Source organism: Oncorhynchus gorbuscha, linkage group LG03, assembly GCF_021184085.1.
Source record: "Oncorhynchus gorbuscha isolate QuinsamMale2020 ecotype Even-year linkage group LG03, OgorEven_v1.0, whole genome shotgun sequence".
Classification (NCBI taxonomy): Eukaryota; Metazoa; Chordata; class Actinopteri; order Salmoniformes; family Salmonidae; genus Oncorhynchus; species Oncorhynchus gorbuscha.
The window spans coordinates 30,663,204-30,947,831 of record NC_060175.1 but is presented as its reverse complement, the minus strand read 5'-3'; the positions used below and the strand labels follow the sequence as shown (position 1 = coordinate 30,947,831).

At 42.9% G+C, this 284,628-nt stretch overlaps 7 protein-coding genes across 62 annotated transcripts; 4 read left to right on the top strand and 3 right to left on the bottom strand.

Annotated features, from left to right (window-relative positions):
* Positions 1 to 26,130: 26,130 nt before the first annotated feature.
* Positions 26,131 to 66,081, bottom strand: LOC124031211 (gastrula zinc finger protein XlCGF58.1-like). Of its 50 annotated transcripts, XM_046342186.1 has the most exons (27): positions 65,925 to 65,975; positions 62,044 to 62,140; positions 56,870 to 57,038; positions 55,835 to 56,020; positions 55,200 to 55,346; positions 54,461 to 54,587; positions 54,129 to 54,212; positions 50,270 to 50,353; positions 48,181 to 48,264; positions 47,555 to 47,638; positions 46,888 to 46,971; positions 46,496 to 46,579; positions 45,736 to 45,819; positions 42,792 to 42,875; positions 42,336 to 42,419; positions 41,522 to 41,605; positions 40,475 to 40,558; positions 39,784 to 39,867; positions 39,517 to 39,600; positions 39,142 to 39,225; positions 38,286 to 38,369; positions 36,363 to 36,512; positions 34,149 to 34,232; positions 32,145 to 32,228; positions 31,160 to 31,243; positions 30,583 to 30,701; positions 26,131 to 28,942 (listed from the first exon to the last, which is right to left on the bottom strand). In XM_046342186.1, exons 3-27 carry the CDS (start codon positions 56,912 to 56,914, stop codon positions 28,769 to 28,771), a joined length of 2,460 nt encoding a protein of 819 aa, XP_046198142.1. In that variant the 5' UTR covers positions 56,915 to 57,038; positions 62,044 to 62,140; positions 65,925 to 65,975; the 3' UTR covers positions 26,131 to 28,768. The 50 variants fall into 50 exon arrangements, with proteins under 50 accessions (XP_046198142.1, XP_046198141.1, XP_046198145.1 ...); XM_046342185.1 differs by lacking the exon at positions 62,044 to 62,140 and having other exon boundaries at positions 65,925 to 66,081; XM_046342189.1 differs by lacking the exon at positions 62,044 to 62,140 and having other exon boundaries at positions 36,429 to 36,512; positions 65,925 to 66,081.
* A 21,172-nt stretch (positions 66,082 to 87,253) lies between these two features.
* Positions 87,254 to 93,273, top strand: LOC124031210. 2 transcript variants are annotated; one of them, XM_046342183.1, is made up of 7 exons: positions 87,254 to 87,623; positions 92,195 to 92,265; positions 92,353 to 92,529; positions 92,620 to 92,681; positions 92,764 to 92,853; positions 92,942 to 92,983; positions 93,052 to 93,273. In XM_046342183.1, exons 1-7 carry the CDS (start codon positions 87,466 to 87,468, stop codon positions 93,187 to 93,189), a joined length of 738 nt encoding a protein of 245 aa, XP_046198139.1. In that variant the 5' UTR covers positions 87,254 to 87,465; the 3' UTR covers positions 93,190 to 93,273. The 2 variants fall into 2 exon arrangements, with proteins under 2 accessions (XP_046198139.1, XP_046198140.1); XM_046342184.1 differs by having other exon boundaries at positions 92,764 to 92,861; positions 93,052 to 93,151.
* LOC124016834 (putative nuclease HARBI1) lies at positions 93,208 to 94,537 on the top strand. The gene is made up of 6 exons (XM_046332213.1): positions 93,208 to 93,226; positions 93,305 to 93,340; positions 93,438 to 93,992; positions 94,062 to 94,177; positions 94,273 to 94,384; positions 94,479 to 94,537. The coding sequence occupies exons 3-6, from the start codon at positions 93,521 to 93,523 to the stop codon at positions 94,535 to 94,537; spliced, it is 759 nt and encodes a 252-aa protein (XP_046188169.1). The 5' UTR covers positions 93,208 to 93,226; positions 93,305 to 93,340; positions 93,438 to 93,520.
* A 10,210-nt stretch (positions 94,538 to 104,747) lies between these two features.
* On the top strand, positions 104,748 to 144,490 carry LOC124031208 (LIM domain and actin-binding protein 1-like). Of its 5 annotated transcripts, none has more exons than XM_046342175.1 (11): positions 104,748 to 105,036; positions 114,121 to 114,252; positions 124,246 to 124,291; positions 131,293 to 131,745; positions 139,124 to 139,178; positions 139,869 to 139,966; positions 140,451 to 140,516; positions 140,878 to 140,929; positions 141,188 to 141,270; positions 141,454 to 141,587; positions 141,909 to 144,490. In XM_046342175.1, the coding sequence occupies exons 2-11, from the start codon at positions 114,128 to 114,130 to the stop codon at positions 143,011 to 143,013; spliced, it is 2,217 nt and encodes a 738-aa protein (XP_046198131.1). In that variant the 5' UTR covers positions 104,748 to 105,036; positions 114,121 to 114,127; the 3' UTR covers positions 143,014 to 144,490. The 5 variants fall into 5 exon arrangements, with proteins under 5 accessions (XP_046198131.1, XP_046198132.1, XP_046198130.1 ...); XM_046342176.1 differs by lacking the exon at positions 104,748 to 105,036 and adding an exon at positions 107,270 to 107,430 and having other exon boundaries at positions 141,457 to 141,587; XM_046342174.1 differs by lacking the exon at positions 104,748 to 105,036 and adding an exon at positions 107,270 to 107,430.
* A 4,834-nt stretch (positions 144,491 to 149,324) lies between these two features.
* LOC124031209 (SPRY domain-containing protein 3-like) lies at positions 149,325 to 227,235 on the bottom strand. Of its 2 annotated transcripts, XM_046342181.1 has the most exons (11): positions 227,121 to 227,235; positions 226,427 to 226,552; positions 224,445 to 224,520; positions 208,222 to 208,346; positions 199,874 to 200,009; positions 198,738 to 198,926; positions 163,844 to 163,993; positions 152,293 to 152,350; positions 151,427 to 151,546; positions 151,099 to 151,214; positions 149,325 to 150,856 (listed from the first exon to the last, which is right to left on the bottom strand). In XM_046342181.1, the coding sequence occupies exons 2-11, from the start codon at positions 226,543 to 226,545 to the stop codon at positions 150,722 to 150,724; spliced, it is 1,224 nt and encodes a 407-aa protein (XP_046198137.1). In that variant the 5' UTR covers positions 226,546 to 226,552; positions 227,121 to 227,235; the 3' UTR covers positions 149,325 to 150,721. The 2 variants fall into 2 exon arrangements, with proteins under 2 accessions (XP_046198137.1, XP_046198138.1); XM_046342182.1 differs by lacking the exon at positions 163,844 to 163,993.
* Positions 227,236 to 228,896: 1,661 nt separating this feature from the next.
* LOC124019424 (insulin-like growth factor-binding protein 6) lies at positions 228,897 to 230,917 on the top strand. The gene is made up of 4 exons (XM_046334766.1): positions 228,897 to 229,239; positions 230,065 to 230,099; positions 230,239 to 230,361; positions 230,766 to 230,917. Exons 1-4 carry the CDS (start codon positions 228,897 to 228,899, stop codon positions 230,877 to 230,879), a joined length of 615 nt encoding a protein of 204 aa, XP_046190722.1. The 3' UTR covers positions 230,880 to 230,917.
* An 18,047-nt stretch (positions 230,918 to 248,964) lies between these two features.
* On the bottom strand, positions 248,965 to 278,186 carry LOC124031206 (arf-GAP with GTPase, ANK repeat and PH domain-containing protein 1-like). The gene is made up of 20 exons (XM_046342173.1): positions 275,471 to 278,186; positions 270,251 to 270,309; positions 269,956 to 270,043; positions 268,623 to 268,708; positions 268,291 to 268,432; positions 267,870 to 268,004; positions 266,095 to 266,216; positions 265,781 to 265,856; positions 265,628 to 265,704; positions 261,484 to 261,570; positions 261,165 to 261,269; positions 260,676 to 260,841; positions 256,357 to 256,479; positions 256,063 to 256,200; positions 255,597 to 255,656; positions 254,953 to 255,104; positions 254,681 to 254,771; positions 254,083 to 254,305; positions 253,442 to 253,781; positions 248,965 to 251,646 (listed from the first exon to the last, which is right to left on the bottom strand). Exons 1-20 carry the CDS (start codon positions 276,639 to 276,641, stop codon positions 251,413 to 251,415), a joined length of 3,675 nt encoding a protein of 1,224 aa, XP_046198129.1. The 5' UTR covers positions 276,642 to 278,186; the 3' UTR covers positions 248,965 to 251,412.
* Between the last annotated feature and the right edge of the window lie 6,442 nt (positions 278,187 to 284,628).

Sequence of the window (284,628 nt, the reverse complement as noted above, 5' to 3'; positions counted from 1 at the left end):
ACTGCCATAATCAGTTTAATTTCTAATTATTAGTGTGCATGTAAACATACTCAATGATGGCAGTCTCAGACAAAGCAGTGGAAGAATTTAGTGAGTCGACAGGCTATATTAACCCTCACCCTGGAATGCTGATGCTATGTATTGCCAATTGATAGGCTTTGAAGCTACCGTTCAGCCATTTTGGCACTCCTCATCAGAAGCAGTCCTCTATACCAGTGGTTCCTTGTTATAGTCCCGTAGCCCTTCAAATATTCAACCTCCAGCTGCGTACTCCCTCTAGCACCAGGGTCGGCGCACTCTCAATTTTTTTTTTTTTGCCATCATTGTAAGCCTGCCACACACACACACACACCACCTATACAATACATTTACTAAACATAAGAATGAGTGTGAGTTTTTGTCACAACCTGGCTTGTGGGAAGTGACAAAGAGCTCTTATGGGACCAGGGCACAAATATTAATAATACTAATGAATAATTTTGCTCTTTATTTAACCATCTTACATATAAAACCTTATTTGTTCATAAAAAATGTGAATAACTCACCACAGGTTAATGAGAAGAGTGTGCTTGAAAGGATGCACATAACTCTGCAATGTTGGGTTATATTGGAGAGAGTCTCAGTCTTAAATAATTTTCCACACACAGTCTGTACCTGTATCCACTCTCACATAGGTACGTGTTTGCAAAAGGCATCAGTGTCTTAACAGCGCAATATGCCAAGGCAAGAAACACTGAGCGCAATCCAATCCAGAAATCTGGCAGTGGATTCTGATTAAATTCCATTTTCAGAGAACCTCTTGTTGCAATTTGATGAGGTTCTCTTGTTGAGATATCGGTGAGTGGGCTGGAGGCAGGGCATGAAAGGGATGACGAATCCAGTTGTTTGTGTCATCCGTTTCAGGAAAGTACCTGCGTAATTGCGCACCCAACTCACTCCGGTGCTTCGCTATTTCACATTGTCCGTAAGCTTGAGTTAATTTGTACACAAAAAATTATAATGATGGAAAGACCTGTGTGTTGTCCTTGTTAATGCAGACAGAGAAGAGCTCCAACTTCTTAATCATAGCCTCAAATGTGTTCCTCACATTGAATATTGTTACGCAGGGTCCCTGTAATCCTTGATTCAGATCATTCAGGCAAGAAAAAACATCACCCAGATAGGCCAGTCATGTGAGAAACTCAACATCATGCAAGCGGTCAGACAAGTGAAAATTATGGTCAGTAAAGAAAACTAAACTTGTCTCTCAATTTAAAAACAAAATGTGTCAATACTTTGCCCCTTGATAACCAGCGCACTTCTGTATGTTGTAAAAGCGTTATATGGTCGTTGCCCATATCATTGCATAATGCAGAAAATACACAAGAGTTCAGTGGCCTTACTTTAACAAAGTTAGCCATTTTCACTGTAGTGTCCAAAAAGGATTTCAAGCTGTCAGGAATTCCCTTGGCAGCAAGAGCCTGGATGCTGCAGTGTACCCAAGTGGCGTCGGGAGCAACTGCTTGCATGCACGTTACCACTCCACTATGTCTCCCTGTCATGGCTTTTGCACCATCAGTACAGATAACAACACATCTTGACCACCAAAGTTAATTTGATGTCACAAAGCTGTCCAGTACTTTAAAAATATCCTCTCATGTTGTCCTGGTTTCCAGTGGTTTGCAGAAGAAGAAGTCTTCCTTAATTGACCCCCTATAAACGTAACGGACATTTACCTGGAGCTGTGCCAGGATCGCCATGTCTGTTGACTCATCCAGTTGTAACGCATATAATTCACTGGCTTGTATGCGAAGCAGTAATTGTTTCAAACCATCTCCTGCCATGTCACTGATGCGTTTTGAAAGTGTTGTTTGATGAAGGCATTGTCTGTATAGTGTTTTTGGGCCTTCTCTCCCAGTATTGTCCCAGCCATATCTGTGGTAGCAGGAAGAATGAAGTCCTCCACAATAGTATGGTGCTTGCCTGTCCTAGCCACTCGGTAGCTCACCATATAAGACACTTCTAGCCCCTTCTTATGGTATCTGTTGCTTTTATACATACTACTTGAAAGTCATCTTTATTCTCGCTCCAAAAACTCCTGTGGCTTATTTTTCAAATGGTCATGCTTTGTTTCTAAATGTCTGCTTATGAGTGAAGGTTTCCCGTGAGAGAGTAATGGTTAATGTGATTGGATGTTAATTATTTGACTAGGCTACCTGTATTTGACATTGTGTTGTTATTTCACTGAACACTAGATGGTTTAATTTTATTTTTGGCAGTGAAACAAGGCTACTTAGGTGAGAATAAAACCTTACCCAAATGTATAGCCCCGTTGGAAAATATAAATGTATTGTTTGAAAATGTGTTTTTGTTTTTTTTATTAAATGTGAATCACATTTTTATTTGGCGTACCCCAGTTTGGGAATACCTGCTCTGTAGGAATGATTAGAATTCAACAGTATTTCAATTAAATGTTTAAAAGAAAAATGTAAGTATTTTTTGTTGTTGTTCACATAATGTAATGTAAAAGTATGCATTAAGTTAAGATGTCTGTAATATAATAAATGTGGCAAAACCTAATGTAGACATTAATAAATGCATTTTTATAGGTTCCAAAGTATTGATGGTGTATATATAAATCATTGGTAGTGACAGGACACACTATTCATGCATGTAGAAATGATGCTTCACAGAAGATTCGGACACCATGAGCATGACAGCTCATGATTATTAGTCAGTAATGTCTATGTTAATGTTTTAAATGTATGTAAATTGTAAAGTTTTTTTGTACGTAATGTCTTTTTCGTTATGTGTTGGACCCCAGGAAGACTAGCTGTCGCCATTAGCTTCGGCTAATGGGGGTCCAAAAAATAATAATAAATGACAATTAGAATGTTCCATGAATATAGGCTAGGTTTTTGTTTTTTCAAAGAAGCTAGCAAGCGACCTAGATGATATCAGCAACATACCCATATTTTACCCAATCCTTTTCTCCTTCAGCCAGAGAAGGTCTATATTTAATACATTACGATTTCTGCCAACTATATGAATGAGGTGAAATCTATTTCAATTCATGGTGTTAGAATGCACTGCTGTATTAAAGCAATTCAGAACTAAATTGTTTGCATGTTCTGCTGCAGATTCAAAGCCAGATGAACTCATTGCAGAATGTATCCATAATCATGAATTCAGATTTTTTTATTAAACCTTTATTGAACTAGGCAAGTCAGTTAAGAACAAATTCTTATTTACAATGACGGCCTGGGAACTGCCTTGTTCAGGGGCAGAACGACAGATTTTTATCTTGTCAGCTCGGGATTCGATCTAGCAACCTTTTGGTTACTGGCCCAATGCTCTAACCACTAGGCTTTAGGTATATTATTAGGTATATCAATATAGGCATATAAAATATATTTAGGTATGTTTATTTGACAAGAATGCACTTAGTAGTCAATCAATCACATGAACTACAACAATTGCATTGTTTTCAAGAAATCTAAATAGTAAACCATGCATACATATCATAAACATCTGATTTATTCATCAATGCTACAAACCTGGGACATTGAAGAGCACCATATGAGCTTTTATTACTATCAGAGAGCACACAGATTTTTCTGCTTTCTCATTATAGGAATTAGACCAGCAGAAATAACACAAAATGTAAAACAGCATATTGTTATTTTTGGTGGATGAGTTACAAATAGAGAAACAGCTGGACGCGTGAGGTACGTTTAATATAAAACACTAGGTCAACTCTAGCAGAATGCAAAACAGAAATGCACACTTAGACTTAAAACAAGGAAGCCATGGCTATACGCAGCTATATCAACAACTTTCTAGACCATTTTAACAGGTCCATGTTGCTGCTGTCAATTGTGAGAAGCACATTTACCACTGCATTCAGTCTAAACCCCATAATAAGCAGGAGGATAGGATTACAGAGATGAAGAAAAGGTAGCAAACACAGTACAACACATTTAAGTGGGTAACTGAGTCTAGATGTTTTCAAATCAGGAGAAGAACAAGTGAAGGAAGTGGCATAGGGAAAACAGGTGAAGGTAGGGTGAGTTTATATAGATAAGATGGAGGGTGCCAAAGTGTATGAAGCTGAGGGACCATGGGACATAAAAGGCAAAGTGTGGAATGAGGTGTAGCCAGAAGGATGGTTAGCTATAGAATAAACATAAAATGGGGTGCTGGTGTGCTTTTGCACGCCTTTTAGGTCATTGTCACAAATTGTCACATTGTCACCCTCCCATGTCCAGTCATTCTCGGGGTTTCAGCGTGTGTCCCTTTATATCAAAAATCTATGAAACTGGAGACTCTTACCTCCCTCACTAGCTTTAAGCACCAGCTGTCAGAGCAGCTCACAGATCACTGCACCTGTACATAGCTCATCTGTAAATAGCCCATCCAATCTACCTCATCCCCATACTGTATTTATTTATTTATCTTGCTCCTTTGCAACCCCGGCATCTCAACTTGCACATTCATCTTCTGCACATCCTACCATTCCAGTGTTTAATTGCTATATTGTAATTACTTTGCCACCATGGCCTATTTATTGCCTTACCTCTCTTATCCTACCTCACTTGCACATGCTGTATATAGATTTTTCTACTGTATTATTGATTGTATGTTTGTTTATTCCATGTGTAACTCTGTGAAGTTGTATCTGTCGAACTGCTTTGCTTTATCTTGGCCAGGTCACAGTTGCAAATGAGAACTTGTTCTCAACTAGCCTACCTGGTTAAATAAAGGTGAAATAAAAATTTAAAAAACATACCCAAAAAAGCCACATCAAGTCTCATTTGAGCTTTGCTAAAAAGCACATTGTAGATTCCAAGGCCAAGTGGCAAAAGGTGCTGTGGTCAGATGTGACCAAAATTGAACTTGTTGACCTGAACGCAAAGCGATATGTCTGGCGAAAACCCAATACATGTTTCACCCAAAGAACACCATGCCTACAGTAAAGCACGGCGGTGGCAGCATCCTGTTGTGGGGGTGTTTCTCTTCAGCAGGGACTGGAGCACTTGTCAGGATAGAAAGGAAAATGGACAGTGCAAAATACCAACAGATTCTTGAGGAGAACCTGCAGCCCTCTGCCAGGAAGTTGAATAAGGGAAGATGGTTCACATTTCAACATGACAATGACCCAAGGCACACCGCCAAAGCAACAGTACAGTGGCTGGAGGACAAGAAGGTGAATGTCCTTGAGTGGCCTAGTCAGAGCCCCGACCTAAATCCCATCGAGAATCTGTGGAATGTCTTGAAGAGTGCAGTCCATGAGTGGTCACCATACAATTTGACTGAGCTTGAACAATTCTGCAAGGAAGAATGTGCAAATATTGCACAGTTTAGGTGTGCAAAGTTAGTAGAGATGTATTCAAAGAGGCTATAATTCAAGCGAAAGGTGGTTCGTTTTGAAAAGGGTTGGTGACTTACTATACCCACTGTATGAAAGACTGTACCACACAGGCTAGGGCCCAGGTTCCCAAAAGTGTCTTAAGGTTAAGTTCATAGTTAGAAGCTTTGTAGGAGCATTGTTAAATCTTTAAGCTGTTTCTCACAACCATCGTTATTAAAGTTGCACTTGTAAAAGCTCGTTATTTACCAACTGCCACGAACCACTCCTATCCCAGTTAAGTGCGTCTTTCTCCTTACAGCATCACTTTATACACAGAAGATCCCCACTAGACATAGATTTGGTTTAAGATGTTTCTCTGTGACCACTGATAATGTCAAAATGAAGTTGCCAATATATCTTTGCAATTGTTAGAAACAAGCGAAGGATAAAAATATGCTTCAAATGAAAACCGAGAAGACTGTATGAAAAGATTAATATCTTACAGTATAATACAGAATAGGCCTACGATGGTGCGGGATGCATAGCTGCTGTTTTATGAGCTACTGACCAATTCTGCCATTTTGTGTGCGCAGATCTGAACTTTTCTTGTACACAATGTTTCCGTACATATGACCGAAAAAACCTTCTGGACATCATAACAGCAATCACTGACCTAGATCTGAATGAAGACTTCTACTTTTTCAGCATAGGACTTTAATGCAAGAAAACTGGAATCCATTTTACTTCATTTCTACCAGCATGTTACCTGTGCAACTACAGGAAAAAAACTCTCTAGATCACCTTTACTCCACACACAGAGACGCATATAAAGTTCTCCATCGCTCACCATTTGGCAAATCTGACCATAACTCTATCTTCCTGATTCTTGCTTACAAGCAAAAACTCAAACAGGAAGTGCCAGTGACTCGCTCAATACAGAAGGGGTCCGATGAAGCGGATGCTAAGCTACAGGGCTGTTTCACTAGCACAGACTGGAATATGTTCAGAGACTCATCCAATGGCATTGAGGAGTGCACCACATCCGTCACTGGCATCATTAATAAGTGCATTGACGACATCATCCCCACAGTGACAGTACGTACATATCCCAACCAGAAGCCATGGATTACAGGCAACATCCACACTGAGCTAGGTTATAGCTGCCGCTTTCAAGGAACGGAACACTAATCTGGACGCTCATAAGAAATACCGCTACTCCCTCCCACAAACCATCAAACAGGCAAAGTGTCAATACAGGACAAAGATCGAATCCTACTATGCCGGCTCTGACACTCGTCAGATGTGGTAGGTCTTGTAAACTGTCATGGATTACAAAAGGAAACCCAGTCAAAAATTCCCAGCGACGCGAGCCTACCAAACCAGCTAAATGTCTTCTATGGTTGCTTCGATGCAAGCAACACTAAACCATGCGGGAGAGCACTAGCGGACACTAGGCCCTCCATTGAATGAGTTCGACACCCCTGGCCTATAGGGAGGAGGTCAGAGACAGTGTGGTGCCAATACAATAATCTCTCCATCAACATGACATCAGCAAGACAAAGGAGTTTATCGTGGACTACAGGAAACGGCGGGCCGAACACGACCCCATTCACATCTACGGTGCTGTAGTGGAGTGGGTCGAGAGCTTCAAAAAGTTATACCACTGCACCATCGAGAGCATCTTGACTGTCTGCATCACCACTTGGTATGGCAACTGCTTGGTATCCGACTGCAAGGCGCAACAGAGGGTAGTGCGTATGTGCCAGCACATCACTGTTTTTCGTTGACCAAATTCGACACTCTCTCAATGACCTCCATACAAAAATTCCTAACTTCGTGGTCTTTTTTTTTGTGGACAAATTTGGGGCAGAGTAAACTCTTGCTTCACCTCTTCCTCTCTGGTATGGGGTATTCAGAGGCTACTCAGTGTGCAGAGGGTAGGGAAAGGTCACAGACCTGCTCCCCAGAGAGAAGTGGTGCTGCCAACCTTTTCATTTTCATCAGGTAACAATAGTGACACCTCCGAGCCATCAAGGACTCGTTTCTCATCGGCTAATTACCCCGGCAGAGCCATAAAGAAGCAGAGAGGTAATTTATATTGATTACACAGAAACCAGGATAATTGAGTGAAATGCCATCTGGTTGCGTGTGTGTGTGTGTGTGTGTGTGTGTGTGTGTGTGTGTGTGTGTGTGTGTGTGTGTGTGTGTGTGTGTGTGTGTGTGTGTGTGTGTGTGTGTGTGTGTGTGTGTGTGTGTGTGTGTGTGTGTGTGTGTGTGTGTGTGTGTGTGTGTGTGTGTGTGTGTGTGTGTGTGTGTGTGTGTGTGTGTGTGTGTGTGTGTGTGTGTGTGTGTGTGTGTGTGTGTGTGTGTGTGTGTGTGTGTGTGCTTGCGTGCATGTCTGTGTATATGTGTCTTGCAGGTTGGTGCCTGTATCTAATAACAGGGAATGTTTACAAGTTTGTCTGGGTGAATGTATGTCAGAGGTCTATAATTAATGCCTATGATATGTGTATTATTGACAACGGGAATGTCCCATGGTTGGAGGTCTGGTCTGTCTGTCTCTTCAGGTCAGAATTAATAAAGGAATGGTGTCTCTGATGTCTGTGGTTGTCCCACCTTCAAATCAAATCAAAATGTATTTGTCACCAAATACAACAGGGTGTAGACTACCGTGAAATACTTGCTTACGAGCCCTTCCCAACGATGTGGAGTAAATAATAATAATAAAAAGAGGAACACAAGAGGAATAAAAAAACTAAAGAATGGAGCTCTATGCAGGGAGTACCAGTACCAAACCAATGGGCATTTGAAGTAGATATGTACATGAAGGCAGGGTAAAGTGACTAGGCATCAAAATAGATACTAATAAGAGTAAAATAAAGAACAGAGTAGCAACAGTTTATGATGAGTGTAAAAGTGAATGTGTGTGTGTGTGTGTTTGTGTTGTGTCGGTATGTGTGTGTGTGTATGCATATAGTGTATGGGAATGTGTGTGGGTTTTGTGTGAGAGTGTTAGTCTAGTACGTGTGAATGAGTGTGTATGCATCAAAATCATATTTTATTTTCACATGGTTCGTAAACAACAGGTGTATTCTAACAGTAAAATGCTTACTTATGGGTCTTTTTCAACAATGCAGAGTTAAAGATAAAAATAGAAATAGTGGCACGAGGAATAAATACAGTGAATAACAATGACGAGTAAAAATTGGATGGCAATATACAGGGAGTACCACTACTGAGTTGATGTGCAGGGGTACAAGGTAACTGAGGTAGCTATGTACATACAGTACCAGTGAAACGTTTGGACACACCTACACATTCCAGGATTTTTCTTTATTTTGACTATTTTCTATATTGTAGAATAATAGTTAAGACTTATGGCCCTATACAGCTGGTTGAGTGCGGTCTTAGTGCCAGCATTGATTTGTGGTGGTAAATAGACAGCTACGAAAAATATAGATGAAAACTCACTTGGTAAATAGTATGGTCTGTAGCTTATCATGAGGTATTATTTTGCTATTAACAGTTTTATTGTTTTTCAGCATAGAAACAACACATAAATGACATTACATACAGAACAAAAAACAGGGTTCAGGAAGGCGTGGGAAGGGGAAGGGTAATGCATCATATAAGAGTCAAATACAATAGTTACAAGGTATATCATTTTCTAATTGGCAGATAGTCAAGTACGGAATACAGGATTCAAAGTTTTATGTGTACATTTCCAGAGTCCAAGAACTTGCCTACAGTGTTGGCTTACGTTAATTCCAGATTCCCTTGACTGACATTAGACAGTATATTTTCTGGGCTTTGACCAAGTAAACATGGGATGGGGCACATTAGAAATTTGGCATAAAAAATTTCAGGCAAATCTGAAACACATTTCAGACCAAGATGTTTTAACCGCATGGCATTCCAACAACATGTGAAGTGAAGAGCCGTTGCTCCCACAGTTGTGCCAGCATACGTTCGATTTTTATCCATATTTCAGATATGTACATGGTTGATGTAGGCTCTACACAATATTATGAGCTATTCTAACTCAGATAAGCAAAAACTCTAGACATTCTTAATAACATTAGAGCTTGCACAACAAAGAGACACCCTCCTTCTCCCTTCGTCTTACCTGAGTCTGCTGTCCGGTCTTGACGATGCATAGAAAAACCAGCGAGATGCATATTCATATCCTTGTTCAGCTACAACTCCGAGAAACATAGGATATTACAGTTTTTCAGGTCTTGTCGATATGATAGTCTCGAACGAAACCTATCCAGTTTGCAGAACAGAGGGCAATGGTGGCCTATTTGTTTGCCGACATAGTCTCATCAGGATGCCACCTCGCCACCGTCACTTCCTCTTTTGAGTCCCAGGGATTGGAGCCTGGTCCGGAGTAAGCAGAATGTCCAGAATCTAGCTGTTTTCGATCATAAGAAATCATGGGGGATACATTATTAATCGATGCTCCGGTACCGTTTGCCGGACCAAATCTCGGTTTCTGCTTGCGTAAACCACAGAAACAAATAAAAAGCTTGTGCCTAAATGTAGATTCTCTATATAACTACTGTCACTTGCACTATTTTCTATGAAACAATTCAGTGATCCTACACATTAATTCAGTGATGAACAGTGAACAATGTGGAAGCCAAATGAACCAAAGGTTTTGTTTAACATCACAGGAACCATCATCATTCGTCCAAACAAGATGATTGAATGGCCACGCTGTGCTATCAGGAATATTGTAGCAGGGGTCTGGCTGATTGCATTCTGCTCCCATCTGTGCTGCTGTGTTATTGTGGCTCTGGAAGCTGTGCAAACCCAAGGCATGTGATAAAGGGAAGAGAAAGACTTTTGTTAGTGAATGTGTTTGGGATAAGCAAACCAAAAGGTGTGTGTGTGTGTGTGTGTGTGTGTGTGTGTGTGTGTGTGTGTGTGTGTGTGTGTGTGTGTGTGTGTGTGTGTGTGTGTGTGTGTGTGTGTGTGTGTGTGTGTGTGTGTGTGTGTGTGTGTGTGTGTGCGGTCGAGAGAGAGAGAGAGAGAGAGAGAGAGAGAGAGAGAGAGAGAGAGAGAGAGAGAGAGAGAGAGAGAGAGAGAGAGAGAGAGAGAAAGCATGTGAAATGGGATTATAGGATTGTGTAGAAGTGTGAGCGACTATAATGTTCAAATCCACAGCATAACGGTTGTTGGCACATAGGGATTGTGTCAGTGTGTGTTTGTGTGTACGAGTATCGTTTTTATGAGACGTGGGACTGGGCCAGATATGCAGAATCACTGTGCTTTATGACTGTGGCTGTTTCTACAGAGTGTCGTTGACAGATTCTCGGTGAATCGTGTGTCGTTTCGGCCCTGGGTTGAAGAGACAGCCAAGAACAACACTGCCACCACAACATCCCTCCCTCCCTCCCTCCCTTTCTCCCTCCCTTTCTCCCTCCCTCCCTCTTTCCATCCCTCCCTCCCTCTCTCCATCCCTCCCTCTCTCCATCCCTCCCTCCCTCTTTCCATCCATCCCTCCCTCCCTCCCTCTCTCCATCCCTCCCTCTCTCCATCCCTCCCTCCCTCTCTATCTCCATCCATCCCTCCCTCCCCCTCCATCCCTACCTCTCTCTCCTCCCTCCCTCCCTCCCTCCCTCCATCCCTCCCTCTCTCCATCCCTCCCTCCCTCTCTCTCTCCATCCATCCCTCCCTCCCTCCATCCCTACCTCTCTCCATCCCTCCCTCCCTCCCTCCATCCCTCCATCCCTCCCTCTCTATCTCCATCCATCCATCCCTCCCTCCCTCCATCCCTACCTCCCTCCCTCCCTCCATCTCCCTCCCTCCCTCCCCTCCCTCCCTCCCTCCCTCCCTCCCTCCCTCCCCTCCCTCCCTCCCTCCCTCCCTCCCCCTCCCTCCCCCTCTCTCCATCCCTTTCTCCCTCCCTCCCTTTCTCCCTCCCTCCCTCTTTCCATCCCTCCCTCTCTCCACCCCCCTCTCTCCATCCCTCCATCCCCTTTCTTTTTCTTTCTTCCTTCCTTCCTTCCTTCCTTCCTTCCTTCCTTCCTTCCTTCCTTCCTTCCTTCCTCCCTCCCTCCCTCCCTCCCTCCCTCCCTCCCTCCCCCTCCCTCCCTCCCTCTCTCCATCCCTCCCTCCACGGCTATAATTCACCACTCAAGCCACCAGGCGCCCCAGTTCTACAGAAAAACATGTAGCAATACCACAAGTAGTAATGTGAACATAAATTACTCTCAAATCTCATCTGTGGTCATTGTGAATGTAAATGTATTTTCTTGTAATAGGGTGAGGTTGCTGATGTACAAGTTGGATAGACAAGAGGGAATAGCAGGCAAGCTGGCCAGTTATTCCCTATTCCACCCAGCGTATTGCAGGAGCTGTAGGAGAGACTGAGGGAAAAGTAATTTATTACTGGACATAGTGGTGCAGGAAAAGATACATCTCCGTTAGTTTGAAAGATAGAGACAGAGAGATCATACACAGACATGCTATTACAATGCTACCATACCTGATATCTACATGTATTAGTCACTCTCAACATAACATATATAGTGTCAGAGTAATGCTTTTGAGCTCCTGTAGAGATGCATAGTTACAGTCTGGGAACCCAGGGCAAAGGAATTCCCTGCACCAAAACTCTGAAGACTGGAAACCAGAACATGTGGGGCTCAAGAAAGACTGATTGGAATTGGTATTCATCATTGTGGCGTTTGTGTATAAAAATGTAAGATTATACTGCCATTATTCCATTGCATTTATATGAGCTGTTTTACATCATCTTTGTGTCTGTGATAAAACAGAAAGTAGTGATGGGTTTTCAGTCACATCTTGTGTATAATTTATGTATATGTTGTTGGGTGAAAGCTGCCGCTCCGATGCGGCTGGTTAACTGGGTCTTGCTATTTGATGGTCACATGCTGTCTTGTTTCTGTCATAAATCCATAATTTCTCTGTCATAAATTCCTCCTCTCTCTGGCTGCATGCTCAGAGATCTGTTTCCATGGGACTCTAACACAGCCAAGAGAAGAAGAGGAAGACAAAAAACATTGCCATTTGCCTGTATGTTTCTCATCTTGAAGGCTTTCTCTTTTCTCCTCTCTCTGTCTCTTTAGACATCCCCCTCCCCAACCCCCTCACTGAATTCCCCAGCAGCAATGCAGTACCCATAAACAGAGCCCCCCCCCACCTCTGACATATTTATTGCCATCACCACGCCATTGGCCACCAAGCTGACAGCTGTGATTTAAAGCTTGCCCCTCATTGGTCCTGGCTTGACAGGCAAATTTATTGCTGTGCTGCGATTCGCCTCTGCCTGCCTTTGAGGTGAATTACTGCCTTGTCTGTGATAGGACACAGAAGCAGTGTCATGTTACTATCGTAAAACCTGCATCCCTGGGGGAGGGGAGTGAGGAGGAAGGGTGGTGTAGTATGCCTGAGTTGAGACTTAGAAAGGGGAAAAGAGATGGGGACTGAAGGAGACATAGAAAGACATGGACAGAGACAGACCGCCAGAAAGAGGGAGTGGAGGGAGCGAGCATGGGCTTCTGTATTTTGAATTCTGTTATTATTTTATTTTCTTGTAGCCTTTGTTGAAACACACCCCTTCCTTTGAACATCTGACACACCCTCAGAATACCCTGAGGTGGTTCATACTGCCTTTGTACCTTTTCAAGAGTAGAGTATTCAGTTCCATGTTATATCCTGCAGCTAATCTATGGTTCCAGTCTACATCAATACTTGTGCATCCATTCTTCTAGACTAAAATGCCTTTGTTCCTATTCTAACATACTGAACAAAAATATAAATGCAACATTTTCATCTTCATTTAACTAGGCAAGTCAGTTAATAACAAATTCTTATTTTCAATGACAGCCTAGGAACAGTGGGTTAACTGCCTTGTTCAGGGGCAGAACAACAGATGTTTACCTTGTCAGCTCGGGATTTGATCTGGCAACCTTTTGGTTACTAGTACAACACCTTAACCACTAGGCTACCTGCCACCCCCAATTACAGTTCATATAAGGAAATCAGTCAACTGAAATGTACTCATTAGGCCCTAATCTATGGATTTCAAATGACTGGGCAGGGGCGCAGCCATGGGTGGGCCTGGACGGGCTTAGGCCCACCCACTGAGCCAGGCCCAGCCAATCATAATGTTTTTCCCCACAAAAGGTATTTATTACTGACAGACATACTCCCCAGCACAGTGTGCACCTGTGCAATAATCATACTGTAATTATCTTGGCAAAGGATAAATAATCACAAACAGGGATGTAAACAAATTTGTTCACAAAACTTGAAAGGGATAAGCTTCTTTTGTGCGTATGTATAGTACTGTATGGAATATTTCTGAGATCTTTTCTTTCAGCTCATGAAACATGGGACCAACACTTTACATGTTGCGCTCGTATTTCTGTTCAGTGTAATATGATTGAAATTCAAATGAGGGATAAAAGAAGGTGTGAAACTGCACTGCATGTTTTATAGAGTAGAGATGAGTGGCGGGTTTTATGACTCAGAGCGAAATTTGATTCTCTCATCCCACCGGCATAGTGGAGGTGGTACTGTGTATATTACCCATGATACCCATGAGTTTGAACGCCTCCGTTCCTCTCCTCTCCTTCCCTCTGATTCCATTATCCAGTCATCCTCCCACTCCTTCCCTCCTTCCTTTCTGCTGCTGCTGCCTTCCAGCCCAGAGCCATCCCTTCTGTGGGCAGCCAGGCAGTGTATGACAGATCATTTGGCTGTGGAGCTCTGTAAATGACTGTGTCGCATCGCCGATCATCGGAAGAAAACTGCCAAAGTCACTCTTACTCCCTCTTTATCTCCCAAAAGATAGAATTTGTCGATAATTGGCCCTCTTTCTGGGACTCACCCACAAACAGGACCAAGACTGGCATGCTGAGGAGTGACGAACTCCATCCTAGCTGGAGGGGTGCTCTCATCTTATCTACCAACATAGACAGGGCTCTAACTCCTCTAACTCCACAATGAAATAGGGTACAGGCCAGGCAGCAGGCTGCCAGCATAGTGGAGTCTGCCACTAGCACAGTTAGTGTAGTCAGCTCAGCTATCCCCATTGAGACCGTGTCTGTGCCTTGACCTAGGTTGGGCAAAACTAAACATGGAGGTGTTCGCCTTAGCAATCTCACTAGGATAAAGACCTCCTCCATTCCTGCCATTATTGAAAGAGATCGTGATACCTCACATCTCAAAATAGGGCTACTTAATGTTAGATCCCTCACTTCAAAGGCAATTATAGTCAATGAACTTATAGTCAATGAACTAATCACTGATCATAATCTTGATGTGATTGGCCTGACTGAAACATGATTTAAGCCTGATGAATTTACTGTGTAAAATGAGGCCTCACCTCCTGGTTACACGAGTGACCATATCCCCCGTGCATCCCGTAAAGGCGGAGGTGTTGCTAACATTTACGATAGCAAATTTCAATTTACAAAAAAAATTGACGTTTTCGTCTTTTGAGCTTCTAGTCATGAAATCTATGCAGCCTACTCAATCACTTTTTTTTATAGCTACTGTTTACAGGCCTCCTGGGCCATATACAGCATTCCTCACTGAGTTCCCTGAATTCCTATCGGACCTTGTAGTCATAGCAGATAATATTCAAATTTTTGGTGATTTTAATATTAACATGGAAAAGTCCACAGACCCACTCCAAAAGACTTTCGGAGCCATCATCGACTCAGTGGGTTTTGTCCAACATGTCTCTGGACCTACTCACTGTCACAGTCATACTCTGGACCTAGTTTTGTCCCATGGAATAAATGTTGTGGATCTTAATGTTGTTCCTCATAATCCTGGACTATCGGACCACCATTTTATTACGTTTGCAATCGCAACAAATAATCTGCTCAGACCCCAACCAAGGAGCATCAAAAGTCGTGCTATAAATTCTCAGACAACACAAAGATTCCTTGATGCCCTTCCAGACTCCCTCTGCCTACCCAAGGACGTCAGAGGACAAAAATCAGTTAACCACCTAACTGAGGAACTCAATACCCTAGATGCAGTTGCACCCCTAAAAAATAAAATCATTTGTCATAAGAAACTAGCTCCCTGGTATACAGGAAATACCCGAGCTTTGAAGCAAGCTTCCAGAAAATTGGAATGGAAATGGCGCCACACCAAATTGGAAGTTTTCCGACTAGCTTGGAAAGACAGTACCGTGCAGTATCGAAGAGCCCTCACTGCTGCTCGATCATCCTATTTTTTCAACTTAATTGAGGAAAATAATAATAATAATAATAAATGCCATTTAGAACAATCCGAAATGTCTTTTTGATACTGTCACAAAGCTAACTAAAAAGCAGCATTCCCCAAGAGAGGATGGCTTTCTCTTCAGCAGTAAAAAATTAATGAACTTCTTTGAGGAAAAGATCATGATCATTAGAAAGAAAATTACGGACTTCTCTTTAAATCTGCGTATTCCTCCAAAGCTCAGGATCAAGAGAGACACTCAAGTGTTTTAGTACTATATCTCTTGACACAATGATGAAAATAATCATGGCCTCTAGACCTTCAAGCTGCATACTGGACCCTATTCCAACTAAACTACTGAAAGAGCTGCTTCCTGTGCTTGGCCCTCCTATGTTGAACATAATAAACGGCTCTCTATCCACTGGATGTGTACCAAGCTCACTAAAAGTTGCAGTAATAAAGCCTCTCTTGAAAAAGCCAAACCTTGACCCAAATAATATAAAAAACTATCGGCCTACATCGAATCTTCCATTCCTCTCAAAAATTTGAGAAAAATCTGCCTTCCTGAAGACAAACAATGTATACGAAATGCTTCAGTCTTTTTTAGACCCCATCATAGCACTGATGACTCCTTGCTGTCCCCAGTCCACCTGGCCGTGCTGATGCTCCAGTTTCAACTGTTCTGCCTGCGGCTATGGAACCCTGACCTGTACACTGGACGTGCTACCTGTCCCAGACCTTCTGTTTTCAACTCTCTAGAGACAGCAGGAGCGGTAAAGATACTCTCAATGATCGGCTATGAAAAGCCAACTGACATTTACTCCTGAGGTGCTGACTTGCAGCACCCTCGACAACTACTGTGTTTATTATTATTCGACCATGCTGGTCATTTATAAACGTTTGAACATCTTGGCCATGTTCTGTTATAATCTCCACCCGGCACAGCCAGAAGAGGACTGGTCACCCCTCATAGTCTGGTTCCTCTCTAGGTTTCTTCCTAGGTTTTGGCCTTTCTAGGGAGTTTTTCCTAGCCACCGTGCTTCTACACCTGCATTGCATGCTGTTTGGGGTTTTAGGCTGTGTTTCTGTACAGCACTTTGAGATATCAGCTGACGTAAGAAGGGCCATATAAATACATTTGATTTGATTTGATTTGATCTGTCTGTTGGTCAGGTTTTCCATCTTTTGGTCTCGAACTCTCTGCAGTTTAGCAATGATCCATTTGCCTGTCGGTGTGTATCTTTTTCTCCATTCCCCTTTGTTTCTATGGACCTTTCTCCAGCTCTCTCTCTCTATCTTTAGTCCTTAGTCCTCCTCTCTGTTTTTATCCTTCCTCTTCCCTGATCACACTAACCACCATAGGCCTGAGTCTATTCATAAATTCTGACATGATATCCAGTAGACAAATGGTGAGTGCTGTGAACTGACAATCCGGTTTGAAGGACCAAGTAGGAATGACGCCCCCTATTGGGAGACAATGGGGCTCTTCATTGACCAGAAGCCTTGACTGATGTTGGGACTGACAGAGGCTAAAGTAGCTCCAGATTGATGTTGGGGCCACGGTGGTAATGGACCTGTCCAAGCTTAAGCCCATCATGTCAGACAGTTAAGTGATTTTTTACACTTCACATGGGCGTCAAGCAACTCTAACCTGTCAGCAGAGGGGAGGGGCGGGTCCATGTCTCCAATTCATCTCTGTCCAAGTAGAGAAGAGCAAGGGACCTCACAATAATCAATACATGAACGTATACAGACACCTACACAACATTGAGGTGAGACATTATGTCCAACCCCTGATGGAGACAGTCATCAAGAGATGCATAAAGACACATAGAAGGGCTATTCACACCTAAATAATAATGACATATCTTTACTGTAAGCTTCAAAGTAACATGGGTTAGGTATGCTAACATTGGATAGACAGACTTGTCCTTTCACCACTGATGTAGACATTACATTTCTTTACTAAAATGGCCAAACATTAGCACCATTTCGTGCCTGACACAGCAGCTGCTGCTATTGAATGGTCCCACCCAAAATGGCTTCTGTTTTTCCATCATCCTATGAGAAGAAGACCCTCATTCTCATTCAGAGATCCACCCCCGTTTACCATTGATTTATGCGTTATTAAAATATGATGAAGACCATTATTTTTTACAATATAATTTTGATTTATAACTTTTTGTTAGACGAATCTCAGCTAAGCTAAGAGGTCTATCAGTGAAAGTGCCTGTTCTCTTACATTGTCCTAGTAAATGGCAAATATAACAACATGACGAACCTGCAGTGGCTACAGCATCATGGTTTCAATATTGCAAGGAAGCAGCCAGAAACCACAATATAATATATAATATGTGCCATTTAGCAGACACTTTTATCCAAAGAGACTTACAATCATAAAGGCATACATGTTGGTATGGGTGGGTAATTGAACAACATCCCGTTCCTTCTCATGATTAGCCAATCATACAGTAATTAGCCTTCAAATCAAATCAAATTTTATTGGTCACATACACGTGGTTAGCACATGTTATTGCGGGTGTAGCGAAGTGCTTGTGCGTCTAGCTCTGACAGTGCAGTAATATCGAACACATTACACAACATATACCCAATACACATAAATCTAAGTAGGAATGGATTAAGACTATATACATATGGATGAATGATGTCAGAGCGGAACGGACTAAGATACAGTAGAATAGTATATAAAAACAGTATATACATATGAGATGAGTAATGCAAGATATGTAAGAATTATTGAGTGAATGAGATACCGTAGAATAGTATTAGAAAACATTATATGCAGTGGCAAGAAAAAGTATGTGATCCCTTTGGAATTACATGGATTTCTGCATAAATTGGTCACAAAATTTGATCTGATCTTCATCTAAGTCACAACAATAGACAAACATAATGTGCTTAAACTAATAATACACCAATTATTGTATTTATGTTGTTTATATTGAACACATAATTTAAACATTCACAGTGTAGGTTGGAAAAAGTATGTGAACCCCGAGGCTAATGACTTCTCCAAAAGCTAATTGGAGTCAGGAGTCAGCTAACCTGGAGACCAATCAATGAGACGAGATGGGAGATGTTGGTTAGAGCTGCCTTGCCCTATACAGTGGGGCAGAAAAGTATTTAGTCAGCCACTAATTGTGCAAGTTCTCCCACTTAAAAAGATGAGAGAGGCCTGTAGTTTTCATCATAGGTACACTTCAACTATGACAGACAAAAAGAGGGGAAAAAATCCAGAAAATCACATTGTAGGATTTTAAAATTAATTTATTTGCAAATTATGGTGGAAAATAAGTATTTGGTCACCTACAAACAAGCAAGATTTCTGGCTCTCACAGACCTGTAACTTCTTCTTTAAGAGGCTCCTCTGTCCTCCACTCGTTACCTGTATTAATGGCACCTGTTTGAACTTGTTATCAGTATAAAAGACACCTGTCCACAACCTCAAACAGTCACACTCCAAACTTCACTATGGCCAAGACCAAAGAGCTGTCAAAGGACACCAGAAACAAAATTGTAGACCTGCACCAGGTAAGCAGCTTGGTTTGAAGAAATCAACTGTGGGAGCAATTATTAGGAAATGAAAGACACACAAGACCACTGATAATCTCCCTCGATCTGGGGCTCCACGCAAGATCTTACCCCGTGGAGTCAAAATGATCACAAGAACGGTGAGCAAAAATCCAAGAACCACACGGGGGGACCTAGTGAATGACTTGCAGAGAGCTGGGACCAAAGTAACAAAGCCTACCATCAGTCACACAGTACGCCGCCAGGGACTCAAATCCTGCAGTGCCAGACGTGTCCCCCTGCTTAAACCAGTACATGTCCAGGCCCGTCTGAAGTTTGCTAGAGAGCATTTGGATGATCCAGAAGAAGATTGGGAGAATGTCATATGGTCAGATGAAACCAAAATATAACTTTTTGGTAAAAACTCAACTCGTCGTGTTTGGAGGACAAAGAATGCTGAGTTGCATCCAAAGAACACCATACCTACTGTGAAGCATGGGGGTGGAAACATCATGCTTTGGGGCTGTTTTTCTGCAAAGGGACCAGGACGACTGATCTGTGTAAAGGAAAGAATGAATGGGGCCATGTATCGTGAGATTTTGAGTGAAAACCTCCTTCCATCAGCAAGGGCATTGAAGATTAAACGTGGCTGGGTCTTTCAACATGACAATGATCCCAAACACACCGCCCGGGCAACGAAGGAGTGGCTTTGCAAGAAGCATTTCAAGGTCCTGGAGTGGCCTAGCCAGTCTCCAGATCTCAACCCCATAGAAAATCTCTGGAGGGAGTTGAAAGTCCATGTTGCCCAGCAACAGCCCCAAAATATCACTGCTCTAGAGGAGATCTGCATGGAGGAATGGGCCAAAATACCAGCAACAGTGTGTGAAAACCTTGTGAAGACTTACAGAAACAGTTTGACCTCTGTCATTGCCAACAAAGGGTATATAACAAAGTATTGAGATAAACTTTTGTTATTGACCAAATACGTATTTTCCACCATATGTTGCAAATAAATTCATTAAAAATCCTACAATGTGATTTTCTGGAGAAAAAAATTCTCATTTTGTCTGTCATAGTTGAAGTGTACCTATGATGAAAATTACAGGCCTCTCTCATCTTTTTAAGTGGGAGAACTTGCACAATTGGTGGCTGACTAAATACTTTTTTGCCCCACTGTATAAAACACTCACAAAATTTGAGTTTACTATTCACAAGAAGCATTGCCTAATGTGAACAATGCCTTGAATAAAAGAGATCTCAGAAGAACTACGATTAAGAATTGTTGACTCGCATAAAGCTGGAAAGGGTTACAAAAATATCTTTAAAAGCCTTGATGTTCATCAGTCCACAGTAAGACAAATTCTGTGTGTGGTCAGGTGCCACAAAAAAGGACTTAGGAAAATTGCAATTGGCTCAGAACAGGGCAGCACGGCTGGCCCTTGGATGTACACAGAGAGCTAATTTGAATAATATGCATGTCAATCTCTCCTGGCTGAAAGTGGAGGAGAGATTGACCTCATCACTACTTTTATTTATGAGATATATTGACATGTTGAATGAACCAACCTGTCTGTCTAAACTACTGGCACACAGCTTGGACACCCATGTATACCCCACAAGACATACCACAAGCGGCCTCTTCACAGTTCCCAAATCCAGAACAGACTATGGGAGGCACACAATACTACATAGAGCCATGACTACATGGAACTCTATTCCACATCAAGTAACTGATGCAAGCAGTAAAATTAGATTTTAACACAAACATTGGCACAGACACATGCATACACACACACACACACACACACACACACACACACACACACACACACACACACACACACACACACACACACACACACACACACACACACACACACACACACACACACACACACACACACACACACACACACACACACACACACACAATAACATACACACACAATAACATACACATTTAGATACAGTAGCCAAATACATTTAAACTCAGTTTTTCACAATTCATTTTTAATCCTAGTACCAATTCCATGTCTTAGGTCAGTTAGGGTCACCACTTTATTTTAAGAATGTTGAAATGTAAGAATAATAGTAGAGAGAATGATTTATTTCTGCTTTTATTTCTTTCATCACATTCCCAGTGGGTCAGAAGTTTACATACACTCAATTAGTATTTGGTAGCATTGCCTTTAAATTGTTTAACTTTCAAACTTTTTGGGTAGCCTTTCACAAGCTTCCCACAATAGGTTGGGAGAATTTTGGCCCATTCTTCCTGACAGAGCTGGTGTAACTGAGTCAGGTTTGTAGGCCTCCTTGCTCGCACACGCTTTTTCAGTTCTGTCCACACATTTTCTATTGGATTGAGGTCAGGGCTTTGTGATGGCCACTCCAATACCTTGATTCTGTTGTCCTTAAGCCATTTTGCCACAACTTTGGAAGTATTTTTTAAATATATTTTTTTAACCTTTATTTAACAAGGCAAGTCAGTTAAGAACAAATTCTTATTTTCAATGAGGGCCTAGGAACAGTGGGTTAACTGCCTGTTCAGGGGTAGAACGACAGATTTGTACCTTGTCAGCTCGGGGGTTTGAACTTGCAACCTTCCGGTTACTAGTCCAACGCTCTAACCACTAGGCTACGCTGCATGCTTGGGGTCATTGTTTGTTTGGAAAACCCATTTGTGACCAAGCTTTAACTTCCTGACTGATGTGACATCGGGTGCTGTAGGTGTCCTGGAGGGTGGGTAGTTTGCCCCCAGTGATGCGTTGGGCAGACCGCACCACCCTCTGGAGAGCCTTGCGGTTTTGGGCGGTGCAGTTGCTGTACCAGGCAGTGATACAGCCCAATAGGATACTTTCAATTGTGCATCTGTAAAAATTAGTGAGGATTTTAGGTGACAAGCTAAATTTCTTTAGCCTCCTGACAGTAGAAGAGGCTCTGTTGCACCTTCTTCACCACATTATCTGTGTGGGTGGTCCATTTCAGTCTGTCAGTGATTTGCACACCTTGAAGCTTTCCACCTTCTCGACTGAGGTCCAGTTGATGTAGATAGAGGGGTGAACAAGCTGACACTCACTAAGCTGAAATATTTTTTTTCTTCTAGATCTATTATATAGAAATATTATTTTTAGTCAACATTGCGCGTGTGTGTGTGTGTGTGTGTGTGTGTGTGTGTGTGTGTGTGTGTGTGTGTGTGTGTGTGTGTGTGTGTGTGTGTGTGTGTGTGTGTGTGTGTGTGTGTGTGTGTGTGTGTGTGTGTGTGTGTGTGTGTGTGTGTGTGTGTGTGTAAATGCTGACATGAAACCACAGACCCCTCCAGGACATGTATCTGCGACCTTAAATATAATCTTTAATTACCACAGACAGTAACCATTGTGATCCTGTGATGGATAACCAAGGGTCAATCACTGCATTTGCAGAGCCGCTGATTCATTTGTTAATTAACCACTAAATGACAGGCCACCCCTGTACCTCATGGTGGGAGGAGTGGGGTGTCTGAGTCTGGGGTGCTTTTAAATCATTTGTACTGATTTATGACAGTGAGGGATCCAGGCTCAAACCATGAGAAAGGAAAGGAGGGTTTAACTCTCTGATTTCAGAAACATCTGAAAGATCAATGAGATAAATAAAAGCTTTATCAGAACTCTATAATTTACCCCACTGCAATGTGTCCAACCAAACTGTCTGCAACCTTACCAGGTGTCCGTTATCTAGAGAAACACTGAAAACTCTACCCAGACACCTACTTTATGAAAAGATGCACACACCCTAGCAGTGACCTTTCACCCCATCAGCAACCATACTCTCCCCTCACTTAGGATGGCTCTGTGTTAAGTGCTCGGAGCCCCAGGGTGCTGTAAATTAGTCTATGGCTGAACCCCTCGAAAAAGGGAGAGACGGGAATGGAGAGAGAGCAAGTCCTCTATGAGTGATGCCTCAGTGAGAAGGTTTCATTAGACCCCAAAAAGTCTGATAGCATTGCAGTCAGTGTGTAGGAAAACATCTGAGGTAGGGTAGCCTAGTGGTTAGAGTGTTGGACTAGTAACTGAAAGGTTGCAAGTTCGAATCCCCAAGCTGACAAGGTACAAATCTGTCATTCTGCCCCTGAACAGGCAGTTAACCCATTGTTCCTAGGCCGTCATTGAAAATAAGAATTTGTTCTTAACTGACTTGCCTAGTAAAATAAATTAAAGGAAACCAATCATACCGGCTGTATCAACAATGGACTAATGCAACAAATTCCAAGATCTTTTTGTGGGGAGTTTAGGCGAAACAAAGAAAAGCAGGATCAATGAGTTAGCGAGTATTTTTATTTATTTATCTCAAATGAACTTAGAAACCATGGGAGTGAATGAATCCTCCACAACTAACCTGCTTCGTTGCAGGTTAACTCAACACTATCCTGAATTTGTGGATACTTTTTCCAGAACACCCTTCTGCATACATACTTTATTACAGCACCATACACACAAGACCATTTCAATTGGATGGTGGTGGGTGCATTACCAGGACAAAACAGTGCCTTATCCTATTTGTACACACAACATTCACAGGGCATTTGGGAAAGCACAGGCAGCTAGACAATAGAAAGGCAGGCCTTAGAGGACACCCCTGACTAACTCCACGTTCTTCTCCTCCTCCCCTCCATGCCGTTATGATCAGCCCTCCTCGTCTGCAAGTGTTGATGGTTTGAGGGGGATGTGGAATGGACAGAGAAGGACCACAGTCATTGTTTCTGGGGAAATACCTGTACATTCCAAAGAACTTCTGGATCACCGCAAACACGGTTTAATCTAAGGCAAAGTGGGCCTTTTAATTTGACTTGAAGAGATTTGGAGCAGTTACACCAACAATGCCCTTTGAGTTCATGCCAACACATGGAGAAGAAGGTCCGAAAACTGCCAAAGACTTCAGCCACCCAAGCCACAGACTGTTCTCTCTGCTACCATCTGGCAAACGGTACCGGAGCATCAGGTCTTACACCAACAAGCTCTGAGACAGCTTCTATCCCCAAGCCATGCCCATGACTGTTAAATAGTTAATGAAGTGGTTACCTGGACTATCTACATTGACCCTGTGCACACTCAAGACTACCCACACTTTATATCATACAGTACCCACACACACAGTACACACTACATATGCACACAAACACACTCATACACTGTGCTTACTGGCTGATGTTTTGGTCACTTTGAATGCTGGCGGTGCTTTCACTCTAGTGGTAGCATGAGACGGAGTCTACAACCCACACAAGTGGCTCAGGTAGTGCAGCTCATCCAGGATGATACATCAATGCGAGCTGTGGCAAGAAGTTTTGCTGTGTCTGTCAGCGTAGTGTCCAGAGCATGGAGGCCCAACCAAGAGACAGGCCAGTACATCAGGAGACGTGGAGGAGGCCGTAGGAGGGCCACAACCCAGCAGCGGGACCGCTACCTCCGCCTTTGTGCAAGGAGGAGCACTGCCAGGACCCTGCAAAATGACCTCCAGCAGGCCACAAATGTGCATGTGTCTGCTCAAAGGGTCAGAAACAGACTCCATGAGGGTGGTATGAGGGCCCGACGTCCACAGGTGGGGGTTGTGCTTACAGCCCAACACCGTGCAGGACGTTTGGCATTTGCCAGAGAACATCAAGAATGGCAAATTCGCCACTGGCGCCCTGTGCTCTTCACAGATGAAAGCAGGTTCACACTGAGCACATGTGACAGACGTGACAGTCTGGAGACGACGTGGAAAATGTTCTGCTGCTTGCAACATCCTCCAGCATGACCGGTTTGGCGGTGGGTCAGTCATGGGGTGGGGTGGCATTTCTTTGGGGGGCCGCACAGCCCTCCATGTGCTCGCCAGAGGTAGCCTGACTGCCATTAGGTACCGAGATGAGATCCTCAGACCCCTTGTGAGACCATATGCTGGTGCGGTTGGCCCTGGGTTCCTCCTAATGCAAGGCAATGCTAGACCTCATGTGGCTGGAGTGTGTCAGCAGTTCCTGCAAGATGAAGGCATTGATGCTATGGACTGGCCCGCCCATTCCCCAGACCTGAATCCAATTGAGCACATCTGGGACATCATGTCTCGCTCTATCCACCAACGCCATGTTGCACCACAGACTGTCCAGGAGTTGGCGGATGCTTTAGCCCAGGTCTAGGAGGAGATCCCTCAGGAGACCATCCGCCACCTCATCAGGAGCATGCCCATGCATTGTAGGGAGGTCATACAGGCATGTGGAGGCCACACACACTACTGAGCCTCATTTTGACTTGTTTTAAGGACATTACATCAAAGTTGGATCAGCCTGTAGTGTGGTTTTCCACTTTAATTTTGAGTGTGACTCCAAATCCAGACCTCCATGGGTTGATAAATTTGATTTCCATTGATTTTTGTGATTGTTGTCAGCACATTCAACTATGTAAAGAAAAAAGTATTTAATAAGAATATTTCATTCATTCAGATCTAGGATGTGTTATTTTAGTGTTCCCTTTATTTTGAGCAGTGTGTATATATATATCAGTCCCAATAATGAGTATGTAGCTTAGCAATGTTTCAATAAACCAAAGAACATACATTCTAGCCAGGTAGTGGTGTGATATTAGCCTGGTCCCAGATCAGTTCGTGCTCATTGTCAAAACAAATGTGTTTGGCACGACAATGAGAAGTTGGCATGATAGTGTAGACTAGTACTCTGATTATCAGGAATCTCCAATATGACACTGACTAGTCTTTCTGCACACATCTCATATTTCCTCTCAACTTTGGTTCCCTCTTGAGGACTCATGGTGTAATTGTGATAACGTACAGGAACTCAAGTCCTTTTGTTCAACCGACCTAGACCGTTTTATCTCCCAAGACTATTTTTTTCGGTTATAGTCACAGCTATGTATATCCCCCCTCAAGCCGATACCGCGACGGCCCTCAAAGAACATCACTTTCACAAGCATTTCACTACACGCGCAATAACATCTGCTAAACACGTCTGTGACCAATACAATTTGAAATATTCATATCACTGATTATCCCCCCAGACAAGGCTGTTAGAGTAAACAGAGGAAACAAAACTCAAGTCTTTTATAAAGTATTTTATTTCAGCATAATGGTAGGAAGCCTCTCCCCTTACAATTAAAACTAATTGGATCACAATGGTACATATTAGTTTCCCCATTTTTACAATAATCAAATGTAACATTTTTTAAAGAAGTTATTTTTATGCACGTATTTTGCTTAGACAAAATAATAATCAATATAAGATCCTATCTTAACTGAGGACCATAACTCTGCATGCAAGACTAATAAAGACAAAGAAAATACTAACTTGTGATAGCTAATGTAGATGCTGTTGCTTACCTAATATTTATATCAATATAATTCACTACAAATAGAAGGGGACCTGTATAAAAACAGTCATTTTCTTGAGGTACTACCACCTCTAATCTTGAAATGACTAAAACGCCCTGGGCTCTCAACACAGTACTGATCCAAATGGTTCTGCCATCTTTGTCAAGTTGAGTAGTAAGAGGCTCTGTCTAAAGACTAAAATCTAGAACATAAAAAAAAAAAATCCATATTTCATGTTTTTTACTTTTGTTTTTATCACTCCAGTGTTTATATTATCAGAAAAAAAGGTCCTTGAAACATTACCAGAATCGTCAAATACAGTAGAGCAGAGAGCAAGCTCTTCTCTAACCGCACCATCCTTTACCAGACCCTTAGAAGAAAATAAACCTCACTGTATTAACTGAGCAGACTCAAAAGATTCTATTGCATTTTCATCATGAGATTGAGAACAATACTTAAAAGGACAGAACTGAGAGGGCTTTAACAGTTAATGGCAACCAACCTTGCCCTGTGGCCTCACTAGTGGATAGTGGTGGTTACAGGTGGCATCCTTTCCACATTTCTTGGGGCAAGGGGTTGCCAAATCATACAGTAAGCTGCAGTTTCTTAACCCTGGTACTAGAATACCCCTGTTTGCTGGATTGCATCATTTAATCACTCAGGCATTTTTAAAACAGTTAAATATCTTAACTACTGCAGACTGTACATCGCAACATTTCTGGAATATTTGGCATTACTAAATAAACAAAAGTACATTGGTTTCACTAACAGTAGTAGCCTGGCGACATTGAGAATCATTCAATTCAATGACACGGTTTAAGTGAAGTCCAGCACACACTGGTCCTCAGTACCAGGTTTCAGAGATCCTTCCCTAAACTGCTCTACAAGCCCACAGACAGGCTGCTGTGGAACACCACCAATAGGAATACTGATTAACCAGGACAAGAGTAGATAGATGTTAATAAAAGGGGTAAACCACAGACAAAGTTCAGTACAGGTTACAGTCATTCATTACAATATAATTTTACACTACAATGATTATTTAAGAGAGATCTTATTCGAGTTAAGGCTAACCCCCGAAAGAACATGACAGAAATCCTTTATACACACCTACCCCAATCTCAGTTAAAGGCATTTGTATTTGTTCGTGTGTAGCAAAGTGAAACAAGTGTTCATTTAACTATGAGAAAAATGATCTGTATGGCCTTTAGCTGGCCAAAGCAATGCTTGACAAATTGAAGTTAGCACTATTAGCATCTCACTGGAATTGTCAAACTCCCCTCACGTAATCATTCAGGAACCCAGGGTTAAATTATTACCAATAATAACCAGCACTATATCAATTCTCAACGAACAGATGAAGGAATATTTGCCTATGCCTTATAGTGCCATTGTAGTAAGCAGTGTTCTATAAGGGTGACAGCTTTGGAAAAACATACCCAGCTTTTAAAAAGGCAAGTGGCGCATCCTTATAATCGTATCTGAAAATTATAATTAAACCATGAACTAAAAAAAAAAAAACAAAAGGAAAATTAAACAAATAACATAGGCCACAAGACTGTGTATACCTCCTGCTATGCTCTCAACACGAGGATCTGTACAAACAAAGTAATGGAACTTGCTGAAGCTGCCATCTTGTGCCGTTGTTTTCCACGTACATCTTTTTAAGAACTGACTGTAAAAGAGAGCCTGCGACCTGCTCCCATAGACCTCCGTACATACACAGTTAAAGGGTGCAATGTAACTTGCTAACGCTATCATCATGTCTGTTCCACGTCCTGAGTCATCAGCAACTTTATCCAACAAGAACCACAATATCCTCTGACCTGACCCTTCACTTCTGACCTGTTAGGACATCCTCCACTTGCCTATATCGTCCTAAAATCAAACTTTATGGAACCCCTTTTTAGTTTTAGTTCTGACACCTGTACCATTGTCTGACAACTCTTTTTTTCTTTCACAAACTACATTTTCTACAAACGTCCTGTGTTGTTTATTGTTATATAGATATATATATATATATCCCACTTCATCATTGTTATGGTGTAACAAACATTAACACCCACCCCCTCTACCAGAGAGTACCACCAACAGCAAACAATACATCTAAATAATAATAAAAAACAACTTTTAAAAAATAGATTAAGTACAAAATAGACCAGCGATTATCGAAGGACACTCGCTCTCAAAAGAAGACAAAAACATCTGTCCCACTGTCATAGTAACCTCAGGACCCGAGATGAAGGATCAGTCTTTGCCAAAGTGTGGCGCCACTGAGTGCAGGGTTGAGTGAGACTAGGTGGCCTGTCCTGTCTCTGGGAGATGGTGTGTGTGTATGGAGGGAGGGAGGATGGGAGGGAATGTCAGTCAGACAGCCAGTCGACCAGGGGGTGGGTGAAGGGGGCTCCAGGTGGGTGGAGCGGGTGGGGGCTCCTGGGAGTAAGGGCGGGGCTCGCAGCACGGCTGGTTCTCCACCTTGGCCACACCACGGCCCTGGCACAGCCGCCGATGTCGCAGCAGCCGGTCCGTCCGCGAGAAGTTCTACAACACATACATGGAGGATTTATGCAGCATTCATTTAAACAGATGAGTGTGTACACATGCCCAATAAAATTAAGCCCACTGTGTCCGTTTGGTCAATGGGCTTTTCTGGTGCATATGGGTCAAATCCAATCTTATACAACAGGTGTAGACCTTATCGTGAAATGCTTACTTACAAGCCCTTAACTTTATTTTCTTAGAACTGCATTGTAGTTTAAGAAAATAGACTAAATAAAGTAATAAAGTAAAGTAATAAAATAACACTGAGGCTATATACAAGGGGTACCAGTACCGAGTCAATGTGCAGGGGTACAGGTCAGTCAAGGTAATTTCTACATGTAGGTAGGGGTAAAGTGCCAACGAATAGATAATAAACAGTGAGCAGCAGCAGTGTAAAAACAAAGGGGGTCAATTTGTAAATAGTCTGGGTGGCTATTTGATTAGCTGTTCAGGAGTCTTATGGCTTGGGGGTAGACACTGTTATGAAGCCTTTTGGACCTAGATTTGGCGCTCTGGGTACCGCTTGCTGGATGGCAGGAAGCTTCGCCCCAGTGATATACCGGGCCGTACGCACTACCCTCTGTAGCGCCTTGCAGTCAAATCCCGAGCAGTTGCCATACCAGGCAGTGATGCAACCGGTCAGGATGCTCTCGATGGTGCAGCTGTAGAACTGAGGATCTGGGGACCCATGCTAAATATTTTCAGTCTCGAGGGGGAAAAGGCGTTGTCGTGCTCTCGTCACAACTGTCTTGGTGTGGTTGGACCATGATAGTTTGTTGGCAATGTAGACAGCAAGGAACTTGAAACTCTCGACCCGCTCCACTACAGCCCCGTGAAGGGGGATGTGTTCGGCAATCCTCTTCCTGTATTCCACAATCATCTCCTTTGTCTTGCTCAGGTTCAGGGAGAGTGTGCTGTCCTGGCACTGCAATGTCTTGAACGCTGAACTGTAGTCAATGAACAGCATTTTCAGATAGGTGGTCCTTTTGTCCAGGTGGGAAAAGGAAGTGTGAAGTGAGATTGAGATTGCGTCATCTGTGGATCTGTTGGGGCGGTATGTGAATTGGAGTGGGTCTAGGGTTTCCGGGATGATGGTGTTGATGTGAGCCATGACCAGCCTTTCAAAGCACTTCATTGCTACCAATGTGACTGCATGTCAGAGTATGTGCATACATTCTCTTACCTGTGGGCACAGCTCATAAGGAGAAGACTTATTTTTAACGTGGGCAGGCAACGTATGTTGGTATATCCGTGTGTGTGTGCATGACCAATGCAATACATTATCTTATGTGCTGGCACTGCTCACCCTAAAAAAATAAAATTATAACCTGGTAGGGCATGTCTTTGCTACGTGTCTATCAGCGTGTACATGTGCCTCTGACACCATTCTCCAATGCGCGGTCACTGCTCACCCTGCGGCAGATGTTTTGTAACGTAAGAGGGCATGACGCTCTCTCCTTGCTTCGTGAGCATGTCTGGGTGTGTATGTGTTCCTCAGTGCCAGCACGCAAGGCACGTTCTTCTACGTGTTGGCACTGCTCACACAGATGGCATCTCTACAATGCAGGTGTGTATATGTACGTGCCTGGGTATGTGTGTGCCTCTTTCTCTGTGCCTCGTCTGTGTCTAAGTTATTTTACCTGCTGGCATCGCTCACATTGATAAGGCTTCTCTCCGCTGTGGACACGCTTGTGTCTCTCCAGATGGTAACGCTGGATAAACCTCATGTCACACATGTCACAAGCAAACGGCTTCTCCCCTAAAAGAGCACACAAACAGATTCATCACATCAAATCCACAGACAAACTGTATATGATTTACTCTTAAAAGTCTACTGGTTACAATAACCAATCTACAAATGTTTGTTAAAGTGATGGCAAACTGTTTCTTTAGATCTTCTGACATCAAAACTAAGACAAACTATTGAATGAGCTAGTTTCTGGACAAGAATTAAGGATAAGAAACTAAACTTGTGGTAACATTTTAAGATGTCTTGTCATCAACTCATTATGTGTAGATAAAAGTGGAAACTGATATTTGTTTTTGCTTTTTAAATCAAACCAACTCTATGCCCCTGAAAAGTTTTGATAGTTTGAGGCTGGTTCAACAGCTCATCAAATGACATGACAATCCAAACTCGAGTTTGTTGTGATCATATATTTGTTTTGGTTAAAATAGCTTTTATTGGGGATAAGGGTACAGTAAATGGGGGCATACCCGTATGAGTGTGGCTGTGTCTCTCCAGGTGGTTACGCTGAATAAACCTCATGTCACACATGGAACAAGCATACGGCTTCACCCCTACACACACAGAGCAATGCATTAGCTCTCACTCCAAAGAGTACAACACAAAAATCAAGTTAGCACTACAAATACTATTGTGAGATAATTGTTTGCTACCATAAGCATGTAACAATTACAGTAAGAGTGCTTTACGTGTCATATCACGATGTGGACCCTGAAGATGGGGGCTGTTGATCACAAGGATGAGAAGACGTGGCAATCTGACTTGTTTATTAAGATCTAATGAACACTAGTTTTTTTTCATCATAAAACACTACTAGCTAATTAACAACAATCAACACACGCAATTGTGAACTAATTGTGAACTAAGCACCGAATAAAACTATTAAAAACTAAATCTGTAATTGTGTGTCAAAGCCTTCGCAGAACGTATAATCCCACTGCAAAACAACTAGCTAAAATAATCATTAGACAATGTAAAAAATAGTTGTAGTTTCAAATTTTAACTAAATTCTTCACTAAAATGATTATAGCAATAGCTACTTAGCTGCAGACAATGTCTCACAACAAGCTTACAATATGATATCGTTTTACTTATGGAAGTGCTTGGCCAATTCATGTTTGGAATAGCAGGAAATAGATTGTTATAGATGTATTGTTCAAATAAATGTTTTTATTATGTCAACATCCACATGATAGCTAAATTAGCTGAAGATCTTTAGGGGTCTAGCTTTAAACAATCAAAAAATGGAACTTGTACTAGAATGTATTACAAATATTAATTTGTGTTGCTGCAGTATTTTAAACTTAAAATCAACAATTTACTAATTTATCACTACAAAACTATGTAGATGAGAAATGTTTATTTTCTAGCAGTCCTTCATTACGTGTGTGAAAATACATTACGAACATCCTTTACTAGCTTGTATGTGTGATAGGTACGGTGAACGGACTGTACCCGTATGAGTGAGGCAGTGTCTTGTCAGGTGGTAGCGCTGAACAAACCTCATGTCACACATGGTGCAAGCGTAAGGTTTCACACCTAAATGCACAAAGCATTGAGATATTATTTTTGTGCCTCGCACCATTTTAAGTCCAATAGGAAGTTTAAGTACAGTATATCCATTTACGCTAAACTAATTTTTAACACTAATTTCAATTCATGCAATGACTTACAGGGGATTCAGGTGGAAGAATCAGGGAGATGTTTTCTCCAACTATTTTTTAAAATGTATTTTTCAATGTTTTAGTCCACAACCACAACACATCACATGAGCTGATGATGTAATCTAATAGTAAAACTACCCCTTCTCATCCTAACTTATGGAAATTCTGGACTTTTTTGGATATTAAACCTAACATATATTTCACCTATATTTCTTTGTGCATGATGACTATCATATACAGTACCAGTCAAAAGTTTGGACACCTACTCATTCAATGTGTTTTCTTTATTTATACTATTTTCTACAAACTACGAAATAACATATGGAATCATGTGTTAAATCAAAAAACATTTTATAGTTGAGATTCTTCAAAGTAGCCACCCTTTGCCTTGACAGCTTTGAGCACTATTGGCATTCTCTCAACCAGCTTCACCGGTAATTATTTTCCAACAGTCTTGAAGGAGTTCCCACATATGCTGAGCACTTGTTGGCTGCTTTTACTTCACTCTGCAGTCCAACTCATCTCAAACCATCTCAATTCGGTTGAGGTCAGGTGATTGTGGAGGCCAGGTCATCTGACGCAACACTCCATCACTCTCCTCCTTGGTCAAATAGCCCTTATAGAGCCTGGAGGTGTGTTGGGTCATTGTCCTGTTGAAAAAATAATAATAGTCCCACTAAGCGCAGACCAGATGGGATGGCGCATCACTGCAGAATGCTGTGGTAGTCATGCTGGTTAATTGTGCCTCGAATTCTAAATAAATCAGTGTCACCAGCAAAGCACTATCACACCACCACCTCCATGCCTCATAGTGGGAACCAGACATGCGGCGGTCATCTGTTCACCTCCTCTGCATCTCACAAAGACATGGCGGTTGGAACCAAACATTTCAAATTTGGACTCATCAGACCAAAGGACAGTTTTTCAACAGTTCTAATGTCCATTGTTTATGTTTCTTGGCCCAAGCAAGTCTTTACTTCTTATTGGTGTCCTTTCATAGTGGTTTCTTTGCAGTAATTTGGCCTGATTCACGCAGTCTCCTCTGAACAGTTGATGTTGAGATGTGTCTATTCCTAGAACTCTGTGAAGCATTTATTTGGGCAGCAATTTGAGGCTAGTAACTAATGAACTTATCCTCCAACAGCAGAGGTAACTCTGGGTCTTCCATTCCTGTGGCGGTCCTCATGAGAGCCAGTTTCATCATAGTGCTTGATGGTTTTTGCGACGGCACATGGAGAAACTTTCAAAGGTCTTTTTCCGGATTGACTGACCATGTCTTAAAGTAATGGAGTGTCATTTCTCTTTGCTTATTTGAACTGTTCTTGTCAAACTATGGACTTGGTCTTTTACCAAATGGGTCCATCTTCTGTATACCACCCCTACCTTGTCACAACACATCTGATTGCCTCAAACACATTAAGGAAAGAAATCCCACAAATTACCTTTTAACAAGGCACACCTGTTAATTGAAATGCATTCCAGGTGACTAACTCATGAAGCTGATTGAGAGAATGCCAAGAGTGTACAAAGCTGTCATCAAGGCAAAGGGTGGCTACAGTGAAGAATCTCAAAATTTATTTTGATTTGTTTAACACTTTTTGGTTACTACATGATTCCATATGTTATTTCAGTTGATGTCTTCACTATTATTATACAATGTAGAAAATAGTAAAAATAAAGAAAAACCCTGGAATGAGTAGGTGTGACTGCTCCTGTACATCCTGCTAACCCTATATGCAAGGCTTGAGGTGTGGCCTGATCTTGGGTACAGTGGGTATGGTGAGCGGACCCCTACCCAAATGAGTGAGGCTGTGTCTTGAGAGGTGGTATCGCTGGTAAAATCTCTTGTCACACATGGTGCAACCATATGGCTTCACCCCTATACACACAAGGGCATCAATATGTTACTTTGTGCCTCTTGTTAATCTTCCACTAAGTTTTCCATAAAGTTCAGACAAATACAGCACAACAGACAATATGCACTAAGTGCTGTCATCAACATTCTGCCTTCACACAACAGGACTGGTGTTGACAACTTCTTGTGGGGTAAGAAACCAGCTATTGTTAGCAGCACAATGTTACAAAAATTGTAGATAAAGTAGACAATTGATTTCCATGATAACTTCAAAACACACATTTGTAAGGCATGTGATCATCATCAGCACAGTGAGTGTGTACGCTGCTGTTCTGACTAGGCCATATCACTGCAGGAAAGTCACTTCCTTTTTGAAAACTAACAGGTAAAATAATCCTTAAATAATGCTGAATTTACCTTAGCCACTTTTAGGGGGGAAAATGAGAAGGGGACTGAAAGATCTAATGACTAGTGCAAACATTGCCAAGTTGGAAATACGGAGCAGGAGTTTTCAGATTGTAGACATCTTTAACCCTTTCTGCAGATTCCAATAACGGTCATTTCACTAATACATCATAAACTGTCTGGATTTAAAATACACATACAATTTTGGAAGACATCACTACACCTGGGAGTTATTCCAATTTGAAACTTATTGAGGCATGACGTCCTGTGTTTTCAGTGATCATTTTTTGGACAATTAAGTTTCATGCATTTTTTTTTTAAATCGCTTATATCCACCACACATCTCATCAAATGTAATCTGGTAGTAAAACTAGCCTTTCAAATCCTTAAGTGAAATTACATTATTAACTTTTTGGGGGATCAAACCTAAAATGTAGAGAATATATTTCACCTATATTGCATTCAGAAAGTATTCACACACCTCGACTTCCTCCAAATATGGATGTGTTACAGCCTGAATTGAAAATGTACGTGTTATGACAAGCCGAAATAAATTCAGGAGTAAAAATTAGCTTATCTCTGTACCCCACACATACAGATAATTGTAAGGCCCCTCAGTCGAGCAGTGGATTTCAAACAACCGCAAAAGACCAGGGAGGTTTTCCAATGCCTCGTAAAGAAGGGCAGCTACTGGTATATATATATATAAATAAAATATACAATGCACCCAGTCACTAAAAAAATACAGGCGTCCTTCCTAACGCCGCTGCCGGAGTGTAAGGAAACCGCTCAGGGAATTCACCATGAGGCCAATGGTGACTTTTAAACAGTTACGGAGTTTAATGGCTGTGATAGGAGAAAACTGAGGATGGATCAACATTGTACTCCATAATACAAACCTAATTGACAGAGTGAAAAGGAAACCAGTACAGAATAAAAAATACTTTAAAAAATGCTTCCTGTTTGCAACAAGGCACTAAAGTATTAGTGCAAACAATGTAGCAAAAAGCAATTCACTTTTTGTCCCGAATACAAAGTGTTGCTTGGGGCAAATCCAATACATATTACTGAGTTCCCCTCTCCATATTTTCAATCATAGTGGTGGCTGCATCATGTTATGGTTATGCTTTTAATAGTTAAGGAATGGGGAGTTTTTTAGGATAGAAAAGAAACAGAATGGAGATAAGCACAGGCAAAATCCTAGAGGAAAACTGAGCGATGAATTCACCTTTCAGCAGGACAATAACCTAAAACAAGGACAAATCTATACTGGTGCTGTTTACAAAGAAGACAGTGAATGGCAGAGGTACAGTTTTGACTTAAATCTACTTGAAAAATCTATGGCAAGACCTGAAAATGATTGTCTAGAAATTATCAACAACAAATTTGACAGAGCTAGAATAATTTTTTAAAGAAATTGACAAATTTGCACAATCCAGGTGTGTAAAGCTCAGATTTACCCAGAAAGACACACAGCTGTAATCCCTGCCAAAGGTGCTTCTACAAAATATTGACTCAGGGATGTGAATACTTATGTAAATTAGATACCTGTATTTTATTTTGAATAAATCTGCAAACATGTTTTAACTTGTTATTATGGGGTATTGCGTGTAGATGGGCAAGAAAATCTATAAATCCATTTTGAATTTAGGCTGTTACACAAAATGTGGAATAATTCAAGGTGTATGAATACTTTGAAGGCACTGAATACATTCATTTGAGCACGAATAGCATATAAATTCTGCCAACCCTGTATACTGGGGTTCAGGTGTAGCCTGATCTTGGGTACAGTGGGTACGGTGAGCGGGCCCCTACCCAAATGAGTGAGGCTGTGTCTTGCCAGGAGGTAACGCTGGTAAAACCGCTTGTCACACATGGTGCAACCGTATGGCTTCACCCCTATACACACACACAAGAATATCAATACATTACTGTAATGCCTCACACTCCATATTGAAATCTTCCAATATTAGGTTTACCATAAACATCAGGCACAATAACAGCTGGACTAACAATATGCACTAAGTGCTGTTATTATCAACATTCTATTCTGCCTTCATGCAACAGGGCCGGTGTTGCCAACTTTTTGGGGGAAAAAAGCTATTGTCTACACATTGTCAATAGAAGTTGTTAGATTACACACATTTTCAAGGCATGTGATCATTACATAGTCTGTCGCAAATTTCTGAAAACTCTTGAGGCAAACGCTCGAGAATGCTTTAAATAATCGCTGAATTCGTCCTGACTCCTAATCACTTTCAGGGGTCCAAAATGTTGCTAGATCTAGTGACTAGTGTAAAGTGGCGAAGTTGGCAATACTGAGCAGGATTGGGTGTTTTCAGATTGTAGACATCTTTAACCGTTTCTGCAGTTTCCAATAACATCCAATCCAATAACAATTATCATAACTGTCTGTCTTGAAAATACAAACATGTTTGGAAGACATCTCCACAACTAAGTTTTTAATCTTATTGATGCATGAGTTAAGAGTGGTCAATGTACTTGTTTTTTTTTGCCAATTTCTTGGTAATACATTTTGCACACATCCCATGAGCTGATGTCATCTGGTGGTAATATTAGCTTCATTCTCAAGGGTAATTACATATCAAACATAACTTACAAAATATGATATATTCACCAATACATTTTGTTGTGCATGACTAGCGTATAAATCCTGCCAACCCTGTATACTAGGGTGTGTGTGTCCTGATCTTTAAGGGATGGTTCACCCAAATTGCAAAATTACATTGGTTTCCGTACCCTGTAAGCAGTCTATGGACAAGGTACATCAGCAATCCATGCTTTGGTTTTATTTCCCTGACACGGTTTCCAAATGCTAATAGTGTTTGTTTCTTTTTTTTATTTTTAGAAAATGTCTTTGAGACATTTTTCTCCCCAACTTCGTGATATCCAATTTGTAGTTACAGTTTTGTCCTGCCTCAAACACATTAACTACCATACAGACGACTCAGGAGAGGCGAAGGTCGAGAGACATGCGGTCCCTGAAACATGACCCTGCCAGGCTGCACTGCTTCTTGACACTGCTCACTTAACCCGGAAGCCAGCCGCACCAATGTGTTGGAGGAAACGCTGTACAACTGGCGACCCTGTCAGCGTGCAAGTGCCTGGCCCGTCACAGGAGCACGATGGGACAAGGACATCCCGGCCAGACAAACCATCCCCTAACCCAGACAACGCTGGGCCAATTGTGCGCTGCTTCATGGGTCTCCCAGTCGCAACACATCCCGGGATCGAACCCGGATCTGTAGTAAAGCCTCAAGCACTGCAGTGCCTTAGACCGCTGGGCCACTCGGGAGGCACGCAAAATGCTACTATTTATAGCACAAATCCCATTCAAGTCATGGTACCGACATTAGCATTTTCCGCACGTCCAAATCATCCAAGTGTCAAAAATGTATTGTGCAGCTCAGTCACGTCGATGATTTGAACATGCCTGAAAATGATAATATTGGTACCACGATGTGAATGAGATTTGTGCCACAAATGCTAAAACTCCAGTATTTGGACACCGTGCCAGGGAATCTAAACCAAAGCATGTACTGCTGTCATACCTTGTCCGTAGACCGCTTACAGGGTAAGGAAACCAATGTAATTTTGTAATTTGGGTGAACTATCCCTTTAATGACAGAAGTACAATGAGCAGAACCATACCCATATGTGTGACGCTGTGTCTTGCCAGGTGGTGGCGCTGATAAAACCTCTTGTCACACATTGTGCAACCATACGGCTTCACTCCTATACACAAAGAATGTTTTATTATTTTTCTGTTTCACACTCCATTCATCCTTCAAAGATGTGTGAATCTATTGAATAGCATGTGTATGAGTTTATACTTGATTGATTGTTTATTAATCACTGTTGTAAACCTATGCAATTATAACAGAGGATTAACACTGAAAATGTCATTACACCGCCACTTCGATAACTCGCGGTGGTCGTTGGAGTCAAACAAAGCACACGTTTTTTTTTATGTGGGAATTGGGGTTGAGCAATAAAACGTCATCTGTACAGAACTCACTTTTAAAATGGTAGAAAATATAGGGCTTTCCATCCACTGGGTTCAGAATGTAAACGTGAACTTGTCATCAAGTGTGATTTCTCTCATACCTAAAACAACACTTGACACGAAATTACAAGAGAGCTAATAATAAGCACAGTGTTATCAACGTGCAGCAGAATGGACCCGTTTTTGGATGGTAGAATTACTATAACTACTTCTTGTAAAGGTTACAAGAAAAAAAGTATGATAACACCTGCTCAATTGAAATATTCTCGGGTTGAAAATATAAGACAATTTGGAAGAGATCCGAATCCGCATGCTATTGAGGTGCGAGTTATCGAACAGTCGGTGTAGTTGTTTTTTCCAAAATAGCAAAACACATCACATGAGCTGATGACATCATCTGGTAGTAATATAAGCCCTTGTCCTTAGAAGAAATGGAATTATGGACGTTTTTAATATCAAACCTAACATGCAAACATTTCACCAATAGCCTTAATGACATACCCATGTGAGTGACGCTGTGTCTCGCCAGGTGGTGGCGCTGAAAAAACCTCTTGTCACACATGGTGCAAGCGTACGGCTTCACCCCTATACACACAGAACAATACATTACTTTGGTTCTCAGAATGAATCCACTGAAGTCTTCCAATATTATGTGTATTCGGTTAAACTAAATGAATTCTTTATAAGCCACTGCTGTCCATACAAACTTATGGGAAATTGTGTTTTTCATATCCAACCTATCCGCAAATAATATATATATATATAATCTATACATTTCTTTGTGCATGACTAGCATATAAATCCTGCCAACCCTGTATACTAGGATTCAGGTGTACCCTGATCTTAAAGACATGGGTACGGTGAGCGGACCCATACCCATATGAGTGATGCTGTGTCTCCGCAGGTGGTGGCGCTGAAAAAACCTCTTGTCACACATGGTGCAAGCGAACGGCTTCACCCCTATACACACAGAACAGCATTGCGTTAATGCTGCACTCTCCATCGATTGAAGTGTTCCATATTAAGTTCAGGTATATACCAGATCTTCTGAGCTTTGGAGGCTCTGGTGCTTTGAGAATATGTATACTAAGGTTTAGGTGTAGCCTGATCTTAATGATGTGGGTACGGTGAGCGGACCCATACCCATATGAGTGATGCTGTGTCTCCGCAGGCGGTGGCGCTCAAAAAACCTCTTGTCACACATGGTGCAAGCGTACGGCTTCACCCCTACACACACACACACACACACACACACACACACACACACACACACACACACACACACACACACACACACAAGCAGATTATTTTGTGTCTCAGTGTCCATCGATTGAAGTCTTCCAATATTAAGTTCAGGCATATACATTTATACTACATGGATTTCCTATAAAAATCACTGAAGTCGTTAACATTCAGGGTATTCACCCTGAGGAATCTAAATACTCCACCACCTCAATAGCGTGCGTTTTTTTAAATCTTATTTTTTTAAATCAAAAAGTTGTTGACAAGGTGCAAGAATTAAGGGTGGCCAATAAAATGTAGAATGTAAGAAATTGATGACTAGTTTGATCTTTTACCATTAACTTCACACCAAAAACAGTACAATAAAAAAATATGTACCTAGCTCTGTTATTGTTATCAACGTGCTAATTTCAAGCAGAAGGATTGAGTGTTTTTAAAGGTGTTTTTGAGATGCAAGAAAACCAATTATGGTAACACTTGCTTAATTCAAATATTATTGAGTTAAAGTGTTTAAACCTCGCCAACTATGTATTATGTAGGGTTCAGGTGTACCCTGATCTTAAAGACATGGGTACGGTGAGCGGACCCATACCCATATGAGTGATGCTGTGTCTCTGCAGGTGGTGGCGCTGAAAAAACCTCTTGTCACACATGGTGCAAGCGAACGGCTTCACCGCTGTACACACAGAAAATACAAAATGTCTTTATGTCTCACTTTCCATTGACGGAGGTCTTCCAAAATTAAGCTTAGGCATATACATTTATACTAAATAGATTTTGATAAACCACTGATGTCAATGGTGGTGTGTTTGACTGGTCCTCAGAATCTCGTATTTCCCAGTTGGTGAAGTCATTGTTATGACATGAGTGCGTTCAAGTGCTATTTTAGTTGGCGCTCACAATTTTTCAACCAATGACATTTAAGCTTAATGGCGAAGAACCAATGTTGCTAGCTTGCTTACATTGACAATGTGTCAAACTAGCTACATTGTAAATGGCTTTGTTTGACCATATTTTGGTCTAAAAAAAACATTTGGGGCCCAAGTTTCCCACCTCTAACAATTTGGAATGTCGTTCAAGTGGTTATTTCAGAGTCCGGACCTCATATTTTCGGATTTCCAACAGCACTCGAACGCACCATAACTTCCAGGGTATTCACCCTGAAGAATACGATTTCACTACCACCTCAATAGCTTGCATTTTTAGGGTCTATCAAAAAAGTAAGGTGCGCAAATTAAGGACGGCCAATTAAACATAATTCGATTAGGATGAGACAATTTTACAAGGCGTCCATCCACGGAGCTGAGAATGTAAGAAATTGCACTTGGATGATGAGAAGTTCATGATCCAATACCATAAACTACACCACATTCAGTACCATCAACAATTTATCAATAGTGCAACATTCTTATCAACATGCTGCTTTCAAACAGCAGAATTTAAGGTTCAGTTGGTAGCCCCCCTTAACATCCCTAGAACCATGATTTATTCAACAATCTAAAATGTTATTTAATCATAAACAAATTCTTGGCCATCCTTGATTCACGCAGTAGCTAGCATATAGGCTAAACCCTTCCAACTCTGTATACTAGGGTTCAGGTGTGGATTAATGACATGGGTACAGTGAAGGGACCCATACCCATATGAGTGACGCTGTGTCTCCGCAGGTGGTCTCGCTGGAAAAACCTCTTGTCACACATGGTGCAAGCGTACGGCTTCACCCCTATACACACAGAACATTATTATTTTATGCCGCACTCTTCATAAATTAATGTGTTCCAATATTAAGTTCAGGCATATACATTATCATAAATTGATAGCTTATAAAATTCATCCTGAAGAGTCCGATTACACTACCAACTCAAAAGCTTGCGGTTTTGGGGGTTAATCAAAAAGGTGTTGGTATAGTGAGCAAATTTTGGATTGGCCAATAAAACACAATTCATTTATGATGAACCACAATTTACAAGGCGTCCATCCAGACTTCAGAATGAAGGAAATTGCACTTAATGATACAACACAGTAGATGAACTGATGACATTATCTGCTGGTAGTTCAAAGCTTTTTTAAAAGCGCTCAAATTTATAAAGTTGCAAAAAGAAAGTGGTTTTAGTGGCAGTTTATGACCTAGTGCTACTGGGAACTTCGCATGTACAACATAGCAATGATGCAATATTACAGTTTTCATCAAAGGAGTTCACTTGTAAAGGACTGCAAATCACAATCATTATGTATAGAAATGCCCGTCTTCAGTCATCACTACTCCAGCATGTCTTGAAAATTAAATATATTGTACTTTTTATTTAATCTTTAACTAATTTATCATAATACCTGATCAAATCAACTGCTATTTTTGCAAAGTCTTACATCTTTATTGAACGTGTGCCTGTGACATTTTTACTAACATCCTATACTAGCTTGTATGTGTGATAGGTACGATGAGCGGACTGTACCCGTATGTTTGAGGCTGTGTCTTGTCAGGTGGTAGCGCTGAACAAACCGCATGTTACACAGGGTGCAAGCGTAAGGTTTCACACCTAAACCCACAGAGCATCAATACATCATTTCAGAGCCTCGAATTTTAGGTTTAGATATGAATATACTTGGAAGTTAAATTGATTGGTAGTTTACCACTATACCATAATATACTCACGATTAACAAATCTTAAAAAATGTTTCCCCCAAATAAGTGAGATATTTTTTAAATGTGTTTTTCAAAGCTTTGTCCACAACACGAGCTGATGATGTCACCTGGTGGAAAAACTAACCCTCATCCTTAAGGGAAATTGAATTATGGACTTTGATATCAAACCTGCAAATAAAATTGTGCTCATCTTTTTTTGTGCATAAAACCTGCAAACCCTGTATACTAGGGTTCAATTACAGGGATACAGTGAGCAGGTGCATACCCATATGAGTGAGGCTGTGTCTTGCCAGGTGGTAGCGCTGGAAGAACCTCTTGTCACACATGGTGCAACCAAATGGCTTCACCCCTATACACACAGAGCACCAACTTCAGTATAAAAAATGTCAACTGCCAAAAATGATCGATCTTAAGTTTACTGTAATGTAGCTCGATAAGTTTTGGTCTTGTTCACCAGACAAATTACTTTGACAGAAAATGTTGTTTCAGTGGTTGGTCAAAAAGGTGCAATCTACTAATCCAATTGGGACACAATTTCAGTGCCCAATGAGTAGGCCATATTGGGCCGTTTCCATGTTCAAAGGGTAATGCTAAGAAAGGTAGTGCCCTAATACACTGCAATAATACACCACAAAACAACTGTTGTAGCCTAAGCGTGGCTACTCGCTGCCAATGGTTTAGCTAATAACAATTGCAATTTCCGAGTCAGGTTAGAATTTTGGGTGAAAATACTGGTGGACAGATGGCTTCACGTCATGCTGTTCATATGAACATTAGATGTGAAAATTTTAGGCAGTTGGTACATATTTAAACATCACACACATTCACACAACCATGTGATTTTTGCCATGCTATTGTGACGTCTCAAACTCCTGAAGCCGTCCGACTCATGCTACAATCCTGAAATCCATCAAAGTAGGGCTGGGCGATATGGCCAAAATATCATATATTTTTCGCATAACGGCATTTTAAGTTTTGAATAATAACATATTCTAAATGTTTTAGGAGTACCTACACTGAACAAAACTATACAACTCAACATGTAAAATGTTAAAATAAAATATGTACAAAAAGCTTATTTCTCCCAAATGTTGTACACAAATTTGTTTACACCCCTGTTAGTGAGAATTTCAACTTTGCCAAGATAATCCATCCACCTGACAGGTGTGGCATATCAAGAAGCTGATTAAACAGCATAATGATAAACCAGGTGCACCTTGTGCTGGGGACAATAAAAGGCCATAGTAAATTGTGCAGTTGTCGCAACACAATTTATTTATTTTTTATTTTACCTTTATTTAACTAGGCAAGTCAGTTAAGAACAATTTCTTATTTTCAATGACGGCCTAGGAACAGTGGGTTAACTGCCTGTTCAGGGGCAGAACGACAGATTTGTAAAGCTCGGGGGTTTGAACTTGCAACCTTCCGGTTACTAGCCCAACGCTCTAACCACTAGGCTACCCTGCCGCCCCAACCATGCCAAGATAAGGGAGTGTGCAATTGGCATACTGACAGCAGGAATGTCCACCAGGGAATTCAATGTTCATTTCTGTACCATAAGCCACCTCACAATGGCTTCACAACCGCAGACCACGTGTAACCATGCCAGCCCAGGACCTATACCTTGTTTCTTTATATGCGGGATCTTCTGAGACCCGCCACCCAGACAGTATTTGTCTGTAATAAAGCCCTTTTGTAGGGAAGAACTGGGCATGGCTCAGTTAGCTGCACCCCTCCCCAATCATGTGAAATTCATAGATTAGGTCCTAATGAATTCATTTCAATTGACTGATATCCTTATATGAATTCTAACTCAGTAAAATTGTTGTATGTTGCGTTTATATTTTTGTTCAGTATAGTTCATGACCCTAGGGTGAAAACGCATACGTGATTTCAATGGGCTTTTCGCTATTCTTATTGTTTTATATGGTTGAATCCATTGCATTTTTTGTTATAATTTCCACACTGTGCCATGCAGGGCTGCATGATATGGGCAAAAAAACAAAGCCTAGTTAATTGGTGAACTGTTGGAATGGAAATAGAATTAATGTTCTAATTATATAGTTAGAATATAGTGGGCTGCAAATTGAATATATTGTTGTTTAACACGACAGACTGAATGAACCAGGGAGGAATTATTGAAAGGGTAGGAACCAAAGTACTAGTCAGTGTCTCCAGTTGACCCGAATTAGATGTTACATTACATGTTATTTTCTTCAATCATGTAGCTTAGCCAACATATTCATGCTTTACCTTTTCCTCTCCGATTTAAAAAGATATAGGCTGTTCAAAACATGCTTATCTAGGCCTACACCAGCACTGGTACCATGCTGTATTAGATGGCTACATTTGTACTGACTCTTAGTACATTTAGAACGCTAGCTAGCCAGCTAACTAGCTATATTAGTATTAGCGGCTAACAAGATTTATTTTAGCCACAACTTGCTATTTAACCATGCAGACTGCAGTACTGGGTTAACGGCAAGAAAGTGCTTGTGAATCACGTGGTCGAGCAGCTACCCTCTCGAGTGAGTGGGCAGGGCTTAGTGTGGAAAGCGTAGTGCAGCAGGAGGGATAAAGACGAATAAAGTAGCAAAACGGTGGAAACGCGCTGGGAGATCAGGTAAAGTAAAAACCCAAACAGGTCCGTGCATTAATACCGGTAATATAGGTATACCGACCAGCCCTACATCAAAGATGGCTCCCATTGGACATTTTTTGAAAAACCAATGTTGCAGCCTAAAATTTTGGCTCTTAGCCAGACTCTAGCTCAACTCCCAAGATGGGGGTTTAAAGATTTTATATCAGACCTGGGGCTTGATTAAATGGGTTCATTTCACTAACAAGCCTAATTTCTAAACATGATATGATGCTGGTTAACTAATGCTGTGCAATGATTTAAGGGTTGGATAATAATCCATCATAGTCCTCTAAACTGGTTACCTTGGAAATCTTCTGCCTATGTAGAACAATATTCAACATCTTTCTCTCAGAAAACCTGTTCTGAAAGGAAACATGGCTAAGCATAAATGCAGTCTAATTTCTAAATAAAATGCCTTTAACAATACAAATTTGAGTTTGATGCAGCCATATGTATCAATTAAATTCCATTTTACCCCAACATCACATTTAACCACAATGCAGTGGGGCTCATGCATGGCATCTGAGGCCAGATTGAAGCGAGAGGGATTCAAAGTGAGATCACATACCCGTATGAGTGAGGCTGTGTCTCTCCAGTTGATAACGCTGAATAAACCTCATGTCGCACATGGAACAAGCATACGGCTTCACTCCTAAACACACAGAGCATACAAATATTAGCCATCTTTGTTGCAGTTTTATTCTATTCTATACATTTGAATGCTCAATTTCCTGCTTTACAACTTAAATAGTATAAACAATCACATGCAATGAAAAACCATACTTCGATAGTGTCCTTACCCTTAAGAGTACTAGCAATTACATTCCTCATATGTAAGTCGCTCTGGATAAGAGCGTCTGCTAAATGACTTAAATGTAATGTAATGTAATACAATGATTTTCTCTAAAGTTAATTTGTAAGTCGCTCTGGATAAGAGCGTCTGCTAAATGACTTAAATGTAAATGTAAAAAACAATGCCACCTGGTGATAATCTCTCCCCTTGTTACAAATAGTCAATTATGAGGAACTTGGTTAGAGATCACTGACCAAATAAATAATAATGAAACAATACATTCTTAATATATAATGACATCACTCTAATATTTGATAATATGGGGATTTTTCTTTATAGTGGACAGTAGTTTCCAACAAAGCCTCTTTATTCCATTCACTGAGATTGAGAAGGGTTTACCAACACAAGGACATTCAACAATGAATGTTCTGTCTAACTTAGTCTAACCATAAAAATATTCATAACTGAATAATTTTGAGTCAGCAGCTCCAGTAAAAAAAGTACTGAGAGTAAGATGGTAAATGAGCACTCATACCCGTATGAGTGAGGCCGTGTCTCGCCAGGTGGTAACGCTGGAAGAACCTCATGTCACACATGGAACAAGCGTACGGCTTCACCCCTATACACACACAGAGCACCAGTCAATACACCCCTATACACACACAGAGCACCAAACTTTAGAATAAATCTAAACCAAGAGTGTACCTGCAACAGTCATGTGAATATAGAAAGGCTTGTTTTAAGAACATGTGTTAACTGGGTTTGAATTGTGCCAGACACCAATATATGCATGAAAAAGTTGGAACTCAGTGGACTAGTAAAGGTAGAGGCAGCGGTGCAACTTGTCCAAAGAAATTCTATAAACAACTTCTTGGTCTCCATCCGTAGCCAACATATGTGAAATGGGTATGGTGAGAGGACCCATACCCGTATGTTTGAGGCTGTGTCTTGCCAGGTGGTAACGCTGGAAAAACCTCATGTCACACATGGAACAAGCGTACGGCTTCACCCCTACACACACACACACAGAGCACCAGTCAATACACCCCTATACACACACAGAGCACCAGTCAATACACCTCTATACATACACAGAACACCAACTTTAGAAAAGTCTGCATCTTGCCCTTTGATAAACTAGAGTCCTTAACACACTCAAAAGAAAGCCAAGACATTGCCAGAACATTGGCAGCAATTAAACATCACAGCCATGCAAACTTGCACTGACATAAGAGTTCAACATCATTGATTTCCATTCAAAATATTTAAATGGCTATAAAGTCATCTAAAACAAATCACGAGCATACCGCAGTCATTTCAGTATAGAAATATAGCTAATTAATGCACTCACTAAAGGGTTGGTTTGACAATTTTCAACGATATTGCCAAGATACTAATCCAGTGAATCCAGAGATATTAACTGAAAGCCACAAATTGTTTAGCGGTTCTTAAACTTTAGTTTGTTGAGGCTACACGCCAGTGTACGCAAGAACATAAGAAACTTGTGAATTGGTGCAACAGTGTTTCCAGCCCATTGTAAAAAAATATATATTTAAAAATAATAATAAAAAGGGCATGGTGTGCGGACTCATACCCGTATGAGTGAGGCTGTGTCTCGCCAGGTGGTAACGCTGGAAGAACCTCATGTCACACATGTTGCAAGCGTACGGCTTCACCCCTATACACACAGAACATCAATATTTTAGCTAGCTGCCAACGTCTTGGTTTTTAAAAAATGCACCAAGTTGTCACTATGATGTCAAACCTTGTAAGAGAACATAATTTTCTAGCATGATAATAGTATGATAATGGCTTTCAGCTACAGAACTCTATCTGAAGACACGTAATACAATTTGACAAATACATGGCGATTCATTTAAAATCATGAAGTATTGTACAAAGCGCCTGAGATTGGGTATATTTTTATAAAGTATTGGTAAACTTGTAAAGGTGGACCCACCTACTCATTCCAGGGTTTTTTCTTTATTTCAACATTGTACAATAATAGTGAAGACATAAAAACTGTGAAATAACACACATGGAATCATGTAGTAACCAAAAAAGATTATTCTGCAAATTTGAAAATACAAATAAGGAAAAACCTTGAATGTGTAGGGGTCCAAACTTTTGACTGGTACTGTATGTTAACTCACTTCATTGAGGAAACCTGGTTAGCACTACAATGTTACTCTATAAGGTCTATGGTGAGGGGGCGCCTACCCGTATGAGTGAGGCTGTGTCTCGCCAGGTGGTAACGTTGGAAGAATCGCATGTCACACATGTTGCATGCATACGGCTTCACCCCTATACACACACACGCAGAGTATCAATATATTAGCTAGTGCTCTTATTATATAAAGTGAAACACATACCAATTCCCTAATCCCAAACTACGAGCATACATTTCATTAAAATGTAAGGACTGATAAGGTATATTACTAGAGGTGTCAATGTTTGTTGCTATAGAGAGCAATTACTTCCCAATTAAGTCTTAACCTTTGGAGACAAACAATCAAGCATACATTTAAGGTAAAAACAAAATGTTATTATGCCCAATCAAGCTCAATTAACAAAAGCCAAAGGTCAATTTAGGTTCAATAGCAACAAACGTCAGGATTCTACCACAAAAACGTTAGCTATAAATTAGGCAGTTAACACTCACATCAAAATAAGCTATTTGGCTAAGAACTTGTTTTTATCTACAAAACTTAGAAAATAGTCATCAGCCATATTCTGTACCAACTTCAAGCCATTATCAATTACATTTGAGCTAGCTCGCCATGAACAGCTACCAGTAAATCATGTACAAGGATTAGACATCGAGAGAGAGTGAGAGACCATTCCCTCTGTGGGCAAGAGACAGACCTTTTCCGAATAAGTCTAATAGTTTCAAACATTTAAAGTGTCAGAATGGTCAAATACATATCACTATATAGTATGTCTGCATTTCTACCCACATTACATGGCCAAAAGTATGTGGAAACCTGTTTGTCAAACATCTCATTCCAAAATCATGGGCATTAATATATAGAGTTCCTCCCCCTTTGCTGCTATAACAGCCTCCACTCCTCTGGGAAGGATTTCCACTAGATGTTGGAACTTAGGAAGCAAGTCCCCGCAGCATTCAGCCACAATAGTATTAGTGAGGTCGGCAAGGATGTTAGGCGATTAATCCTGGCTCGCAGTCTGCGTTCCAATTCATCCCAAAGGTGTTCGATGGGGTTGAGGTCATGGCTCTGTGCAGGCCAGTCAAGTTCTTCCACATCAATCTCAACAAACCATTTCTGTATGGACCTCACTTTTTGCATGGTGGCATTGCCACAAATTTGGAAGCACAGAATCGTCTAGAATGTCATTGTATGAGGTAGCATTAAGATTTCCTTTCACTGGAACTAAGGGGCCTAGCCCGAACCATGAAAAACATCCCCAGACCATTATTCCTCCTCCACCAAACTTTACAGTTGGCACTATGCAGTTGGGTAGGTAGCCTTTTCCTGGCATCCGTCAAACCCAGATTTGTCTGTCGGACTGTCAGATGGTGAAGAGTGATTCATCACTCCTGAGAAGGTGTTTCCACTGCTCCAGAGTCCAATGGCGGCGAGATTTACACCACTTCAGCCGACACTTGGCATTGCGCATGTTGATCTTAGGCTTGTGTGCAGCTAACAGTTCTTGTGCGGACGTTGCTTCCAGAGGCAGTTTGGAACTCGATAGTGAGTGTTGCAACTAAGAACAGGCGATTGTTGCAAGCTACGCGCTTCAGCACTCTTCGATTTTATTCTGTGAGCTTGTATGGCCTACCACTTCGCGGCTGAGCCATTGTTGCGCCTAGACGTTTCCACTTCACAAAAAAAAGCACTTACAGTTGACCGGGACAGCTCGAGAAGGGCAGGAATTTGACAAAATTCCTTGTTGGACAGCTGGCATCCTATAACAATGCCACGTTGAACGTCACCGAGCTCTTCAGTAATTGTCATTCTACTGTTAATGTTTGTCTATGGAGATTGCATGGCTGTGTGCTGGATTTGATACACTTGTCAGTAACGAGTGTGGCTGAAATTGTACAATCCTCTAATTTGAATGGGTGTCCACATACCTTTGGCCATGTAGTGTATATGAATGCCACAATTTTTGTCCTAGCATAAAGATTTGTCTCATCGTGAGCTCCTGAGGCTGGCAGACTGTCATGTAAGAAATACATATTTATTTTACACTCAATACATTTCTACTGAGAGGCTGCTCCGTGACAAACAGGAGTAAAATGGGTCGCTTGTTTTATGTGAGATGGGTACGGAAAGAGGACTCATACCCGTATGAGTGAGGCTGTGTCTCTCCAGGTGGTAACGCTGGAAAAACCTCATGTCACACATGGAACAAGCGTACGGCTTCACCCCTATACACACAGAGCATAAAAATATTAGCTATTCAATCTGCACAGAATGAAAAAAGGTTTTATACCAATTGCAAATTTCTGTCAATTCAAACTAGAGTAAGATTGGTTAGATTTACAAGGATAAACATACGGCCAAATGAACACACACAATAATTGACACTAACCAGGTTTCCATCCTACCTTTTTATACACGTAAGTCAGATAAATATCATAACAGGCCTAATGGAAACATGCTTTTATATGCAAATATTGATATAATAACCATCATATTGAAGGATACGTGGAGTGACGCGATGACATGTGTGGTCTTTCCATTTTGATTTGTTGAGAAAGCATGCAGTTTATTAGGCTACAGATTAAATAAATTATGATTACTTTATTGTTGGGATTAGAGTTTACAAGAAAGGCATTTCACTGTACTTGTGCATGTGACATTAAAACTTGATGAAATAAGTTATGAACTTCACAGGGTGGTGAAAATGCAAGGTGATGAACTTGATGCTCCTTTCCAATAAATAGAGGGTCTTATTCTGGTGACATGATGATCGATTCTTGGCTGCCGTTTATTTTTTATTTGTCAATCTCACTTTTTTGTCCATAATCATCATGTAGGCCAGGTATTCCCAAACTGGGGTATGCGCAATGGCATTGGGGGTACTCCAAATAAAATTGTGATTCACATAAATATTAAAAATATATAAATAATAATAATTCAAAATGTAGTGTCACCCATTTCTCATTATGGGGAATTGTGTGTTGATGGGTGAGTTTTTTGTTGTTGTTGATTTAACCCATTTTTAATTCAGGACCATTAAAGAGGCGCAAATATGATGAGAACTACATTGATTTGGGTTTCACTTATATTTGGAGTAGTGCCTTTCCTCGGCCACAGTGTGTTATATGTGCAACGGTTCTCTCTCAACTTGGTGAAACCTTCACTCTTCCGCAGACATTTAGAAACAAAATACATTGCAAGTTTGAGAGAGAATAAAGATGACTTTCAAGTAGTAAGACATGTATAAAAGCAACAGATACCATAAGAAAGGGCTAGAAGTGTCTTATATGGTGAGCTACCGAGTGGCTAGGACAGGCAAGCCCCATACTATTGTGGAGGACGTAATTCTTCCTGCTACCGCAGATATGGCTGGGACAATACTGGGGGAGAAGGCCCAAAAACACTATACAGACAATGCCTTCATCAAACAACACTTTCACAACGCATCAGTGACATGGCAGGAGATGGTTTGAAACAATTACTGCTTCGCATACAAGCCAGTGAATTATATGCGTTACAACTGGATGAGTCAACAGACGTTGGAAACCAGGACAACAGAAGAGGATATTTTTTAAATACTGGACAGCTTTGTGACATCAAATGGACTTTGGTGGTCAAGATGTGTTGGTATCTGTACTGATTGCGCAAAAGCCATGACAGGGAGACTTTTTATTTTACATTTATTTAACTAGGCAAGTCATTTAAGAACAAATTCTTATTTGCAATGATGGCCTAGGGACAGTGGGTTAACTGCCTTGTTCAGGGGCAGAACAGATTTTTACCTCGTCAGCTCAGGGATTCGATCTTGCAAACTTTTGGTTACTAGTCCAACGCTCTAACCACTCCGCTACCTGTCGCACATACATAGTGTGGTAACGCGCGTGCAAGCAGTTGCTCCCGACGCCACTTGGGTACACTGCAGCATCCACGGAAAGGCTGTTGCTGACAAGGGATGTTCTCTCGCATGAATGATCTGAATCTAGGATTATAGGGACTCCGTAACTATATTCAATGTGCTGGACAAAATTGAGGCTATGATTAAGAAGTTGGAGCTCTTCTCTGTCTGCATTAACAAGGACAACACACAGGTCTTTCCATCATTGTAAGATTTGTTTGTTTGCAAATGAACTCAAGCTTACGGACAATGTCAAATGAGATACAGCGAAGCACAGGAGTAAGTTGGGTGCGCAATTACACAGGTATTTTCCTGAAGCGGATGACACAAACAACTGGATTCGTTAACCCTTTCATGCCATGCCTCCAGTCCACTTAACAATATCTCAACAAGAGAACCTCATCAAATTGCAACAAGAGGTTCTGTGAAAATGTTATTTAAATCAGATGCCACTGTCATATTTCTGGATTGGGCTGCGCTCAAGAGTATCCTGCCTTGGCAAATGGCACTGTTAAGACACTGATGCCCTTTGCAACTACGTACCTATGGGAGAGTGGATTCTCGGCCCTCACTAGCAGTAAAAACTAAATACAGGCACAGACTGTGTGTGGAAAAGGATTTAAGACAGACTCTCTCCAATACAACCCGAAATTGCAAAGTTATGTGCATCCTTTCAAGAACACCCTTCTCATTCAATTGTGATTAACTCACCACAGGTGTATTTCGATGTACAAATAAGGTTTAATATGTAAGATGGTTATTAGCAAAATGATTGATTATTATTATATTATTATTTGTGCCCTGGTCCTATAAGAGCTCTTTGTCACTTCCCACAAGCCGGGTTGTGACAAAAACACTCACTCATTCTTATGTTTAATAAATGGATTGTATAGTGTGTGTGTGTGGCAGGCTTACAATGATGGCAAAAAAACATTTGAGTGCACGCTGACCCTGGTGCTAGAGGGGGTACGCAGCTGGAGGTTGAATGTTTGAAGGGGTACGGGACTATTAAAAGTTTGGGAACCACTGATTTAGGCTATACGTTGCTAAATACCAATACCAGATGGGGCACACTTGCTATATAATGGAACATTTTTGGTGAGAAAACCATCAGTAGTGTTGAAAATGCAATGGAAACCCATTTAACTTTTATTTATTTTATTTGGTACATGAAAACATCTCTGTTGGGAAAATGTGCATATTATGTTTATGCTGATGTTTTTTTTATATTCTCATGAAAATCTGTCGCCAATTGGATGTAAACCTAGAAAACCTTTTAAGTACAAAATGTATCTGGATTTTGATTTTGATCAAACGAAAATACCACAAAACAATATGACTAGAATCTAAAGCAAATAGTTTATTTCAACAAAAAAAATGCAAAGTTGGAAAGCATAGTTTTCTTTTCCAATTTAAGAGATGCAGGCCACTCGTCAAATAGTTTACTTACCAAGACTTAATATCTCAGAAAATCATAGCTTTTATTTTACCTTTATTTAACTAGGCAAGTCAGTTAAGAACAAATTCTTATTTCCAATGACGGCCTAGGAACAGTGGGTCAACTGCCTGTTCAGGGGCAGAACGACAGATTTGTACCTTGTCAGCTTGTCAGGTTTGAACTTGCAACCTTCCGGTTACTAGTCCAACGCTCTAACCACTAGGCTACCCTGCCACCACTAGGCTACCCTGCCACCCCAAACTACCCTGCCGCCCTAACTAATAGTTTCTTGATATCCATGCTGTAAATTCTATTCAAAATAACATACTGCAAACAGACAGCTACTGGTAACTTGCAACATCTTCACCTAGATAAAGCAACATTGTCCTAAAACTGGGACCTTTGACCACAGAAGGCTGCACAATCTATAAACATTTGTACCAAGCAGACCTTTCATTTGTACTCTCACTGGTGTTGGGGGAACCATTTGAACATATGTGATGATAACCCCTCTCCTTCATATAGTTGAGGTGAAAGGAAGTGTGAGCTTTGCTGGAAATTACTGTCCAAATGACAAACACTGAAACACCTTTATACTGGGGTTCCAGTGCAGCACTACAGATGTAGCCTGTTTAGATAAAGATGGGTATGGTAAGAGGACGCATACCCGTGTGAATCAGGCTGTGTCTCTCCAGGTGGTAACGCTGAATAAATCTCATGTCACATATGCCACAAGCGTACGGCTTCTCCCCTAAATCGAAGAGTACCAATTTTAGTGAAAGGTTCCCACAGAGAACACCAAAAACGGTGAATGAAAATCTGACACTAGACAAGGAGGCCATCTCATATTCTTAAAAACACCAGTCACTTAATCCAAACTGGTGTTTCTGCTGGCCTTATGTATTTTCTAACTGTATTAGCCAGGCATTTTAAACATATCCCTAACTGGTAATGGAGAACCTCCAGAAGTTAGCTGGCCATTGTGGTCTTGACACATACCTGTATGAATGAGGATGTGTCTCTTCAGGTGATATCCACTCCTAAATGCGCCATAACAATGATTGCAGATGAAGTTTTTCTGCACTTTAGATATTGGACAGTTACCATTCTCATCCACAACAACCACCTATGCAGGATAGGACAGAATAGAGGCTCGTCAAAAAGAATTGTAGGCCTAAATACACCACACAGACAAAAATTCAAAGATACACATCTACTAAATCATCACTACAAGTTGGACTTCACTTTTGTATAGAAGGAAATGTATGATTCATTGGTTTATTCAGTATGAGAAAAGCTAGTACTGTCCAACTAGTCTGGGTTAAAAAGGTAATACATTATTTCTAGCTCCATGTAAAAAAAATTTTTTTAAAAGAGGTGACCATTTTGGCCATTTAAATGACAAAGTACCCAAAACCTAGAGAAGGGTTAACCCCTCCCACACCCATATGTTACTGCTCCCCCTCTCTCACACAATAACAGTTGTTCCCCTCCCCCTCTTTCCTCTCCAGAGAACCCCATCTCCTCTCTACTCCTCCCCCCACACAAACAAAATATGTGCACTCAAAGGCACCAACTCAGCTAGAGACAAAAGTCAGTCTTATACACATAGAAGCACACAGAGAACCAAACGCCCACAGACGTGCACACAAACACACTTTCAGTCTGTTTTTATAACACAATCCCTCGGAAACACAGAAAAAAGTCAATTTTGCTTAAGAAATTCAGAGGCACTGACCTTCCCTCCCCTCCCGTCTTGCTCTCTCACTTTACAGGGCGTTCCTGACTTCCTGTTCTTCTTTTTCAGCTGCATGTCTTCATTGGCCCTCATTTCCTTCTCGTCCAGCAGGCGGGGGGTGTGGAAGTCGCCCTCCTTCCGGATAAGCTGGGGTGCACAGACAAGAGAGAGAGGGCTTTGAGTCAGCCTGACTGGACTTTTTTTGATAGCCTGAAACGTACAAATAGGAATTACCGTACAGAAATAAAACAAGAATATATTCCTTGCTTTGTAAATAAAATAAAACGTGAAGGACAGGATTGTTTAGAATTCTTTATGGGATTATGCTGGGAAACTAATAATAATAAGCGTAAAAATTTAAAAAAGCCTTGTCAAAAGACAGAAGGTAACCTCCCTTCATGCCTACTTTTCAATTGCTGTACATATCTGGCAGCCTCTTTAAATCATTACTGAAGACTATGATTTAGGTATATTAGCAGCCAACAGTAAGAAAGTGCTTGACCTACATAAATGCAAGTTACTGCTGAGACCTTAGCCAATGCAATAATTTCTCATTTGTTGTTCTTTCAGCGAGTGACAATGACAAACAACAAAGTCCCCTCCTCCCCCTCTGCAGTGCCCCGGCGCCTCCTAACCAGGGGTGGACAGCTCATTCCAGATGGCAGGATCATGTGACTCTGAGGACCGCGGTCAGGGCCATCCCTCTGGGGCGGTGGTCCATGTCCGAGCGGAGCCATCATCTTCTTTGGCGGACCGGCCATGGAGCTGGCCTGCATCAGGGCCATACTTGAGAGAACAGCCTCACAGCCAAGCAACCCTGCCTGGGAACAGAACCAAGCCCGAGTCAGGAAAAATCCACTATCAGACATTTAGAAAATACACAGTCAACTCATTTGTTGTTTTGGCTCTGTACTCCAACACTTTAGATTTGAAATAATACAATGACTATGAGGTTAAAGAGCAGACTGTCCACTTTATTTTAAAGGGCATTTTCTTCTATATTAGAGTGAACCGTTTAGAAATTACAGCACTTTTTGTGCCTAGTTCTCCCCATTTTAGGGGACCATAAGTATTTGGGACAAATTTACTTGTGTATAAAGTAGTAAAAAGTTTCATATTTGGTCCCAAAGTTAGACGCACAAATATAATACCCCCAAGACATGCTAACCTCCCACCATTACAATAACAGGGGAGGTATGATATATTTGTGCGTCTAACTTTCACTCATTATTCTGCGCTTCTTCAGGTCAATCTGTTATCATCTGTTATGATAACAGATGATATGTACAAAAAGTGCTGTAATTATAACTGGTTAACCCAATATGGATGAAAATTAAAGCTGACAGTCTGCACTTTAACCTCAGTCATTGAGTTGAAGTACAAAGCTCAAACAACATGTGTCACTGTTCCAATACGTTCGGAGCTCACTGTACAAATACAACCAGTCTGGGTGTAGAGGAGCTAAACAAAGTAGAAAACAAAAACTCAAGACTTCCAGAGGCTGAGTTAGCTACACCAGAAACAGTATGAAACACAATCAAATATATTAAATAGTTTTTCAAACACAGCACCTTTTATGACGACAACATCCTGAGTGACAAAAGATAAATGTAGCCTAATTGTTGGCATGTTGGTTGTAGAAATGTTATATTTTTTGTTGGAAAACAAACCCATTTCATATGATCGCGGACTGAGCTGCTGGGCAGATGTGACATTGCAGTGGGAACGGTGTATGTGAGGGCGGGGACGGGGGCAGGGACAAGGTCATCCAGGAATCCGTCAATCAGGATGGTCAGTCTGATGGGAGGCCACACCCACCTCACTCATCTAGCACTAAAACTGAAGAAGAGGACGATGTGGACAAAACATGAAAACGCATTCAATAATAATTTAAAAATAAAATAATTTAACGCTAAAACCTGCAGTGAATCAAATTGTAACTACTCCAAATCACACAACACCCAATTCTTACTCAAAAACAAGCATCCCCATAATAACTGTAGACAGTCCTTTGGTTAACTCCTTGTTTGCCTTTGTCACCAAAGGGGTATCCTACAAAGCAAGCTAGATCTACTCAGGATTTTCTAAAGCTAGCCAGCTTCAGTTAGCATCACATTCCATCTCAGGCTTCATCTGTATTACAACGGTGCATATCGCTCGCCCGCCTTCCACTAACTCAAGCAGGCTTGTAACTGCGCAAGCATGTAGCACTTGGCTTGTCGAACGCCAAAATCTTAAATGACACAATGCTGTAACATCAATCCATGGGCGAGTCAATGCCACAATTTCATATGTGCCGAAATCAAAATGAAAGAAAAGTTATCTTGCAAATGTAGCAGGCTATGGTGTGAAATAGGCTTTTAGAAGTGCTGTCTTTATTTTATTACTACTTATTGTTAAATGGCGACTTGTGTGCTTATCAATGCACAACTACAAGCCCCCCTCCCACTCCTAATGACAAAATAATCAAGTCACACAAACAAGTTTGTGCGTGAAGTTTAAAATGCATTCTGTCATTACTAAATGTGTAATGTGACATTAACATTATTTTTAACAAACATTTGGTTAATAAAATATTTAAAATCCTCAAATGAAGGGGATAACGACAATATTTGCAAGAGGGAGGGAATCTGATTTTATGGTCCTCAACTTGTGGCTCAGTCACTTCAAGAAGTGGAGTTAGCGTGCCCCGGAGCAGGTTAGTTCTGAAGGATTTGTTGCCATAGAAATGTACCTGGCTAAAAAGGTAAGCCACCTTCTTACGTTATCCTTATGTTAGCTTCTTACCTTCTTACGTTATCCTGAGTTAAACTCAAGAGTTGACCAAAGTTACCTCGCTAACTTTTCATAACTGCTTCGTAGGATAACCCTTTGGTCACTTGGCTATGAATTAAGATTTTGAAAGAACCGCTCAAGAGTCACACCAACACAACACATTTAGCTAGCTAATACCCAAAATGGGATTCTCAAGCAATTCCAATACAGAACAATAGCAATTGTGTACATAAGCATAGCTAACGTTAGCTAGCTGTTGAACAGGTGTGACCACAATAAATATACAATAAATTTGGTACAAAGAAATGACTGATACTGCAAGTATCAACCCCCACATGATTTTAATCACTTTCTGACTGCACCCCTTTTGATTTGAACAAAACCTTTCATACATGTTTATCCATGGTAGAAAAAGTATTCAAGTATTCAGAAAGTGCCAAAACATTGAGCGAGGTGCTCAAAGTCGACCGATTTTGCATACCCCACCATACCATGAGACGTCCATGTCTTCATCACTGAAAACAATTAACGGTTGATATCATTTCAAAGCTTACAAATCCGGGTTTTCAAAATAGTCTGATATCTTGAAAAACGTAAAAACTTAAATAAAATAAAGCTTTATTACATTTATAATTTTCACAAATGTTGTAGCTTCGACCCCATTTGACATCATCTTAAGTGTTTGTATTGTGCCCGTCATTGGTTGAGACAGTATACTCTTGAATACAGGGTGGGTGTCATTGCAAACATAGAAATTAATTCCTAAACTGGACCACTCTCTTTAGAGACCTGAAATTTAGCTGATACAGCATTGACATTTAAATTGTATTGAAACTATAAACTTCCAAGTAGTGCCAGAAATATGGACGCCGCTCCACCCACTGTCAAATGTCAACTTGAATGGGTTTGTCTATTCTATTATCCATTTCTATTTAAGATTTCAATAGGTTTCCTATGAAAGATCGAAAAATGTAAATTATAACGGATATTCCCACTCAAATCAACATTCTATGATGGGTGGACCTCCAACCATCTTTGTGGTAACATTTGAAAGTTGGAATGTCAACTTCATACACATTTGAGTCAATCTATCAGCCCAAACATGACACTGGCCCACCCTGTATTCAAGAGTATACTGCGTCTCAACTAATGGCAGGCACAACAACCAACTCGGATTATGTCATATAGGGTCTTCGCTACAACACACACTGAACAAAAATATAAACAACATTTCAAAAATATTTTATGTCACATACACCAAATATAACAAGTTCACCTTACAGTGAAATGCTTACTTACAAGCCCTTAACCAACAATTGCAGGAGAGGTCGACCGATTAATCGGAATGGCCAATTAATTACGGCCTAGGAACGGTGGGTTAACTGCCTGGTTCAGGGGCAGAATGACAGATTTTCACATTGTCAGCTCGGGGGATCCAATCTTGCAACCTTGCAGTTAACTAGTCCACCGCTCTAACCACCTGCCTCATTGCACTCCACGAGGAGCCTGCCTGTTACGGGAATGCAGTAAGCCAAGGTAAGTTGCTAGCTAGCATTAAACTTATCTTATAAAAAAGAATCAATCATAATCACTAGTTATAACTACACATGGTTGATGATATTACTAGTTTATCTAGCGTGTCCTTCATTGCATATAATCGATGCAACGCTGGGGGATGATATAACAGAAGCACATTTGCGAAAAAAGCACAATCGTTGGAAGACTGTACCTAACTATAAACACCAATGCCTTTCTTAAAATCAATACACAGAAGTATATATTTTTAAACCTGCATATTTAGCTAAAACAAATCCAGGTTACCATGCAATATTAACCAGATGAAATTGTGTCATTGCACGCAGAGTCAGGGTATATGCAACAGTTTGGGCAGCCTGGCTCATTGCGAACTAATTTTCCAGAATTTTACGGAATTATGACATAATATTGAAGGTTTTTCAATGTAACAAGAATATTTAGACTTAAGAGATGGCACCCGTTAGATAAAATACTGAACGGATTCGTATTTCACTGAAATAATAAACGTTTAGTTTTTGAAATGGTAGTTTCTGGATTTGACCATATTAATGACCAAAGGCTCGTATTTCTGTGTGTTATGTTATAATTAAGTCTATGCTTTGATAGAGCAGTCTAACTGAGCGATGGTAGGCAGCAGCAGGCTCGTAGCCCAGGTAGGGGCGAGGAGAGGGACGGAAGCTATACTGTTACACTGGCAATACTGTGGTGCCTTTAAGAACATCCAATAGTCAAAGGTATATGAAATACAAATGGTATGGAGAAATAGTCCTATAAATACTATATTAACTACAACCTATAACCTCTTACCCTGGAATATTGAAGTCTCATGTCAAAAGGAACCAACAGCTTTCGTATGTTCTCATGTTCTGAGCAAGGCACTGAAACGTTAGCTTATTTTACATGGCACATAATGCACTTTTACTTTCTTCTCCAACACTTTTGTTTTTGCATTATTTAAACCAAATTGAACATGTTTCATTATTTGTTTGAGGCTAAATTGATTTCTATTGATGTATTATATTTATATTTAAGTTAAAATAAGTGTTCATTCAGTATTATTGCAATTGTCATTTTTAAAAATAAATAACTTTTTTTATATTAAAACACTTTTAATTTAATTTTTGGTCCTCCAATAATCGGTATCGGCATTGAAAAATCATAATCGGTCGACCTCTACAATGCAGTTAAGAAAAATAAGTCTTAAGTAAAATGTTTAAAATAAAAGTAACAAATAATTAAAGATCAACGGTAAAATAATAGCGGTAAAATAATAGCGAGGCTATATACAGGATACCAGTAAAGAGGGGGTACCGGTACAGATCAGGACCCTCTCTAAAATGATCTGCTGAAAATGTTGCAACCCCTATTACTAGCCTGTTCAACCTCTCATATCGTCTGAAATTCACAAAGATTGGAAAGCAGCAGTGGTCATCCCCCTCTTCAAAGTAGAGACACTCTAGACCCAAATTGCTACAGACCTATATCTATCCTACCCTGCCTTTCTAAGGTTTTCGAAAGCCAAGTTAACAAACAAATTACGAACCATTTCGAATCCCACCGTACCTTCTCCGCTATGCAATCTGGTTTCAGAGCTGGTCATGGGCACACCTCAGCCACGCTCAAGGTCCTAAACAATATCATAACCGCCATCGATAAGAGACAATACTGTGCAGCTGTATTCAACCTGGCCAAGGCTTTCGACTCTGTCAATCACCACATTCTTATCGGCAGACTCAGCCGCCTTGGTTTCTCAAATGATTGCGTCGCCTAGTTCACTAACTACTTCTCTGATAGAGTTCAGTGTGTCAAATCGGGGGTGCCACAGGGTTAAATTCACGGGCCGCCTCTTTTCTTTGTATACATCAATGATGCTGCTGGTGATTCTCTGATCCACCTCTACACAGACAACACCATTCTGTATACTTCTGGCCCTTCTTTGGACACTGTTAACTAACCTCCAGACGAGCGTCAATGCCATACAACTCTCCTTCCGTAACCTCCAACTGCTCTTAAATGCAAGTCAAACTAAATGCATGCTCTTCAACCGAACGCTGTCCACACCTGTCCGCCCGTCTAGCATCACTACTCTGGCCGGTTCTGACTTAGAATATGTGGACAACTACAAATACCTAGGTGTCTGGTTAGACTGTAAACTCTCCTTCCAGACTTACATTAAGCATCTCCAATCCAAAATTAAATCTAGAATCGGCTTCCTATTTCGCAACAAAGCTTCCTTCACTCATGCTGCCAAACATACCCTCGTAAAACTGACCATCCTACCGATCCTCGACGATGTCATTTACAAAATAGCCTCCAACACTCTACTCAACAAATTGGATGCAGTCTATCACAGTGCCACCTGTTTTGTCACCAAAGCCCCACATTACTACCCACCACTGCAACCTCTACGCACTTGTTGGCTGGCCCTCCTTCATACTCGTCGCCAAACCCACTGGCTCCAGGTCATCTACAAGTATTTGCTAAGTAAAGTCCTGCCTCATCTCAGCTCACTGGTCACCATTGCAGAACTCACCCGTAGCACGCTCTCCAGCAGGTAAATCTCACTAGTCACCTCACTAGTCCTGGCCAGGTCGCAGTTGTAAATGAGAACTTGTTCTCAACTAGCCTACCTGGTTAAATAAAGATGAAATAAACAAAATAAACAGAGTCAATGTGCAGGGCCACCGGTTAGTCGAGGTAATTTGTACATGTAAGTAGAGCTAAAGTGACTATGCATAGATAATAAACAGAGTAGCAGCTGCGTAAAATGAGAAAGGGGGGGGGGGCAATGGCAATACCTTTTTTGCACTATTGGTTAGTAAGTAAGCATTTCACTGTAAGGCTGCACCACCTGTTGTATTTGGCGCATGTGACAAATAAACGTTGATTAAAAAATATATATATTTGACCTTTATTTAACTAGGCAAGTCAGTTAAGAACAAATTCTTATTTTCAATGACGGCCTAGGAACAGTGGGTTAACTGCCTGTTCAGTGGCAGAACGACAGATTTGTAAAGCTCGGGGGGTTTGAACTTGCAACCTTCCGGTTACTAGAGCAACGCTCTAACCACTAGGCTACCCTGATTTGAATGCAAATAGTCTGGGTAGCCATTTGATTATCTGTTCAAAAATCTTATAGCTTGGGGGTAGAAGCAGTGAAGAAGCCTTTTGGACCTAGACTTAGCGCTCCGGTACCGCTTGCCGTTCCATAGCAGAGAGAACAGTCTATGACTTGGGTGGCTGGAATCTGACAATTTTTAGGGCTTTCCTCTGACACCGCCTGGTATAGAGGTCCTGGATGGTAGGAAGCTTGGCCCCGGTGATGTACTGGGCCGTAAAGTGTTGGTCCCATGTTTCATGAGCTGCTACAAATAAAAATCCCAGAAATGTTCTATATGTGCAAAAAGCTTATTTCTCTCAAATTGTGTGCACAAATGTGTTTACATCCCTGTTAGTGAGAATTTCTTCCATTTGCCTAGATAATCCATCCACCTGACAGGTATGGCATATCAATAAGCTAATTAAACAGCATGATCATTACAGAGGTGCACCTTGTGCTGGTAACAATAAAAGGCTACTCTATAATGTGCAGATCTGTCACACAACACCACAGATGTCAAGTTTTAAGGAAGCGTGGAATTGGTGTGCTGACTGCAGGAATGTGCACCAGAGAAGTTGCCAGAGAATGGAATGTTCATTTCTCTACCATCAGCTGCCTCCAGAGAATTTAGCAACCAGACTCACAACCGCAGACCACGTCAGCCCAGGACCTCCACATCCGGCTTCACCTGCGGGATCATCTGAAGGGGGGGGGGGTATTTCTATCTGTAATAAAGCCCTTTTGTGGGTAAAAACTCTTTCTGAGACTGGGCCTTGCTCCCCAGTGGGTGTTACCACATTCCAAGAACCACCCATGGTGGCACCCCTGCCCAGTCATGTGAAAACCATAGATTATAGCCCAATGAATTTGTTTCAATTGACATAATTCCTTATATTAACTGTAACTGAGTAAAAAAAAGTTTCATGTTGCATTTATATTTTAGTTCAGTATATAGGGACACGTAAAAAACATAACGGTATAGCTTAAAATGTCAATTTTATTAGACAACAAAAGTTTGACAACCCTGTTTATAAGCTTTCAAATGATTTCAATCTCAACCGTTTAAGTGATTAAGACATGGGTTTCGTTGTAGGGTGGGACATGCAAAATGAGTTCATGTTAAGGCCAATTGCTGTCAAAAACTAGATTTGTCTACGTTTTAAATAGAAGGGTTGGTTGTTTAGCAACAAAACCAACAGGTGGGGCAAAACAGACAGACTTTTGACAACATGTAAACTATATTTGGTCTACAAATGTTCATTGAAAACCAACACATTTGCAGTGAGCACTCATCTCAAATACATTGTACAGTTGTTGGGTTAGTTAGCGAATTTGTCATATTAGCATAGACATCAGTCAAAACGCCTCAAAGCATGGTACCATTAAGGCCTGAGGGGTGTGGTATATGGCCAATATACCACACCTAAGTGCTGTTCTGAAGCACAACAAGAGTTCCCGGATACAGCCCTTAGCCGTGGTATATTGGCCATATACCACAACACCCCGAGATGCTTTATTGCTATTATAAACTGGTTACCAACGTAATTTGAGCAGTAAAAATAAATTATTTGATATACCACGGCTATCAGCCAATAGTCATTGAGGGCTCGAACCACCTAGTTTATGAATAAACAGTTACTTTTACTGTGCTTAATACACCAGTAAACCGTTTATAATAGCAATAAAGCATCTTGGGGATTTCTGATGTAAGGCCACGCCTGTGTCCAGGCACTCCGCGTTGCATAAGAACAGCCCTTAGCTGTGGTATATTGAATAAGAACAGCCCTTAGCTGTGGTATATTGAATAAGAACAGCCCTTAGCTGTGGTATATTGGCCTTGCAGCATAAATATTCAATGAGCTGAAAGGAGCCACCTACGATTCCCCACAAGGCAGCTTCTTGTCGTTGTTGCTAGCTATCTGACCATCTAAAATCATAACGCACGCCTACCCGGGCACGTCATTGTCGTCACGTTGTCGGCCAACCCGTAGATACATTTCCAAACTATGAGGTTGGAATAATACTGTGAAGATGACAATGCTGCCCTTTAAGTACAAGAGCTGCTTAAAACGATTGCCTGAAATTTCGGTTGGTTGGAGTTTTGGCCTGTTAAAATGAGATCATAGACCAATAAGAGAGTTCCAACCCTCTCTGCCAATAACAGATAGTTTTCTCCTCCCTACTCAGAGCACTCCCAGACAATCCTAGCAAATGTATTACTTTAGAAATTGCTCTTTGCGAAGAAGCTATTTTTATTTTTGGACATTTTAATTGAAAACAATCACAGTAAGGTACTTAATCGTTACCCCAAAAAATATTTGATATTGGCAAAAACGAATGCATTGGATATTTAAGCACCGCCATCTCCTGAACGTTGTCATTCAGGGTCAATAAGTCACTTTCTGACCACTTATATATACACCATGGGCAAATATATATGGAAAGTTTTGTTCAAATCAAAAGGGGTGCAAGTCAGGAAGGGATTTGAATCATATGGAACGACCCCATAGCCACATAATTGAAAACCATTTTACAAATGAAACCAATGGCACCCATAGCCGGCAAGCTAATGATCCAAGAAAAACCTCAAAACAATATTTTCCCAACCATTGCTAACACTACATAAATATTTGTAATTTCGCAGGTGCTCTACTAGAACCACTGCATCAGCAACCTCTTGATACACCAGCAGCTGATTATCATAACAGATTATTACAAATCGTAAAGTTAGCTGGCTATTTTCCCTGGCTGCACTGCAGCTAGATAACGTTAACGGGGCAAGGTTATTGACCAAGTAGTGTGAAAAACATGCTAGTTATATGTCACGGTAGAAATACTACTTGATGTAATATTTAATTGACTGACCCAAAAAATGAAAGTATTTCCTTATAACTCACGGAAACAAAACAGAGCGAATACGAGCTAGCTGTTTCGGGCTAACATAACGGCGTTACCGCTGGCCTCCACGCACATCAAATCGTACAAACTTGAGTTGCCATCTAAAAATCGAAATATGATATCGCTAATCCGGATCCGGATAAATACAGCTAGTGAGATAAAATAACAGTTCGAGGATTGCTATCAAACGACGCACAAGACTGAGCAGTTACAGCAAGATTTCGCGATAAATAGGAATGGTCGATGCGTACTGTAGTTAGCGAACGTTCTCCCCCTCCCCTGTTGTCTACGCTAACTCAAGTCGTGTCACTTATTTTTTGCTTAGAGGCGGAGGCCGAATTTCGCAAATACCGTCTGATGCACGACTAAACATACAAAACATTGGTGATATTCAAACGTTGTTTTTTGTTATTTACCTTTAATTTTACTCGTCTGTCGTGGCTCGTCACCCGAGTTCCAATTTCTTTCAGTTTACAAACACAGGAAACGCCACCGGATGTGCTCCCTGAGGAGAATCCTGCTATGCGATTGGAGAAAATGGGTATACACGTCTGCCATGTTGGTGAATGTGAAAACGTTACTCCATTTTAGTTGATATCAATTAGCTGTCTCAACTACAGATCATTTCAGTTTAGAAGGGGATTATTTTTGCCTCAACATTGCCTGGATTCATGCACGTTGATTTTCTTCCACAAAAACATGATTTTCAGCCTTTGCCCTTTCCAAAAACATCATCAATGCTTAGGTTATGCTAAATCATTGGAGTTCCAATAGGATGTGTGAATCAAAGCATGTAATTTCCAATTTTGTAACCGATAACTACAATAATATATGCCCTTTAGTGGACACTTTTGTCCAAGGTGACTTCAGACATGTGTGCATACATTTACACAGGGGTTGTCCAGGGAATCAAACACACTACCTGTCATTGAAAGCGCCTACCAACTGAGCTACAAAGGATGACAAAAGCTTTGGCTTTAGAATGTTACCATTTTCTTTGACCAATGCATAGCCTAGGGGAGAGTGTGATAAATTTAGCTTTTTTTAACATTCAGCATCACTGAACAGTACTCTAGTATTCTTGCTAACAAAGACATCTATATATGTTTCAGGATGTTGTGTATCCCTAGAAATAATCAGAATTTATGTAAACATAACAGTTTTGAAAACAGCTTATCCAAAAAACACTTCCCTCTTGGCACAACTTACCCCGGTTATGGGCTAAATTGAGTCACAGGACATGGTATATTAAGTCGCATACAAATTTCTGTTATGAATGAAATATTATATTTCATTTGCACACACTGTATATAGACCTTTTCTATTGTATTATTGACTGTATGTTTGTTTATTCCATGTGTAACTCTTTGTTGTTGTTTGTGTCGCACTGCTTTGCTTTATCTTGGCCAGGTCGCAGTTGTAAATGAGAACTTGTTCTCATCTAGCCTACCCGGTTAAATAAAGGTGAAATAAAAAATAATAAAAAATTACCACTACCTTTTTAAAACCATGTCTATCTTTATTTCCCCAACACAGTTCACTTACCCTTACCTTATTCCCATTGGTTCAATTTACTTACCAGTGTTTTTTTTACCTAACTTGCTTATCACTTTCCATGTGGTTTCTTCCTTCACAGACTCCATGAAATTATTACCTCTTCCTAAATATTTGGTCAAATGATACCTTTTGTGTAGGCTATGATTTCCTATAAAAAAGGGTGGCTTTCCCCACTCCTCCCAACTCCAGTTTGTAGGTGCACTGTGTAAGAGTGAGCTACAAGTTGGCAGCCCACAGAGCTAAAGCCTACGCATCAGATCGTGGAGCTAATGTAAGTTTTCAGGTCTCAGGCAATGTTATTCATCATACAGTATATACAGTGCCTTGCGAAAGTATTCGGCCCCCTTGAACTTTGCGACCTTTTGCCACATTTCAGGCTTCAAACATAAAGATATAAAACTGTATTTTTTTGTGAAGAATCAACAACAAGTGGGACACAATCATGAAGTGGAACGACATTTATTGGATATTTCAAACTTTTTTAACATTTCAAAAACTGAAAAATTGGACGTGCAAAATTATTCAGCCCCCTTAAGTTAATACTTTGTAGCGCCACCTTTTGCTGCGATTACAGCTGTAAGTCGCTTGGGGTATGTCTCTATCAGTTTTGCACATCGAGAGACTGAAACTTTTTCCCATTCCTCCTTGCAAAACAGCTCGAGCTCAGTGAGGTTGGATGGAGAGCATTTGTGAACAGCAGTTTTCAGTTCTTTCCACAGATTCTCGATTGGATTCAGGTCTGGACTTTGACTTGGCTATTCTAACACCTGGATATGTTTATTTTTGAACCATTCCATTGTAGATTTAGCTTTATGTTTTGGATCATTGTCTTGTTGGAAGACAAATCTCCGTCCCAGTCTCAGGTCTTTTGCAGACTCCATCAGGTTCTTCCAGAATGGTCCTGTATTTGGCTCCATCCATCTTCCCATCAATTTTAACCATCTTCCCTGTCCCTGCTGAAGAAAAGCAGGCCCAAACCATGATGCTGCCACCACCATGTTTGACAGCGGGGATGGTGTGTTCAGGGTGATGCGCTGTGTTGCTTTTACGCCAAACATAACGTTTTGCATTGTTGCCAAAAGTTCAATTTTGGTTTCATCTGACCAGAGCACCTTCTTCCACATGTTTGGTGTGTCTCCCAGGTGGCTTGTGGCAAACTTTAAACGACACTTTTTATGGATATCTTTAAGAAATGGCTTTCTTCTTGCCACTCTTCCATAAAGGCCAGATTTGTGCAATATATGACTGATTGTTGTCCTATGGACAGAGTCTCCCACCTCAGCTGTAGATCTCTGCAGTTCATCCAGAGTGATCATGGGCCTCTTGGCTGCATCTCTGATCAGTCTTCTCCTTGTATGAGCTGAAAGTTTAGAGGGACAGCCAGGTCTTGGTAGATTTGCAGTGGTCTGATACACCTTCCATTTCAATATTATCGCTTGCACAGTGCTCCCTGGGATGTTTAAAGCTTGGGAAAATTTTTGTATCCAAATCCGGCTTTAAACTTCTTCACAACAGTATCTCGGACCTGCCTGGTGTGTTCCTTGTTCTTCATGATGCTCTCTGCGCTTTTAACGGACCTCTGAGACTATCACAGTGCAGGTGCATTTATACGGAGACTTGATTACACACAGGTGGATTGTATTTATCATCATTAGTTATTTAGGTCAACATTGGATCATTTAGAGATCCTCACTGAACTTCTGGAGTGTAACGGCGTTCGTCTGTTGTAAGAAGAGAGTCGGACCGAAATGCAGCGTGTTGGTTACTCATGACTTTAATGAAGGAAGACGCGGTACATGAAAATAACTGAATACTAAATACAAAACAACAGAACTGAACGTGAAACTAATTACAGCCTATCTGGTGACAATAACACAGAGACAGGAACAAACACCCACGAATTACAAAGTGAACTCAGGCTACCTAAATACGGTTCCCAATCCGAGACAACGAGAATCACCTGACTCCAATTGAGAACTGCCTCAGGCAGCCAAGCCTAACTAGACACACCCCTAATCATACACAATCCCAATGCTAATAAAACCCCAATACGAACCCAACACATAAACCCATGTCACACCCTGGCCTGACCAAAATATATAACGAGAAACACAAAATACAATGACCAAGGTGTGACAGAACCCCCGCCCTAGGTGCGGACTCCCGGACGCACCTCAAGAGCATAGGGAGGGTCCGGGTGGGCGTCTGTCCATGGTGGCGGTTCTGGCTCGGGACGTGGACCCCACTCCATAAATTGTCCTATTTACTCCCCTTCGCGTCCTGGGATAATCCACCTTCTCCGCCGACCATGGCCTAATAGTCCTCACCCAGATCCCCACATAACTGAGGAGCAGCTCGTGACAGAGGGGCAGCTCGTGACAGAGGGGCAGCTCGGGACAGAGGGTCAGCCCGGGACTGAGGGGCAGCCCAGGACAGATGGGCAGCTCGGGACAGAGGGGCAGCTCGGGACAGAAACAGCCCGGGACTGAGGGGAAGCCCGGTACTGAGGGGAAGCCCGGTACTGAGGGGAAGCCCAGTATTGAGAGGAAGCCCAGTACTGAGAGGAAGCCCAGTACTGAGAGGAAGCACAGTACTGAGAGGAAGCCCAGTACTGAGAGGAAGCTCAGGCAGGTAGTAGGCTCCGGTAAATCCTGGCTGGCTGGCGGAACTGGAAGATTCAGGTTGTCTGGCCGACCTAGAAGATCATGGCTGACTGGCACTTCTGGCGGATCTTGGCAGACTGGCACTTCTGGCGGATCTTGGCAGACTGGCACTTCTGGCGGATCTTGGCAGACTGGCACTTCTGGCGGATCCTGTCAGACTGGCGACGCTGGGCAGACTGGCGGCGCTGGGCAGACTGGCGGCGCTGGGCAGGCTGGCGGCGCTGGGCAGACTGGCGGCGCTGGGCAGACTGGCGGCGCTAGGCAGACTGGGAGCACTGGGCAGACTGGGAGCACTGGCGGCGCTGGGCTGACTGGCGGCACTAGCGGCGCTGGGCAGACTGGGAGCACTGGCGACGCTGGGCAGACTGGGAGCACTGGCGGCGCTGGGCAGACGGGAGACTCCGGCAGCGCAGGAGAGGAGAAAGGCTCTGGCTGCGCTAAACAGGCGGGAGACTCCGACAGCGCAGGAGAGGAGAAAAGCGCTGGCTGCGCTGAACAGGCGAGGCGCACTGGAGGCCTGGTGCGTGGTGCTGGAACTGGTGGTACTGGATCGAGGACACACACACAGGAAGCCTGGTGCGGGGAGCTGCTACCGGAGGACTGGTGTGTAGAGGTGGCTCTGGATAGACCGGACCGTGCAGGCGTACTGGAGCTCTTGAGCACCGAGCCTGCCCAAGCTTACCTGGCTCGATGCCCACTCTAGCCCGGCCAATAGGAAGGGCTGGTATGTGCCGCACCTGGCTCTGCACCCGCACTGGAAACACCGTGCGCTCCATAGCATAACACGGTGCCTGCCCGGTCTCTCTAGCCCAACGGTGAGCACAGGGAGTTTGCGCAGGTCTCCTACCTGGCATAACTATTCTCCCTTCTAGCCCCCCCCAATAATTTTTTTGGGCTGCTTTTCCGGCTTCCAACCGCGTCGCCGTGCTGCCTCCTCATACCAGTGCCTCTCCGCTTTATCCGAATCTATATCTTCCTTGGGACGGCGATATTCTCCCGGCTGCGCCCAGGGTCCTTTTCCGTCTAATATCATCTCCCAAGACCAGAAGTCCTTATATTGCTGCTCCTCAAAATTAACAGGGAGAGTAGGCTCAGATCTGACTCCTGACTCAGCCACTCTCTCTCTGCGCTCTCCCCCTTACTTTCGGTTTTCGCTCTGCGTCGCCGTGTTTTCCTTTTCGACTCCATTCGTCTATAGCCCTCTTCGCATTGCTGCAGGGAATCCCAGGCGGGCTCCTGCACTCGCTCTGGGTCGGCCGCCCACCTGTCGATTTCTTCCCACGTCGTATACTCCATGCCTCTACCGTCCATAACGTCCTCCTTTAGATCCTGCCAGTTTACACACTGCTCGGTCTGTGAGCTGTGGGTGTTTCTGTAACAGCATTCGTCTGTTGTAAGAAGAGAGTCGGACCGAAATGCAGCGTGTTGGTTACTCATGACATTAATGAAGGAAGACGCGGTACATGAAAATAACTGAATACTAAATACAAAACAACAGAACGGAACGTGAAACTAATTACAGCCTATCTGGTGACAATAACACAGAGACAGGAACAAACACCCACGAATTACAAAGTGAACTCAGGCTACCTAAATACGGTTCCCAATCCGAGACAACGAGAATCACCTGACTTCAATTGAGAACTGCCTCAGGCAGCCAAGCCTAACTAGACACACCCCTAATCATACACAATCCCAATGCTAATAAAACCCCAATACGAACCCAACACATAAACCCATGTCACACCCTGGCCTGACCAAAATATATAACGAGAAACACAAAATACAATGACCAAGGCGTGACATGGAGAGAGTTTGCTGCACTGAAAGTAAAGGGGCTGAGTAATTTTGCACGCCCAATTTTTCAGTTTTTGATTTGTTAAAAAAGTTTGAAATATCCAATAAATGTCTTTCCACTTCATGATTGTGTCCCACTTGTTGTTGATTCTTCACAAAAAAATACAGTTTTATATCTTTATGTTTGAAGCCTGAAATGTGGCAAAAGGTCGCAAAGTTCAAGGGGGCAGAATACTTTCGCAAGGCACTGTAATTCACCAAACTAACTCCTCCAGGTCTAGTTATTTAGAAAAACATTAGACAACTTCAATCTCCAATAAGTCTGTGTAAGCCTGTGTAGGCCTAACCCTATTTGTCAGTAGCTAGGTTTCATCCATTTGGCGATGGACATCATGTGAATATTCTTGAATCCACATTAAATAAAATAGTCACATTTTCCCACCAGTGGTAGGCCTATGTTTCCATCAAATGGACTTATTGCAGATAAAAATCAGTGCATGATACGCACTGTCAAACAGAAGCGAAGCATCGATCATCAGAATAAGACCCTCAATATTTATTGCAAAGCAGCATTAAGCTCATCACCGTGCACTTTCACCACCCTGTGAAGTTCATCATAACTTATTCAATCTGTATCTTAATAACTGCATAGTTTCCCGAGTCATAGTGGGAGGACCACACACCATCTCATCGCATGACTCCAAATTTACTTCGATATGGTTTTTATATCAATATTTGAGCATAAAGGCATTTCCAACGCCATTTCCCAGATAATTAATTATACCTACACAAAATTATCCCACCATGTTGAAGTTGAACAAACAAATTAGGGTCATATGGGGTGAGATGCCCCCCCACCCCCACCCACAAGATGGTGTCATAATTATATAATCCAATGAAGTTACATCCATTATTTTATTTTTAATATACATGCAGGGAAGCCTTAAGACAAATCATCCACTTGTCTAGGGAGAAACATTTTGATTGTTTTTGGGTAAAGTAGTAATATGTTAGGTTAGTATGTTGGGGCAAGATTTTCACGGGGGCATCTCACTCCTTTATGGTTGATCATTTGTTTCTATCTGTAATTCAGGTACTGGCTAGCCCAGTTAGCGAACTATCAACCTCACTAGCAGAAAGTCTGAGGTGAAATAAATGTTAGTTAGCATAAGCTAATGTCTGCTAGCATAGCTAGCTAACCCCCAGTTAGTAGGGTTAGAATTAGCGTTAGGGGTCAGAGTTAAAATAGGGGCTAGGGTTAGGATTAGAATAAAATTTCGGGTCAGAATAGGGGTTAGGATTAGAATATGAGTTAGGTTAGGGTCGGAATATGAGTTATGGTTAGATTAGGGGGCAGTTCTCCACTGTTCCTAAGACATTTTCTTTAATTTTCAGATGAGAGTCCTATGGTGAGGAGGGGATTTTTGTATTATGCTAATTCAATTTCCATGTGGTGCAGACACCAACCTTAATTGAGTTGTCTACTTCCTCTCATTTGGCTGAACTAATGCCTTTGAGCGTAGACATAAAATCTATCACGTAACCAGAATCAGATAGCTGTGTGCATTTCCATAGGGGTGTATCACAGGTGAGCGTGCTCTTTGCCACTTGTCTTCCACATAGATAGGATCCAGTGGGCAGGGTTGACTGAACAGTAATGCAAATACACACAGTCATACAGCTAGCTGTACATCTGTATTTAAACTTTGCTGCTGATGGGAGCATTGTTGCAAACTACCTAGTTCTTACACTGCAACATATTGTGTCTGCAAACATAATTCAGGAATCTATGAGGTGTCTCCACATCTGCACAGAATATCAAACTTCATTAGAGCCGTATAAATTAAAGAAGCATTGGGTTTTTGAAACGTTTACATGTATTTTACGATTTTGTCTGAATCATCTCTTCTGATAACTAGGTGCTCTTATCCCAAACTGTTGGTCATTGAGAAAGTTACAGATGCAAAAATATAATTCCCCCCAAAAACACAATACATTATTTACCATTCATTTCTGTTGGGCACAAAATAAAACAGAACCTAAACAAACAGCAAATGCATCCAACCAGTTGGTAGAGTCACAAGCTTGATGTAATCATTGCATGCAAGGAATATGGGACCAAATACTAAACTTTTGACTACTTTAATACACATATAAGTGAATTTGTTCCAATACTTTTGGTCTCCTAAAATTTGGGGACTATGTACAAACAGTGGTGTAATTTCTAAACGGTTCACCCAATATGGATGAAAATACCCTGAAATTGAAGGTGACAGACTGCACTTTCACCTCATAGTCATTGTATCATGCTGGAGTACAGAGCCAAAACAACAAATGTGTCACTGTTCCAATATTTTTGGGGCTTACTTTTTATGGGCATTGTCAAAACATTGATCTCAGGTTGTCCATCTTTTAGTGCATTTATTCTAACTGAAATTCAAAAGGCTAATTTAAGTATCAAACCCAAGGGTTGTTCTTTAAAATCCAAGAAATTATAATGTAGTAATTATATGTACTATTCTATTCTACACTGAATAAAAATATAAACACAACATGCAACAATTTCTAAGATTTTACTAAGTTACATTTCATATAAGGAAATCAGTCAATTTAAATAAATTCATTAGGCCCTAATTTACGCATTTCACATGACTGGGAATACAAATATACATCTGTTGGTCACAGATACCTTAATAAAAAGGTAGGGATGTGGATCAGAATACCAGTCTGTATCTGGTGTGACCACCATTTGCATCACAACACATCTCTTTTGCATAGAGTTGATCAGGCTGTTGACTGAGGCCTGTGGAATGTTGTCACGCTCTCCTTCAATGGCTATGCAAAGTTGCTGGATATTGGCGGGAACTGGAACACGCTGTCGTACATGTCGACCCAGATCATCCCAAATATGCTCAATGGGTGACATGTTTATTTTTTTATTTTTTATTTTACTAGGCAAGTCAGTTAAGAACAAATTCTTATTTTCAATGACGGCCTAGGAACAGTGGGTTAACTGCCTGTTCAGGGGCAGAACGACAGATTTGTACCTTGTCAGCTCGGGATTTGAACTTGCAACCTTCCGGTTACTAGTCCAACGCTCTAACCACTAGGCTACTCACATGTCTGGTGAGTATGCAGGCCATGGAAGAAATGGGACATTTTCAGCTTCCAGGAAATGTTCACAGATCCTTGCGACATGGGGCTGTGTATTATCATGCTGAAACATGAGGTGATGGTGGCGGATGAAAGGCAATGGGCCTGAAGATCTCGTCACGGTGTCGCTGTGCATTAAAATTGCCATCGATAAAATGCAATTGTCTTCACTGTCCGCAGCTTATGTCTGCCCATCCAATCATAACCCCACCGCCACCATGGGGCACTCTGTTCACAACATTGACATCGGCAAACCGCTCGCCCACATGACGCCATAAAGGCTGTCTGCCTTCTGCCCGGTACAGTTGAAACCGGGATTCATCCGTGAAAAGCACACTTCTGCAGCATGCCAGTGGCCATTGAAGAAGAGCATTTGCCCACTGAAGTCGGTTACTACGCCGAACTGCAGTCAGATCAAGACCCTGGTGAGGACAACGAGCACACAGATGATTTTCCCTGGTTGGTTCCTGACAGTTTGTGCATCTGCTGTCCGGGTGGCTGGTCTCAGACGATCCCGCAGGTGAAGAAGCCAGATGTGGAGGTCCTGGATTGGCGTGGTTACAAGTGGTCTGCGGTTGTGAGGCCGGTTGGACGTACTGCAAAATTCTCTAAAACGACATTGGTAGAGAAATTAGCATTAAAGTATCTGGCAACAGCTCTGGTGGGCATTCCTGCAGTCAGCATGCCAATTGCACACTTCCTCAAAACTTGAAACATCAGTGGCATTGTGTTGTGATAAAACTGCACATTTTAGTGGCCTGTTCAAAATTTCCAAATTACATCAGTTTGACGGGTTGAAAGAAAATCGAAAGCTATGAAAACAACCCAACATGTATCTTGTCATGTATTGTATTGTCATGTCTTGTCCCTGTGCTTTCTCTTCTCTTCGTTTCCCCCTGCTGGTCTTATTAGGTTTCTTTCTCTCTCTCTATTCCTCTCTCTCTCTATCGTTCCGTTCCTGCTCCCAGCTGTTCCTCATTCTCCTAACGACCTCGTTTACTCTTTCACACCTGTCCCCTATTTTGCCCTCTGATTAAGTCTCTATTTCTCTCTCTGTTTCTGCTTCTGTCCTTGTCGGATTCTTGTTTGCTGTTTGCTTTGCTTTTGTTCCGTCCAGTTGTATTCTGCCTCGTCATCAGATACTACGTGTGAGCAGGTGTCTCTATCCTCTACGGCCCGCGCCTACCCGAAGGGACCTGCAGTTTGTTGCCGCTAGCCCTGCAACTCTCCTCAACAACTAGAAGGGGGACTCTCCTGTTAAACTAGAGGATTTGTGTTTTCCCTGTTTGGACTTCCCCTGTAATGATTGAGGATTTATGTTTTCCCTGTTTGGACATTAAAAGACTCTGTTTCCGTTATATCGCTTTTGGGTCCTCACTCACCTGCATAACATATCTGATAAGATTTCAGTTCGGCTTGGACGCGTAGCCTATTTTATGTGGTTGTGGTTCTATCTAACTCTGCATTCGCATTCTCTCAAGATGCTGAAATAAATAAATCACATAGGTCTATTTGAAGTCCCCAAATATAGTCCCCATAGCGGCTCACAATCATCACTTCAGTGGCGACCCATCATTCAGGGCAGATGGGGCAGAGCCCCACCTGCTTTGAACCCCACATTTATAGCAAAAAATCTATATATTTTTGGGGGGGGCTTGCCTGTTTTGTATGTTATTTTGGCATTAATACGCGTTAATAAATATAAATATAATTGAGTTAATAAAGGTGCATACAAACATGGTCTCTTTTTTGTTTCTTGAGTAAGGCAGCTCCAAAATGTAGGTGTTTCAGCCGAGCTCAGTGCTTTCTGTGGTGGCGGCGCAAGCCAGCAGAAAATGTTGTGCTGCTACCATGTTGTGCTGATACTATGTTGTTGTGTTGCTACCATGCTGTGTTGTCATGTGTTGCTGCCATGCTATGTTGTAGTCTAAGGTCTCTCTTCTCTTCATGTGGTGTTGGGTTGTCTCTCTTGTTGTGATGTGTGTTTTGTACTATATTTTTATTTAATGTGTTTTATTTTAATCCCAGCCCCCGCCCCCACAGGGGGCCTTTTGCCTTTTGGCAGGCCGTCATTGTAAATAAGAATGTGTTCTTAACTGACTTGCCTAGTTAAATACAGGTTAAGTGTTCTGTCACTCATGGGGCTGCCATAGAGTTACATTAGAAGTGTCACAGAAATATGGATACTGATATGTATAAGTGCATGTTGTGTAGTAAGCTGTTAGTAGCCCATGTGCCTCATGCTAATAATTTGGTCCCTTTTCCCATCTTAATTTTGCCTACTGTCCTGACTTGGTGGTGCACATATAGCCTGTTTCAGAGAAATGTAATCATCAAATATTGTAAGAGCTTTCATTGTCTGCTTATATGCCCCCATTATTTATCCTACGGTTCTGACTTGGTGTACAGAGAATACTGTAAGAACGGCCCATGTTCTGAATTCTGTCGCTGTACATTTCAAAAGGGCTGAACAAATAGTTATATTGACAACGTCCGTCCTAGCACGCTCATTAATATTTTAATCGAAATTACGGATTGCCTCTTTTCCGCTCATCGTTCCCTTATGCCATAGTTTGTACATCTTAATTGTCAGTAGAAACCACATTTGTTTAAACAGTCCTGGTCCTGGGGACTCAAATGTGTGAACATTTTGTTTTTGCCTTAACACTAGACAGCTGATTCATTGATCAACTCATCATCAAGCTTCAAGTGGTATTATGTATTCATTTGTGATGCTATCCTTGATATGATCCTGCTGTTGTCACATACTACTCATGCACATGTGTGGACATGTATCCATCTATCCAATGTTATCATGATTTGTTTTAAGAGATATTATACTTTAGTAGTCAACAATGACCTGGTGATGTAAAGTCTAATAATTACATTATCGTCCATATTCCTACAGATACCTTGCAACTGGAGATTCCTTCAAAACAATTGTCTACAGTTACTGTGTAGTGCACTGCACGGTCGGGTGACCAGGGCCATCTGGGACTGCCTCATGGGGGAATTCAGGCGTGTGTGAAGGCTAACTTTGTCCTGCATAACTTCATGAGGATGGACATGAGGACCAGGAGGGGATTGGCATCTTGCCATCGTGTGCCACAGGAGAGGTCTGCTGCTCTGCAGGATGTTGCCAGGATGGGGGCCAACAATGCAGCACTGGAGGAAATCTGTGTGCGGGAGATCTTCACCTCCTTCTTCTTCGAAGAGGGTGCTGTTCCCTTGCAACACTATAGACTACACTATGCAAAACCAGAGGCTCATTTAAGAGCCATCCACATTGCAGTAATAGTATTCTTCCATTTACTTAGCTATGTCAACTGCAGCTATTCAATTCCCAGTTTCTCTCCCTTTGATTTCTACTTCTATTTCTGTACAGCATGATCAGAGGTGAGAGGTCACTTGGTCGTGTCAACAGGAAGTATTATTAAAGAGATGCTTTACATTGAAATACAGATACAGATGTAGTTGTCCCAGAGTTACTTATCCAAGGTCAGTTTTGCATTTCACCTCCTGATGATTGAGGACTGAGAGTGTTATAAAACAAACACAAGCATGTTATCTCTCTCTCCATCTGTCTCTTGTCTGCAGGTATGTATTTATGTATTCACCGAAATCAACTGTAAATTTCGGTGTTCCCCAAGGTTCCGTTTTAGGACCACTATTGTTTTTACTATATATATTACCTCTTGGGGATGTCAATCGAAAACATAATGTTAACTTTCACTGCTATGCAGATGACACACAGCTGTACATTTCAATGAAACATGGTGAAGCCCCAAAATTGCCCTCGCTAGAAGCCTGTGTTTCAGACATAAGGATGGCTGCAAACTTTCTACTTTTAAACTCGGACAAAACAGAGATGCTTGTTCTAGGTCCCAAGAAACAAAGATATCTTCTGTTGAATCTGACAATTAATATTAATGATTGTACAGTCGTCTCAAATAAAACTGTGAAGGACCTCGGCGTTACTTTGGACCCTGATTTCTCTTTTGACGAACATATCAAGACTGTTTCAAGGACAGCTTTTTTCCATCTATGTAACATTGCAAAAATCTGAAACTTTCTGTCCAAAAATGTAACTTCTAGATTAGACTACTGCAATGCTCTACTTTCTACTACCCGGCTACCTGGATAAAGCACTAAATACACTTCAGTTAGTGCTAAATATGGCTACTAGAATCCTGACTAGAACCAATTTTTTAAAAAATATATTACTCCAGTGCTAGCCTCCTTACACTGGTTTCCTGTCAAGGCAAGGGCTGATTTCAAGGTTTTACTGCTAACCTACAAAGCATTACATGGGCTTGCTCCTACCTATCTCTCTGATTTGATCCTGCCGTACATACCTACACGTACACTACGGTCACAAGATGCAGGCCTCCTAATTGTCCCTAGAATTTCTAAGCAAACAGCTGGAGGCAGGGCTTTTTCCTATAGAGCTCCATTTTTATACAAATAACACTACAAATAACACGAGGTGTTTTTGAATATGGGATGTTATTTATATGTATAGCAAGATACATACGGTCTTTAGCAAGTAACGACAAGATAATCGTTGAAAATGCACATGGTGTAATGAGGAAGGGGGGTGGTGAACCGTGCCCGAAATTGATTTAGGCTTATCCAAAAATTGTTTTTTTGAGGTATAGCTTGATTGTGGAGGTCTGCACACTGTAAAATGTATAGTAATTTAGACTAAGAATGTATTGAGACACCAGTCTGTCATTACTACAAGTGATGAGAATAGTTGAGAATAATGCTAGAAATATAAGAAGAATATACTGTATGTCAATGTAAATGTACATTCTGCAAGTATCGGTGTGTGCTAAATTGAGGGTTTTAAATTAAAGTGATAGAACCAACATGAAGCACTAAGGACTGTCATTAAAATGTGGGTTGGATAATTTATCATCAATAGTTCTAATAAAAGATTTGGGAAGGCAAGGCTTCTAGAGACAGAGCTATGCCCCTACATTTTGAGGAGAGCCACTAGATTGTAGCTTGGGCTAACATTGCCACAATCTCATTCTTATCAAGGTTGGTGTGAAACTGTTATAACACCTGTTCTCTCTCTCTTCCCTGTGAAAGTCAATATGCATGTGCCATAGACCAAATTCGGGAGATCTCTAGAGACATAGAGAAAATTGGCAATGCTAAAAGAATTGTGTAAATTGGCTCTGCAAAACAGAGGGGCTCTTGACGATCTTTTGGCAGGTCAAGGGGACACTTGTGCAATCATTGGTGATGAGTGTTGTACTTTTGTCCCATGACTGATCTCACCTAATACATTGCCACTGTTGCTAAGAATAATTCCCCGCAACCAGAGTGGACGCCTGGGCTAAAGATCATCAAGGACATCAACCACCCGAACCACTGCCTGTTCACCCCGCTATCATCCAGAAGGCGAGGTCAGTACAGGTGCATCAAAGCTGGGACCGAGAGACTGAAAAACAGCTTCTATCTCAAGGCCATCAGACTGTTAAACAGCCACCACTAACATTGAGTGGCTGCTGCCAACACACTGTCATTGACACTGACCCAACTCCAGCCACTTTAATAATGGGATTTGATGGGAAATGATGTAAATATATCACTAGCCACTTTAAACAATGCTACCTTATATAATGTTACTTACCCTACATTATTCATCTCATATGCATACGTATATACTGTACTCTATATCATCGACTGCATCCGTATGTAATACATGTATCACTAGCCACTTTAACTATGCCACTTTGTTTACTTTGTCTACATACTCATCTCATATGTATATACTGTACTCGATACCATCTACTGTATGCTGCTCTGTACCATTACTCATTCATATATCCTTATGTACATATTCTTTATCCCCTTACACTGTGTATAAGACAGTAGTTTTGGAATTGTTAGTTAAATTACTTGTTGGTTATCACTGCATTGTCGGAACTAGAAGCACAAGCATTTCGCTACACTCGCATTAACATCTGCTAACCATGTGTATGTGACAAATAAAATTTGATTTGATTTGATTTGCAGCGTGTGTTTTTTCTTATTAGTTTGTCTAAATTGTGTTATTTAATATGATGTGTATGTGTGTGTATTTTGTATAAATTCTTTGGGAAATCTATAATCTTTAGTTCTCAAAAAATAGATTTGTCCCTGGACGTAGGACCTCCCACCCGCGAATAGTATGGTAATTTAGAACTATACTAAACTAGCTGTTGTTTACAAACGCACCTGAAGTTATTTGGGGTTCCAGAGTTCACGCTCCTCTTCAAAATGCCATTAAAAAGGTATTTATAAACTATGTGGTTCCAGCCCTGAATGCTGATTGGCTGACAGCCGTGGTATACAAGACCGTATACCATGGGTATGACAAAACATTGCTCTAATTACTTTGGTAACCAGTTTATAATAGCAATAAGGCACCTCAGGGTTTGTGGTGTATGGCCAATATACCATGGCTAATGGCTGTATCCATGGAGATCCGTCGTGTCTAAGAACAGCCCTTAGCCATATACCACACCCCCTCGTGGCTTATTGTTTAAATAAGCATAGTGCAGAGGAGACTGGTGGGAGGAGCTATAGGAGGACATGCTCATTGTAATGGCTGGAATGGAATCAATGGAATGGTACCAAACACATCAAACACATGGAAACAACATGTTTGACTCCATTCTATTAACTTGATTCCAGCCATTACAATGAGTATGTCTGCCTGTAGCTCCTCCATCCAGCCTACTCTGGCACAATTATAATTATATGCACATGTCCATGATCAAAACCATTCCGTTTTTTCTCCCTCAAGTTGGCTTCTGAGGGAAAACTCTGGGGTTGGGTAGACCTACAGTACAGTCGTGGCCAAAAGTTTTGAGAATGACACAAATATTAATTTACACAAAGTTTGCTGCTTCAGTGTCTTTAGATATTTTGTCAGATGTTACTATGGAATACCGAAGTATAATTACAAGCATTTCATAAGTGTCAAAGGCTTTTATTGACAATGACATGAAGTTGATGCAAAGAGTCAATATTTGCAGTCTTGACCCTTCTTTTTTTTAAGACCTCTGCAATCCACCCTGGCATGCTGTCAATTAACCTCTGGACCACATCCTGACTGATGGCAGCCCATTCTTGCATAATCAATGCTTGGAGTTTGTCAGAATATGTAGGTTTTGTTTGTCCACCCGCCTCTTGAGGAATGACCACAAGTTCTCAATGGGATTAAGGTCTGGGGAGTTTCCTGGCTATGGACCCAATATATTGATGTTTTGTACACCGTGCCACTTAGTTATCACTTTTGCCTTATGGCAAGGTGCTCCTTCATGCTGAAAAAGGCATTGTTTGTCACCAAACTGTTCCTGGATGGTTGGGAGAAGTTTCTCTCTGAGGATGTGTTGGTACTATTCTTTATTCATGGCTGTGTTCTTAGGCAAAATTGTGAGTGAGCCCACTCCCTTGGCTGAGAAGCAACCCCACACATAAATGGTCTCAGGATGCTTTACTGTTGGCATGACACAGGACTGATGGTTCGCTCACCTTGTCTTCTCCGGACAAGCTTTTTTTCTGGATGCCTCAAACAATCGGAAAGGGGATTCATCAGAGAAAATGACATTACACCAGTCCTCAGCAGTCCAATACCTGTACCTTTTGCAGAATATCACTTCTGTCCCTGATGTTTTTCCTGGAGATAAGTGGCTTCTTTGCTGCCCTTCTTGACACCAGGCCACTCTCCAAAAGTCTTCGCCTCACTGTGCGTGCAGATGCACTCACACCTGCCTGCTGCCAATCCTGAGCAAGCTCTGTACTGGTGGTGCCCCGATCCCGCAACTGAATCAACTTTAGGCGCCCTGAAGCCTTCTTCACAATAACAGAACCGCTCTCCTTGAAGTTCTTGATGATCCGATAAATGGTTGATTTAGGTGCAATCTTACTGGCAGCAATATCCTTGCCTGTGAAGCCCTTTTTGCGCAAAGCAATGATGACGGCATGTGTTTCCTTGCAGGTTACCATGTTTGACAGAGGAAGAACAATGATTCCAAGCACCACCCTCCTTTTGAAGCTTCCAGTCTGTTATTCGAACTCAATCAGCATGACAGAGTGATCTCCAGGCTTGTCCTCGTCAACACTCACACCTGTTTTAACAAGAGAATCACTGACATGATGTCAGCTAGTCCTTTTGTGGCAGGGTTGAAATGCAGTGGAAATGTTTTGGGGGGATTCAGTTCATTTGCATGGCAAAGAGGGACTTTGCAATTAATTTCAATTCATCTGATCACTATTCATAACATTCTGGAGTATATGCAAATTGCCATCATACAAACTGAGGCAGCAGACTTTGTGAAAATGTATATTTGTGTCATTGTCAAAACTTTTGGCCACAACTGTAAATCAAGTCCGCGCTCTGATATAATTTATGTGCCTCAAGTCTGAGCATATCGGACTTCTTTGCTTTGACTACAGACAGAGAGAAAGGCATTTGGACATTACAGGTTGTCTGCAATATTGCACCCCGAACACTTAGGTGCAAATAGTGCCGATCACCTTCAATGACAACGGAATAATGTCTAACTTCAGAAATGTAAGTGCAACCAAAATACATATAATTGTTTAATTGAATGTATTATCGTCTACGTTCTGCTGCTCAGAGCAAACCATAGTCTACATTCTGCTGCACAGAATAAACCAAAATAAAGCCAGTCCTGCTGGTCAATGGTCATAGATAGGTTGAAAAAAAAACATTTTTGCCTTATGAGCTTTATGCAAGTGCCTTATCCTATCATAACCCAAGATCTAGGGCTGCATTTTATGTTTTTGTTGACAAGACTGTGTAAACAATGTCGGCTATGAAATATGTCAATACTTGAATCTATAGCTCTGTCTATGAAACTAAGTATGGTTACATTTCCCTAACCCTATCTTTCATTCTATTTTAAGAATATTAGTATTCAATTTGTTCATTCCATATTTTGTTACATTCAATACATTTACCAATCAAAAGCCATGTAATTATAGGTCTATAAACTATGAATGATTAGAACAGCAGGCTGGATTAGAATTACCAGTTTAACTTTATACTATACACCTGATAATGCACATGCAGTAGGTTATCAGGTGATTGTGAGCTCTATGCCTAGGTCCTAGTCCCAAAGATGTTAATTATTGCCTAGAGATGTCGCTCTATATTTTACAATGCTGCATGTTGCTGATAGCAAACAGTAACATACTATAGCGACCTGTAGCCAGGCACACACCTTATCTGCTGCCTGTTTAATGAAGCCACTGTTTTTTTTGTCTTCCCCCTTCTAGATTATCTTGCTCTCTCTGCTGGCCATGGCATATACACTTATCTGCAGTGGACAGCACTGTCCACTCTGTCCGCAAGGGACGTTTAATGTAACTTTTCATATTAAAACAAATTGTATGGGGGGTTGAGATATATCGCTGCTTAGCTTTATTGGCCTACAAATGATGGTTTTACGTTTCAATCATCAGCTAACTATGTTCTTCACAGTCCCTCTCAGTGTTTATGGTTACTGATGATATCGAATGTCCTCTCATTTAGGGCGATTTGCCATCAGAAACTGCAGCCAGCTGGATGTGGGGTGGACAGGACGTACTTGTATTCTATGCAGTGACTGTTCAGGTAAAACACACAACAACAACAAAAATCTATTACATATTGTAATAAGATTATTATTTCGCTCATGTTTAACTTGATGGAGAAAATTCACTGGTATTCTGACTGGCATGCCCAGCAGATGTGACTTGAAGAAAATCTCAAATGGATATATCCGACATAGTAATGAAAAGTTGGATAATGCACATTAGTTGACATTTCATTAGTCAATGAATTCTTTGTTTGCTACAACTCAGGAGCTGGTAACTGAGCTAAACTGAGCTAAACGACTACCTCCCCGTAGCACACACTTCCGTCATCATGAAGTGCTTTGAGAGACTAGTCAAGGACCATATCAACTCCACCCTACCTGACACCCTAGACCCACTCCAATTTGCTTACCGCCCAAATAGGTCCACAGACGATGCAATCTCAACCACACTGCACACTGCCCTAACCCACCTGGACAAGAGGAATACCTATGTGAGAATGCTGTTCATCGACTACAGCTCGGCATTCAACACCATAGTACCATCCAAGCTCGTCATCAAGCTCGAGACCCTGGGTCTCGACCCCGCCCTGTGCAACTGGGTACTGGACTTCCTGACGGGCCGCCCCCAGGTGGTGAGGGTAGGCAACAACATCTCCTCCCCGCTGATCCTCAACACGGAGGCCCCACAAGGGTGCGTTCTGAGCCCTCTCCTGTACTCCCTGTTCACCCACGACTGCGTGGCCACGCACGCGTCCAACTCAATCATCAAGTTTGCGGACGACACAACAGTGGTAGGCGTGATTACCAACAACGACGAGACGGACTACAGGGAGGAGGTGAGGGCCCCCGGAGTGTGGTGTCAGGAAAATAACCTCACACTCAACGTCAACAAAACTAAGGAGATGATTGTGGACTTCAGGAAACAGCAGAGGGAACACCCCCCTATCCACATCGATGGAACAGTAGTGGAGAGGGTAGCAAGTTTTAAGTTCCTCGGCATACACATCACAGACAAACTGAATTGGTCCACTCACACTGACAGCGTCGTGAAGAAGGCGCAGCAGCGCCTCTTCAACCTCAGGAGGCTGAAGAAATTCGGCTTGTCACCAAAAGCACTCACAAACTTCTACAGATGCACAATCGAGAGCATCCTGGCGGGCTGTATCACCGCCTGGTACGGCAACTGCTCCGCCCTCAACCGTAAGGCTCTCCAGAGGGTAGTGAGGTCTGCACAACGCATCACCGGGGGCAAACTACCTGCCCTCCAGGACACCTACACCACCCGATGTTACAGGAAGGCCATAAAGATCATCGAGGACATCAACCACCCGAACCACTGCCTGTTCACCCCGCTATCATCCAGAAGGCGAGGTCAGTACAGGTGCATCAAAGCTGGGACCGAGAGACTGAAAAACAGCTTCTATCTCAAGGCCATCAGACTGTTAAACAGCCACCACTAACATTGAGTGGCTGCTGCCAACACACTGTCATTGACACTGACCCAACTCCAGCCACTTTAATAATGGGATTTGATGGGAAATGATGTAAATATATCACTAGCCACTTTAAACAATGCTACCTTATATAATGTTACTTACCCTACATTATTCATCTCATATGCATACGTATATACTGTACTCTACATCATCGACTGCATCCGCATGTAATACATGTATCACTAGCCACTTTAACTATGCCACTTTGTTTACTTTGTCTACATACTCATCTCATATGTATATACTGTACTCGATACCATCTACTGTATGCTGCTCTGTACCATCACTCATTCATATATCCTTATGTACATATTCTTTATCCCCTTACACTGTGTATAAGACAGTAGTTTTGGAATTGTTAGTTAGATTACTTGTTGGTTATCACTGCATTGTCGGAACTAGAAGCACAAGCATTTCGCTACACTCGCATTAACATCTGCTAACCATGTGTATGTGACAAATAAAATTTGATTTGATACTAGTACCTCACTTTCTTATGTGCTTGCAGTCTTGTCAATCTGTTGTTGAGTGTTTCTATATGTCTGCTTGACCCATGGCAGGTGATGGTAAGATGACTGTTATTTCCTGCTCAACCTTCTCAGACACAGTGTGTGGCTGCAAGGATGGCTACAACATTACCTCAATGGGTGATTGCCAGAAATAAGTGTTTACAGTTGATTCAGACATTATCGCATTGGGTAAATATGCAATTGTATTTGAAAATAATATATTTTGAAATGTCTTTCCTGTGTAAAGCCACGAGGACATGGAAATGTAATCTACAGTTTAATATTGTACAAGACTGTCAGGACCCGGTTACGAACCCAGGTCTCCAGAGTGAGAAACAGTCACTTAACAAACTGAGCCACGAATAGTCGGCAGAACCCAGAAGATGAGGCAGACACAGCAGTACTTGAGACGGTGTATTTAATGAAGTAAAAAGTGAAGTTCTTCAGGAAAACATGTAACTCCACAACCTCAAAAGGAATTCCACAAGAACAAAGGTAATCCTCCAAGACAAAAAAGGTAAATCCACAAGGTGGAAGGTAAAGCACAAAAAGCCTCAAAAGATACTCAAAAACAAACAAACAGGAACAAAAAACAGAATTCCACAAGAGAGTCCACCGGGATCAACAAGAGTTCACAGAGTACTAGGGCTGGGTGCTAACATACAAACACAGAGCAAAGAACTGAGGAAAACAAAGGGTTAAAATACAATCAGGGGAAACGAGGCACAGGTGCAAATAATAATGGGTAAGTCGCTCTTATCCAGAGCGTCTGCTAAATGACTTAAATGTAAATGTAAATGGATCAAGGGAAAACAAAAGGTCAAAAGGCACAATGGGGGCATCTAGTGACCAAAAACCGGAACAACCCTGGCCAAATCCTGACAAAGACTTTACAGTTCTATTTTGTTTTCAGTTGTCTGAAGTTGCCATGGTTACTGAGTAAACGAGACCTGGGGCCTGTTGCACAAAAGTAGAATTAAGACATCCGGGATAAATGACTCAGCTGAGCTCAATGAAGCCAAAACATGTGCGTCCAGGATTAATTGGTTGCACAAAGACCAAGCCAGGATGAGCAGACACGGATTCATTAAGCCAGGTGAAACCAATCCTGGATAGGTGCGCGCTCACGGCTCACTCAAATAGACCCCGCCACAGATCACAGATTAACTGATTTACCATGGCAACTAGAGCCGCGTACTTTTCCCCGTCGGAAGCACAAATCCTCATGGAGGCATACGAGGAGGTAAAAGATATAATTAAGAAGAAAGGCAACACCGCCACAGTGATAAAGCAAAGAGAAAAAGCGTGGCAAAGTATTGCAGACCGCCTGAATGCGTAAGTAGTGCACAATTACACACTCACCGCTCCGCTGAAACATCACAATTACAATTCAAATATTTAATTCACATCTCCAAAAACGCAGTTGTACTGTAATTATGAAACGGTTAAATTTTTAATTGAAATGCACTGCAGATATGAGTGAAATTGTGTAAAGTAAGTCCATCACACTGTATAAAGCTATGATAAATTATTATTAAAGCCTTACATTATTATTTAACGTTACTACGCTCAGTACGGTTTAATCTTAGCCGTTGTACTCTGCTTCTTATGTTGTCCACCGTTTTTTGTGTTTCTCCTGCTTTCATTAATGTAAAGCTGCTTTGACAGAATGAAACAATTGTGAAAAGTGCTATATAAATAAAATGTAATTGAATAAATAGATGAGCTATAATAATAATCACTTTAATTTATATAGCGCCTTTCAAAGGACCCAAGGTCGGTTGCTCACTGCACTGCAAAAATGTCTTTCTTACTTAGTATTTTTGTCATGTTTTGTCTTATATTGTCTTGTCATTATGCTTTCCCTTCTGTTCGTTTCCCCCTGCTGGTCTTATTAGGTTCGTTCCCTTTTTCTATCCCTCTCTCTCTCCCTCCCTCTCTCTCCTCTCTCTATCGTTCCGTTCCTGCTCCCAGCTGTTCCTCATTCTCCTACTCACTCATTTAGTCTTTCCACACCTGTTCCCTATCTTGCCCTCTGATTAGAGTCCCTATTTCTCCCCTTGTCTTCCGTTTCTGTCCTGTCGGATCCTTGTATATTGTTCGCCGTGCTGTGTCTTGTTTCCCTCAGATGCTGCGTGTGAGCAGGTGTCTGAGTCTGCTACGGTCGGTGCCTTCCCGAGGCAACCTACAGTTTATGGTCGAGTCTCCAGTCTGTCCTCGTCACTACGAGTGGAATTAGTTTTTTATGTTTTGTTTTCTGCTCTGATTTGTCTAGGAGTATTGCCTATTTCCTTTACTGGAATAAAGACTCTGTTTTCGCCAAGTCGCTTTTGGGTCCTCATTCACCAGCATAACAGAAGGATCCGACCAAGAATGGACCCAGCGACTATGGATTCTCTCTACTCTACTCTCGAGTTCCAGGGAGCGATGCTCGGCAGACACGAGCAGGAATTGTCTGCTGCTCGGCATGCCGTTGAGACCCTGGCCGCTCAGGTCTCCGACCTCTCAGGACAGTATCAGAGTCTTCGTCTCGTGCCACCAGCTACTTCCGGGTCTTCCGAGCCTCCGGAACCTAGGGTTAATAACCCACCATGTTATTCTGGGCAGCCCACTGAGTGCCGCTCCTTTCTCACCCAGTGTGATATAGTGTTCTCTCTCCAACCCAACACATACTCAGAGAGAGAGCTCGGATTGCCTACGTCATATCACTCCTTACTGGTCGGGCTCGGCAGTGGGGCACAGCTATCTGGGAGGCAAGCGCTGAGTGTACTAATAATTATCTGAACTTTAAAGAGGAGATGATAAGGGTTTTTGATCGTTCAGTTTTTGGGAAAGAAGCTTCCTGGTCCCTGTCTTCCCTATGTCAAGGTAATCGATCCATAACGGATTACTCTATAGAGTTTCGCACTCTTGCTGCCTCCAGTAACTGGAACGAGCAGGCGTTGCTCGCTCGTTTTCTGGAGGGACTCCACGCTAAGGTTAAGGATGAGATTCTCTCTCGGGAGGTTCCATCCAGCGTGGATTCTTTGATTGAACTCGCTATTCGCATTGAACGACGGGTAGATCTTCGTCACCGAGCTCATAGAAGAGAGCTCGCGTTAACTGTGTCTCCCTCTCTCCGACACTACCATCTTTCCCCACTGACTCAGGTGTTGAGCCCATGCAGCTGGGGGTATTCGCATTTCGACTAAGGAGAGGGAACGGAGAATCACCAACCGCCTCTGTCTCTATTGCGGTTCCGCTGGTCATTTTGTCATTTCATGTCCAGTTAAAGGCCAGAGCTCATCAGTAAGCGGAGGGCGACTGATAAGCGCTACTAGACGGTCCTCTCCGTCAAGTACCTGTACTACCTTACCGGTCCATCTACGCTGGACCAGATCGGCAGCTTCCTGCAGTGCATTAATAGACTCTGGGGCGGAGGGCTGTTTTATGGACGAAGCCTGGGCTCGGGAACATGACATTCCTCTCAGACAGTTAGGGAGCCCACGGTCATGTTTGCCTTGGATGGTAGTCCTCTCCCCAGTATATTATGTGAAACACTACCTTTAACCCTCACTGTATCTGGTAACCATAGTGAGACCATTTCTTTTTGATTTTTTGTTCACCTTTTACACCTGTTGTTTTGGGTCATCCCTGGCTTGTGTGTCATAATCCTTCTTTTGATTGGTCTAGTAATTCTATCCTTTCCTGGAACGTTTCTTGTCATGTGAAGTGTTTAATGTCTGCTATTTCTCCTGTTTGTTCTGCTCCCTCTTCACAGGAGGAACCTGGTGATTTGACAGGAGTACCGGAGGAATATCATGGTCTGCGCACGGTCTTCAGTCGGTCCAGAACCAACTCCCTTCCTCCTCACCGGTCGTATGATTGTTGTTCTGATCTCCTCAAGAAGCGTTTTGCATCCGCTCCTATCCTTGTTGCACCTGATGTCACTAAACAGTTTATTGTCGAGGTTGACGCGTCGGGGGTGGGCGTGGGAGCCATTCTGTCCCAGCGCTCCGATACTGACGATGGGGTCCACCCTTGCGCGTATTTTTCTCATCGCCTGTCACCGTCGGAACGTAACTATGATGTGGCTAACCGTGAACTGCTCGCCATCCGTTTAGCCCTAGGCAAATGGCGACAGTGGTTGGAGGGGGCGACCGTTCCTTTTGTCGTTTGGACTGACCAAAGGAACCTTGAGTACATCCGTTCTGCCAAACGACTGAATGCGCGTCATGCTCGTTGGGCGTTGTTTTTCGCTCGTTTCGAGTTCGTTATTTCTTATTGCCCGGGTACTAAGAACACCAAGCCTCATGCTTTATCCCGTCTCTTTAGTTCTTCTGTGGCTTCTACTGTTCCCGAGGGATCCTTCCTGTTGGGCGTGTTGTCGGGTTGACTGTCTGGGAATTGAGAGACAGGTTAAGCAAGCACTCACGCACACTGCGTCGCGCGCTTGTCCTAGTAACCTTCTTTTCGTTCCTGTTTCTACTCGTCTGGCTGTTCTTCAGTGGGCTCACTCTGCCAAGTTAGCTGGCCATCCCGGCGTTCGAGGTACTCTTGCTTCTATTCGCCAGCGCTTTTGGTGGCCTACTCAGGAGCGTGACACGCGCCGTTTCGTGGCTGCGTGTTCGGACTGCGCGCAGAATAAGTCTGGTAATTTTTTTCTGCTTCTGCTCCTGGTCTTGCTGGGTCTCAGTCTGTTCCCTGCCACCGCATCTCTCCTGTTCTTGTTCCTGCCCTTGCTGTGTCTCAGTCTGTCCCTAGTTGTTACTCTCCTGGCCTGTTTGGTCCTGTTTGCTCTAAAGCTTTCAGTTCTCTACCCGTGTCTCATTTTTTTTTTTTTTAGAGTAGTACCCTAGTTTCCCTTTTTTTTTTCCGTTACGGTCCTGAGGAGAGGAGTTGGGTTCTTTCTCGGGACGTGCTGGACCGTTTGTGATCTATGATTTCCTCCGTTGCCGCCAGTGTTCCTCCTTGAGAGCGCCAGGAGGCGCTCGGTGAGTGGGGGGGTACTGTCATGTTTTGTCTTATATTGTCTTGTCATTATGCTTTCCCTTCTGTTCGTTTCCCCCTGCTGGTCTTATTAGGTTTGTTCCCTTTTTCTATCCCTCTCTCTCTCCCTCCCTCTCTCTCCTCTCTCTATCGTTCCGTTCCTGCTCCCAGCTGTTCCTCATTCTCCTACTCACTCATTTAGTCTTTCCACACCTGTTCCCTATCTTGCCCTCTGATTAGAGTCCCTATTTCTCCCCTTGTCTTCTGTTTCTGTCCTGTCGGATCCTTGTATATTGTTCGCCGTGCTGTGTCTTGTTTCCCTCAGATGCTGCGTGTGAGCAGGTGTCTGAGTCTGCTACGGTCGGTGCCTTCCCGAGGCAACCTACAGTTTATGGTCGAGTCTCCAGTCTGTCCTCGTCACTACGAGTGGAATTAGTTTTTTATGTTTTGTTTTCTGCTCTGATTTGTCTAGGAGTATTGCCTATTTCCTTTACTGGAATAAAGACTCTGTTTTCGCCAAGTCGCTTTTGGGTCCTCATTCACCAGCATAACAATTTTGTCTTGTTTTCAGTAAAACAAAAATATCTAAAAAACATCTTGAATATTTTCTTGAGCAAAATTACCTAGGAAAATAAGCAAAAATATCTGCCAGTGAAACGAGAACTTTTCTAAAATTAAGTGTTTATGGAAAAAGTAAACTTATTTCAAGAGAATTTTTATTATATTGACAGATTTTTTATTTGCTTGTTTTAAGCACACATTTACTTAAAGTTAATATTTTTTGTCTAAACTATACTTATTTTGCTAGGTCATTTAGCAAATCAAGAAAATACATCTTTATTTAAGTTTTTTATTTTTTATATTTTTACTGAAAACAAGACAAAAATACCAAGTTATTTTTTGCAGTGTGACTCCATTAAATGTGTGTGTGTGTGTAGATTAAACATGAACGGGCCAAAACGGACATGGCAGCAGGTCAAAATCAAATACAAGAACATTCTGCAGAATGGTATGGTCCCTGACTAATATTTAACAAAGCACAAGCATATATTGTACCCAGAAGGTGCCTGCTCACACATTGTCTGTACTGTTTTAGCAGTGAAAAAGAATACCCACAGACAAGGCACGGGTGGTGGGTCACCAAAGGCTGACCTTACCCCAGCAGAGGACATGGCCTTGGAGCTAAATAAAGGCAGGCCCGTCTTAGAGGGGATCCCTGGGGGGAAAGAGACGAGCATAGGTTCCTCCCAAGATGCCACCCGCTTCATTCAAGGTATGTCCTTCCATCTCTACATGGGATACAACCACATTCATATTGAATCAATTTGGACTGTCTGACTTTGGTTTACCTATTGCCTTGCAGTGTCTGGCAGCACTATGTTCCTGTTAGAGCCACCAGCACAAGCACCAGACGATGCTGATCCAGTGAGTACTCCATCAAAGGCATACTGTAGGCCTGACATGTCTTGTCTACTAGCTTCAATATGAATCCGATTAAATGTGATAGGGTGAAGGCCCCAGTGCAGCAGCAACAGCACATGATGGAGACGATGATGATGAGGAGGAGACCATCTCTCTGGATTCCAGAAGGCATGAGGTATCATGGTAAGACTGTGAAAGTACTATTTACTCTACAATGGTGAGGAGTCCTCATCAAAATCAAAAAAATCTAATTTCTTTTACAGGACCCAGATGCTATACAGTGGGAAAACCAGCCTGGCAACATAGTGCGTATTAATAAAAGGACACCACATCCTGCCAAATTCCAGCTGCGCTAATTGTATTGTGTTCACAGAGCTCACAAGCTATCAGAAAGTTGTATGGCAACCACCTCCGGCGCCAAATAGAACTGGCAGACATAGACATTCAGTACAAGAAGAAAAAGATGGAAAATCTTGCACTGGAGTCCGAAATAAAAAAAGAGGACAATTAGGAAACTGGACCTTGAAATAAAAAACCTTGAGAGGGAGGTGAGATATGCCTTCAATGTACACTGTATGCTAACTGTAACACAAATGTATTAATCATTATTTGTATTTCCTCCCCAGCTCCAAGAAGATGACACAGCTCAAAATAAAAATGAGGTATATTCTCGTAAAGTCAAGTGAGCCATGACATATGAGCTCTTATTGTGAGCACACAGGACGGTGGCATCTTTCTAAGGTTTTTTTATTTTCCCAGCAATCAGTACAACCAAGTCATCGTTATAAGGCATCGCCCTCTTTTGCCCACCCCCCCAGCACCAGGTGTGGCCACTAGCCTATATGAAGGCCCAAAATTGTGTGTTCCTTTCTGCTCTGACAATGGCATGCCCATTCGTGCGAGATGTGGTGGATGAAGAAGCACTTGTGCTGAGGAGAGCCTTCAGGCGAGAAAGGGTCTTCAGGGACCGGTTGGACCCACTGGCCTTCCCTGATGACCATCTATATGAAAGATACAGGTTTTCTGCAGATGGCATCAGGTATCTATGCAGACTACTGGGTCCCAGGATTAAGCACCGCACTGCACGGAGCCATGCACTGAGTGTGGAGCAAATGGTTTGTGTGGCCTTGCGCTTTTTTGCTAGTAGAGCCTTCCTGTACTCAGTGGGGGATGCAGAACAGCTGAACAAGGCCACAATTTGCCGCACAATAAGGAGTGTGTGTCTGGCTATCAAAGCATTAGCAGATGTCTTCATCTCCTTCCCTGGCCACAGAAGACTCTGTGACATCAAAGAGGAGTTATATAGGATTGCAGGTAAGAGGATCTACAAATTACAGGACAACTGTTAACACATAGTAGGATACTCATTACTTTGTGTGACAGGTTTCCCCAATGTCATTGGTGCAGTGGACTGCACACACATAAGGATAAAAGCCCCCTCAGGTGCCCATGAGGCCGATTTTGTGAATAGGAAATCCTTTCACAGCATTAATGTTCAGGTGAACATAACTTTTGATATTGTCCATTGACGAACACTCTGCATTGCCAGTGATGTGCATTGATTGGTGTAATATTCCTCATCTTATGATTTCAGATGGTCTGCAATGCTGACTGTGTGATCAGCAATGTTGTGGCAAAATGGCCTGGCTCAGTCCATGACTCCAGAATCTTTCGGGCCTCTGAAATCTATCAGTGCCTATCACAAGATAAGCCACACAACCCCTATTTATAACCATCATGGCTGTGTCAAGAATATCACTGTGTTTATGAGGTAGTAATGATGAGATTTTGTGTTGACAGGTGAATTCTCTGGTGTGTTGCTGGGAGACAGGGGTATGGCTGCCAGCCTTTTCTCCTGACACCTTTCACAGACCCCCAGGAAGCACAGCAGGCCTACAACCATGCCCATGCCAGGACCAGGGCCAGAGTTGAAATGACCTTTGGCCTCCTGAAGGCACGCTTTCACTGCCTTCACAAATTAAGGGTCAGCCCTGTTAGGGCATGTGATATTACTGTGGCTTGTGCTGTCCTCCACAATGTGGCCTGCCTGAGGAAGGAGAGGGCCCCCAGAGTGCCACCAGCCATGGACTGGGACAATCCGGCAATCTTCCCTGATGACGACAGTGGTCGGCTGCTGAGGGACCAATATGTGTTGAATTATTTTAGTTAGTATGTGTGCTTTCAATTTTGGTTAAATATGTCCTGCGGTGGCAGAGGAATTTGTTTTTTTTTGGGTTCGTTTTTTACGAATTTGGCCTCTTATGATGTTTGTGCGGTATACTGTGTGTAATACAAGGCTGCAGGGAGGCTACTGCATCCATTCATTTGTCTGTTCAGTTGATGTGTATGGATTTGTCCTGCATTTATTTTAGTGTGCAGACATGCAGGGTGTGTTATATACAGACCTTTGAATGTGTATGTATCATTTTGTATAATATGCTTGGATTCTGTGCTTTCCATCTTGTAGAGTCACTGTGACTTCAGTTTCGAAAGGAGCTGATGGTTTACCTGCTTTGTTTTGTCCTTATTCAATAAAGGAACATAATGTTACACATTGTGTTTTTATATTCATATGGAATGTGTATTTGTTTATATGACAGAGTACTAGGGCCACACTGAAGAAAAAGGATAAAGTCATAAATTTATGAGGCTGGTTCTTTCTGCAGAAAAGCTACATATTGTTTTTACAGTTTTGATACTTATGACAATGTGATACTTAATATTCTGGCACATCAGCATGTCTTTGTTTATGAAACCATACTGAAGTACAATTTCACGAAATGCCCAACATCTGTCATTTTAACAACTGTCCTCCTTTAAAACAACTGGTTACAATATTATGACTTGTCTTTTTTTCCCTCTGTGGCCCTAATATTCTATCATTTTATATATAGTATATGGGAAACTGTAAATTATCTAATGATAGCAACATCTAAAAATCATTTTTTATCCAAAATCATTGAAATTAATGATCACAAACGTTTAAATAATGACAGTGGGTCTAGTTATATGTGATAACAATGTATAGTGAGCAGTGAAATAACTATTGGTTTCCATTTGTGGTGACTGCTGACTGACATTAGGGATGAGATTAAATAGATCCTGGAATTTAGCCTGGACTGGAGCAGGCTAGCTCCACAGAATAAATCTCCATGGTAATTTATACCATAACATATCCTCCTGCCCCCTATCCATCTTTAGTGCAACCGGATTACGGATCAATTGAGCCAGGATCACCAAGATATCCTGGCTTAATCCCTTATCCTAGTTTTGTGCAACAGGCCCCGGATGTCAACGTGTGTAATCTGAGACTGTACATGCTATGACTAGAAAACAGCATGTAAAGTACACATTCCATTCTTGTCTCGACTCGTTCTGTATTTTGAAGAATTTTGGTTGGGTGCCCACGAATTGCATTAGTTGCCCACGTGTACAACTGAGAGACTTCAAGCGATGTCTGAAATCTGACCCATTATAGTGTTGATCAAAACATGACCAATATACATATTTTTTTCTCAGATTCAACTGATTCTCCAGTGGAGTCTGTGGAGTCCATGATATTAATAGCAATGTAAGACTGCATGCCTCTTGTCAAGTTTAGTTGTTAATTGTTCATGTTAAATTGTGACTTGAAATTTGGCTGTATGGCATATTTGTGGGAAAGTGTGCCCCTTTTTGTCCAATGAGCTCATTTCTGGGATATAGGGAACACGTTAGAATAGGAAACACATTTTAAGGTACTATGCCCGTATTAGTCCCATATAGAGCCTGTTTCTTATGCATCTTGCTCTTTATGAACTATTAATACATAATTATTATGGTTAACAATGAGGTTATTAAAGATTGTCCAGTAATGCACACTTTCAACACCTTGTAGAGTCCATGCCATGACGGATTGAGGCTGTTCTGAGGGCCAGAGTGTGTGTGTGTGTGTGGGGGGGGGGGGGGGTGCCAATCAATATTAGGAAGGTGTCCTTAATGTTTTGTATACTCAGTGTATGTGTACCTTACAATAAAGTTTTTCCAAAAATATTTAGCTAACTCGCTATCTTTCTGTCTGCATGTCTTTCTATAGTGTCATTGTGCCCCTTGTTTTCATTATCTCCATCTTGTCCATGGCCTTGCTTTGCTTGCGCCAAAAGATTTACACAAGAGTAAAGAGCTCGTTCAACCAGATTGAAAGTATACTTTATGTAGTTGGACTATTTTGTCTTATCAGACAAGTAGTGCGGCACTTATAGGTGCTCAGGTGAGGCACCCCAGTCCAGACCTCAACAGGCAACAATCTTATAATAATAATAATAATAATAATACATTGAAGTTGAATCAGTGCACGGAATACCACAATTATGTTGTTTTATTTGGCACATCTCACTCAAAAGAAATTCATTAAAAGCAATACTGCATGTGTCCTCTCTCAGGAGTACACCAAAAGCTGCAACAGAGTGTGTGACATGAATGAGGCTGGAAGTTGGAGCCAGGATTCCGAGCAGCTTTGGAAAAAACAGAGGGAATGGTGCCATCATAGGGAAATTAGTGTTGAGCGCAATACACAAGCAGGTTCTCTAAGGATCTGTAACCCAACATTACAGTAGTGAGCTGAAGCTGTCAGAAATGTGAATTAAGTTTTAAGTATTAGAATGTAAATACTTAGATTCAACAGTATTGATGGTATTAAATTAAAACTAGGTAGGTGAGCGTCCTAGGTTACATCATTTAAAATATATATATATTGTATACTTGTATGACAACAGCTTAAGCAGGTATTTGTCTATGACATTTTGTGTTGCAACTGTTATATTGTTCCAATTATAGGCCTATTTGAAAAATAGTCTTTGTTATACTATATTGGCCTAATAGGGATAGCCTTCTAAGACAGAAGCTTAAGCATCAATTTTTACTGAAACCGTGTATTTGTCTATATGACACTTTGTATAGCAAGAGTTCCAATGATAAACCTTTTGGAATTGTAGTCGTTGTTTTACTATAGCCTACTGCATCATCAAACATGGGAGACAGATTTTATTTTCTTAAGTTATTATTTATAATCATATAATATACTATTAATTTGTCTCTTTGGAAGCCTGTTTGTTTATTTCTCTGTTTGTATGAAAACTGTGCAAAATTGTGCAAATAAATAACGTTTTATAAAAGTTCTTACCACTAGGTGGTGGCAAGTACCTTGACATGATTCCTTTTTACATAATAAATCAAATCGTATTTGTGACATGCGCCCAATACAACAGGTGGAGTAGACCTTACAGTGAAATGCTTACTTACAAGCCCTTAACCAACAATGCAGTTTTAAGAAAAACAAGTGTTAAGTAAAAAATAGAAAAATCAAAGTAACAAATAAATAAAGAGCAGCAGTAAAATAACAATAGTGAGGCTATATACTACAGGGGGTACTTGTGCAGAGTCAATGTGAAGGGGGTACCGGTTAGTCGAGGTAATTGAGGTAATATGTACATGTAGGTAGAGTTAAAGTGACTATGCATAGATAATAAACACAGAGTAGCAGCAGTGTAAAAATGGGGGGTGGGGACAATGTAAATAGTCTGTTTAGCCATTTGATTAGCTGTTCAGGAGTCTTATGGCTTGGGGGTAGAAGCTGTTAAATTAAGAAACCTTTTGGACCTAGAACTTGGAGATAAAAAATAACTCTTGGATAAAGACTTTATGGAAGGGTTAATCAACGATGAGATAACGCTAAGCGTTCTATGGAAAATAATGAACGACGTAGAAGGTGTGTTCCACGACGTGCTAGCAGAGTGGAACTCACCTTCCACGGAGTTGCATTATTTTCAAGAGGACGCATAGAGCCCCGAGTTGATTATCCCTTTTATACCATGGCTATAATTTAACACATTTTCTGCTAGAAATGTGTTTAACAGCTACAGCTACTGAAGTAGCTAGCAAGTTTAATAGATAGCTACATACTCGTTTAGATAACCCAACCCATCAGCCAGCTTGCTATTGTTGAATTCGATGTTCATAATGACAATAATGTTTTCAATTCGACTTTTGCTTTCAAAATCATCTCAATAGTACATGTAAGAATCAACTATAGACATTGAATTCTACCTTGTACGTTATTTAAGCAATACGGCACGAGTGGGTGTGGTATATGGTCAATATACCACGGGCTAAAGCTGTTCTTATGCACGACGCAACGCCAAATACAAAATTAACTGCAAAAGCCTACACTTGTCTTAAATACTACCATAAATACACAGAACCACCGCAGACCTATTGTAAATGAGAGGCCTATCTCTGTATAAAAAATTTAATGTGTCCCAGTGCATGAGCAACATACATAGCTCCGCCCACTGGGGCGTGGCTTACGAAGCCCACTATGCTATATTAAAGCAATAAGGCCAAAGGAGGTGTGGTATATGGCCAATATACCATGGCTAAGGGCTGTTCTTATGTACGACACAATGAGGAGTGCCTGGACACAGCCCTTAGCCGTGGTAACCATGTGTATGTGACAAATAAAATTGGATTTGATTTGATTTGGTATATTAGCCATATATCACAAACCCCCGAGGAGCCTTATTGCTATTATAAACTGGTTACCAACGTAATTTATAATAGCAATAAGGCATCTCTGGGTTTGTTGTATATGGCCAATATACCACAACTATGGGCTGTATCCATCTCTGTTGCGTTGTGCGAAAGAACAGCTCTTAGCCATGGAATATTGGCCATATACGACACCCCCTCGTGCCTTATTGCTTAAATAACGCACAGTATATCAGCAAGGTAGACAGCATTCCACATTTGTGTCAAGTTGTCTGGATCCAATGCTTCCCACAGTTGTGTCAAGTTGTCTGGATCCAATGCTTCCCACAGTTGTGTCAAGTTGTCTGGATCCAATACTTCCCACAGTTGTGTCAAGTTGTCTGGATGTCCTTTGGGTCGTGGACCATTCTTGATACACACGGGAAACTGTTGAGTGTGAAAAAACCCAACAGTGTTGCAGTTCTTGACACACTCAAACCAGTGCGCCTGGCATCTACTATCTTGTCTCCTCCCCTTCATCTACACTTATTGAAGTGGAATAACATGTGACATCAATAAGGGATCATAGCTTTCCTCTGGATTCACCTGGCCAGTCTATATCATGGAAAGAGCACATGTTGCTATTTTTTTGTACACTCAGTGTATACTACTACTACTACTACTACTATTATCATGGTCACTTCCAATTCCATTTCATTGAAAAGCAATGCAGAATCAGTTGGACCCTGCCTATCATAACTCAATATCTATAAGGCTGTTTTAGTTAATCTTAGACTGTATCTTAATCTGTTTATGAATTTGAGTGTTTATATTTTTCCAGCCTATCCCCCAGTTTACAAAAAAGTGGCAGGGCCAGGCTATTGCACTGGCAGAATATGGCATAAGAATGGAATAAGTCTCTGAATGTCCTTGAATGGCCCAGCCAGAGCCCGGACTTGAACGCAATGTCTCTGGAGACCTGGAAATAGCTGTGCAGCAATGCTCCTCATCCAACCTGACCGAGCTTGAGAGGATCTGCAGAGAAGAATGGGAGAAGCTCCCCAAATACAGGTGTGCCAAGAAGACTCGAGGCTGTAATCGCTGCCAAATGTGCTTCAACAAAACACTTTTTTAAATGTATTTTTATTTCACCTTTATTTAACCAGGTAGGCTAGTTGAGAACAAGTTCTCAACTGTGACTTGGCCAAGATAAAGCAAAGCAGTGCTACACAAACAACAACACAGAGTTACACATGGAATAAACAAACATACAGTCAATAATACAATAGAAAAGTCTATATACAGTGTGTGCAAATTAGGTAGGATAAGGGAGGTAAGGCAATAAATAGGCCATAGTGGCTAAATAATTACAATATAGAAATTAAACACTGGAGTGATAGATAAGTAAGTCGCTCTGGATAAGAGCGTCTGCTAAATGACTTAAATGTAAATGTAAATGTAATAGATGTGCAGTAGATGAGTGTGCACGTAGAGATACTGAGTTGCAAAGGAGCAAAATAAATACAAGTGTGGGGATGATGTAGTTGGATGGGCTATTTACAGATGGCCTATGTACAGGTACAGTAAAGCTAGTGAGGGAGATATGAGTCTCCAGCTTCAGTGATTTTTGCAGTTCGTTCCAATCATTGACAGTAGAGAACTGGAAGGAAAAGTGGCCGAAGGAGGAATTGGCTTTGGGTTGACCAGTGAAATATACCTGCCGGAGTGCACGCTACGGGTGGGTGCTGTTATGGTGACCAGTGAGCTGTGATAAGGCGGGCTTCACCTAGCAAAGACTTATAGATGACCTGGAGCCAGTGGGTTTTGGCGACAAATATGAAGCGAGGTCCAGCCAATGAGAGCATACAGGCTGCAGTGGTGGGTAATATATGGGACTTTGGTGACAAAACGGATGGCACTGTGATAGACTGCATCCAATTTGCTGAGTAGAGTGTTGGAGGCTATTTTGTAAATGACACCGAAGTCAAGGATCGGTAGGATAGTTAGTTTTACGAGGGTATGTTTGGCAGCATGAGTGAAGGATGCTTTGTTGCGAAATAGAAAGCCAATTCTAGATTTAATTTTGGATTGGAGATGCTTAATGTGAGTCTGGAAGGAGAGTTTACAGTCTAACCAGACACCTACTGTAGGTTTTTGTAGTTGTCCACATAATCTATGTCAGAACCGTCCAGAGTAGTGATGCTGGCTGGACGGGCGGGCAGGTGTGGGCAGCGATCGTTTGAAGAGCATGCATTTAGTTTTACTTGCATTTAAGAGCAGTTGGAGGCCACGGCAGGAGAGTTGTATGGCATTGACACTCGTCTGGAGGTTAGTTAACACAGTTTCCAAAGAAGGGCCAGAAGTATACAGAATGGTGTCATCTGCTTAAAGGTGTATGATGAACATATATGATGAACAGAGAGTAGCAGTTGCGTAAAAAGAGGGGTTGGCGGGTGGTGGGACACAATGCAGATAGCCCGGTTAGCCAACGTGCGGGAGCACTGGTTGGTTGGGCCAATTGAGGTAGTATGTACATGAATGTATAGTTAAAGTGACCATGCATATTAGATAAACAGAGAGTAGCAGCAGCGTAAAAGAGGGGTTGGGGGGGAACACAATGCAAATAGTCCGGGTAACCATTTGGTTACCTGTTCAGGAGTCTTATGGCTTGGGGGTAAAAACAATTTTTTTGTCTGAGACTTGGCACTCGGGTACCGCTTGCCATGCGGTAGTAGAGAGAACAGTCTATGACTGGGGTGGCTGGGGTCTTTGACAATTTTCAGGGCCTTCCTCTGACACCGTATACAGAGAAAAGAGTCGACCTGAGAATTGAACCCTTTGGCACCCCCATAGAGACTGCCAGAGGTCCAGACAACAGGCCCTCCAATTTGACACACTGAACTCTGTCTGAGAAGTAGTCATTTGAGAAACCAAGGCTGTTGAGTCTGCCGATAAGAATGTGGTGATTGACAAAGTCGAAAGCCTTGGCCAGGTCGATGAATACAGCTACACAGTATTGTCTCTTATCGATGGCGGTTATGATATCGTTTCGGACCTTGAGCGTGGCTGAGGTGCACCCATGACCAGCTCGGAAACCAGATTGCATAGCATTTAACATTTAACATTTAAGTCATTTAGCAGACGCTCTTATCCAGAGCGACTTACAAATTGGTGCATTCACCTTATGACATCCAGTGGAACAGTCACTTTACAATAGTGCATCTAAATCTTAAAGGGGGGAAGAGGGAATACTTATCCTATCCTAGGTATTCCTTAAAGAGGTGGGGTTTCAGGTGTCTCCGGAAGGTGGTGATTGACTCCGCTGTCCTGGCGTCGTGAGGGAGTTTGTTCCACCATTGGGGGGCCAGAGCAGCGAACAGTTTTGACTGGGCTGAGCGGGAGCTGTACTTCCTCAGTGGTAGGGAGGCAAGCAGGCCAGAGGTGGATGAACGCAGTGCCCTTGTTTGGGTGTAGGGCCTGATCAGAGCCTGGAGGTACTGAGGTGCCGTTCCCCTCACAGCTCCGTAGGCAAGCACCATGGTCTTGTAGCGGATGCGAGCTTCAACTGGAAGCCAGTGGAGAGAACGGAGGAGCGGGGTGACGTGAGAGAACTTGGGAAGGTTGAACACCAGACGGGCTGCGGCGTTCTGGATGTGTTGAAGGGGTTTAATGGCACAGGCAGGGAGCCCAGCCAACAGCGAGTTGCAGTAATCCAGACGGGAGATGACAAGTGCCTGGATTAGGACCTGCGCCGCTTCCTGTGTGAGGCAGGGTCGTACTCTGCGGATGTTGTAGAGCATGAACCTACAGGAACGGGCCACCGCCTTGATGTTGGTTGAGAACGACAGGGTGTTGTCCAGGATCACACCAAGGTTCTTAGCGCTCTGGGAGGAGGACACAATGGAGTTGTCAACCGTGATGGCGAGATCATGGAACGGGCAGTCCTTCCCCGGGAGGAAGAGCAGCTCCGTCTTGCATAGCGGAGAAGGTATGGTGGGATTCGGAATGGTCGGTAATCTGTTTGTTAACTTGGCTTTCGAAGACCTTAGAAAGGCAGGGTAGGATAAATATAGGTCTGTGGCAGTTTGGGTCTAGAGTGTCTCCCCCTTTGAAGAGGGGGATGACCGTGGCAGCTTTCCAATCTTTAGGTATCTCAGACTATACGAAAGAGAGGTTGAACAGGCTAATACTAGGGATTGCAAAAATGTTGGTGGATAATTTTAGAAAGAGAGGGTCCAGATTGTCTATCCCGGCTGATTTGTAGGGGTCCAGATTTTGCAGCTCTTTCAGAACATCAGCTATCTGGATTTGGGTGAAGGAGAAATGGGGAGGCTTTGGCAAGTTGCTGTGGGGTGGGGGGGCTGTTAACCAGGGTATGGGTAGCCAGGTGGAAAGCTTGGCCAGCCGTAGAAAAATGCTTATTGAAATTCTCAATTATCGCAGATTTATCGGTGGTGACAGTGTTTTCTAGCCTCAGTGCAGTGGGCAGCTGGGAGGAGGTGCTCTTATTTTCCATGGACTTTACAGTGTCCCAGAACTTTTTGAAGTTTGTGCTACTGAGTAAAGGGTCTGAATACTTAAGTAAATGTTATATTTCAGTTTGCAAAAATGTCTCAAATTGTGTCTCAAATTGTGTCTCTACACACATTGTACAAGGGTTAATAACAGTAATGTGAATTTAATGTCAAACCAGGTTGCTAGTATACAACGCCCCCCTCAGGCAGAACATTTTATATTGTGAACTGTCTGGAACTCGTTTGCCTGCTTGCTACTCAAATATATTTTTATTATTAAGTCAAATTCAAAATGAACTGCAATAGTCTACGCATGTCTCAAACACATTAGCATTGTAAAATGCAGTGGTGGAAATAGTACCCAATTGTCATACTTGAGTAAAAGTAATATAAAAGGACTCAAGTAAAAGTGAAAGTCACCCAGTAAAATACTACTTGACTAAAATTCTAAAAGTATTTGGTTTGAAATATTCTTAAGTATCCAAAGTAAATGTAATTGCTAAAATATACTTAACTATCAAAAGTAAAAGTATGAATCATTTCACATCCATAAATTAAGCAAACCAGATGGCAGATTATTTTTTATTTAGGGATAGTCAGGGGGCACACTCCAACACTCAGTCATAATTGACAAAATAAGCATGTGTTTTTAGTGACAAAATAAGCATGTGTTTTTAGTGAGTCTGCCATGGGATGACCAGGGATGTTCTCTTGATAAGTGCATAAATTGAACCAATTGCCTGTCCTAAGCATTCAAAATATTAGGAGTACTTTTGGGTGTCATGGAAAATGTATCGAGTCAAAAGTACATAATCTTTAGGAATGTAGTGAAGTAAAAGTAAAATAGTCAAAAATATAAATAGTAAAGTAAAGTACAGATTTAAGTAGTTATTTTAAATATTTGTACTTTAATAGTTTTCACCACTGTTCAAATGTGAGGCCTATCTCCATATTAAAAATAAAATGTGTCCCAATTTATGAACAACATACCTAGGGGCGTGGTTTACTGAGCTCACTTTGCAATAATGAGCTCGTGAGTAATATCGCGGTGGCAGTACATTACATACTTTGAGGAGCGCACGAGAAAAAAAAGACTAATCATTGTGAGTGTAATTAGCCAAAGCCACTTACATTAGCTATATGAAACGTATTGGTTTAGCAGCAATACATTTAAACAAATCATGTTAATTATGTTCGTTTAAAAATGTAGTTAAAATCTCAGACACTAACGTTAGCAGACGACAACCAACGCCCCTCTTTCTATTGTGCACCTGTGGGACTGTCGGAGGAGCTGTTGTTGGCAACATCAGAAACGTAAGGCCGAAGAAAAGTTTCAAGAGGTTTGTTATGAGATTGTGTTGATATATCCAGTTATTATAATACAATGTACATTTGACTTTTTAATAAAAGTAGTCTAAATGTGTGTTAAGCTATGCTAGTTTAGGCAGTGGTGTGCACATGGTGAATTTGCTGTAGCCAAGGGTAAAATGCTTGCCAATTTCACAGGTGTTGCCAATTTTGCACCATTATGACTTATGGAGGTTGCAGGGAGGTGATGGGAGTTGGCCAACCCATTTGAGGGTATTCCCTATGTGGAGGACTGGAGACACAATGCATTATACTTGGATACAGTACGCTTATGGCTACTTGATTATTGTGGTAAAAATGCATATTGGACCACTCCTTCCTGCTGATGCCACTTTTGCAAGTGTGTGACCAGATGTTTTATTAGGTTATACTCTATTGAGTCTATACAAAAGTTTAAGTGTTTTCAAAACTCAAAGGGGTGCAGTGTCAAAATGAGTCCACTACACACACCCCATCTGTTGTGTAGATCCAGCTATATCCCTCAAACCCAAATGAAGGGGAAAGATGGACACCATCAAATGGAATCTTTGTAGATGGTGCCTGTGGGGAATATACTTAGATCTGTACAACAGATGGCATGTGAGACATGGACTTATCTAGACCACTTACATTTTCAAAACATTTAAAAAACAGATTTTGGAGTGAACTATTAGTTTAATACTCAATACAGCCATTTTGTTGACATGGGCTTCTCAGAGTAGGTTACCTGTTGGCCTGACAGCCAAGGCTATATTCTATTCAAACCCCTGCAGAGTATTACAAGCTGGGTATTCATTGGCTGTCCCTGGAGAATTGAGGAGTCTACTTTGGTATTCACCTCAGTGCCAGCAGTCAGCCAGCACACAATGCCGACTGTCCATCTTTTCTACCTTGATTGCACCATGTGGCCATTTGAATGCATCTCTATGCTCATTTAATGGCACTATTTATACAGTTCTCTCTGTCTTCTTGGAAATGGCACAGCTGAGTCTTAGAAAACTCTGTCAGACCATGTCGCCTTATCACCCGTCTCTCTCTGCAAATAGACCAGGGTAGACAACAGAGGCGGCAGCCAGGTGGTAATGATCCAGTGACGATGACTCAGTGGAATGCATTGATGATGGTAACCATAATTTCGTGATCCCTTTTCTCATTGTTGACAGATCAACATTGACAAACTAGGGGACTTTCCTGTATAAATTGAAGAGAAAATAGGTTACACACAGATCTCACTGGTTCAGTTGCTGGGCAGAATTTTATTATATATATATATATATATTTCCTTAGCAAAATGAGTAATGTCCTCAACTCTGACATGCTCGTGAAGTCTGTTTATTAATAGAGACACAGAAATTTACATTATGATTCAGTTGTCCATTTCTGACTCACCAATGTATAGTGTAGTTATAGATTTACAGTGTAGCCTGTGGTTTTGCATTTAGTGTTATAGTGTAGGTTATATATTATTAGTGTAATTTCATTGTTTATACATTCTGTCTGTATATTCTGTGTAACGTCTGTCTGTATATTATGTTTATTGTGGCAGATCCATTTTACCAGGTCAAATTCCTGTTAAATTCAAATGTACATGGTGAATAAAGGTTATTTTGATTATACATTGCTACAATAAGTCATAGAGAAACTGCCCTAGTGAAACGTTTGTGTATTTGTATTTTTTTTGACGTTTAATAAAAAACAATTTAAAAACTTTTCAGACGAAGCGCGTGCTCACCTCCAGGTGTGAGGCAATAGTTAGTAGTGGTTAGAATGTGTGGAGTGTATTGAGAGCCAGGGTTTTCTCCCTGCTACAGCACCACGAAGGCCCCTGGAGACGTCTCGGTGTCTCCAGGTCCCCTTTCAAACAACGCAGGGAAACCTGAGCTTCTGGTTCTGTTCGTTTCTCCTCTCTCTCTCTCTCCTCCTTTCTCTTCAACTCCTTCCTCCAGCTTTCTTTCTGTCCTTTGTTGTAACTACCACCTCTCCTTCTTTACCACACTCATGAAGGGGGATCAAGAGTTTTTCACCAGGTTGTTAAAATGCTTTTAACTGTAGAGCAGGGAGTTGTATAGGTTATTTCCTAGAAATTCTGCTGAAGACACACAGACAATGTACCTGGCAGGAGAAATGCAATCCAAGGTCATTGGTGCAGGGAATCACATGACCTGCTTCCTCCGCTCTCATGATACTTTTCTCTGCACTCCGCCCCTTAAACTCTTACACATTAGAGACATTGCACACACAGTGTCAGGTATCGCAAGGTTTCACCAGTGGAGTATGATCGGAAGTTCTGAAATTACATGCTGAACCGAACCTGAAGTGCTTTAAAATAATAGATGAGACAATTATACATTGAAGATACCAGGAAAAACTAGACTCTATTAAAAAAGGTGAGTTTCATGTCTGCAGGTGTCACAGTTAACTGAAATGTTTTGGGGAGAAATTAAGTTACCACTCCCTTTGTGCCATTGTTTGTAACTGTGTGTCTGTTTTATATCGATCGCATATCTCAAATAATAATTCTCTGTTCTCGTACTATTGACCGTAACTCCACTGTTAGTGTAGTAAGGCTAGTCTAACAGCATCCATGTCATGGATGTGAATGTTTTTCTACCATATGTAGGCTATTGTCTAAACACACAGGGTTGACACCTGATCAGTACCTTAAGCTGAGCGGTGCCAAGTCAGCCATGAAGGAGAGATTTGTGTTTCAGAGTCCAGGTATTTTTCTGCCATTGAAATCCTTTTTCTTTTGTTGCTTGCCTAAGTCTGAACAATGTTTCTCTCTCGATCTACACACAGTGCCTTCGGAACATATTAATGCCCCTTGACTTTTTCCACATTTTGTTATGTTGCAGCTTTTTTCTAAAATGGATTTTAAAAAACACCCAATACCCATGATTGACTAAGTGAAAATGGGATGTTAGAAATGTTTGCATATGTGTTATATAAAAAATAAATACCTTATTTACATAGGTATTCAGACACTAAGTTGAGCTCATTCTAAAAACCTGTTTTTGCCTTGTCATTATGGGGTATTGTGTGTTTTGCTGGGTGGCTAGCTCTATGAAGAGTCTTGGTGGCTCCAAACTTCTTCCATTTAAAAATGATGGAGGCCACTGTATTCTTGGGGACCTTCAATGCTGCAGACTTTTTTTGTACCCTTCCCCAGATCTGTGCCTCATCACAATCCTGTCTCGGATCTCTTATGGACAAACCCGGTGACCTCATGGCTTGGGTTTTGCTCTGACATGCACTGTCAACTGTAGGACCTTGATATAGACAGTTGTGTGCCTTTCCAAATCATGTCCAATTGATTGAATTCAGCACAGGTGGACTCAAATCAATTTGTAGAAACATCTCAAGGATGACCAATGGAAACAGGATGCACCTGAGCTCAAATTCGAGTCTCATAGCAAAGGGTCTGAATACTTACGTAAATAAGGCATTTCAGTTTTATTTTTAAGACATTTGCAAACTTTGTCATTATGGGGTATTGTGTGTATATTGAGAAACATTTATTTAATCTATTTTAGAATAAAGCTGTAATGTAACAAAATATGGAAAAAGTCTAGGGGTCTGAATACTTTCCAAATGTACAGTATGTATAAAAAATAATAGACCCACATATTTTAACAAACAATCACCTAAATAAAAGCTAGACAGTAGGAGAATAAAACATTCCAAAACAATACATTCAACAGTATTGCTTTTGGTACTAAACCCAGAAAAAACAAAGGTTCTCTCACTGTCAAATGTGTTTATTTTCAGTGAACTTTAACATGTGTAAATATTTGTATGAACATAAGATTCAACAACTGAGACAAACTGAACAAGTTCCACAGACGTGACTGAAATAAATGGAATACTGTGTTCCTGAACAACGGGGGGGTCAAAATCAAAAGTAACAGTCAGTATCTGGTATGGCCACCAGCTGCATTAAATACTGCAGTGCATCTCCTCATGGACTGCACCAGATGTGCTAGTTCTTGCTGTGAGATGTTACCCCACTCTTCCAAGGCTCCTGCAAGTTCCTGGACAATTCTGGGGGGAATGGCCCTAGCCCTCACCCTCCGATCCAACAGGTCCCAGACATGCTCAATGGGATTGAGATCCGGGCTCTTCGCTGGCCATGGCAGAACACAGACATTCCTGTCTTGCAGGAAATCACACACAGAACGAGCCGTATGGCTGGTGGCATTGTCATGCTGGAGGGTCATGTGAGGATGAGCATGCAGGAAGGGTACCACATGAGGGAGGAGGACGTCTTCCCTGTAATGCACAGCGTTGAGATTGCCTGCAATGACAACTAGCTCAGTCCGATGATGCTGTGACACCCGCCCCAGACCATGACGGACCCTCCACCTCCAAATCGATCCTGAGTACCGGCCTTGATGTAACTCTTATTCCTTTGACGATAAACGCAAATCCGACCATCACCTCTGGTGAGACAAAAGCGTGACTCGTCAGTGAAGAGCACTTTTTGCCAGTCCTTTCTGGTCCAGCGATGGTGGGTTTGTGCCCATAGGTGACGTTGTTGCCGGGTAGGACCTGCCTTACAACAGGCCTACAAGCCTTCAGTCCAGCTTCTCTCAGCCTATTGCGGACAGTCTGAGCACTGATGGAGGGATTGTGCGTTCCTGGTGTAACTTGGGCAGTTGTTGTAGCCATCCTGTACCTGTCCCGCAGGTGTGATGTTCGTATGTACCGATCCTGTGCAGGTGTTGTTACACATGGTCTGCCACGGAGGATGATCAGCTGTCCGTCCTGTCTCTCTGTAGCGCAGTCTTAGGCGTCTCACAGTATGGACATTTCAATTTAATGCCCTGGCCACATCTGCAGTCCTCATGCCTCCTTGCAGCTTGCCTAAGGCACGTTCAATTAGATGAGCAGGGATCCTGGGCATCTTTCTTTTGGTGGTTTTCTGAGTCAGTAGAACCGCCTCTTTTGGTGTCCTAAGTTTTCATAACTGTGACCTTAATTGCCTACCATCTGTAAGCTGTTAGTGTCTTAACGACCATTCCTCAGGTGCATGTTCATTAATTGTTTATGGTTCATTGAACAAGCATGGGAAACAGTGTTTACAAATGGTTTATTAATTATTTTTGATAGACAGGGTCCTGAAAAAGGGACGTTTCTTTTTTTGTTGAGTTTATTTGAGCAAAAGAAAATGCATAGAATTGCAGGAAATGTTCTTTAAAACTGCAACATTTTCTCTCGACTCCTTGCTCCGGCCAAGCGCTACGCCACGCCCATGGGCATTCGTTTTTTTCTCTACAATGAGTCTGGATCTGAGTAGCCAGAACACACATGGTTAAAGCGGAGGTTGGAAAATTTGTCATGGCTTTGATACTCTGATATGATCCAATCGCCTACGACTTTATACAACAGCCCTTGTCACCACAAACAACTTCAATGATGTCAGTCTGACTAAAGTATAAAGCAAATGACAGAGTAGCGGAATAATTTTAGTGTGAATTCCTTTGAAACTGCTACATTTTTTCTCTCCGCTGCATGGCAAAATATGTAGAATTGCAGGAAATTAGCTTTAAAATGTCAAGTTCATCTCATTCTGCCACGCCCACCACCTAAGCCCCTTTTTGATCCAGGAAAAAACCCTGGTCTCTGACTCACCTGCTAGTTTATCTACAATGATTTTGTGTTTAATGACTCTTTGTTCAGTTTGTTTTGGAGCCAGACTAACTAGTTTTTACACCTCATGGTACTTTGTTTAATTACATACAGTGACATTATCTGCAAATCAGTTTGCATAGAGTAACAGACTGGTTTGTCTCAGGTGTTACCTGTCTAGTATGTTTGGTATGACGTAAAAGAGCACTTTAAATTAGGCTATATCCTCTGCCCTAGATCTGTCAGTTGGTGCAGTCAATGTTATTTTGACATTTTAACATGGCTGTTATTAATGTCCCTGGAATTTACTTGGCTGCAAAGTAAAAATAAATAAATATTTTACATGTAAAGTGTTTTAAATCTTCGTTTTTTAAAAACATATTCCCTAAATGTATTCAGGGAAGGTGGAGAATAGCAACTTATAAACCACCGTCTCTGCATTGAGCTGTTCAGGACTGATTGTACCTTCATGTCACTCAAGGCGCTGATGATGAAATGGCTATATTGCGCAATAGACTGATCCTGTGTTGTGTTCCATATCTGGGTTTGTTGTGGATGCAGCATTTCTAGGGAAAACGCGATGCTTTGAATTGACATTTTAGTCATTAAGCAGACGCCGCTTACATGAGTTAGTGCATTCGTCTTATGATAGCTAGGTGAGACAACATATTACAATCGTAGCAAGTACATTTTCACTCAACAAAGTAGTTAACAGCAAGATCAGTGCTAGTTGGAAAAATACAAAAATATGCACTTTTGGGGTGGGGGGTACAGACGCTTGACATAGAGGCCTAGTTGACTGAAATACGATAACGATTGCTCAGGAAAAGGTGCATCCACAGGATCTGTCAATGTCAGTTAAGGGTTCAAAAGTTATTTTGGACATCCTGTCCCCAGTTTGCAGTCAAAATCAACTGGTGAAGTAAAGTGTAGCCTATAGATTTAATTTTACTACCAGATATCAATAGACTAGCTCACCATGCATGCAGGCACTTTGTTCAGATATGGTGAGAGGGTAGATCTGGTGTTGTAGGGACAGATTGACCAAACTGCTGTCGCAGCTTGTTGAAAGAACACAAATGCCATGTGAGAAGGAAGCCTTATCTCTGTTAGGATACCTGTTCCTCTATGTATCACAATAACCATAACACCTACTGCTGCTGCTACAGCTATGCTGCTAGCTACACTGTCACTGCTTCTGTTAGCTTACAAGAAGATGTAGCCTAGATGAATGTCCAACTGCAATTTGTCTTCTGCTTTGTCCCAACCCCTCAGGACATACAATATGCACTGGTTTGGGCTGAGGGCAGCAACAGTGCAGTGCTCCTGGAGCAGTTATAGGGGGGTTAAGCGACTATCTCAAGGTCACAACGGCAGGAGATGGCTTAGCTTGCACATATAATTGATATAAGTACAATGGAAATGTAATAGAAAAGCACCCCCCTAAAGGCTTCAGTGATAAAACGCATAATAAATGTGTTTTTTTCCGACTTCCATTCTCCTCCAGGAGTCGCTGAATATTTCCTGCTACTCTAGTTCTTCAAACCTTACATCTTGGTTTCTACTATGAGTTAGTTTTTTACTCCGCTTAGCTTGGAGGAATGGCTGAGGATGTTTTCGGAGGAATTCCATTGGAATGTCCCCTGCCTGTCTGGCTTCCTGAGCTGTCCTGATGCACATTAATATGTTGCGTTGCCTCTGAGACACACAGTACCTCAGGGTTTCAACCAATATCCACTTAAGCTACGGTTTAAGCGTTGGCTGATTTTTCTTAGCGTTTTCTCATGAAATATAACAGATATTCCAAGTTTAAAACTATCCCTGTGGCCATGTTAAATACTGTCTTTATGAGAAGTTAATGTGATGTCTCTCTCTTTGTGAACTTGGCTGCCATCTCAGTGGCTTAGATGATTCCTTTCCTGGATCCCATGGTTTGTGGACAGGAAGTGTTGGAGATTTGGTCATTCGTCATGGTCACTGTCTAGTAGTGCTGGTTGTTTGCATGTGTATGTTTGCGTGTGCTGTGTCAATACAAAACCAGCTGCTCTGGTAACGTTCAGTTCAAAGTCCTCTGTGTCTTTGTCGGGTAACAATAATGTAATACCTGCAAAGCACACCTTAATGAAAGGGGCAGAAGAAAGGGCATTGTCCATACACTCTTATGGCTGCATTAGAGTTGGCCTATTGACATTTAATTGATCTGAAAACGACTGTACAAATACACATCATGCAGTGTACCAAAGGTGGTTCCATTTATAACGTGTGTAACGTGCTTTTGATGTTTCTACCTTTCAGACAAATGACTATTTTACTGGCTTACCAGCTGTGTTACCAGATTGCTTTTTAATGTGTACGTGTCTGTCGGGAGCACAGCAACTATAGTAACTAACTATTGCCTGTGTGTGTGTATGTCCTATATGTTATACTCTGGCCTTCTATAATGGTTGCTTATAAAGATCAGGCAAAGATAAGTGGCAGTCGGGGTGCTGATTTATCTTCTCAGAACCTCCTGTCTGTCTCAGCCAGATGATGATGATGATATGCTCTGATTCACACAATGACAGCATTGTTGCTGATGTCTATTGTGTACCAGTCCCGCAGTCAAGTAGCACATGCAGTGTCTGAACTTGCTCGCTGGATCATGATGGCAGAGTTTGTTTCTTCTTGCTCCTGTAATCATGCAACAATCCTGTGTGTGGGTTTTTTTCTGGATCAAAAAGGAGCTTAGGTGGTGGGCGCAGTAGGTGGTGTGGCAAGGGGTGTGGTTGCCATGGCTGAATTTTAGCGGCCCCCGTCATGGCGGTGTAGAGCAATTTTTGCATTTCTAAGCCAATTTCCTGCAATTCTAGCCTACTACATATAAATTGCATGAAAAACTTTGTGCCCTACTTATAGGCTACCTGGTATGGTCATGTCCTCAGGAAAAACTCCTGGCCCTATACATGACACCCAACACAAAAATACAGAAATTTATGCAAGTTTGTTAACCATACACAAGTTGATATGAAAGTTCTTAACATATGTTTTTCCAATACCCTTCAATTAAAGTCTGCCTGTGTTTGTCTATGTTAATTAATAAGCAGTGAGGTAATGGTGCACACCATGGACAAACGGCTGGGTGATGTCACAGTAAAATGTTTGCTCACCGCAGAATGGTGTCATCCAACAGCATCAGTGTGGGTTGTTGAACCCAGGCTCTCCTGGCTGTCTGTATGATACTACACTGTATTAGTGAATTCCTATACCATGGGTATTTGAGGATTTATTTTTATTTTTTACATATATTAAATGTAGAACTGAAATTGTCTACACTGTTATTATATCATTAACTACGTGTGTGTGTGTGTGTGTGTGTGTGTGTGTGTGTGTGTGTGTGTGTGTGTGTGTGTGTGTGTGTGTGTGTGTGTGTGTGTGTGTGTGTGTGTGTGTGTGTGTGTGTGTGATTCTAGGCAGAGGATGGAAGGCGGAAGTTCGTTCAGCCGAAGGTCGTGGGCGTCGCAGTCTTTACGCGTCACTGCCAGGGAGCTCTCATTGGTCAGCACGCGAGGCAAGACCAATGCCATCGCAGAGCGCTTCTCCAAGTGAGTGACACACAACTCCACTAAAGGCACTTCTGTCTGAATGAACAGTAGACACTTATCTTCCAAATGCATCTTACCAAACTCACATCTGTCTGTAGGGATTACGGAATCCTCCATCTCAAATTAAATGTTATTTGTCACATGCGGCGAGTACAACAGGTGTAGCCCTTACAGTGAAATGCTTACTTACAAGCCCTTAGCCTTAACCAACAATGCAGTTTTAAGAAAAATACCCCCCAAAGACATTTTTAAAGTCCCCAACTGTGAAATAACACATGGAGTCATGTACTGACCAAAACAGTTCAATATTTTTGATTCCTCAAAGTAGCCACTCTTTGCCTTGATGACAGCTTTGTACACTCTTGGTATTCTCTCAACCAGTTTCATGAGGTAGTCACCTGGAATGCTTTTTCAACAGTCTTGAAGGAGTTCCCACATATGCTGAGCACTTGTTGGCTGCTTTTCCTTCACTCTGCGGTCCAACTCACCCCAAACCATCTCAATTGGGTTGAGGTTGGGTGATTTGTGGAGGCCAGGTCATCTGATGCAGCACTCCATCACTCTCCTTCTTGGTCAAATAGCCTTTACACAGCCTGGAGGTGTATTTTGGGTCATTGTCCTGTTGAAAAACAAATTATAGTCCCACTAAGCGCAAACCAGATCGGATGGTGTATCACTGCTGAATGCTGTGGTAGCCATGCTGGTTAAGTGTGCCTTGAATTCTAAATAAAAAAACGGACAGTGTCACCAGCAAAGCACCCCCACACCAGAACACCACCACCTCCATGCTTCATGGTGGGAACCACACATGCGGAGATCATCCGTTCACCTACTCTGCGTCTCACAAAGACACGGCGGTTGGAACCAAAAATCTCATTTGGATTAATCGGACCAAAGGACAGATTTCCACTCCCACCGGTCTAATGTCCTTTGCTCGTGTTTCTTGGCCCAAGCAAGTCTCTTCTTATTGGTGTCCTTTTAGTAGTGGTTTCTTTGCAGCAATTTGACCATGAAGGCATGATTCACACAGAACAGTTGATGTTGAGATGTGTATGTTACTTGAACTCTGAAGCATTTATTTGGGCTGCAATCTGAGGCTGGTAACTCTAATGAACTTATCCTCTGCAGTAGAGGTAACTCTGGTTCTTCCTGACCTGTGGTGTTCCTCATGAGAGCCAGTTTTATCAGATTGACTGACCTTCATGTCTTAAGGTACTGATGGATTGTCGTTTCTCTTTGCTTATTTGAGCTGTTCTTGCCATAATATTGACTTGAGCTGTATTCGAATACCAATACTAACATACTCTATACTACATATTTAATGAGTATATACTATTAGTTTATTTTAGTATACTGTAAATTAATGGGATCCTATCAGTTGAGCGTACTAGCTCTTCACCTGCCTACCGGAAGTTGTTGCTGTGCAACCTCTTGCTAGCTAGTTTGCGTGACAAATTTTATGACTTTGGGTGTGTTCTTAAATTCAATCTGGAGTGCCAGAGTGCACTCATAAATTCAGAGCGTTGTCAGATTGTCCGTTTTGTAAATTCAGAGTGTTTCGCTATCGGAGTGCACACTGGATGAGCATTCTGACCTTACAACAGCAGTCAAGGACCCAAGCTAACGTTGGCTAGCTTGCTAGCTACTTCCAGACACATGAGACTACTCTGATCATGTACTTACCCTAGCAGAGCTGGTTAGGCAGTTTTCATGTTATCCAGAGCATTGGTGACTAACTGTGCTGCTGCCAACAATTTAATTATGCTTTTTTGCCGACGTTTACTGACACCGGCCATATTCAACGGGTGTTGAGCACTTGAAAATTCATTATTCTGCGCTCTGGTACACTCAGACCAGGGTGCTCTGAAATCGGAGTCGATAGCCAGAGCGAATTTAAGAAAGCACCTGAATGAGAACGTACTACGACTATACGATTTAGCTAAGATTGATGGAAATAATCAAGTCAATAAATGTTGGGTAGTTAGTTAGCCTATAGTTAATATACTGGCAAGTCTGAAGTACAAGTAGCCAATTAAGTTATGGAGCTGACACATGTACATACTGCTGTAATAATATGCTATGTGGTTTGTAAGGACAGCGTAGCTAACAAATTGTCAGGCAACATAACGTGTAAGGTAACTTATTTGAAAAGTAATTTCTTTATTACATTGAACATTTTCTTAACATTTGTCATAATTAGTTAAAACAATGAATTTGTATCTGCTCTCATTGTGCTTCGGCTGTATAATTTCTTCAAATCTGAAAACAATGTGAAGCCACACCCATTTCCTGAAGAATTGTATTATGGGCCCTAAAGTACGGAAAGTGTCCTGTGCGTATACTTCATATTTTGCCGAATTTAGTACGACATCTGGGAAATTCTGGCATACTAACTATATCCATACCATGACCAATAAGCAAACTATATACTCAATTAACATCACAAATAGTACAGTTAGTGCAGTTAGCATGAGTATTCGAACACAGCTTTGCTCTTTTACCAAATAGGGCTATCTTCTGTATACCAACCCTACCTCGTCACAAGAAAACTGATTGTCTCAAACGCATTAGAAGGAAAGAAATTCCACAAATGAATATTTAACAAGGCACAACTGTTAATTAAAATCAAATCAAAGTTTATTTGTCACATGCCCTGAGTACAACAGGTATTGTAGACCTTACAGTGAAATGCTTACTTACAGGCTCTAACCAATAGTGCAGAAAAGGTATTAGGTTAACAATTGGTAGATAAAAAGACAGGCTTTATTCAGTAGCGAGGCTACATACAGACACCGGTTAGTCAGGCTGATTTTGAGGTAGTATGTACATGTAGATATGGTTAAAGTGACTATGCATATATGATGAACGGAGAGTAGCAGTAATGGAAAAGAGGGATTGGTGGGTGGGACATAATGCAGATAGCCCGGTTAGCCAATGTGCGGGAGCACTGGTTGGTCGGCACAATTGAGGTAGTATGTACTTGAATGTATAGTTTAAGTGACTATGCATATATGATAAACAGAGATTAGCAGCAGCATTCCAGGTGAAGCTGGTTGAGAGAATACTAAGAGTGCAAAGCTGTCATCAAGGCAAAGGGTGGTACTTTGAAGAATCTTCTTTGGTTACTACATGATTCTATATGTGTTATTTCATCGTTTTGATGTCTTTACTATTTGTCTACAATGTAGAAAAAACTACAAATAAAGAAAAACCCATGAATGAGTAGGTGTGTCCAAATTTTGGACGGTACTGAACGTTTCCAAGAGCACAGTGGTCTCCATCATTGGGAAATGGAAAAAATGTGGAACTACCCAGACTCTGCCTAGAGCTGGCCGTCCGAACAAACTGAACAACTGTGCAAGAAGGACCTTGGTCAGGGAGATGACCAAGAACCCAATGACCACTCTGACAGAACTAAAGAACTTCTTTGCTCGCTTTGAGGACAATACAGTGCCACTGACACGGCCCGCTACCAAAACCTGCGGGCCGCCACCAAAACATTTAAACGTGTCAACCCTCGCAAGGCTGCAGGCCCAGACGGCATCCCCAGCCGCGCCCTCAGAGCATGCGCAGACCAGCTGGCTGGTGTGTTTACGGACATATTCAATCAATTATTATCCCAGTCTGCTGTCCCCACATGCTTCAAGAGGGCCACCATTGTTCCTGTTCTCAAGAAAGCTAAGGTAACTGAGCTACATGACTACCGCCCCCCGTAGCACTCACTTCGGTCAACATGAAGTGCTTTGAGAGACTAGTCAAGGACCATATCACCTCCACACTACCTGACATCTTAGACCCACTCGAATTTGCTTACCGCCCAAATAGGTCCACAGACAACACAATCACACTGCACACTGCCCTAACCCATCTGGAAGAGAGGAATACCTTTGTGAGAATGTTACCTACCCTCCAAACTCATCATCAAGCTCGAGACCCTGGGTCTCGATCCCGCCCTGTGCAACTGGGTCCTGGACTTCCTGACGGGCCGCCCCCCAAGTGGTGAGGTTAGGTAACATCTCCACCCCGCTCAATCATCAAGTTTGCAGATGACACTACAGTGGTAGGCTTGATTACCAACAACGACGAGACTGCCTACAGGGAGGAGGGCAGGGCCCTCGGAGTGTGGTGTCAGGAAAATAACCTCACACTCAACGTCAACAAAACAAAGGAGATGATCATGGACTTCAGGAAACAGCAGAGGGAGCAGCCCCCTATCTACATTGATGGGACAGTAGTGGAGAGGGTAGAAAGTTTTAAGTTCTTCGGCGTACACATCACGGAAAAACTGAAATGGTCCAACCACACAGACACCGAGCCACTGCCTGTTCACCCCGCTATCATCCAGAAGGCGAGGTCAGTACAGGTGCATCAAAGCAGGGGCCGAGAGACTGAAAAACAGCTTATCTCAAGGCCATCAGACTACATTTTACATTTACATTTAAGTCATTTAGCAGACGCTCTTATCCAGAGCGACTTACAAATTGGTGCATTCACCTTATGACATCCAGTGGGACAGTCACTTAACAATAGTGCATCTAAAACTTAGGGGGGTGGGGTGAGAGGGATTACTTAACCTATCCTAGGTATTCCTTAAAGAGGTGGGGTTTCAGGTGTCTCCGGAAGGTGGTGATTGACTCCGCTGTCCTGGCGTCGTGAGGGAGTTTGTTCCACCATTGGGGGGCCAGGGCAGCGAACAGTTTTGACTGGGCTGAGCGGGAGCTGTACTTCCTCAGTGGTAGGGAGGCGAGCAGGCCAGAGGTGGATGAACGCAGTGCCCTTGTTTGGGTGTAGGGCCTGATCAGAGCCTGGAGGTACTGAGGTGCCGTTCCCCTCACAGCTCCGTAGGCAAGCACCATGGTCTTGTAGCGGATGCGAGCTTCAACTGGAAGCCAGTGGAGAGAACGGAGGAGCGGGGTGACGTGAGAGAACTTGGGAAGGTTGAACACCAGACGGGCTGCGGCGTTCTGGATGAGTTGAAGGGGTTTAATGGCACAGGCAGGGAGCCCAGCCAACAGCGAGTTGCAGTAATCCAGACGGGAGATGACAAGTGCCTGGATTAGGACCTGCGCCGCTTCCTGTGTGAGGCAGGGTCGTACTCTGCGGATGTTGTAGAGCATGAACCTACAGGAACGGGCCACCGCCTTGATGTTAGTTGAGAACGACAGGGTGTTGTCCAGGATCACGCCAAGGTTCTTGGCGCTCTGGGAGGAGGACACAATGGAGTTGTCAACCGTGATGGCGAGATCATGGAACGGGCAGTCCTTCCCGGGAGGAAGAGCAGCTCCGTCTTGCCGAGGTTCAGCTTGAGGTGGTGATCCGTCATCCACACTGATATGTCTGCCAGACATGCAGAGATGCGATTCGCCACCTGGTCATCAGAAGGGGGAAAGGAGAAGATTAATTGTGTGTCGTCTGCATAGCAATGATAAGAGAGACCATGTGAGGTTATGACAGAGCCAAGTGACTTGGTGTATAGCGAGAATAGGAGAGGGCCAAGAACAGAGCCCTGGGGGACACCAGTGGTGAGAGCGCGTGGTGAGGAGACAGATTCTCGCCACGCCACCTGGTAGGAGCGACCTGTCAGGTAGCACGCAATCCAAGCGTGGGCCGCGCCGGAGATGCCCAACTCGGAGAGGGTGGAGAGGAGGATCTGATGGTTCACAGTATCGAAGGCAGCCGATAGATCTAGAAGGATGAGAGCAGAGGAGAGAGAGTTAGCTTTAGCAGTGCGGAGCGCCTCCGTGATACAGAGGAGAGCAGTCTCAGTTGAATGACTAGTCTTGAAACCTGACTGATTTGGATCAAGAAGGTCATTCAGAGAGAGATAGCGGGAGAGCTGGCCAAGGACGGCACGTTCAAGAGTTTTGGAGAGAAAAGAAAGAAGGGATACTGGTCTGTAATTGTTGACATCGGAGGGATCGAGTGTAGGTTTTTTCAGAAGGGGTGCAACTCTCGCTCTCTTGAAGACGGAAGGGACGTAGCCAACGGTCAGGGATGAGTTGATGAGCGAGGTGAGGTAAGGGAGAAGGTCTCCGGAAATGGTCTGGAGAAGAGAGGAGGGGATAGGGTCAAGCGGGCAGGTTGTTGGGCGGCCGGCCGTCACAAGACGCGAGATTTCATCTGGAGAGAGAGGGGAGAAAGAGGTCAGAGCACAGGGTAGGGCAGTGTGAGCAGAACCAGCGGTGTCGTTTGACTTAGCAAACGAGGATCGGATGTCGTCGACCTTCTTTTCAAAATGGTTGACGAAGTCATCTGCAGAGAGGGAGGAGGGGGGAGGGGGCGGAGGATTCAGGAGGGAGGAGAAGGTGGCAAAGAGCTTCCTAGGGTTAGAGGCAGATGCTTGGAATTTAGCGTGGTAGAAAGTGGCTTTAGCAGCAGAGACAGAGGAGGAAAATGTAGAGAGGAGGGAGTGAAAGGATGCCAGGTCCGCAGGGAGGCGAGTTTTCCTCCATTTCCGCTCGGCTGCCCGGAGCCCTGTTCTGTGAGCTCGCAATGAGTCATCGAGCCACGGAGCGGGAGGGGAGGACCGAGCCGGCCTGGAGGATAGGGGACATAGAGAGTCAAGGGATGCAGAGAGGGAGGAGAGGAGGGTTGAGGAGGCAGAATCAGGAGATAGGTGGGAGAAGGTTTGAGCGGAGGGAAGAGATGATAGGATGGAAGAGGAGAGAGTAGCGGGGGAGAGAGAGCGAAGGTTGGGACGGCGCGATACCATCCGAGTAGGGGCAGTGTGGGAGGTGTTGGATGAGAGCGAGAGGGAAAAGGATACAAGGCAGTGGTCGGAGACTTGGAGGAGTTGCAATGAGGTTAGTGGAAGAACAGCATCTAGTAAAGATGAGGTCGAGCGTATTGCCTGCCTTGTGAGTAGGGGGGAAGGTGAGAGGGTGAGGTCAAAAGAGGAGAGGAGTGGAAAGAAGGAGGCAGAGAGGAAAGAGTCAAAGGTAGACGTGGGGAGGTTAAAGTCGCCCAGAACTGTGAGAGGTGAGCCGTCCTCAGGAAAGGAGCTTATCAAGGCATCAAGCTCATTGATGAACTCTCCGAGGGAACCTGGAGGGCGATAAATGATAAGGATGTTAAGCTTGAAAGGGCTAGTAACTGTGACAGCATGGAATTCAAAGGAGGCGATAGACAGATGGGTAAGGGGAGACCACTTGGGAAGATGAGGAGAATGACCACTTGGGAGAGATGAGTTGCTACTGACTCAACTCCAGCCACTTTAATAATGGAAAAATTGATGTAATAAATGTATCTGTCACCACCCCGACTTAACAGAAACAGAGACCAGAATAACAGAAATCCTCTAGTCTGTAGAGGGGAATCAAGAGAAGCGGCCACAGACTGTGCGGGAGAACACGTGACTAACATTGAGTTGCTACTGACTCAACTCCAGCCACTTTAATAATGGAAAAATTGATGTAATAAATGTATCACTAGCCACTTAAAACAATGCCACTTCATATAATGTTTACATACCCTACATTACTCATCTCATATGTATATACTGTACTCTATACAATCTACTGCATCTTGCCTATGCTGTTCTATACCATCACTCATTCATATATTTGTTTATGTACATATTCTTATTCATTCCTTTACACTTGTGTGTGTATAAGGTAGTTGTTGTGAAATTGTTAGGTTAGATTACTCGTTGAATATTACTGCATTGTCGGAACTAGAAGCACAAGCATTTCGCTACACTCGCATTAACATCTGCTAACCATGTGTATGTGACAAATAACATTTGTCTTGAGATGGGAGAACCTGCCAGAATGACAACAATCTCTGTAGCACTTCACCAATCTTGGCTTTATGGGAGAGTGGCCAGACGAAACCGTTCCTCAGAAAAAGGCACATGACATTACTCCTGGAGTTTGCAAAAAGGCACGTGAAAGACTGAGCATAAGTCAAGAGGTTTTTTAACATTTTATTTTACATTTTATTTAACCAGGTAGGCCAGTTGAGAACAAGTTCTCATTTACAACTGTGACTTGGCCAAGATAAAGCAAAGCAGTGCAATACAAACAACAACACAGAGTTACAAATGGAATAAACAAACGTACAGTCAATAACACAATAGAAATCTATATACAGAGTGTGCAAATGAGGTAAGATTAGGGAGGTAAGGCAATAAATAGTAATTACAATTTAGCAATTAAACACAGGAGTGATGAATGTGCAAGTAGAGATACTGGGGTGCAAAGGAGCAAAAAAATAACAATATGGGGATGAGGTTCTGTGGTCTGATGAGACAAACATTTTACTATTTGGCCTGAAAGCAAAGCGCTATGTCTGGAGAAACCAGGCACAGCTCATCACCCATCTCACACCATCCCTGAAAAGCATCCCCAATAGCATGATGCTGCCACCACCATGCTATGAGGGATGCTTTTCAGAGCCAGGTACTGGGAGACTGGTAAGGCTAGAGGAAACAATGAATGGAGCCAAATACAGGCAAATCCTCAATGAGAACCTGCTTCAGAGTGCAAATTAGACTGGGATGAAGATTTATGTTCCAACAGAACATTAACCCAAGCATACAGCCAAAGCAACGCTGGAATGGGTTCAGAACAAGAATGTGAAAGTCCTTGTGTGGCCCAGCCGAAGCTTGAGAAAATCTGCAATGAAGAATGGGAGAAAATCCAGATGAGCAAAGCTGATACAGACATACCCAAGACAACTCGAAGATATAATTGTCGCCAAAGGTGCTTCTCCAAAGTATTGACTCAGGGGTGTGAATACTTATGTAAATACTATTTCTGTATTTCATTTTCAATAAATTGGCAAACCTGTCTAAAAACCTATTTTCACTTTGTCATTATGGGGTATTGTGATGTCATTATGGGGTACTGTGTGTAGATGGGTGAGAATCTATTTTAATCCTTTTTGAATTTGGGCTGTAACAGGTTGTGGAATAAGTTAAGGGGTATGAATACTTTCTGAAGGCGCTGTATATAAGGGACATAGGCTAGTTACAATTGGCCCAGAACAGAGCAGCACGTCTGGCCCTTAAATGTACACGGGGCTAATATCAACAACATGCATATCAATCTCTCCTGGCTCAAAGTAGAGGAGTGATTGACTGCATCAATACTGGTCTTTGTGAGAGATGTTGATCTGTAAAAAGTACATAACTGTCTGTTCAATTGGTTAACACACAACTCAAACATTCATACATACCTCTTAAGACATACCACCAGAGGACTCTTCAGTCCCTAAGTCCAGAACAGAGGCTAGGAAATGCATACTGCACTAAATAGAGCCATGACTACATGGAACTCTCTTCCACTTCAGGTAACTCAAGTTAGTAGTAAAATCTGATTAAAAATAAAAGATTAAACAACACCTCACGGTACAATGCGGACTGTGAAGAGAAACACAAACACGTGCGCGCACACTCTTACTTACACACACACACATTCTATAACACACACTCTACACCCACACATTGTTTGTAATGTACATTTGTATAACACACAATGTTTAGAGTAGCTGCTTCCTTGGCAACAGCTAATGGGGATCCTAATAAAATATTTACACGTCCTTTTCTTCTGTTGCTATGCAAAGTAGATGTTACCTCACCACAATCTTGATATTCCAGTTTGTCGCCATTCATCGTATTGGCAGCAGACTGAAAGTACAACTGTATGAGTTAAGAAAAGGAGAAACTTAACCCTTCATTATGTCATTGGGAGGTGAATATAGCTCAGTCTAGACGGCCACTAGACCGTTAGTCCCTAACCCTTCAGTGTGCAGATCCAGAAAAAAATGGATTTGTGTCAGAAAAATGTTAGAAGCCTCAATAAACCCTTTTTATATTTCTTGCTCACCTACCTTGTCTCTTCAGACCTGCAAAACCTCTGAGGATATTATTGATTCAACACCAATGCAAACTTCCATTCCCAGTATAATGCCAATGTTGGTCCACTTTGGTCCACTTTGTGTGCACCTCTTCTCTTGATCAGCAGAGGTCAATGTTGATTCTCTCTCCCACAGGTACCAGAGAGCGGCTGAGGAGTCTAATGCAGAGAAGAAGAAAGCAGTGAGTATCTCCATTCAGATCCCCAACAGGAGGTCCACTCATGGAATTACAGGATGTGACGTCATTACATCAGACACACAGTCACCAGTTCAGTGATACACTTGTGGAGTTGTCCTCTTGGTCAGGAACCTGTCTCTTTGACTCTGTCACCAGTGAACTATATGCTCAAGTGTGTATGCCAGAGTGGTTTTGTGCTCTCTTCTCTGCTTAGGCTACTTATGCTTGACAGTGAGTAAATAGGATAAAGCACTTTATCATTCACATTGTAAAATATCTGCCTCCTTTTTAGTGGGCCTTTTCAAAAATGACCTCCCACACACACACAGTATTATCCTCATCCCGGCTGAGGAACACACACGGAGTCCAAGCCTAGCTCTGCCTGGTCACTTATTGTGATGGGCTGGCAGTCATGACCCTAATCCTGACTCAGTCTACTAATCCCAAAATAATTCCCTCTTGGGATAGTTGTCTTTATCTGTTGGGCAGTGCTGGAGAAGTGGACAAGGGAACAGGGAATAAGTGATCAGCCGATGTCATGCAGGAGTGCAAGGTAACTACCATTTTCCAATGGCTGATAGATGAGGAATGTATTCTGATCATTGGTTACCTAGATGCTAGTTAATGTGGACCTAGATTGTAACAGGAGTTGCCCTGCGTGACACAACATTGTGGAGAGGCTCAAGTAGTTGAAGACAAACATTGTTTAAACACAAGGTCCTTTCTTAGCCATTCAGAGCCACACACACACTGCACTTACTGTGTGGTGCATGCTGTTCCTTCCTGTCTGTGCTGAGTTAAACAGGTCCAGTCAGCACAATTGTTTGTGTGTGTGTGTGCGCACCGAGAGGCAGGCAACACTGGTGTCAAGGGTGGGCTGTAAATTTTCCATGGAAGGAGGAAGAGAGGTCTCTGCTTTCTGAGATACCTGAAAGGCAGTCCTCTGTGTTGCGGTAAGGAGCATAGGGGTCAGGAGTTGTAACTTTTCAGACATTGTTCCGTCCTTGTGTTTTTCCAGGTAAAACATCAGTGATGTCATAATGAAGGATTACCTGTACATTTGGAACTGACAGATTACATGGGACTAAAACAATTTAACATGAGACTATGAGATGGCATGGTGGTCCACAAATAAACTGTTAGGAGCCTCCTGTAGTCTTCCTAATATTATGTTGACTATGTGGAATCTCACCCCCCCCCCCATTCAACTGTGACCATTATCAGTAATTGTTCTGTATGTAATTACAGGTATTATTATTTCTTCTTAATGACATTATGTTTTCTAACTGCAAAATACACGCAGAAGTTAATGCTCGTTTTACAGGGGAATGAATGTTCCACTCCCTAAGAGCTATCATGGTCGATTACTGCACTCTCAATATGTGGTCCTCCCTGCTGCTGAGTCAGTCATATTGAGTCACAGTTTGGGTTCTGACCTGGAGGTAAGTGTGTGTGTGTTCAGTAGCAGTAATGGCGGAAATTAGCCGCTTCTAGCAGGAACCTGACTGTCACTGACCGAGATGGCTCCATAGGTTAAACAGAACAACATAATGTGTTGTAGTTTACACTGTCTTATTGAGGACAAAGGTGAAGAGTTTGGTTTCGTACAACACTGTCAGGAATTTGAATGTCATGATGTGATTTGGCATCACAGATCTCAACACTGCCAGCATGAGGTTCTGCAACATAACATCAGTGCATGGGTATGGCTCTGACATCACCGAATGTGGTATAGATTTGCTTAAAAAAAAATACTTTAGAACCGGAACCAGCAAGCTAGCTACTAGCTAGTAGTCAGTCATCACCGTTAACTCGGACATCTGCCAGCCTCAGCCCGGTCAATTCCTGCCAGTCTGTACAGCGCGATATCAACCCAGAGCATTTTTCTCTACCACATCTCCAGATTCCTACTGCAAGCTCTGAACCTTTACTCTGGATCATCGCAGGTAGCTAGCTGCTATCCGACTGGCTACTCCTGGCTAACGTCTCTGTCCCGATGCAAGCACCAGTTAGCCTGGAGCCTGCTAGCCCTGGCCTGGTAGCTGTCTGAATCGCTGTGCCTCCAGCTTGCCTAGCTACTCACTGGACCCTATGATCACTCGGCTACAATTGCCTCTCTGCCTCTCCCTAATGTCAATATGCCTTGTCTATTGCTGTTTTGGTCAGTGATTTGTCTTATTTCACTGTAGAACCTCCAGCCCTGCTCAATATGCCTTAGCTAGCCCCTTTGTTCCACCCCCACACATGCGGTGACCACACCTGGCTTAAGTGGTGCCTCCAGAGACAAAACCTCTCCCATCATCACTCAATGCCCAGGCTTACCTCCACTGTACTTGCATCCTACCATACCCGTGCCTGTACATTATGCCTTGAATCTATTCTTCCGCACCCAGAAACCTGCTCCTTTTTCTTTTAGCCTTTAGCCGTACTCTTATCCTACTCCTCCTCTGTTCCTCTGGTGATGTAGAGGTTAACCCAGGCCCTGCAGCCCCCAGCATCACTCCCATTTCCCAGGCACTCTTATTTGTTGACTTCTATAACCGTAAAAACATTGGTTTCATGCATGTTAACATCAGAAGCATCCTCCCTAAGTTTGTTTTATTCACTACTTTAGCACAGTCCGCCAACTCGGATGTCCTAGCCGTATCTAAATCCTGGCTTAGGAAGGCCACCAAAAATCCTGAAATTTCCCTCCCTAACTAACATTTTCCGACAAGATAGAACTGCCAAAGGGGGCGGAGTTGCAATCTACTGCAGAAAGATCCTGCAGACTTCTGTCATACTATCCAAGTCTGTGCCCAAACAATTCAAGCTTCTATTTTTTTAAATCCACCTTTCCAGAAACAAGTCTCACCTTTGCCGCTTGTTATAGACCCCCTTCAGCCCCCAGCTGTGCCCTGGACGCCATATGTGAATTGATCGCACCCCATATATCTTCAGAGTTCGTATTGTTAGGTGACCTAAACTGAGATATGCTTAACACCCAGGCCGTCCTACAATCTAAGCTAGATGCCCTCAATCTCACACAAATTATCAAGGAACCTACCATGTACAACCCTAAATCCGTAACCATGGGCACCCTCTTAGATATCATCCTGACCAATTTGCCCTCTAAATACACCTCTGCTGTCTTCAACCAGGATCTCAGCGATCACTGCCTCATTTCCTGCGTGCGTAATGGGTCCGCAGTCAAACGACCACCCTTCATCACTGTAAAATGCTCCCTAAAACACTTCTGCATGCACAGTGAGGCGAAGACTTTCGGAGAGTGGCCTGGTGTCAAGAAGGGCAGCAAAGAAGCCACTTCTCTCCCGGAAAAAAATCAGGGACAGAGTGATATTCTGCAAAAGGTACAGGGCTTGGACTGCTGAGGACTGGGGTAAAGTAATTTTCTCTGATGAATCCCCTTTCCAATTGTTTGGGGCATCCAGAAAAAAAAGCTTGTCCGGAGAAGACAAGGTGAGCACTAGCATCAGTCCTGTGTCATGCCAACTGTAAAGCATCCTGAGACCATTCATGGGTGGGGTTGCTTCTCAGCCAAGGGAGTGGGCTCACTCACAATTTTTCGTAAGAACACAGCCATGAACAAAGAATGGTACCAACACATCCTCCAAGAGCAACTTCTCCCAACCACCCAGGAACAGTTTGGTGACGAACAATGCCTTTTCCAGCATGATGGAGCACCTTGCCATAAGGCAAAAGTGATAACTAAGTGGCCCGGGGAACAAAACATTGATATATTGGGTCCATAGCCAGGAAACTCCCCAGACCTTAATCCCATTGAGAACTTGTGGTCAATCCTCATGAGGCAGGTGGACAAACAAAACCCACATATTCTGACAAACTCCAAGCATTGATTATGCAAGATCAATCAGGATGTGGCCCAGAAGTTAATTGACAGCATGCTAGGGCGGATTGCAGAGGTCTTGGAAAAAGAAGGATCTACATTGCAAATATTGACTCTTTGCATCAACTTCATGTAATTGTCAATACAAGCCTTTGACACTTATGAAATGCTTGTAATTATACTTCGGTATTCCATAGTAACATCTGACAAAAATATCTAAAGACACTGAGGCAGCAGACTTTGTGAAAATTAATATTTTTGTCATTCTCAACTTTTGGCCACGACTGTAAATCTGGCCCTTCTTTCGACACTGTGCTAACAAACCTCCAAATGAGCTTAAATGCCATACATCACTCCCATCCATGGCCTCCAACTGCTCTTAAATGCTAGTAAAACTAAATGCATGCTCTTCAACCGATCGCTGCTTGCACCTGCCCGCCCGACTAGCATCACTACTCTGGACGGTTCTGACCTAGAATATGTGGACAAATACCTAGGTTGTCAACCAGACTGTAAATGCTCCTTCCAGACTCACATTAAGCATCTCCAATCCAAAATTAAATCTAGAATTGGCTTCCTATTTCGCAACAAAGCCTCCTTTAGTCATGCTGCCAAACATACCCTCGTTAAACTGACTATCTTACCGATCCTTGACTTGGCGAAGTCATTTACAAAATAGCCCCCAACACTCTACTCAGCAAATTGGATGTAGTTTTATCACAGTGCCATCTGTTTTGTCACCAAAGCTCCATTTACTACTCACCTCTATGACCTGTATGCTCTTGTTGGCTGGCCCTCACTACATATCCGTCGCCAAACCCACTGGCTCCAGGTCATCGATAAATCTTTGTTAGGTAAAGCCACGCCTTATCTCAGCTCACTGGTCATCATAGCAACACCCACCCGTAGCACGCGCTCCAGCAGGTAAATTGCACTGGTCATCCCCAAAGCCATCACTTCAGTTCTTTGCTGCCAATGACTGAATTACATAAATCTCTCTGGAGTCTTATAAACTTTAAAGGTGAAGCTGCAAAGTTTAAATGGCAAAAATAAAATTTTCTTTTCTCATAAAAATGGAATCCCTGAACCTTCAGTGCTGTGTTTGTATTTAGCTGGATTTATGTGTCGGGGGGCTGCTCCAGTTTCAAAAAATTTGACCATGCTGGTCATTTATATTTAACATCTTTATTTGGGGATCAACATCAATAGGGAAGCCACCGGCTTCTACACCTGCAGTGAAAACTAAAGTTGCAACTCTGTTTTTTTTGTCGCACTGCTTTGCTTTGTCTTGGCCAGGTCGCTGTTGTAAATGAGAACTTGTTCTCAACTGGCCTACCTGGTTAAATAAAGGTGAAGTAAAGTTTAAAAAATAAAATTTTCTTTCTCATAAAAATGGAATCCCATAAATTTGGGGATCAACATCAATAAGGGAAGTGAAAACTAAAGTTTAAAAAAAAGACTCAGTCAGTGAAGAGTTAAATCTTTTCTCAAATGTATCATTTTCTGGTTTCCTGGAGTATCACCCCCCCCCCCCTGGTCTTGATGGGGGGTGGGCTAGTTCTTACAGGCAGAGTTTTTCTAACTGCTAACATCTGGGAGAGCTTGATCACTCTCACTTAGCACAGACCAGAGAGAAGGACTGCAGACTGATTCCAGCTACAGGACTCTCTCCCCCTGCCTGCCACCTAGCCTCCCCACTACGCCTCGTTTCGTCTCGCTCTCACAGGTTTCACCACTTCTCTTTAAAAAAAACAGGAACAAACTTTTCATTGTCTGCTGCTCCTTTTATTTTGTACTTATTGTACTCCAGTTGCTCTCACAAAGAGAATTATTGGGATTCTCTGACCTTCTTTCCCTTCGTTCAGTCCTCCCTTAAGCTCTGCTTTTTTTTCATGTGTTTCCATCTAGTTTCTGTCACATCCTTTGTAGGTGGAACATGGCTTGATGTATTTTGCAGGTTAGGTTTGTTGGAATTGCATGGTTGTGGTGTGGGTGTGTGGTCAATGCGATGACATTGGGAAGTCGTGTAAGCTTTTTATATCTCTCTCAAGTTTGTGTGGACCTCCAATGCTATATGTTTGACCACCTCATTATCACGTTGAAGGGAAAAGTCAGGTTTGTTCTTTGTTAGGGAGTTGTGGTTGTTGATGGTTACCTACTGCTTGGGGCTTGTGTTATGGATGTCCTTTTACCACTTAGAATACATATTGTTTCTCTTCTTCATGGGTGTGAACCGTGCGATTTAGATGGTTTGTATTGAGTTGGGCTCTATTTACCAAAGCCCATTGCAGTTCCATGACAGGAACATAGAGTTCCCCATGTAAACTTGCATACCTTTTCAGAACTTCCCCATATTACACAGACTGTTTCCAAGCGGGTGTTCATTTCCATATTTTCTAGTGAAAATCAAACTCACAGTGGAGTATTGTTGTCCTCTAATAGTTCAGCTTGCTACTCGGCATCAGTTATGATTTGGGAGCTTCATGGATGGTTGAACCTATATGCTTAGCAGAGCAGAGAACCCTCTGTACTTTCAGGAAAAGGTGAGGTAGGGTGCCACAGAATGGAATGCGGTTGGGAAAGAGGTCTCCATGTTTCGTGCTGCTCTCTCTCCATCTTGAGCCAAGACTTTGTTTGCCTCTCTAGAGTTGATTGTACAGCAGCTGATGATTGCCAGCTCTGACTTCAGCTACTGTGACAACGTATCTCTTTCCTGGACCAACTTTGGGAACAGCTGCTTATCTAATTTGAATTTTCTTCCACGTCAGTAACTACTACTGTTTGCAAAGTATTTTCCCACTGTGGCCTCAGGAAGAAAGTTATGAGCTTTTGATTTTTCCTCCGTTTTTCCTGTTCATTTGGTTGCAGTCTCGGTGCTTGTAATTGGATTACATAATACAGGATGTAGGAAGTAAATGGTGATGACTATTTAGTTGGTAATGGTTTCATTCTAGCTTGTTTAGTCATTTGATTCCACACAGTTGAAAAATGAGACTGACTATTTGTATTATTAACTGTTATAAATTGGTACCGTGTTTCTCATACAAGACTACTCCTACACACAAGTACCTCTTTCAGGACATTGCTTTAGTTAGTAACTTCAAGACATTCTTCCTGTTGACCATTCACTAATCTGCTCTCCTCTTCTTCCTGTCAGTCGGTGGAGAGCCTGCCTCCCACCCTGCGTTCAGGGAACCTGAGTGTTCTGAAGAAGCGCTGGGAGCAGCCAGGTCCTCGCCAAGACAGACCTGCCCCGCTATCCAACGGGCCACCCCGTGCCCGCCTCTCCCCCTCTGCCGTACCAAAACCAACCCCCATGACCGAGCACCTTCCCCCAGCCAAGTCTCCGGAATCCTTGAACACTCAGGGTGGTCAAAGCACAGCCTTCAGCCGCTTCCAGTATCCTGCAGCAGCAGCTATAGCCGAGGAGGGACAGAGAGGGATGGAGAAGAAAGCGCAGCGGGTAAGCGAGCGAGAGGAGGAGAAAGAGCTGATGCAGGTGGAAGACGAGGTGGTGCCACCCAGCCCCTGCACACCCATCGAGAAACCCAGCGTGCCTCTCAACAGCCTGAAGATGATGTTTGAGAAGGGAGAGGGCACCAAGGGAAAGGTAAGACTGATAAGGCACACATACACAGTGGGTATGTATCCCTCTACACCATATCTTTCCCTCTTTCCTCTAATGATACTTCTCTCTCTGTCTCTTGGCATCTTCCTCAACATGTAGCTGCTCCGCAGAGTTGTGGGGTCAGGTCAGTCATCTGTGTGTGTGTGTGATTGGTTAGCCCCCTGTATCCAGCTGGGATGCAGCTGAACTCTTGATCTGTTGTTGCACAGCCAGAGATTTTAATGCTTCCTTTGAACTAGAGTCATGCTAGCAGTCGCATTCCTTGGTACCTGATGCAATCTTGCTTTTCAAAAAGCTCTGTCTCTTGACTTCATAAGGAACCCCAAAGACCACTGTCTGTCTGTCTCAGTGCACGTCACTAAGTACAGACAGAACACCCATTCACTGAGACTTCAGCACGCACACACACTTAGAGGAAACTTGCTAAAACTAGTTTACCTAATAACACAAGAGGCTCTCAAATGTGCATACACACACTGACTTGATGGAGACACCCCCAGTTGAGAAGTGAAATACTTTGTGCTAAACACACTGAGGGAGGGTCTCCTGTGGCTCCTCAGATATTAGCATAGATAAGTCACTCATGAGTGGCCATGTTAATGAACCGGCCCTCTCAGGCCCATTACTGCCTAACTAACTCAACCCTTCAGTCCCTCTCTTCTGTCCACACAAAAAGTTTCCTTCACTCAATTATTCACACAGCCCATATGTCCTGTCCCTTATCTCTTCCTAAACAACCCCCTCTTTAGTGCACAAACACACACGTACGTACACCATAATTGCCCAGGGTCAAGAAGGTACCCTGGGCAATCCTTGTCTCTCTCTTCAAAGACCCACCATTTTTTGAATTCTCCTTCCTTCTTTCAGTCTCTGTGTCCTGTCATTCTCCTTCAGTTAGGTATTCACCACCCATGGCCCCCAACCCACCTCTCTCAGCATCACACAAGATTACACTCCACTTCTGTACACTGCTTCTCCTCCTATTTTTAAGTCTCCTGTTTCCTCTCAAATGTTCTTGTCTAATAAAAGTTGAGTCAAACTTTGGGGTGTGACTCTGAGACAATAGTATTTTGTAGTGGGCCTCCCGGGTGGCGCAGTGGTTAAGGGCGCTGTACTGCAGCGCCAGCTGTGCCATCAGAGACTCTGGGTTCGCGCCAGGCTCTGTCGTAACCGGCCGTGACCGGGAGGTCCGTGGGGCGACGCACAATTGGCCTAGCGTCGTCCAGGTTAGGGAGGGCTTGGCCGGTAGGGATGTCCTTGTCTCATCACGCACCAGCGACTCCTGTGGCGGGCCGGGCGCAGTGCGTGCTAACCAAGGTTGCCAGGTACACTGTGTTTCCTCCGGCTGGCTTCTGGGTTGGATGCGTGCTATGTTAAGAAGCAGTGCGGCTTAGTTGGGTTGTGTATCGGAGGACGCATGACTTTCAACCTTCGTCTCTCCCGAGCCCGTACGGGAGTTGTAGCGATGAGACAAGATAGTAGCTACTAAAAACAATAATTGGATACCACGAAATTGGGGAGAAAATGGGGTAAAATAAAAAATAAATAAAAATAAAAGCATTTTGTATACATCATATTATTGTGAGACAATAGTGTATTGTATTTCTGGTGGTCTCTGCTTACCCTGGCTTAGCCAACAGTGTTGATGCATGGTCCAGGTGGGAGAGCAAGGCTGTGGAGTCCAACTCGGACCGGAGTGAGTTGCCACCACGCGTTGGTGTTTATCTCTTTTAAGTGTGTTCATGATGACCACTAGTCTAAGACCTAGGCCTACATGTTGGAATTTCCCCCAGTGTCTCCTTAGGGAGACTGGTCTGACAATAGTGGTTGTGTTGTAGTCTTTGTTCTCTCAGCCAGTCAGACGAGGTGTGCCATAATGGCCATGGTTCAGGACTTGTACTGAATTTACTGCCAGAGCTTTTAAAGAGGGGAGTGACGGTAGGAGGGCCTCGACTCGTCTTTGTCTGAGAGCTGTGCTCGGTGTGTGTGTATGTGTTTCCTTAATACACATACGCACAAAATCCTTTATTGCTACCCCAGTGCATTTCAGCTGACTACACCTAGCTGACCAGAGCTGAGGTGGGGTTGAGCATGGGGGGAGGCCGAAGCTCATCTCCAGGTGTACACACACGGACTCACGCTCCATCTCACACACACACACACACATTAGTGCCCGCCCCAGCTGTAGCTCAGCGCCTGCTCTGGACTGATGCAATCTACAGCAGTGACGATCTCAATTGGGTTGAGGTCGGGTGATTGAGGAGTCCAGGTCATCTGATACAGCACTACATCACTCTCCTTGATATAATAATCCTTACACAGCCTGGAGGTGTGTTGGGTAATTGTCTTGTTGAAAAACAAATTATAGTCCCACTAAGCACAAACCAGATGGGATGGCGTATGGCTGCAGAATGTTGTGGTAGCCATGCTGTTTAAGTGTGCCTTGAATTCTAAATAAATAACAGACCATGTCACCAGTAAAGCACCATCACACCTCCTCTTCCATGCTTCACGGTGGGAACCACACATGCAGAGGTCATCTATTCACATACTCTGCATCTTACAAAGACACCGCCGGTTGGAACCAAAAATCGGAAATTTGGATTCAGCTGACCAAAGGACAGATTTCCACTCTTCTAATGTCCATTGCTTGAGTTGCTTGGCCCAAGCAAGTCTCTTCTTATTGGTGCCCTTTAGTAGTGGTTTCTTTGCAGCAATTCCACCATGAAGGCCTGATTCACGCAGTCTCCTCTGAACAGTTTGTTGATGTGTCTGTTACTTGAACTCTGTGATGCATTAATTTGGGCTGCAATCTGAGGTGCACTCAATTGCTGATTTCTTAGGCTGGTAACTCCAATGAACTTATTCTCTGCAGCAGAGGTAACTCTGGAACTTCTTTTCCTGTGGTGGTCCTCATGAGAGCCAGTTTCATTATCAGTGCGAACCACCACATTTAACCATGGCAAGGTGACTGGGGATATGGTCAAATACAAACAGTGTAGTTATTCCCTCCGTAAGGCAATCAAACAGGCAAAATGTCAGTATAGAGACAAAGTGGAGTCGCAATTCAACGGCTCAGACACAAGACGTATGTGGCAGGGTCTACAGTCAATCACAGATTACAAAGGGAAAACCAGCCACATCGCGGACACCGTCTTGCTCCCAGACAATCTAAGCACCTTCTTCGGCCCGTTTTGAGGATAACACAGTGTCATCGATAACCCTCGCAAGGCTGCCGGCCCAGACAGCATCCCTAGCCGCGTACTAAGAGCATGCGCAGACCAGCTGGCTGGAGTGTTTACAGGCATATTCAATCTCTCCCTATCCCAGTCTGCTGTCCCCACATACTTTAAGATGGCCACCATTGTTCCTGTACCCAAGAATGCAAAGGTAACTGGACTAAATGACTATCGCCCAGTAGCACTCCCTTCTGTCATAATTTTATTTCACCTTTATTTAACCAGGTAGGCTAGTTGAGAACAAGTTCTCATTTACAACCGCGACCTGGCCAAGATAACGCAAAGCAGTGCCACACAAACAACAACAGAGTTACACATGGAATAAACAAACATACAGTCAATAATACAATAAAAAAAGTCTAGATACAGTGTGTGCAAATGAGGTAGGATAAGGGAGGTAAGACAATGAATAGGCCATAGTGGCTAAATAATTACAATATAGCAATTAAACACTGGAGTGATAAATGTGCCGAAGATGAGTGTGCAAGTAGAGATACTGGAGTGCAAAGGAGCAAAATAAAAATAACAGTTTGGGGATGAGGTAGTTGGATGGGCTATTTACAGATGGGCTATGTACAGGTGCAGTGATCTGGCAGCAGAGAACTGGAAGGAAAGTTGGCCAAAGGAGGAATTGGCTTTGGGGGTGACCAGTGAAATGTACCTGCTGGAGCGCGTGCTACGGGTGGGTGCTGCTATGGTGACCAGTGAGCTGATATAAGGCGGGGCTTTACCTAGCAAAGACTTATAGATCAAATTTGATTTGTCACATACACATGGTTAGCAGATGTTAATGCGAGTGTAGCGAAATGCTTGTGCTTCTAGTTCCTACAATGCAGTAATAAGTAACCTAACAATTCCAAAACTACTACCTTATACACACAAGTGTAAAGGGATAAAGATATAAAGATATATGAATGAGTGATGGTACAGAACGGCATAGGCAAGATGCAGTAGATGGTATCGAGTGCAGTATATACATACAGTAGGGCAAAAAAAGTACTTAGTCAGCCACCAATTGTGCAAGTTCTCCCACTTAAAAAGATGAGAGAGGCCTTTTCATCATAGGTACACTTCAACTATGATAGACAAAATGAGAAAATAAAATCCAGAAAATCACATTGTAGGATTTTGGCCTCATCTTTTTAAGTGTGAGAACTTGCACAATTGGTGCCTGACAATACTTTTTGCCCCACTGTATGAGATGACTGTACCCTAATGTAGTGTATGTAAACAAAGTGGCATAGTTTAAAGTGGCTAGTGATACATGTATTACATAAAGATGCAGTAGATGATATAGAGTACAGTATATACATATACATATGAGATGAGTAATGTAGGGTATGTAAACATTATCTGAAGTAACATTGTTTAAAGTGGCTAGTGATATATTTTTTACTTAAAAAAATACATAGGGCATAGGCCTACCCACTTGGGAGCCAGACCCAGCCAATCAGAGTTTTTCCCCCATAAAGGGTTTGTTACAGACAGAAATATGTCTGTTTCATCAGCTGTCCGGGTGGCTGGTCTCAGATGATCCTTCAGGGGAAGAAGTCTGATGTGGAGGTCCTGTGCTGGCGTGGTCTGCAGTTGTGAGGCCGGTTGGACGTACTGACGATTTCTCTAAAATGACGTTGGAGGTGGCTTATGGTAGAGAAATGAACATTCAATTCTCTGGCAACAGCTCTGGCGGACAGTCCTGCAGTCAGCATGCCAATTGCACAACTTGAGACATCTGTGGCATTGTGTTGTGTGGCAAAACCGTACATTATAGGGTGGCATTTTATTGTCTCCTGTGTAATATATTTTACCTTTTATTTAACGAGGCAAGTCAGTTAAGAACAAATTCTTATTTTCAATGACGGCCTAGGAACTGCCTGTTCAGGGGCAGAACGACAGATCTGTACCTTGTCAGCTCGAGGATTTGAACTTGCAACCTTTCGGTTACTCTCCAACACTCTAACCACTAGGCTACCTGTTGCCGTAATGATTATGTTAAACATCTTCTTGATATGAAACACCTGTCAGGTGAATGGATTATCTTGGCAAAGGAGAAATGCACATTAACAGGGATGTAATCAAATTTGTGCAAAAAATTGGAGAGAAATATGTTTTTGTGCATATTTCAGCTCACGAAACATGGGACCAACACTTGTTGCGTTTATATGAAAAATAATAATTATGTACATTTCTCAGATTTGGTGTTGTTTAAGCATTTTTGTGGACCTAGAACATACAATTTATTTTTTATTTTTAAGAAACTAGGAAAAAAGGCAAACTGGAAAAACAAAACCTTTACTTTTGAAGATAAGTAAAGGCTATTTCATTTTAATGTTTTAATAAAATACATTATTTGAAGAAAAAACATTATTGTGGCAATTCATATCTTGCAGTAAAATTGTAAATAATTCTTTAATCTCAAGAGAAGGCAGGTTAAAGGTTTCATGTTCTCTTAGAAAAAATAGCCCTAATCATATAGGCCTAGACCTAAACAATATCCAAAACATCTTAAAAATCATACATTTTCAGTAATTTTAAATTGTAAAGTCATGTCTTTGTACACAATACCTTTTTGTGTGCAAATCTGTCAAGGCAAAGGGTGAAGAATCTGAAATATATATTGATTTGTTTTGATTCTATATGTGTTATTTCATAGTTTTGATGTCTTCATTATTATTCTACAATGTAGAAAATATTCCAAATAAAGACCTTTTGAATGAGTAGGTGTGTCCAAACATTTGACTGGTACGCTGTCATGGTAGAGTGTCTCATAATGTGTTGTGTTAAGTACTGTTTTATTGTGTGTAGCAGCCGCTAATGGGGATCCAGAATAAATACAAAAGGAAACATTTCAATTAGTCTACACCTGTTGTTTACTAAGCATGTGACGCATGCAATCAGATTTGAATACCATAACAAATGTTTCCAATCTAGGAGGTAAACTCACTAAGGTATTCAATCATTTCACTGTGTATTTCAGATGGAGTCAAGGCCACCAAAATAGAGCTCCTTCTGTGAAAAACATCCCTCCGTGTTTTAAAGTGTATAGCCTACTGGTGTAGAGGCTGGGGGTGTGTTAATGGGTAGAGTGGCTGTGTCATGGGGGAGTTGGTGGGGGGGGACAGACAGTCCTATCTGACTCTGGCTCTTGAGCTTATTAGGGGATTAACTCTGTGTACACATTTCCGCACCCATACAGTATGTGTACATACAGTAGTGTGTGTGGTTAGTGGTGGTGTAGGGGGCACGTCTCCCTTGACTTTCTGGTAAGTCTGTATGTGGTTCATTGCCGTTTCCATCTGTTGTATGGTGCTAGAAGTGTTTTACATCTATGAAGTGGTTTGTCCTGTCATATTTGTTTATTTTCCAATTTTAAATACATATTATGCATAATGGTTCTTTGTTAATAACCATAAAGAATTGGGTTTAGCTGTAGAATTAATCTGCTGTCCAAAATTTGCCGAATGCAGGAAATTCACCATCTTGTTCAAATTTGAAATTAGGTTAGGTCTAGAACTAAAATACTGGCTCCTGTGTGGCCCAGCGGCCTAAGGCACTGCATCGCAGTGCAAGAGGCATCACTGCAGTCCCTGGTTCGATTCCAGGATGCATCACATCTGGCCATGATTGGGAGTCCCATAGGGTGGTGCACAATTGGTCCAGCATTGGCAGGGATAGGCTGTCATTGTAATTAAGAATTTGTTCTTAACTGACTTAAAGGTCAAATAAATAAAATAAAATAGAGCAAGGTGTGTGGGGGAATAGAACATGCTCCAAATGGATGTGTGGTTTTTGTGTGTACCTGTGTTAATAGGGGTTTGTTTAAGCAACCATCAGTGGCTCATTGTAATGTAAAGGATATGCAGGAACTGGCTTTGATGTCAATGGGCCAAACCATTGAGAGAGGTGGGAGTTGTGGGGGTGGTCAAGAGTGACCAATGACTGAGCTTAATGTTGTATGAGTGTTGATTTGGGTAGCAACGCAGAGGCCAACAAACTAAGGCTTAGAGATAGATGGAAGTAGAGAAAGCAGGAGGAGTCTGTGGTTGAAGGTGAGGACATTGTACAAGTCCTGCCTGAGGTTGTGTAATAAGCTGAACCCTGACCCCTGTGTTATCATCCAGGTGAGGACAGGACTACACAGCAGCTCCTCCGAGGACATGGACCAGAGACTAGGAGGTAATGCATGAGCACACACTGCACACGACCCATACATTATAATCAAATCCACAGCTGGTATCACCAGCACGAGGCACCAACTGACAAAGGATCCCATGCAGATAGGTGCCAGTGCACTCATTCTATCCATGAATGTTACAGATGAGGATGCAGGGTTTGCATTGACAGATTTTTGTTTCGTTATCCACCGGTGCAACATTTGACATTTAAGTCATTTAGCAGACACTCGTATCCAGAGCGACTGACATTTAGTGCATTCATCTTAAGATAGCTAGGTGGGACAACCACATGTCATAGTAAGTACATTTCCCCTCAATAAAGGCATTATCAGCTAAGTTGGTGCTAGTAGGAATAAGACAATTGCAGGTTTATTTATTTGTATTTTTTTAGAAGGGCTATGGTTGAACTGTGTGGCAGAACAGTGCGTCAATTCATAGTGAGGGCACTGTGCTCCATCTAAAAAGACCAGCTTTATATACTTGATTCATAAACTTTTGGCAGCTTTTATATACCCTTTGCCCAGGTTTTTTGTCATAGTAGCTAATGTAGGATCGTGCTTTCCCATTTTTTGTTTGTTTTTGGTCTCAAATAAACATACAGAGTTTCTGATGACATTGTATCACAACTAGTTGGTGGATCAGGAGAAAGAAACGTCATTATGCTCATCTCTGTGTGTGTGTTTCCTCGTAGTGTTGTCCCCTGACAGAGTGGTTGAGACTACCTCCCTGAAGGAAAGAATGGCCAAATACCAGTCAGCCGCTACCAAAAAGGGCCCACTAGCACACACTGTGAGTTTGTGTGTGTGTTTGTTTATTATAGATGCTATCCTACATTTTTTACACACTCCCCTCCTCTCACATTTAGTCTCCTCTATTTAGGAGAGACTAGAGACACCGTTGACTCAGTCACCAGACCTAAATGTCCTTTTTAGAAAGAGGTCCTCTGCTCTTGTTAAATGGTCACATTATATTTTAGTTATTTAGCAGACGCTCTTATCCAGAGCAACTTAGTGCATTTCTCTTAAAATAGCTAGGTGGGACAACCACATATCACAGTCATAGTAAGTACAAAGTAGCTATCAGCAAAGTCAGTAAGAAAAAATAAAACATTCAAGGCTAATGTAAGGATAGTGTAAATGGGAAAAGTTGCTACACTAATGTCAAAGAAAGACAGATCATACTTCACATATTTTGTAAAGGTGGCCTTGGTTTGTCATTTCACGTCTCTCTTGTCACTGTGTTCTTCTACTGATCAACCTCCATTCCTCTGCAGACCAGTCAGTCAGAGCGAGAGTATAACAGCCTGAAGGAGAATGTGCCCCCTAGTGGTGTGGCTGTGGTAAGTACCTACATGTGTGCATGTGGTGCGTGTGAGAGTTGGTTTTGAGGTGGGTACATGAGAGAGCGAGCGACTGAGTGAACATAGTGAATATTTGAGATAAACTGTGTTTGTGTGTGAAGATTAGTTAATTGGATAGGGGAGCAGCGTTTAAGCAGATACACACTGTAAACCAATCAAAGCTGATGTGCTGTGAGTAAATGAACAGGCAAGACTGAACATAGTCTCCTGAAATACCTGCTCTTAAACATGAATACACAGGGACAGTAAACTCTTTTTTGTACTATTTTAAATGGATGAACAAGCTATACTGTTTTTTTTTAAATTTCTATAACAAGGTTCTCTATTTTTTTCCACTCAGAGCCAGGCTTTAGAGTCCTACAGCAGAAAAGTTGCTGTAGCAGAGACCAATGGTGAGTAAGCTTTCATTTCCCTCCCTCCCTATCTCGCATGATGTCAACCCCAGAGCTCTTGGCTGGGGGCGCCAGGGACAGCGGGGCAACGGCTGCTCTTGCCTCTGATTGGTCCTCTACTCTGAGTTACTGCTCTGTGTCTAGTGAAAAAAAAAAATATATATATATATTGCTCTGCCCAGCTGTGACACTGACACCTGGAGTCAAGATGGAGTCCCTGTAGTCTGACCGGTATGTTATGTGTTTGGTCTGTTTCAGGGGATGGCATGGACATATCTAGTTTTAAGGGTAGCACCTCATCTTCATCCTCAGTCCACAGTGACTTGCCCAAGGCAGCCTGGGTGAGTTCTCTCCATAGCCTCCATCACAATGACATGTACAACTGTAGTAACATGTATTAAATCAAGGAAATCCATATCAAATCTGACAGTAAGAGTTTTTACATTTTTAAATGTATGTATCCATTACTGTTACTGACAACCACAATTCAGGGTATGAAAGGCAAATCCTTAATGTGTGTGTAGAAGTTCTGCCTTTCCGCGAGGGAGATGTGCATTACGTGCCTAAAGACCGTGTACCCGCTGGAGAGGCTGGTAGCCAACACCCAGATCTTCCACACCACCTGCTTCCGCTGTCTCCACTGCAACACCAAGCTCAGGTACTAGTAGGGATGCTCACTCACTACGGGACACTTCAAATAACGTTATATTGTAATTTTGTCAATGTCCTTTTTCATTCAAATGTCACATTCCAAAACATTTAGAAACCATTGGGGGAAAAGAAAAAAGAACATGTTAAAAATATTGTCTATTGTGCATGATAATTCTATCTTTTCAATATGCCATTTTAATTGGATTTATCCTAAGCTGAATCTATTGGAAAAACATTAGCTTTGAAATGTACATTTGTTTCAGTGACCGGTGTCTTGTCTGCATCTAGCTGCTGCATCTATGTTTTTTTGCTGCCCTCTGCTGTTCAGCCTGGGGAGCTATGCCTCTCTACACGGTAAGGTCTACTGCAAGCCCCACTTCAGCCAGCTGTTCAAGGCCAAAGGCAACTACGATGAGGGCTTTGGCCACCGCCCCCACAAGGACCTGTGGACGCCCCGTGCCGAGGAAGAGGAGGAGGTGGAAGAAGGAGTAGACCAGGTAGTGGAGATGAGGTCTACGGAGCGGGCAGAAAGAGCTGTGGTGGTGTCCCATCCAGCCGAGACACCACTCTCCCCAGCCAAGCAGTCCAGCCCCACGGTGGAGGAGTCTCCCCTGGCCAAGGTGACGGACCTGACTGCCTCTCATGAGACATACAGCCACATTTCCTCCACTGAGAAACTCTCCACCGCCGAAAAAGTCCCAGAGGCCCGCAGGCTTAGGGTTGCCTGGCCCCCTCCTGCTGACAGTGATGCTGGAGCCTCTCCTGCTCTGGAGGGTGGTGGTGTGGGCCGGCCCTGGAGGGCCAAGTGGCCCCCGGGGGGTGAGGTGTCATCGTCCACCCTGAGCCCCGACAGGGCCGAGCTGAAGAGCCTCAGGAGGAGCTCGTCTCTGAAGGAGCGCAGTCGGCCCTTCTCGGTGGCCCCCAGCCTCACCAACACCAATGCCCTGGGGCCACGGGAGCCCCGCCAGCCCCTCAAAACCCTGATGGACAGGAGGGGGTCGCTGGAGGACAGCTGCTCCACGCTTAAGGAACCAGAGCCCCAACTCCAGAGGGGGATTGAGGAGGAGAAAGAGGGGGGCAAGCCCACACCGCCCAGCGGCAGTGCGGTGAACGGAGAGATCAGCTGCGAGGAGGTTGAGAGTCTCCTGGCAACGCAGGACAAGAAAGAAGAGCCGATGAAGAAAGGAAAAGAAGCAGCAATGGAAGATGAAGAGGAAAGGGCTTCTTTAAAATGCAAAAGTACCTCTCCAGACATCCTAGCATCTCCGCCCCCGCAGCCCAAACACAACCGTAGTTCCCAGGACGTGGGCTTCTGGGAGGGGGAGGAGGGAGGCGAAGGGGAGGAGGGAGGCGAAGGGGAGGGGGAACAGCTCACCATAGAGGAGATGATCAAAAGGAACCGCTATTATGAGGAAGAGGAAGATGACGTCTGAATAGACACTCAGCTCTGAATCAGACTGGATTTAGACTGGACACACACCATGGACACACACCAACATATTATGTCCCTAGTATTCCCTGTCCACTTTATAAAACCCAGGGAGTTCTTAAGTGCAGGGACACAACAATTGTGATTTTTCTCTGTTTGGGTGTAATTTGTGATCATTTTGAGTGTTTTTTTCGTTCACAGTAGAAAAGTTACACACTACATTGAACCAAATAGCCTGATTATTTTAGTGATTTCTGAGGGAGCCTGATAGAAGGGACTGGTAGATTGTAGACAGTTGGATTAAAAACATTTAGTACCGTTTTCCTTGTTTTGTATTTTAACGCTGGAAAGGCTGGTCTGTGTCTTCTTTAAACTGGGAGTGAATACAGTTACGATCTTTATGATACACAGCCCTGATTGGCGGATAGGATCGTCTAGACCAGGGTTTCCTAAACTCGGTCCTGGGGCCTCCCCCTGGGTGCACGTTTTGGTTTTTGTCCTGGCACTACACAGCTGATTCAAATAACCAACTCATCATCAAGCTTTGATTATTTGAATCAGCTGTGTAGTGTTTGGGCAGAAAACAAAATATGCAACCAGGGTGGGCTCTTAGTACTGAGTTTGGGAAAACCTGGCCTAGACCCTAGAGCAGGGGTATTCAACTCTTACCCTACGAGGTCCGGAGCTTGCTGGTTTTCTGTTCTATCTTATCATTAATTGTACCCGGTCTAAATCAGTCCCTGATTAGACGGGAACAATGAAAAACTCAGTGGAACTAGCTTGGAGGTCCAGAGAAGAGTTTGAGGGCTCTAGAACCTACCCCTTCAGAGTAGGACAATACATATTATGCAAATAAAAGATGACTGGTCATTGGTCAGAATAATCAGATTGTGATGTAATGCTGTGGGCCAAAAACTACATTCCCCTTTTTTCAAAAGCTGTTACACTAAAAGGGCATTATCAACATTTTCACAATTTCAGTGTTATTTTGAACCCCGTGGAAATATCAATAAAATAGGGAAATCACTTTTGACTGCACTGCCCCTTTAAGTGGGCTAGTACAAAGCACTGCCAGATGGATTCCAGGATCAGAGCTGCTTTAAATAATCACAAGCAGTCGCTTCATGGGTTTGATAGTACTTGATCTTGTAATATACCTTAAGAATCAAAAAAGGCTTGTGACAGAATGTGGTAATTTGATCCAGGATGACTAAACCAACAATGTACTATCTGTGATGTATGTTTGGGCCCTTTCCCTTCCTGGGTGTATATTTGTAGTTGTCCTTTGACACAGTGCCTGTTTTAAATTGTATAAAAAGCATCCTATTTTATAATTAATTTAGAAAACTGGATAAATACAGATGATTATATTTACCCTCAATGTTTTATACTTAATTTTTTGGGGTCCTCTATAAAGTAATCTTGGAATTGTACGTCTTGAGATGTGTTTGAAATAAATAATAAATGGTCTATCATTGATACATCTGTTGTCTTGTTTCAGTACACAAACTAAGACCGGGATTCAATACGATCGCCCTTGTAGCCAGCTTTGAAAGGCAATGTTTCTGTGTTTGCTGACATCACATTCATGGTGAATGCTGTAAATGTCAGCCCAATTGTAAATTACCTTTAAATGTCAGATCTGCGTTCATAGCGTGCTTAACTCTGTACAGTGTTATGATACTGATACTGTTCAAAGACCATCCACTGGCATGTTCTTCAAGAAATCTGCCTCCAGAAATAAAAGTTTCTCCCAAGTGGGTGTGACACCTACTCCCATTGCCTGCTGCACTGCTGCTTGGATTCCACCTGGCGATCTGTTCACCATCTGCCCCGGCACTGGCCAGCACACACACACTGTTGGGGTGAGTGACTCTGAACTTACAATGCCTAGCCCCAAGTGGTTATATACACTGCTCGAAAACAATAAAGGGAACACTTAAACAACACAATTTAACTCTAAGTCAATCACACTTCTGTGAAATCAAACTGTCCACTTAGGAAGCAACACTGATTGACAATACATTTCACATGCTGTTGTGCAAATGGAATAGACAACAGGTGGAAATTCTAGGCATTTAGCAAGACACCCCCAATAAAGGAGTGGTTCTGCAGGTGGTGACCACAGACACCTTCTCAGTTCCCATGCTTCCTGGCTGATGTTTTGGTCACTTTTGAATGCTGGCAGTGCTTTCACTCTAGTGGTAGCATGAGACTACAACCCACACAAGTGGCTCAGGTAGTGCAGCTCATCCAGGATGGCACATCAATGCGAGATGTGGCAAGAAGGTTTGCTGTGTCTGTCAGCGTAGTGTCCAGAGCATGGAGGCGCTACCAGGAGACAGGCCAGTACATCAGGAGACGTGGAGGAGGCAGTAGGAGGGCAACAACTCAGCAGCAGGATCGCTACCTCCGCATTTGTGCAAGGAGGAGCAGGAGGAGCACTGCCAGAGCCCTGCAAAATGACCTCCAGCAGGCCACAAATGTGCATGTGTCTGCTCAAACGATCAGAAACAGACTCCATGAGGGTGGTATGAGGGACCAACGTCCACAGGTGGGGGTTGTGCTTATAGCCCAACACCGTGCAGGATGTTTGGCATTTGCCAGAGAACACTAAGATTGGCAAATTCGCCACTGGCACCCTGTGCTGTTCACAGATGAAAGCAGGTTCACACTGAGCACAAGTGACAAACGTGACCGTCTGTAGATGCCGTGGAGAATGTTCTGCTGCCTGCAACATCCTCCAGCATGACCGGTTTGGCGGTGGGTCAGTCATGGTGTGGGGTGGCATTTCTTTGGGGGGCCGCGCGCATGTGCTCGCCAGAGGTAGCCTGACTGCCATTAGGTACCGAGATGAGACCCTCAGACCCCTTGTGAGACCATATGCTGGTGCGGTTGGCCCTGGGTTCCTCCTAATGCAAGACAATGCTAGACCTCATGTGACTGGAGTGTGTCAGCAGTTCCTGCAAGATGAAGGCATTTATGCTATGAACTGGCCTGCCCGTTCCCCAGACCTGAATCCAATTGAGCACATCTGGGACATCATGTCTCGCTCCATCCACCAACGCCACTTTGCACCACAGACTGTCCAGGAGTTGGCGGATGCTTTAGTCCAGGTCTGGGAGGAGATCCCTCAGGAGACCATCAGCCACCTAATCAGGAACATGCCCAGGCGTTGTAGGGAGGTCATACAGGCACGTGGAGGCCACACACACTACTGAGCCTCATTTGGACTTGTTTTAAGGACATTACATCAAAGTTGGATCAGCCTGTAGTGTGGTTCTCCACTTTAATTTAGAGTGTGACTCCAAATCCAGAACACCATGGGTTGATAAATTTGATTTCCATTGATTATTTTTGTGTGATTTTGTTGTCAGCATATTCAACTATGTAAAGAAAAAAGTATTTAATAAGAATATTTCATTCATTCAGATCTAGGATGTGTTATTTTAGTGTTCCCTTTATTTTTTTGAGCAGTGTATATTATTTTTTGTTGTTGTGCATTTTGCAATTTGCCTCATGACTCCTGCATGCTATGTTGACTATGAACTTTCTTTGCCCAACCGTGGGACAGTCTATGTTTGTTCCCACATTCGGGACTCTGACTCTCTATTGGTTACACAGACTCTTGGCCTCCCATCCTATTCTAACCACCTCTTGCCAGCTTTGTATTCATGTTACCTGATGAAATTGCTGTACAATATGATCTTGTTGCCATCTGATGCACATTCAAATGTCATAAATCAGCACTGCAGAGCTCTCCCTGTCCTCTGCCGTGCCTTGATTGTATTACTGTTGATAATATCTGGAAAGGTGCATGTACACCCTGGCCCATCTATTGTTGCTAGCCTCAATTCTGACTTATGCTCTGATATCTGCTTCACTGATTTCTGCTCTCGTAAAAGCCTGTGTTTTCTGCACTAGAAGCTTATTACCTAAAATTGATCAATTAAAAGTGTAGGTTCACAGCTCCAATCCACATGTGTTGGTCATTACTGAGACATGGTTAAGGAAGAGTGTTTTGAATACTGATATGAACATTCTGGTTATAACCTTTAACGACAAGACCGATCTTCCAAAGTGGCAATCTTTACCAAGGATCATCTTCAGTGCTCAGTTGTCTCCAAGTCTGTCTCCAAACAATTGGATTTGCTGGTTTTAAGTATTCAACTTTCAAATAGCTCTTTGTTGACTGTTGCTGGGTGCTATTGTCCTCTGATCAGCCCCGGCCTGTACCCTAACTGCCCTAAGCTCTCTCCTGTCCACTTACACAAAGTCTGAATTTGTCCTGCTAGGCGACCTAAACTGGGACATTTAACATTTAACCACCTGACCAAGTCCTAAAGCAATGGGACTCCCTAAATCTTTCTCAGATTATTACCAATCCCACAAGCTATGGCTCCAAACACCCAGAAAAGGCTACTCTTCTTGATGTTATCCTTACAAATAATCCTGATAGGTATCAGTCTGGTGTTTTCTGTAATGACCTTAGTGATCACTGTTTTACAGCCTGTGTTCATAATGGCTGCTCAGTGAAACGACCTGTCCTGATTTGTCATAGACGCTTGCTAAAAAACATGAATGAACAAGCCTTCCTTCATGAACTAGCCTCTATAAAATGGTATAGAATCAGCTTGATCCCCTCTATAGAAGATGCTTGGACCTTCTTTTTTGAAGGTCCAACTTTAAATGTCCTCAAAGATGTCACCATTGCCCTCGATATCGTGTTGTCATTTTTATTGACTTGGCCAATGCTTTTGATACGGTAGACCATTCCATTCTTGTGGGCCGGCTAAGGAGTATTGGTGTCTCTGAAGGGTCTTTGGTCTGGTTTGCGAACTACCTCTCTCAAAGTGCAGTGTATAAAGTCAGAAAATCTGCTGTCTCAGCCAATGCCTGTCACCAAGGGCTCAATCCTGGGCCCCACGCTCTTTTCAATTTACATCAACAACATTTCAGGGTGGCAGGGTGGTTAGAGCGTTGGACTAGTAACTGAAAGGTTGCAAGTTCATATCCCTGAGCTGACAAGGTACAAATCTGTCGTTCTGCCCCTGAACAGGCAGTTAACCCACTGTTCCTAGGCCGACATTGAAAATAAGGATTGGTTCTTAACTGACTTGCCTAGTAAAATAAAGGTCAAATAAAAAAGCTCAGGCAGTAGGAAGCTCTCTCATCCATTTATATGCAGATGATAGTGTTATTCTCAGCTGGCCCCTCCCTGGATTTTGTGTTAAATGCTCTTCAACAAAGCTTTCTTAGTATCCAACAAGCTTTCTCTACCCTCAACCTTGTTCTGAACACCTCCAAAACAAAGGTCATGTGGTTTGGTAAAAAGAATGCCCCTCTCCCCACAGGTGTGATTACTACCTCTGAGGGTTTAGAGCTTGAGGTGGTCACCTCATACAAGTACTTGGGAGTATGGCTAGATGGTACACTGTCCTTCTCTCAGCACATATCAAAGCTGCAGGTTAAGGTTAAATCTAGACTTGGTTTCCTCTATCGTAATCACTCTTCTTTCACCCCAGCTGCCAAACTAACCCTGATTCAGATGACCATCCTACCCATGCTAGATTACGGAGATTATAATTTATAGATCAGCAGGTAACGGTGCTCTCGAGCGGATAGATGTTCTTTACCATTCGGCCATCAGATTTACCACCAATGCTCCTTATAGGACACATCACTGCACTCTATACTCCTCTGTAAACTGGTCATCTCTGTATACCCGTCGCAAGACCCACTGGTTGATGCTTATTTATAAAACCCTCTTAGGCCTCACTCCCCCCTATCTGAGATATCTACTGCAGACCTCATCCTCCACACAGTCACATTCTGTTAAAGGTCCCCAAAGCACACACATCCCTGGGTCGCTCGTCTTTTCATTTCGCTGCAGCTAGCGACTGGAACGAGCTGCAACAAACACTCAAACTGGACAGTTTTATCTCCATCTCTTCATTCAAAGATTCAATCATGGACACTCTTACTGACAGATGTGGCTGCTTCGCCTGATGTATTATTGTCTCTCCCTTCTTGCCCAATAATGTTGTTGTCATGTGTTGCTGCCTTGCTGTTGTCTTTAGGTCTCTCTTTATGTAGTGTTCGCTCTTGTTATGATGTGTGTTTTGTCATTTATTTTTTGAAACTCAGCCCCCGTCCCCGCAGGAGGTCTTTTTCCTTTTGGTAGGCCGTCATTGTAAATAAGAATGTGTTCTTAATTAACTGACTTGACTAGTTAAATAAAATAATATAATATAGCTCCCTCTGCTGGCTATAAGTCTCATCCAAATGAGAGAAAAAACACAAAGCAGGCCATCCTTTAGAAATAGATACTCATCTTTATTCATAAACATTGCATACAAGTGCACAATTTAGAGGTGACACATACATTCATATCAATGATTAAATGAACCTAATATGAAATCAAATGACTCTGTCAGGAACAGTTTAGTGCATGATCTTCAGTTTCTTTTAACCATAAAATACAATCAATCAGCACATTGCTTGAGTACAGTTCTGATATTACAGAAGATGAATCAAAACAAATGAAAATGGTCTAGCTAGGCAGATCTTGATTAAGTATTTCATTTAACCCGTCATTCCACAATATAAATGAACCCTTAAAGATAAGGAACATAGACATACATGCCCAAACAAAAAGCCTCTCAAATGCCTGCAGTGCATCATAATTCAGTATATCTACAATAAAGTGCTTGTGATAAAATGTTATGCTATTATCATAGTCTTAGAAAAAAATGACATAACACAACATCCTAGTTAAAGTTATTTGGATTTTGGCATACATGAGAGTTGTATTTCTTGTCTGTGGGTTACACTTTTTTCAGCATTTTGAATGCATTCCTTTAATAATCTCAAAATATAGTTGAACTAATAAGACTTGAATGATTGTTGCTAAAGACTGGGATTGGTCCAGCATCTCTTTAAACTGGTTCTAGCATTTTCTATTGACATGATAAAAGTAGGCACTTTGAGGCACCCATACAGTATAGTCTTGACATATCAGCTTTGAATAATATTAATCTTCATACTATCTAGTAGCATGAGTTTCCTCTACTGATAGGAGTCAACCCAGAGTAAACTAAACTGAGATGGGGCTTCCCAGACAACATGCTGGATCCAGGAGTGATGTGAAGAAAAGAGATACTGCACTGTGACGACAACAAATTCCCATATTGGTCTAGCATCATATCGTCATCCTCCCTTTTCGGGGCCCTAAGCGAGATTTTGTTGGCCAATTCTGCCCATTGTGCCATGGGGCAGATATTTTTTTTGCAGTTTAAAGCTAATTTCCTGTAATTCTTCACATTTTGCCATGTTAATGATATCTGAGTGAAAGTGACGAACAAAAGCAATGGGCCCCTGGGCATGCATCCAGTGTGACCTGTCAGTATTTTACCATGATTACTAGTTTAGATAGCTGGCAAGAATAATTTACCAATCTAAATAGTTAGCTGACATGGTTAATTGAGTGACTGTAAGTGACTGACATACCAAGAGAAAAATTGCTAATGCACAACCACATATATACATTTTTTTTGGTGGGGGGGCTAGTGGCTTGGAGCCATAAGCGACCGCTTATGCAGCTGGCCCTGTTTTGTGGTGTGTGTGTCTGTCTGTGTTGGAGCCACTTCTCTCTGGTCATGTCCCTACTTTCTTCACTCCACCCTCCTCTCCTCCATCCTCCCCCTCTCCTCTCACCCACTTAGAGGGTGCAGGTCCACCCTGACCTTTTCCCCGGTGCTCATCATGCCGATGGTAGGATAGAACCCCCCTGCTGGCACTGCCATCTCCTTGCGGCCCACCACCTTCCCATTCCGTGTGAAGAACACCTAGCACAACACAAGGGGGCGACAGTGAGCTACTATTCACACTAGGGTTGGGGTTGATTCCTTTTAAATGAATTTAGGATATGAACAAAAGTGACAAATTAGTTAGGGTTTTATATGTGATGTGTTCTGATTGGATATAGGAGTGGTAAAACAGTAGGCACTGAATTCCCTCTCCTGCCTCTCACAGAGCTGACGCTCTGGCCCTGTTTGAAGGTTTGCTGATGTAGACAAAAGTCTCTCACCACGACCTTCCTCCCCTCCTCCCCATCCTCCTCCTCATCTTCATCGTTCATATAGAGGTCATTCTGGACACGCTGCTGCTTAGGCCGCAACTCTGAGTCCCCATCGTCACGTTCATCTGAGGGAGCCACACCGTAATGCTCAGAAAGACAGACACATGGCGAAACAGACAGATTGATAGACAGGGAGGACGAGGATACAGTTAACTAAGTTTACCATTCAAAATACCTCCTCACATTTGCTGCTTTATTACATTTTTTAATAATCTAATGACATTGTTTGTTTCATGGTTGTCTGTCTCAGATGGCAGCAGCCTAATGGTGCACTCACCTCCAGTGTCCAGGATGTAGTCCCGTGGGAACATGATGCCACAGCCCATGACGTCCCCCTCAAAACAGCAAGGGCCAAAGGCGTCCCCCACCCCACTACCCTGGAAGAGCTTCCCATCATCTGAGAGAGAGGGAAGGAGAAAAGAGAGTGCGTGTGTGTATATGAGAGCATGTATGTATGCAAGTTTGAATCATTCTGTATTTCAAATCCATGCAAATTCAATCAGTTCAAGGTAAACAGAAAATTCCTATTTCAATGAATCTCCTAAATTAACTGAATTGAAAATGAGCCCAACCCAGAACTTCCAAATGAGTGAGATGACTGCTGTGTTCCCGAGCAAGAACATTGACTTAAAAATCCATTTGTCCTCATCTCAACCTCCCTCGGCAGTGAAATAGTCAACTAGAGGTCAGGGGGAATGTGAGAGGAAAGAGCTACTTTCTCATCTTTAGGGTGGATTTTAGGAAGAAAGAAACAATGACATGGAACAGATGAAACATGAAGAGATCACTAGGTGGGGCTTCACCTAATCACCACTTTGGCAGATAAGCAGCGATAAACACACAGGCTTATGATAACAGTAACACACTGATAATGGTGTCTCACCATTCATGGGGACTTGGACAACTCTCTGCTTATCTCGCAATCTCTTGCTGAGCCCTACATGGCACCCTATTCCCTACATAGTGCACTACTTTTGACTAGAGCCCTATGGGCAGGAAGGGTGCCACAGGAGTCAGTCTGACCAATAATTAGAATCATGCATGGCAAGCAGGTACAGAGATAGAAACATTCAAGCAACAAAACAAACCATCTTACAGAAACACTTGCAGACGGACAGACGTTACATGACTCAGGACACTCACCTGCATGACAGGCTATGGAGCCCCTGCTCCAGCCAGGGTGTCTGTTTTTGGGGTAATCCTGTGAAATTAAGTGATAATATGTCAATGAGGTCTCACTTGACTCATACGAGGTGTGTGTGTATCTAATGACACCTTCCTGATACTGATTAATAGTGTGTGTGCGCACATACAGTGGGGAGAACAAGTATTTGATACACTGCCGATTTTGCAGGTTTTCCTACTTACAAAGCATGTAGAGGTCTGTCATTTTTATCATAGGTACACTTAAACTGTGAGAGACGGAATCTAAAACAAAAATCCAGAAAATCACATTGTATGATATGATTTTTAAGTAATTCATTAGCATTTTATTGCATGACATAAGTATTTGATCACCTCCCAACCAGTAAGAATTCCGGCTCTCACAGACTGTTAGTTTTTCTTTAAAAAGCCCTCCTGTTCTCTACTCATTACCTGTATTACCTGCACCTGTTTGAACTCGTTACCTGTATAAAAGAAACCTGTCCACATACTCAATCAAACAGACTCCAACCTCTCCACAATGGACAAGACCAGAGAGCTGTGTAAGGACATCAGGGTTAAATTGTAGACCTGCACAAGGCTGGGATGGGCTACAGGACAATAGGCAAGCAGCTTGGTGAGAAGGCAACAACTGTTGGCGCAATTATTAGAAAATGGAAGAAGTTCAAGATGACTGTCAATCACCCTCGGTCTGGGGCTCCATGCAAGATCTCACCTCGTGGGGCATCAATGATCATGAGGAAGGTGAGGGATCAGCCCAGAACTACACGGCAGGACCTGGTCAATGACCTGAAGAGAGCTGGGACCACAGTCTCAAAGAAAACCATTAGTATCACACTACGCCGTCATGGATTTAAATCATGCAGCTCACGCTAGGTCCTCCTGCTCAAGCCAGCCCATGTCCAGGCCCGTCTGAAGTTTGCCAATGACCATCTGGATAATCCAGAGGAGGAATGGGAGAAGGTCATGTGGTCTGATGAGACAAAAATAGAGGTTTTGGTCGAAACTCCACTCGCTGTGTTTGGAGGAAGAAGAAGGATGAGTACAACCCCAAGAACACCATCCCAACCGTGAAGCATGGAGGTGGAAACATCATTCTTTGGGGATGGTTTTCTGCAAAGGGGACAGGACGACTGCACCATATTGAGGGGAGGATGGATGGGGCCATGTATCACGAGATCTTGGCCAACAACCTCCTTCCCTCAGTAAGAGCATTGAAGATGGGTCGTGGCTGGGTCTTCCAGCATGACAACGACCCAAAACACACATCCAGGGCAACTAAGGAGTGGCTCCGTAAGAAGCATCTCAAGGTCCTGGAGTGGCCTAGCCAGTCTCCAGACCTGAACCCAACAGAAAATCTTTGGAGAGAGCTGAAAGTCTGTATTGCCCAGCGATAGCCCCGAAACCTGAAGGATCTGGAGAAGGTCTGTATGAAGGAGTGGGCCAAAATCCCTGCTGCAGTGTGTGCAATCCTGGTCAAGAACTACAGGAAACGTATGATCTCTGTAATTGCAAACAAAGGTTTCTATACCAAATACCAAAATGCTGCTTTTCTGATGTATCAAATACTTATGTCATGCAATAAATTACAAATGAATTACTTAAAAATCATACAATGTGATTTTCTGGATTTTTGTTTTAGATCCTGTCTCTCACAGTTGATGTGTACCTATGATAAAAAAATGACAGACCTCTACATGCTTTAAGTGTGAAAACCTGAAAAATCAGCAGTGTATCAAATACTTGTTCTCCCCACTGTATAAACTCAGCAAGAAAAGAACTGTCCCCTTTATGGGACCCTGTCTTTCAAAGATAATTCGTAAAAATCCAAATTACTTCCCAGATCTTCATTGTAAAGGGTTTAAACACTGTTTCCCATGCTTGTTCAATGAACCATAAACAATTAATGAACATGCACCTGTGGAACGGTCATTAAGACACTAACAGCTTACAAACGGTAGGCAATTAAGGTCACAGTTATGAAAACTTAGTACACAAAAGAGGCCTTTCTCCTGACTTTGAAACACACCAAAGGAAATATGCCCAGGGTCCCTGCTCATCTGCGTGAACGTGCCTTAGGCATGCTGCAAGGAGGCATGAGGACTGCAGATGTGGACAGGGCAATAAATTGCAATGTCCGTACTGTGAGACGCCTAAGACAGCGCTACAGGGAGACAGGACGGACAGCTGATCGTCCTCGCAGTATCAGACCACATGTAACAAGTCCTGCACAGGATCCGAACATCCGAACATCACACCTGCAGGACAGGTACAGGATGGAAACAACAACTGCCCGAGTTACACCAGGAACGCACAATCCCTCCATCAGTGCTCAGACTGTCCGCAATAAACTGAGAGAGGCTGGATTGAGGGCTTGTAGGCCTGTTGTAAGGCAGGTCCTTACCAGACATCACCGGCAACAACGTCACCTACGGGCACAAACCCACCATCGCTGGACCAGACAGCACTGGCAAAAAGTGCTCTTCACTGACGAGTTGCGCTTTTGTCTCACCAGGGGTGATGGTCTGATTTGCGTTTATCGTCAAAGGAATAAGAGTTACATCCAGGCCGGTACTCAGGATCGATTTGGAGGTGGAGGGTCCGTCATGGTCTGGGGCGGTGTGTCACAGCATCATCGGACTGAGCTAGTTGTCATTGCAGGCAATCTCAACGCTGTGTGTTACAGGGAAGACATCCTCTTCCCTCATGTGGTACACTTCCTGCAGGCTCATCCTGACATGACCCTCCAGCATGACAATGCCACCAGCCATACTGCTCGTTCTGTGTGTGATTTCCTGCAAGTCAGGAATGTCAGTGTTCTGCCATGTCCAGCGAAGAGCCCGGATCTTAATCCCATTGAGCACGTCTGGGACCTGTTGGATCGGAGGGTGAGGGCTTGGGCCAGAAATGTCCGGGAACTTGCAGGTGCCTTGGTGGAAGAGTGGGGTAACATCTCACAGCAATAACTGGCAAATCTGCTGCAGTCCATGAGGAGGAGATGCACTGCAGAACCCCCCCCCCCCTTAGTCTAGGGACACATGTCTGTGGAACTTGTTCAGTTTATCTCAGCTGTTGAATCTTGTTATGTTCATACAAATATTTACACATGTTAAGTTTGCTGAACTTAAACGCAGTTGATAGTGAGAGGACTATTTTTGATGAGTTTGTTTAATTGATTTAGTTACCTGCCAATGTGCCATTGAGCCCCCAGGTGATCTAACAGAAACCCCAACAAAGGCCCAGTGTTGTAGCTGATAAGATCTGAAGATGAGTCACATTTAATGGGGGTGCACCCTGGCCATCAGCCCATACAATGGAGGTCCTCATGAAGGAACAATAAGAGCATTTATTTTCTAGTTTTTCAGCCAGCCTCCTCTACTCCATCTCTGCAATACATTTTGACACATAAGGGTCATTAAAAGGATCTGGATTTGCAGCCATAAAACACTATGATGAGTCACTGCTACTCTGAAGACACCATTTGTTATAGGCTTTACCCACAGCAACCGCTGTCCATTAATGAAACAGCTTTCCCAAAACACTCAGATGCTAATCTTTAACACATCGTGGGTAACATCAGCTGGGGATGGCATCACCGGAGCTAATAGCCCTAGCTTCTTTGCTGGTATAGAAGCTAGGGTGGCTGTAGTGCCACCAGGTCACGACAAATGCTAACTGGTTTAGAGAAGAATGAAAAGAGCTGCCTTTGTGCCAATGGAAGCCCCTATGGCCACAGTGGCAAGGGCTTTATTGGTACAGATATGGGGAGATAGAGACACAGGGAGGAGAGGACAGTGGATAAAGAGAAGGTCAGATAGTGGGAGAGGTATGGAGATGGACAGGTGAGGCAATGGAGAGATGGGAAGATGAGATTAAATGTGAGTATGTTTAAGGGATGAAAAAGTGAAGATGAAGACCATGATAAATGAGAAAGAGATGGAGAGGTAGGAGACCGAGAGAATGTGTATCACACCATCCCACTGTTCTCCAATAAAAAAGAGGAGTCAAAGTTGTCACTGATCTGCTTCCACAAGTGGTTTTTCAACAGGGATGACGTCCGCCTTTGATTTTTTCTGTGAGAGGTAATGGTTCACAATCAACACATTAATGACAGGATGGCTCATTGGGCCTGCTAGGAGGTGAAGGGGAGCAGTGGAAGTCTGAAACCTCAGGAATGGCAGACTGCTGGATTTATGATGCCCCACCAGAACCGCCGACTGCTTCAGAAAACAATTCCCGGAAAACAAATCAGTGAAATCACAGAGCTCTATTCTCTCACCCTCATCCAGCCTTTAGTGCCAAGCAACAAACACATACAAGAGTGCAAAGGTTTAGGAGGTAGAGAGAGTGACTGTGTGTGATATGACATTAGGCAACCCCAGAGATTAACAAGGGTGTGGACTTGATCAAAGGTAGATGAATTGGGCAAACGTAACTAACTGACATCAGGATGGTTTCGCTTCAATGCCCAATGGAGGACTTTCATTCATTGTCTGGGTACAACGCATCCATACAACAGCCGTGGGACCACAGTGGTTAGCTATCAGGAGGTACAGGCCAAAGATAGAAGACACCAACACCTATTAAAACCTCAATAATAGGGCTTTACCCAGGAAAAACTTCCAAAAGCACAATTCATGGTAAACAGGAGTTGGAGCACTAAAAAAACAGACAGAGATCTACTTCTTACACTCAGACTTTGCTCCATACTCTGATGAAGTACAGGTATCCTGACGTTTCTCCTCTGAATATGTCATTTTGGAGAGTTTTTTTCCTGCCATTTGTTGTTGAGCAAACCTACTCCCCTTTGTTTGCTGAAACCGGGAGGCCTACCTGAACTGTGACTTACTTGAAACTCTCCATGATGTCACAAGAGTGGGAGCTCCAGATGCAGTCAAGAAGATCAAGAAGGATCCAGCAGTATCGAGGGGCTCTTGTTTCCAGGTTCTCTTATCTGATCAAATAACTGACATATCTGAAGGAGCAGCTCTTTGATTTATATTAAACAGGATGTGCAGATTCCATGTCGATTAAATCTCTGCTGTCATAATGAGTTCAGGTGTCTCTGTATTGAGTAAACAGTCATTAGACAAGCCCTCCCACAATATGGAGATAATCACCATCATGAATTATACAGAGAGAGACACCGTTGGAAGGGGTCCAAATGAATTACTTTAGGATATCAACTTGATCTTTCTAACCCAGAGAATACAAGCACTTGCTGCATACTTTTCTTTTTATGTAGTTTATTTCTGTGTATGGTGCTACTCAGTGGTAAGCAACTCATCAGACAAAAATGCCCAGCTACCTAGCGGCTAAATAGCCATGCTTGGAAAACTGCCACACTGTGAAAGTTGTCATTCACTTGGAAATAGTGAAATAAACCATGCTTGCCATGAATAACAGAAGAAAAATAGCAGTGATAGGTGGATAATTTGAGATAGAGAGAGAGAGGGATATATATATATATAAGTGGCTGTAATCTTGTGAGGTGGAGACCGGGTTCGATACAGTACATTTTCCACACTCCACTTCAGTCAGAGTTGCTATCATGTTAGCACGATTGGCTAGCATGTAAATGGAACAGCCTGTGTTTTCTACGGAAAACCAAATGAGTGGTTTGCTTTTCCCCTCTCTGTCATTCATCACTCTGAATGGGGTGGAAATAGTGAGAGAAGTGGAGGAGAAGGAGTTGAATGAGCATAGGATAGTCATGGCTGAGCTAGCGAGATAAGTGACAGCAACATTTGACCAAAGACACTAACTGGTTAAACAACTGCCTCAGTTTCTTTTTCATTTTACCTCCTTTGCACCCCAAAATTAAGGTTTGATTGGCATCTAGACTAATTCCACCTTTTTAGATGGTGCCGATCTTTCCCAATCATTTGGAATTGAGGCCTGCATATACAGTTGAAGTTGGAAGTTTACATACACCTCAGCCAAATACATTTAAAGTCAGCTTTTCACAATTCCTGACATTTAATCCTAGTAACAATTCCCTGTCTTAGGTCAGTTAGGATCACCACTTTATTTGAAGAATGTGAAATGTCAGAATAATAGTACAGATAATTATTTATTTAAGCTTTTATTACTTTCATCACATTCCCAGAGGGTCAGAAGTTTACATACTCAATTAGTATTTGGTAGCATTGCCTTTAAATTGTTTAACTTGGGTCAAACGTTTCGGGTAGCCTTCCACAAGCTTCCCACAATAAGTTGGGAGAGCTGGTGTAACTGAGTCAGGTTTGTAGACCTCCTTGCTTGCACACGCCTTTTCAGTTTTACCCACACATGTTTTATTGGATTGAGGTCAGGGCTTTGTGATGGCCACTCCAATACCTTGACTTTGTTGTCCTTAAGCCATTTTGCCACAACTTTGGAAGTATGCTTGGGGTCATTGTCCATTTGGAAGACCCATTTGCGACCAAGCTTTAACTTCGTGACTGATGTCTTGAGATGTTGCTTCAATATAGCCACAAAGCTTTCCTACCTCATGAAGCCATCTATTTTGTGAAGTGCACCAGTCCCTCCTGCAGCAAAGCACCCTCAAAGCATGATGCCGTCAGCCCTGTTCTTCACGGTTGGGATGGTATTCTCTGGCTTGAAAGCATCCCCCTTTTTCCTCCAAACATAAACATGGTCATTATGGCCAAACAGTTCTATTTTTGTTTCATCAGATCAGAGGACATTTCTCCAAAAAGTACGATCTTTGTCCCCATGAGCAGTTGCAAACTGTTGTCTGGCTTTTTTATGGCGGTTTTGGAGCAGTGGCTTCTTCCTTGCTGAGCGGCCTTTCAGGTTATGTTAGTATAGGACATGTTTTACTATGGTTATAGATACTTTGTACCTGTTTCCTTCAACATCGTCACAAGGTCCTTTGCTGTTCTGGGATTGATATGCACTTTTCGCACCAAAGTACATTCATCTCTAGGAGACAGAATGCGTCTCCTTCCTGAGCGGAATGACGGCTGCGTGGTCCCATGGTGTTTATACTTGTGTACTATTGTTTGTGCAGATGAACGTGATACCTTCAGGCGTTTGGAGATTGCTCCCAAGCATGAACCAGACTGGTGGAGGTCTACAATTTATTTTCTGAAGTCTTGGCTGATGTCTATTGATTTTCCCATGATGTCAAGCAAAGAGGCACTGAGTTTGAAGGTAGGCCTTGAAATACATCCACAGGTAAACCTCCAATTGACTCAAATTATGTCAATTAGCCTATCAGAAGCTTCTAAAGCCATGACATCATTTTGTGGAATTTTCCAAGTTGTTCAAAGGCACAGTCAACTTAGTGTATGTAAACTTCTGACCCACAGGAATTCTGATACAGTGAATTATAAGTGAAATAATCTGTCTGTAAGCAATTATTGGAGAAATTACTTGTGTCATGCAAAGTATATGTCCTAACCGACTTGCCAAAACTATAGTTTATTAACAAGAAATTTGTGGAGTGGTTGAAAAATGAGTTTTAATGACTCCAACCTAAGTATATGTAAACTTCAGACCTCAACTGTATATTGAATGCACATTTAGAATTTGTACAACAGATGGTGTGTCGGTGTTATACAGTGGGGCAAAAAAAGTATTTAGTCAGCCACCAATTGTGCAAGTTCTCCCACTTAAAAAGATGAGAGAGGCCTGTAATTTTCATCATAGGTACACTTCAACTATGACAGACAAAATTAGGAAAAAAATTCCAGAAAATCACATTGTAGGATTTTTAATGAATTTATTTGCAAATTATGGTGAAAAATAAGTATTTGGTCACCTACAAACAAGCATGATTTCTGGCTCTCACAGACCTGTAACTTCTTTAAGATGCTCCTCTGCCCTCCACTCGTTACCTATATTAATGGCATCTGTTTGAACTTGTTATCAGTATAAAAGATACCTGTCCACAACCTCAAACAGTCACACTCCAAACTCCACTATGGCCAAGGCCAAAGAGCTGGCAAAGGACACCAGAAACAAAATTGTAGACCTGCACCAGGCTGGGAAGACTGAATCTGCAATAGGTAAGCAGCTTGGTTTGAAGAAATCAACTGTGGGAGCAATTATTAGGAAATGGAAGACATACAAGACCACTGATAATCTCCCTCGATCTGGGGGTCCACGCAAGATCTCACCCTGTGGGGTCAAAATGATCACAAGAACGGTGAGCAAAAATCCCAGAACCACACGGGGGGACCTAGTGAATGACCTGCAGAGAGCTGGGACCAAAGTAACAAATCCTACCATCAGTAACACACTACACCGCCAGGGACTCAAATCCTGCAGTGCCAGACGTGTCCCCGTGCTTAAGCCAGTACATGTCCAGGCCCATCTGAAGTTTGCTAAAGTGCATTTGGATGATCCAGAAGACGATTGGGAGAATGATATATGGTCAGATTAAACCAAAATATAACTTTTTGGTAAAAAATCAACTCGTCGTGTTTGGAGGACAAAGAATGCTGAGGTGCATCCAAAGAACACCATACCCACTGAGAAGCATGGGGGTGAAAACATCATGCTTTGGGGCTGTTTTTCTGCAAAGGGACCAGGAGACTGATCCGTGTGAAGGAAAGAATGAATGGGGCCATGTATCGTGAGATTTTGAGTGAAAACCTCCTTCCATCAGCAAGGGCATTGAAGATGAAACGTGGCTGGGTCTTTCAGCATGACAATGATCCCAAACACACCACCCGGGCAACGAAGGAGTGGCCACTGTCTTTGGAGCACACATTTACTTTATGGGGTCGGAGACGGTGGCTGACGTTTGACGTGTCCCCAACCGATTGTGTTTTTTGTTTGTATATTTGCGTTGTTTCTAACTTATTTTTTAACTTATTTTGTACATAATGTTGCAGCTACCGTCTCTTATGACCGAAAATAACTTCTGGACATCAGGACTGCAATTACTCACGACGGATTGGCAGAATCGTTTTTCCCCTTTTAACAAGTCTTACGAGCCCCATGCGGATGATATACTGCTTTCTCGGGAACAGGCCCAGATCCCCGGGATTTGTGTGAAGAGGAGGCGGAGAAAAAGGGGCCAGAGGGCGGTCTGCCTTCTGAGAATTCGTAGGCAATCGAATAAACCTCCACTTCCTTCCATTCTGCTCGCAAACGTGCGATCTTTGGAGAAAAAAAATTGATGACCTACGCGGAAGATTAAACTACCAATGGGACATTCACAACTGTAATATCTTATGAATCACAGAGTTGTGGCTGAACGACGACACTATCAACATACAGCTGGCTGGTTATATACACTGTACTGGCAGGATAGAACAGCAGCATCTGGTAAGACAAGGGGAGGCGGACTATGTACTTTTGCAAATAACAGCTGGTGCACGATATCCAAGGATGTCTCATGATAAGCTGTAGACCACATTATCTACCAAGAGAGTTATCTGTACTTTTCGTAGCTGTTTTACATACCACCACAGTCAGAATCTGGCACTAAGACAGCATTGAATGAGCTGTATTCTGATCAACCAGAGGAGGCGCTCTTAGTAGCCGGGGACTTTAATGCAGGGAAACTTAAATCTGTTTAACCAAATTTCTATCAGCATGTTAAAATGTGCAACCAGAGGGGGGGGGGGGAACTCTGGACCACCATTACTCACACACAGAGACGCATACAAAGCTCTCCCTTGCCCTCCATATCCTATCTTATCTTAAAACTTATCAATCTTAACATAATCACTAGTTAACTACACATGGTTGATGATATTACTAGTTTAACTAGCTTGTCCTGCGTTGCATATAATCAATGCGGTTTCTGTTAATTTATCATCACAGCCTACTTCGCCAAATTGATGCTGATTTAACAAAAGCGCATTCGTGAAAAAAGCACAATCGTAGCACCAATGTACCTAACCATAAACATCAATGGCTTTCTTAAAATCAATATTCAAATCAACATTTTTTAAAACCTGCATATTTAGTTAAAATAAATTCATTCTAGCAGGCAATATTAACTAGGGAAATTGTGTCACTTCTCTTGCGCTCAGTGTAAGCAGAGTCAGGGTATATGCAGCAGTTTGAGCCACCTGGCTCGTTGCGAACTGTGTGAAGACCATTTCTTCCTAACAAAGACCGTAATTAATTTGCCAGAATTTTACAAAATGATGACATAACATTGAAGGTTGCGCAATGTAACAGCCATATTTAGACTTAGTATTGCCACCCGTTTGATAAAATACGGGATGGTTCCGTATTTCACTGAAAAAATAAAGGTTTTGTTTTCGAAATGATAGTTTCTGGATTTGACCATATTAATGATCTAAGGCGCGTATGTCTGTGTGTTTATTATAATTAAGTCTATGATTTGATATTTGATAGAGCAGTCTGACTTGAGCGGTGGTAGGAAGTAGCAGGCTCGTAAGCATTCATTCAAACAGCACTTTCCTACGTTTGCCAGCAGGACTTTGCAATGCTTGAAGCACAGCATAGTTTATGACATCCAATAGTGAAAGGTATATGAAATACAAATGGTAAAGAGAGAAACAGCACTATAAATTCCTATAATAACTACAACCTAGCACTTCTTACCTGGGAATATTGAAGACTCATGTTAAAAGGAAACACCAGCTTTCATATGTTTTCATGTTCTGAGCAAGGAACTTAAACATTCATTTTTTTACTTGGCACATATTGCACATTTACTTTCTTCTCCAACACTGTTTTGTATTATTTAATCCAAATTGGACATGTTTCATTACTTATTTGAGACTAAATAAATAAAATCTACGTATTAAGTTAGTGTTAATTCAGTATTTTTGTAATTGTCATTAAAAATTGTCCCATTAATCGGTATTTGCTTTTTTGGTCCTCCAAAAATTGGTATCGGTGTTGAAAAATCCAAGGCACTACAGAGGGTAGTGCGAATGGCCCAGTACATCACTGGGGCCAAGCTTCCTGCCAATCAGGACCTCTATACCAAGGGGTTTCAGAGGATGGCCCTAAAAATTGTCAAAGACTCCAGACACCCTAGTCATAGACTATTCTCTCTGCTACCGCACGGCAAGCGGTACCGGAGCGCCAAGTCTAGGTCCAAGAGGCTTCAAAACAGCTTCTACCCCCAAGCCATAAGACTCCTGAACATCTAATCAAATGTCAACCCAGACTATTTGCATTGCCCCCCCTTCTTTTACACCACTGCTACTCTCTGTTGTTATCATCTATGCATAGTCACTTTAATAACTCTACCTACATATTTAATAACTCTACCTCTACATATTACCTCAACTAACCGGTGCCCCCGCCCATTGACTCTGTACCGGTATCCCCTGTATATAGTCTCGCTATTTTTATTTAACTGCTGCTCTTTAATTACTTGTTACTTTAATTCTTAACCGTATTTTTTAAAACTGCATTGTTGGTTAGTAATTAAGCATTTCACTGCAAGGTCTAAACCTGATGTATTTGGCGCATGTGACTAATACAATTTGATATCAGTGCTAGAGTTGGCTCCAATCTGGCCCCTGCATGCCCTGCTAGCATAGCATTTCTGCTGCTTACTTTCCTATATGATAAGGACACGTACCCTGCGTGCCAGTCCCAGGGCGATGTAGCACTTCTCTCCTGCATCAGTGATCTCCAGCTCATAGTAGTGGCAGCGTGTGTTGAGGGGTAGACGGGCCTGGGCCAAACCCACATCCACAATGCTTTTCCCTTTACCCATGTACTCCAACAACTGAGGGGCAGAAGGGTGGTATCACACAACACAATAAGGCAACTATCTATGAATAAATCAATATAAATTCAACTAATTGAAAACCCAATCTTGCACTTTCAGTACAATTTAACAGCATTAAGGATACAGGGCCAGGGACGTAGAGAAGAAGCACATTCTTCTCAGCACACAACTACCCTCAGGACAAGAACAACAGACAATTTATGATATGATTATGTCATATATTGACGATAACAACACACTGTTGGCTCAGCACAACAAAATAAAACGTACATTTTGGCCTGCAGTCTATTCTCATTTAACCTGAGGAAGAAAGAAAAAATAACAAGGCATAGAACTGTGCTAATTACCTTCAACTAATGAAGGCAAACCCTCAAAACTGTTTTCAGTGTGAATGTATTCAGGGGTTGGGCGGTATCCAGATGTTCATAGCGTTCCTGTTCTTTAATGGGTTATACATATTACCGGCAGTGCACAGAAGGACGTATTTATTTTCAACGTTGTTTTGTTGTTGGCGATATTTAAAAAATGTTTACAAAGGCTAACAAATGACTAGTTAATTCCCATAGTGGATGCTAGCTAACAAGTACAATCAAACAAACTAATTGCAAGGACAGAGAACCCAGCTCCTATCTTAAAAGGCTACTCACAGTTGTGCTGCACACACAAAACTAATTTAGGCAGCAGGGATCCTGAAATCTCCCGCTATCTCTCTCAGAATGACCTTCTTGATCCAAATCAGTCAGGTTTCAAGACGAGTCATTCAACTGAGACTGCTCTTCACTGTATCACGGAGGCGCTCCGCACCGCTAAAGCTAACTCTCTCTCCTCTGCTCTCATCCTTCTAGACCTATCGGCTGCCTTCGATACTGTGAACCATCAGATCCTCCTCTCCACCCTCTCCGAGTTGGGCATCTCCGGCGCGGCCCACGCTTGGATTGCGTCCTACCTGACAGGTCGCTCCTACCAGGTGGCGTGGCGAGAATCTGTCTCCTCACCACGCGCTCTCACCACTGGTGTCCCCCAGGGCTCTGTTCTAGGCCCTCTCCTATTCTCGCTATACACCAAGTCACTTGGCTCTGTCATAACCTCACATGGTCTCTCCTATCATTGCTATGCAGACGACACACAATTAATCTTCTCCTTTCCCCCTTCTGATGACCAGGTGGCGAATCGCATCTCTGCATGTCTGGCAGACATATCAGTGTGGATGACGGATCACCACCTCAAGCTGAACCTCGGCAAGACGGAGCTGCTCTTCCTCCCGGGGAAGGACTGCCCGTTCCATGATCTCGCCATCACGGTTGACAACTCCATTGTGTCCTCCTCCCAGAGCGCTAAGAACCTTGGCGTGATCCTGGACAACACCCTGTCGTTCTCAACTAACATCAAGGCGGTGGCCCGTTCCTGTAGGTTCATGCTCTACAACATCCGCAGAGTACGACTCTGCCTCACACAGGAAGCAGCGCAGGTCCTAATCCAGGCACTTGTCATCTCCCGTCTGGATTACTGCAACTCGCTGTTGGCTGGGCTCCCTGCCTGTGCCATTAAACCCCTACAACTCATCCAGAACGCCGCAGCCCGTCTGGTGTTCAACCTTCCCAAGTTCTCTCACGTCACCCCGCTCCTCCGCTCTCTCCACTGGCTTCCAGTTGAAGCTCGCATCCGCTACAAGACCATGGTGCTTGCCTACGGAGCTGTGAGGGGAACGGCACCTCAGTACCTCCAGGCTCTGATCAGGCCCTACACCCAAACAAGGGCACTGCGTTCATCCACCTCTGGCCTGCTCGCCTCCCTACCACTGAGGAAGTACAGTTCCCGCTCAGCCCAGTCAAAACTGTTCGCTGCTCTGGCCCCCCAATGGTGGAACAAACTCCCTCACGACGCCAGGACAGCGGAGTCAATCACCACCTTCCGGAGACACCTGAAACCCCACCTCTTTAAGGAATACCTAGGATAGGATAAGTAATCCTTCTCACCCCCCCCCTTTAAGATTTAGATGCACTATTGTAAAGTGACTGTTCCACTGGATGTCATAAGGTGAATGCACCAATTTGTAAGTCGCTCTGGATAAGAGCGTCTGCTAAATGACTTAAATGTAAATGTAGGAGTGGATTGATTGTCTCTGCTGTAACCAAGAAGCTTGATCATGCAAGCTAGCAACTTAGCTAGCAAGTTAGGGACAGTAAAGACATTTACTGTAAGGGGGTTAGGGGGTGGCCCAAAATGGGGGAGGGTTGTCTAACTTTGTTTTGTTGCATAGGGGAGGGTAGAGTCCCCCCCCCCCGGTTTGCACTCGCTCTTTTGTAGGTTTTACTATATCATTTCTGCCATAGTAGCCAAATGTTCTTACCTGTTTGCATGGCCTCTTCTATATTAAGATGCTTTGGAAATTCCCTTATGCACTATGCTTTTCCACATGCTAACTTTGACTATACCACAGGTCAATATAGTCTACCAATCTAACTGTCTATCCTGCCCTCTATCCACCATTCACAGTGACAATATTGATAGGTGGATGTCAAGATCTGCAATAGGCTAACTACCAATCACACCACACATAAAAGCATTCAAAGCTGCATAAAAGTTCAATATAATATCAAAACGAACAAATAGAAATAGCTGACAGGCAGTGGTGAGGCCAGGTGTATCATTGCGCATTAAAGAACTCAAAAAGCTCCTCTATTGATATTGTTAAGGGACAATACAATTATCCTTCCTAGACTTGTCTATAACAAACACCACAATGCAATGAATAATTTAATTTTTGTTTTCAAGTGAGTACAAAATTCTCCTCTAGGCTGCAGTGAAAATGTCATTTGAATAACGGCACAAAAATGTTTCCTTCCATTTGGATCAGTTGTGGTTCTACTCTCCACAGTTTATAAAGTCTAGAAAGTCCCAGTAGCAGGTCAGACTGGCTCTATTCTCACTTCTGATAGTGAGATGCCTGTTGCATATTTTCATTCTACCAAATCGTCCTATAATAATGTGGCCACATGCTCCAAGCAGGCCAGTTATTTAGGAAAGCTTAACAACAACACAGAGTTGCACATGGGATAAACAATTGTACAGTCAACAACACAATATAAAATATGTATACAGTGTGTGCAAATGAAGTAAGGAGGTAAGGCAATAAATAAGCCATAGTGGTGAAGTAATTACAATTTAGCAATTAACACTGGAGTGATAGATGTGCAGATGAGGATGTGCAAGTAGAAATACCGTTGTGCAAAAGAGCAGAAAAAAAAACTAAAAACAAATATGGGGATGAGGTAGGTAATTGGGTGGATGGGCTATTTACAGATGGGTTGTGTACAGGTGCAGCGATCGGTAAGCTGCTCTGACAGCCGATGCTTGAAGTTAGTGAGGGAGATATGAGTCTCCAACTTCAGTGATTTTTGCAATTCGTTCCAGTCATTGGCAGCAGAGAACTGGAAGGAAAGGCAACCAAAGGAGGTGTTGGCTTTGGGGATGACCAGTGAAATATACCTGCTGGAGCACGTGCTACGGGTGGGTGTTGCTATGGTGACCAGTGAGCTGAGATAAGGAGGAGCTTTATCTAGCAAAGACTTATAGATGACCTGGAGCCAGTGGGATTGGCTATGAATATCTAGCGAGGACCAGGTCGCAATGGTGGATAGTATATGGGGCTTTGGTGACAAAGTGATAACTATGATAGACTGCATCCCATTTGCTGAGTAGTATGTTGGAGGCTATTTTGTAAATGACATCGCCGAAGTCAATGATCGGTAGGAGAGTCAGTTTTACGAGGGTATGTTTGGCAGCATGAGTATAGGAGGCCTTGTTTGTGAAATAGGAAGCCGATTCTAGATTTAATTTGGGATTGGAGATGCTTAATTTGAGTCTAGAAGGAGAGTTTACAGTCTAGCCAGACACCTAGGTATTAGTTGTCCACATATTCTAAGTCAGAACCGTCCAGAGTAGTGATGCTAGTCGGGCAGGCAGGTATGGGCAGCGATCGGTTTAAGAGCATGCATTTAGTTTTACTAGCGTTTAAGAGCAGTTGGAGGCCACGGAAGTATTGTATGGCATTGAAGCTCGTTTGGAGGTTTGTTAACACAGTGTCCAAAGAAGGGCCAGAGGGATACAGAATGGTGCCGTGACTATCCCAGTGCACATAGAAGCTAACGCTTTAATATAGCCTAAATATTAATAATGAAACTTTATTATGTGTCATAAACACAACCAGTCACAATGTTGTAATCTGATTAGGCTACTTCAAGTCTCCTGTAGGCATGCACACATTCATTCAAGATATAATTCCAGTATCCTCAAAATGGCATGACATTAACCAAGTTTCATCCAACCTTTTTATGGGGGTAAAGTATGTTTGACAAAAAATGTCACGACAAGCCTAATGGAAACAGCTAAATTTGTTGGTAAACTTTCCAAATGTCGACAAATCAAAATACGCTGGACAAGGTGGGATCTTTTTGTGTCTAAAAAAATGGTGTGAAAAATGTGGTGGAAATGCTTTTATGCACAAATATTAATATAATAACCATCATATCGAAGTAAACTTGGAGTTATGTGATAATATGTTGTGTGGTCCTCCCACTGCAACTGTTAATTAGGCTACAGATGAAATTAATGACGATGAACTGCATAGGGTGGTAAAAGTGCCAGGAGATGAGTTTGATGCTCCTTTCAATAAGTAAATAGTCTTATTCTGGTGATATGATGATACAGTGCCTTGCGAAAGTATTCGGCCTCCTTGAACTTTGCGACCTTTTGCCACATTTCAGGCTTCAAACATAAAGATATAAAACTGTATTTTTTTATGAAGAATCAACAACAAGTGGGACACAATCATGAAGTGGAACGACATTTATTGGATATTTCAAACTTCTTTAACAAATCAAAAACTGAAAAATTGGGCGTGCAAAATTATTCAGCCCCTTTACTTTCAGTGCAGCAAACTCTCTCCAGAAGTTCAGTGAGGATCTCTGAATGATCCAATGTTGACCTAAATGACTAATGATGATAAATACAATCCACCTGTGTGTAATCAAGTCTCCGTACTTCTACACTGACTCAACTCCAGCCACTTTAATAATGGGAATTGATGGGAAATGATGTCAAATATATCACTAGCCACTTTAAACAATGCTACCTAATATAATGTTTACATACCCTATATCATTCATCTCATATGTATATGTATATACTGTACTCTATATCATCTACTGCATCTTTATGTAATACATGTATCACTAGCCACTTTAACTATGCCACTTTGTTTACATACTCATCTCATATGTATATTCTGTACTCGATACCATCTACTGTATCTTGCCTATGTCGCTCTGTACCATCACTCATTCATATATTTTTATGTACATATTCTTTATCCCCTTACACTTGTGTCTATAAGGTAGTAGTTTTGGTATTGTTAGCTAGATTACTTGTTGGTTATTACTGCATTGTCGGAACTAGAAGCACAAGCATTTCGCTACACTTGCATTAACATCTTCTAACCATGTGTATGTGACAAATAAATTTGATTTGTTCACGGTTATAAATATATATATTTTCTAAAGCCTTTCCAATGCATTGATATACAAATTATTATTACATTCTAAAATGTGAGAATAATGTGGACTTGCCTGACTAAATAAATTGGATGCATGGCGATTTTTCTGTAGTCTATGTGGCCAATGCAGGCACACATAATAAAACCATGAATAGTGGTAGAATTAATCTCACCATTTGATGCCCACCATCGCTGTTATTATCATGAAAAAGCAACCAAAAACATTTCATTTTGTGATGGAAGGATTTGTATGGAAAGCCATGTTGAAGCCAGAATTAGATGATGTTGTCACCCTCATAATTAGCGAACATAGTTTTACCGCAACAGAATAGCACAACACCCTTTAATTGAAGCTGCGGGAAACAAACAAGTGGCCACGTCTCTCACAAAAACTGATTAAAAAATCATCACCGATATTTATTATGGAGCAGGAGAACTTATAAATTGCCTACAATAATTACAAGGACTTTTCAAGCATCAAATTGAGGAAATGTCTAATTTTCAAGGTAGGCCTATTCCAGTACTTTAATTTCTGAGTTCAAGTAGGCTACCTCAAGGCCTTTGTGTTGTTTAAAATTGCAGGTGTAACATGGAAACCCAAATGTATTTGTCGTCATCTCATTAGTAGATCATATGGTGAAGAAGCCCACTAGGAAGTAATTTGTTGTCATTATATCCAGAATAATTAATAGGAATAGCATTGGGTGTTGCATAATAGTCTATCCTACATGATTGCGCACAGTAGACTCTGTGTCCAATCCGAGGCATAAAAACAGGAACTCATTACCTTGACGCTTTCTCAGTTAGACCTAACGAGACTCTGCTGTAAATCAAGCAGACAACAACAGATGATCAACATCAATTCGCTAGGGACATTATAAAAAATGTGGATCCAGGCATAACTCGCTTGCGTAACAACTGAAACACAAACATTATGGACATTCCTCACACACAACTTTTTTCCAACACTTTGGCAGTTGTTGCATCGCATGCGGTCACATGGCTGTCATTCAGAAAAGTCCTTTCTGTATCAGATGATGTGTGAAAATACCATGGCGTAATTAAACAGCTCAACACCAAATGCACATCCAACAAGTATTATACATAATTATTGAAGAACCAAGGTAAGGTGCCTCTCGGTTTCGAAGTATTCGATTTTGCAAGTTAACCACTTGGAACACTAGGGGCAGTATTTCATTTTTGGATGAAAAAAACGTTCCCGTTTTAAACAAGATATTTTGTCACGAAAAGATGCTCGACTATGCATATAATTGACAGCTTTGGAAAGAAAACACTGACATTTCCAAAACTGCAAAGATATTATCTGTGAGTGCCACAGAACTGATGCTACAGGCGAAACCAAGATGAAACTTCAAACAGGAAATGAGCAAAATTTGAGGCGCTGTTTTCCATTGTCTCCTTATATGGCTGTGAATGCGCCCTGAACAAGCCTACACGTTCTGCCATTTCCCCAAGGTGTCTGCAGCATTGTGACGTGTTTGTAGGCATATCATTGGAAGATTGGCCATAAGAGACTACATTTACCAGGTGTCCGCCCGGTGTCCTTTGTCGAAATTGGTGCGCAATCTACAGCTGTAAGCATTCATCCATGTGATTCAGAGGAGAGAGGAGACTTCCACGAACGATATATCATCGAAGAGATATGTGAAAAACACCTTGAGGATTGATTCTAAACAACGTTTACCATGTTTCAGTCGATATTATGGAGTTAATTTGGGAAAAATAATTTGTTTTTTTTTGGTAGCCAAACGTGACGAACAAAATGGAGCGATTTCTCCTACACAAAGAATCTTTCTGGAAAAACTGAACATTTGCTATCTAACTGAGTCTCCTCATTGAAAACATCCGAAGTTCTTCAAAGGTAAATTATTTTAATTGAATGCTTTTCTTGATTTTGTGAAAATGTTGCCCGCTGAATGCTAATGCTAAATGCTACGCTAGCTATCAATACTGTTACACAAATGCTTGTTTTGCTATGGTTGAAAAGCACATTTCGAAATTCTGAGATGACAGTGTTGTTAACAAAAGGCTAAGCTTGAGAGCTAGCATATTTATTTCATTTCATTTGCGATTTTCATGAATAGTTAACGTTGCGTTATGTTAATGAGCTTGAGGCTGTATTAACGATCCCGGATCCGGGATGGCTAGAATCAAGAGGTTTTAAGATGCATTCGATTTTTCAATCACATACATTTTGGGGGATTTGTGTGCGCATGAAAACTGTTTTCACCCCGTAACATAAGGGAGACATGAAATGTTACGTTACACTGCATTTCTGAGATCTTTATACAGAAAACGGTCTGACAGCTAGATCAAGGACTCTTACAGTGTTCAAGTTAAATGTCTAATTTAACTGATTAATGCTTAATATATCATATAAAGAAAACTTACACTGACAGAAATGCAAGGACAGAAAAGTAATATTTTATGTCACACGATTTTGGACAAATCCATCAAGATACCAACCATAAGGGTTTAACCTCTTGCTCCTACCTGGCACGCAGGCGTCCCATCTAGAGCTCTGGAAATGCAAATGCGCTACGCTAAATGCTAATAGTATTAGTTAAAACTCAAACGTTCATTAAAATACACATGCAGGGTATTGAATTAAAGCTACACTCGTTGTGAATCCAGGCAACAAGTCAGATTTTTAAAATGCTTTTCGGCGAAAGCATGAGAAGCTATTATCTGATAGCATGTAACACCCCAAAAGACCCGCAGGGGACGTAAACAAAATAATTAGCATAGTCGGCGCTACACAAACCGCACAAATAAAATATAAAACATTCATTACTGTCAGGACCCGGTTACGAACCCGGGTCTCCGGAGTGAGAAACAGTCACTAAACCAACTGAGCCACGAATAGTCAGCAGAACCCAGAAGATGAGGCAGACACAGCAGTACTTGAGACGGTGTATTTAATGAAGTAAAAAGTGAAGTTCTTTAGGAAAACATGTAACTCCACAACCTCAAAAGGAATTCCACAAGAACAAAGGTAATCCTCCAAGACAAAAAGGTAAATCCACAAGGTGGGAGGTATAGCACAAAAAGCCTCAAAAGATACTCAAAAACAAACAAACAAGAACAAAAAACAGAATTCCACAAGAGTCCACCGGGATCAACAAGAGTTCACAGAGTACTAGGGCTGGGTGCTAACATACAAACACAGAGCAAAGAACTGAGTAAAACAAAGGGTTTAAATACAATCAGGGGAAACGAGGCACAGGTGCAAATAATAATGGGGATCAAGGGAAAACAAAAAGGTCAAAAGGCACAATGGGGGCATCTAGTGACCAAAAACCGGAACAACCCTGGCCAAATCCTGACAATTACCTTTGACCATCTTCTTTGTTGGCACTCCTAGATGTCCCATAATGACTATTGGGTCTTTTTTTCGATTAAATCGGTCCATATATATAGCCTAGATATCGATCTATGAAGACTGTGTGATAAACGGAAAGAAATAGCGTCTTATAACGTAACGTCATTTTTTTAAATTAAAAAAGTCGACGATAAACTTTCACAAAACACTTCGAAATACTTTTGTAATGCAACTTTAGGTATTAGTAAACGTTAATAAGCGATCAAATTAATCACGAGACAAAGTGTTTTCTATAGGGGTCCGTCTGGAAATAATGTCTGTGTATTTCTCAACCAAAATATCCGGTCGGAGACCTGAAGAAAAAGCCTGTCTCTTGTTTGTTTGACCAAGAAACAAAGAATTGGCAAATGACAAGACTGTTGACTTCGTGTGGAAGCTGTAGGTACTGCAACCTCAGCCCTATTTAATGTCGTTCGCCCATAACAATGGGTTGAAGTGGCGGATGGATATATTTTTCCACTTTCAGTGATCAGATTTTCCTGCACTTTTCGATGAAACGCACGTTCTGTTATAGTCACAGCCGTGATTTAACCAGTTTTATAAACGTCTGAGTGTTTTCTATCCACACATACTAATCATATGCATATACTATATTTCTGGCCTGAGTAACAGGGCGCTGAAATGTTGCGTGATTTTTAACAGAATGTTCGAAAAAGTAGGGGGTAGGAGTAACAGGTTAAACATAGATTTAAAATAAATTTGTGAATTTTATTGAATAACTATGTTTCCCCCTGATATCTTAACGTAATTATATATATATTTTAAATGGCAGATTATTATCAACAGCTGTAATAAACTGTCCAGCGTAGGAAATCCTCACTGGTACCCTAGTTTATAGAAAGACCAATATGCATCTTCCTTTCGAACCAAAACCCACCACTGGAGTGCGCAGCAAAAGAGCTCGATTTTCATGTCATTAGACATGATGTTATGGGGCTATTTTGCTTCCACCGGTCCTGGGGCCCTTGTTAAGGTCAACGGCATCATGAATTTTAGCCAGTACCAGGACATTTTAGCCAAAAACCTAGTTTGCCTCTGCCAGGAGGCTGAAACTTGGCAGTAACAAGTTGATCCTCCAGCAAGAAAATAACCCCAAGCACACATCAAAATACACAAAGAAGGTTCACTGACCATAAAATCAACATTTTGCAAGGCCATCTCAGTCTCCGGACTTGAACTCCAATTGAAAACCTGTGGTTTGAATTGATGAGGGCAGTCCATAAGTGCAGACGACGGTTATCAAGTAACTGGAAAAATTCTGTATGGATGAATGGTCTAAGATCCCTTGTTCTCCAATCTCAGAAAACATTTTAGAAAAAGGCTCAGTGCCAATATCCTCGCAAGGCGAGCTATTGAAAGGTGTTGAAAACAGGGATGCCAATCATTTTGACCCCCATCTTTTTGAGAAGAAAATATGACTTGTGCAACAAAATCTATTTATCTGAGCAATTGTATTAATATAAAATAACAATTTCCCCAAAATGTTGGAGCATACAATAGAGATCAAAACAGTGTTGTTACTTTTTGGGGGGGGATGGTATTGAAAATCATAGTGTGGGTATTTCAAAGTACCCCTGTATGCGGTATATACGGTACACCACCCAAGCCTAGAATGTACCATTTGTACCATGGACAAGTTTAGGTTACAACAGATCTCTCTGTGGTGCTTGTGAAACTATAAAATCAGGCAGACATGTACAGACACACACACACACCCTCAGATAGGAATATTATACCAGTGGAGGTCGATGGGGCCATGGGCTCTTGAAGGCTTTTAGAGGCCAGGTCATGAGAGCGACAGACATGAGAATCAATTTGACTGTCTATTCAATTGAACAATTCCACTTGACTCCTCCTGTAGTGCTTTTTATACCCATTTATCATTGAGCCAATCCAAACGGAACAGGCCTGAGGCTACTGTGGCTCGCCAGGTAAAACTCTCTCAAGCATAACAAAATATCTCTGATTGCAACCAGACTGGTGGGCCAGGAACAATCTGGCATGACTTGATCAGAATCTGTAGAGCTGAAAGGAGCACATGTTCCTGTACCCATGTTCCTGTACCATGTTCCTGTACCATGTTCCTGTACCCATGTTCCTGTACCATGTTCCTGTACCATGTTCCTGTACCACGTTCCTGTACCCATGTTCCTGTACACATGTTCCTGTACCCATGTTCCTGTACACATGTTCCTGTACCCATGTTCCTGTACCATGTTCCTGTACACATGTTCCTGTACTTTCCTCTAATTATAGAGTAGAGTACTATAATTGTCAATTGAGGAAAGTGTTCTCAGGTTGGAGCTAATGTGACAAATGAAATGGTCGACAAGCAAATGTGGTGGCCAATTAGGATGTCCATAATGAACCATAACAGCATACCAGTCCAGATGAGAAAACAGAGAAGCTAAGAGGTCAAAGGGAACTGAGGTACTGCTCTCTGCCATCTCATTGATAGAGTACAAATCAAGCACAAAAAACATTGATGGCCCGGTCATATCAATACAACTCAATGAGGTAGTCTATCTGATTCATGACCTCATTCCTCTACATTCAGCATTAATAACTGATCATTAATCCAACGTGACCTGGATCTGACTCTCTAGACATGCTTCATCTGCCAGAGAACCATGGTTCCCATCTTAAACAAATACAAAAACAGCCGTGACATGTTCTGCTTGTCTGTTGTGAAAGGATTAACGTACATGGTGTATGTGTCAGACTGCACTGTGTGTGACCCTTTCCCTCTGCCCTGATTAGCAAAGAGAATAGACAAGTACTGTAAATAAAGCGCATGGAAAAAATGATCGTTATTATTACTTTACCACAGTCTGTCAATGCCACTCTATTCCTTTTCCTTTCTGTAGAGCAATTACCGGCTTACCAGCCAACTCTATCAAACTTTCTATTTTGTCTTCCTATTCCTCCCTCCTTCACCTTGTCCTTCTGAACTTTGAAGAAAAAATACAAATATAATATTGATGGATGTGAACTTGATCGTGATATTTCTTCCATGTAAATGTATTTCCTATATATCATGTCTGTGTTAGTGTTGCTTTCCGTCCCTCTCCTCACCCTAACCTGAGCTTGAACCAGGGACTCTCTGAACACATCGACACCCTCAAAGCATCGTTACGCATCGCTCCACAAAAGCCGCAGCCATTGTAGCGCAAGGGAAACAACTACTTCAAGGTCTTAGAGCAAGTGATATCACCGATTGAAACGCTACTAGCGCACACCGCTAACTAGCTAGCCATTTCACACAGGCTACTTCTTTGACGAACAAGTAGGGCTCATAGGTCTAATGACACCTTCCTAATGCGGAGTAATAGACTGTTTGTGTCTGTGGTCACGTTTAAAGGAGCTGGCCCTCCCTGTAGCAGTCAGAAGGATCCGGTGGGTGTGATGACAGATCGCTAAATCTCTCTCTCTCTCTGATCCTCAAGGTGTGTGTGCGTGAGTGTAGAGGAATGTTGGCAAGGTAAAGCACTTATTTTATTGAACTGCTCGCTGCCTCAGCAACAGGTGCAGTGAGAAGGCCGTGTTAATTTATCGATCTGTGTCGTTTTGTCAGCAGAGGCAGCAGGGCTGACCTTGGTGAACTTTATGACATCGGACTCACCGCTTATAGCTGGTCTAACATTTAAGTGTAATTTCAATAGTTATTCCAATGCATATTTAAATTGCACCAACCCCATATATAATCAAATGAAGAAGACTATGACCCTGATGAACCATGTGTCTTGTAGGGCACGTGCACATGCGTCTGACTTTCTTCTGGTAGACAGTTGATAGATTACATTTGAGGGAAAACAACATTCCTGTTTAAACAACAACCAAAGATAACAGCAGTTTACAATCCTTTAGATGCCCCTGAGGTCATAGGCATCATGTCAGGTAGAATCATCTCTAGCGTTATAGATTGACTAAAAGATGCTGCAAAAGAGTTAATGGGAAAATTGTGCCAGGCCCAGTTCAAAATTGTGATATACATGTGTTGGACAAAGTTTCAAACAGAGTCTGAGTTTACCTATGGCAATGCAGAGTGGAATCTCATTTTGCTCATCTTCCATGTTCTCATAAATATGTGAGTTCCCATAAATACTGTCTTTTAGCACGTCGTCTTGACAGATCACTCCGGTCCGTATTGAACAACCAGTCATTACCAGAGCAAATAAGGTTCTTTTGAGGGCAGATGTGGGGTTGGAGGTAGGGCTGAGTCGGTGACCGTATTACTGCCACACCAGTAGTCATGACCGCAGTTAAATTAAACGTGACTGTTGAGTCACGGTTATCTCCTCTTATGCACTCTGGACATGCGTTGGCAGTATCCAACTCGCTAATGATCATCAGGTTGCTCAAGGCCTGCTACTCAGGGCTCTACTGTCCCTCTAACCACACTGACATCAATGCAAATGCAATCTAAACTCACAACAAACATTTATCATCAAAACAGTCTCAAGACTTTCAATCTCACCTCACTGTAATAGATCAATTGAAGAAGGGCTGAAACTGAGTGGAAAACATGGTCGTTCTGGATGTTGTTTCAAAGCCAAACACAAGCAAATGGACAGTGCTTTGAAGGTGACGATTAATTCAAAACCCTTCACTGTCGGGACACAACTCGCCCAAGGTTCCGTTCACGTGGTCTCCAGCTGCTGACCCGGGACCTCAAACATCGCTTCACCACAGCTCCCATCCTGATTCATCTTGAACCATCTTGTCAGTTCCTGGTGGAGGCCGATGCTTCAGATGTCGGAGTGGGGGCTGTCCTGCCCCAGCGTTCTGCCCTTCACCTCAAGCTAGATCCCTGCGCCTTCTTCTCCCATCGCCTCAATGCCACGGAAAGGAACTACAACGTGGGGGAATCGTGAGATTCTGGCGGTGAAGATGGTGTTGGAGGAATGGATGCCCTGGCTGGAGGGGGCAGAACATCAGTTCATCGTGTGGACTGACCACAAGAACCTGGAGTATCTCCCCACCGCCAAGCGCCTCAACTCCAGGCAAGCCAAATGTGCCCTGCTGTTCAAACGGTTCAACTTCTCCCTCTCATACCAGCCGGGATCTAAGAGTGTCAAGCCGGATGCACTGTCCCGCTGCTATAGCCCCACGATTACTACCCCGGAACCCGAGACCATCCTTCCCACTTCATGCCTGGCGACGGCACTCAGCCGGGGAATCGGGAAGCAAGTCCGTGAGGCGCAGCGTTCCCAGCCGATGCAAGCCGAAGAACACCATCCCAACCGCGAAGCACGGGGGTGGCAGCATCATGCTGTGGGGGTGCTTTGCTGCGGGAGGGGAAATTATGTGGCTTTAGCGAAGCAACATCTCAAGACATCAGTCAGGAAATTAAAACTTGGGTCTTCCAAATTGACTATTTATTTTTAATTTTTTTATTTAACCTTTATTTAACCAGATAAGCTAGTTGAGAACAAGTTCTCATTTGCAACTGCGACCTGGCCAAGATAAAGCATAGCAGTTCGACACATACAACAACACAGAGTTATACATGGAATGAACAAAACATACAGTCAATAATACAGTAGAAAAAAAGTCCATATACAGTTAGTGCAAATTAGGTCAAATAAGGGAGTTAAGGCAATAAATAGGCCCTGGTGGCGAAGTAATTACAATTTGGCAATTAAACACTGGAATGGTAGATGTGCAAAAGATGAATGTGCAAGTAGAGATACTGTGGTGCAAAAGGAGAAAAATAAATAAATTCAGTATGGGGATGAGGTCGATAGATGGGCTGTATACAGATGGGCTATGAACAGGTGCAGTGATCTGTGAGCTGCTCTGACAGCTGGTTCTTAAAGCTAGTGAGGGAGATGGGAATCTCCACCTTCAGTGATTTTTGCAGTTCGTTCCAGTCAGTGGCAGCAGAGAACTGGAAGGAAAGGCGACCAAAGGAGGAATTGGCTTTGGGGGTGACCAGTGAGATATACCTGATGGAGCGCGTGCTACGAGTGGGTGCTGCTATGGTGACCAGCGAGCTGAGATAGGGCGGGGCTTTACTGAGCAGAGACTTGTAGATAACCTGTAGCCAGTGGGTTTGGCGACGGGTATGAAGCGAGGGCCAGCCAACTAGAGCGTATAGGTCGCAGTGGTGAGTAGTGTATGGGGCTTTGGTGGCAAAACGGATGGCACTGTGATAGACTACATCCAGTTTGCTGAGTAGAGTGTTGGAGGCTATTTTATAGATGACATCGCCAAGTCAAGGATCGGTAGAATGGTCAGTTTTACGAGGGTATGTTTTGCAGCATGAGTGAAGGAAGCTTTGTTTGCGAAATAGGAAGCCGATTCTAGATTTAATTTTTGATTGGAGATGCTTAATGTGAGTCTGGAAGGAGAGTTTACAGTCTAACCAGACACCTAGGTATTTGTAGTTATCCACATATTCTAAGTCAGAGTCGTCCAGAGTAGTGATGCTGGATGGGCGGGCAGGGGCGGGCAATGATCGGTTGAATAGCATGCATTTAGTATTATTTGTGTTTAAGAGCAGTTGGAGGCCACGGAAGGAGAGTTGTATGGAATTGAAGCTCGTCTGGAGGTTAGTTAACACAGTGTCCAAAGAAGGGCCAGAAGTATACAGAATGGTGTCGTCTGCGTAGAGGTGAATCAGAGAATCACCAGCAGCAAGAGCGACATCATTGATGTATACAGAGAAGAGAGTCGGCCCGAGAATTTAACAACAGGCCCTCCAATTTGACACACTGAACTCTATCAGTGAAGTAGTTGGTGAACCAGGTGAGGCAATCATTTGAGAAACCAAAGCTGTTGAGTCTGCCAATAAGAATGTGGTGATTGACAGAGTCGAATGCCTTGGCCAGGTCAATGAATACAGCTGCACAGTACTGTCTCTTATCGATGGCGGTTATGATATCGTTAAGGACCTTGAGGGTGGCTGACCATCTCGAAAACCAGATTACATAGCGGAGAAGGTACGATGTGATTCAAAAAGGTCAGTAATCTGTTTAACTTGGCTTTCGAAGACCTTAGAAATGCAGAGTAGGATAGATATAGGTCTGTAGCAGTTTGGGTCTAGAGTGTCTCGCCCTTTGAAGAGGGGGATGACCGCGGCAGCTTTCCAATCTTTGGGAATCTCAGACGATACGAAAGACGTTGAACAGGCTAGTAATAGGGGTTGCAACAATTTTGGCAGATAATTTTAGAAAGAGAAGGTCCAGATTGTCTAGCCCGGCTGATTTGTAGGGGTCCAGATTTTGCAGCTCTTTCAGAACATCAGCTATCTGGATATGGGTGGAGGAGAAATGGTGGGGGCTTGGGTGGGATGCTGTGGAGGGTGCCAGGTAGGGTTGGCTAGGTGGAAAGCATGGCCAGCTGTAGAAAAATGCTTATTGAAATTCTCAATTATAGTGGATTTGTCGGTTGTAACAGTGTTTCCTAGCCTCAGAGCAGTGGGTAGCTGGGAAGAGGTGCTCTTATTCTCCATGGACTTTACAGTGTCCCAGAACTTTTTTGAGTTTGTACTGCAGGATGCACATTTCTGTTTAAAAAAGCTAGCCTTAGCTTTCCTAACTGCCTGTGTATATTTGTTCCTAACTTCCCTGAAAGTTGCATATCACGGGGGCTATTCGATGCTAATGCAGAACGCCACAGGATGTTTTTGTGCTGGTCAAGGGCAGACAGGTCTGGAGTGAACCAAGGGCTATATCTATTCCTGGTTCTACATTTCTTGAACGAGGCATGCCTATTTAAGATGGTGAGGAAGGCACTTTTAAAGAATAACCAGGCATCCTCTACTGTTGGGATGAGGTTAATGTCATTCCAGGATACCCCGGCCAGGTCAATTATAAAGGCCTGCTCGCAGAAGTGTTTTAGGGAGCGTTTGACAGTGGTCGTTTGCTCGCAGACCCATTACGGATGCAGGCAATGAGGCAGTGATCGCTGAGATCTTGGTTGAAAACAGCAGAGGTGTATTTGGAGGGTGAGTTAGTTAGGATGATATCTATGAGGGTGCCCCTGTTTACGGATTTGGGGTTATATCTGGTAGGTTCATTGATAAATTATGTGAGATTGAGGGCATCAAGCTTAGATTGAAGGATGGCCGGGGTGTTAAGCATGTCCCAGTTTAGGTCACCTAGCAGCACGAGCTCAGAAGATAGATGGGGAGCAATCAATTCACATATGGTGTCGAGGGCACAGCTGGGGCAGAGGGTGGTCTATAGCAAGCGGCAACGGTGAGAGACGTTTCTGGAAAGGTTAAGTTTTAGAAGTAGAAGCTCAAATTGTTTGGGTACAGACCTGGATACTAAGACAGAACTCTGCAGGTTATCTTTGCAGTAAATTGCAACACCGCCCCCTTTGGCAGTTCTATCTTGTCTGAAAATGTTATAGTTAGGAATGGAAATTTCAAGGTTTTTGGTGGTCTTCCTAAGCCAGGATTCAGACACGGCTAGGACATCCGGATTGGTGGAGTGTGCTAGGGCAGTGAATAAAACAAACTTAGGGAGGAGGCTTCTAATGTTAACATGCATGAAACCAAGGCTTTTACGGTTGCAGAAGTCAACAAATGAGAGAGCCTGAGGGATGGGAATGGAGGTTGACACTGCAGGACCTGGATTAACCTCTACATCACCAGAGGAACAGAGGAGGAGTAGGATAAGGGTACGGCTAAAGGCTAACAGAACTGGATGCCTGGTACGTTCAGAACAGAGAGTAAAAGGAGCAGATTTCTGGGCACGGTAGAATATATTCAAGGCATAATGTACAGACAAAGGTATAGTAGGATGTGAATACAGTGGAGGTAAACCTGTGCATATAGTGATAATGAAAGAGATATTGTCTCTAGAAATAGCATTTAAACCAGGTGATGTCACTGCGTGTGTGGGAGGTGGAACTAAATTGTTAGCCGAGGCATGTTGAGTGCTAGAGGCTCTACAGTGAAATAAAACAATAGTTACAAACCAGAACAGCAATCGAAACGGCATTGTGATATTAGGGAAAGGCATGCGTAGCCGGGTGATCATACAAGTCCAGTGCGTGGCTTCAGGCAGCTAGCGGCACGGGATTAGCAGGCTAACAGAAAGGCCTTAGAGGCATGACGCGATGGAGGAAAGTCTGTTGTGGCCCCTTCGTGCAGTTATATCAGCGGACGGACCAGCAGGGCTCTGTGTGGTAAACCAGGCCAATTGGCAAAATATGTATAGTGGCCGAAGAAATATGTCCGAAGGGCCTCTTAAGCCAGCAGTCCAATGTTCTTTAGTTAGCTAGCAGGCTGTGCGTTCAGGGGTCGTTAGCTGTTCTAATTCCAGGTGAGTAGAAGAAAACAAAACGGTACAGAGTCAATGTCAATGTGCAGGAGCATCGGTGTCGAGGTAATTGAGGTAATATGTACATGTAGCTGTAAAACATTTTGAGAATCTGAAGACCCATGCCAAATATTTTCAGCCTCCTGAGGGGGAATAGGTTTTGGCGTGCCCTCTTCACGACTGTCTTGGTGTACTTGGACCATGTTAGTGTGTTGGTGATGTGGACGCCAAGGAACTTAAAGCTCTCAACCTGATCCACTGCAGCCCCGTCGATGAGAATGGGGGCGTGCTCGGTCCTCCTTTTCCTGTAGTCCACAATCATCTCCTTTGTCTTGATCATGTTGAGGGAAAGGTTGTTGTCCTGGCACCACACGGCCTGGTCTCTGACCACTTCCCTGTAGGTTGTTCATAGTTGTCAGTGATCAGGCTTACCACTGTTGTGTCATCAGCAAACTTAATGATGGTGTTGGAGTCGTGTCTGGCCGTGCAGTCATGAGTGAACCGGGAGTATAGGAGGGGGCTGAGGACGCACCCCTGAGGGGCCCCCGTGTTGAGGATCAGCGTGGCGGATGTGTTGTTACCTACCCTTACCTCCTGGGGGCGGCCCATCAGGAAGTCCAGGATCCAGTTGCAGAGGGAGGCGTTTAGTCCCAGGGTCCTTAGCTTAGTGATGAGCTTTGAGGGGACTATGGTGTTGAACACTGAGGTGTAGTCAATGAATAGCATTCTCACATAGGTGTTCCTTTTGTCCAGGTGTGAAAGGGCAGTGTGGAGTGCAATAGAGATTCCATCATCTGTGGATCTGTTGGTGCGGTATGTAAATTGGAGTGGGTCAGGGTTTCTGGGATAATGGTGTTGATGTGAGCCATGACCAGCCTTTCAAAGCACTTCATGGCTACAGACGTGAGTGCTACGGGTCGGTAGTCATTTAGGCAGATTACCTTAGTCTTCTTGGGCACATGGACTATGATGGTCTGCTTGAAACATGTTGGTATTACAGACTCGGACTGGGAGAGGTTGAAAATGTCAGTGAAGACACTTGCCAGTAGGTCAGCGCATGCTCGGAGTACACGCCCTGTTAATCCGTCTGGTCCTGCAGCCTTGTGAATGTTGACCTGTTTGAAGGTCTTACTCACATCGGCTGCGGAGAGCGTGATTACACAGTTGTCCGGAACAGCTAATGCTCTCATGCATGTTTCAGTGTTACTTGGCTTGAAGTGAGCATAGAAGTTATTTAGCTTGTCTGGTAGGCTCGTGTCAAAGGGCAGCTCTCGGTTGTGCTTTCCTTTGTAGTCTGTAATAGTTTGCAAGTCCTGCTACATCTGCCGAGCATCGGAGCTGGTGTAGTACGATTCGATCTTAGTCCTGCATTGACGCTTTGCCTGTTTGGTGGTTCGTTGGAGGGCATAGCAGGATTTCTTATAAGCTTCCGGTTTAGAGTCCCGCTCCTTGAAAGTGGCACCTCTACCCTTTTGCTCAGTGTTAATGTTACCTGTAAGCCATGGCTTCTGGTTGGGGTATGTACGTACAATCACTGTGGGGACGACGTCCTCGATGCAGTTATTGATGAAGCCAGTAACTGATGTGGTGTACTTCTCAATTATATTGGAAGAATCCCGGAACATATTCCAGTTTGTGCTAGCAAAGCAGTCCTGTAGTTTAGCATCTGCTTCATCTGACCACTTTTTTATAGAACGAGTCACTGGTGCTTCCTGCTTTAATATTTGCTTGTAAGTAGGAATCAGGAGGATAGAATTATGGTCAGATTTGCCAGGGCGAGGGAGAGGTATGTACACGCCTCTGTGTGTGGAGTAAAGGTGGTATAGAATTGTTTTCTCCTCTGGTGCACATTCAACATGCTGATAGAAATTAGGTAAAAACAATTTAAGTTTCCCTGCATTAAAGTCTCCGGCCACAAGGAGCGCCGCCTCTGGATGAGCGTTTTCGTGTTTCCTTATGGAGGTATACAGCTCACTGAGTGCGGTTTTAGTGCCAGCATCGGTCTATGGTGGTATGTAGACAGCTACGAAAAATACAGATAAAAACTCTCTATGTAGATAGTGTGGTCTACAGCTTATCATGAGATACTCTACCTCAGGTGAGCAAAACCTCAAGACTTCCATAGATATTATGCACCAGCTGTTGTTCACATTTATGCATAGGCCCCCGCCCATTTCTTACCTGAGGCTGCTGTTTTGTTGATGGAGTGTATAACCCGCCAGCTATATGTGGTTAAAGTCGTCATTCAGCCACTACTCGGTGAAACATAAGATATTGCCGTTTTTAATGTTCCGTTGGTAGGATATACGTGCTTTCAGCTCATCCCATTTATTTTCCAGTGATTGAACATTAGCTAGCAGGACAGAAGGCACGGGCAGATTAGCCACTTGTCGCCTGATCCTCACAAGGCACCCTGACATTTTTCAACAAAATCTCAGTTTCCTTCTCCAGTGAATCACGGGGATCTGGGCCTGGTCGGGTGTCTGTAGTAGTGCATCCCTCCAGTCTGACTCATTGAAGAACTCTTCGTTCAGTTTGAGGTGAGCATTCGCAGCTCTGATGTCCAGAAGCTCTTTTCGGACATAAGGGACGGTAGCAGCAACATCAGACGGATGCCCTACCCTCCGGCGCCATCGTAATCCAATTCCTAACTCCAACAGTGCAGTAGTACCTAACAATTCACAGCAACACACACACAAATGTAAAAGTCAAATAATGGAATTATGAACTATGTAAATATTAGGATGAGCAATGTCGGAGTGGCATTGACTCGAATACAGTAGAATGGGGTATATATATACATTTCAAATGAGTAAAACAGTATGTTTTAGACAAAGTGCCAAATGTTGGGCCTAAAGTAATTTATAAGAGATCATGCAAAATATGTTCTCAGGATTCTTTTGTTGAAGATATAAAACATTTATGTTGGTCTGATAATGTATGAGGAAGTGAATCCAGATGCAGCACTTGAAGTATTTGTTAAGAAGTATTTGTTAAGATCTGTTAAGAAACTGTAAGAACTGTTAGAGGCCCCTGGATTGATGATGAATTGTATGGTTCAAAGAAATTATGCAAAAGAGGTGGCAAACAAGACAGGCTGCTCAACTGATTGGTTGACAATGTAAATTGAGAAATGTGACTAAACTTAACAAAAATACTTTGGAGTACCTTAAATGATATCATGGGCAGAAAACACAATTCATCTCCATCGTTCATGGATCATTTATAACAAAACATTTGAATATTGCCAATCTTTTCAATTACTATTTCTGAGAAGTGAAATGATAACATTGAACCATCATATTTTTGTATGAAAGATCTAATAATGAAAGAAGGATTGCTATTTTGAATTTGGTCAAGTTCGTGTGGGAGAGGTGTAAAACCTATTGTTATCCATCAATAATGATAAGCCATCAGGTATAGACAACCTTGATGGGAAACTACTGAGAATGGTAGCAGACTGTATTGCTACCCCTATTTGCTATATCTTTAACCAAAGCCTAAAGGAGGGTGTGTGTCCACAGGTGAGGAAGAAAGGTAAAGTAATTCTACTGCCTAAAAATAGTAAAGCACCCTTTGCTGGCTCTAACATCCGCCCTATCTGTTTACTGCCCTTTCTTAGTAAACTGATGGTTGGATTATGTTTGACTAAATACAATGCTATTTTTCAGAAAACAAGTCAAGTACTGACTTTCAGCATGCATATATAGAGAAGGGCACTCAACTTGTACTGCACTGACTCAGATGACGGATGATTCGTTAAAATAAATGGATAATAAGATGATAGTTGGAGCTGTATTGTTAGATTTCAGTGCAGCCTTCGATGTTATTGATCATAAATGATCACTTGCTATTGCTTTACATAACCTGCTATCACATGGTTGGAGAGTTATTTATCCAATAGAACCCAGAGAGCGTTCTTCAATGGAAGCTTCTCTAACATCAGATATGTACAGTGCGGTGTCCCTCAAAAGAGTTGCCTTGGGCCATTACTTCTCTATTTTTACAAATGATTTGTCACTGGTCATACACAAAGCTAGAATGACTATGTATGCAGATGAGTCCACACTCTACATGTCAGCACCCAAAGCCGGTGAGCTCACTGAAATTCTAAATAAGGAGTTACAGTCAGTATCAGAATGGGTGATGAAAAATCAATACATCTAAAACTAAAAGCCTTGTATTTGGTTCAAAACATTCTCTAAGACCTAAACCTCAACTGGAGTACATCAAGGGTGTGACTATTGAGCAAATTGAGGAAGCTAAACGAGGTATAACATTAGATTTTCATTTATCGTCAGCAAATCATATTGACACAGTTGTTGTGAAGATGGAGGAGTGTCTCTTATAAAAGGATGTTCCTTAAAAAACAATAAAAGAAAAGCGGGGACTGAGGGGACACACGCAAACTCCCACAATTTTTTGGTTGCATTGTTTGTATATCATTCAGTATTTTGTCTTGTGTTTTTTTGTGGACCCCCAGGAAGAGTGGCTGCTGCTTCTGCAAAAGCTAAATGGGGACCCAAATAAATGGTTAATATCAACCTACTGGCTTCAATAGCAGATTTTACTGCTTTTAACTGAATGGCTAATAGAGCTGTAGATACAGTGCCTTGCGAAAGTATTCGGCCCCCTTGAACTTTGCGACCTTTTGCCACATTTCAGGCTTCAAACATAAAGATATAAAACTGTATTTTTTTGTGAAGAATCAACAACAAGTGGGACACAATCATGAAGTGTTTCCCTTTACTTTCAGTGCAGCAAACTCTCTCCAGAAGTTCAGTGAGGATCTCTGAATGATCCAATGTTGACCTAAATGACTAATGATGATAAATACAATCCACCTGTGTGTAATCAAGTCTCTGTATAAATGCACCTGCACTGTGATAGTCTCAGAGGTCCGTTAAAAGCGCAGAGAGCATCATGAAGAACAAGGAACACACCAGGCAGGTCCGAGATACTGTTGTGAAGAAGTTTAAAGCCGGATTTGGATATAAAAAGATTTCCCAAGCTTTAAACATCCCAAGGAGCACTGTGCAAGCGATAATATTGAAATGGAAGGAGTATCAGACCACTGCAAATCTACCAAGACCTGGCCGTCCCTCTAAACTTTCAGCTCTTACAAGGAGAAGACTGATCAGAGATGCAGCCAAGAGGCCCATGATCACTCTGGATGAACTGCAGAGATCTACAGCTGAGGTGGGAGACTCAGTCGTATATTGCACAAATCTGGCCTTTATGGAAGAGTGGCAAGAAGAAAGCCATTTCTTAAAGATATCCATAAAAAGTGTCGTTTAAAGTTTGCCACAAGCCACCTGGGAGACACACCAAACATGTGGAAGAAGGTGCTCTGGTCAGATGAAACCAAAATTGAACTTTTTGGCAACAATGCAAAACGTTATGTTTGGCGTAAAAGCAACACAGCCCATCACCCTGAACACACCATCCCCACTGTCAAACATGGTGGTGGCAGCATCATGGTTTGGGCCTGCTTTTCTTCAGCAGGGACAGGGAAGATGGTTAAAATTGATGGGAAGATGGATGGAGCCAAATACAGGACCATTCTGGAAGAAAACCTGATGGAGTCTGCAAAAGACCTGAGACTGGGACGGAGATTGGTCTTCCAACAAGACAATGATCCAAAACATAAAGCAAAATCTACAATGGAATGGTTCAAAAATAAACATATCCAGGTGTTAGAATGGCCAAGTCAAAGTCCAGACCTGAATCCAATCGAGAATCTGTGGAAAGAACTGAAAACTGCTGTTCACAAATGCTCTCCATCCAACGTCACTGAGCTCGAGCTGTTTTGCAAGGAGGAATGGGAAAAAAATGTCAGTCTCTCGATGTTCAAAACTGATAGAGACATACCCCAAGCGACTTACAGCTGTAATCGCAGCAAAAGGTGGCGCTATAAAGTATTAACTTAAGGGGGCTGAATAATTTTGCACGCCCAATTTTTCCGTTTTTGATTTGTTAAAAAAGTTTGAAATATCCTATAAATGTCGTTCCACTTCATGATTGTGTCCCACTTGTTGTTGATTCTTCACAAAAAAATACAGTTTTATATCTTTATGTTTGAAGCCTGAAATGTGGCAAAAGGTCGCAAAGTTCAAGGGGGCCGAATACTTTCGCAAGGCACTGTATACACAGTATACAAAACATTAAGAATTACTTCCCAGAATAGACTGGTCAGGATAATCCAGATGAAAGCTATGATCCCTTATTGATGTCCCTTGATAAATCCACTTCAATCAGTGTAGATTATGGGGAGGAGAGACAGGTTTAAGAAGGATTTGCAAGCCTTGAGACAATTGAGACATGGATTGTGTGCCATTCAGAGGGTGAATGGGCAAAATAAAATATTTACTTGCCTTTGAACGGGGTATGATAGTAGGTGCAAAGCACACAAGGTTCCTGTCAAGAACTGCAGCGCTGCTGGATTCACACTCAACAGTTTCCCGTGTGTATCAAGAATGGTCCACCACCCAAAAGCCCTCCAGCCAACTTTACACAACTTTGGGAAGCATTGGAGTCAACATGGACCAGCTGTGCAACTCAATATTAAGGAAGTGTTCCTAATGTTTGGTATACTCAGTGTACATGAATATCAAACACTCAAGATCAGGGTTTCCCAAAGTCGGTCTTGGGGGCCCCACCTGGGTGAACGTTTTGGTTATTACCCTAGCACTGCAGGTGATTCAACTCATCAAAACTTGATGAGTTGGTTATTTGAATCAGCTGTGTAGTGCTAGGGCAAAAACCAAAATGTTCACCCTGGGGGGCCCCATTACCAACTTTGGGAAATCCTGCTCTAGATCAGGGTTCCCCAACTGGCATCCGACAGGACAAATTTGGCCCTCAGGTGATTTTATTTGCCCCTGCAATATTTTTATTGTTACACATGAGACTGTAAAACTACCAACAAATCAGCTCCAAGTGATTTTAATTTTGGATATATGCTCCAACGTATTCCCACGCATAAGAGAGACATACACTCAGTGGACAGTTTATTAGGTACAACAATATAGTACCGGGTTGGACCACCTTTTGCCTCCAGAACAACCTGAATTAGTCGGGGCATGGAAAAGTTGCTAAATTGGTATCAAGGGACCTAACGTTTGCCAGGAAAACATTCCCCACACCATTATACCAGCCTGTACCATTGACACCAGGCATGATGGGGCCATGGACTCTGCTGCTTACACTAAATCCTGACTCTGCCATCAGCATGATGCAACAGAAACCAGGATTTGTTTGACCAGGCAATGTTTTTCCAAACCTTAGTTGCTAAATCTTGGTGATTGTGTGCCCACTGGAGCCGATTCTTCTTGCTTTTAGCTGATTGGAGTGAAACCCGGTGTGGTCGTCTGCTGGGAAATCATCCGTGACAAGGGCACCCGATGTCAAAGGAAGGCCATAAAATCATCAAGGACAACAACCACCCGAGCCACTGCCTGTTCATCCAGAAGGCGAGGTTAGTACAGGTGCATCAAAGCTGGGACCGAGAGACTGAAAAACATCTTCTATCTCAAGGCCATCAGACTGTTAAACAGCCACCACTAACATTGAGTGGCTGCTGCCAACACACTGACTCAACTCCAGCCACTTTAATAATGGGAATTGATGGGAAATGATGTAAAATATATCACTAGCCACTTTAAACAATGCTACCTAATATAATGTTTACATACCCTACATTATTCATCTCATATGTATATGTATATACTGTACTCTATATCATCTACTGCATCTTTATGTAATACATGTACCACTAGCCACTTTAACTATGCCACTTTGTTTACATACTCATCTCATATGTATATACTGCACTCAATACCATCTACTGTATCTTGCCTATGCCGCTCTGTACCATCACTCATTCATATATCTTTATGTACATATTCTTTATCCCCTTACACTTGTGTCTATAAGGTAGTAGTTTTGGAATTGTTAGCTAGATTACTTGTTGGTTATTACTGCATTGTCGGAACTAGAAGCACAAGCATTTCGCTACACTTGCATTAACATCTGCTAACCATGTGTATGTGACAAATCAAATTAGATTTGATTTGCGTTCTGAGATGCAGTTCTGCACACCAATGTTGTACTGTGCCGTTAATTGCCTGTTTGTGGCCCGCTTGTTTTTGCCCACAAGACTGCCGCTGACTGGATGTTTTTTGTTTGTCGCACCATTCTCAGTAAACCCTAGACACTGTCATGCGTGAGATACTGGAACCGGCATGCTTGGCACTGACGAGCATACCGAGCTCGAAGTCGCTAAGGTCACTCGTTTAGCCTTTCTAATGTTCAAGCGAACAGTAACTGAATGCCTCGATTGCTGAATGCCTCGATGCCCCGTCTGCCTGTTTTAAATAGCTAACGTGCCTCACTGTCTGTAGACACAAATCATTTTCGTATGTGATCGTATACAAATGTAAGCAGGTTTAAAATTATGTTTCAGTCAAATATATCTTTGGGCTTGTTGCGGTCAATTTGCAGTCTACAAATTATTTGTAATTATGTTCCTGGACCCTGAAGTGTCCAGTCAATAAAAAAAATTGTCCCGCAGCTGTATCGAGTTGATCCCTGCTCTAGATACTATAAGAGCTACTTATCTGCTTGGAAAATACTGACCACAAAAGAGAAGACTAACCAACAAGGGGAACCGCTAACCTTAAAACAGATATGGTAAGCCTCAGCCCAATGGGTATCCTTCCTACACCATGGGCAAGTCAAGGCCGTGTCCACAACCATTTCTAGCAACCATCTAGCCTACCTTTTCTGGATGCCACACAGCGGCAATGTTATGTGGGAGACTGTTTCATCATCTGAGCAAAACATAACCATGCAGTTCTGTGTCGACACCTTCTTCATTCCTTGGGTATGTCACCACCTCTTAATACAATAATTGTTTTAAAACGCTCCAGGCAGGTTTTAGCCCTGACCCCAGTACTATGCTACGCTGGAACCAACACGTACACACACATATACGCAATACATATAACATATAGGCTTGATGCAAAATAGGCATCCATCCAGCCACATACCCACAGGCAAGCACTGCACACACACACACACACACACACACACACACACACACACACACACACACACACACACACACACACACACACACACACACACACACACACACACACACACACACACACACACACACACACACACACACACACACACACCACATATTCCGTATGAGGAGTTCCCACCCTGGCATGAACATGGCTAGAATATTTTCAGAATAATCTAAATCATGTTCTCCACTATATTTCACGAGGTGTGACACATCAGGACATGACTTTACACTTTAAGATCAGATGCCAGAATATATTTTTCCTTTCCTGGCTTTGGATTTAGCCTACCAAAAAAAGTAATTGGGTGCTGTCTCCATATTGTGTAAGTGGTGTGTTTGGGATTGCCATAAAGATCATCAAGGACAACAACCACCCGAGCCACTGCCTGTTCACCCCGCTATCATCCAGAAGGCGAGGTCAGTACAGGTGCATCATAGCTGGGACCGAGAGACTGAAAAACAGCTTCTATCTCAAGGCCATCAGGGTCAATGTGGAGTGGACACAGAGTTTGGACAGCGGTTGGACGGATGGACAGTGGTTTTTGTGTGCTGTGGTGATGCGGTATGGGGGTGTATTTGGGGAAGTGGGTTGTAATTCAAAAGTAAAGGAGGTATGCAGGTTCTCCTTGCCTGCCCCAGGGTCATTCAGCTTCACTCCCTAACCCTGCACTTGTCATGTTTTGTGTTTTTCGTGGACCCCAGGAGGAGTTGCTGCTGCTTCTGCAAAAGCTAATGGGGATCCTAATACACAGTCACTATGAACTTGCTGGCCTCTGTTAATTTAACCTATAAGATAGGTCATTTGACCTATTTTTCCTACAGTGCCTTTAGAAAGTATTCAAACCCCTCGACTTTTTCCACATTTTGTTGTGTTACTGCTGGAATTTAAAATGCATTCCATTTAGATTTTGTCATCACATAACACCTCAATGTCAAAGTGGAGTTGTTTTTCATATTTTGTTGTTGTTCATATTTTGTTATGGCAAGCCTAAAGTTCCAGGATAAAAATGTACTTAACAAGTCACATAATACGTTGCAATGACATGTTTAACATGATTTTTGAATGACGACATCATCTCTGTACCCCAGACATACAGATAATGGTAAGGTTCCTCAGTCGAGCAGTGAATATCAAACACAGATTCAACCACAAAGCCAGGGAGGTTTTCCAATGCCTCGAAAAGAAAGGCACCTATTGGCAGACATTGAATATCCCTTTCAGTATGATGAAGTTATTAATTACACTTTGGATAGTGTATCAATACACTCAGTCACTACAAAGATACAGGCATCCATCCTAACACAGTTGCAGAAGAGGAAGGAAATCGCTCAGGGATATCACCATGAGGCCAATGGTGACTATAAAACAGAGTTTAATGGCTGTGACAAGAGGAAACTGAGGACAGATCAACAACATTGTAGTTACTCCACAATACTAACCTTATTGATGGATTAAAAAGAAGAAAGCCTGTACAGTATACAAATATTCCAAAATATGCATCCTGTTTGCAATAAGACACTCAAGTAATACTGCAAAAAATGTGGATAAACTATTTATCCTGAATACAAAGTGTTGTGTTTGTGGCAAATCCAATAGAACATTGCTTTAAAATATGGAGAGTGGTACTCAGTATAGTGGTGGCAGCATCATATTATGGGTGTGCTTGTAATCGCTAAGGAATGGGGAGTTTTTCCACAATAAAATAATTATTGGAATGGAGCTAACCACAGGCAAAATCCGAGAGGAAAACCTGGTTCAGTCTGTTTTCCAACAGATATTGCGAGATTAATTCACCTTTCAGCAGGACAATAACCTAAAACACAAGACCAAATCTACATTGGAGTTGCTTACCAAGAGGTCAGTGAACGTTCCTGAGTGGCCAAGCTAGTTTTGACTTAAATCAACTTGAAAATCTATGGCAAGACTTGAAAATGGTTGTCTAGCAATGATCAGCAGGGTTGGAAATTAAGAATGTATATTTCTCTAGCCACGTTGGCAGGTGGTCACACAGAGCATTTGGGAACCGTTTAAAAAAAATCCAAAGCCAATATGTAGCGTTTGGTCAAATTGACAAGGCTACTAAAGTTTGACTTTGTCCTCATGTTTCTTGGCAAGTTATATAGTTTTGTTCACGTGCTATGTTGTTTGGCATGTGGACCAAAAAGTTCATTTCCCACTCTGATAGCTCTAAGACTTAAAGGTGCTGCACGGTCAATTCGACGTCTGCATTGGCCGTGCAGCATTTACGGTGAAGTCAGGTCAGTCATTTTATTGCGTTTCCGGGAACAGTGCAGAGTTGTTATGAAGGAAGTTGTCAACCAATCATGCCAATGTGGGGCTATACGGAGCCCTCCGCATTGTTACAAAATTTGGGAGGCTTACGGCAATGCAGTACCGAGCTGAAATTTGGCCTCTGCATGCCTCCGGAGGCTACGCAATTGTGGCACACCCTCCATACGGAGCCTCAGACCACATTTTCGGATCAAGCATAAATGAACACTTAGCCAGAAAGACTCATAGCTGTAAGATGCTTCTACAAAGTATTGACTTAGAAATGAAGTACAGAAATATCTAATTTACATAAATATTCATTCCCCTAATACATTTACAAAAACATCACTTTCTTTACTTTGTCATTATGGGGTATCGTGTGTAGAACTAAAACAGAGATGGTAAGCCTCAGCCCAATGGTTATCCTTCCTACACCATGGGCAAGTCAGGGCTGTGCCCATAATCATGTCTAGCCACCATCTAGCCAACCTTTGCAGGATGCCACACAGCAGCAATGTTATTGTGTGTTGTGGGAGACGGTTTCATCAAAACATAACCATGCAGTTCTGTCAAAACATAGCCATGCAGTTCTGTCAAAACATAACCATGCAGTTCTGTCAAAACATAACCATGCAGTTCTGTCAAAACATAGCCATGCAGTTCTGTCAAAACATAGCCATGCAGTTCTGTCAAAACATAACCATGCAGTTCTGTCAAAACATAACCATGCAGTTCTGTCAAAACATAACCATGCAGTTCTGTCAAAACATAACCATGCAGTTCTGTCAAAAAAACATAGCCATGCAGTTCTGTCAAAACATAGCCATGCAGTTCTGTCAAAACATAGCCATGCAGTTCTGTCAAAACATAACCATGCAGTTCTGTCAAAACATAGCCATGCAGTTCTGTCAAAACATAACCATGCAGTTCTGTCAAAACACAACCATGCAGTTTTGTGCAACACCTTCATTCAAAACATAACCTTGGGTATGTCACCACCTCTTAATACAATAATTGTTTTAAAAAGCTCTAGGCAGGTTTTAGTCCTAATGCCAGGACTATGCTACGCTGGAACCAACACGTACACACACATACACAATACACATAGGCTTGATGCACAATAGTCATTCATCCAGCCACAGATCCACATTCACACAGGCAAGCAATGCAGACAGACACACAGACTTTCCACATATCCCGCATGAGGAGTTCCCACCCTGGCATAAATATGGCTAGAATATTTTCAGAATAATCTAATCATGTTCTCCACTATATTTCACGAGGTGTGACACATCAGGACACGACATCCTGCTTTAAGATCAGATGCCAGAATCTATTTTTCCTTTCCTGGCTTTGGATTTCGACTACCAAAAAAAGTAATTGGCTGCTGTCTCCACATTTGGGAAGTGTGTGAGTGGTGTGTTTGGGATTGCCACTTGCCAGGGTCAATGTGGAGTGGACACAGGGTTTCGGACAGCAGTTGAATGAACAGACAGTGGTTTTTGGCTGTTTTTTAAATGTATTTATATATATTTGTTACCTTTATTTAACTAGGCAAGTCAGTTAAGAACAAATTATTATTTCCAATTACGGCCTAGTGGGTTAACTGCCTGTTCAGGGGCAGAACGACAGATTCCGGTTACTAGTCCAACGCTCTAACCACTAGGCTACCCTGTTGCGGTATGGGGTTGTAATTAAAAAGTGAAGGAGGTATGCAGGTTTACCTTGCCTGCCCCAGGGCCATTCAGCTGCACTCCCTAACCCTGCACAACTCTTCTACCCCCCCATGCTAACGCAGGTATGGTGTTTCTCCCCACTGAGTCAGACACCAGCCCAACAGCCTGCCTCATGACGGATACAGCCAGACAGACAACCCTCCCATCATAAATCTACATCAGAACGACAGAAAGAGAGACAGGATGAGAGACCAAGACAGGAAAAAGAGAGCAGGACAGAGGGAGAGACAGACAGTCAGACAGGGAGATGGACACAGTGGGAGATCAAACAGACAGAAAAGGGAAAGACACACGGCTGCTGAGAGAGGTAGCCTAACAATTGGTGTGTCTGAGTGAGACATGTGAAATTACCCCAAGCAAAGTCAATATCCTGCCCCCATGGCATCCTTTCCTTCTTATACCAACAGCATCCAACCACAATTGATATTCACGCCATTAATCATTGGCGCTTTTACAGTATTTATTATACAGTCATGCATCTACTTACTTCATTCATACCCTCCTATGCACTCAAGTACTGTACAGAGGCTGGCTACATTCTCCAACTGATACAGGAGTGTCTGTCCTTACTATGTGACTCCTGCCATGTCTGTCTCATAGTCTACATTTCCTGCCCCATTTATTTTACCATCATTCTCACTCAGTGAGTGAATCACTCAGTGTGAATCATAGCAATAAAAACAACAGCAAATCCCTATTGTTTGTCAAAAGTTAATCTTCAGATCTTTAGTCTATTAATATCTTGTGTAGAGCGAGAGCAGCTTTTCTCGCCCTGCGTTGTACCAACACACTGAATCTGCAGGGAATGGCCAATTGGCCCCCCTGTACTTACTGTACTGTATCCTTGCATGCCCTGCTCTATTGGCCACTACACCACTGCACTTCTTTAAGTGTGTCTGTGCATTTCAACACCCATCTAAAGACACACAAACAGAGCTGGGCACCACCTGTCCTACAATGGGTCTCAGATGTACTGTTCCAGGAAAAAAGGTCCGACACAGCAGGAAAAGAGTAAGGGAGCGAGACTGAACGAGAGAGAGAAAAGGCTAGGGAAAGCTAATATGAAGAAACCAACCAACTGAAATACGGCAAAAAAATCAAATCAAATTTATTGGTCACATACACATGGTTAGCAGATGTTACTGCGAGTGTAACGGAATGCTTGTGCTTCTAGTTCTGACAGTGCAAAAATATCAAACAATTCAACAACAAATACCTAATACACACAAATCTAAGTAAATTAATGGAATAAAAATATTTAAATATATGGATGAGCAATGTCAGAACGCATAGGGTAAGATGCAATAGACAGTATAGAATACAGTATATACATATGACATGAGTAATGCAAGATATGTAAACATTATTAAAGTGACTAGTGTTCCATTTATACGTTTCACCAAATTAGAGTGGGTTACCTTAAACAAGTGATTTTCTTAACCACATTCTTTTAAATGACTTGTTTTACATACTTATTTTGGTCACTGAGCTTAATGTTAATTTTCAGACATTTTCAAATATTAAAATGTGGAGTCCACGCTGATTTTGTAGTGACCTATCACTTTACATGAGCTAAGGGAAAATACCTACGGGCAGGCACTCTGCTTTTTCTCAAAAAGAAAAGTAACCATCCCAAAAGAATCATCCCAATGATATGACAAAGTTCTAATGAGGAAATGCTGTGGTTTTACACTGCTTAAAAAAAACTTAAATCTCTAACTGTCAACCTAACCAAATATGGTTTCGTATGACGATACACTACATGCTCGTTGAACATCTCATTCCAAAATCCCGTTCTGTGAGCTTGTGTGGCCTACCACTTCGCGTCTGAGCTGTTGTTGCTCCTAGTTGTTTCCACTTCACAATAACAGCACTTACAGTTGACCGGGGCAGCTCTACCATGGCAGAAATATGACAAACTGACTTGTTGGACGGTGCCACGTTGAAAGTCACTGAGCTCTTCAGTACGGGCCATTCTACTGACAATGTTTGTCTATGGAGATTGCATGGCTGTGTGCTCGATTTTATACCAGTCAGCAACGGGGGTGGCTGAAATAGCCTAATTCACAAATTTAAAGGGATGTCCACATAGTGTATGTAGTAATTGCTCCAATAGAAATCCCCGATCACACTTGTAGGCGATGTAATGGTGACGTTGGCAAGCTAAGCTCATGCACAGAAACGCGTCACCGAGTCTAACGGTCGTCTCGCGCCGAACTGGGCATGTGCAGGTAGTCAAATCAAAGGCGCTCCTTCGATATAACGTTGTTTTTGATGAAAATGGAAACGCGTCAGTTTGTCACGATCAAGATGTTGGCGTAATAACATGTACAGCTACTTAAGACATTGGGGCGAATCTAGGTTGTGGCTTTAGATGTAGAATATTTATTTTACAAATAAACCCCAAATCCCGGGCTGGTCTGCCGAATCTGCATCGCAAGCATTCCAGGAAGTCTCGCGATGTTGGGCCACTGGGTTTAGAAACCTAACTGCAAAACGTCTAGCCCTGCTGTTGCCAGGCAACCAACATGAAAGGTTTATTTATTTATATTGTTTTATTTAAGCTATATTTAACTAGGGAAGTCAGTTAAGAACAAATTCTTATTTACAATGACGGCCTAGGAACAGTGGATTAACTGCCTTGTTCAGGGGCAGAACGACAGATTTTTACCTTGTCAGCTCGGGGATTCAATCTAACAACCTTCAGTTACTGGCCCAACACTCTAACCACTAGGCTACCTGCCTTCACAGGTTAATAAAACTAAACACCATGAATCACTGATTAGTGATATCAATAAGAAAACTATTATGAAACAATGTGAATGATTAGGTCACACCTTGACAACCCATGACATTTGTCTTGGATCTGAAGGACATGGTAGGGGGTTGAGTCAACAAAGGAAGACTCCATGCTCTCATATCAAAATTCCTTCTGAAGCAGCAAGCATTCCAGGCCTCCCCCTCAGTTTTCCATCTTAAACAGACTTTGGTAATCTATAGGTGTGTAGAGATAATCCCAGGTGTAGCTAAAGTATGAAGGCTGTTTTCACAGAGCAAGAGTAACTGCTGCCTTCAGCAAGCATGCCATTGCCAAACACCACCAGGCAGGTATCCACTCAGCAGTTACCAACAGACACCAACATTCAAACACACAGACAGAAACACAGATACAAACATATAAGGACTATTTCCGATATCCACACTGGCATACTACTTGAATGAAGCAATATATTGGGCATGCATTCTAAGTGGTATGCTAGTATGGACATTGGAACTTAACCATACCCTCTCTCTTCATACAAAGGATGTTATTCATATTCATATTCTTCACTAGAAGAAGACTATGTGAATAACATTAATTATGTATGAAGTAGCCTAGAAGACAACAGGCAAAGCAAGGACCTTACTGAGCCGGTGAATCTGACGTCATGGAGACGCCCCCACTCGTCCTCGTGGCTGTCCACTATCATCAGTCCGTCTTCCTTCTCCATCCGCCACTCCACTTGCAGGTCCAGCTGCACCTCCTCCCCCAGGGAGTGCATCCCCACGGCCGGGTAGAGCGCCTCTGGAGACGCTGGGACCACCACCGTGCCCACCTAAACGCAAAAACAATGTTACTAATATGTCATATGGGTGACAGAGATAGAGTCTGGACCAGTCCAGGACCATTGACTAAGACTAGACCCTTGACCCTGACTACATGTACAGTATGTGGTCTCGAGAGTAAGACTACAAAATTGAGACTCCATCTCTGATATGTGGCGCAATCTGCATTCATTGTTACATATCAGAGATGGAGTCTCAATTTTGTAGTCTTACTCTCGAGACCACATACTGTACATGTAGTCAGGGTCAAGGGTCTGGTCTTAGTCTGGGTCTAGTACTCAATGGTCCTGGACTGGTCCAGACTCAATCTCTGTCACCCATATGACATATTAGTATACAACTATGCAGTTCTGTCAAAACATAACCATGCAGTTCTGTCAAAACATAGCCATGCAGTTCTGTCAAAACATAACCATGCAGTTCTGTCAAAACATAACCATGCCGTTCTGTCAAAACATAACCATGCCGTTCTGTCAAAACATAACCATGCCGTTCTGTCAAAACATAACCATGCAGTTCTGTCAAAACATAACCATGCAGTTCTGTCAAAACATAACCATGCCGTTCTGTCAAAACATAACCATGCCGTTCTGTCAAAACATAACCATGCCGTTCTGTCAAAACATAACCATGCCGTTCTGTCAAAACATAGCCATGCCGTTCTGTCAAAACATAACCATGCAGTTTTGTCAAAACATAACCATGCAGTTCTGTCAAAACATAGCCATGCAGTTCTGTCAAAACATAGCCATGCAGTTCTGTCAAAACATAGCCATGCAGTTGTCAAAACATAGCCATGCAGTTGTCAAAACATAACCATGCAGTTCTGTCAAAACATAACCATGCATATCCATTCATATCGTAGAACATATGAATACCAGAGGGAGGTGTATGTAGTAGGCATACGTGTGTGAAAGAGACTAAAATCTTAGATTACTTCTTTTCCATTTTTGGTGAAGAAGACCGTCGTTTGTCCATCCTCGAATGCCTCTAGGTAGATCCCACAGCCAATACGATCGCCACAATTACACTTGGGACCAAACTGCTGTCCAATAGTGTTCCCATTGTACAGCCTGTGGATTGCCAGAGGTGAGAAGTGAGGGTGCTGGCTGAGCCACAGCTCGGGCAGCTATATACAGTCAGGTCCATAATTATTGGCACACTTTATACAAAATGAGCAAAACAGACTGTCTGAAATAAATAATACAAATACTGAGCTATGTTGCATGCGCCAAAAATATTGAAAATTATATTATTTTATACTAACACAATTGCTCAGAGAGAGATTTTATTTAACAAGTAATAAAGAATTATTGGAAACCCTCTTTTCAGTACTCCAGCACCGTACACTTTGTATTTATTAAGGATCCCCATTAGTTGCTGCTTTGGCAGTAGCTACTCTTCCTGCCGTCCAGCAACATTAAGAAAGATATATACAGTTTAAAATATTACGACATTACATTTCATAACACTTTACCCAATACATTTAGTGTGTTCCCTTAGGCCACTACTCTACTATCACATATTTACAATACAACATCCATCTGTACGTGTTTGTAGAGTACGTTCTTATCATGTGTATGTGCGTCTCTTCACAGTCCCCGGTGTTCCATAAGGTGTATTTTTATATCAGTTACCTGATGGCTCTATGTAGTACTGTGCACCTAAATATAATATAAATAATAATAATATATGCCATTTAGCAGACGCTTTTATCCAAAGTGACTTACAGTCATGTGTGCATACATTCTACGTATGGGTGGTCCCGGGAATCGAACCCACTACCCTGGCGTTACAAGCGCCATGCTCTACCAACTGAGCTAGAGTCTTATGTTGAGTCTCCTAGTCTTATGTTGACTTGGGGATTCTGAAGAGCCCTTTGGTGGCATGTCTTGTGGGGTATGCATAGGTGTCCACGCTGTATTCAAGTAGTTTAAACAGACATTTCGGTGCATTCAGCATGTCAACACTTCTTACAAAAACAAGTAATGATGAAGTCAATCTCCTCCACTTTGAGCCATGAGACTTACGTGCATATTATTAATGTTAGCTCCCCATTTACATTTAAGGGCCAGTTGTGCTGCTTTGTTCTGAGACAATTGTAATTTTCAGTGGTCCCTCTTTGTGGCACCTGACCACACAACTGGACAGTAGTCAAAAGTGGTTTGTCCTTTAAAATTTGCAGCGTACTGCAGCACGGGTTGCATGGTGCAACAAAATTCTATGGCACGTTATCCTCTGACACCGCCTGGTATAGAGGTCCTGGATGGAAGGAACTAGGCCACAGTGATGTACTGGGCCGATTGCACTACCCTCTGTAGTGCCTGGAAGTCGGAGGCTGAGCAGTTGCCATACCAGGCAGTGATGCAACCAGTGGTGCAGCTGTAAAACATTTTGAGGATCTGAGGACCCATGCCAAATCTTTTCAGTCTCCTGAGGGGGAATAGGTTTTGTCGTGTCCTCTTCATGACTGTCTTGGTGTGCTTGGACCATGTTAGTTTGTTGGTGATGTGGACAGCAAGGAACTTGAAGCTCTCAACCTGCTCACTGCAGCCCCGTTGATGAGAATGGGGGCGTGCTCGGTCCTCTTTTTCCCTGTAGTCCACAATCATCTTCTTTGTCTTCATCACATTGAGGGAGAGTTTGTTGTCCTGGCACCACATGGCCTGGTCTCTGACCTCCTCCCTATAGGCTGTCTCGTCTTTTCCGGTGATCAGGCTCACTGTTGTGCCATCGGCAAACTTAATGATGGTGTTGGCGTCGTGCCTGGCCGTGCAGTCATGAGTGAACTGAGCACACACCCATAAGGGGCTCCTGTGTTGAGGATCAGCGAGGCGGATGTGCTGTTACCTACCCTTACCACCTGGGGGTAGCCCGTCAGGAAGTCCAGGATCCAGTTGCAGAGGGAGGTGTTTAGTCCCAGGTTCTAGGTTTTCTGGAATAGGTGTTGATGTGAGCCATGACCAGCCTTTCAAAGTACTTCATGGCTACAGACATAAGTGCTACGGGTTGATAGTCATTTAGGCAGGTTACCTTAGTGTTCTTGGGCACAGGCACTATGGTGGTCTGCTTAAAACATGTTGGTATTACAGACTCGGACAGGGAGAGGTTGAAAATGTCAGTGAAGACACTTGCGTGAAGGCACTTAGTCCCAGTGATGTACTGGGCAGTACTCACAACCCTCTGTAGCACCTTACGGTCAGATGCCAAGCAGTTGCCAAACCAGGCGGTGATGCAACCGGCCAGGATGCTCTCGATTGTGCAGCTGTAGAATTTTGAGGATCTGGGGACCCATGGGTCTAGGATTTCTGTTTTTTTCCTCTGGTTTCACATGTGACATGCTGGTAGAAATTAGGTACAACGGATTTAAGTTTGCCTGCATTGAAGTCCCCGGCCACTAGGAGCGCAGCTTCTGGATAAGCATTTTCTTGTTTGCTTGTAAAGCTTGTTGAGTGTGGTCTTAGTGCCAGAATTGGTAGTAAATAAACAGCTACGAATAATATAGATGAGAACTCTCTTGGTAGATAGCAGAGTTGGTTAGGTGCACGTAAAACGGCAGCCATCCCCTCCGGCGCCATTATAGTGGACGTGTATAGTATTGAGTCATCCTCATACATAGCCACACTGGCTTTACTCAAGGCCAGTGACATGTCATTGGTAAAGATTACTTTTTTCAAAGGGCAGAGACAGCTGCCCTGGGGAATTCCTGATTCTACCTGGATTATGTTGGAGAGGCTTCCATTAAATAACACCCTCTGTGTTTTGTTAGACTGTTAACTCCTTATCTACAATATAGCAGAGGGTGTAAAGCCAGAACACATACGTTTTTCCCATCAGCAGACTGTCAAAAGCTGCACTGAAGTCTTTTTATTATCAATTTCTCTATGCCTATCATCAGTCATTTTTTAACCTTTATTTAACGAGGCAAGTCAGTTAAGAACAAATTCTTATTTTCAATGACGGCCTAGGAACAGTGGGTTAACTAGCTGTTCAGGGGCAGAACGACAGATTTGTACCTTGTCAGCTCAGGGATTTGAACTTACAACCTTCCGGTTACTAGTCCAACGCTCTAACCACTAGGCTACACTGCCGCCCCAAGTGCTGTGCTTGTTGAATGTCCTTCCCTATAAGCGTGCTGAAAGTCTGTTGTCAATTTGTTTATTGTAAAATAACATTGTATCTGGTCAAATAAAAATACTATTTTTTCCAAAAGGGTTGGTAACAGGTCACAACACTCAACAATTGGTTGGCTATTTGACCTTCCTTCCAGGCCTGAGGACACACACTTCCTAGCAGGCTTAAATTGAAGAGATGGCACATAGGAGTGGCAATATTGTCCGCTATTATCCTCAGTCATTTTCCATCAAAGTTGTCAGACACCGGTGGCTTGTCATTGTTGATAGACAAAAAAAGTAACTTCTTCCACACTCTCTTTAAGGAATTAAAAATTACAATTCTTGTCGTTCATAATTTGATCAGTTATACTTGGATGTGTAGTGTCAGCATTTGTTGCTGGCATGTCATGCCTAAGATTGCTAATCTTGCAAATGAAAAAAATCATTAAAGTAATTGGCAACATCAGTGGGTTTTGTGATGAACGAGTCATCTGATTCAATGAATGATGGAGCGGAGTTTGCCCTTTTGCCCAAAATCTCATTTAAGGTGCTCCAAAGCTTTTTACTACCAGTCTTTGTGCCATTTACCTTTGTTTCATTGTGTAGTTTCTTCTTATTTTTATTCAGTTTAGTCAATTTGCAGTACGTTTGCTAATCGTTTATGTAGCCAGACTTATTTACCATTCCTTTTGCTTCATCCCTCTCAACAATACAATGTTTAATGACACTGAGCCTTTTTCTAAAAAGTTTTATGGAGATTGGAGAACACATTGGGAGGGATCTTAGATTCTGTATGAAGGAATGGTCTTTCTAGATCCTTGATATGCTTCGTCTGCGCTTATGGATTGCCCTTTTCAATTTAAACCACAGGTTTTCAATGGGGTTCAAGTCCGGAGACAGATGGCCATTGCAAAATGTTGATTTTGTGGTCAATTAACCATTTCTTTGTGGATTTTCATGTGTGCTTGGTGTTATTGCCTTGTGGGAAGATCCACGGCATTGGCACTTGGATTGGAACCGGTGCTATGGTCAGATGACATGAAAATAGAGCTTTTTGGCCAGACACACCAGTAGTGGGTTTGGTGTTGAAAACAGAAGCATATGGAGAAAAGTACCTCATACCAACAGTAGAGTGGCGCCAGTGGAAAATGGCGCCGGTGGAGATGGTTGCCTTGTTTCGAGTCCTTAGGAAACTATGCAGTATTTAGTTTTTTTAATGTATTATTTCTTACATTGTTACCCCAGGAAATCTTAAGTCTTATTACATACAGCCGGGAAGAACCATTGGATATAAGAGCGACGTCAATTTACCAACATTACGACCAGGAATACAACTTTCCCGAAGCGGGTCCTCTGTTTGGCCCACCACCCAGGACAATGGATCTAATCCAAAAAGCTGACCCAAAACAACGACGCAGCAGGAGGGGCAGACGGTGCGGCCTCCTGGTCAGGCTGCGTAGATGTGCACATCGCCCACTGCTCCCGAGTATACTACGCGCCACTGTCCAGTCTCTTGACAACAAGGTAGATGAAATTCGAGCAAGGGTTGCCTTCCAGAGAGACATCAGAGATTGTAACATTCTCTGTTTCATAGAAACATGTCTCTCTTGCGGGCTATGTTGTTGGAATCCGTTCAGCCACCAGGCTTCTCCATAAACACCTCTGGGAAGAAGAAGGACGGGGGTGTATGCTTCATGATTAACGACTCATGGTGTAATCATAACAACATACAGGAACTCAAATCCTTCTGCTCACCCGTCCTAGAATTCCTTACAATCAAATTCCGGTCATAAGACAATTCTCGTCAGTTATTGTCACAGCCGTGCACATTCCCACTCAAGCAGACACCATTACGGCCCTCAAGGGATTTCACTGGACTATATGCAAACTGGAAATCATACATCCGGAGGCTGCATTTATTGGAGCTGGGGATTTTAACAAAGCAAATTTAAGAACAAGGCTACCTAAAATCTATCAGCATATTGATTTCAGTACTCGCGGGGGTAATACGCTCAATCACTGCTACTCTAACTTTCGTGATGCATACAAAGCCCTCCCCCGCACTCCCTTCGGCAAATCCCACCACAACGCCATCTTGCTCCTACCGTCTTATTAGGCAGAAACTCAAACAGGATGTACCAGTGACTAGAACCATTCAACGCTGGTGTGGCCAATCGGAATCCAAGCTTCAGAATTGTTTTGATCACGCGCACTGGGATATGTTCCGGTCAGCCTCAGAGAACAACAACGATCTATACGCTGACTCGAGAGTGAGTTTATAAGGAAGTGCATTGGAGATGTTATTAGCTAAAAATGCCAACATCACCAATGGCCCAACGTCTAGTTTAACGCAAATGTGCAAAACCGATGTCAAACCTGACGTGCATACCTATATGACGTGCATACTAACATGACGTAATGATGCCACGTAAAATGTAGCGCTACACATGCAACACAGTATTCCTAACCTAGCCCACAATGTCTGCTGCTTGGATCGAGCAGTCATTTGAAATAATGTTTCAGCGAGACAACTCAAAAAGGTGAAATCCAATAATGCCAAGATAATTGAATTCATTGCCCCTTCTCTGTCATGTGTGATGCTGGCTTTCAATGAATGGTCGAGCACCAGTACACACTAAGTTACGAAGTGCGCTATTTTTCAGATGTTTCCCTACCGGAGTTACACAGTAGGGCATCACTGCTATTAGCTTCACGACTGACATCTGGACCAGCGATATCAGCCCCATGAGCATGCTGAGTCTGACAGCACAGTGGGTCGTCGAGGATACTGTCCTGAGGGAAGTCGTATTTCATGGTTGTCATACCGCTGCTGCCATTTCAATGGCATTTGAGAATATGTTCAAAACATAAAACACACTAGCTAGCTCCATTCAAACATATAATAAGCTCAACAATGGCGCCTGCAGCAGACGTGATACCCTATGTTATGACATTGAAACGCTTGCTCAACAAAACTGGCGACATAGGCTGTGAACAAGCAATTCGGTGGAATTCTCTCTTTACTGTGTCAACACCATGCTCGATGCTACAGTTGAAGTCGGAAGTTTACATACAACTTAGCCAAATATATTTCAACTCAGTTTTTCACAATTCCTGACATTTAATCCAAGTAACAATTCCCTGTCTTAGGTCAGTTAGGATCACCACTTTATTTAAAAAATGTGAAATGTCAGAATAATAGTAGAGAGAATGATTTATTTCAGCTTGTATTTCTTTCATCACATTCCCAGTGGGTCAGAAGTTTACATACACTCAATTAGTCTTTGGTAGCAATGCCTTTAAATTGTTTAAATTGGGTCAAACGTTTTGGGTAGCCTTCCATAAGCTTCCCAGAATAAGTTGGGTGAAGTTTGGCCCATTCCTCCTGACAGAGACTGTGTAACCGAGTCAGGTTTGTAGGCCTCCTTACTCACACATGCTTTTTTAGTTCTGCCCACAAATCTTCTATAGGATTGAGGTCAGGAGTTTGTGATGGCCACTCCAATACCTTGACTTTGTTGTCCTTAAGCCATTTTGCCACAACTTTGGAAGTATGCTTGGGGTCAATGTCCATTCGGAAGACCCATTTGCGACCAAGCTTGAACTTCCTGACTGATGTCTTGAGATGTTGCTTCAATATAGCTGCATCATTTTCCTTCCTCATAATGCCCTCTATTTTGTGAAGTGCACCAGTCCCTCCTGCAGCAAAGCACCCCCACAACATGATGCTGCCACCCTCGTGCTTCACGGTTGGGATGCTGTTCTTCGGGCCTGCAAGCTCCCCCCTTTGTCCTCCAAACATAACAATGGTCATTATGGCCAAACAGTTATATTTTTGTTTCATCAGACCAGAGGACATTTCTCAAAACAGTATGATCTTTGTCCCCATGTGCAGTTGCAAACTGTAGTCTGGCTTTTTTATGGCGGTTTTGGAGCAGTGGCTTCTTCCTTGCTGAGAGGCCTTTCAGGTTATGTCGATGTCGGACTCGTTTTACTGTGGATATAGATACTTTTGTATCTGCTGAGGAAGAGGCCATGGACAGATAGAGGAGAAACTTCACTGCATGACATGTATGATGATATCCTGGTAGAGAATGAAACGACTGAACAAATTAACAAAGAAACAGCAAGTAAGTGAATGAAATAGGTTTTGATTATGTTTTACTAGTAATGGAGTTAACGTAAATGGCAACAAAATAACTTTTTGGTGAGTGTGGTGTGGTTTTTGTGTGTGTAACCTTAATTTAACTAGGAAAGTCAGTTAAGAACCAATTCTTATTTACAATGACTATACACTCTAAACACTAGGCTACCAGAGTGGTTGGGTTCAATGCGGAAGACACATTTCAGTTGAAGGCATTCAGTTGTACAACTGACTATGTATCCCCCTTTCCCCATATGGAAAAATTATTTTAAACATGTAGACCAAGCGATTGGTCGAAAGAACAAAACAACGCTAAGTCGACCAAGATTTTTTTTAGTCAGGGACAGCCATAAAAGCAACATTTTGTAATGGCCATCTTGGTCTCCAAACCCCACTGAAAACCTGTGGATTGATAAGGGCAGTCAATAAGAGCAGACGAATGATATCAAGGATCTGAAAAGATCATAAAACATTTTGGAAAAAGGCTCAGTGTCGTTATCCTTGCAAGGGGAGGGTGCTTGAGTATTGAAACCAGGTGTGCTCATAATTTGGACCCCTATCATTAAAAAGAAAAAAATAAGAAAAAAATAATTGTATTTCTTGTTAAACAAAAGCTCTTTCTTTGAGCAATTGTATTATAAAATAATTGACCCATAATTTGGGAGCATACAATATAGCGCTGTATTTGCATTATTTATTTTATATTTTATTCAGTATCTCAAGGGTAACAATAATTATAGACCTGATTGTTAAGTCTTGCATGCTTCACAACACAAGGCCAAGTAGTGATCTCCACTTTGGTCAAATGTTCATAAAGTGGTGATGTGGAACGTTCAAAATACATCTCTTATTCTTTAATGTTGAGGAACATTGGGCCTATTTCTATATTCCCTTTTAGACGATGTCATTGAAATTATCCCAAACTGATGCTGGAATGTTGAGGTATATTCAAAACTTTGTTTGAAAGAGGAGATTTTAGAGTGTGGAGAAACATATTTGTAAGCTAAGAAGGGGCGCGACACTTACTTGCCATCATCAGCGTGGTAGGCCACTGAGTGCGGGAGCCAGCCAGGATGATGGTCCAGCTTGTAGTACTGAGGCACCAGGCCAACAGCAATCATCCCCCTCACCCCTGTGTCAATAATGGTCACCTGGAGGAGTATATGGAGAAGAATCCAGATGCAGCAGAGTATTTGTAAAATTCTTCTTCTCAATTGTTGACAAACATGCACCTGTTAATAAACTTACCGTGAGCACCCTGGATCAACGATTATATATACAATTATATTACTAAAACAAGATCATTGACAAACTATGGTAAAATACTTGAGCATCTTAAATGACTTCATTGGCAGAAAACCCAATTCATCTTCATCATACATTGAAGTTGATGGGTCATTTATAACAAAACCTTTTGACATAGCCAAATCATTTAAAATACTATTTCAGCTTTAAAGTGAACAAACTGAGAAAATTGAACAGTGAACCATCATATTTGTGTTTTGAAGATCTAATAAGGAAAGAGAAGTATTGCCGTTTTGAATTTTGTCAAGTTTTTGTGGAAGAGTTGGAAAAACAGTTGTTATCCATCAATAATGATAAGCCTCCAGGTATTTAAAACCTATATCGGGAACTATTGAGAATGGAAGCAGACTGTATTGCCACACCTATTTGCCATGTCTGTTACGTGTGCTCATTCTCCGGCTTCTAGGTCACCAGGCTGCTCGTTATGGCGCACACCTGTCACCATCCTTAAGTGCACCTGCGTGTCAGACTCAGACTCACCATTTGGTTCCTTCCCCTGGCGTCATTGTTTCTGTGTCATGTCTGTGCGTTGTTTGTGTTTCTTGTTTTGTTCATTTGTTTAATAAATTATGTACTCCCTGAACTTGCTTCCCGGCCCCCAGCGCACACATTACAATGTCTTTAACCAAAGCCTAAAGGAGTTTGTGTTTCCACAGGCATGGAAGGAAGCTAAAGTAGTTCCACTACCTAAAAATAGTAAATAACTATTTACTAGCTCTTACAGCCAGCCAATCAGTTTGCATTGTTTTGTAAACTGATGGGGAGAATTGCGATTGAACAAATTATGGTTGACCCAATTTAGTCGAATGGTCGATTGTTTGGCCGATAGGCTGTTGGTCGACCAAGATCTCTTTAGTCGAGCATTAGTAAAAACATATATACAGTTGAAGTCGGAAGTTTACTTACACCATAGCCAAATACATTTAAACTCAGTTTTTCACAGCAAAGCACCCCTACAATATGATGCTACCACCCCCATGCTTCACAGTTGGGATGGTGTTCTTCGGCTTGCAAGCATCCCCCTTTTTCCTCCAGATTTTGAAATTATGCTTTACAGCGAAAGCGTTTGTGTGAGTTTATCGATCGCATGACAAAACATTAAGTACACTTAGCATCAGGTAGCTTGGTCACAAAAATCAGAAAAGCAATCAAATGAATCGTTTACCTTTGATGATCTTCGGATGTTTTCACTCACGAGACTCCCAGTTACACAACAAATGTTCCTTTTGTTACATAAAGATTATTTTTATATCCAAAATGCCTCCATTTGTTTGGCGCATTATGTTCAGAAATCCACAGGAAAGAGCGGTCACGACAACACAGACAAATTCCAAATAATATCCGTAATGTCCACAGAAACATGTCAAACGTTTTTATAATCAATCCTCAGATGGTTTTTAAAATATATAATCGATAATATCAACCGCAAAGGTCTTTCACAGTAGGAGAAGGAAAAGCAAAACCTATCCAAACTCTGTTGCGTGAGCAAAACTCATGTGATCCCTTGACGTGATGTTATCGTTCTGGGTCATTTCTCAAAATAAAAGCCTGAAAATATGTCTGAAGACTGTAGACACCTCGAGGAAGTGATAGGAAAAGGAATCTGGTTGATATATCTTTAAATGGAGCAATGGGAGGCTATGGAACATGGAGTTCAAAATAGATGCCACTTCCTGGTTTGATTTGTCTCAGGATTTCGCCTGCAATATCAGTTCTGTTATACTCACAGACAATATTTGTTTTCTATCCTAATATGTCAATTATATGCATATTCTAACATCTGGTCCTGAGAAATATGCCGTTTACTTTGGGAACGTTGTTTTTCCAAACATAAAAATAGTGCCCCCTAGCTTCAAGAGGTTAAAACATGTTTGTATTACAGACTTGGACAGGGAGAGGTTGAAAATGTCAGTGAAGACACTTGCTAGTTGGTCAGCGCTTGCTCGCAGTACACGTCCTGGTAATCCATCTGGCCCTGCGGCCTTGTGAATGTTGACCTGTCTAAAGGTCTTACTCACATCAGCTGTAGAGAGCGTGATCACACAGTCTTCTAGAACAGCTGGTGCTCTCATCCATGTTACAGTGTTATTTGCCTCGAAGCGAGCATAGAAGTTTAGGTCGTCCGGAAGGCTCGTGTCACTGGGCAGCTCTCGGCTGTGCTTCCCTTTGTAGTCTGTAATGGTTTGCAGGCCCTGCCACATCCGATGAGCGTCAATCTTAGTCCTGTATTGACACTTTGCCTGTATGATGGTATGTTGGAGGGTATAGCGGCATTTCTTATAAGCTTCTGGGTTAGAATCCCGCTCCTTGAAAGCAGCAGCTCTAGCCTTTAGCTCAGTGTGGATGCTGCCTGTAAATCCATGGCTTCTGGTTGGGGTATATACGTATGGTCACTGTGGGGACGACGTCGTCGATGCACTTATTGATGAAGCCAATGACAGATGTGGTGTACTCCTTAATGCCATCGAGGAATCCCGGAACATATTCCAGTCTGTGCTAGCAAAACAGTCCTGTATTTTATTTATTTAACCTTTATTTATCTAGGCAAGTCAATTAATAACAAATTCTTATTTACAATGACGGCCTACCAAAAGCTAAAAGGCCTCCTGCAGGGACGGGGGCCTGTAGCATAGCATCTGCTTCATCTGACCACTTTTTTATTGATCTAGGGCACTGGTGCTTCCTGCATGAATTTTTGCTTCGAAACATGAATCAGGAGGATGGAATTATAGTCAGATTTGCCAAATGGAGGGCGAGGGAGAGCTTTGTATGCATCTCTGTGTGTGGAGTATAGGTGTTCCAGAGTTTTTCCCCCTCTGGTTGCACATTTAACATGCTGATAGAAATTTGGTAAAACCGATTTAAGTTTCCCTGCATTTAAGTCCCTGGCTACTAGGAGCACCGCCTCTGGGTGAGCGTTTTCTTGTTTGCTTATGACGGAATACAGCTCATTCAATGCTATCTTAGTGCCAGCCTCTGACTGTGGTGGTATATAAACAACTACAAAGAATATAGATGAAAACACAAAGAATATAGATGAAAACTCTCTAGGTAGATAGTGTGGTCTACAGCTTATCTACCTCAGGCGAGCAATAAACCCCGAGACTTCCTTAGATATCGTGCACCAGCTGATATTGACAAAAATACATAGGCCACCCCCCCTTGTCTTACCAGACGCTGCTGTTCTATCCTGCCGGTACGTCATATAAACAGCCAGCTGTATGTTGATATTGTCGTCGTTCAGCCACGACTCCGTGAAGCATAAGATGTTATAGTTTTTAATGTCCTGTTGGTAGTTTAATCTTCCCAGTTTTATTGTTCAAAGATTGCATGTTTGCTAGCAGAATTGAGGAGAGTGGGGGTTTATTCGATCGCCTCCAACTTCTCAAAAAGGCCTCCATACTCTCTTTCTCCATCTCCTCTTCACGCAGATCACTGGGGTCGGGGCCTGTTCCCGAGGGAGCCGTATATCCTTAGGCTCGTCAGAGTCATGAAAGAAGAAAAAGGATTCTGCTAGTCCGTAGTGAGTAATCGCAGTCTTGATGTCTAGAAGTTATTTTCGGTCATAAGACACGGTAGAGGCAACATTATGTACAAAAAGAGTTTAAAAAGTAAGTTACGAACATCACAGAAACAAACAAAAATTCGCTATTCAAAATAGTTCTCAGAGTTGTCGAATAAAGGAACCCCCAATCCTATCAATGGTAGGGATTGTATTAACAAAATATATAGGAAAACAATAAAATACAACAATTGATAAAGAAATAAACTACAACTACACTATACCATTCAAGACAGGGAATGTTGTAAAATAATTATATTTATAGTACTTTACTAATAGATAAGACCGCAGTAGAAGAAATGTAATTAGTGAAATAATACATCTTAAAATATAAGGACACCGAACACAAAAGTACTCCGATTGAACATGGTAGGGGTAAAAACACAGCAAACAGAGGACATAGAAGGCACAGTATGTGGGTATGTGTGGGTGTATCGACAATGTAAATAACAGTACCAAACTTTTGACTGGTACTGTATATTATCTAGTATATGTAAATACAAGATTAAATCAAGAATAGTCTGATATTAGCCTATCACTTGTGAATTATAGATTATCACTTGTGAATGATGTCCAGCATAAGAAACAACGCCTTTTTTTGCGACTTTTTCTAATCATGGTCGCACACCTCATTTAGCCTAGTCCATGGGCCTAGATGTTTTAATTTGTATCACAACTAAAGTAGCCAAATAACTTCTTAAAACGAAGCAAATTAATCTGCTTTACAATGGGTGAAGAGCCTAACTGGCATACATACATAAACAGCACGTGAGTTTCAAGTTTGGGGAAGATCATTTTCACCATAAACATGCACCTTTAGGATAAAAGCATTACATGCAAAATTGCATTTGCAGTCACTTTTGATAATGGTGTTTTCCGCTAATGGAACATTCAAGCCAATCTGTAAATAGCACACCCAACTACCTCATCCCCATATTGTTATTTATCTTCTTGCTCTTTTGCACCCCAGTATCTCTACTTGCACATCATCATCTGCACATATTTCACTCCAGTGTTAATGCTAAATTGTAATTATTTCACCTCTATGGCCTATTTATTGCCTTACCTCCCGACTCGTCTACATGTGGAGACACTGTATATAGATTTTTTTCTATTGTGTTATTGTTTGTGTGTAACTCTGTATTGTTGTTTTTGTCACACTGCTTCGCTTTATCTTGGCCAGGTCGCAGTTGTAAATGAGAACTTCTCAACTGGCATACCTGGTTAAACAAAAGGTTAAATAAAAATAAAAGTCTACTACGATGCGAGCATTGCTGCACTTATAATGTGAAGAAATAGCCTAATAGTTTATGAACATTTTAAGCTAAACGTTCTGATCTGTTGCATTAGCCACATTGCAAAAATATGTTTTTATGCTAGTGGTTGTGTTAATTGGGATCTATCACATCCCACAAATGTCCTAAACTACGTTTGGAATATTTATTTCTTGCACAGAATAGGTCTACTTTTATACTACGGGGGATAGTAGATTGACATAGACTAGTGCTTTTGCTGTTCATTATGCCTACTCATCTTGTTGGCTGACGAAAAGTAAATGCGGACATTACTTCCAATATCTTCAATATGCACCTTGGAATTGGATAAGGACACACGCAGTTGCATCCCCGATGTATCGGTCTTCACTTGTAGCCTGTGAGTAAGACCCGATTACATGATGGAGCACGTAGAACTCCAGGAGAAGGGCACAGGCCACTGGCCGCAAAAGGCATGAATTATTTTAGGGTACATTACGGCCACACACATCATGCAGCCTTACAATGTATAAAAAATTCAAACAGCGCAACATTTGTAGAACAACTATAGTTACATTAATAACTCTAAATTAAGCATATAGGAAGACCTGTTTTTGTTAACCGCTCAACACAGAATAGCCGCATGTGTGCACTCCCTCAAATCGTTTGGAGAATATATCCTTTCCATTTTATTCAGCTTTGTTCAATTGTACTCTTCATATTATAAAATAATGCCACGGAATTCTAAGCAAATATTGTCTGCTAAATCAACTAGTGTAGCCCACAGCCATTTGGCATATCCAGATCAGGGCCTAACATAAGGACAACTCGGAGTATGCTATTCTGTTCTTCAGAAATAGTCTCATTTTCTTCAAATCATGCTTCTTTAGACGTGTCTAAAATAAAATGATGGGTTTATTGTGAATGTGTTCAGCTATATTACATGGATTTATTAGACTTTCTAAAATGTAAATGTTCCAAAGGTCAGCATCAGTGGTTTGTAGACTATGTGTGGAAGCCAGGAGATGCTAAATGTGCTTATGTTAATTAACAGTCAAATACCGTGAGCCTGACAGTTATTTACTTGACAATCACCGGCTGACAAAATGTTGTGACTGCCACAGCCCTAGACGTGATGCTTGGCATTCAGGCCAAAGAGTTCAATCTTGGTTTCATCAGACCAGATAATCTTTTTTCGCCTCAAGCACTGAGATGCAGCGCCTTAGACCGCTGCGCCACTCTGGAGTGTATTTATGTTTTTTATTTTTAATACATTTGCAAACATTTCTAAAAACCTGTTATTGCTTTGTCATTGTTTGTTTTTTCCATTTTAGAATAAGGCTATAACATAACCTGAAACTAAACCTGAAAACATCAGACCACTTCAACCATAACATGACCATAAAGGCATTAGCAAGTCGTCCTAACATGCTAACGGGGAAAAAAGTCCTCATTCACGATTCCCTGTGGGGGTGTCAGTCAGACAGATGCTCACGAGCACCTGCGACTACACACTTTCCTACCGAGGGCGATGAATTATGACATCATCCCTGCGGGTGGGGGGGGGGGGCAGCTCTTAGCGTGGATGGAGTGCAATCAGAGCACTGGCGGTTCCAGAGCGCTGAAAAGGGGAAACCATCAAGTCCTTCCCCATGACCTCACTAGCACAGTCCCCAGAGTGTGAGAGAAAATATGCAGCAGTCTGTCTCAATGTTGTGTCATTGTATCATGTTCTGAATCCCATTTGGAGCTCCCTAAATCCTCAGTTAGACTAATGTGGGATGTGTCCCAAATGGCACCGTGGTCAAAAGTAGTGCCCCTTTAAAGGGAATAGGGTGCCATTTGGGACGTAAAAGACACTTCAAATGAGATGTACAAAGGTGAGCTGGAGATGGGTGCTTTCCAACAGCCCACTGCTAAATGGTCTTAACCTCAAAAACCAAAAGTTTTGATACAAAATACAAGAACCACGAATTAAGTTAAACTTGCAGTTACATGATTTATTAATAAAATCAGTGGTTTGGCAATGATCGTCTTGAAAACATGGGAATATTTCAGTGGATGTGTAAAAAATATATATATATTACATGGCTTCAGTCCTCTGTTCCATACACAAGGCTGTGTTTTATTCACTTTTAAAAGGATAGGAAGCAATTTTTTACTCAAAGTAACACAGTGTGGTCAAAGACTTAGTTGTAGTCACGATGTGGTTAACTATAACTACAAACATAGTTATGTTTTAGAGTTTTTATATATTTATTAACTTATTTCCAGATATCTTCAGAACTACCCACAATGCACTATTTCTCAACATCATAGTGCTACCTAGCTAGTTCCAGCTTGCTAACATTAGCTACTAGCCATGCTAGCATGTAATTACATTCCAAACCAAGTGTTGGCGCTTGTGAGCTACTATGTACATCCACAAAGAAGAAACCATATTAATACATGCAGAAAATTGCATCTCCTCTTCTCCTGTGTGTTTCATAGTGGTAGTCTGCCGGACAAAACAGAGATGCTTGTTCTAGGTCCCAAGAATGACAATTAATCTTAATGGTTGTACAGTCGTCTCAAATAAAACTGTGAAGAACCTCGGCGTTACTCTGGACCCTGATCTCTCTTTTGACGAACATATTAAGACTGTTTCAAGGACAGCTTTTTTCCATCTACGTAACATTGCAAAAATAAGAAACGTTTTGTCCAAAAATGATGCAGAAAAATTCATCCATGCTTTTGTTACTTCTAGGTTAGACTACTGCAATGCTCTACTTTCCGGCTTCCCGGATAAAGCACTACATAAACTTCAGTTAGTGCTAAATACGGCTGCTAGAATCCTGACTAGAGCTGATTTCAAGGTTTTACTGCTAACCTACAAAGCATGACACGGGATTGCTCCTACCTATCTCTCTGATTTGGTCCTGCCGTACATACCTACACGTACGCTACGGTCACAAGACGCAGGCCTCCTAATTGTCCCTAGAATTTCTAAGCAAACAGCTGGAGGCAGGGCTTTCTCCTATAGAGCTCCATTTTTATGGAATGGTCTGCCTACCCATGTGAGAGACGTAAACTTGGTCTCAACCATTAAGTCTTTACTAAAGACTCATCTCTTCAGTGGGTCATATGATTGAGTGTAGTCTGGCCCAGGAGTGTGAAGGTGAATGGAAAGGCTCTGGAGCAACGAACCGCCCTTGCTGTCTCTGCCTGGCCGGTTCCCCTCTCTCCACTGGGACTCTGCCTCTAACCCTATTACAGGGGCTGAGTCACTGGCTTACTGGTGCTCTTTCATGCCGTCCCTAGGAGGGGTGCATCACTTCAGTGGGTTGAGTCACTGATGTGATCTTCCTGTCTGGGTTGGCGCCCCCCCCTTGGGTTGTGCCGTGGCGGAGAGATCTTTGTGGGCTATACTCGGCCTTTCCTCAGGATGGTAAGTTGTTGGTTGAAGATATCCCTCTAGTGATGTGGGGGCTGTACTTTGGCAAAGTGGGTGGGGTTATATCCTTCCTGTTTGGCCCTGTCCGGGGGTATCATCGGATGGGGCCAGTGTCTCCTGACCTTTCCTGTCTCAGCCTCCAGTATTTATGTTGCAGTAGTTTATGTGTCAGGGGGCTAGGGTCAGTTTGTTATATCTGGAGTACTTCTCCTGTCTTATTCGGTGTCCTGTGTGAATTTAATTCTCTAATTCTCTCTTTCTCCCTTTCTTTCTCTCTCTCGGAGGACCATGCCCCAGGACTACCTGGCATGATGACTCCTTGCTGTCCCCCGTCCACCTGGCCGTGCTGCTGCTCCAGTTTCAACTGTTCTGCCTGCGGCTATGGAATCCTGACCTGTTCACCAGACCTGCTGTTTTCAACTCTCTAGAGACAGCAGGAGTGGTAGAGATACTCTTAATGATAGGCTATGAAAAGCCAACTGACATTTACTCCTGAGGTGCTGACTTGCTGCACCCTCGACAACTACTGTGATTATTATTATTTGACCATGCTGGTCATTTATGAACATTTGAACATCTTGGCCATGTTCTGTTATAATCTCCACCCGGCACAGCCAGAAGAGGACTGGCCACCCCTCATAGCCTGGTTCCTCTCTAGGTTTCTTCCTAGGTTTTGGCCTTTCTAGTGAGTTGTCGTAGCCACCGTGCTTCTACACCTGCATTGCTTGCTGTTTGAGGTTTTAGGCTGGGTTTCTGTACAGCACTTTGAGATATCAGCTGATGTACGAAGGGCTATATAAATAAATTTGATTTGTCGACTGAGCGTTGTAGTAGTTTTCCGTCGTTCATAGCTAGTACAGTAATACCCACAATGACAGGGTTACGACTCATTTGTGGCCCAAAAACGAGACTCTAGCTTCAAAGTGGGACCGGTTTGTCCGATTGAAAATAATGGATTGAAGTATGGGAACCGTGCGCACATCTACTGTATGGAAGGCAGGATTCGTAATGAGATTATGACTGAAACCAGGTGCAGTGTCAAGCATTAATGTGAAACCTACAACTGATATTTCCTACTGGCCTACCGGTACATCACAGGTGTCGGCAGTGGAGATAATTTGGGTAAATTCAAATGTGGATTTACCTCATTATATCGCCATTGGATTAGCTGACTCTCCTTCGGCCAGTGAAATGGCCTATCACTCTGAAGGCCTCTCCTTCGCACTTCGGTATCTAACTCAGCCGTCAATCGGAATGTCTCCGCTCTCTCTACTTTATATCTGCTGGCTTTTTTGTTGTGTTCTGTCATATTACGTCACACCCCATAAATGTTTTTTCCAGCATGACTTCAGCATTCTGATCAATTTGATGTAATAACAAAAAAACAAAAAAAGTGAGGTGTAACTTTGCTTTGGGACTTTTTTAAATGCATATTCTAATGCAATGCAAAAAATAATATATATAATATATATATATTATATATATAAAAAATAATATATATATATAATATATATATTATATATATATATATATATATATATATATATATATATATATATATATATATATATATATATATATATATATATATATATATATATATATATATATATATATATATATATATATTACATGTGGTTATGTTTATGCTACCTACCCTTTAAGGTCTTCATTCCTGAAAGGAGGGAAATGTTTTCCTTCCATGAAAGTTAAAGCAGGCGGGTGCATTCAGTCAGACACTCATTATGTCCTCCAATGTCATACTGTACATCCTATAGAGTCCTATAGGCCCTGGTCAAAAGTAGTACACTTTAAAGGGAATAGGGACGGGTGCCATTTTGGACCAACAGACGCAAGCAGCACTCCCTCACAAATCACTCTACCTCCATAACCACTCACTGCCCTGGCATAGCATACAGTAGGAAGCCAACACTACATACCAGAACCAGACCTTTCCCTATCCCAAAATGTACAGCCAAGTCCTCCTTTCCTGAGCTTTCCCAAAACCCAGGATGATTTTTAACGAGCCTGCTGCCTTCATGATTTAGCCTGGAGGGACTCATATTTAAAAAAAAGGTACTGGTGAATAACTGGGGAGTTATGTTACACTGAATTATTTTACACTGGAAAAACTACCATGTTTGATCCATTTGTCAGATCATTTGTTCAAAAGGAAAGGATCCAAAAATAACACGCTTTGGATTGGTCTTCAAACTATTTTTAATCAAATGTGTCAGCTAAATTTAGCAACTGTGCAGTTCTCTGAGCATAGACAGCAATTAATCTACAGGGTGTGACTGGCGATGGGCTCAGACTTACAATGCTCGACTTGAACTGTCAAAACACTAGCCTATACAACAGTAGGGAACAGTTTGAGAACAGGGTAAAACCGTGTGGGAACACAAGAGAGGCACATTTTGGACTTGAGTGACATGACTTGAAACTCAATTTAATAGAAAATGAAATAACTTGAGACTTGACTTGGAGCCTCAAGACTCGACTTTGAATTGAGACTGATGACTTGAAATGGTATGGCCATGTTTTATAACGTAATGTCACAGAGTCTGGGGATTACTCTCCACGCAGCTAGAGACAGTAGCCGCAACATCGGTCCTTGTAAAAGAAATATGCTAGTGAAAACGCACTCTGCTGTCTGGTTGAATCAGCAAACTGTCAATCAACACAGGTCGGGTGAGCTAGCGTACATCTATAGAAGAATCGGGTGCAGTGCAAAGTTTAAATTGTAGGGAGAGAGGATTGCAATAAATAAATATGCAGCTCCAAAAATGGTTTGGTAATCAAAAATATTAACTGTTTGCAAGCTTACCAGCAATTGAGCGTCAAGCAACTGTTACTAGCATATGCCTTCTGGTCTTTTGGTAAAAATCCACCTTTCCAGAAACAAGTCTCTCACCGTTGCCGCTTGCTATAGACCACCCTCTGCACCCAGCTGTGCCCTGGACACAATATGTGAATTGATTTCCCCCCATCTATCTTCAGAGCTCGTGCTGCAAGGTGACCTAAACTGGGACATGCTTAACACCCCGGCCATCCTACAATCTAAGCTTGATGCCCTCAATTTCACACAAATTACCAATGAACCCACCAGGTACAACCCCAAATCTGAAACCCAGGCACCCTCATAGATATCATCCTAAACAACTTGCCCTCCAAATACTCATCTGCTGTTTTCAACCAAGATCTCAGCGATCACTGCCTCATTGCCTGCATCCGTAATGGGTCTGCAGTCAAACGACCACCCCTCATCACTGTCAAACGCTCCCTAAAACACTTCAGCAAGCATGCCTTTCTAATCAACCTGGCTCGGGTATCCTGGAAGGATATTGACCTCATCCCGTCAGTAGAAGATGCCTGGTTATTCTTTAAAAGTGCCTTCCTCACCATCGTAAATAAGCATGCCCCATTTAACAAAAAATTGAACCAGGAACAGATATAGCCCTTGGTTCTCTCCAGACCTGACTGCCCTTGACCAGCACAAAAACATCCTGTGGCGTTCTGCATTAGCATCGAATAGCCCCCGTGATATGTAACTTTCAGGGAAGTTGAACAAATATACACAGGCAGTTAGGAAAGCTAAGGCTAGCTTTTTTAAACAGAAATCTGCATCTTGTAGCACAAACTCAACAAAACAACTCTGGGACACTATAAAGTCCATGGAGAATAAGAGCACCTCCTCCCAGCTGCCCACAGCACTGAGACTAGGAAACACTGTCACCAATGATAAATCCACTATAATTGAGAATTTCGATAAGCATTTCTCTACGGCTAGCCATGCTTTCCACCTGGCTACCCCTACCCCGATCAACAGCCCCCACCTTCCACAGCAATTCGCCCAAGCCTCCTCATTTCTCCTTCAACCAAATCCAGATAGCTGATGTTCAGAAAGAGCTGCAAAATCTGGACCCCTACAAATCAGCCGGGCTAGACAATCTGGACCCTCTCTTTCTAAAAAATGATCTGCCGAAATTGTTGCAACTAGCCTGTTCAACCTCTCTTTCGTATCGTCTGAGATTCCCATAGATTGGAAAGCTGCCGCGGTCATCCCCCTCTTCAAAGGGGGAGACACTCTAGACCCAAACTGCTACAGACCTATATCTATCCTACCCTGCCTTCCTAAGGTCTTAGAAAGCCAAGTTAACAAACAGATTACTGACCATTTCGAATCCCACCATACCTTCTCCACTATGCAATCTGGTTTCAGAGCTGGTCATGGGTGCACCTCAGCCACGCTCAAGGTCCTAAACGATATCATAACCGCCATCGATAAGAGACATTACTGTGCTGCCGTATTCATCGACCACGCTAAGGCTTTCGACTCTGTCAATCACAACATTCTTATTGGCAGACTCAACAGCCTTGGTTTCTCAAATGATTGCCTCACCTGGTTCACCAACTACTTCTCAGACAGAGTTCAGTGTGTCAAATCGGAGGGCCTGTTGTCCAGACCTCTGGCAGTCCATATGGGGGTGCCACAGGGTTCAATTCTCTGGCCGACTCTCTTCTCTGTATACATCAATGATGTCTGCGTAGAGGTGGATCAAAGAATCACCAGCAGCAAGAGCGGCGACACCATTCTGTATACTTCTGACGAGCTTCAATGCCATACAACTCACATTCCGTTTCCTCCAACTGCTCTTAAATGCAAGTAAAACTAAATGCATGCTCTTCAACCGATTGCTGCCCACACCCGCCTGCCCGTCCAGCATCACTGCTATGGACGGTTCTGACTTAGAATATGTGGACAACTACAAATACCTAGGTGTCTGGCTAGACTGTAAACTCTCCTTCCAGACTCATATTAAACATCTCCAATCCAAAATTCAATCTAGAATCGGCTTGCTATTTCGCAACAAAGCATCCTTCACTCATTATGCCAAACATACCCTCGTAAAACTGACCATCCTACCGATCCTCGACGATGTCATTTACAAAATAGCCTCCAACACTCTACTCAACAAATTGGATGCAGTCTATCACAGTGCTATCCGTTTTGTCACCAAAGCCCCATATACTACCCACCACTGCGACCTGTACGTTCTCGTACAGGAGAGGGGTTTGGCCCTCGCTTCATACTCGTCGCTTCAAACCCACTGGCTCCAGGTCATCTACAAGTCTCTGCTAGGTAAAGCCCCACCTTATCTCAGCTCACTGGTCACCATAGCAGCACCCACCCATAGCACGCGCTCCAGCAGGTATATCTCACTAGTCACCCCCAAAGCTAATTCTTCCTTTGTCCGCCTCTCCTTCCAGTTCTCTGCTGCCAATGACTGGAACGAACAGCAAAAATCACTGGAGCTGGAGACATCTCCCTCACTAGCTTCAAGCACCAGCTGTCAGAGCAGCTCACAGATCACTGCACCTGTACATAGCCCATCTGCAAATAGCCCATCCAACTACCTCATCCCCATACTGTATTTATTTATTTATCTTGCTCCTTTGCACCGTAGTATCTCTACTTGCACATCCTCTTCACATTCTACCATTCCAGTGTTTAATTGCTATATTGTAATTACTTCGCCACCATGACCTATTTATTTCCTTACCTCCCTCATTTGCACATGCTGTATATAGACTTTTTCTACTGTATTATTGTTTGTATGTTGTTTATTCCATGTGTAACTCTGTTGTTGTATGTGCCGAACTGCTTTGCTTTATCTTGGCCAGTTCGCAGTTGCAAATGAGAACTTGTTCTCAACTAGCCTACCTGGTTAAATAAAAGGTGAAAAAAATATATAATCTCAAAATTGCTTGAAATTAATAATTAAATTATGAAGTCTTAACCAAGTCAGTGGCCAAGCCCACGTGAGCACAGACATGACACCGGCATTATGGAACGCCACCTTTTCCCAGAAGTGTAGAAAACCTACTTCCGTCAAAATGTACATTAGTCCAACGAGACAAGCAGCGTGAGCTGAGAGGTACATAATGGCTAGAAACTCTGAAAGTTTCAACAGAGAAGGAGAAAATCTCTGCAAGTCAAGAAAACGCAGGGACTGGAGTCCCCACATTGAAATGGCTACTACGCTATAGACTAGAAAGCATGCGGACGGTGTTGAAATGGACGTCACAAATGGTTAAGAAATCTACAAAACTACACAGGAACATCCCGTCTGCAGTTATTTAAGTACTTTAGTCTGGTGAACGAGGACCACCGGGTGGTACTCTGAAAGATCTACTCCGGAGAACATTTCCCTGTCAAACGAGCATTGGTATGTCTGACCTATCCATTATAACAGACACTTACAGAACAAAGGGAACAAGCTACAACTACAAAATACTTTGATCTCTGGTGGACAAACCAGAGACTTTCTGTCGACTGACTCTCCAGCAGATGGACCGGCGATTTCAGAGAGACAAAGGCATACACTCGTAAATATGTACATTGCAATTCCTTTCGAATGAGTGGCTGTTCATGTGCCAAGTATTAGCATTTCCATGAGCCTAGTTATCACCTGTATGCACGATAGTGGAGTCCTTTGTCTTTTCTCCCGCTCTTTCTTACCTGCCTCTCCCTTTTCATTTGGTGTAACAAGCCGTCATATCGGTTGAGTCCACTAGGGACTTTTCATTGTATCATGTTAGTAACCAATGTATAACCTGTGTGTGTTTGTGTACTTCTGTGTGATTATTTAGTTAGTTAGTAAATAAATAGTTAAGCCAATTGGTATATTGCTGATTCATCATTTATACTAGGGTTCGTGCAGATATCCAAGAGTTTGCGACATTCAGAATGAGACTGATAGAAGGTAAACAATTAATTAATGACTGAAATGTAAGAGATATTTATATCTTTAAGAGTTAATTCGGAAAACAGTAACTTGTTAAATAAACTTTTTCCATGGTGCCCCAAGATTGCAAATTAGTTCATTGTTACGGGATTAATTTAATCATCGTAATAATTAAACATAGTTAATCAATTTGATAAAACAATCGTCATCACATTAATGATAATCAAGACACAACAGCTGCTACTCGCTTCATCTATACATAGTCACTTCTCCCCTACAAACATGTAGAAATTACCTTAACTAACCTGTACCCTCGCACACTAACTTGGTACCAGTACCCCCTATAAATAGCCTCATTATTGTTATTTTATTGTGTTACTTTTAAAATAATTGTTTAACTTTTTGTTATTTTATTGTGTTACTTTTTAAAATAATTGTTTAACTTTAGTTTATTTGTATCTTTGTAGTGACTGGGTTTATTGACACACCATCCAAGGTGTAATTAATAACATCACCATGATCAGAGGGATATTCAATGTCTGCTTTTCTTTAAAGCATTGGAACACCTCCCTGGTCTTTGTGGTTGAATCTGTGTTTGAAATTCACTGCTCAACTGAGGGACCTTACAGAGAATTGTATGTGTGGGGGGGTACTGAGATTAGGTAGTCATTCAAAAATCATGTTAAACACTATTATTGGACAGTCCATGCAACTTACTGTGTCTTGCCATAACAAAGGGGTCGAATACTTATTGACCAGACATTTTAGCTTTTCATTTTTTATTAATTTGTAAAAATGTCAAAAAACATAATTCCACTTTGACATTATGGGGTATTATGCTAGTGATACATTTTAAATTCAGGCAGAAACACAACAAAATGTGGAAAAAGTCAAGGACTATGAATACTTCCTGAAGGCACTGTAACTAACTCTGTATTGAATCCTATCTCAAAGTAGCAGTTTCCTTTGGATAACGGCCTTGGAGCCACGTAGCAGCCAACTTCATCAGAGTTCCCTTGGTAACTGTAACAGAATTTCAGAAATGTGTTTACATTAATCGTATCGCATTTGCAGATGTACTCAACAAACATACAAGCATATGCTACGCAACATACAGTTGTTATTTAATTTGTTGATGGTACAGGCCAGCCAAGTCAGTGAGAGGAGGACAGTGTGAAAGAAAGTATGAGTCTAAAGCAGGGGTCTTCAACCTTTTCTAGCATGAGAAGAGATACTTTTTTTTAAAGAAATATGTTGCGAGCTACTCATTTCTTTTTATAGATTTCAAATTAGGCATACTTCTCTGCTCCTCTACCCTGCAACTCTTCACCCGGAACAAGAGACATGTTTTCTGTCAATATACCTGGTAAAATAATGGTTATAGGGGCTAAAACATAAAATTGTTTTTGGTATTTTCCTGAATTCTGTCTGTTCTCTGTTTTATTTTTCCTGGTTTGGGATTGTTTTGGTTTTTATTCTTAATATTACAATTATTCATAGTGAATGTTCTGAGTCCATGACAATGATTAAATCAAATCAGAAGACCATTGTTGATTTTAGTGTAATTCCTCTTTAATTGCACATCTAGCAAGAGAGTAATGTGTCGGTCTAGAGAGGTTTCTGCTGTTAGGCCTGCTACTGCAACATGTCATGGCACAGTTTGCAAAACAATGGCCACCCAATTGATACAAATAATCATGATATAGTTATGTCAGTTACGCCTACTTGGCAGTTAACATTTAACTTAGAAGGTTTTTGGGGAAAGTCTTTCTGTATACCCACAAGACGGTTATAATTAGTATCGCTAACTGGCTACATACATAGTGAAAGACAAACGTGCGCACAGACAGACGGACAATTGCTGGAAATGAGTTGGCAGATGTGTTACATTTGGCTTTTAAAGCCAATAGTGGCTAACCAAGAGAGGGATAATCCTGGTCCCAGTACAAACTAATCTCGCTCACCAGCCGGCTTTCTTTCTTTAGAGATATCTGGTTTCCGAGCTCCTCAGGACGAGACTTTTTTTTTGAAGGGGGTGGATCAGCTTTAATATTGCAGATAGATTGTTGCTTTCATCAATGTAATTGTCTGCATCTGGACTTGACTTGAAGTCTATGATTTAAATTGGCTAATCTCTCAGTCCATCACCATCTAGCCCAACCCTTAGAACCTCCCCTCTGAATTGTGGATTTCAAAGCACGAGCAGTGCAAGTAGGTGATTCGTTTTGCAAGGCCCGGTGCCCCAGGTGGCGTGGTTTGCTCATTATCAACCATTCCATTGGTCCTAAGGAGAAATCTCCACCCAGCCAGGGAACCGTGCCATGCAAGGCTCCCGAGTGGCACAGAGGTCTTAGGCACTGCATCTGAGTGCAAGAGGCGTCACTATAGTCCCTGGTTCGATTCCAGGCTGTATCACATTTGGCTGTGATTGGGAGTCCCATAGGGCAGAGCACAATTGGCCCAGCGTCGTCCAGGTTTGGCCGGGGTAGGCCGTCATTGTAAATAAGAATTTGTTCTTAACGGACTTGCCTAGTTAAACAAAGGTGAAATAAAAATGTAAAACCATTTTTAAAAACTCACCAAGGGCTTAAATAAATTGTGTTACTACTCAGCTGTTCCACATGACTGCAAAAATCACCATGTGTAATAACTAATTATTATTATTTGTAGATCAGTCAGTCAGTCACAATTTACCCAGAATGCATCAAATATTTGACGTTCTTGACCCGTTGGGTCCCCAGAACCAGGAATTTGAGTAAATTGTCCATTTGGGTAAATTGTAACTACCCAGAACCAGGGTTGAGGAACACTGGGCTGGCTAGAGTGTCATTATCTCTCATGCCTCATACTACACTTCACCAAGCAGCATTCCGGGTATGTGTAAATGTACTTGGCGAACAAAAGTAATTCTGACAGTTTGCATACCCACCTGAGCACTTCTCCATCCCTCATCATCCTCTTGAACCGCTCGCGGTACCGCACGGCCCGCACCTCCCGTATCCTCCGCCTCCAGTTCATAAAGCGGTAATGGGGGTTGATTTCGTCCATCGTTTACCTGAGGACAGAGACATGAACCACGAGGTGTTTATCCCTTACGCTCATATCATATAATTTACAGAGACCGCTTCATATGAATAGCAAGCTCCACGCACGGAATATGGACTCGGAGGTGTGTTGCGCCGGCATTGTTCGGGTCAGTTGGATGAAAATCAAACTGAAAATTAAATGCCCGGCAAAAGTAACAAGCTTGGGTAAGGGTGTCTAATAATAACATATTTAATGTACGGTTTAATACCTACTTAATACACTAGCTAGCTATATACCTACCAATGCATGACACATAGCTAAATTAACGAGCTACAGTTGCCAACTGGTCGGTGTTTTAACAGCAGGGCTGTATTCATTCCGCCCATACTGTTGCAAAACGTTTCTTAAACGGAACGCAACCGGGAGGTACTTAACGAAACGTTTTGCAACTGTTTGGACTAATAATAACGCCACTGGGAAATAGCTAGCTGGCTGGCTATGATGCTAGCTATCCACATCAAGCACTTAGCGACTTCACACACAGGAAGAACATAGTTCCGTACGTAAGCATATCGTCTCACACAAAAGTTGCCCACCTTGCCGTTAGACTACTATCTTTCAAGTGGCCGCATTCGTTTTTGTTTACACATTTCCAGTACGTCGAGCTCCATCAAAACAAATTCCGCAGAGTTCAAATGGCGCCTTCTAATGACATCATTTACTTTCTAGAAAACGTACGGTTCCGGGTAAACTTCGAGCTCTTGCATCAGCAATCTAAATAAACTACTCTTTATTGTAGCTGTTTGATTCATATTATGGGTAGACTATATGACAGGGGAAAGAATATTTCCATGGTATTAAGTTCTGATAACATGTAGTGGGCATGTTGGTAGTTTCCTTTCAAAGAGCATGATCATCAAAATTGACTAGGCTCTTGACCATGAACATTTGTATTAGCCTATACTGTGTGTGGTATGGAGGATGAGTGAGAGAGAGAATTTGAGGTGACAGTAAATTAATAAATGACTAATTATGGGACAGAGGCATGTTTAAGGAGAAATTCTGAGTTCTGTGGGGGGTACTTCTAGTTAGGTGTGGAAAGGGAGGGTTTCCATAGGTAAAATCATCCATAGATTCTGGCACATTGCTTGGAACATTTTCGATTGTGAGATGTGTGAACCAAATAGAGTTCATTTGGTGAACTGCCAGAAAATTGTTCTTGTCTTTACATATTTGTTGCCAGATTGGCTTTAGCATCAAACAGCATTCTTTTAAAAAACTGTTATTTTTTTTTAAATAAGTCATTTTTTTAGAGGTGGTCTTCCCACTCAAAGTCATTCACTAGTCCATTATCATGACACACACACAGAGGAATGTGTTTCCTGTGATGGAAGAAATAATCATGTGGGCGACTCCATGCCAGCGTAGGCTTTCTAGTACCTTGAAGGATATCACCAATTTTATACCCCAAAATTGACATTATAGGTCATTAACTAATCACAGACCTCCATTAGGATTGCACATTCAGCAAATCACCAGCAGAAGGAGTTCCTTTTGAATCAATTTCCATTCACTGTTGGTGGTGCTCATAAAATTGATCATACTTTTAGAATTAGCAGAGAACACACTCTGGAAGTTTAATGTACTTGTAGAGTATATTGTTCTAACAATATGTCATAAAATCGAACAAAATCTAAATCCTTAACATGATTACTGTTGGAAAATGTCCAGATTAATTAGCAGGCTTCTTCATCCTACAATAGCCATCAAAGCACAGAATACAAGGGTTATTCTCAGTTTCTATAGGCCTACAAAGAAGGTGACACTCAATCCCACATATGTTTTCTATAAAGTAATATTCTCTTGTCATTTGAATAAATGGGTCAGTAATCCTTACTCGTAAAACACATACATCAAATGTATTACTGGTGGGAAAACAATCGTGCTGAATATGAAACAGGAAAAGTAGAACATTTATGATGGGGTTAGGTAGGGCTAACCCTATTTCGCCAGCTGGCCCTGGTAAAGGAGAGGCGTGTCAGAGACAAGGGGAAGTGGGGGTGTGCTCAGCAATTTGAAAATGAGAGGGGAGACTAATATTTCTCTCTCCCGCTTTCCTTCCCCCACCCTCTCTCTCTACCTTTTGGCTCTTTAAAAGCTGCTGTCTCTGGTGTCTGTCTGCTTCATTATCACTCTGTCATAGCTGGAGGGGATTCCTATCCACTCTGCCTTGCATCTCCCAACCCATAACTGGAACTGAGCTGAATAAGAACAAACCTCAGACAACAGCCTACCTGGCATTGAAACAAATAGGAACCTCCTGGACTATTACTTACTCGTTGTTGTTTGACAACGTGTATCTTGCGGGAAACATGCTTCTGTACCCTGACCTTATGGCCCTACTGTTCCTCCAGCTAGCGCTCTCCAGCCCATGGACACTAGCCTCCCGGCTGCCTCCTCTCAGTGGAGGGAATCCCTTCAGTAAGGGCTCCCAGGTGGCCAGGGCCCCCAAACAGACACAGCAGTCTGGAGAGCTCAGCACCACTGTCCTGGCCCTGGGGGAGCCCTGTGGGGTCTACACTCTGAGCTGTGCCCGTGGACTCCGCTGCACCCCACCACTGGGGAACCCCAGCCCCCTCCAGGCCCTGCTGCAGGGCAGGGGAGTCTGCAGCAATGCCAGTGGGCCCAGCCCTTCTGAGAGGCTCCAGCCCACAGGTAAGCACCTACAACAGTAGAGAGGGAGACACCACTTAGTTACATGTATCTGATGGGGTGGAGGAGGGGTTATGTAAAAGCAATGGTAAATTTAGCCTCTGCAGACAGTTCACACGACCTAGTTATAGCCTGTAATACTACAGCCCAGTTTTTCCTGCTCAGGACATGGACATGACACATCACTGTATATTTTAGACAAATAAAGATGTAGATGTTGTGCTGATGACTTCGTTGTGACAAGACAGGTCCCGATTGTGAGATTGTATTGGACTGTGGAAGTAGAACATTAGTGAATCAGAAGTAAGCTTCAGAGAAGTACAGCTAGGATGTAATGGAGTTCACAATTGACAGTAGTTTACATTGTGGAGGCAGGACCAAGTCTTAGTATGACGACTCCAAACTCAGCCATAAGACTTCAAATGTATTTAAAATAGATCTGTTCAGACTCCACAAGAAATTCATTTGTTTTGGGTATGGAAATTATCTTCACTTAAATAATAAAAAATGATGTGATGTTAACCTCAAATCAGCAGTAGCTAGTACTTTAACTCTACAACAGGGCTCTCCAACCCTGTTCCTGGAAAGCTACTCTCCTGTACGTTTTCAATCCAACCTCAGTTGTAACTTCGCTAATTCAGGATGGTAGCTCTCCAAGAACAGGGTTGGAGAGCCCTGCTCTACAACCTGTTGTGACAATCTGTGAACATGATGTGCAACTCTAGCTATTGGTTTGTCTCTGTCACTACATTCATCTCAGTAATCAATCAGCTACTGTGGTAATGTAATCCATCACTATGCTAAAGCTGCTGTCATGTATTTTCCCAGCCACACACCCAACACCCAGTGAAGACCTGGAGAAGGTAAAATCCCTTGCATTTACTTACAGATGGATGTTAGGAGGATTGTGTTGAGCAATATAATTGAACAACAATAGAACAAGCAATGTGGTAGTGTTTAAAAATAATAATAATAATGAAACTCTTTCTCTCTTCTCTCTAGGCTCCATGCCGTAGGCTGCTTAACACTGTACTTAAAGGTCTGCAGCCCCTGGTCTTCCAGTCGGACTGTGCTGATATATATATGCCCAACTGTGACAAGCATGGTTTCTTCAGAAAGAAGCAGGTAGGTTTATAAGCAAACGGTATTTGTAGCAGAGGTGGTTCACCGAATCATGCTTGCTTGCATGATGAGTATAATATTGCCTAAACAGGTTCTCAGTGGGCTAACTCAATCTTGAGTTGTAAGCTGGGCTCGATAGACTATGACTTTGCCTGGTCAGTAACGTGTGTGTGTGTGTGTGTGTGTGTGTGTGTGTGTGTGTGTGTGTGTGTGTGTGTGTGTGTGTGTGTGTGTGTGTGTGTGTGTGTGTGTGTGTGTGTGTGTGTGTGTGTGTGTGTGTGTGTGTGTGTGTGTGTGTGTGTGTGTGTGTGTGTGTGTGTGTGTGTGTGTGTGTGTGTGTGTAGTTGTGTCCTATACAACAATTCACATCTCAAATATGCTTTATCACTGTGTGTGCCCTCTGGCAGTGTCGGTCGTCTCGGGGCATGCATCGCGGCCACTGCTGGTGTGTGGACAAGAGTGGCATACCAACCCCATCACACACAAGCTCAGAGGGCACCCTGATCTGTGACAACGCATGAAAGGGCACTGTCCAGCCCACCCTATCCTGCAGTCTGGAATATGGGCCATAGGGTGAGGATCGAGAAGAAGAAAAGTAGAGCAAGATGAGAATAAAAGAGAGGGATAGAAAAGGAGGAAAAGCGAGGGATGGAGGAGGAAGCACTTCCCAAAGTGCTTTACACTAAATAGCTGATACAAGCCAAAGTTTGCGTACCACATGGCACCCTATTCCCTAAGTAGTGCACTATGTAGGGAATAAGGTACCATTTGGGACACATACAAATTCACCACCAACACTACTACCTACTAGGGTTGGGCTAAATTTGAATTGAAGGCAGTCAATTCAGGAAATGATTTAATTTAAAATCCATACATTTACATATTTTTTTACATAAATAACTTCTACTTTTCAGTTTGAGAAGTCATTGAAAATAAATGCACTTTTTGTTTTTTGATTATTCAATTGTAATTTTAGTTTACTTCCTGGATTGACTGCCTTAAATTCTAATTGAGCCCAACCATGCTACCTTCAAGCACAATCCTTCCAATTCCATTTCTCATGGTCATTCACTTTATCCATCCTATTAGTTTGGTCTCACAGCACCCTCTAGTGATGAGTTATGATGCAATACAGATAAGAAACGTGATTTACCAAATACATTTGTGAGTGTGGACTAGATGGGTATGGAATTGCTATGCACTTTGTTATCATTTCAAAATCTGTTCTATGACGCAGAGTTGTGAGTTAATTTTAGAATCTAACTCAAAGTTGGTAGGCCTGTAGTAAACTACATACCCAATTCCATTTACCCGCTTTTTTCCTGGCCTAGTGATGAGGCTTGTCTCTGATGATGTATCCACTGTCTCTCTTATAACTCTGAAACTATGCTCTTAAATCTGACATTATTCTGATGTTTAAAATCCAGGGTCAAGCACTACTAGAGCACCTCCAACCTTTTTACTGACATTGCAGCAGACACATTTTAATACTATAAGATAGTCTTTTGTAAACATACAGTACCAGTCAAATGTTTGGACACACCTACTCATTCCAGGGTTTTTCTTTATTTTTACTATTTTCTACATTGTAGAATAATAGTGAAGACATGAAGACAACACGATGAAATAACACATCATGTAGTAAACAAAAAAGTGTTAAACAAATCAAAATATATTTTATATTTGAGATTCTTGGTGACAGCTTTGCACACTCTTGGCATTATCTCAACCAGCTTCATGAAGTAGTTACCTGGAATGCATTCCAATTAACAGGTGTGCCTTTTTAAAAGTTAAAAAGTGGAATTTCTTTCCTTCTTAATGCGTTTGTGCCAATCCGTTGTGTTGTGACAAGGTAGGGGTGGTATACAGAAGATAGCCCTATTTGGTAAAAGACTGAGTCCATATTATGGCAAGAACAGCTCAAATAAGCAAAGAGAAACGACAGTCCATTATTACTTTAAGACATGAAAGTGAGTTAATCTGGAAAATGTCAAGAACTTTGAAAGCTTCTTCAAGTGCAGTCGCAAAAACCATCAAGCGCTATGATGAAATTGGTTCCCTCAAGATAAATTCATTAGAGTTAACTGCACCTCAGATTGCAGCCAAAATAAATGCTTCACAAGAATTCAAGTAACAGACACATCCCAACATGAACTGTTCAGTGGAGACTGCACGAACTAGGACTTCATGGTCGAATTGCTGCAAAGAAACCACTATTAAAGGACACCAATAAGTTAAAAAAGACTTGCTTGGGCCAAGAAACACGAGCAGTGGACATTAGACAGGTGAAGATCTGTCCTTTGGTCTGATGAGTCCAAATGTTTTGATTGTTGGTTCCAACCGCCATGTCTTTGTGAGAGTAAGTGAACGGATGATCTCTGCATGTGTGCTTCTCACCGTGAAGCATGGAGGAAGAGGTGTGATGGTGTGGGGGTGCTTTGCTGGTGACACTGTCTGTGATTTAGAATTCATGGCACACTTAACCAGCATGCCTACCAGCATTCTGCAGCAATACGCCATCCCATCTGGTTTACGCTTAGTGGGTCTACACATAGTGGGTCTATCATGACCCAATACACCCCAGGCTGTGTAAGGGCTATTTGACCAAGAAGGAGAGTGATGTAGTGCTGCATCAGATGACCTGGCCTCCACCTCAACCCAATTGAGATCGTTTGGGATGAGTTGGACCGCAGAGTGAAGGAAAAAGCAGCCAACAAGTGCTCAGCATATATGGGAACTCCTTCAAGGCTGTTGGGAAAGCATTCCAGGTGAAGCTGGTTGAGAGAATGCTAAGAGTGTGCAAAGCTGTCATCAAGGCAAAGGGTGGCTACTTTGAAGAATTTAAAATATTTTTTGATTGGTTTAACACTTTTCTGGTTACTACATGATTCCATATGTGTTATTTCATAGTTTTGATGTCTTCAATATTATTATTTAGAAAATAGTAAAAATAAAGAAAAACCCTTGAATGAGTAGGTGTGTCCAAACTTTTGACTGGTACTGTATATACATTAAAAGCTGATGTATTATTTAATTCACAGTATGTATTTTTTAAATAATAATTTTACATTTTATTTAAGGTTTTTGTTTTTGTATTGGGCATGACAAAACATTTTATTTTGTACTGTACCCACTGAACATGATATTTTATTGTATGTAATTATTTATGTTGACCATTTTTAATACATAAGTAAATGTGATATTTTATCATTGAAAGTCTCTGAGTGGAAGCACACTAAAAGCAAGCTGATGTTGATGGGTAAATATGCAAGTCTCAGATGTCTGCTGAAGATGACCTGCTTTATAATATAAGTTTGAGAGGTTCCATGTGAGCCTCATAACTGCAGTTCAACAAAAACCTGTCTGTGACTGAAAATAACCTTGCTATGGTTGTAGTGGCTGGGCTGTGTGCCCTTAATCCAGAAATATTTCTCATATGACCAGACTCTCAGAGTTGGTTCTCAGAGTTGGTATGCTCTTCAAAGTTTTTTTTTAAAAGGGAAAAAAATGTACCATCCAAAAATACAATCTGGGACTTATAATAAAGACACAGAATACACAGGTTCTCCAAACAACATACAGGAATAATAAATCAATTAGTTGGCATGTACAACTTTATATACAGATGGACACAGTTATACACATACACACAAACAAAGACTGTTTTGTTCCATTTCCACAAATTGAATTAGGAAGGATGACCTGAACTCATTTACAGTGCATTCAGAAAGTATTCAGACCCTTTGACTTTTTTCACATTTTGTTTGGTTACAGCCTTATTCTAAAATTGATTAAGTCACTTTTCCCCTCATCACTCTACACACAATTACCCATAATGACAAAGCAAAAACATGTTTGTAGAAATTTTTGCAAAACAGGATGCACCTGAGCTCAATTTTGAGTCTCATAGCAAAGGGTCTGAATACTTATGTACATGTGATATTTAAGTTTATTTGATACATTTGCAAAAAATAATCAAAAAACCTGTTTTCGCTTTGACATTATGGGGTATTGTGTGTAGATTGAGGAAAAAATGATTTAATACATTTTAGAATAAGGCTGTAACGTAACAAAATGTGTGTGTGTGTGTGTGTGTGTGTGTGTGTGTGTGTGTGTGTGTGTGTGTGTGTGTGTGTGTGTGTGTGTGTGTGTGTGTGTGTGTGTGTGTGTGTGTGTGTGTGTGTGTGTGTGTGTGTGTGTGTGTGTGTGTGTGTGTTCTAACAGTGTCCACTGTCTGCAGATTAATGACCTGGTCCAGGTGCCTGTCCATGTCATGCTTCTTCCTGATGACTTCAAAGCCAATATCAAAGTCAACAACCATCTCTTCAACAAGTACTGTAGCCTACTCACTGCATTCAATGTTTGTCAAAGAGTAACTCTTAAGTGGAGAGTAAATGAATCATCATGTAATCTGATTATAAATTCCCTTCTTGACTCGTTCTGTTTTATTCAAACCTGTTGTATCTCCCCACAAACCAATTTGCTACTAATTGAATATTAAAGGATAGATAAACCTATGTACAGTTGAAGTCGTAAGTTTACATATACCTTAGCCAAATACATTTAAACTCAGTTTTTCACAATTCCTGACATTTAATCCTAGTAGCAATTCCCTGTTTTAGGTCATTTAGGATTATCACTTAATTTTAAGAATGTGAAATGTCAGAATAATAGTAGAGAGAATGATTTATTTCAGCTTGTATTTCTTTCATCACATTCCCAGTGGGTCAGAAGTTTACATACTCAATTAGTATTTGGTAGCATTGCCTTTAAAATGTTTAACTTGGGTCAAACGTCTCGGGTAACCTTCCACAAGCTTCCCACAACAAGTTGGGTGAATTTTGGCCCACTCCTCCTGACAGAACTGGTGTAACTGAGTCAGGTTTGTAGGCCTCCTTGCTCGCACACGCTTTTTCAGTTCTACCCACAAATGTTCTATAGGCTTGAGGTCAGGGCTTTGTGATGGCCACTCCAATACCTTGACTTTGTTGTCCTTAAGCCATTTTGCCACAACTATGGATGTATGCTTGGCGTCATTGTCCATTTGGAAGACCCATTTGCCACAAAGCTTTAACTTCCTGACTGAGGTCTTGAGATGTTGCTTCAATATATCCACATAATTTTGCTTTCCTCATGATGCTATCTATTTTGTGAAGTGCACTAGTCCCTCCTGCAGCAAAGCACCCCCACAGCATGATGCTGCCACCCCTGTGCTTCACGGTTGTGATGGTGTTCTTCTGTTTGCAAGTCTCCCCCTTTTTCCTCCAAACATAATGATGGTCATTGTGGCCAAACAGTTCTATTTTTGTTTCATCAGACCAGAGGACATTTCTCCAAAACGTACGATCTTTGTCCCCATGTGCAGTTGCAAACCGTAGTCTGGCTTTTTTATGGTGGTTTTGGAGCAGTGGCTTCTTCCTTGCTGAGCGGCATTTCAGGTTATATCGGTATAGGACTCGTTTTAATGTTGATATAGATACTTTTGTACCGGTTTCCTCCAGAATCTTCACAAGGTCCTTTGCTGTGTTTCTGGGATTGATTTGCACTTTTCACACCACAGTATGTTCATCTCTAGGAGACAGAATGCTTCTCTTTCCTGAGCGGTATGACGGCTGTGTGGTCCCATGGTGTTTATACTTGTGTTCTATTGTTTGTACAGATGAACGTAGTACCTTCAGGCGTTTGTAAATTGCTCCCAAGGATGAACCAGACTTGTGGAGGTCAACAGGTCTTGGCTGATTTCTTTTGATTTTCCCATAATATCAAGCAAAGAGGCACTGAGTTTGAAAGTAGGTCTTGAAATACATCCACAGGTACACCTTCAATTGACTCAAAGTATGTCAATTAGCCTGTCAGAAGCTTCTAAAGCCATGACATCATTTTCTGGAATATTCCAAGCTGTAGAAAGGCACAGTCAACTTAGTGTATGTAAACTTCTGACCCACTGGAATTGTGATACAGTGAATTATAAGTGAAATAATCTGTCTGTAAACAATTGTTGGAAAAATGAGTTGTGTCATGTACAAAGTAGATGTCCTAACCGAGTTGCCAAAACTATAGGTTGTTAACAAGAAATTTGTGGAGTGGTTGAAAAACGAGTTTTAATGACTCCAACCTAAGTGTATGTAAACTTCCGACTTCAACTGTATACATGGGACGGGACAAGACAAACAGACGTCCGACTGCTACACCATCTTGTAAATCAAGATGCTGTTATTGCACAAGATGAATATCACCAGGTCTGAATATCACCAGGTAACAACACTGAGTCTGCTTCTCATCTGGCATCCTTTTCCCTTTATTGCTGTGCCACCGTGAGATTGCATAGCTGGTTCTGGAGACTAGAGAGCTGCAGGATGTTTAAGCTTTTGTTTGAACTAAGCATTAATACAGCGCCCGCTGCCTCAGTTCCTGGACATGTACCGGGTGACTGTGGAGAGTGTCCTATACACACGCTCTGACCAATCATGTTTAGGTTGTTTTGAGTGCAACCACATTTGTTTGTTTTTTTCAACTCTAACTTAACGTTTTCTAGGATGTTTAAAGCTGTGGATATGAGGTCTGATAGTGGTTTGGACTCAGGATAAAGTTTGTCTACTTAAGATAATGTGGTTATATTGTGATTATGCTCTCACACAGACGGACCACTAGAGAGAACTCTAGTGTCCTTACCCATTCTGTCCACAGTTGTTTTGCTCAGTTCCACCATAGATGGAATTACTGGCAGGTTTGTTGAAAATAGTCAGAGTGTTTGAAGTCGTTTTGAGCCGTTGCTAACAGAATCGGTTCTTTTGTCAGGGGTCCCTGGTGTCCCGTGAAGCGAGTTTCAAAGAGAAGGTAAGATCAGAGAAAAATCTCAAAATTATTTATTTATTTTCAAGAGTTAGTGAGATTTTTCACTTTTAGTACATCAACTTACATTTCAGACAACTTGCCATCCTGCCTGTTACTTGAGCTTGAATGTCTATAGTCTTTGATACAATGAGATAATAAAAAGCTGGCACCATGCACAGTGCCTTCAGAAAGTATTCACACCCCTTGACTTTTCCACATTTTGTTCTGTTACAGCCGGAATTTAAAATGGATTAATTTTAGATTTTGTGTCATTAACCTACACACAATACCACATAATGTCAGTGGATTTATGTTTAGACATTTTTACACATTCATTAAAAATGAAAAGCTGAAATGTCTTGAGTCAATAAGTATTCAACCCCTATGTTATGACAATCCTAAATAAGTTGAGGAGTAAAAATGTGCTTAACAAGTCACATAATAAGTTGCATGGTCTGTGTGAAATAATAGTGTTTAAAATCATTTTTTAGTGACTACTCCCCTCCAAAAAATGTTATCACTGATGTATCTTCATATTTTTTTTCGCAAATGTATTCAATGTTTGTTAAATCTATGTTTTAGTTGATATCTATTAAATTGTCTGTGTAACATTTTCAGAAGTTGTGGCTCTATCCCATAAATTCAGATTTCCTTGTAGGCCTACAGTAAAAGTTACAGTATTCCCAAAGTTCTCTAGAGGGAAATAGGTGTCCTGACCATCTCTAAGGGATGTCATGAACATGTTAATGCCTTCCAGCAAACCACCAAATCCCACACAGCAGGCAGTCACAGTGCAATCTGATTAACTGAAAATAGAACGTTCTGAGAACCATGTGTTTCTTAGAGCTTGGTGAGAGCGTGGTTGACTTCTGATTATTTTATTCTGGGAATGGTGCAATATACCCAGCTAGCAAAAAACATTAAGAACCATGTGTCTCTTAGGTGGGAATTTCGGTACTTAAACATAATGTTTCCTACAGGTTTCCTCATGGTTCTATTTAAAGTTAATGTTTTCAAATTGTTCAGAGAACGTTAAGAAACAACATTCTTCTGTGGGAATTTCAGTACTTCAGCATAATGTTTTCTACAGGTTTCCTCATGGTTCTATTTGTTTGTCCCCAATGTTTGTACCCTGTTTTGTGCTGCTACCATGTTGTGCTGCTGCCATGTTGTGTTGCTACCATATTGTTATCATGTTGTCACTGCACTAGGGCTCTCACCTACTCCCTGTAGGCTGTCTCATCGTTGTTGGTAATCAGGCTTACCACTGTTGGGTCGTCAGCAAACTTGCAGTCATGGGTGAGCACGGAGTATAGGAGGGGACTGAGCAAGTACCCCCGTGGGGCCCCTGTGTTGAGGATCAGATTTGCGGAGGTGCTGTTACCTACCTTCACCACCTGGGGTTGGCCTGTCAGGAAGTCCAGGACTCAGTTGCACAGGGTGGAGTTCACACTCAGGGCTTAGTGATGAACAAAAGATGAACAAAATAAGTAGGTATGGGGAACAATGGCAATTGCTGAGTGGACACAGAGAGGTACACAGTTGTTGTAAAAGGCACTATTTTCTAAGAAATAGCCTGAAACAAATCCAAGACAGATATGATCTAGGTCTGTGTGACCTGAGAGAGATATGGTCCGGCGTAAAGAGGAGACCAAGGCGCAGGGTGATATGAATACATGTTATATATTTTAATAAAGACGGACACTAAACAAACTACAAAAACAACAAAACGAACGTGAAGCTATACTATGAATGTGCAGACACAGGCAACTAGACATAGACAATAACCCACAAAATACCCAAAGAGGTTGGCTGCCTAAATATGGTTCCCAATCAGAGACAACGATAAACACCTGCCTCTAATTGAGAAGCAATCTAGGCAACCATAGACATATATAAACACCTAGATGATAAACAACCCCATAATCCTACAAAACCCCTAGACAGTGCCAAAACGCATACATCACCCATGTCACACCCTGACCTAACCAAAACAATAAAGAAAACAAAGAATACTCTGGTGTCTATCATTGTGCAAGTTTTACTGTAACTTTAATGCATTCTGTAAAATTGTGACACAATTTAGTGGATATCAATGTTTAGGTGGCAACAATATTTCAGGGGTTATAGAAGACAACAATAGAAGACAGTAGTTTGTGGGTATGGCAAAGTAGCCTAACATGTTAGTGCTTTCAGAAAGTATTCATACCCCTCGACTTTGTTTTGTTACAGCCTGAATTCAAAATATATATCACCTATCTACACACAACACCCCATAAAGAAATGCTTGCTAATTTATTGAAAATTAAATACAGAAATATCTCATTTACATAAGTATTCACACACCTGAATCAATACATGTTAGAACCACCTTTGGCAGCCATGACAGCTGTGAGTCTTTCTGGGTCTTGAAGAGCTTTAATAATAACTTAATTTTAGCCCCTTTAGTTACATCATAATAATGAACTCAGGGAGGCTCATGAAATTCTTGTCTTTTTTCTTTTTGGAGGCTTCTGTCTTGTGTATATCTCCCCTCTATGTTGGTCTCCTGTCCTCTCCTCTCTTGTCTTCTCCTCTCATGCTCCAGCGTGGATACAGTATCTTGTCCTCTTATCTAACTGGTGGGTTGGGGGAGTGGGCGTGGAGTGTACTTTAACTGTGAGACTTGTGCTGCTCAAGATGTGGAGTCTTCTCTTCCCTTCATCAAATTGTAATTATTTCGCCTCTATGGCCTATTTATTCCTTTTACCTCCCTAATCTTCTACATTTGCACACACTGTACATAGATTTTTATTTTGTGTTACTGACTGTACATTTACATTTACATTTAAGTCATTTAGCAGACGCTCTTATCCAGAGCGACTTACAAATTGGTGCATTCACCTTATGACATCCAGTGGAACAGCCACTTTACAATAGTGCATCTAAATCTTTTAAGGGGGGTGAGAAGGATTACTTTATCCTATCCTAGGTATTCCTTAAAGAGGTGGGGTTTCAGGTGTCTCCGGAAGGTGGTGATTGACTGCATGAGTTAACAGTCAGAAAAGGACTGCAAAAACTTGGCCTATATGGGAGGTCAGGAAGGAAGAAGCCTTTGCTCTCAAAAAGTAATTTCAAGACACAACTGACGTTATAAATTCACACTCAGTATTGGCCCAATAAAGAGATCCCAGCAAAGAGAGCTGTGGTGGTAACATGACAAACTAATAAAGATACTGTATATAGACACACAATGCAAATACATTATGATGTCATTACCTGCTGGATAACGCCCATGTGACACTGCTGGAGTGGGACAAGCTGGGCTGCTACATCAATCAGCACAACTTTGTGGACTGGTATGCTGCCCACACCTTCCTCTATCTGATCTTCCAGTTCCTGGGCCCGGCGGCCATCATCATGACCTTTAACATGCAAACTCTGCAGGCGGTGTGGACCAGCCCTGAGGGGCTGATTCAAGGGAAGGAGCAGGGGGAGCTGTGGCTGGTTCATCTGTACTCCCTATTGTTTGTGCTGTGCTGGCTGCCCTTCCACATTGTCTTGCCGCTGCTGCTGGTGAACTAGCTGAACCCGAGGGTGCTGAGCTACCAGACGGTGGTCCAGGCCCTGTCACTGTTCCACTGCCTGGCCAACCCCATCCTCTACAACTTCCTCAGCAGGAGTTTCTATGGCAACCTCATCACCAACTTGGCTCGCCACCTGCCAGGGGAAGAGACGTGAATTACGTCAAAGCAGGGGTAATGGGAGGACAGTGGCCAATGAGAAGACAAAGGAGTTGAGTGACGCCTGCACCAGCCAATCAGATGTGTAGTCTTAACCCATTGTTGCACCGTAACAAAACTAATGTGGTGGAATTTCCCTTTGCCATGCTTAATGTCTCCCTCAATAAAGTGCATGATGGAATAAGCTAGCGGTTACTTTCTTTTCCTCTGTCACGCACTTCCTGTTTCTCATTGCTGTAATGAAGGGTCCCCCAGTGGCATAACATTTCCAGGAAGGGAATATCGTCCATGTCCTGTGTCCATAAACACTGATGTCGAGGAATGCAGAGACTGGCTTAAGCACAGATCAAGTGAGTGGTGACTAATTCTACATTTTGTGAAGTTTGATTTGATTGTTGTAAGAATTACCTGTAAATTAATATTATAATAAGCTAATTAGTCTTTTATACAGAATGCTTTTTTTATACCACAGTTTTTTCTCACGATGTTTCATTGTAAAATCTTAAAACCTACTGCTATAATCTCTTCAATAACACTATATTAACAAGCTACTAAACATTAGCAATAAACCAGATTCAGGATATGGATATATCAAATATCCAATTACTGTTCTCCTTACTCTGAAATGTTTGGTTGGTTATGGATCACAACTTTCATGTCTTCTTCATATATGAACAAACAAGTTACTAACCTCAAAATGAATGTCATGCTGCCTGTATATTCTTGTCACATTCACAAGAAAAAAAAGATGACAACTTAACTGTCAATAGTTTTGGTACAGGCCAGGTTGTCACTACCTGGCTATGCTGACATCTTGCTGCTCTGAGGAATCAGGGGTATGTCCCCTAGTAGTAGTGCACTACATTGGAAATAGGGTGCTATTTGAGATGCAACCAGGATTCATTAGCAGGTTTCTGTGGCTTGGCCTGAGCTGACACTACAGAATTCTTGAATGATATCGTCTGCCTTCTCATATCGTCTGCCTCGTCTCCTCACAATCTATAGTACATGCTGCCTCCCCATGGCCGACACTGGAAATGAGTGTTTCAGGTTCATTTACCACACACACACACACACACACGCACACGCACACGCACACACACACACACACACACACACACACACACACACACACACACACACACACACACACACACACACACACATACAACCTTGCATAGCAAAACACTTTACATGTAGAGACAGATCCATGCCTGAGTTTTGTTTAACCCTCCGAGTCAATTCATTCTAATGACAAAATACCCAGAAACATATTATGAACATTTTATTCTGTTGCTTTGTTGTATAGTGTTGTTTTCTATTTCCTTCTTTTTTAAGCAGATAAAAGTTTCACATTAAAATATGAAATACCCCCAAATCTATAAATAAAACACCACAGGTTGGACAGTAATTGTATTGACAGCTAACTTGAATGAGCCATGAATCATGTACATGAGTAGAAAAACACTGCAAATAAAAAAGAGAAGCTTACACTATTTACAGACACAGAGTCATTGGAGGTGTTCATTTTCAGTTCAAAAACGACTAGCGGTATGATCACACTACAGTAGATTTGTAAGTCCCAATATTCAAGCAACATGGTCCTTGTGGTGTTATTATAATAGTCTCTAATGTGGCCACTAGCAAAACATTCTCAGCACAAGGCCAATGATTTATCTTACTAATGATCATTTTGTACAGTTGCGATGATAATCGAGAATGACGTCTGCGACTTTTGGCTTTGAAACCCTTTTTCTTTTGGAGGTGTGGCAGTTCACCAAAACATTACCAATAATTGCAATACATTCAATCAAACTGAAGGCATTTAATTTGTTTCACACTAAAACGGCGTCTGGCAGTAACACTGTTCAGCTAAAATAGGACATAGAGCAACTGCACCAGTCGGTCTCTCTCTCTCTCTCTATTCTTCGATATGACTACACAGTAAATCCATTTTTCTCATTTCTGAAACACACATTATGCACACACATTACAAGTCTCCATCTTGGAACTCAAAGTGATGTCATGGAAATACAGTCATGTGAAAAAGTAAGTACACTCCCTGGAAAGTGGTCTTTTGTTGTACATATTTGGACAGATGGATGTGTAATCTTCACTTCACCACAATTGACAGATAAAGGAAACCTAATTTAACAAATGACACTGAAAGATCATACTTTGTAATAATTTATTCATCAAAAAATGTACAGAAATGCAACTCCATAGTGCAGAAAAAAACAAGTACACCCCTAGCTTCAATTGCTGGTGTTGCCCCCTTTAGATGAAATAACTTCATGTAGCCGTTTCTTGTAACTGTCTATCAGTCTCTTACATCGACAGGGAGGAATTTCTGCCCACTCTTCTTTACAGTACTACTTCAACTGTCATGTTCGAGGGCTTTCTTGCAAGCACGGCCAGCTTCAAGTTCCCCCACAGCATTTCGACAGGATGCTGTGGGGAATTCCATAACCCTTAATTTCTTATTTTTGAGCCATTCTGTTATAGCTTTGCTTGTGTGTTTTGGATCATTGTCCTGTTGCAAGATGCATGTTCGGTTCAGCTTCAGCTTTTTGGCATTTGGCCTCACATTCTCCTCAAGAATCATCTGGTACAATATGGAATTCGTGGTTGAATGATGGCAAGTTGGCCAGGCCCTGAGGCAGCAAAGCATCCCAAACTGTCATGCAGGTGAAAGAGGACCCAAAAGCGACTTGGCGAAAACAGAGTCTTTAATCCAGTAAAGTGAATACAAACAAAAAAACACAACTTTCACTCGAAATGACGAGGACAAACTGGAGACTCGATCTTGAACAGCAGGTGAACAGCAGGTTGCCTCGGGAAGGCACTCGAACCAGACAGACTCAGACACCTGCTCACCACGCAGCATCTGAGGAAAACACGACACGACAGGGCGATACACAATCACAGCACGGTGAATTCTAAACAAGGAACCGACAGGACAGGAACGGAACACAAAGGAAGAAATAGGGACTCTAATCAGGGGAAAGGATCGGGAACAGGTGTGGGAAGACTAAATGATTGATTAGGGGAATAGGAACAGCTGGGAGCAGGAACGGAACGATAGAGAGAAGAGAGAGCGAGAGAGTGAGAGAGGGAGGGGAGAGAGAGGGATAGAAAGAGGAAAAGAACCTAATAAGACCAGCAGAGGGAAACGAATAGAATGGGGAGCACAGGGACAAGACATGATAATAAATGACAAACATGACAGTACCCCCACTCACCGAGCGCCTCCTGGCGCACTCGAGGAGGAATCCTGGCGGCAACGGAGGAAATCATCAATGAGTGAACGGTCCAGCACGTCCCGAGACGGAACCCAACTCCTCTCCTCAGGACCGTAACCCTCCCAATCCACTAAGTATTGGTGACCCCGTCCCCGAGAACGCATGTCCATGATCTTATGTACCTTGTAAATAGGTGCGCTCTCGACAAGGACGGGAGGGGGGAGGGAAGACGAACGGGGGTGCGAAGAAAGGGCTTAACACAGGAGACATGGAAGACAGGATGGACGCGACGAAGATGTCGCGGAAGAAGCAGTCGCACAGCGACAGGATTGACGACCTGGGAAACACGGAACGGACCAATGAACCGCGGAGTCAACTTACGAGAAGCTGTCGTAAGAGGAAGGTTGCGAGTGGAAAGCCACACTCTCTGGCCGCAACAATACCTTGGACTCTTAATCCTGCGTTTATTGGCGGCTCTCACAGTCTGTGCCCTGTAACGGCAAAGTGCAGACCTCACCCTCCTCCAGGTGCGCTCACAACGTTGGACAAACGCTTGAGCGGAGGGAACGCTGGACTCGGCAAGCTGGGATGAGAACAGAGGAGGCTGGTAACCCAGACTACTCTGAAACGGAGATAACCCGGTAGCAGACGAAGGAAGCGAATTGTGAGCGTATTCTGCCCAGGGGAGCTGTTCTGCCCAAGACGCAGGGTTTCTGAAAGAAAGGCTGCGTAGTATGCGACCAATCGTCTGATTGGCCCTCTCTGCTTGACCGTTAGACTGGGGATGAAACCCGGAAGAGAGACTGACGGACGCACCAATCAAACGACAGAACTCCCTCCAAAACTGTGACGTGAATTGCGGGCCTCTGTCTGAAACGGCGTCTAACGGGAGGCCATGAATTCTGAATACATTCTCGATAATGATTTGTGCCGTCTCCTTAGCGGAAGGAAGTTTAGCGAGGGGAATGAAATGTGCCGCCTTAGAGAACCTATCGACAACCGTAAGAATCACAGTCTTCCCCGCAGACAAAGGCAGACCGGTAATGAAGTCTAGGGCGATGTGAGACCATGGTCGAGAAGGAATGGGGAGCGGTCTGAGACGACCGGCAGGAGGAGAGTTACCCGACTTAGTCTGCGCGCAGTCCGAACAAGCAGCCACGAAACGGCGCGTGTCACGCTCCTGAGTCGGCCACCAAAAGCGCTGGCGAATAGACGCAAGAGTGCCTCGAACACCGGGATGACCAGCTAACTTGGCAGAGTGAGCCCACTGAAGAACAGCCAGACGAGTGGAAACAGGAACGAAAAGGAGGTTACTAGGACAAGCGCGCGGCGACGCAGTGTGCGTGAGTGCTTGCTTAACCTGTCTCTCAATTCCCCAGACAGTTAACCCGACAACACGCCCATAAGGAAGAATCCCCTCGGGATCAGTAGAAGCCACAGAAGAACTAAACAGACGGGATAAGGCATCAGGCTTGGTGTTCTTGCTACCCGGACGGTAAGAAATCACAAACTCGAAACGAGCGAAAAACAACGCCCAACGAGCTTGACGGGCATTAAGTCGTTTGGCAGAACGGATGTACTCAAGGTTCTTATGGTCTGTCCAAACGACAAAAGGAACGGTCGCCCCCTCCAACCACTGTCGCCATTCGCCTAGGGCTAAGCGGATGGCGAGCAGTTCACGGTTACCCACATCATAGTTGCGCTCAGATGGCGACAGGCGATGAGAAAAATAAGCGCAAGGATGAACCTTATCGTCAGACTGGAAGCGCTGGGATAGAATGGCTCCCACGCCTACCTCTGAAGCGTCAACCTCGACAATGAATTGTCTAGTGACGTCAGGAGTAACGAGGATAGGAGCGGACGTAAAACGTTCTTTTAGAAGATCAAAAGCTCCCTGGGCGGAACCGGACCACTTAAAACACGTCTTGACAGAAGTAAGAGCTGTGAGAGGGGCAGCAACTTGACCGAAATTACGAATGAAACGCCGATAGAAATTAGCGAAACCTAAAAAGCGCTGCAACTCGACACGTGACCTTGGAACGGGCCAATCACTGACAGCTTGGACCTTAGCGGAATCCATCTGAATGCCTTCAGCGGAAATAACGGAACCGAGAAAAGTAACGGAGGAGACATGAAAAGAGCACTTCTCAGCCTTTACGTAGAGACAATTCTCTAAAAGGCGCTGTAGAACACGTCGAACGTGCTGAACATGAATCTCGAGTGACGGAGAAAAAATCAGGATATCGTCAAGATAGACAAAAACAAAGATGTTCAGCATGTCTCTCAGAACATCATTAACTAATGCCTGAAAAACAGCTGGCGCATTGGCGAGACCGAACGGCAGAACCCGGTACTCAAAATGCCCTAACGGAGTGTTAAACGCCGTTTTCCACTCGTCCCCCTCTCTGATGCGCACGAGATGGTAAGCGTTACGAAGGTCCAACTTAGTAAAGCACCTGGCTCCCTGCAGAATCTCGAAGGCTGATGACATAAGGGGAAGCGGATAACGATTCTTAACCGTTATGTCATTCAGCCCTCGATAATCCACGCAGGGGCGCAGAGTACCGTCCTTCTTCTTAACAAAAAGAACCCCGCCCCGGCCGGAGAGGAAGAAGGCACTATGGTACCGGCGTCAAGAGACACAGACAAATAATCCTCGAGAGCCTTACGTTCGGGAGCCGACAGAGAGTATAGTCTACCCCGAGGAGGAGTGGTCCCCGGAAGGAGATCAATACTACAATCATACGACCGGTGAGGAGGAAGGGAGTTGGCTCGGGACCGACTGAAAACCGTGCGCAGATCATGATATTCCTCCGGCACTCCTGTCAAATCGCCAGGTTCCTCCTGAGAAGTAGGGACAGAAGAAACGGGAGGGATGGCAGACATTAAACACTTCACATGACAAGAAACGTTCCAGGATAGGATAGAATTACTAGACCAATTAATAGAAGGATTATGACATACTAGCCAGGGATGACCCAAAACAACAGGTGTAAACGGTGAACGGAAAATCAAAAAAGAAATAGTCTCACTGTGGTTACCAGATACTGTGAGGGTTAAAGGTAGTGTCTCAAATCTGATACTGGGAAGATGACTACCATCTAAGGCGAACATGGGCGTAGGCTTCTCTAACTCTCTGAAAGGAATGTCATGTTTCCGAACCCATGCTTCGTCCATGAAACAACCCTCAGCCCCAGAGTCTATCAAGGCACTACATGTAGCACCCGAACCGGTCCAGCGTAGATGGACCGACAAAGTAGTACAGGATCTTGATGGAGAGACTTGAGTAGTTGCGCTCACCTGTAGCCCTCCGCTTACAGATGAGCTCTGGCTTTACTGGACATGAATTAACAAAATGTCCAGCAACTCCGCAATAGAGGCACAGGCGGTTGGTGATCCTCCGTTCCCTCTCCTTAGTCGAGATGCGAATCCCTCCCAGCTGCATGGGCTCAGTCTCTGAGCCAGAGGAGGGAGATGGTTGCGATGCGGAGCAGGGAAACACCGTTGATGCGAGCTCTCTTCCACGAGCCCGGTGACGAAGATCTACCCGTCGTTCTATGCGGATGGCGAGAGCAATCAAAGAGTCCACATCTGAAGGAACCTCCCGGGAGAGAATCTCATCCTTAACCACTGCGTGGAGTCCCTCCAGAAAACGAGCGAGCAGCGCCGGCTCGTTCCACTCACTAGAGGCAGCAAGAGTGCGAAACTCAATAGAATAATCCGTTATGGACCGTTCACCTTGGCATAAGGAAGCCAGGGCCCTAGAAGCCTCCCTACCAAAAACTGAACGGTCAAAAACCCGAATCATCTCCTCTTTAAAGTTCTGGAACTTGTTAGAGCAATCAGCCCTTGCCTCCCAGATAGCTGTGCCCCATTCTCGAGCCCGGCCAGTAAGGAGTGAAATGACGTAAGCAACCCGAGCTCTCTCTCTAGAGTATGTGTTGGGTTGGAGAGAGAACACAATCTCACACTGCGTGAGAAAGGAGCGGCACTCAGTGGGCTGCCCGGAGTAGCAAGGTGGGTTATTAACCCTAGGTTCTGGAGGCTCGGCAGGCCAGGAAGTAACAGGTGGCACGAGACGTAGACTCTGGAACTGTCCAGAGAGGTCGGAAACCTGAGCGGCCAGGTTCTCCACGGCATGGCGAGCAGCAGACAATTCCTGCTCGTGTCTGCCGAGCATGGCTCCTTGGATCTCGACGGCAGTGTAACGAGCGTCTGAAGTCGCTGGGTCCATTCCTTGGTCGGTTCCTTCTGTCATGCAGGTGAAAGAGGACCCAAAAGCGACTTGGCGAAAACAGAGTCTTTAATCCAGTAAAGTAAATACAATCAAAAAACACAACTTTCACTCGAAATGACGAGGACAAACTGGAGACTCGATCTTGAACAGCAGGTGAACAGCAGGTTGCCTCGGGAAGGCACTTGAACCAAACAGACTCAGACACCTGCTCACCACGCAGCATCTGAGGACAGCACGACACGACAGGGCGATACACAAACACAGCACGGTGAATTCTAGACAAGGAACCGACAGGACAGGAACGGAACACAAAGGAAGAAATAGGGACTCTAATCAGGGAAAAGGATCGGGAACAGGTGTGGGAAGACTAAATGATTGATTAGGGGAATAGGAACAGCTGGGAGCAGGAACGGAACGATAGAGAGAAGAGAGAGCGAGAGAGTGAGAGAGGGAGGGGGAGAGAGAGGGATAGAAAGAGGAAAAGAACCTAATAAGACCAGCAGAGGGAAACGAATAGAATGGGGAGCACAGGGACAAGACATGATAATAAATGACAAACATGACACAAACCATAATGCCACCGCCTCCATGCTTTACAGTTGGTATGAGGTTCTTCTGTTCAAAGGCAGTGTTCCGTTTTCCGTAAACATGGCGCCTGACATTGCGGCCAAACAACTCCACCTTTGACTCATCTGTCCAGAGTACATTGTTCCAGTAGTTTTGGTCTTCACCCAGATGTTGTCTGGCAAACGTCAGTTGTGTCTTGAAATTACTTTTTGAGAGCAAAGGCTTCTTCCTTCCTGACCTCCCATATAGGCCAAGTTTGTGCAGTCTCTTTCTGACTGTTAACTCATGCAGTTATACATTGATTGTGGCAAAAGAGGTTTGTAGATGCCTTGATGTTACCCCGGGGTTCTTAGGGACTTCTATGAGCATCTTTCGGTCAGCTCTTGGGCTAATTCTGGTGGGACGATCTGTCCTAGGTAGATTGCCAATGGTCATTTGTAGATGAGCTGTTGGACAGTGGAATGATGTACTTCAAATAGCTTGGAAATGGATTTGTAACCCCTCCCAGACTTTTACCAAACACCCATACGGTTAAGACCAAACCAGTTTCTAATATTTATGGAAAGCTGGACCCTCCCAATTTACTCTCAAATTATTTTCACCTATGTTGGTGCACTTGGATCTAATTTTAGCCATTTGATGTGATGGTAAAGGTAGGGGTGTACTAACTTTTTCTGCTTAAAAAAAATTCATTTTTGTTTATTTTAATTGCATAACTTTTTCAAAGTAACATTTTTTTGTGTGATTTGTTAAATTGGATCACCTTTATCAATGAATGTGGTTGGAATTTAGCTCAGATATCCATGTGTCCAAATATGTCAAATTTAAAAAAAGACCACTTTCAAGGGAGCGTACTTACTTTTTCACATGACTGTAGATAGCGGACTGCCAAATAAAATGAATCACCAAATCTGTCACAGTTTTGAATCTCTCAACAGCTAAGAGTAACCCATGTGTATTACAAACAAGAACCTACCATACAAACTTCAGAACATACAATAACATTCTGGAACATGAAGTACTTCTCAATATTGATAACTATGACAAGTAAAGTAATAATATCAATTTCATATATGTCTTTCTATACAATTATTATTTTTACCTAAATTCTTAAAATACAAATCCTTTATCTGTCGGACAGTATTTCTTTTGAATTTGACCTCAGCTGAGCATTGTTCAGTAACTGACCGTTTTGTTTAACTGTGGTACAGTGATGAGGTTTAACAGTGGTTATGTTCGTTCCAGCACTGGCAGTTGTTGTTGGTCTTGGCTCCACTGTTTCGTTTCTGCGTGAGTAAGTACAATGCCGTTCAGAGGATTCAATGAGCCCCCTCATACTCATGTTATCATAATGTAGCATCTTCATTGATTTAGCTGCATTTTTGAGTTAACCTACTCCACCTAACCATCGAAGCACAGGAGAAATGTTCATATTGAATTTGAAATGTACATTTTCTGCCGTCGATAACGGAAAGCATCTTCCCGTTTTCATATTGTAGTCTGTTATCATGGGATTCCAAGCACCTAGAGGTACAGTAGGGTGAGAAAAAGCTACAAATCCACTGTCTCACACTGGTAATTCAATTATTGCAGTTCTGTACCTCTGGTTCATTTTCCTCTCCCAGCCCTGTGGTTTGAGAGATGTGATTGGGCATGAACCCAAGTCAGCATACAGGATGGGCCACCATTTCGGCCCCAGCGCTTGTCATTACATTATCCCTTTGTCTTTCTGTCTGTGTGTTACTAAGATGCAGGGAACGGGTGGTGGTGTAGCAGTAACACACAGGTCAAAGTTCCCACAGAGCGGTGGTGAGGTTAGCCTGGAAGAGTGGATCATCAGCGCCATAGTGGGGACAAGGTAGCCACTGAGTGGAGCAGTCTCTCACTCACACACACACACACACACACACACACACACACACACACACACACACACACACACACACACACACACACACACACACACACACACACACACACACACACACACACACACACACACACACACACACACACACACAGAGCCAGGTAAGAGTGAGCTCTGCCTTCTGGCTTTACGGTGGTGACAGTATTAGCTGCTTGTCCATTCAGTCCTTTTGGTCTGTGACTACATCCTGGTGTGACTTCATGGGTTCCTTTTTAGAGGACACTGAGGACACAGCCTCCCGCTTCAACTAGAGCCACCCTGGCATACATATGGTTACAAACACACATGCACCACCCACACAACCTCTCACATGCACACGGGCATTCTAACACACACTGACACATCCACCTACACACATATCCCCCCTCTCTCTTACACACACACACACACACACACACACACACACACACACACACACACACACACACACACACACACACACACACACACACACACACACACACACACACACACACACACACACACACACACACACACACACACACGTTTTCTACCCCCCTCACATTAAGACACTGCTCTTCTGGAGCTGCTGCGGCTGAGGCTGCCTGCGCTGCTCTTGCGGGAAAGGCTGGGTGTCGTGGCGACCGAGAGGCTTGGTGTTGTGGCAACCGAAGGGGCGGGCTCGTTGGGGCAGCCATACTGCAGGAGGATGTCGGCACACTCCTGACTGCCAGCATAACGTGCCAATGTGACGGCCGTCTGCCCCTGGGCGTCCCGACACCTCACATCACTGCCATACTGCGACCAGGTAGAGAGAGAGAGAGGAAGGAGGATTAGGGAGAATGAGGGGGCAATAAGATTCAGTTGAAATTCGTAGTGAATAAAAAAACACATGTATAGCTGTTTATGTTCAAGTGTCACTTCTGTGTGATATCCACTGCACAGTTGAAGTGGCTCTTACATTTAAACTCAGTTTTCCTGACATTTAATCCTAGTAAACATTTGGTCAGTTAGGATCACCACTTTATTTTAAGAATGTGAAATGTCAGAATAATAGTAGAGAGATTGAATTATTTGAGTTTTTATTTCTTTCATCATATTCCCAGTGGATCAGAAGTTTACATAAACTCAATTGGTATTTGGTACCATTGCATTTAAATTGTTTAACTTGGGTCAAACGTTTTGGGTAGACTTCCACAAACTTCCCACAATTAAGTTGGGTGAACTTTGGTCCATTCCTCCTGACAGAGCTGGTGTAACAGAGTCAGGTTTGTAGGCCTCCTTGCTCGCACATGCTTTTTCAGTTCTGCCCACAAATGTTCTATAGGATTGAGGTCAGGGCTTTGTGATGGCCACTCCAATACCTTGACTTTGTTGTCTTTCAGCCATTTTGCCAAAACTTTGGAAGTATGCTTGGGGTCATTGTCCATTTGCGATCAAGCTTTAACTTCCTGACTGATGTCTTGAGATGTTGCTTCAATATATCCACTAGTTTTGCTTTCATCATGATGCCATCTGTTTTGGGAAGTGCACCAGTCCCTCCCGCAGCAAAGCACCCCCACAACATGATGCTGCCACCCTTGTGCTTCACGGTTGGGATGGTGTTCTTCAGCTTGCAAGCCTCCCCCTTTTTACTCCAAACATAATGATGGTCATTATGGCCAAACAGTTCTATTTTAGTTTCATCAGGCCAGAGGACATTGCTCCAAAAAGTACGATCTTTGTCCACATGTGCAGCTGCAAACCGTAGTCTGGCTTTTTTTATAGGACTCGTTTTACTGTTGATATAGATACTTTTGTACCTGTTTTCTCCAGCATCTTCACAAAGTCCTCTGCTGTTGTTCTGGGATTGATTTGCACTTTTCGCACCGAACTACGTTCATCTCTAGGAGACAGAATGCATCTCCTTCCTGAGCGGTATAACGGCTGTGTGGTCCAATGGTGTTTATACTTGCATACTATTGTTTGTACAGATAAACGTGGTACTTTCAGGTGTTTGGAAATTGCTCCCAAGGATGAACCAGACTTGTGGAGGTCAACAATTTTTTTTCTGAGGTCTTGGCTAATTTCTTTAGATTTTCCCATGATGTCAAGCAAAGAGGCACTGAGTTTGAAGGTAGGCCTTGAAACACATCCACAGGTACACCTCCAATTGACTCAAATGATGTAAATTATCAGAAGCTTCTAAAGTCATGACATCATTTTCTGGAATTTTCCAAGCTGTTTAAAGGCACAGTCAACTTAGTGTCTGTAAACCTCTGACCCACTGGAATTGTGATACAGTGAATTATAAGTGAAATAATCTGTCTGTAAACAATTGTTGGAAACATGTATTGTGTCATGCACAAAGTAGATGTCCTCACCAACTTGCCAAAACTATAGTTTGTTAACAAGAAATTTGTGGAGTGGTTGAAAAACAAGTTTCAATGACTCCAACCTAAATGTATGTAAACTTCCGACTTTAACTGTAAGTTATTTCTGCCATTCTTTGACTGTAGTGGCATGATGTCATGATGCCTCAAACCGAGAATGGATGAAAGACAAAAAAATGGAAAAGCAAGATGAAGAGATTATAGGAGGGACGCTCTCTCACCCAGACCAGCAGCTGGGTCATGACCACGTCGGCGAGCTGGCAGGCGGCGTGCAGCGCAGAGCAAGGCGGCCGGAGGGAGCCCTCCAGGGAAGGGCTGGGGGAGGCAGCAGGGGGGGGTGGAGAGAGGTGACTCCCTGGGGGAAGGGGGGCATTGATGTCATCCTTGGTGCTATGGGCCAGGAGAAGGAGCAGGCGGGGGAGGTCCCTCTCCATCACGGCCGCCAGCAGACTGGCTGACAGCGTGTTGACCTCTAACCCCTGACTGGAGGAGGGCAGGGCCAGCGGAGCCACAAACAACCTCTGCTCGTACTTGGCTCGGATCCATGACTCCCGCTCCTCTCTGGAACCAGAAACAGACACACATGGTGACAGAGACACAAGGACAGTTACAGAGACACGGTTACAAAGGGAACGAAGTGTGTGAATACAGGCAGGTGTATGTAGTCAGACACCTTCACATCTCCTATTTCTACTACTAGCTCTAGCACTTCTATCAACGCAACTGCCTCCTCTTCTACAACAACATCAACAACTACAACTAATACTGCAACTGCAGTCCAGCATGCTTGCCACTTATTTACACATTAAGTGTCCTATACTCTGTCCCCCAGTGTCTCTCTCCCCTGTCCCCCAGTCTTCACCGTGTGGCGTCGGGCGTGGGTTTTCTGCGGCCCAGCGTACGTCCCTCCCAGATGCTGTTGGCCAGGTGGTTGCCGATGGCACCCAACACCAGGGTGAGTTCTCTGGGCAGGTCGTCCAGGTCCAGAGAGCGGACACGGGACAGGTGGGTGCCCAGGTTCCTGTGGATTCCTGAACACTCAATGCAGATCAGAGCCCCCAGGTTCAGACTGGCCCATGTTGGGTCTGAGAGAGAAGACACAGTTAGGTCTGGGATCAGTCTATATAATAGACGAAAACGTGTACAGCTTTTAGTCCGGGTTGAAACTTCATGCATCGGATTAACAGAGAGCAAACAGAGATGGGATTAGAGTACCGGTCTTACAGTACAGTTTTATTCTGGGTTGAAACTGCATGAGTAGGATGTCTATGGGAGAAAGAGTGGAAGGATATGGAGAACGGAGGGGGTTCCACCCACACTGAAAACCAAGCTCAGTGACATCTGGAAGACGGATGAGGGACCAAGAAAGGAGAAAAAGCAGTAGAGCACGAAAGGAAAGAGAATAGAGAGATATTAAGAGCAGCACAGAGAGATACAACCATCCCTAATAAATGACTTACTAGGTGCTTCACAGTCCACACAGAGACTGTTGCCCTTGGCGTTACGGATAGCCTGCAGTGCCACAGCTTCACTCTGGCTGTTCTTACGAGCCTGGGGAACACACACACAATTAGTCTCTTCTCAGTGACAGCTGGTTTCCAACACAAACACTGTGCCAGACACAGATATTTTCTTGTAGTGTGTGTCTGTGTGTGTGTGTGTGTGTGCGTGCGTGCATTCATGCGTGTGTGTGTGCATGTGTGCGTATGTGTGTGTTCGTCTGCATCCTTGCCTTGTTCTTGCTGCTCTCACACAGCTGCAGGCTGGCCAGGATCTGGCTCTCGATGGCCGTCACCCAGGAGTCCCTCTCCTCCACACTCTGGGCCTCGAAGTGCCACGTCTGGCCCGTGCTCGACACGATCAGAAAGTCAAAGTTATCCTCGTCTGATGACAGAACACATACAGTACACAGACTTGTATTAGAGACAGTCAAATCATGACGTTTTCCCTGACCATGTGACCTGACCAGGAATACAACATTGGTTCCAATCAGGTCACACGGTCAGGATGAACTCATAACAAAGTACCACACTGTGGGTTCAGAGGGTTACGTCCTCCATCACAATGATGATTGATGGTGGATCTCCAAACAGAACGTACCTGCTAAGTAGACATCGGCATGCATTATTGCATTGCTGTCATGGTGGACAAATGCAGAAGTATGGAGTATACGGAGAGAAGTCTTTTACCGAATGGAGATACAGTGTGCTTTGTCTTAGAGACAGACTCAAGAGGCTGCTCAATAAAAGCAGACACTGACAGACAAGTTGACAAACTAAAAAGCAGAGAGTCAGACAGGATGAAAAGCATGGCTGACAGGCAGACAGAAACAGACAGACAAACAGGGCTGACAGACAGACAAGAGTTCCTCATTACCTGTCTTGTTTATGTTTCTTAAGCTACCAAAGCTTTTTAGTTTCCACATTTTGCGCTTTGCTACAGGGTAAGAGATTAGCAGATCAGACATCCCAGGGAAGCAGGGAGAGAGAGAGAGAATAAAGGAACACAGGAGGAAATGAGAGGAAGACAAAATAGATCAAAGTGATAAAGGCAGATATTTTGGAGAGAATAAGTAGAAATTCCAGCAGAAGGGCATAGACTGAGTTGAGACTAAGCTTTTTCTTTATACATCTGTTCAGTATTGACCCCTTTCTGATTCACTCCCAAAGTCTATATGGTGGCAGAATTCAATGTGCAATGCTCAGAGAGAAATGTAATGTGCAGAAAATATATGATTATCTGTTATGAGTAGGGAATCATCTGATCTCACATAAATTTATATCTGCAATGTTCTGAATGTTTCACCTCACTAAACCATGAATACACTGTGTTGGAAGCTTACCATCTGCTTGGCCAATGGCTACGTCTCCTTTCTGGTTCATGCTCTTCTTCCTGCGATGCTTCTTCCTGTCAACCATTGGGGAGGCTGGGCTTGTATCTTTATAGGAGGAGGGTCTGGACACCCCCTCGATGGCAGAGTCTGCCACAGTCACACAAGCACAGGAAATAAGTTTGTGCCATATGGTATAAAAGTTTTTAAAAACCGAATATCTACAATGACTCAAATAAGATTACACTAGTAAGTAAATTCAAAAGTGACAAAATAATTCACAGAGGACCAGGGTGGCGTACGTACCCATGCTTTGGGGCTTGTTAGAGAGAGTAGAGGGGCAGCGCTGCACCCCTCTGTTCCCCCCAGGAGACAACCCTCCTCCCGCCCCCTCATCTACGGGCAGGAGGTTACTACCACTACCAGGGACTATGGGGGAGAGAGCATCATAATTCAAAGAGATATTACATAAAGACACTCATGACAATTCAGTGATCAAACCAAATAATGTATAGATATTGTAATGTAGATCACACACAAAAAATGTAAAGTGCTTATTTCTGTTCTATGACATAAGTGAGAGAGATGGATGAAAGAAAGGTGTGAAGAAGAGCAAGTTACAGGGAGAATGAAAAACAGTGAGACACCAAGACGGCTAGAGCGAGGAGGCTCTAGATTAGGTTCAGAGATTATTGGCTGTCCTTTTGGAGCCTAGGGTGTGCCGAGTAGTCAGACAAAAACAAGTATGGACAATTTTCTGCATACGATTATGATCGTATGATTATGAGTATTTTTTGTAATTATCGGTGATTGGAAGAAAAAAAACATTTGAGTGCCAGCACACATCTTTCTCATGCTAGTCAGTCATGTGCAAGGTTCTACATGGTCTGAATAACTCAACTGGCTGGTTGTAAAGAGAAGGGTGGGTTGTACGTTGATCCTGCTGTATTTCTCCGTCCACTCCCTTCATAATTTCACCTAATCAGATTTCCTTCGGGCTGATCATTTACAGTGCATTCGGTAAGTATTCAGACGCCTTGACTTTTTCCACATTTTGTTACGTTACAATCTTATTCTAACATTAATTAAATATATGTTTTTTTCTCATCAATCTACACACTATACTCCATAATGACAAATTGAAAACAGATTTGTAGAAATGTTTGAACATTTATATAAAAAATAAAATACTTTTTCTTACCACTGAATGTGAATAAGGTATGTGAACCCTTCGGAATTACCTGGATTTCTGCATAAATTGGTCATCAAATGTTATCTGATCTTCATCTAAGTCACAACAATAGACAAACATAGTGTGCTTAAACTAATAACACAAATTATTGTATTTTTCTTGTCTATATTGAAATCATCATTTAAACATTCACAGTGTAGGTTGGGAAAAGTATGTGAACCCCTAGGCTAATGACTTCTCCAAAAGCTAATTGGAGTCAGGAGGCAGCTAACCTGGAGTCCAATCAATGAGACGAGATTGGAGATGTTGGTTAGAGCTGCCTTGCCCTATAAAAAAAACTATTCACAAGAAGCATTGCCTGATGTGAACCATGCCCCGAACAAAAGAGATCTCAGAAGACCTAAGATTAAGAATGTGTTGACTTGCATAACGCTGGTAAGAGTTATAAAAGTATCTCTAAAAGCCTTGATGTTCATCAGTCCACGGTAAGACAAACTGTCTATAAATGGAGAATGTTCAGCACTGTTGCTACTCTCCCTAGGAGTGGCTGTCCTGCAAAGATGACTGCAAGAGCACAGCGCAGATCTCAATGAGGTTAAGAAGAATCCTAGAGTGTCAGCTAAAGACTTACAGACATCTCTGGAGCATGCTAACATCTCTGTTGACGAGTCTACAATATGTAAAACACTAAACAAGAATGGTGTTCATGGGAGGACACCACGGAAGAAGCCACTGCTGTCTAAAAACAAACATTTCTGCACGTCGAAGGTTTGCAAAAGTGCACCTGGATGTTCCACAGCGTTACTGGCTAAATATTCAGTGGACAGATGAAAGTAAAGTTGAGTTTTTGGGAAGGAACACAACACTACGTTTGGAGAAAAAAAGGCACAGCACACCAACATCAAAACCTCATCCCAACTGTAAAGTATGGTGGAGGGAGCATCATGGTTTGGGGCTGCTTTTGCTGCCTCAGGGCCTGGACAGTTTGCAATCGTCGACGGGAAAATGAATTCCCAAGTTTATCAAGACATTTTGCAGGAGAATGTAAGGCTATCTGTCCGCCAATTGAAGCTCAACAGATGTTGGGTGATGCAACAGGACAACGACCCAAAACACAAAAGTAAATCAACAACAGAATGGGTCAAACAGAAGAAAATAGTCCTTCTGGAGTGTCCCAGTCAGAGTCCTAAACTTAACCAGATTGAGATGCTGTGGAGAGCAGTTCACACCAGACATCCCAAGAATATTGCTGAACTGAAACAGTTTTGTAAAGAGGAATGGTCTAATATTCCTCCTAACCGCTGTGCAGGTCTGATCCGCAACTACAGAACACTTTTGGTTGAGGTTATTGCTGCCAAACCAGTATTTAATCAAGGGTTCACATACTTTTCCCACCCTGCACTGTGAATGTTTACACGGTGTGTTCAATAAAGACAAATGTATAATTGTTTGTGTGTCATTAGTTTAAGCAGACTGTTTGTCTAATTGTTTTGAACTGGATGAAGATCAGATAACATTTTATTACCAATTTATGCAGAAATCCAGGTATTTTCAAAGGGTCGGCATACTTTTTCTTGCCACTGTAAGTATTCTGATCCTTTGTTATGAGAATCAAAATTGAGCTCAGGTGCATCCTGTTTCCATTGATCATGACTCCAATCAAGTTTCTACAACTTGATTGGAGTCCACCTGTGGTAAATTCAATTGATTGGACATGATTTGGAAAGGCACACACCTGTCTATATAAGGTCCTACAGTTGACAGTGCATGTCAGAGCAAATACCAAGCCATGAGGTCGACGGAATTGTCCGTAGAGCTCCTAGACAGGATTGTGTCGAGGCACAGATCTGGGGAAGGGTACCAAATAATTTCTACAGCATGAAGGTTCCCAAGAATACAGTGGCCTCCATCATTCTTAAATAGGAAAAGTTTGGAATCACCAAGATCACCTAGAGCTGGCCACCCAGCCGAATTGAGCAATCGGGGGGGAAAGGACCTAATGGTCACTCTGACAGGGCTCCAGAGTTCCTCTGTGGAGATGGAAGAACCTTCCAGAAGGGCAACCATCTCTGCAGCACTCCACCAATCAGGCCTTTATGGTAGTGTGGCCAGACTGAAGCCACACCTCAGTAAAAGGCACATGACAGCCCACTTGGAGTTTGCCACAAAGGGACCTAAAGACTCAGATCATGAGAAACAAGATTCTCTGGTCTGATGAAACCAGGATTGAACACTTTTGCCTGAATGCCTAGCCTGAATGCCTGAAACCTGGTAACATCCCTACGGTGAAGCATGGTGGTGGTAGCATCATGCTGTGGGAATGTTTTTCAGGGATCGGAAAGATGAACAGAGCAAAGTACAGAGAGATCCAAAACCTGCTTTTGGGCGCTCAGGACCTCAGACTGGGGCAAAGGTTCACCTTCCAACAGGACAATGGCTCTAAGCACACAGCCAAGACAACGCAGGAGTGGCTTCGGGACAAGTCTCTGAATGTCCTTGTGTGGATGAGTCAAAGCCCGGACTTGAACCAAATCTAACATCTCTGGAGACCTAAAAATAGCTGTGCAGCGACGCTCCCCATCCGACCTGACAGAGCTTGAGAGGATCTGCAGAAAAGAATGGGAGAAACTTCCCAAATACAAGTGTGTCAAGCTTGTAGCATCATCTCCAAGAACACTCAAGGCTGTAATCACTGCCAAAGGTGCTTCAACAAAGTACTGAGTAAAGGGTCTGAATACTTATGTATTTGTAATAGTTCAGTTTTTTATTTGTAATAAATTTGCAAACATTTCTAAAAACCTGTTTTGTCTTTGTCATTATGGGTAATGTGTGTAGATTGATGAGAAAAAAAAAACAATTTAATCAATTTTAGAATAAGGCTGTAAATTAACAATGTGGGAAAGGTCAAAGGGTCTGAATACTTTCTGAATGCACTGTAGATTGCTGTTGCATCCTACTAGAATAAATCACATGGCCAGGACGTTTACTATCAAGATATTAACATGCATAATATCAAACAAATGGGGCAAGGGTAGCGAAAAAGATGCCGATGCTCATTCTGACTGAGTGACAGCAAACTTGGCAGCCCACTGCAAGTTGAACACACACACACACACACACACACACACACACACACACACACACACACACACACACACACACACACACACACACACACACACACACACACACACACACACACACACACACACACACACACACACACACACACACCCCTACCGCGCGCTGCTTCTAATCTGCAGCGCTTTTGCAGTGAGTATTTTGCCAACATCTACTTAAAGCCTATTAAAACATGTTCTTTCCGATCGCGATTATCATCCAAATAGATCCGACTATCAACTGTCAATTTATGGATACGATTACAAATCCGAGTATGGCCATGTCGGCACACCCCTATTGGAGCTCCTCTCACCCGTGCTGGCCCCCTCAGGCCCCTGGACGTCTTTGACCAGGCCGTTGAGGCCGGGCGGAGGACGACAGGAAGGGACGGCACCAGCACGGGGCGGGCGTTTCCCTGGCACCTTCACAGTCACCCTCAGCAGGTCCATCTCTTTCCCATGGACATTCTGCATGTAGTCCTGTCAGGTCAGGGGGAAAGGCCAACCATTACAGCAGATATTTCAAACATATATAATGTTACTGTAGCATGGTCCAACCCATTCTGAGATTCAAAATAGTGTTCAGCAGGTTATACAAACTATAACAATGTAGCCAACTCAGGGATTCAATGAGATTCAATATCCAACCATATTCCAAAGTTTTTGTAATAGATCCAGAGGATTTTCCTGACTGGTCATGTGGAAGCTCTATCATAAATGTATGTCCCTGGTCAGCTCTTTATGTGTGTCAATACAAACAGCTGGAATATAGTGTAGCACTTAGTGTCAGTGCATTGACTCACGTTAACGCTGGAGTGATAAGAGAGCATGCCGTTGTTGGACAACGTGACGTATTTCTTCTTCCATTCCTTGTTGAGAGAGTTCCCACTGCGCTTCAGCAGGATGCTCTGGTGGAGGGAGACAGGGATGACGGACATAGGAGAGGAGACAAGGATAAGACACACATTCACACAAAATTCTCAAAGGTAAGTCAAATCCCTCTCCTAGCTCCATGATGTTAGTTCATTGTCTGTGATGAGCTCCTATAGACTCCTGTCAGTTCCTCTCTCTACAGAAGGGAGCATACAGCTCCTACAGGAATACTGTCTGTCTGTCACCTACCTGTTTGATGGGGATGGAGCGTCCACTACCCAGGTCTCCTATCTTACCGTCTGTACTCCTCCTCTCCGAGTCACTGCCCCTACGGCCCTGCAGACATGGCATAAGACAAACAACAAGAATAAGCAGGTAAAGAGAAAACAGAGAGAGAGGGAGAGAGAATGCTGTTCATCGACAACAGCTCAGCATTTAACTCTATAATACCCTCCAAACACGTCATTAAGCTCGAGATCCTGTGTTTCGACCCCGCCCTGTGCAACTGGGTCCTGGACTTGCTGACGAGTCGCCCCCAGGTGGTGAAGGTAGGAAACAACATCTCCAGCCGCTGATCCTCAACACTGGGGCCCCACAATGGTGCATTCTCAGTTCTCTCCTGTACTCCCTGTTCACCCATGACTGCATGGCCATGCACGCCTCCAACTCAATCATCAAGTTTGCAGACGACACTCCAGTGGTAGGCTTGATTTCCAACAATGACGAGACTGCCTACAGGGAGGAGGTGAGGGCCCTCAGAGTGTGGTGTCAGGAAAATAACCTCCCACTCAATGTCAACAAAACAAAGGAGATGATCGTGGACTTTAGGAAACAGCAGAGGGGGTATCCCCCTATCCACATCGACGGGACAGTAGTGGAGAGGGTAGTAAGTTTTAAGTTCCTCGGCGTACACATCACAGACAAACTGAATTGGTCCACCCACACAGACAGCATCGTGAAGAAGGCGCAGCAGCGCCTCTTCAACCTCAGGAGGCTGAAGAAACTTGGCTTGTCACCAAAAGCACTCACAAACTTCTACAGATGCACAATCGAGAGCATCCTGGCGGGCTGTATCACCGCCTGATACGGCAACTGCTCCGCCCACAACCGTAAGGCTCTCCAGAGGGTAGTGAGGTCTGCACAACGCATCACCGGGGGCAAACTACCTGCCCTCCAGGACACCTACACCACCCGATGTCACAGGAAGGTCATAAAGATCATCAAGGACAACAACCACCCGAGCCACTGCCTGTTCACCCCGCTATCATCCAGAAGGCGAGGTCAGTACAGGTGCATCAAAGCGGGGACCGAGAGACTGAAAAACAGCTTCTATCTCAAGGCCATCAGACTGTTAAACAGCCATCACTAACATTGAGTGGCTTCTGCCAACATACTGACTCATCTCTAGCCACTTTAATAATTAAGAATTCGATTAAATAAATGTATCACTTGCTACTTTAAACAATGACACTTTATATAATGTTTACATACCCTACATTACTCATATGTACAGTATATCACAAAAGTGAGTACATCCCTCACATTTTTGTAAATATTTGAGTATATCTTCTTATGTGACAACACTGAAGAAATGACCCTTTGCTACAATGTAAAGTAGTGAGTGCACAGCTTGTATAACAGTGTAAATTTGCTGTCCCCTCAAAATAACTCAACACACAGCCATTAATGTCTAAACCACTGGCAACAAAAGTGAGTACACCCCGAAGTGAAAATTGGGCCCAAAGTGTCAATATTTTGTGTGGCCACCATCATTTTCCAGCACTGCCTTAACCCTCTTGGGCATGGAGTTCACCAGAGCCTCACAGGTTGCCACTGGAGTCCTCTTCCACTCCTCCATGACGACATCACGGAGCTGGTGGATGTTAGAGACCTTGCACTCCTCCACCTTCCGTTTGAGGATGCCCCACAGATGCTCAATAGGGTTTAGGTCTGGAGACATGCTTGGCCAGTCCATCACCTTTACCCTCAGCTTCTTTAGCAAGGACATGGTTCCAGTAATCCATGTCCTTAGTCTGCTTGTCTTCAGCAAACTGTTTGCGGGCTTTCTTGTGCATCATCTTTAGAAGAGGCTTCCTTCTGGGACGGCAGCCATGCAGACCAATTTGATGCAGTGTACGGCGTATGGTCTGAGCACTGACAGGTTGACCCCCCCACCCCTTCAACCTCTGCAGCAATGCTAGCAGCACTCATATGTCTATTTCCCAAAGACAACCTCTGGATATGACGCTGAGCACGTGCACTCAACTTCTTTGGCCGACCATGGCGAGGCCTGTTCTGAGTGGAACCTGTCCAGTTAAACCGCTGTATGGTCTTGGCCACCGTGCTGCAGCTTAGTTTCAGGGTCTTGGCAATCTTCTTATAGCCCAGACCATCTTTATGTAGAGCAACAATTCTTTTTTTCAGATCCTCAGAGAGTTCTTTGCATTGAGGTGCCATGTTGAACTTCCAGTGACCAGTCAGTATGAGGGAGTGTGAGAGTGATGACACCAAATTTAACACACCTGCTTCCCAATCACACCTGAGACCTTGAAACACTAATGAGTCACATGACACCGGGGAGGGAAAATGGCTAATGGACATTTTCACTTAGGGGTGTACTTACTTTTGTTGCCAGCAGTTTAGACATTAATGGCTGTGTGTTGAGTTATTTTGAGGGGACAGAAAATCTACACTGTTATACAAGCTACATGCACTGCGCGCGGCCCGCCACAGGAGTCACTAGTGTGCGATGAGACAAGGATATCCCTGCCTGCCAAACCCTCCCTAACCCCGGACAACGCTGGGCCAATTGTGCTTCGCCCCATGAGCCTCCTGGTCGCGGCCAGCTGCGGCAGAGCCTGGGCTCGAACCCAGAATCTCTGGTGGCACATCTAGCACTGCGATGCAGTGCCTTGACCACTGCGCCCTCCGGAAGGTCCTCATCCATACATTTCTATGTATATATTCTTATTCATTCCTTTATACTTATGTGTATAAGGTAGTTGTTGTGAAATTGTTAGATTACTTGTTAGATATTACTGTATGGTTGGGAACTAGAAGCACAAGCATTTCGCTACACTCAAATTAACATCTGCTAACCATGTGTATGTGACAAATCAAATTTGATTTGATTTGGGGGAAAGAAAGAAAGAAAGAAAGAAAGAAAGAAAGAGAGATAACTATTATACAGACAGAGAGTGAAGGAAAAAGCACAAAATAGGGACTATAATCCATGAAGAGAGCTAAAATTGGGACTATAATCGACGAAGAGAGCTAAAATTGGGACTATAATCCATGAAGAGAGCTAAAATTGGGACTATAATCCACGAAGAGAGCTAAAATTGGGACTATAATCCATGAAGAGAGCTAAAATTGGGACTATAATCCATGAAGAGAGCTAACATTGGGACTATAATCCATGAAGAGAGCTAAAATTGGGACTATAATCCATGAAGAGAGCTAACATTGGGACTATAATCCATGAAGAGAGCTAAAATTGGGACTATAATCCATGAAGAGAGCTAACATTGGGACTATAATCCATGAAGAGTGCTAACATTGGGACTATAATCCATGAAGAGCTAACATTGGGACTATAAGCTAAATAAAATTGGGACTATAATCCATGAAGAGAGCTAAAATTGGGACTATAATCCATGAAGAGAGCTAACATTGGGACTATAATCCATGAAGAGAGCTAAAATTGGGACTATAATCCATGAAGAGAGCTAAAATTGGGACTATAATCCATGAAGAGAGCTAAAATAGGGACTATAATCCATGAAGAGAGCTAAATTGGGACTATAATCCATGAAGAGAGCTAAAATTGGGACTATAATCCATGAAGAGAGCTAAAATAGGGACTATAATCCATGAAGAGAGCTAAAATTGGGACTATAATCCATGAAGAGAGATTGGGACTATAATCCATGAAGAGAGCTAAAATAGGGACTATAATCCATGAAGAGAGCTAAAATAGGGACTATAATCCATGAAGAGAGCTAACATTGGGACTATAATCCATGAAGAGAGCTAACATTGGGACTATAATCCATGAAGAGAGCTAAATTTGGGACTATAATCCATGAAGAGAGCTAAATTTGGGACTATAATCCATGAAGAGAGCTAAAATAGGGACTATAATCCATGAAGAGAGCTAAATTTGGGACTATAATCCATGAAGAGAGCTAAAATGGGACTATAATCCATGAAGAGAGTTAAATTTGGGACTATAATCCATGAAGAGAGCTAAATTTGGGACTATAATCCATGAAGAGAGCTGAAAAGATTACATTTCAAAGAAAGCCCAGGGGACCTGAGAGAGGGTTATGGATGGGTGAATGAGGAATCTAAAACAGTAAAAGTGTGTGTTTGTGGTTGGTTGGTATGTTACCGTGAAGCGGGAGCCAGTGCGTCGCCGTGGTGCACTGCGGACAGATCCTGGGGTGGCGCTGCCCAGCCTCTCCCCCCCTGCTGCCCCACCGATTCTCCTTATGACTGATCACTGGGGTGGCGCTGCCCAGCCTCTCCCCCCCTGCTGCCCCACCGATCTCCTTATGACTGATCACTGGGGTGGAGGGCAGAGAGGACGAGTAGTCACTGCTCTGACCACCATTACTGGCCTGAGAGAGAGAAACAAAAACAAAGAAACAGAAAGAGTGACAGACAACAAAAAGGACAAAAGAGAGAGAGATTACAGAGGGCAAAGACAGCTGAATATGTGGAAAAATCTGGAAACAAAATCTATAAATCTAAATTAACACTGATCTGTACACTCCTGTCCAACATTACCATCCTATTGATTTGGACCAGTGTCTTATCTCCAATATGAAGGACTGGATGCCAGAGCTGCTGCTGTACCTGACCAGGGAAGACTCCTGACAATGGGGTAGAGCCTCCAGAGTGACTGGGGGAGTTGGGCAGGGATTTACAGGAGGCCAGTAGAGCTGCCTGCTTCTTCACTGCCATGATCTTCTGGGCAGCTGTGGTAAGTAGAGGGAGGACAAAAACAAACATTACCCTTCTTAGACAGTCATCTTTCTAATCTAGATTTCAAGACTAGTCATTCAACTGAGACTGCTCTTCTCTGTATCACGGAGGCGCTCCGCACTGCTAAAGCTAACTCTCTCTCCTCTGCTCTCATCCTTCTAGACCTATCGGCTGCCTTCGATACTGTGAACCATCAGATCCTCCTCTCCACCCTCTCCGAGTTGGGCATCTCCGGCGCGGCCCACGCTTGGATTGCGTCCTACCTGACAGGTCGCTCCTACCAGGTGGCGTGGCGAGAATCTGTCTCCTCACCACGCGCTCTCACCACTGGTGTCCCCCAGGGCTCTGTTCTAGGCCCTCTCCTATTCTCGCTATACACCAAGTCACTTGGCTCTGTCATAACCTCACATGGTCTCTCCTATCATTGCTATGCAGACGACACACAATTAATCTTCTCCTTTCCCCCTTCTGATGACCAGGTGGCGAATCGCATCTCTGCATGTCTGGCAGACATATCAGTGTGGATGACGGATCACCACCTCAAGCTGAACCTCGGCAAGACGGAGCTGCTCTTCCTCCCGGGGAAGGACTGCCCGTTCCATGATCTCGCCATCACGGTTGACAACTCCATTGTGTCCTCCTCCCAGAGCGCTAAGAACCTTGGCGTGATCCTGGACAACACCCTGTCGTTCTCAACTAACATCAAGGCGGAGGCCCGTTCCTGTAGGTTCATGCTCTACAACATCCGTAGAGTACGACCCTGCCTCACACAGGAAGCGGCGCAGGTCCTAATCCAGGCACTTGTCATCTCCCGTCTGGATTACTGCAACTCGCTGTTGGCTGGGCTCCCTGCCTGTGCCATTAAACCCCTACAACTCATCCAGAACGCCGCAGCCCATCTGGTGTTCAACCTTCCCAAGTTCTCTCACGTCACCCCGCTCCTCCGCTCTCTCCACTGGCTTCCAGTTGAAGCTCGCATCCGCTACAAGACCATGGTGCTTGCCTACGGAGCTGTGAGGGGAACGGCACCTCAGGACCTCCAGCCTCTGATCAGGCCCTACACCCAAACAAGGGCACTGCGTTCATCCACCTCTGGCCTGCTCGCCTCCCTACCACTGAGGAAGTACAGTTCCCGCTCAGCCCAGTCACAACTGTTCGCTGCTCTGGCCCCCCAATGGTGGAACAAACTCCCTCACGACGCCAGGACAGCGGAGTCAATCACCACCTTCCGGAGACACCTGAAACCCCAACCCTTTAAGGAATACCTAGGATAGGATAAGTAATCCTTCTCACCCCCCCCTTTAAGATTTAGATGCACTATTGTAAAGTGACTGTTCCACTGGATGTCATAAGGTGAATGCACCAATTTGTAAGTCGCTCTGGATAAGAGCGTCTGCTAAATGACTTAAATGTAATGTAAATGTAGATGCTGATATAATAATAATGAATGTGAAATTAATTCAAATTGGTTTATTGATTCAAATTCCAGCTACATTGTACTGAAACAACAGAAAAAAAGGAGCAGTGTGTGTGTGTGTGTGTGTGTGTGTGTGTGTGTGTGTGTGTGTGTGTGTGTGTGTGTGTGTGTGTGTGTGTGTGTGTGTGTGTGTGTGTGTGTGTGTGTGTGTGTGTGTGTGTGTCCTCACCCTCGGTGAAGACGCGGTTGACGTTGAGGCCATAGGTAGCGCAGGTCTCGTAGTAGGTACAGCGCCTGACGTCTGAACACAGCTGTCTAGCCCTGGCGTCCTCTATCACCCGAGGGTTGGTGCTGGTGATTTTATCTGGAGGAAGGAGGAACTACATCAACTACATCCTATTAGAAACCTTAATAAACATTTAGAAACCCATACAGATGTTATATTTAGTATAATATAGAGCAGGGTTTCTCAAACTATGGGTCGGGACCCAAAGTGGGCCCTGGACATGTTAGAGGTGGGCATCAAGTTATGAGAATGCATCTTTAGGATGATTTGGGTCACGGGAGGACAGTCAATTCCTCATTTGGGTCTCGAGCTGAAAATGTTTGCTCACCCCTGTCATAGAGAGTTTGTATGGGTGGAGTCTTACCCTGGGTTCCTACCACTATGAAGGGGATCTCAGCGATGTTGCGGTGGATGCCAAGCTCGCTGTAGTTCCTGTACACTTCCTGGAAACTGGCCTCATTCTCCAGACTGAAGACCAGGATGACCCCGTCCACCCAGCTAGCCATCTGGAGATGAGGGGAGAGGGGAGCGTAAAGGAGGTAATAGGGAACAAATGGGGAGAGAACAAGTGAAAGAGAGAGTTGTCAGAGGAGAACATAAAAATAACAGGTGAGAAGAGTTAAACAGTCCAACGTGTCAGAGTGAACTCCTGTCAACTCTACTCATCAGTCTGCAGTCAGTAAAGCCTTCACCTACCTGTGCATCCGGGGGTCCTGTCTCCTCCCTGATCAGCAAAATGTGACTGTTGCCATCAACAAGTACCTCCTTCTTATACCTTCCCCCTGATAGAGAAAGAAAGAATGAAATTAAGAAAGAGAGAGAGAGAAGCCCTATGTGATACAGTCGTATTTTCTTTACAGGAATGCTTTAAGGCTTAAGTACAAGGTATGATGTCAAACCAGTGTTAATTTCGTCAACAAAAATAATGACGTAAATATTAGTCAAACACCTATTTTTCAGTGGCAGTTGACGAGACTATAACTGACTAAATAGACTCAGAAATATATAAAATATGAATAAATATGAATAATAAAACGAGACAAAAATATCTCTGTGACAAAAATCTGACTAGTAAATGGACTGGACAAGAGTTTTTGGAGAGATTGAGAGCTTTCAGTGTTATTTGTAGGGTCCAATGAAAAGCATACATACATGACATAATTGTAAGGCTTTTCCATTGTAAAGTTGCAATGCTTTTATTGGAGGAAAGTAAATACCATGTCCAGGTCATTCACAAGTCACCTCTCTGCCCAGCAACCGTTTTCCAATCTGGCGGCAACAAATCATTGATGCAAATAAGGCACACGCCTTGGCATCTCTCCCGGTGGTACATGCTCCCGGTAGAAGAAGGGGCAATGTTTGGAGCCACTTTACTTATCGTGTTAATTCAAACAAGACCGAATGCAACGTCTTAATTTACCTTTTAGTAATTTAGCAGATGCTCTTATCCAGAGCGACTTACAGTAAGTGCATTCACCTTAAGATAGCTAGGTGGAAGACAGAGTTTGCACCCTCAAGCTAATGCGGAAAAATACTACCAACCTCAAGAGACATCTGAAAGTGCATCATCTCAATATATATGCTCAGGTAATGACATATTAATAATGCTAGCTAGTTAGTTTGCAGCAACCTATCACACCTGTACTTATGACAGAACTTTGATTACATTATAGCTACAGTATGTCAAGGGGTGTTTGCCAATTTGCCTGTTGGGAAGATAATTTCGGGATAGGATGTTATGCAGAACAATATGTTGGTAGGACAAGGCTAAGTATGTTTGTGCACATGGAAGTCAGTGATTTATGTTTACTAGGTTAATGAGGCAATGGAAATGTGATGTGACTAAAATAAATGGCATTTATACTTGACTAAAATGGCCCACTGTTTTTAGCATTTTGACAATAACCAGACTAAATCATTATTCAAATGACCAAAATTTGACTAAGACTTCATTATATTTTAGTCAAAATTATTAAGACAAGGCTAAATCTAAAAAAAAGAGTGCCAAAATGAAAACTGTCAAACTCACCTTCTGGGTTCTCCAGGGGCTGGTAGCTGCCGCTCATGTGTCTGTGGACCAGGGCTGACTTCCCACTGCGGAGACCTCCCAACACCCCCTGGACACATAGTCAGAAGGATATATCACCCCACTCTTTCTAATAGTGACATGTTTATCATAATCTACAACAACTACTTCTATTTACTACAATTATCATCAAGTATTCCATTATTAGACACTGTCACTGTCGTTGTCTCTGTTGAAGCAGAAACAAGACTACACCTATTTCCTATTCCAGCGGTATGACAACAGCAATCACTCTCACCAGACGGAGCTCTTGGACGGTTCGACTGAAGGTCCATTCTTGACTGTTACCGCAAGCCGCTGTGAACACACAGAGAGAGGGAAAGAGAGAGAGAGAGAGAGAGACTGATTAAAACATAAGGTCAATGTTGTGATCACGTGTTCCCTCTCCCTTTCTGCCTCCTGTCTACGGCCGGCTTAGAACAGGGGAAACTTTCACAGTCACCGGCCGTCTCGCTCTACAGCACTCTGAAGCTGTGAGGAATGCCGTGCCGTGCCGTCCTTAGTGTGTGTGGCCCCATACGTGCCCTGTCGCAGGTCCAGATGGCATAGACTACAGAGTTAGGTGAGGGGGGAGACGGAGAAAAGGAGCGAGGGAATGAGGTAGAGCCGCAAAGGACGAGTGCAAATTAATTGCACAGGCTCAGTAGTGAGGCTCAAGTTCATTAGCAGCTCTGTGGACGCAGCCTGAGTGAGAGTGCAAGTGTGTGTGTGTGTGTGTGTGTGTGTGTGTGTGTGTGTGTGTGTGTGTGTGTGTGTGTGTGTGTGTGTGTGTGTGTGTGTGTGTGTGTGTGTGTGTGTGTGTGTGTGTGTGTGTGTGTGTGTGTGTGTGTGTGTGTGTGTGTTTGTTTGTGTACATGTGTGTGTGTACGTATGTGTGCCTGAGCGTGTATGTGAAATGATTACCAAACAATCTCTATGTGTTTTATTCATCCAAAATTCCAATACAAGCCTCAGTAGATTTCACCATCATTTAGATGCTGCGCAGCAAGCTGAAAATGGGATGTAGAGAGAGAGAGAGAGAGAGAGAGAGAGAGAGAGAGAGAGAGAGAGAGAGAGAGAGAGAGAGAGAGAGAGAGAGAGAGAGAGAGAGAGAGAGAGAGAGAGAGAGAGAGAGAGAGAGAGAGAACATTTCTGTGTCTACAGTGGAATGAGAATTTGGATATCCTCCAAGCATCATAATTACTGGGTACCTGTTATTTCACTGCATCGCCCAGAGGTGTTCAATAATATCTGAAAAGCACAGACAGGGGTCCTCACGACAGGTGACTGCCAATGAGTTGAGACTTTTATTGAAGTCACCAAATTTTCTATCTATATACTACTGCAATAGCCATCACACAGAAAAGAGTGAGGTGGAGAACACCCTATGCTCACATGGGGGCCAACAGGATTAAGTCAAGTCACACTACTGCATAGCAGAGTGGAAGAGGACTAGTAGGTACTGTAATATCCTGGAAGTGGCTGCCAGTACCATTCCCCATTGTGACAGAGTCCATCAATAACAGTTGCATTTTAGTCATTTAGCAAGACAGTCTTATCCAGAGAGTCTTACAGTAGTGAGTGCATACATTTTCAGATATTTTTGTACTGGTCCCCCTGTGGGAATCTAACCCACAACCCTGGCATTGCAAGCACCATGCTCTACCAACAGCCACACAGGACCTAAGAGTGCATTTGTTCAGATGTTGACCTGAAGACTAATGGACATAATGTACAGTAGAGCACGCATGTAGAATGAATGTGAAATTCCTTTACAAGGTTTGTGCATCTCAAATGGCACCCTATTCCCTATATAATGCACTATACAGGGAATGGGGTGCAATTTGGCACTCAGAACCACATGTAATCGATGTGAATAACCAGTGTGAAATGGCTAGCTAGTTAGCGGGGTGCGCGCTAATAGTGTTTCAATCGGTGACGTCACTCGCTCTGAGACCTTGAAGTAGATATTTTCCGTGCTCTGCAAGGGCCGTGTCTTTTGTGGAGTGATAGGTAATGATGCTTCGGGGGTGTCAGTTGTTGATGTGTGAAGAGGGTCCCTGGTTCGAGCCCAGGTAGGGGCGAGGAGAGGGATGTTAGGAAAACTGTTACATTGATGCTGTAGACCCGGATCGCAGGTTGCTGCGGAAAAGGAAGAGGTCAGGGGGAGGTCAGGGGAGTGAGTGTAACCGGTGTGAAATGGCTCGATAGTTAGCGGGGTGTGCAATAATAGTGTTTCAATCGGTGACGTCACACGCTCTAAGACCTTGAAGTAGTTGTTTCCTTTGCTCTGCTGTGGAGCAATAGGTAACGATGCTTCGAGGGTGTCAGTTGTTGATGTGTGCAGAGGGTCCCTTGTTCAAGCCCAGGTAGGGGCGAGGAGAGGGGTGGAAAGAAAACTGTTACAAACACAACACAGGGTTAGACTGCATGGGGGAAGAAGGAAAACTCCACACCTAACTATACTTAACAAAAATCTTACAGCAACATGTAAAGTGTTGGTCACATGTTTCATGGGCTGAAATAAAAGATCCCAGAAATGTTCCATACGCACAAAAAACTTATTTCTGTCAAATTGTGTGCACAAATGTATTTACATCCCTGGTTAGTGAGCATTATTTCTTTGCCAATATAATCCATCCACCTGACAGGTGTGGCATATCAAGAAGCTGATTAAACAGCATGATCATTACAGAGGTGCACCTTGTGCTGGGAACAATTAAAGGCCACTAACATGTGCAGTTTGGTCACACAACACAATGCCACAGATGTCTCAAGTTTTGAGGAAACGTGCAAATGGCATGCTGACTACAGGAATGTCCACCAGAGCTGTTGCCAGAGAATTTAATGTTTATTTCTCTACCATAAGCCGCCTCCAACGTTGTTTTAGAGAATTTGGTAGTACGTCCAACCGGCCTCACAACCGCAGACCACTTTTAACCACGCCAGCCCAGGACCTCCACATCTGGCTTCTTCACCAGCGGGATGGTCTGAGACGAGCCACCCGGACAGCTGATTGAACTGTGGGTTTGCACAACCAAAAAATTTCTGCACAAACTGTCAGAAAGCGTCTCAGGGAAGCTCATCTGCGTGCTCGTCGTCCTCACCAGGGTCTTGACCTGACTGAGGTTCGGCGTTGTAACCAAATTCAGTTACCAAATGCTCACCTTCGATGGCCACTGGCACGCTGGAGAAGTGTGCTCTTCACGGATGAATCCCGGTTTCAACTGTACCAGGCAGATGGCAGAAAGCTTGTATGGCATCATGTGGGCGAGCAGTTTGCTGATGTCAAGGTTCTGAATAGAGTTCCTCGCGGTGGGGTTATGGTATGTGCAGTCATAAGCTATGAACAACGAACACAATTCAGTGTAGTTTCAATGTATGGAATCACTTGGGAAATGTTGGATTTTAGGTCAACTTCCCCTTTAAATAAGACTGAAATTATGGATGGAAAATAAAAGCTTCAAAAGATTAACAAGCTGATTCATTCTGCAGGGCTGAAGATACACACACATATGCTTGTACATGGACACACACACATATGCTTGTACATGGACACACACACACACACACAACGTATATAAGTCTCCAATTGCGGACAAATTCTTGATTTGGGCAACAGGCAGCATCTTTTACACACACACACACACGCACACACGCACACACACAGCCATATAAATGATGACACTGCCTCATTCAAAAGGGCCTTTGGAGGTCTGAGTAAAGCAGTGTTGAAGTCAACTCCAGTCAGACAGTATGATCCTTTCAGACACTGAATCCTCTCTGTGGGGACACACCAGAAGTGAGGGAGTCTCCACAGACACATTATATACTGCCTGTGCTTTGCTGTGTGCACCGGCCACACCTCAGTGACAATACGGTAACACAGCCACCACTTCATTCCACTCTTGCTCTCAGGGGAGATTACATTTAAACAAAACCCTGGTACCCTTCCCAACCCCCGCCGGACAATTTCTGTCTGTCTGTATGTCTATTGGTCTCTCCCGCTCTCCACCCCCCACTCTTTAACCCCCCCCCAGCGTCATATCGCCGACCAAATAGCATCTCTTGCCGCTTGTTGTTGCCATGGCAACCCTTCTTCCAGAAACTGCCTGGCTCTCAGCACAATAAATTCTCTCATACATACAGCGGTGTGTGTGTTTGAGCACATTTACACAATTGTAAATCACACATACTATATTTATTAATATTGATGATATGGATATAAAACAGACATGATATTTACTGAGTTAACAAAATACAATTAAAACACTGAAAATCTCCCCAAATGTTTATTTTCATTAGTTATTACTTTACCCCAACTCTGATTGATATTTTGCAATCAAATATTTTGCAATCAAACTGAAATGCCCCCCAAAATGTCAATGGCTATTGATCTCTTGTTCACCCAATCCCAATGTGGAGTCATTGAGTTAATCGGTTTCATTTGGATGTTGATTAACTCTGCAAGCAGAGCAGGAAGGATCCCCTTCCGTCCTCCCTTCCTCCCTCACCCCCTGCCCCCTCACTCCTTCCCTCAGAAGAACACAGCTCTGTGTACTCCCACCCTTAATTATTCATGTCCCACTTACTCCTGACAAATTATTCAGCACTTACACCAATTCTACATACTCCTTCATCACACACGTCTACAACAGCATATTCGCAAATATAGTGAAATCTGAATATTTGATTACCATGGGTTATCTCATGTTATCTTGTGACTGCTTCTAGTTGGAGAGAAATTTAGGCCAAGTAGGTTTTCATTGGCGGAAGCATTACTCTTGGGAGCAGGTGAAGCATATGCAGGTTGTCCTCTCTCGTTATTCAACCTTTTTCATGCCTAACACCCAACAGGACCTATGAGTGGATGTGCTCATTTTACTGTATCACATGAATGCATCATCATTTAAGTGATATCTTCTACATTATATCCAGTATGTGACTGTGTGAACTGATTATAATGTATCATGCAATTTCCCCATTGGAATTCCAATTCTCTCTGAGGGTCCATCGAGGCATAGTGGCCATCCAATAAGATATTTTATGACCAAGATGCATCACATGGCACCCTATTCCCTATGTAGTGTATTACTTTTGACCAGGCCCCATAGAGCTCTGGTCAAAGGTAGTGCACTATAAAGGGAATAGGGTGGGTGCCATATTGGACACAGCCCAAGGCTTGCCCTCTCACTTCAAGGTCTTCAACCTCCTTTTCTTCACCACATCCTTGCACAGTGCATCCTGACCTACAGTGTGTGGTTTTCCGGCCATACGGACTGATGATGGACAACCATCTAGAATGAGACCACAGTGCACGAGCACCTGCTCACTGCACTAGCATTATGTAAACCATTAGAGTAAAATGGTATGGCAAAATAATAATCCAGCCTCCAGTTGTGAAAAGTCTGAAATGGAATGGGAAGGGCAGCTAGCCCTAGTGGGGGGGAATGTGTTTAGGTGGGTAAGGGTATCTTACCTTCCTCCTCACTAGAACCCCTCTGAATGGGCGTGTAGATAGGGGGCGCTGTGTTGGAGCAGGGAGGCGCAGGCGTACTTTTTGTGAAGATGCCGCTGATGAACTTGAGCATCTTGCGGTCACGGGCGGGGGGACGCTGGGTGGTACCCCCCTGGCTCTGGCTGTCCTTCCCCTTCTTCAGGTCCTCAGAGAGGGAATGCAGGTCACTATTGTCCAGAGTGCGGCTCTTGCCCTTCCTCGGTGGCTTGGATATCTGAGGGGTGGGTTGGGCTGGCAGGGAGGTTGAGCCTGTCTTCATCCTGTCCCCTCTGGGGCTTTCCCTGGTCACCATGTCCGTAAACCCCCCCCCTACGGGGGCTCCCTGGCGAAGGAGGGTGGACCTGCCATCACTGTCCGCCCAGGACGCCCGGTATGGTCCTAGAGAGGCCACAGCAGCTGTCATGGGAGACCGGTCCCCTATGCGGTTGTCTTTGCGGTCCAGACTCTTGGCGGATGGAGGCATACTCTGATTGGCTTCCCTCAATTCCCGCCGGCTTACAGCCCCGCCCCCGGCATGTGACCTCATGAGGACCTCGGGTCTCTGGGTGAACCTGGGCGGTACGGTGATGGGCATGCTGCCCCGAGAGAGGGTGTTGCTTGCGTCGCCCATCCCTTCCTCGCACCTTGGGAACAGCATGGGTGGCTCCCTATAGAGCTCTGTTTTAGGGCGGGTTCCCTCTCTCCTCAGCCCTCCCACTGAGGGGACATCTGACACACCTGCAAGTCCTTTCACTTTGTCTTTCACATTCTTCGGTAAGAGGGGAGACTCCTTGCTCTTAGTCTCCAACGTGACATCTTTTGAGGAGCCTGGACCACGACTCTCTCGCTCCTTTATCTCAGGCTTCTCCCGCTCCTGTACAGGTCCCCCAAAGCTAACGTACTCCTGCTCCTCTTCCTCCATCTCTGTGTTCCCCTCTCCCTTCACCTCGACACATGCATGTCCTCCCTCATCCTGAGTGGTCCTGCTCAGCTCCTCATCCTCTGGGCCCTCCACTCCTGCTCTCCCCAGAGCAAGGGTCCGTTGTGGCTGGGGCCCGATTGAAACTCCATCACCCCCCACGGCCTCGACCTTGACCAGGGTAAGGGAGATAAGGTAGGTGGTGCGTCTCTGTAGGGTGCCCGCGTGGCTCATGGGGGCGGCAGGCTGGAAGACAGGCAGACCAACCTCAGCGGAGTGGCAGCACCCTCGCTGTGACCCAGACAGACCCACAGGAAACCGGCATAGCAACCCACAGCCGGAGGCTTCACCACGGAGACAATAGCCAGGCCAGACACCAGTCAGATGGTACTGCCAAACTGCCTGGCGTATGGATACATCTGATGTGGGTGAATGGTAACTTTGTCAAGAGGTGGTTGGAGTCTTCCTAGATTGCTTCTTCAGGCTTCTGAACCCATGACGTGAAAACTCAAGAGTCAGCACAAGCGAGACAGAGAATCACATCTAAGGTATCTTGAATTAGTGGAGCATACTTTTAACAAGGCTAAGTTACTGAATTAAGTCTAGACTAGTTTTTATTTGAATCTTTCCTGTAATCCTCTCTTCACCTCCTCTTTGCTGATCTGTAAAGACTGCTGCCACTGGACTGCTCCATGGGTTCATTCACAATCCTCCCTTTCTCGTTCCCTCCCTCTCTCCATACGCAAGATTCATCTACAGCCCAAAGCCAGGGATCTGAGATTGCTTTCCACGATCTTGATGTTTGAGACTGGGTATTCTGGAATTATGATAGAGCCAACAAATGAGCTTGGTCCATTTTCCCACCAAGACTGTACTACGTAGCTCCCCACTCCACAAAAGCACACAAGATGAACTGCCTCAAGCCAGTCTTCAGTCTGTAAGCTTCTCAGATAATTTCTTCATTTCCATTGAAGAATATCCATTGTAAGCTTCAGAATCTTCATATTTTCTTATTCCCATTACATTTGATTGGTTAACAAATATTTGTTTCTATTTTTAATTTGCACCGTCACAGACACCAAAGGGTATGTACCGTGGTAAAGCCAAACCAGACATAGCAGGCAACACAGCAAACAACCGCTTTAGCTGACCCAGCAGAGGAAAAACAGTTACGGTAAATACAAGAAAAAACATAAATATGGAAATCATTCACGTGTCACAAAAGCGTGGTGGGTGGGTAGTCTCCTTCCGACTGCATACGAGGCAAAGACACACTAATGTCATGCATGAATCACGTATGCACGTATCGTGGATCAATGAAAGGCAGGCTGCAAACATCTGTTTTAGTTCCCCCAGCAAAGAGAAGCAGAGATGGTGGCCAGATAGGCAGAACACAGTCACTGTTTCTCTGTTCCTCTGCCTGTAATACTCTTATGTACAGTAGGTTCCTTCCCTCCCTTCCCTCACTGCATCCTCTCCTCCGAGTGTCTCAGGCAATTAGCAAGTCAATAAAACGTGTCTGTGAGGCAGAGAGCGAGCCCACTGGCTCAGCTCAGCCCCTCCTCCTTTCCTCCTCCAGCTCTCCTCAGGGCCACTAGCCTCTCCGTTAGCCAACAACTAGTCCAGCTCCAGCCTCAGCTCCAGGCAGGCAGACAGACAGAGGGGAAGGCTGAGGGTGAAGCGTCATGGGAGAGATGCCTTTCCTTGGTCAAGCCCACACGTTCTGTGGCTCGTGTCGGATCAGACAAAACAAAGAGGAGAAAAACCTCTGCCTCCTCCTACCCATCACTCGCTCTCTCTCTCCTGCTCTCTTTTTCAGGCAATCTCCGGGCAGTTCCCACTCTCTCTCTCTCCTTCTGTCCCCTCCCATCCTGCCTCTCAGGAAAGAGGGAGAGGGCGATGATGAACTGGATGCATCAGACGTCACAGGGATGAATGAAAGGAGAGAGCGAGGGAGGAAAGAGAAAAAGAGTAGGAGTAGGAATAGGAGAAAAATGAACAGGAGAGTATGTGTGGGGAAGGATATAACCGACAAATAAATAAGGTGGTTTGAAAACAAACTGAATGGGTCATAAATCTTGGGGCACAGAAAAGGGAGGGGATGCGTAGAGAGGAGAGAGAGGAACAGACAGGAGGGTAGCTAGAGGTGGATGAGAGAATAAGAATGCAGGAGATAGAGGAAGGAAAAAGGAGAGATGGAAAACGTGGAAGAGACAGGAGAGGGGAGAAGGCTCTTTCTATCCTCTCCCTCTTCTCTGACTTTTGCAGTCACACTATCTCCTTCCAGAAAAGTTCTCCTCAACCCCCTCTTAAGCAGTAAGTGGGTAGCAACAGTCTATTCCCCACCATCTCTTTCACCTCTCATGATGGGCTCGCCTGTGACCAAGGTATTTGGAGCTCCAGGACATTACGGTAGTGAGTCCCATGTGCACCACCCTGGCTGTCTCCTTCATCCAAGCTCTCTCTAAACCAGAGATATTGAAACTGGAGTATGCGGAGGTACTGCTGGGGGTCAATGAAAAGGCTTTCAGAGATTTAAAATATATACATTAAGGACGTAGTCACACCCCTTGACTTTTTCCACATTTTGTTATGTTACAGCCTTATTCTAAAGTGGATTAAATAGTTATTTTCCCCCTCATCAATCTACACACAATACCCCATAATGTCAAAGCAAAAACAGGTTTTTATAAATGTTTGCAAATCTATTATTAAATATCTAAAACTGAAACTCAGTTTCAGACCCTTTACTAAGTACTTTGTTGAAGCACCTTTGTCAGCGATTACAGCCTCGAGTCTTCTTGGGTACGATGCTACAAGCTTTGCACACCTTTATTTGGGAATTTTCCCCATTCTTCTCTGCATATCCTCTCAATATCTGTCAGATTGAATGGGGAGCGTCGCTGCAGAGCTATTTTCAGGTCTCTCCTGAGATATTCAATTGGGTTTAAGTCCAGGCTCTGGCTGGGCCACTCAAGGACATTCAGAGACTTGTCCCGAAGCCACTCCTGCGTTGTCTTGGCTGTGTGCTTAGGGTCGTTGTCCTGTTGGAAGGTGAACCTTTGCCCCAATCTGAGGTCCTGCGCGCTCTGGAGCAGGTTTTCATCTCATCAAGGATCTCTCTGTAATTTGCGCCGTTCATCTTTCCCTCGATCCTGACTAGTCTCCCAGGGGCTTCAGTGTGTGTGTGTGTGTGTGTGGGGCTGTGTGTTACCCACCTGTGGGGCTGTGTGTTACCCACCTGTGTCACTTCTTTAATTGGATGGAATCTGTCAAGGACACCCACAGAGCGTGGGGATGAATCATGTCCCCTCTCCCCTTCTGTGTAAGTGTCACTCACTGTGACACTTACACAGAATATTGAATATAGACTCTCAGAGAGAACACACACACGCACGCACGCACGCACGCACACACGCACACACACACACACACACACACACACACACACACACACACACACACACACACACACACACACACACACACACACACACACACACACACACACACACACACACACACACACACACACACACAGGTGAGGTACTTGAATTGTAAAGCATGTAAAAACATATTATGAACTAATTAGATAAAATATCCATTGAACACAACAAGTGCAAACTGCACACCAAAGTTCAAAGATCACACACGAGATAAACATTCCAGTGAGGGGTGGCGAAGCCATAGCATTGAACGTGGTGTCATGTTTGTATGTCATTGTTGTCATTGTTCTTTTAGCTGCTGTGACATTTATCAAGGCCACCACCACCTTACTGTGTAAAGAAAGATTGTGTTCCCTTTCCTCGGGGGACCACAGCCCTATGCGTTCCAACACACCATCTGCATAACTAAAACACTGCTCTGGAGAGCCACACCACCTCTGTCCTTATGCTAATCTGACAGTTGACACGCGCTCTGTTCTGCTTTCTGGTGTAATTGCCGGCATCAGAGTACTAACATGTCCTCCTGAGGTGTGACCTCTTTCTTAAAGGGACACATCGTAATGACAATTAATATCCTCCTTTAAGGGTGCAGGCAGAGTGTGTGTGTGTGTGTGTGTGTGTGTGTGTGTGTGTGTGTGTGTGTGTGTGTGTGTGTGTGTGTGTGTGTGTGTGTGTGTGTGTGTGTGTGTGTGTGTGTGTGTGTGTGTGTGTGTGTGTGTGTGTGTGTGTGTGCGTGTGGGGGGTGTAGCGGGGGACTTAGGGGACCACCTACGCAGGCAGTTGGGGACACACACACAGAGCTCCGGGGGGTTACGAATCGGCCTAATTGCCACATAACTGCAAAATATGAGATCTGCAATAACACAAAGAGAGCAACTGGACAAGTCTGACAAGTCTGTATCTGAGTGATAAGGACTGGAGATTAGGATATCAGAAACAGAATCGTCTAAACAGAATCGTCTAACTGCCACACCAGTGGAGAGATGCCAGAGGGTGTGTTGTAGTGAGCTGTGGTCTCTCCTGTCTCTGTGTCTCTCATAGAGATGGTGGTCAAGGTGAATAGTGTCCGTGACATTTGGACAGATCCCATAACAAGGAGTGTAACCTGCTGTGAAGAAAGGCTAAATGACAACACAAGGACGGAGGGACAGAAGAGAGAGGATATGAGGTAAGACGGGGGCGGTGTGTGATGTGTGTGATGAAAGAAACAGTATAGGGAAGGTAAGGAGCATTTTTTAAATTTGTTAATTAGGGTGCAGGAGAGGGAGGAAGCTGTACCAAAACATGGTCTGCCTGTCTCCTTGAGGCAGGAAGTGGCTCTGCAGACAGACAGAGGAAATAGGGCCAACCATAGAAATAGAATCAAAGCAAACACGTGACTAGTAACACAGAGAGAAAGTAGCTTGACGTGCAATGCTGTAAGGATGAAAGGCTACAATTTTTAAAGGTGCAATATGTAGAAATCGCTCCGTCATTTCCTCGTTGCTAAAATTCGAATAGTTAGCCTAATTTCAGTTTATGTGACAAAAGAAGAAAAACAAGTGCAGAGAATCATTATAACATCTAAACCACTGTGAAATGTCTTTTCCATAACCACTTTTTGTTTTCAGCTATTTGAAGCTGGTGTGCAAAACTGAAACTTAACAGGAAGCATAGAAATAGAGCATAGAACAGATCTTGAAAAATAATAATAATAAATGACGCCGGAGAAGTCTTACGTTTTACCTGTCCCCAACTGATTATGTTTTTTTGTTTGTTGATTTGCGTTGTTTGTAACTTATTTTGAAACTTATTTTTATTTATTTTACACCCTATTTCGTGGTATCTAATTGTTAGTAATTACTATCTTGTCTCTTCGCTACAACTCCCGTACGGGCTCGGGACAGACGAAGGTCGAAAGCCAACCGTCCTCTGAAACACAACCCAACCAAGCCGGACTGCATCTTAACACAGCGCGCATCCAACACCGAAGCCAGCCGCACCAATGTGTCGGAGGAAACACTGTGCACCTGGCGACCTTGGTTAGCGTGCACTGCGCCCGGCCCGCCACAGGAGTCGCTGGTGCGCGATGAGACAAGGATATCCCTCCCTAACCCGGACGACGCTCGGCCAATTGTGCGTCGCCTCACGGACCTCCCGGTTGCGGCCAGCTGCGACAGAGCCTGGGCGCAAACCCAGAGTCTCTGGTGGCACAGCTAGCACTGCGATGCAGTGCCCTAGACCACTGCGCCACCCGGGAGGCCCTTGTGACTTATTTTGTACATAATGTTGCCGCTACCATCTCTTATGACCGAAAATAACTCATGGACATCAGGACTGCGATTACTCATCACGGACTGGCAGAATCCTTTTTTTCCTTTAATGAGTCTGACGAGCCTGATGTGAATGATATACTGCTTTTTCTGGAACAAGCCCAGATCCCCATGATTTGCGTGAAGAGGAGGTGGAGAAAAACGGACCAGAGAGCGTGCTGCCTTCTGAGAATTCATAGGCGATCGGGAAAAAAACTCCACTTCCTTCCGTTCTGCTAACAAACGTGCAATCTTTGGAGAATAAAATCGATGACCTACGTGGAAGATTAAACTACCAACGGGACATTCAAATCTGTAATATTTTATGCTTCAAGTCGTGGCTGAATGAAAACACTATCGACATACAGCTGGCTGGTTACATGCTGTACCGGCAGGATAGAACAGCAGCGTCTGGTAAGACAAGGGGCGGCAGACTATGTATTTTTCTGCTGCTGGTGGTGCAGGATATCTAAGGAAGTCTAGAGCTATTGCTCGCCTGAGGTAGAGTATCTCATGATAAGCTGTAGACCACGCTATCTACCTAGAGAGTTTTCATCTGTTTTCATCTGTATTTATCATAGTCAGAGGCTGGCACTAAGACAGCATGGAATGAGCTGTATTGTGAGAGCAAGAAAATGCTCACCCAGTGACGGTGCTCCTAGTAGCCGGGGACTTCAATGCAGGGAAACTTAAATCAATTTTTACCAAATTTCTATCAGCATGTTAAATGTGCAAACAGAGGGGGAAAAAACCCTGGACCACCTTTACTCCACACACAGAGACGCATACAAAGCTCTCCCCCGCCCTCCATTTGGCAAATCTGACCATAATTCTATACTCCTGATTTCCGCTTACAAGTAAAAATTAAAGCAGGAAGCACCAATGACTAGATCAATAAAAAAGTGGTCAGATGAAGCAGATGCTAAACTACAGGACTCTTTTGCTAGCAGACTGGAATATGTTCCGGGATTCCTCCGATGGCATTGAGGAGTACACCACATGAATCGTTGGCTTCATTAATAAGTGCATCGATAACGTCATCCCCACAGTGACCATACGTACATCCCCTCTGTTTGCACATTTGATTTGATCTACCACTTCTTAGACTTGTTATAGACAAATCTATAACTCACATTTCTATGTGAAATTGGTCGGGTCGCCCAAAAAGTTACATATTGTAGCTTTAGCCAAAACAGCAGCAAAAATATCAGGCTGTATGGACAGCAATAGATGTAACAACGACATTCTGTAAAGGAAGAGAGATATAAGGTGTTGTCTGCATTACTTGAAGGAACATGAATTTCTGTCAACACAGCATGTTCACACTGAAACATCAGTGTCCCTCTATACCTACTGTCTGTTAGCAGTCCTGTCTCAGTTTCTACTGTAGCTGTCGTGTAGTGGGCTGACTGAGACGGGGCGTGACCAATGTTATTATAGTTTTGTGGTTTTATATTCATTTTTATTTCTGTTAGTTTTTCGATTTTTATTTCAAATTCAGTTTAGTCTCAATTAGTTTTCATACATGATTTACTAGTTTTTCTTTAGTTTGAGTTCTATAAAAATGTATATATTTAGTTTCTATATTATTTTGTTTCAGCTTTAGTGTTAGGGACACAAAGTAGTGGATGTCTTCCCTGTTAGCTGGTGATAACTAGTGATTGTGATACACAAGCTAGGCCTTTTTGAAACATCGACATCTCCGGTCAGAATTTACCTGGCAGATTCAGAAGCTTGAAAACCCCATTTGATTTTTGCCCAAAGTTTAGAAGAAAAAAAAGAAAAAACATAATTCATGATGGTTTTTATTTTACTTTTGTTCTTTTTGGAGTCAAATATAATAGTTTCAAACGGGTCTGTTAATTATTTTATTTCAGTTTACATTTTTTTTTCATCTTTAGTTCAGTTTTAGTTTACTATAATAACCTTGGACCTGACACACACCTGGTTAGAAACTGAATCTGCATCCTATAGGCACTCTATTTTTTACATAGTGCACTACTTTGGACCTAGACCCTGGTCAAAAGTGGTGCACTATAAAGGGAATAGGGTGCCATTTGGGACATGGGCCTACAAAAATACTAAAATGTGGGCTTTGGGGTGAATACTGTGGGTTCATTGATCACTCGACCACTGCAATTAGCATTCCATCTCTAACTCTCAATCCGTTTGGTCTCAAGTTGAACACACATCATACAGATACTTTATTCAAGTCAGATAAAAGGTGAGTATGTATTTCTCTATGGATACTGGGTGTGAACAGGAGCTGAGGCAGTTACAAAACCATTTTGGGTGGAGGTCAGCTAAGTAGAGTGAGCTCTAATATAGGACTTCCACTTTCTCAGCTGAAGTGAGGAGACAATGGGATAAAAAGAGAATCAGAGTGTTCAGACAAGCCTTGGGTCGTTCGGTCTCAGAGTCAAAATAGAATCTCAGTGATGAAGTATAAATAGACTCTGAAGCTGCACTTCGGTGAAAACAGTC

Bases quoted from the DNA above. Each gene is read 5' to 3' on its own strand.
- LOC124031206 (XM_046342173.1), bottom strand. From the start codon at position 276,641: ATGAGCCACGCGGGCACCCTACAGAGACGCACCACCTACCTTATCTCC. The intron at 270,310-275,470 runs GTAAGATACCCT...GTGTGTTCACAG, and splicing joins GGGTTCTAGTGAGGAGGAAG to CGGCTTGCGGTAACAGTCAA. The intron at 254,772-254,952 runs GCAAGGATGCAG...TGTGTTCCCCAG, and splicing joins GTGAGAGCAGCAAGAACAAG to GCTCGTAAGAACAGCCAGAG.
- LOC124019424 (XM_046334766.1), top strand. From the start codon at position 228,897: ATGCTTCTGTACCCTGACCTTATGGCCCTACTGTTCCTCCAGCTAGCG. The intron at 229,240-230,064 runs GTAAGCACCTAC...GTATTTTCCCAG, and splicing joins TGAGAGGCTCCAGCCCACAG to CCACACACCCAACACCCAGT. The intron at 230,100-230,238 runs GTAAAATCCCTT...TCTTCTCTCTAG, and splicing joins CCAGTGAAGACCTGGAGAAG to GCTCCATGCCGTAGGCTGCT.
- LOC124031210 (XM_046342183.1), top strand. From the start codon at position 87,466: ATGGCAACTAGAGCCGCGTACTTTTCCCCGTCGGAAGCACAAATCCTC. The intron at 87,624-92,194 runs GTAAGTAGTGCA...GTGTGTGTGTAG, and splicing joins ATTGCAGACCGCCTGAATGC to ATTAAACATGAACGGGCCAA. The intron at 92,854-92,941 runs GTATCATGGTAA...TTTCTTTTACAG, and splicing joins TGGATTCCAGAAGGCATGAG to GACCCAGATGCTATACAGTG.
- LOC124031211 (XM_046342185.1), bottom strand. From the start codon at position 56,914: ATGTCACATCTGCCCAGCAGCTCAGTCCGCGATCATATGAAATGG. The intron at 48,265-50,269 runs GTATGAGTCCTC...GTGTGTGTATAG, and splicing joins ACACAGCCTCACTCATACGG to GGGTGAAGCCGTATGCATGC. The intron at 28,943-30,582 runs GTAAAATAACTT...TATGTGTTGTAG, and splicing joins AATGTGAGCGATGCCAGCAG to AACTTCTCGCGGACGGACCG.
- LOC124016834 (XM_046332213.1), top strand. From the start codon at position 93,521: ATGAAGGCCCAAAATTGTGTGTTCCTTTCTGCTCTGACAATGGCATGC. The intron at 93,993-94,061 runs GTAAGAGGATCT...TTTGTGTGACAG, and splicing joins GGAGTTATATAGGATTGCAG to GTTTCCCCAATGTCATTGGT. The intron at 94,385-94,478 runs ATAAGCCACACA...TTGTGTTGACAG, and splicing joins CTATCAGTGCCTATCACAAG to GTGAATTCTCTGGTGTGTTG.
- LOC124031208 (XM_046342175.1), top strand. From the start codon at position 114,128: ATGGAAGGCGGAAGTTCGTTCAGCCGAAGGTCGTGGGCGTCGCAGTCT. The intron at 139,179-139,868 runs GTAATGCATGAG...GTTTCCTCGTAG, and splicing joins CATGGACCAGAGACTAGGAG to TGTTGTCCCCTGACAGAGTG. The intron at 139,967-140,450 runs GTGAGTTTGTGT...ATTCCTCTGCAG, and splicing joins AGGGCCCACTAGCACACACT to ACCAGTCAGTCAGAGCGAGA.
- LOC124031209 (XM_046342181.1), bottom strand. From the start codon at position 226,545: ATGGACGAAATCAACCCCCATTACCGCTTTATGAACTGGAGGCGGAGG. The intron at 152,351-163,843 runs GTACGTGTCCTT...TTAATTTCACAG, and splicing joins CCCTGGGACTGGCACGCAGG to GATTACCCCAAAAACAGACA. The intron at 150,857-151,098 runs GTGAGAGACTTT...GTGTTGTGCTAG, and splicing joins AGGAGGGGAGGAAGGTCGTG to GTGTTCTTCACACGGAATGG.